Below are 256,300 nucleotides of genomic sequence, written 5' to 3' on the forward strand. Positions count from 1 at the left end.
TGTACTGCACTGGTGACAGTATGTAAAAAAAAAAAAAAAAAAAATGAAAATAATTTTTTAAATTTTTTCATTTTCCGAAAAATTAGGACAAAAAAAATACAACTTCAAAAAACTTGCCATGCCTCTTAAGAAATACGTCGGACTGTCTAGTCTGCAAAAAGGGGGCATATGGGGGCTATCTGTACTGTTCTGACGTTCTTGGAACTCAAGAAATTAGATTGCCTGTCAGTACTTCAGGATTGATCAATATTCAGATCTATACCATAGTTTGTGAAATCTATAACTTTCCTACAAACTAAAAAATACATCCTAATTTGGGCTATTTTCACCAAATACATGTAGCAGAATACATCTTGGCCTAAATTTATGAAGAACAATTATTTTTTTGCACTTTTATAACAGAAACAAAGAAAAACGTGTTTTTTTTTCAAAAATGTTTTTTTTTTTTTTTTTGTTAATTTAGCAAAAAATAAAAACCCCAGTGGTGATTAAATACCACCAAAAGAAAGCTCTAGTTGTGTGAAGAAAATGATAAAATTTTAGTTTGGGTACAATGTTGTATGACCACGCAATTGTCATTCAAAGTGTGAGAGCGCTGAAACCTGAAAAATGGCCTGGGCAGGAAGGGGGTAAAAGTGCCCGGTATTGAAATGGTTAAGCATTATTTTGCATGATTATTTTTTGCAATATATTAGCACAGTAAGCACATTAATGTATATGAATTTTGGTGATGAATTAGGCAAATATTTCATGCATTTAAAGAGAAAGTAAACTGTTTGCACTTTAGCACTTTCTCAGCTTGGAAGTTGCACCTACTTGATGAATTGATTATACACTGCTCAAAAAAATTTAAAGAAAACACATCAGATCTTAATGGGGAAAATATAATGCTATATCTATACTGATATGGACTGGGTAATGTGTTAGGAACATAGAGATGCCCCATTGTTTGATGGAAATGAAAAGGGCTGAATTCAAAGACACCCCAAAAATCAAAGTGAAAAAATGATGTAGCAGGCTAGTCCATTGTGCTAAAATTTAATTGCAGGTAGTTTGTATGGCCCCCACATGCTTGTATGTATGCTTGACAACCTCGAGGCATGCTCCTAATGAGACGATGGATGGTGTCCTGGGGTATTTCCTCCCAGATCTGGACCAGGGCATCACTGAGCTCCTGAACAGTCTGAGGTGCAACCTGGCGGTGTCGGATGGACCGAAACATGATATCCCAGAGGTGTTCTATTGGATTTTTGGTCAGACGAGCATGGGAGCCATTCAATTGTATCAATTCCTTCATCCTCCAGGAACTGTCTGCATACTCTCACCACATGAGGCCTGGAATTGTCGTAAAGCAGGAGGAACCCAGGATCCACTGCACCAGCATAGGGTCTGACCATGGATCCAAGGATTTCATCCCGATACCTAGTGGCAGTCAGGGTGTCATTGTCTAGCTTGTAGAGGTCTGTGCGTCCCTCCATGGATATGGCTCCTCAGACCATCACTGACCCACCACCAAAATGGTTATGCTGAACGATGTTACAGGCAGCATAACGTTCTCCACGGCTTCTCCAGACCCTTTCACGTCTGTTACATGTGCTTAGGGTGAACCTGCTCTCATCTGTGAAAAGCACAGGGTGCCAGTGGCAGACCTGCCAATTTTGGTGTTCAATGGCAAATGCCAATCGAGCTCTATGGTGCTGGGCAGTGAGCACAGGGCCCACTAGAGGACATCGGGCCCTCAGGCCACCCTCATGAAGTCTGTTTCTGGTTGTTTGGTCAGAGACATTCACACCAGTGGCCTGCTGGAGGTCATTTTGTAGGGCTCAAGCAGTGCTCATCCTGTTCCTCCTTGGACAAAGGAGCAGATACCGGTCCTGCTGATGGGTTAAGGACCTTCTAGGGCCTTGTCCAGCTCTCCTAGAGTGCCTGTCTCCTGGAATCTCTTCCATGTTCTTGAGACTGTGCCTAGAGACACAGCACCTTCTGGCAATGGCATGTATTGATGTTGCATCCTGGAGTAGTTGGACTGCCTGTGCAACCTCTGTAGGATCCAGGTATCACCTCATGCTGCCAGTAGTAACACTGACCCTAGCCAAATGCAAAACTTGTGAAAAACAGTCAGAAAAGATGAGTAGGTAAAAAATGTCAGTGGCCTCCACCTGTTAAACCATTACTGTTTTGGTGGTCGTCTCATTTTTGGTCATCTAGTGCACCTGTTGTTCATGTCATTAACACTAACACAGCTGAAACTACTTAACAACCCCTCTTCTACTTAACTGACCAGATCAATATCCCAAGGAGTTTAATGGACATGATGCTATACTCTGATTAAAAAGTGTTCCTTTATTTTTTTGAGCAGTGTATATTTATTGATCCAGTGCTGTGCCCATCTTTAGCAGCTATACCCGCTCTTCCAGGCTTTTCTGAGGCAGCAGGAGCCATTGACTCCCGCTGATGTCAATCAAATCATATCACAAGGGGTGGGGCTGAGCTGTGCTGTTTGTGTCTAAGGATGCAGGCAGCGCTGCTCGGGATCCAGCCTGTAAGTGTGCCACCATAGGAAGCAGCATCCTGTGGTTGCACACCAAGAAGGCGGGGAACTCGAGAAGAGGAGGGTCGAGGCTGCTCTGTGCAATTCTATTGCACAGAACAGGTAAGTATAACATGTTATTTAAAAAAATTATACTTTACAAACACATTAAAGCACTTCCTGAAATCAGGCACATCCTGAAAACATGACCTGTTGGGGGTACAGGATGACTGAGGTTGGAAATCACTGCTTTGCAGCAAGTAGTCAGTCAGATTTTAATTTGCAGTATAGGAACATGAAAGGGTGCATTTTATTCTGTACATTAATACTAGTTTAATATTTTAACTGCTTCCAGACCGCCCCATAGCAGAACTACTGCTACCGGTTGGCAGTGCTGCGCAAAATCACGTATATACAGTATACGTGATTTTGCATTTCAGGGTAGGCTGTGCACATGCGTGCCGCCATATCCGTGCCACCATTGGCGGCTACAGCTGTCGATCACCGGGTCCTGGCTGGAGATTCCCTGCCAGCACCTGACGATCGCCAAGGAACACTGACAGGGGAGAGGTCTGTATATAAACAACACAGATCTTTCCCGTCAGCACTAGCATTCTGCTTGTATTACTCTGCATAGCAGCATGCTTACATAGTAAAACACACACACAGCACAGTTAGTAAAACAGCACACAGTTAACCCTTTGATTGCCCCAGATGTTAACCCCTTCGTGCCCAGTGTCATTTAGAACAGTGTCAGTGCTTTTTATTAGCACTGATTACTGTATTAGTGCCACTGGGGATGTCAGTTACAGTTAGTCCGTTCCCCCCCCCTAGTGTCAGAATGCCCGCCGCAGTCCTAAGTCGCTGATTGCTGCCATTACTAGTATAAAAAAAATGTAAATAAAAATTCCAGTATATATACCGCCATTTTTATACACTATAACTTTCACGTAAACCAATTAATTTACATGTATTGGGATTTTTTTTTAGCAAAGACATGGAGCAGAATACATTTTTGCCTAAATTTATGACGAAATTTCATTTTTTTTCAATTTTTTTTACTGGATTTGTTTTATAGCAAAAAGTCAAAAAATACAGTTTTTTTTTCAAAATTGTCAGTCTTTTTTTGTTTACAAAGCAAAAAAAAAACAAAGACGCAGAAGCGATCAAATACCTTCTTGATGACAATCTATTGGTCAAAACACGTTGCGATTTGATGACGTAATTTCCGCCAACATCATTTCCGCCCTTTGGAACGCATGCTGGAATGCGGCGGCCATCTTTTTCTTCCAATACTAACAAATAGAGATGAACACACTCAGTGCCGAGGAAAAGGCACTTATTTTGTGAGTTTATATATATTATTTTATTCCCAGCATTAAATTAAACAGTATTACATGTTGGTTTTTTATTTTATCTTTATGCTGATCACCTGCATATTATCTGTGGAGGAAAGGAGCAGTGCAAGTGTTGTATCTATCCCCAATAAGGATCCCTGGCTAACATCTGTTACCTGACCTGGTGAATATATATTGGCTACCATTGGTAACATTACGGAGTAAATGCAAAAGCATCGGTACCATTAATACGTGGCATTTTGGGCCGTCCCGAACAAAGCACTAGTGACCTACCTAGAGATAGGTGGTCATGGCAGGATGGTGAGTGTACATCATGTAGGGCACCAGTCTGAGCAATATGAAGCACTTATCACTTTAATTACGGAATTCAATACCAAGGAATCGGCAGGTTTGCACATGTTGGGACTGCACTAAAGTTTTTTAATTTGTGCATGGGTCATTATGATTATTAATATATTTAAAATATTTTGTTTGTGTCACATTTTGTATGCAGAGTCTGTATGATATAGTTTGTGATCAAATACCCCCGAAATAAAGATGTATTTGTGGGAAAAAAAGGACATAAATTTAATCTGGGTGCAGAGTTGCATCACCGCGCAATTATCAATTAAAGTAACACAGCGCCGTATCGCAAAAAAATGGCTTGGTCCGGAAGGGGGGTAAATCCTCTGGAGGGCAAGTGGTTAATTTTTTCCTTTCAGAAATGAGTGTTTATAACCATGGAACACGTTCAGTCACCAGATTAATCAGCTACCCGTTGGTAACCTCAATGGATTACGCTGCCATTAGCTTCCCCTCAGCCTGACATGGAGCATTGGGTGTTGTTCAAAAAAATGTAAATGTCATGAAACAGCCAAAAGTCCCATGCATGGGAGATTTGTATTCATGCCAATAACCTCAGTGATTAGGTTTGTGATATAACCTGTATTTAAAATTGGCTGCACACAATTTCCTTCTAGCTGAACCAGTTTGTGAATATTCTATATGTGCATTCTAAAAGCATAAAGGGATTAAGACTTTCTGTCAGGGACCTTTTGATCACTCTAGAATGTATTCTGGTTGAATACTTCTTAGGTTAAATCTCCAGTTTTGCCTTTTTTTCAGGGATTAAAATTTCATGCTCAGACTTGTTTTAAGAAATGCAGATTAATTCCCTTTAGGTGAGAAAATCAATGACGCCCAAGTGTATCATTTAACACCTATTAAATGTATAGTGACATGAGTTCACACGGGCATTCGTTTGTTTTTTTTTGTCAGTTCAGTCACATTTTTTCCAAGAAAAAAATGGATCAGTTTACATCAGTTTACATCTGTTTTTTGTTCGTTTCCATTCGGCTTTTGTCTGTTTACATCAGTTTTTCATCCGTTTACATCTGTTTTTTGCCTGTTCCGTTTTTTGTAATGGAAGAAAAATCAGATTTTCTTCCGCAAAAAGAAAACGGATGTTAACGGAGGCGGACATTAACGGATGTAAACAGATGATCATCCGTTTACATCCGCTAGTCCATAGAAATACATGGGTGTCCATTTTTCGCTTTGTGCCTGGTCATACCGGTGCGATTTGCGAATTGAAATCGCATCTAGTGAATGTCAGTGTCTTAACATGTGTGATTTGCTACAGCGCGATTTCTAAAGTAGTTCTTGCATTACTTTTTGTGCAGTTTTGTTGCAATTTCACATACCTAGAATATAATGGAAATCGCTCTGCAAATTGCAAGAAATCGTTGAAGCAATAAAGTCTTCAGAAATCGTGCTGAAATTGCGCTCAAATCAGGCAATTTTAAATTGCAGTGGTGTGACCGATGACTTAAACACAAAACCAAAAATGTAATATATTACAGCTTACCAATCATTAGGTGTGGTGACTGCATTTGTTTTCTTTTTTTCAGCTCTCTTTCCTATTTTCACCTGGTGATCTGGCCAGTAACACACCTCCTGTATTAGCGTGCTCCCCACTCTGGATGAAGGAGCACACGTTGCACCTTTGCACAACAACATTGTCAATCTTGGGGGGAATGGGAGTGTTAGATGTACTAGCACATTTAGATACACTAACACAATGAAGCCAAACTCCAGATCAGCCTTTTATAAGCAGTTACAGCAACAGCTTTGTTCCTTTTGGGATGAAGGTTTTACATAACTAAAAGCTGATCATTGTAAACACCCCTACCAGCGGTAAATGGTGTGTCTCAACCCTGTAACTGATATTGATACATCTGCAGGAGAGCATGTTCTTTTGAAAAGCTACAGACTTACTGGCTGGATGGGCCTTTTCTTTATAAAGCAATGTCCTCAAACCATTTCCAAATGCATTGTTTATATGTGCTGAAGCTAAACTTACCTTCAGCAATGCACTCTTGTACAGACTTTTTCTATATTGAAATTACTTACTCTGATTTCCCTGAACACTGTGAGCTTCTGACAGTGTGTATTAGAAACTGCATGAAATTGGATACAGACTGCTTTGTTTTCTGGCATCACCTGTCCTAGGGGTAGGGAACCTTAGCACTTTAGCTGCGGTGAAACTACTAATCTTAGTAGGTAATCCAAGAATGATAACCACTATCATGACTCCAAGAGGCTTGAGAGGTTTTGTAGTTTCACCACAGCTGGGCTGCCATGGTCGGCTAATCCTGACCTAACCCATTCCTCACCAACCTATTCTCCACAGCCTGTCCTACTTCTTCAATTTCAGTTCTTTAATCATGTGAGCATAACCCAGGGCAGCCTGCATGCAAATACAGTCCGCATTGGAACCCCCACTCCTCCAGACTGACATTCACTCATGAAGGCAAATTTGCAAAACTTCTCCTAAAACCACTGCCTACTTCAGGGCTGAGGGCTATTGATAGAGGGGCTACTGAAGTGGGGTGCTGTGATGTTCTGAGGAAGCTATGTACAGCAACAGCCTGTCCCTGCTAGCTATGATCTGCCTTCATTGCACTTTGAAGAACAGAGACCCAGTAGTGCCATCACAGGGTCTAAAATAAGGCATGTATTAAAAACGGAAATGTTTTCTTTAAAAATGTCATCAGCATGTTGATAAAGGGGGCAGAGGGGAACCAGGGAAGGCAAAATGTAAGCAGATTCGATTTCAGCTTTAGCCTAGGTTCACACTACAGTGGTGCGGTAAATCCCATGTGATTCGCACAGTAACCGCACCGCATTCCTGTACAAGTCACATGCGATTTGTATGCGGTGCGATTAGAGCCGTACATTTTGTATGGCTCTATTCGCACCACACCCGCACCAAAAATGTGCAGGACCATTTTTTGGTTCTCACTAGAATCAGATTGCATGGGTATTCACACCTATGCAATCCGATTCTGCACATCACACCTTGTTTTGCGGACTGATGTCAGGGTGTTGTTAACTTAACATACACACCCGCATCGGTTCTCATGAACAGGGTGCGATTCTGATGCAGTGCGGTGCGGAATTTGCACTGAAAACGCTGCGTTTTACAGACCACATCAGTGTGAACCAGGGCTTAAGTAGCAATGAGCGATTTCTCAAAGGGTCAAGGTAAACTTTTTTTAGTGCCAATAGGTTTTGAGGGTATTGGCTGAGATCTTTTTTTGGCAGTTGTGTGGCTTTTTCTTTGGTATTCTTGATTATTCTCTGCAGACCCATATTTATCCATGTCACTATCTGTGATCAGTGTGGAGCATGTTAACTTGTTGCTATAGCAACAAAGACATTGTAAAAAGACAGTGTAAGTTTTAGATGAGAAGTGACTTCTTCGCATCAACTATACTTTGGATAGCCATGAAACCTCCTGAATGTCACATGCATATCTGTCAAGTCCCTATTTGCATGCTTGTGTTATGTAAGGGACAGTGAGTATTGCAGAAGGAAGGTAAGCTAGCATTTTCAGCATAAGAAGTAGCAATGGCAGCCTCCATATCTCTTGGGAAAGGGTTCCTTTAACCTCCCTGGAGGTATTCTCGAGTGTAGCTTGGGGTAAAGACCAGAGGTATCCAAAGGAACTGCATGCAAAGAAACAAACAGAGGGCGTATGGGCCTAGTACATTACCTTAACCACTTCCCGTCTGGCCCATGTACATAAACGGCCGGACGGGAACAGTGCAGTGGTGGGTGGCCGTTTATAAACGTTCTCCCCGCGTCCCTGCCTGTGCACGCTCCCTGGGAGTGCGCAGCACCACAGACAGGTGCCGGACACAGCGGAACACTGATCGTTGTACGGGACCTCTGTGTAAGGTCCCGATCATGTGATCACTGATTGGCCAATCAGTGATCACATGAATAGTAGTAAGCAAGATGTCACTTCTGACGTAATTGCTTACTACTAGTGAAATCTGTGAATGATCACAGAGGTCACATGGTACAAGGCTATTCACAACAGCCTTGTACCATGTGACAAGCTGTGACCAATCACAACTCACACAGTATTTCTTAATGGCTGCAAGAATGCAGCCAGAGAGAAGGAGACATGATTGCTTTTACAGCTTTTATGGGTGTAAAAGCAATCAGTGTAAAATAAAAAAAAAAATCATCACCCCCCACAAGTAGTACAGTGTCACTATGGTGACACTGTACTGCTAGGGTGACAGTATGTTAAAAAAAACAAATAATAATATGAAAACATTTTGAAAAATTATAATTTTTGGTTATAAACTAATTTGGTTTTTTTTTAACTAAAAAGATAACTACATAAATTTTAGCCAAGATTTATGAAGAAAGATTATTTATTTGCAAAATTGTATAAGAAAAACACTTTTTTTTCAAAAGTTTTGGACTTTTTCATTTATATAGCAAAAAAAAAAAAAAGTGGTGAATAAATTCATATGGGTACAGTTTTGCATGACCGTGCAATTGTCATTGAAAGTGTAATAGCACTGAAAGCTGAAAATTGGCCTGGATAGGAAGGGGGTAAAAAATTGGTTTATTGTATAAAAAGTGATATATGCACAAAGGGATAAACATCAAGGGCACATCATAAGAAATATATAAACCATATATTCACCGTGCAAGTGTGATGTGAAAATATATAAGATCTGACACCTGAAAAAGTGCACAATATATCACTCACCTAAATAAATGAGTACATAAAACGTTTAAACATGCAGCTGCCCTAATAATAGTAAATAATCCAATAATCAATGACAAATAAAAGCAGCCCAAAAAAAATGTGAAACACAATAGCAGAGTGGGAATATGATACAAAATATAACACTTCAAAAAATATACACAACTATTGAAATCATGTGACACACAGTAAGTCCACCAAATGAAAAATGAAAATTGTGATGAAGTGCAAAGTCCTTATTGATCCACCGAGATCACCACGTGAACAACATACCGATAATTGATTGAATAAAGTGCACTCTGATATCACCACGTGCTCCAGAGGAAAACCTCCCCCAATTCAGTGGCACTCACCAGATATCGTGGCCCATCCAAACCTGATAGGCAATAGCACTTGTGGTGAGTGTCAGCGTAGTACAGATCATCAATCAACAAGCCCTTCATCGATTAGAGACGATATGATGGCGGGACATCCTCCAAACTATTATACTCTGTTATCAGGGAACGATGGGAAAAGAAACCCAGCATGAATTCATTAAAAAACAATTAATTGGATAGAAAGTATTGCACTCACATAAAATAAAAGAAAGCCAAAATATCCACAATACCCATGAAGGGTATCTATATCACATGGAGCGAGCGTCTCACCCGATCCTCTTCGCTGCTCGCGAGCAATACGTCACTTATAGGGGGATGCAAGGTGGATTTCTCATTCCAGAGTACTTTGTTGCGGCCTGACCCTGACACGTGTTTCGTCACCTGACTTTAATAAAGTCAGGTGACCCTGACACGTGTTTTTGATAAAGTCAGGTGATGAAACACGTGTCATTGTTGGGCCGAACGACGTACTCTGAAATGAGACATCCACCTTACATCCCCCACCGGAAGTGACGTATTGCTCGCGAGCAGCGAGGAGGATCGGTGTATATATACGTGATTTCGCATTTCCGGGTATGGGGCACGCGCACACCTTACCTGCGCTGCCATTCGCATCCCGACCATTTTGGGATTTGATATGCCTGTTTTATTGCTACTCTTGTGAGTATAATTCCTATATCAATACATCTACTAATTGCTTACTGAGCTATGCACAAGGTTGGTGTGCTCTGCTCTTTGTTCTTTACTACAGTTTATATCAAGCTTCCCCAGCTTTTTATTAGAGCTGCACAACCTTTGATCGGTCCTGGAGGAACTTCTTCTACATATCATACTTTACATTGGTCCATCGGTCCTCTACTGATCTGGGTCCCCGAGGCAGGAGGTGTTATATCTGTGTCTACTGAAAGTGCACACTCAGGTGTGCTCACAGGTTTAATTTGAGGGTATGTACATCCAAGTTGGAGGAAGAGTTTAGGAATTACAGCTCTTAAGAGTAGCCATCCCCCTTTTTCAAGGGACCAAAAAGTAATTGGAATTGAATCAAAAGCTGTTTCATGGCCAGGTGTGGGCTACTCCTTCATTATTTCTTCATTAATTAAACAGGTAAAAGGTCTGGAGTTGATTCTAAGTGTGGTATTTGTATTTGGAATCTATTGCTGTGAACCTACATCATGCGTTCAAAGGAACTGTCCATGCAAGTGAAACAGGCCATTGTAAGGCTTCAAAAACAAAACAAATCCATCAGAGAGATAGCAGCAACATTAGGCATGGCTAAATCAACAGTTTGGTACATTCTGAGGAAAGAAGAATGCACTGGTGAGCTCAGCAACATAAAAAGGCATGGACGTTCCCGGAAGACAATAGTGGTGGATGATCGCAGGATCCTCTCTATGGTAAAGAAAAATCCATTTGCAACATCCTAGTGAAAGACACTCTCCAGGAGGTGGGCGTATCATTGTCAAAGTCTACAATCAAGAGAAGACTTCACGAGAGGAAATACAGAGGGTTCACCACAAGGTGCAAACCATTCATTAGCCTGAAGAATAGAAAAGCCAAATTAGACTTTGCCAAAAAACATCTAAAAAAAGCCAGACCAGTTCTGGAAAAGCATTCTTTGGATGGATGAAACTAAGATTAATCTGTAAAAGAATGACGGGAAGAAAAAAATGTGGAGAAGGCTTGGAACAGCTCATGATCCAAAGCACACAACATCCTCTGTAAAACATGGTAGAGGCAGTGTGATAGCATGGGCATGCATGGCTTCCAGTAGCACTGGGTCATTGGTGTTTATTGATAATTTGACAGAAGACAGAAGCAGCCGGATGAAATCTGCAATGTTTACAGATATACTGTCAGCCCAGATTCAGCGAAATGCAGCAAAGTTGATTGGACGACGCTTCACAGTACAGATGGACAATGATACAAAACACACTGCAAAAGCAACCCAGGAGCTTTTGAAGGAAAAGAAGTGGAATATTCTGCACTGGTCAAGTCAATCACCTGATCTCAACCCAATTGAGCATGCATTTCACTTGCTGAAGGCAAAACTAAAGGCAGAAAGACCCACAAAGAACAACTGAAGACCGCTGCAGTTAGAGCCTGGCAAAGCATCAGAAAGGAGGAAACCCAGTCTGTGGTAATGTCTATGGGTTCCAGACTTCAGGCAGTCATTGCCAGTAAAGGATTCTCAACAAAATATTAAAAATTAACATTTTATTAATTTATCCAATTACATTTGAGCCCCTGAAAATGGAGGGACTGTGTATAAAAATGGTTGCAGTTCCTCAAATTTGTACTTGATATTTATGTTCAACCCCTTGAATTAAAGCTGAAAGTCTGCACTTCAAAATCATTTGGATTGTTTCATTTTAATTTATTCTGGGGGCATACAGAGCCAAAGGTATGACAATTGTGCCTGTGTCCAAATATTTATGGACCTAACTGTATATACTGCTGATGAGAAAAGGTATTTAGAAGTTTATATTTACTAAAATAATTGCATTTCCATGTTCTGTGTACTGTGGGAGACTAGATATAGTGAATGCAGAGTACTGGGTTTAGTAACACTTTAGGCAACTTTCACACTGATCCGCCAGCAAAACATACCTAAAAAAACACACAGGCCGTTTTACCGCATTTTTTAAAGGACACGTGACTTAAGACGGCACCAAAAACACTCCTCAGTGGCGTTTTTAAGGCGTTTTTCATTGATTTCAATAGGAAGAGGCATTTTTGGGCTTTTTTTTAACTCCCTAAACATGCCCCAAGGATGCTGCACGTAGGAGTTTTTACACCGCACCGCAAGCACAGCGCCTCGATGTGAAAACATACATAGATATACAGTACATTCACATACATAGGGAAGCAGTTTTCTTGAGCTTTTCTTAACGCAAAAACGCTTGAAAAACTCTGTAGTGTGAAAGTAGCCCTAAACCCCGGTCACATCAAGCCCAACTTTGAAATTGTACGACGTACAGTGAAGTTGCACAATTTCAAAGTTGGGGGACATGCCAATTTCAGGTGCGATTTGCAATACAAGACATCTGACACAGATGCCTATGCAAATCGCACGAAAAGTAGTGCATGTACTACTTTAGAAATTGGTGTGGCTCTGACCAAGTTGGAACCGCCGCACCGATTTGACTGCTCTAATTGCGGATAATAGGCACCCTATTATAATAGGCACCCTATAGTCGCATGGCATACAAATCGCATACCTAAGTAGATAAGGTGGTATAGCACTAATACCATGTGATAAAAGACATACAAAATATAAATAAAGGACTCGATATTAAATGGGTGAATACATAAATTATATGAATATATAGGTGTACAGTGTTGCACCTAATGTGTATCCCAAAAACATGCCATCAAGAATGTGACTAAATATAAGTGATAGGTGATAAAAGAGAAACAAATATTAACCAAATCTAAATACATGTGATCATAAATGAACAATATTCATAAATCATATAGCACAGTCCCAAACGTATAACTGTGATGAATCAATCTTCGACCGTAAAAATAAATACGTGCTCAAGTGCAACAGACCATCTGTTACTGTCTAGCGTGCACACTTACCTCCATTCTTTGACCCTCAAGGAGTCATAAGGCATAACAAATCACCAGTAAGTCCTAGGTGGGATGAATCTCACTCTCTGGATGGACACAGGATCAGCCTCCACACAGCCCACGGTTAATCAATGATCACAATGGTAAGGCACCTTTACAAAACTCCTCCACTCTCCCAATGGCTTATAAACAGGGAATCAGAGAGAAAGCCACCATAGTGTAATAAAGTTTAATATACCATCCACAAATGCCAAAGACCTATTCACCCATTAAAATCGGTTCATAGACCCACCAGGCATGAACTGTATAACCCACAGTCAGGGTGCTTGCATAGGGAGTCCAAAGATGGCTGCCGTCCATGCGTAATTACATCACCACGCTCTAGTCTGACATGTTGCTTCACAATAATACGTGACTTTTCCAGGGATGGTGCAGAACCTGCTGCAGCTCTGCATAGAAACCAATCAGCTTCCAGGTTTTATTGTCAAACCGTAATAGAACAAGTTGAACTTATAAGCTGATTGGCTACCATGAACAGCGGCACCAGATTCTGAGTGCTCCAGTTTTAGTAAATCCCCCCCTTGTGTTTAGGTAGGACCAAACACCCCAAAATGTGTATTATTATTTCTTGACCCTGCTACGGAAATAAAGAACAAATAACGCACACGCATGTGGTATTACCGCGATCGCAGCAGTAGAATTTATTTTGCAGGGGTTTTTTTGTGGTGGGTCATGGTAGTGGCATAGAAGATTTTTGTTTTCTATTTTGGGCCAGTTTTTCTTTCACAATAAAACAAAATCAGGAGCGATCCATTACCATTTCCCAGCAGATGACAACCCGAGCTGTCCTGAATAAAACAAGACCTGATGCACGAAGAGGTTGTGTTGATTGTACAGTGTTACTAACATGACAAAGTGGAAGAATGGGTTTGGGAAGTGATCTTACGGGACACGGCTACTATGTAGGTGAAGGGTCAGATCGTGCGATATTTCCACGTGGTTTACATCAACCCGGAAGTGAGAAAGTGAGGGCAGTGATGTTGCCCGCTTGCCCTTCCTGCCAATGCTTGACGTCCTGCGGTGATCCGCAGAAGTGGGCGGGGCCTTGTATGAGCTGTCAGTGCCGCCGTACGGAATGTAGAGAGTGATAGTTCAGGATCCGCCCCCTCCGCTTCACAGACAAAGCCCCGGGCAACGGGCAGACGAGCCGCCATTGGATGCCGGTGATGGCAGGTAATTGTGGGGAGGAGGCCGGGCCTGTGCGCCGGCTATCAGCCACTGCCTGGGGGTGGAGAAGTCATTTCATAACAGTGTGAGTAGGCACCTGAGGGGGAGTCCTGTGTGCCCGCTGACATGAAGGGCAGGGTGGCAGAGCATTTGAAGGGGGGCCTGCCACATGTCCTTGGTGCCATGTGAATGACTGCAGCCTGTGACACCAATACAGACGGGATGTACTGAGGCTGGGGCAGCCAATCAGCTTCTAGCTTTCATTTTCAATGCTTAATTGAAGCTAAAAGCTGAATGGTTAGTATGCACAGCTGTACCAGATTCTGTCTGCTCCAGTTTAGCAGTGTGTGATAGGAAAGGGGCCTACTAACTAGAGGGATAGGGGGATAGCAGGCTGATGTATCACAGAGCCTCTGCAGTGCTGGTGGGTCGGGCGCACGCACATGAGGTAGGGGTGCTGGAGGGTCAGGTGAACGCACATGCAAGGTAGGGGTGCTGGAAGGTTGGCCATGTGAGGTAGGGATGCTGGAGAGTCGGGCGCATGTGCACGAGGTAGAGATGCTGGAGAGTCGGGCGCATGTGCACGAGGTAGAGATGCTGGAAAGTCGGGCGCATGTGCACGAGGTAGAGATGCTGGAGAGTCGGGCGCATGTGCACGAGGTAGGGATGCTGGAGAGTCGGGCGCATGTGCACGAGGTAGAGGTGCTGGAGGGTCGGACGCATGTGCACGAGGTAGAGATGCTGGAGAGTCGGGCGCATGTGCACGAGGTAGAGATGCTGGAGAGTCGGGCGCATGTGCACGAGGTAGAGATGCTGGAGAGTAGGGCGCATGTGCACGCGGTAAAGATGCTGGAGAGTTGGGCGCATGTGCACGAGGTAGAGATGCTGGAGAGTCGGGCGCATGTGCACGAGGTAGAGATGCTGGAGAGTCGGGCGCATGTGCACGAGGTAGAGATGCTGGAGAGTCGGGCGCATGTGCACGAAGTAGAGATGCTGGAGAGTCGGGCGCATGTGCATGAGGTAGAGGTGCTGGAGGGTCGGGCGCATGTGCACGAGGTAGAGGTGCTGGAGGGTCGGGCGCATGTGCACGAGGTAGAGGTGCTGGAGGGTCGGGCGCATGTGCACGAGGTAGAGGTGCTGGAGGGTCGGGCGCATGTGCACGAGGTAGAGGTGCTGGAGGGTCGGGCGCATGTGCACGAGGTAGAGGTGCTGGAGGGTCGGGCGCATGTGCACGAGGTAGAGGTGCTGGAGGGTCGGGCGCATGTGCACCAGGTAGAGGTGCTGGAGGGTCGGGCGCATGTGCACCAGGTAGAGGTGCTGGAGGGTCGGGCGCACAAGGTAGGGGTGCTGGAGGGTCGGGCACACACACAAGGCAGGGGCACTGGAGGGTCGGGTGCCCGAGGCAGGGGAGCTGGAGGGTCAGGCATGCGCTGCAGGGTCAGGCGCCCGAGGCAGGGGCGCTGGATGGTCAGGCGCATGCATACGTGCCAGGCAAGGGCACTGGAGGGTCAGACGGGCACGTGGTACGGGCACTGGAAGGTTGGTTGCACACAAGGTACGGGCGCTGTGATGGAGGGACGGGCGCGCGTGGTACCAGTACTGATGATGGAAGGTCACGCATGCGCGATACCAGTTCTGGTAGGTCACACGCATGTGAGGTACAAGTGCTGATGATGGAGGGTTGCATGCACGCGAGGTATCAGTGCTGGTGGGTTACGCACGCGCTGTACCAGTGCTGGTGATGGAGGGTCAGGTGCGCAAGGTACCAGTGCTGGTGGGTCATGTATACATTAGGTACCAGTGCTGCTGCTGGAGGGTTGGAGCGCACGTGGCACCAGTGCTGGATGGTTGGGCGCGTGCGGCACCACTGCTGGAGGGTTGGGTGCACAAGGAACTGTTGCTGGTGGGTCAAGCATTCATTAGGCGCCAGTGCTGGAGTGTCGGGTGCAAGGCGCCAGCGCTGGAGGGTCAAGCATACACACGTGGGGTACCAGTGCTGGGAGTGAGTTGAGGGGCTGATGTATAGACATGTGTAGGGTATCATTGTTAGGGGTGAGCTGAGTAATGTTGGAAGGATACACATGAAGTATCAGTGCTGCATTTGAGCTGAGGAGTTGGTGAAAGAACATATGAGGTATCAGTACTAAGGGTGAGTTGAGGGACTGGTGTGAGAATACTTGTGGGGTGTACTAGGGATAAACTGAGTAGTGTTGGAAGGACACACATGTGGTATCAGTGCAGTGTTGAGCTGAAATATGGGGGTAGAACACATGTGTGGTATCAGTGCTGGGGTTGAACTAAGAGATAGTAAAAGGACATATGAGATATCAGTGCTGGGTAAGAAACAGACTGTTGAATGGGCACATGTAGAGTATCAGATGCACTGGGCTTGGCCTGAAAGTCTGGTGGAAGGATAAGTGAGGTATGAGTGCTGGGGTGATCTGAGGACTGGTGGTGGAAGGACATGTGGGGGTACCAGTGCTGCGAGTGGTGTAAGCGGAGGTACTGGTGAAAGGACACAGTACGTATGAGTGTTGCGGGGTATTCTGAGGAAATGGTGGAAAGATACTTGTGTGGTATCAGTGCTGGCAGTAATTTTGGGAACTGGTGGAAGCACAGATTTGTGGGGTATAAGTACTGGAGCTGATCTGAGGTCTGGGTGTAGGACACACGGGGGTATCAGTGCTCGGGGGTGGTCTGAGGACTTGTGTTGTGTGAGTTGAGGGACTGGTAGAAAAACATGAGCTATTGGTGTTGGGAGTGAGCTGAGAGACTGGAAGGACACAGGAGGTATGGGTGCTAGGGGTGATCTGAGGATTGGTTGAAGGACACACCTGGAGTATCAGTGCTGGGGGTGAGCTGAGGGAATGGTGAAAGGACACATGAGATGTCAGTGCTGGGGTAATCTGAGGGGATTGTGGTGCAGGTACACATGTGGTGCATCAGTTCTGGGGGTGAGCTTGGGGACTGGTGGAAGCACACGTGAGTTGTCAGTACTGAGGGTGATTTGAGGGTCTGGTGGAAGAACACGTGAGGTATCAGTGCTGGGGATGAGCTGAGGACTGGTGGTGGTAGGGCACATGTAAGTGATATAAGTGGAGTGTCGGTAAGCTGATGACAAAAAGGTGTACAGTAGGGTGGATATTCTTGGAAGAGTTTGTAACATGAAACATGATTTGACATTGCTGGAAAATAGGTCAAAGTAATGGAAATTGCAGCTCAATGTTTCTAAATGTAAAATAATGCACCTGGGGAAAAAGAATCCTCTAATAGAGCATGATATTGGGAATGCAGTGTTGGCTAGAATTACGGAGGGGAAATATTTGAACATGCTTATTTCAGATGAATGCAAAATGAGCAAATGGTGCGGCCTGGCCAACTGAATTCTGGTGTGCGTCACTGGAGAGGTCACAACGAGGAGGATTGAGGTCCTGATTCCTCTATGTATAGTTAGACATTTAGAATGCTGTGACCAGTGCTAAGGATCTGTTTAAAAAGAAAAAAAAAATAAGATCGAATGAGTTAAGAGACAGGCAACAAAATGGTGCAAGGTCTGAGGCATGAAACAAACCAGGAGAGAAACTACGGAAACCTAAAGTGTATTTATGGTCAAAATGTAAAATCATTTATTTCCTCATTGAATTCAAATGATTCCTAGTTCACTCCTATTAATCTGAATGATCTAGAAGTTTATAAACTTACTTTTAATTCCTTAAATTCAGGGACATGTATTCAGTATGTCCTTTGGGTAGGCACTGCTGTGTCACACATTTCATGGAGCCTGCCTTCTGAACTACAGTGCTGAGAGATGGGGAGTTTCTGGAGGTGGAGTCAGTACAGGAATCATGGCTTGCAGACAGCTAGGCACCATGGGATATGTAGTCCTTAGAAATGGAAAGGAAACAGCCAGAGGAGAAGCTGTAAAGCATGCTAGAAGTTGTGGAAAGATCTGACCAGCAGACAGGCAGAACTCACAACATGAAATTAGATTTTTTTTCAAGTAAGCTTGTATTGGATTGGCAAAAATAACTATTGTTTGTATTGTTATTCCAGTGCTGACTGAAAGTGTATGCTGTGATCATAGATCACCTTTTAACCACTTGCTGCCCCACCTCATTATATTTACTGTGACAGGGCGGCAGCTGCAGGCATAGTCACATTTATTTATATATATATATATATATATATATATATATGTGATTCTGTCTGTTCCGGGTTAGGCGTGTGCGGTGCGCCCCTCCTGTGACCACTGTTTATCACCGTATGAGCAATAACAGTGTAGAAAAAAAAATCTGATCACCCTCAGGTTAGCGTAGTGTCACTATGATGACGCTGAGCTAATATGATGACAGAATAGAAAAAAAAGAAAAAAAAATATTTTGTCACCAATCAGTATCCCTGGTCACCGTCACTCCAGTCCTATAATGATTCTGTACTACACTGGTGACAGTATGTGTTTGAAAAAGAAACTAATTTTATTAATTTTCCAAGAAAGTTGTTTACACACAGGTCTTTCCCCGTCAGTGTTACTCGGCAATCACCGAGTGTCGGCAGGGAATCTCCAGCTGGAACCTGGTGATTGACATCGGTAGTTGCCAATGGCAGTGCGGGTAGGGTGGCGTGCGCGCTCCCCGTACCTGGAAATGCAAGTCACGTGTGTATGTATGTGTATGTTTATATATATATATTATGTACACACACACTGGATATAAAAAGTCTACACACCCCTGTTACAATGTCCGGTTTCTGATGTAAAAATGAGACAAAGATAAATCATTTCAGAACTTTTTCCATCTTTAATGTGACCTATGGACTGTACAACTCAATTGAAGAACAAACTGAAAGCTTTTAGGGGGGCGAAGTAAACATAAAAAACTAAAATAATGTGGTTGCATAAGTGTGCACATCCTCTTATAACTAGGGATGTAGCTGTGTTCAGAATTAAGCAATCACATTCAAAATCATGTTAAATAGGAGTCAGTGCACACCTGCCATCATTGAAAGTGCCTCTGATTAACCCCAAATAAAGTTCAGCTGTTCAAGTAGGTCTTTCCTGACATTTTCTTAGTCGCATCCTACAGCAAAAGCCATGGTCTGCAGAGAGCTTCCAAAGCATCAGGGGGATCTCATTGTTAAAAGGTATCAGTCAGGAGAAGGGTACAAAAGAATTTCCAAGGCATTAGATATACCATGGAACACAGTGAAGACAGTCATCATCAAGTGGAGAAAATATGGCGCAACAGTGACATTACCAAGAACTAGACGTCCCTCCAAATTGATGAAAAGACAAGAAGAAAACTGGTCAAGGAGGCTGCTAAGAGGCCTACAGCAACATTAAAGGAGCTGCAGGAATATCTGGCAAGTACTGGCTGTGTGCTACATGTGACAACAATCTCCGGTATTCTTCATATGTCTGGACTATGGGGTAGCGTGGCAAGACGAAAGCCTTTTCTTACAAAGACGAACATCCAAGCCCGGCTAAATTTTGCAAAAACACATCTGAAGTCTACCAAAAGCATGTGGGAAAATGTGTTATGGTCTGATGAAACCAAGGTTGAACTTTTTGGCCATAATTCCAAAAGATATGATTGGCGAAAAAACACTGCACATCACCAAAAGAACACCATACCCACAGTGAAGCATGGTGGTGGCAGCATCATGCTTTGGGGCTGTTTTTCTTCAGCTGGAACTGGGGCCTTAGCCAAGGTAGAGGGAATTATGAACAGTTCCAAATACCAGTCAATGTTGGCACAAAACCTTCAGGCTTCTACTATAAAGCTGAACATGAAGAGTAACTTCATCTTTCAGCATGACGACTCAAAGCATACATCCAAATCAACAAAGGAATGGCTTCACCAGAAGATTAATGTTTTGGAATGGCCCAGCCAGAGTCCAGACCTGGATCCAATCGAAAATCTGTGGGGTGATCTGAAGAGGGCTGTGCACAGGAGATGCTCTTGCAATCTGACAGATTTGGAGTGTTTTTGCAAGGAAGAGTGGGCAAATATTGCCAAGTCAAGATGTGCCATGCTGATAGACTCATACCCAAAAATACTGAGTGCTGGAATCAAATCTAAAGGTGGTTCAACAAAGTATTAGTTTGAGGGTGTGCACACTTATGCAACCATATTATTTTAGTTTTTATTTCTACTTCCCTCCACCTAAAAGATTTCAGTTTGTTCAACTGAATTGTACAATTTATAGGTCACATTAAATGTTGAAAAGGTTCTGAAATTATTTCTTTGTCTCATTTTTTTACATCACAGAAACTTGACATTTTAACAGGGGTGTGTAGACTTTTTATATCCACTGTATATACGTGATTTTGCACAGCCTTGCCGTCCTGTAATAGTAGTTCTATTATAGGGCGGCGGGGAAGCGGTTAAAGTAGCATAGTGCTGAATAGAAAAACATGCCCTGTCATGAAGGGGGTAAAACCTTCCGCAGGGCAAGTGGTTAAAATGTAAAACCCTGAGGAAAGGGGAGACATGATTGAGAACTTTAAAGCAGAACTTAACCCATCAATGTATTGGTTTCGGAATGCTAACTGTCACATTTGTATGTGCTCTCAACCAAACCATCAAACCATCAAATGACATAACTGATCATATGTGCAGCATCATGGCAGTTGCAGATCAAGCAGAAGCCAAGATGGCAGCTTCCTTGGCTGAAAAAGAGGAGTGTTTAAAATACTGAAAAATGAAGCAAACCCTGAGGATCTGTTAACTAACATACCATCAAAAATGAGATAGTTGTGTTTCAATCCAAACTCCTAGACTTCCCCAATAAATTAGTGTAGTTGGGAGCTTAAATGGGACTCCATGATTAAAAATATTTTAACTTCTTTATGAGAGATATTGGTGTACAATGACTCATCATCACGTGACCAAAAAAGTCTTTGGTGGCAATGCCAACTCCTCCAATTGTCGGAAACGGATATAGAATCCCTAACATATGAAGAAAGGCTCAGAGCATGAGGCTGTAAAGAGACATTGACAAAAGAACATTTTTTTCGGTTGAAAATAGGTCATCCAGGTGGTGTAGTTTGATTATTGTGTGCATTCAGCAATGTGTAAATTGTAGTAATCATAGGATACTGAACTGGTAAATAGTCCAACTCGTGCTGTGAAATGATATCATCTATTCTTGTTATAAGCCAAATGAGATCATGTCGCACCATGTTCTTATAAGAGAAGGATTTTACTTCTTCAGTTACAAGATAAACTATTTGTTTAATTGCAGAATATACATTAAGGGCCAGTTCACACCACAAAAACACACTCTGAGGTCATTCTGAATGTGTTTTTACTTACAGTTTATACCACACTCCATTCCGGTGCATTTTCAATGTATTTTGCTGTGTTGCAGTACAGGTCCGTGCAGAAAAAATGCAGCATGTTCTATTTTTTTCTGTAAAGTGAAAAAAACAAGAAGCGCGCCAACCTTGCGCATTACCTCAGTAACCAAAATTTATTAGTAAAAGAATAGTACTCACAAACAGCGAATAAAAACAGGCATGTAAGTCCTCCAAGGGACTTCAGAAACAAGAGGCCAGCGCGAATTCCATCATGGGGGTAGACACTCAGTACAGCTGACGCGTTTCGAAGGATGTACCTTCTTCCTCAGAGCTCTGAAGTCCCTTGGAGGACTTACATGCCTGTTTTTATTCGCTGTTTGTAAGTACTATTCTTTTACTAATAAATTTTGGTTACTGAGGTAATGCGCAAGGTTGGTGCGCTTCTTGTTTTTTTCACTTTGCAGTATTGTTCGGGCTTCCCCAGCCTTGTTTTGGAGCTGCACGACCTTCTATGCTCTGGTGGTCATTTCGTTTGGGTTTGATTTCACCTACTCATCACCAGCCTGGGTCCTGGAGTGCAGGAGGAATCATATTTTGTCTACTATTTTTTTCTGTGCCAGCACTGGTATGAGATAGGGCCATTGGAATAGATGGGAAACACTGTGCATGCATTTTTGATGCAGAAAAAAATGCATTGGACTGCATCTGGTGTGAACCCGCCCTTAAAGTAGTAGTAAACTCGTGTAAAAAAAAAAAAAATTTCAGCTGCTAGGTAATATAATGTGCTAGTATGCATCACACCTTAGAACGAATCCCTCCAGAGGTGCACTGTCACCCCTGCAGAGGCTCCTATCTTCACCCGGTCTTCCTTCCGGGTTCACGGGCTACGGTTGCTTGAATGGCCGAGCCGCCGATGACGTCACTCCTGCGCATACGTACAGAAGTCTGCTACAACACGCAGCTCTGAAGGAACAGCACAGGTATGCCGCTCATTCAAAGCGCATGCGCCGGTGATGTCACCGGCTACTGCTCTGTGGATTATTTCCTAAACTGTGAATGTTCAGGAGATATTCATTTTACGTACAGGTAAGCTTTATTATACACTTACCTGCAGGTACAAATTAAACAAGTGACTTTACTACCACCATATTAATTCCTGAAAAAATGTCTGTCCAAATCAGATAACATTTGTCCTGTTTTAATAAGATCAAAAGAGCACATTTTTTTATTATTGACTTCCTAAAAAGGGGTATAGATCCTTGGTAAACATTTAAAAAATGCTATTGGTAGGTGAAAGTATAAAGCTCTTTTATCATATCCTGTGCTCAATTTCAGACAAAGGTAAATCTGCCAAACGAATGATATTCAATTGTTTTCTACCCTTGTCGGGATTGCTGTGTCCCTCTTCAGTACAGGCCCTTATGTTTGTGACCACTTCTAGCACTCTTCATTGACTAACCTATCTATCCTTCTCCAATTTGGCTTTCTTGCCATCAGTGATATCCTTCTCTGTTTTTTGTTCCAAATCGCTTTCCAAGGCCTCATTTACAGATGCAGTGCCCATTCCACAGCGATCCGTGTTGGATTGCTCTTCAGAGAACATTTAACAGACAGTGAGGAGGTCTGTCCGAAAAGTGAGGAGGTGTGCTGTGCTGTTCAGTTGAATGGGTCAAGTTCAGTGGACAGTTTTGCTTGCTGAATGTGACAAAGGAAAGCACTGCGGAATATGTACGCTCCTTTTTAAAAACACAGCTCAACAATGTGTTTTTACTAAGACCCCCCCACCACTTCCCCAACAGCATGTGTAAATAATGCAGAACTGGTTCAAAAACATTTGAGCTACTACCTGGGATTCCTACTGTTGTACCCCTTTGGTCAATTCAATTATATTGGGCTTGATGGAGCTAGGAAAAGATTTATCTTGGTCTAAGAAAAGATGAATCAACATTTCCCCAACCCCGTTTTATTTTTAAGGTAGAAGTCCAGTCATAAGTTAACAAACGCTAAACCTACTCCTTAAACCTATTCTTGTAACCCTGTAAAGAAAAGATTCCTGTACTTACCTGAAGCTTCTCTGGTCTAGTTGTAGGCTGAGCTGTCAGTGACAGCTTCTGTGTGCGGGAGAAGCAGCCAACAGATGCCCTATAGTAAGTCTATGGGTGACGTCATCTCCCATGCATTTCCCAGCCGTTGTTGGCTCTCTCCTGCACACAGAAGAGCAGAGTGCCTCCAGAATAGGAATAGGTACGTATACAGATCTTTTCTTTACCGGGTTTGATATAATGGCCCTATAGAATAGGGGTGGGAGTAGGTTTAGCATTCGGTTATGACTGGAATGCCACTTTAAACGTTTCAGATACTTTTCAAGCTAGAATATCTGAATTCTCAAGGCCGTAGGACAAATCTGTAAAATTCTAAACTGTTTAGCAAAATTTTAACGAATGTGGTGTGTCTATCTCATGACATATTGCATAGCTCACTAACTGAAATAAAAATCTGAGGGTGGGGACAGTCTGAGACACTATCCTGCCAATTGAATTCCAAGAAAGCTTCCATATTTACAGTGAATATTTTGCCAACACTGAGGGATGTTCAGTAAAAGTATCTTAAGATGACTCCTTCAATCCTGTGCAAAAATGCTGAATGACAGCAAACAATATGCACGCCAGTGTGCATGATTAATCATCAAATACAATGATGCTGTATCCATGTCCCAAGATGCCAGAAAATGAATTGGCTTCAGCGCTGAGTGTGCGTAGTGGGGGCCATTAGTGTAGAACGCCGAGCTGTGTTGCATAGGTCCTAGAACTCTGTTGACTGAAATACAAATCCTTTATCAGGCAAAACCGCTCCCATATACAGGGGTTGGACAAAAATATGGAAAAACTCTGAGTGCAGGTGAGAAAGTGATAAAATGTTTTGTGTTGAATGCGGAAGTGATGTAACTTTCTTTTGCTTCTGCTGTGTGATAAGACACCTAGCTAACAGGTGGGAGGCCTCGCTGTCATTAACTGCGTGCACTGCTAGTAATACAGAGTCATGTTAGAGCTATTTTTTGAGCTTCAAAGAGGGTAAATTGGTAGTGCCCACTTATAGTAACTGGTGCCTCTGTGACTGAAGTTGCCAATTTATTTGCTGTATCATGAGGTACAATATCACAGATTATGACAGCATATACAGTTTCCAGGAAACCGTCTGATAAGCATAAGCGCGGTTGACACGGTCAACTGACCGAAAGAGATGAAAGGACATTGTGCTAGATTGTGAGCCAGAATAAAAAAACAACTGCTGCAAAAGTGACTGTAGAGCTCAATCTCAGTCTTCCAAAGCCCATGTACACAAAAACTGTGCAAAGGGAACTCTATAAGCAAAACATTCACAGGCAAGCTGCCGAACACCATCCCAAGCTTACGGCCAGGACTGTCTTGTGCCAACAGTGTCATGGTTTGAGCAGCCATATCTTGGTATGCTGCAGGCTCCATTATCACCTTGAAAAGTAGAGTCACTGATAGACAGTATGTACAAATTTTGGCCGACCATGTGCACCCCATGGTTCACACATTGTTTTCCCAAAGAAAGCACCATTTACCAAGACGATAATGCTCTGATACAGCTGGTGCTGTCAAATCGTAGTTTGACGAGCATGCAGGCAGTCTCGCACTTTCCCTGGGCACTGCAGTCACCGGGCCTCAATATCATAGAGTCACTATGGTCAATTCTGGAGAACAAGGTTCAGGTTAGTTTTCTGCCTCTGGCATCTCTGCAAGAACCGGAATTATTTTTGCATGAAGAGTGGTATCAGATTCAATTATCCACAACTTATATTTGTCAATTCCCAGGAGAATTCAGGCCGTCTTGGATGCCAAAGGTGGCCCAACACCATATTCAGTAACAATTTTGTTCTTTTACCTGGCGTTGCCATAAATTTTCCATCCCCTGTATGTAGTTCATCTGTGTATATAGATGTTGGCTAGGTGCACGTTTTGCTGGTTCACTTTGTCAAGTAGTAAAGATGGCTACACGCTAGTAGAATTTCGAACAAAACTTTTAAATGTTTGTATGGACATTCATAGGACAATTCTTTATACATTTGATGACTAGATGAATGTTGTTCAAAAGTACTCCAAAATTTTATTTGCCGTTTAAAATATTGGAATGAATGTAATTTCCTGTTCCTTCTTGAAAATTTCCATCCAGCTTCTTAGAATTTTCTCTTCACTGAGGTCCAAAATGAATGTCAATTTGACCCCATTAATAATTCTAAAATCATTTGGTCCTGAAACAAAAGTTTTGGAACGAAACTCCAGCTTGAAGGCCAGTTAACGAATGTTTCATGAATTGCACAGGAATGCACTGCATGTTCTTATGTGATTCACATGGAATCCGGGTGCAGTACAAAATCAGGCCATTAATTTGAGTGGGCTGAAATCACACCAAAAAAAAAATGCACAGCAACTGGAACCCATGGAACTGCTGTACCATGCGATCCAGTGCAGGCAAATGCATTGTGTTTGATACCTGCATTTGGGGTGTTGTTAATTTACCACTGACACTTGCTGCAGATGGCCAGTGCAGTTTGTTTTCCACATCACATCCTGCTGTGAATTGTCCCTTAGAATGCAGACAGGAACGCTAATTTAGCTACTGATGGGCAATTGACAAATAGTATATTTGAAGGCAATTCTTCTAGAGTATAGCCAGCTTAAGAAACTCCTGCTTGTTTCTGATTCAGTTTATTGCTCTGGTACAGTCATCAGACTTCTAATTCAGGCACAATTACGTATATACTGGTAATTGAACTGTATTTATCGCTGTGCATACTGACGCATTTTTCTGTTGTATTAAGCTGCAGCATTGTATTGAGTGAAAAATGCTTTTTCTTCCCACATCCACTTTTAAAAAGAAGTTAATGCTTATGTGAAAGTATGTAAGTTGTTTCCACTTGTGTATTTTTCAGTTTCAATACATTTATATTGAAGACAGCAAAATACATGTACACACACAAAAAAAATCAGAGGTACAAATTTGTCCTACATATATAAAAAGATCCAATCTTAGGGCAAAAGTTATAAAGCATATTCTTACAATGAGGTCCACAAGAGATAGGGACTTCCATATACACCATCCCTTTTCTCTTCAGTCTGAGCCTTGTATATTCTTGCAAGTTGTATGTTGTTTGCAGACGTCAACCTCTGCTACTATTCCAGCCCTAACTACAGGGCATTAGAAAAGAGGGAAAGAGCAATTAAAATCAGAAAAGAGAGAGAAAAGGGGAGGGGGGTGAAATGGTGGGACAGGGTAGAGGTAAGTAAAAGGCAGGAGTAAGACCAATCAGAGCATCACTGTAACGGAAACGACCCAGACTGCGCTTGAGTACTTCAGTTAAAATACCCATCAGGAGGGAGGGCTGCTGGAGACCCCCCACTAAGCTAATACACATGACATTAAACAATCCACAGTCCCCACCTATCTCCTAAACATGTCTACACAGTCTGAGACAGCCCACACAATATTAGGACAGATCACCTTGTACCCCTAACGGCACAGGAGGATTTACACATAAGAGGGATATGGGGAGCTGAGACAGGGTTCTCCCCACCTCTCCAAAGTGAGCTGGGTTCCATGGGCCCCCCACCCAAAGGGACTCTTGTCACAATCACTATGCCCCAAACCACCCCCTCCCATCAAACTAGTTGAATGTTAGATGGTACGTAATGAATTATTGAAGTTGCGAGTAATCAAGGGGGAGCAAATCTTTTAAAATTTCTTCATTCCAGGTGCTGGTCTCTCAAGGAGTAGGTCCCACGCCATCTGTCTACAGCAACACAAAGCCCCAGGCCACAATCTGTGTACAATAGCCACATCTGAAAGTGAAAGGACAAGCTTCATCTACAGTCCCTGCCTTTTGGCCACGACCCTCTGATGCGTTTCACCCAGATTAGGCTTTATCGTAGAGGTACTGTTGTACACAGAGTGCAGCCTGGCGCTTTTTATTGCTGTTGACTTGACAAGTGTTTGACTGGCACTTGTGTATATTTGTGCAGGTATGTGTATGGCAGAGCAGTATACACTTGCTTCAGAAACACCATTATTGGTTGAAATTACACTTCCAGATTTTAGAATCATTTTTAAATGTATGCACTTATAAGGGGTTTAATACGATTATAAGGATCCTTTTTTATTGTAACCTCTTGCCCTCTGGAAGATTTACCCCCTTCCTGACCATGCCATTTTTTGCTATTTCTTTTGGTGGTATTTGATCACCACTGGGTTTTTTTAAAAAAAATTTATCTTCTAAACGAAAAAAGGCCAAAAATTCCCAATATTTTGTACTCTTTACTATAAAACATATCCAATAGAAAATAAAAAAAATCTAATTTTTTAAAAAAATTTTCTGCTACATGTCTTGGGTAAAACAAAAATCCCAATAAATGTATATTAATTGGTTCTCATGAAAGTTATACTGTCTACAAATGACATTATATATACTGGAATTTTTTTATTTATTTACTAGTAATGGCACAATCAGAGACTTATAGCGGGACTGTGATAGTACGGTGGGTGCTGACACTGAATGGGGCCAGCATAACTGCCATGAATATCACCAGTGATTCTAATAGAGTGAGCAGTGCTAATATTGTGCAATGACACTTTATTAATGACATTGACTGGGAAGGGGTTAACATCTGGGGCAATCAAAGGGTTAACTGTGTGCCTAGGTAGTGTTTGTGTGTGCTGACTTTATTGAGGGATGAGCCGGTTTTTATCAGGGAAACAAAAAACGGCACATCTCTGATGAGAGGACAGAGCTCTATGTTTACATTTACAGAGCTCTATCCTGTCTTCCTCTTTGCTGATCAACGGGTCCTGGCCATCAGTCATTGGCCAGATCCCATTGACTGGCTTGATGAATCCTACTCGGAGAAGCTGAACCATATACTAGGTATGTGATCCAGAGCAGGAGAGCAGCTCTGCTGCCGTATAACTAAGTTATACGGTCAGCAAGCTGTTAAAAGTGAATAATATTCAGCTGAGTCCAATAAGATCTGAAAATGAGTTACATGTCTGATTCTTATACTTAAAGCTTTTTACAGACAGCTGGAATTGGCCCTCCAAGGCCTCATGCACAACAGGCGTCAAAAACGCTGCTTTTAAGGATGTTTGACTGTTTTTTTTTGTTTTGTTTTTTCACCTCTAAACACTTATCTATGTTAGCATGTGTGTCCATGCACACACAGGCATTTGCAGGTATTTAGAGACAGAAAAAAAAAACGAGGGCCCAGTGTGTTCAGAAGAGGAGTGTTTCACTGAAAAAACATTTGACGCACCTAAAAGTGCTTAAAATGTAAATAAACTCCTTTTTGCATATTTTACCTACAGGTAAGCCATTAATAAGGCTTACATGTAGGTACTGTACATATCTCCTATATGTGCACCGTTGAGGAGATATGCACTCTACAAGTGGCGGTGATGTCACCGGCGCATATGCACTGCGCTCTCAATGGACGGCGTGCTCTTAGCTTGCAGGTAAAAGATTTTTTTTTTTTTCGCAGTTTACTACCGTTACAGGCTCTAGGCATGTTTAGCATTTGAGCATTCATTCCTTTATTCAAATGGCCAGAATTGGCTTTAGGCGTGTTTTAACGCTGCTCTTTCCTCCCCTAGATGCCTTGCCAGTGCACAAGAAGCCTTAAAGGAGAAGTACAGCCAAAGCTCTTTTGACTCTATTTCTCCGCTGAAGTCCGCTGTCAGCTGACCTCACTCAGCCGGTCCAGGTTGAGGAAAGATCCTGATTGTTATAGTCGGGATCCACCCAAGAGTCTGGAGCGGCACCTGGCTCAGCCTCTCAGTGAAGCGCTGAGAGCCTGAGCCAGTCGCTCCCTCCCCCTGCACAGCCCAGCGCTCCAGTGAGTGCTGGGTGGGGGGGGGGGGGGCGGCAGAGCAGACAGCAGTGACTAACAGTCAGAACTCAGTGATCAGCCAGTCATGTGAGCAGCACCTCACCCCTTCAGTCTCCTCTTGCATTACTAACCTACTAAGTGACATATCGGCTTGGATGTCACTCCACTTCTTCAAACTCAATCTTTCCAAAACTGAGCTCTTAGTATTCCCTCCCCTGACTTCTCCATCAAGATCAATAACACAATCATCAGTCCCTCCCCTCATGCCAGGGTCCTAGATGTAATCCTGGACTCCCATCTGTCCTTTCAGCCCCAGATCCAATCGCTGACAAAATCGTGTAGACTTCACCTCCGCAACATCTCCAAGATACGCCCGTTCTTAACCTCGGAAACTACTAAGCAACTCATTCACTCCCTGGTTATATCTTGCCTTGACTATTGTAACTCCCGCCTCATTGGCCTACCTCATCGCAGAATATCCCCACTCCAGTCTATCATGAATGCTGCTGCCAGACTCATCCACCTTACTAACCGTTCTGTATCTGCCACTCCTCTCTGCCAATCCCTCCACTGGCTTCCCATTGCCCAACGGATAAAATTCAAAACACTAAAAATAACGTATGAAGCCATTCATAACACTGCCCCAAATTACATCACCGATCTGGTCTCTAAATATCACCCATACCGTACTCTCCGCTCCTTGCAAGACCTCCTGCCCTCTAGCTCCCTTGTCTCCTCCTTCCATGCTCGCCTCCAAGACTTCTCCAGGGCTTCCCCCATCCTCTGGGACTCCCTACCCCAATCTATCAGACTATCACCTACTCTGCTCACTTTTAGGCGATCACTGAAAACCTATCTCTTTAGGGAAGCCTATCCCGCCCTCTGCTAATACTGGAATCCTCTACTCTTCCAACCACTCCATCCCCCACAGTTATTACGTCTTGTACCACTAACCTCTCCCTCCTAGATTGTAAGCTCCAAGGAGCAGGGCCCTCCTATCCCTCTTGTATTGAATTGTATTGTCTCCCACTATAATGTAAAGCGCTGAGCAAACTGTTGGCGCTATATAAATCCTGTATAATAATAATGTGATCGCTGAGTACTCACACTTAGAGCCAGTGGGGGACAGATGCAGCTTTGGTCTGATGTTACATCCACCTAGGTAAGTATAAATGGGGGGGGGGAAGCCCTACTTTTTTACAGTTCATAATCCCAGAGGCGTTGCATGGGTTTCCTGCTTAGGTAATTACTTTAGTTGGCTTTTACAGTAGTCACGTGGTTGGAAGCTCACCCTTTTGGCCCCTGAACGCACAAATTGAGCGGCAGATGTCAGCGACATCGCAGTCACCATGCTGGGAGCACCAGGTGAGCATGATCCCAGCACAAACAAAGATGGCGGCAGTACAGAAATATGTGGCAGTTTAGCATTAAAAAGCCCACAACTGTTCTATGTACGGCCAGCAATAAAGAGTAACTCCACTTTTGAGAAAGTGGAGGAAGAAAAAAAAAACATTCCCCTCTGGGTGATCTACTGTATGTACATTGCAAGCATTTTAAAAAGCTTTGTTGCAGATTCCTACCTTTTTGTTCTGAATATATAGTTTGTCTGTGTCCATGTACAAAGTGAATCTGTATGGGAGTGGTTTTACAATTATCAGTCAGCTGCTGTACCTGCAGGGCTCTAATGAGAAAATTGACAAGGTCTGAATTCCTTTTTGATGAGATCTTCACCTAAAATGACATTTACGTTGCAGAGGGTGCAAAAAATCTGACTTGCATCTAAGTGCAAACGTCTGGGGAAAATCAGTAAGCCAATCACACAAGCAGGAAATTACATGTGCGGGGGGGGGGGGGGGGGGGGTATACACTGTCTGTGTACAGAATGCCTCCAGATAGCTGTATTGCATTTTACAGAAAATGCCGATTGAAAAAGGGAATTTAATTTTTAATAACGTTCAATTACAATATGACTTGAGTTGCAGTTGTATATGTTATACTATTTTTTTATTCCCATGAAAGTGGAGTTACCCTTTAAAGTGCTGATTGAGCCCTTTGCATCCTTTTCACAACTATATATATTCCTTTTGTTTACCAGATCAGAGAAACCACACACAAGGGGGAGGAGGATTTGGGGTTACCTGTCCATCTGTATGTTGCAGGTCCCCTATTTTTCTTTCCTGTAGTGTTGTATGTACTGTTTAAAGGCATGAATTGTGTTACTATGCATGTTTTGTTTTATGTTAAAATGTGTTGCCTAGGTCCTAGGTCTTCAGCGATTTCAGCCTACAGAAGGTTTCAGGCAAACAAGAACAAGTGAAGAAAAGGGTCAGCTGGCAGCAGAAGGGTGTATAAAGATAAACCACTTTATACAAACAAGCACTTGTTGCCATGACGATGAAAGTTGAGCATCACAGCTCAAGTGTTATTTGTAGAACTACCTTTCCTTCTGTGTTTTCAGGCTTCCAGTCTGCTTAGTGTGATGTGTGATAGAGCGGTGACTGAAAAAAAGGTTTATAGTTAGTTCAGATAATTGAGCAGCTTATAGATGTCTTTAATTGCAGAGCTGGCAAGGCACTAAGGTATGCACACAAGATAGACAGGGAGGGCATCCTACCTTCCTCGTTTTGGAGAAATGCATTCTCATGAGCATATTTTTCCATCACATCGTATTTAAAATAAACTTTTAATGCAAGAAATGTGGGGTTGAATGTGGATGTGGTTTTTCTGTTCTTGTTGGACTTTTTTTCTGATGGAGTTTTGTATGAATTGATCATTTTTCACACTATCCAGCGCTGCACTTTTTTTTGTTATTTATTAAGAAATGTGGGGTTACCAGATAGTTTTGGATTGAGCAGGGTACCTCACTTCCAGGAACAGTCAGTAACGTCACCACTGAACTCCTGCACGTTCTTGAGACCCATGTGTCCTGAAAAGGATGGTGGTGTCAATGGCTCCTCCAAGGACAGGAGAGTCAAGTAATAACTTTGTTGAAAAGCTACCTTTTTGGTGCTTTTTTAATATAATATAATGTATTAGAGAAGATAGTGTGGTGTTATTAACCACTTGCCCTCCAGAGGATTTACCCCCCTTCCTGACCAGGCCATCTTTTTTGTGAAACGGTGCTGCATTATTTTAACTGACAATTGCATGGTCATGCAACGCTGTATATAAATGAAATGTATCTCCTTTTTTTTTCCCCACTAAGGCTAGGTTCACATCTGTGCCGATGGTGCCGCTGTGGATCCGCACGAAAATCCATGCAGCCTCACCACCCGCACAGAGGAATGTGGACCCGCCGGCGGATGACATTAGTTCTAACTGACAATTGCATGGTCATGCAATGCTGTACATAAATGAAATGTATGTCCTTTTTTTTCCCCACTAAGGCTAGGTTCACATCTGTGCCGATGGTGCCGCTGTGGATCCGCACGAAAATCCGTGCAGCCACACCACCTGCACAGAGGAATGCGGACCCGCCGGCGGATGACATTTGTTCTAATGGCACGCTGCCCGTACTGGAAAACGCAACTGTACTGGGAATCGAGTTCCCATGCGGGCTGTGGTTTCCAAAGTAACAGGGCACGGGAGTCCATTCAAATGAATGGGCTCTTGTGCCCGCAGAACGCGTCCCGCACGTCCGCACATATGTGAACCAGGGCTAATAGAGCTTTCTTTCAGTGGTATTTGATCACCTGTGCGTTTTTATTTTTTGCGCTCTAAACAAAAAAAGACCTGACAATTTTGAAAAAAAAAAAAAAACCTATATTTTTTACTTTTTGCTATAAAACATATCCAATAAAAAAATTTAAAAAATCAAATTTCGTCATAAAGTTAGATCAAAATGTATTCTGCTCCATGTTTTTGCTTAAAAAAAAATCCCAATACATATAAATTAATTGGTTTACGTGAAAGTTATAGTATCTAAAATGGCGGTATAGATACTGGAATTTTAATTTACATTTTTTTATACTAGTAATGGCAGCGATCAGCAACTTATAGCGGGACTGCGGTGGGCATTCTGACACTGGGGGGGGAACTGACTGCCACTGACATCCCAATGACACTAATACAGTGATCAGTGCTAATAAAAAGCACTGACACTGTACTAAAGACACTGGGCAGGAAGGCGTTAACATCTGGGATGATCAAAGGGTTAACTGTGTGATGCTTTACATGATGTGCTGTGTGTGTTTTACTGGGGAAACATGCTGCTGTGTATTTCTCTGCATAGCAGAGAAATACACAGCAGCATGTTATTGCTGGCAGGAGAGAGACTTGTGTTGTATACACACAGGTCTCTCCCTTCAGTGTTACTCGCCGATTGCTATCCGTAGCCACCAATGGCAGTTTGGGTAGGTTGGCGCGTGCGCCCCCTACCCAGAAATGCAAATTCCGCGTGTGTGTGTGTATATATATATATGTGATTTTGCACAGCCCTGCCGCCCTGTAGCAGTACTTCTGCTATAGGGTGGAGGGGAAGCGGTTTAACAGTAACTCCACTTTCGTTGAGAAAAAAACATTCCCCCTAGGTGATCTATGTACATTGGAAGGATTTTAACATACTTTGTTGCATATTCCTGCCTTTTGTTATTCTGAAGATATAGTTTGTTTCTATGTGTCCATGTAAAAAGTGAATCTGTATGGAAGTGGTTGTACAATTATCAATCAGCTGCTGCATTGTATTCTATGTATGTGAAACCGTAACAAGACTGCAGAAAAAGTAATGCAAGAACTACTTTAGAAATCACGCTGCAGCAAATCACAAATATTAAGACACTAACATTCACATTCATTAGATGCGATTTCAATTCCCAAATCTAACCTGAAATCGCACCAGAATGACCGGGCACTAAATACCAATTCACACCAGATGCAATATTGAAATCGTGCTACTTCACTTGAAGTAGTGCAATTCAAAGTCGAAGACCCGGTGCGATTGCAGATGTTTTGTCTGACATCTATGTGACTTCATGCACAGATGTCATTGTAAGTCACACCTGTAATCGCTGAAATAGTGCAGGAACTATTTTCAAAATCGGTGTGAGTTCAACAGTTCCATTGATGAATTTGGAACTGTCAAATCGCATGACAAGTCCGCGCTGTTGTGAACCAGGGCTCAGATGTGATTTCCCTTTGGGTGTGTCTCACCAAAAATGACAAATCTTGTTGCAGGGAATGCTTAGAATCTGACTTGAATTTTGGTGCAAACTTCTGGGAGCTCAGTAAGCCAATCACGCGTGCAGGAAAGTACATATTTGGGGGGTGTTCTCTACATCATCTGTGTACAGAACGCCTACAGAATGCTATATTGCATTGCCATTTACAGAAAATTACAGTGCTGCAGATTGAAGAGAAAAGGTCATTTTTAATACCATTCAATTACATTATTATTATACAGGATTTATATAGTGCCAGCAGTTTGTTCAGCGCATTATAATGTAATGGGAGACAATACAGCAACAATACAGTTCAATACAAGAGGGTTAGCTGGGCCCTGATCCTTGGAGCTTACAATCTGAAAGAGGGGGGCTGGTAGAACAAAAGGTAATAACTGTGGGGGATGGACTGATGGGAGAAATAGAAGATTTGGTTATTATTTGAAGGCAGGTTCAGCTTCCCTGAAGAGAGGTTTTCAGGGATCGCCTAACAGTGAACCGAATAGGAGATAGTCGGACAGATTGGGGTAGAGAGTTCCAGAGTATGGGAGAGGCTTTGGAGAAGTCCTGGAAACAAGCAGGAGGAGACAAGGGAGCTAGAGAGCAAAAGGTTTTGGGAGAAGCAGAGAGGACAGTTTGGGCGATATTTGGAGACAAGATTTGTGATGTAGTTTGGGGCAGAGTTGTAAATGGCTTTATATGTTATGTTTATATGTTAATGTTTTGAATTTTAATGGGAAGCCAGTGGAGGGATTGGCAGAGAGGGATGGCAGATATCAAACGGTTGGTAAGGTGGATGAGTCGGGCAGCAATATTCATGATAGACTGAAGAGGGGATAGCCTGCAATGAGGTAGGCCAATGAGGAGGGAGATACAATAGTCAAGACTAGATATAACAAGGGAGCGAATAAGTTGCTTGTATCACAATTTTTTCCCAGTGAAAGCGGAGTAACCCTTTAAACCTTGCATGTTCATGTAGGGTCCACTGTAAGTATGGTCTGATTCAGTGACCTGAAACTAGTGTGCAGATCAGAAATTGCATCCTGTCCTGTTCTCATAGTTGAAGGTTAGTGACTGGTACTGAAGTCAGAGGGTGAGCATGAAGCCAGTCAATTAGCATCATCATTTAACAAAGACTGCCTCCATTTTTCTCTAGTGAACTTTATTTTTTAGTTCATCACTTGGTTGCTGTCATTGTCTTTGAATTCTGTAAAGCGTGAGTGCCTAGCCATCTTAATGGAGTAAGAACTCCATATTCCACCTCATAAAATGTCAGTAGATATGGAATCTATCAGTACATTATTGCAGTAGGTAAAAGGTGCATTATGTAATGTATTTAATGTATTTAGTCTTGGATTGTTTGCCTCTAATACATGACAAATAGTTAACAATCTTCATTATCCTTCTTTTTTTTTTTTTTTTTTTTTATATACTGTGTATATATATATATTTTTAACATACTAATGGGTATATCCTGATCAATATACTTCTGCCTATCTTCTATATTAAAATATATTTCAATATCAAATCGGAAAATTGGCTTTTAAAATAATAAAAATTTAAAATATTATTTATTTTTTATTTTTTTTGAGAGACAGGGTCATTTTTAGTCCTGGTTAACACTGAATGCAACTTTGAAATCACGCTACTTCACTAGAAGTAGCGCAGTTTCAAAGCTGCAGATCAGTGAGATTTGTACCTCCCTGATTTCACTGCAGCTTGGGACTTCATTTAACAAAGTCAATGCAAGTTGCAGTGAAATCAGAAAAAAGTAGTGCAGCAACTATTTTTGAAATCACGGTCCTTCAAATTGTGCTGATTAAGACCGTGCCATAGAAATGCATTAGATGCGACTTCAGGTGCGGTTTGTAAATGGCATTTCGCACCAGTGTGAACTATGGCTACTACATGGAAATAGGATTCCTTGTGCACTTTCGGGGTAATTACTAAAAAAAATCAGAAAATCTGAAACAGCTGTGCATAGTAATAAATCAGCTCTTAAGACTCCATTCACACTTGTGTTACTTGTCATGTGACTTAAAGTTGCATGTAAAGTCACAGTCCATATATTTCAATGGAAGCCGTTCAAATCTATTAGACTTAACATGACAGACTACAATGTAAATTCTCAAAAGTTGCATGAAAGTCGCATCCTGTTATCAATGCAACAGTTGTGCAGCGGTCAACAGCCCAAGTCACACCCATGCAGAGTTGCATCAAAGTTGCAATGGAAATTGCACGACTTTAGAGTTGCACAAGTGTAATGGAGCCTAAAGCAGATATAAGTTCTGCAGGATACTCACTTCCAACCTCCAGGGATATGACAGGCTACATTCCTCCCCAGCCGTTGTTATCTTCTCCCCAGGCTGCTTCCAGGTTCCAAATTTTCAGCCTCTTGAGTAACCAGCGGGGGCTGATGTGATCCCATGCGTGCACATAGGAGTACATTCAATAGAAGATGCCAGGCAGGCAAGCTTGTCTTATTGCAGAAGGGACATACAGTTGTGGCCAAAATTATTCAACCCCCACTGAAATTGAGTGTTTTGGCCAGTTTGACATTGCTTTTGATCATTCAGTCATCTTGCTTACATTTACATTAAAGAGGCACTTGTAGGTCAGACAAATATAACATAACAGTTATAATGAAATAACCACAAATGTCTTTTCTGTGCTCACAGCATTATCAGTTTTATTCAACCCCCAAGTGACATTCAATCTTAGTACTTAGTACAGCATCCTTTTACAGTTATAACAGCTTTTAAACGTGAAGCATAGCTTGACACAAGTGTCTTGCAGCGATCTACGGGTATCTTCGCCCATTCTTCATGGGCAAAGGCCTCCAGTTCAGTCACATTCTTAGGCTTGCGCACTGCAACTGCTTTCTTTAAGTCCCACCAGAGGTTCTCAATCGGATTTAAGTCTGGTGACTGCGATGGCCACTCCAAAATGTTCCAGCCTTTCCTCTGCAACCATGCTCTAGTGGACTTGGAGGTATGCTTGGGATCATTGTCCTGTTGAAAGGTCCAACGTCTCCCAAGCCTCAGGTGTGTGACGGACTGCATCACGTTTCCATCCAATATCTCCTGGTACTGAAGAGAATTCATGGTACCTTGCACACGCTGAAGCTTCCCTGTACCTGCAGAAGCAAAACAGCCCCAAAGCATGATTGACCCTCCACCATGCTTCACAGTAGGCAAGGTGTTCTTTTCATCATAGGCCTTGTTCTTCCTCCTCCAAACATAGCGTTGATCCATGGGCCCAAACAGTTCTAATTTTGTTTCATCAGTCCACAGAACACTATCCCACAACTTTTGTGGTTTGTCCACATGGCTTTTGGCATACTGCAGTCGACTCTTCTTATTCTTTGGAGACAGCAAGGGGGTACGCCTGGGAGTTCTGGCACGGAGGCCTTCATTACGCAGTGTGCGTCTTATTGTCTGGGCTGAAACTTCTGTACCCACATCTGACAAATCTTTTCTCAGTTCCTCAGCAGTCACACGGGGACTTCTCTCCACTCTACGCTTCAGGTAGCGCACAGCAGTCGAAGTCAGCATCTTCTTTCTGCCACGACCAGGTAGCGTTTCAACAGTGCCCTTTGCCTTGAATTTGCGAATGATGCTTCCTAAGGTGTCTCTTGGTATGTTTAACATCTTTGCAATCTTCTTATAGCCATTGCCCTTCCTGTGAAGAGAAATCACCTCTTCTCTTGTCTTCCTGGACCATTCTCTTGCCTTCACCATGTTTGTAACCACACCAGTAAATGTCTAGAAGGAGCTGAGTATCACAGTCATTTTAAAGCTGCCTAATTGGTGCTTATTATGCTTGATTGCTGCTCGGTGACATCCACAGGTGTTTTCAATACCTGATGGAAAGCACCTGTATGAACCTCTGTTCTTCAGAGTGGTAGTCTTTAAGGGGTTGAATAATTGTGGCAATGAAGAAACCACATAAGAACCATTTACTACTGTATTACATAAACAATTGATGTCATTTTAGTTGCATTTGGGTAGTTACAACGTCCTTGTAGGATTTGATTCTGAATACAATTCCAAATGTACACTATAGTCCCTAAACCCCTTTACAGCATTGGGGGTTGAATAATTTTGGCCACAACTGTAGCATGTCTCTAAAGAGTTGCCCACTCACAGTTTTTTAATTTCTAAGTCTAGTTTTGCTTTGAAAATGAAAGAAGCTGATTGGTTGCCTTGCACAACTGCTCCAATTTATGTCTGCACCAGTCCTAAGCTGAGTACACACTATAAGAAAATTAAAAGAAAATGTTTGTAAAGGGAAAGATCAAACATTTCTCTGATCGTTAGTATAGTGCTTTCAACAGCCAATTCCAACTGTTTGGGGAAAAAAAACCCTGAATATGCAAATTTTTATTGTACGTGAAGACAGTGTCTGATTTTCGGAATGAAATGCGCATGATTAGAATCAAATTACGACACGCAAGAAGGTTGCAACGAACATAGAAATAGTCGACAAGATGGTTTGCCTGATTTTTTTTTTCTTGCTTATCTTTCATAGTGTGTACTTTAGTAAATTTATATCAACACTTTAGTTATTCTGCTGTGTGCATACTTAAAAACGCCATTGCATCACCCCGGGACGTCATTACGCCAAATGTTGTGTTCCATATGCGCTCCACCTGCATTCCAGCCCTTGTTCTGGTCCTCTCACATCACCCAGCCAGCTATGGACCTAGAAAGAAGATTGTGTTGACCTCTGTTGGTCCCGGACTTCACTTGATCCTAGATGTGCCTGTCTTTTACACGCATGTCTGGGAAAGATATCGTATCCGGATTGTGAATGTTAATTGGGAACGTCCCATGGCCACGCCCATAATAGTCTTCATACCGATATATTAGAACACAGCCCCCTCTTCCAATCACGTTTGAGAAAGGAGCTGATTGGTGCTCTGAAACTCGGCATCTTGGCAACCCAGGTCTTGGATCCTCCTCCTCCTGACATCACATCCGGTCGTGTTCCATGGTGGTTTTAGTGCCACTTACAGTCTCACGCCTGTCAGGACTTTCTACAGCGGTGGTTACCGCGGTCTGCTACCACTTGGACCCGGTCTCTATCTCCCACACCACCACCAGTGGATCTGACTTTGAGGCCTTTTTCATTTCATAAATGCACTGTTCATCTTTGAATATGAGTGCATTACTGATGATTTTTAATAAAGTGTTTCTAATGCTGCACTTAGAGGCGCCCCTTTGTGCTTTCTCTTAATACAGAAGGGACCCATTCTAGTCCTTTTGGTGGAGCTGTCTACATGGTGCATAATCTATTTATGGACTATTTTAATAGTTTGAACTTGATGGACTTATGTAATTGTTATTCATTTGGCTCCTATGTCCCAGGTGGACTAGGGTTGCGCCATAGAATTGTATTGTTTATCAACACTTTACTGCAACACATTATGCACTGCAGCATAATACTTTGACATGCAATGCACCAAAATAAGATGTCATGTGCAGCAATCTGCATTCCTCAATAATTCTAGTTTATCTGGCCAACTGTTAAAATACAGGAATGAGCCATATGGGCTGGAGAGATGAGGGAAGGAGTCACTGCTTCAAATCCCCCTTTCACTTTAACAGGAAGTAAGGAGTACCTGGAAAATGTGAAAAGGAAATGTGTTGATTAGCATTGACTCAGTAGGCTCAACTCAAGGACACAAAGAAAATAAATAATTGTTTTCTATGTGCCATCTGTATGTGCGTTGTGTAAAAATTCTGAACGCACAAAAACACGTGTCAGAGCACCACAGCTTGTCAAAACATTGTTATGCAGAAAGTTGATTGAAGTGTCATTTTGTGATGCTTTAATAAAGTTAAAAAAAAGGGGGAAAGGTAAACACTGAGCACTGCTCCTACACTATGCCTACCATCATGCATGCATTTTATGAAACATAACATATTCCTGTTGATTATTTTTTTTTTTTTATGTAGACCACACTTTTTTCAAAGGCTAGACATTTTGGGGTATTGGTCTGTTAAAAGTTGGCATGTTGTATGAAAGTGATCATGTGTAGAATCCAGCTTCCTGAACAACCCCCCCCCCCAAGACACACACAAATGTTCATTGGGCCCCCTATGTCCATGTGTGTGCATGTCTGATAAATGGTAGGTTTTTCTAAGGTCTTATATCAGATGCCAGCATGCCAATATTCAGATGTCTGTTTGCACATTCACATATACAGTATGCTGTACTCACTGAGAGCTCTTTCTTCCTTTTGGGTGCTTCCCTAAACAAGCTTGCTTGTATCCTCTGACTGTGCATGTTTGTTAATTGCAGACAGCTGTAGTGATAAGTAGGCTTATCAAAGAAAATTCCATCCATACCAGTATCCTGTGTTTGTGAAAGTTTGTTAGTCAGGTGTTTCATGAATGCTATCCTGAATTACCATGTCTTGCCTTGTGTTGTGGCTCTGTATGGAGACTGTCATCTTGTTTGACGGACAGGGATTTGCTTTCTCATGTCAAAACTGTCCCCCTGATGGCCGGTGATCTGTTTGCTGTTGGGGGAACATCCAAGAAGCTGCAAAAGTGGTACAGAAACCAGAGAATTGATGCATAAGTAGGGAGACCATTAGACTGCAGCTTTCTCTCTATGAAGAGCAGTGATCAGCACAGTATTACATCGCCAATTGTCACTCCAAATCTTGTGAGACCAACAGTCAGCGGCAGTAGGGCTTCTCTCACAGCAGATATACAGTTATGAGGGTGTAGGCACAATCACATACCAGGAAGTGCACTGCTATATTTCAGGAGGATTTCCAGACAAAACATAAATCTATTAGGCTTCCACAGGCACAATTTATTCTAGGTTATTCCCTATAAAAGAGCAAATCTTCACTTTTCAATTTCAAAGAGAAGTGTGGGGTTCTAAAAAAAATAAACATTCATATTTACCTATGTAGATGCAGTATTGATCTTATGCTGCAGCTGTCCCCTGCTAGCTCTACACTGAGAGCGATCAAAGACTGCTGATTGTTCAGTTCTTGGGTCCACTCTGTGCTCTGCTTCTCTGGCACTCCTTGGAGCGCAGAACTGTGGAGGGGGCGGGAGTGACTGGCTCAGCTACTCCGCACCACGCTGAGAGGCTGAGCCAGTTGCTCCCACCCCCTTCACAGTCCTGCTCTCCAGTGAGTGCCGGAGAAGCAGAGCACAGAGTGGACCCAAGAACTGAACAATCTGCAGTCTTTGATCGCTCAGTTCTCCTTGTAGAACCAGCAGGGTCAGCTGCAGCATCAGAAGTTGTTATTGTTGTTGGTATCCCCGCAGAGCCTGGACTGGCTCTGTGACTCCAGTTGTCGGCTGAATCTGGGTCATAGGAGTTCAGGGCCAAGTGCATACCTGTGACCCATAGAAGCATGGCTGAAAGAGCTTTGGCTGTACCTCTCCTTTAGTTATAGATTAATATTTGCCTTTTTCCTTCCTTTAGTATAGTAGTACAAGGGTGAAAACCCCAAATATTACTCAGTTCTCAAGATTTAAAAAAAAAAAAATCGCCAAGTTCATGCTGATGGGTGAAGCCTATGTGTGGATTGCTTTTGCATGTGAGTTTGGATAATGTATATCTGGAAATTTGCCTCTGTTAAAGAAGAACTTTGGGCAAAAACGTCTTTACATGTCCTTGTTGCAGGTTTCGTACCGTCACTGAATCTAGCATCCATCTTCTGGTTCACTCAGTAGCAGTAGTAGCTCTGAAATAACCTATTCATCTTCAGATCAAACCATTCATTCTCTTTGGTCTTCTGTTTGTGAGACCGGTGGCTGCTATGCCTCCTAGTCCCACAGCCACTAGGCTTGACACTTCCCTTCTGTAGTTGTTTCTCCCGGAAGCAGTAGTGTAATTCAGACTTGCGGTGGTGGGTGGACTGAGACACATTCAACATGTACAGGCCCAGTGTACCAGCCCACATTTGCTGCAATTCCCTGTGGTTGATGGAAACTGTAGTTTCCTTTTACTGCAAAGAGAGAGTAGAGGATATGATGTAATCCCTGCTGTTACACCTCTTCCTTGGCAGAGCAGATGCTGTTCTCTTTTGAATTACAGAGATTAGGTTGTGAACATTCTTTTTGACTTGTCTCATAAATGGTAAGGATTTTCAAAATTGAATTAACTGTATAGTGTTTTGTGTAGGGAGGTATACTAATGGGTGTTTTTTTTTGCCTTTCCCGGAGTTCTTCTTTAAGTTTCCAAAACACTTCCTGCTGTTGGACCTGTTGCAGTTGATGCCTCTGAATATGTGACTAACCTTGTTTTTTGGAGAAGGATTGGGGAACCTTCAGATAGATATGGAGTAACTTTAGCAGTATCCCCTCCAAAAAGCACTGCTGGAGTTTTCAGATTCTTTATCTGTCTGACCAAGGGATCATAGGTTAATGATGTTCACTATTGGTAACCACTATACCCAATTATTTTTTAAATCAAGCTTTATTGACATTTTCATAACAAACAAGCAATACATACTTTCACATGCAGTATGACTTAGAATAGCTTGACAAATTTTCACTTGTTCAGCATAGTATAAAACGGTGAATAATTAACGGAGATAGTATCACTTTATGAAGAGTATACTGTTATGGAAACATCCATTCAAAAAATAAAAATGAAATGTAAATAGTGTATCAGATACTTTACTCCTTACTCTTGATTCCAAACGCCTCTTCCTAAGCCATCATGCAGTGTCATGGAGCAAAGTCACAATTTCCTCTGACCAAAGCCAACATCCTGCCCTGGGTGCTTGTTATCCTCTTGGGCACTGGTCCCCTTACCATCCCTGTGAGTTTCTCCTGCCTTTGCAGTGTTTGAGAGTGAACCTGACCACTGGAAGTGTCACCTCCAACCGAATTGCTAAAATCTTGGGAGTTGACCTTTAACCGATTAAAGGGCATGTACAATACAAATAAAATTGTGACTCAAGAAGGTTTTTTTATCCATAAAAATTGTCATTAGTTCTGGGGGGCAAAGCATCCCAGTGGTCATACGATCCATGCCTTCTCAGATATTCTAGAGATGCTCCTATGGGCGTACATACATAGTTCCAAATGTAACATGTTATTGAACTGAAGTTTCCATTGAGCAGCAGTGGATTGGTTTGGTCCAGCCTATACCAATATATTTAATTATTCTGGGTATTTGGGGTGACTAAGGGTGAACATCACTTTAACATGATATTTTATGTTACGGTAATAAAAAGTGGTGTGTGTGTGTCTGTCATCTATGTACACTAAATGGCATTTTCCTGTTTATACAATATCTTACAATTTAGTAGTTATGCAATCTGTTCTCTGCTTCCAGCAGGGTAATTCTATTGCATGTTATTTGATTTATAACTAGACATCATAGGAACTGCACCCTTCAATGTTTCTATTTAGTTTTAAATAAAATTGCAATTAGGCTTTAAAGCAGTGGTTCTCAACCTTTCTAATGCCGCGACCCCTTAATACAGTTCCTCATGTTGTGGTGACCCCCAACCATAAAATTATTTTTGTTGCTACTTCATAACTGTAATTTTGCAGTGGGAGGACTAGCGCCCCATCACTGATGTCAGTGGGATGAATAGTGTCCCATCGTTGGTATCAGTGGGAGGAATAGTGCCCCATCATTGGTGTCAGTGGGAGGAATAGTGCCCCATCATTGGTGTCAGTGGGAGGAATAGTGCCCCATCATTGGTATCAGTGGGAGGAATAGTGCCCCATCATTGGTGTCAGTGGGAGGAATAGTGCCCCATCATTGGTGTCAGTGGGAGGAATAGTGCCCCATCGTTGGTATCAGTGGGAGGAATAGTGCCCCATCGTTGGTGTCAGTGGGGGGAGGAATAGTGCCCCATCGTTGGTGTCAGTGGGGGGAGGAATAGTGCCCCATCGTTGGTGTCAGTGGGGGGAGGAATAGTGCCCCATCGTTGGTGTCAGTGGGGGGAGGAATAGTGCCCCATCGTTGGTGTCAGTGGGGGGAGGAATAGTGCCCCATCGTTGGTGTCAGTGGGGGGAGGAATAGTGCCCCATCGTTGGTGTCAGTGAGGAGAGGCATACTGTCTCATCGTTGATGTCAGTGGGGGGAGGAATGGTGTCTCATCGTTGGTGTCAGTGAGGGGAGGAATAGTGTCTCATCGTTGGTGTCAGTGGGGGGAGGAATATTGCCCCATCGTTGGTGTCAGTGAGGGGAGGAATAGTGCCCCATCGTTGGTGTCAGTGGGGGGAGGAATAGTGCCCCATCGTTGGTGTCAGTGGGGGGAGGAATACTGTCTCATCGTTGGTGTCAGTGGGGGGAGGACTAGTGCCCCATCGTTGGTGTCAGTGGGGGGAGGACTAGTGCCCCATCGTTGGTGTCAGTGGGGGGAGGAATAGTGCCCCATCGTTGGCGTCAGTGGGGGGAGGAATAGTGTCTCATCGTTGGTGTCAGTGGGGGGAGGAATAGTGTCTCATCGTTGGTGTCAGTGGGCGAGGAATAGTGCCCCATCGTTGGTATTAGTGACACAAATGATGGGGCACTATCCCTCCCACTGACACCAATGATACTTACCTTGCTGACCCCTGCTCCAGCCTGGGCTCTCTCCCTCTCCCATCTACAGCCTGCATACCTGGCTGCAGCAGCAAAATTTGCACTTACCTGTCAGCTGTCTTCCTTCTCTGGCCTCTCTCTTCACTCGCTCCTGCAGCTCCCTCAATCTTCTTCGATCTCCGCGCGCTGCCGCTCGGCTCCTCCTCTCCAAGCTCCACCTCCTCGCCGGTGATTGGCCGCCTGTGTGCCTCTCCTGAGCTACAGTTCCGGTGGCCAATCAGCGGCGAGGAGGCGGTGACAGGGTCAGCATATCATCCCGCCCACACATCGCCGGAGACAGGAGCGGTGTCTCGGTTCCTAAGACCATCGGAAATATGTGTTTTCCGATGGTCTTAGGCGACCCCTGGGAAATGGTCGTTCGACCCCCAAAGGGGTCGCGACCCCCAGGTTGAGAACCGCTGCTTTAAAGGGACCCTGACACACACAGATTATATCAAGCAAGGATATGATAATACTTACTTTTTACGCTGCCCACCCGCAGAACCCCACTCCATTTATAATGTGACATTGCTAGACCCTGCCACTGAGTATAGAGAAAAGCGACACGGTTTGCACTAATTTAGAGAGTAGGGCTCTGGAATGTTGTGTCTGAGCAGAGAAGACAAGGTTTTGTAATCCTGGATCAGATTCTGGAGTCCGAAGGCTCCAAAGAGTCTTGGGTGGGACATTAGTCTTCAATCCTGTCCTTATTGGAGACATGCAGGCTGGATGGATGAGCAGATGTGCACACTCGTTAAAACCAAGGCCTGGCCATAGCTCAGGCTCACATCCAGTGATCGGCAATGGAACTGTTCTAATCCAACTTTGTCAGAGTCGCATCAATTTGAAAATTAGTTCCTGTACTACTTTTGCCGATTTCGGGTGCAACTTGCAAAGACATCTGTGCATAAAGTCGCACAGATGCCTGCAAATCAAACCCAAAGTCACATTGACATGCGACTTTGAAATCTTCTAATTCGTATGCAGTGTGAACAGGTTCTTGGGAAACAGGTGCTCAACTCAAGAGACAGCAATTCATGCTAGAGGAGAGATTCTGCCAAAGGACTGGGAGAACCAAGGTGGCTAATCAAGTCTGGGAGAACTGAGATCACTAGCCAAGTCATGTCCTGAGGAATTCTTGATGTCTTAGAGAAGTGAGAGAGCCCAGGGTGTCAGGGGAACCCCTTTTCAAGGGGCCAAGGAGTGGGCATGTGCAGCATGGTGCTACAACTAAAAAGTTAAGTGACCCAGGGAAGATGGGGGTGAAGCTCTAAGGGACCAGAGAAAAGAGCAGCAGTGCTGCTGAAGAGGGTGTCAGGTGGCTTGAGATATTCATGATCTGTGTTGCTGTGTGAAACTGAAACCTCTGCATGGAAAAATCCTGATGTAAAGACTGCTTTACATTTGTTTTGTTTAAGAAAAATTGGCTGGAAATTGGCTGTCATTTTCAGGATCAAACTGGTGTAGACACTTTTTTACACACACATTGGAAGTGACCTTGAGCTGTTAGGGTTTTTGTACTGTACATTTTTGAAACTGAAAGCTGGGATCCTTGACCAGACAAATATGCATGTACAAAGATTTCAGCTTTTGTAATATACAGAGTCATAAGGCATCATTTCCGGTGTCTTCACAGCTGGCCGCCTATAGTTTTCCATTAAATGATTTTACTTTATAATTTTTTTTATTGTATGTAAAAGACCCCCTAGGTCACTTACATGGCAGTATAAGATTCAATAACTTAATCGATTTTCAGTTTACTGAACTGGTGTGGGTAAAAGATGAAATCGACAGGGTGCTACTTGTTTCTTTTGGCTGTTTTAATAAGCTTGTTTGTATCATTGTTTACATTAATATATTTTTTTTTTTTTTAGGAATTTTCTTTTGAGGGAAGTGAACGATGTCCAGCTAGCATTATGCAAATGGTGACCCAGAGAAAGGTAGGACTTTTTTCCTAAATATAAACTACAAAATGCTTTAAGTCTATCACAGTGAAGGGAACAAGAATACCTAGTAGTTACCTAGTAGTTACAAAGCAGCAACTAAAAAAAAAAAAATCTTAAAGTTACACTTTAAAAACAGTAGAACATACTGTAGATGTGAACAAGCATTGGCTAGAACTAGATTGCTACTAAAATGAATGTTTTAATGCAGGAAAAGGCACAAACGGCCCTTCAAGCATTGCTAATTATGTTGGAACTGCATACTAATATTATTAAATAGAGTTGAGAGGTTCTAGAATAGTATAGGTAAACTAAAAACAAGTGTACTTGTAATATGATTTTTTTCATTCCCTAAAGATTTAGAAAAGGATCCTAAAGCGGTATTAAACCCTCAAATCAAAAATGTAATATACAGCGGGTAACATAAGTATTAAACACGTCAGTATTTTTCTCGATAACTATATTTCTAAAGGTGCTATTGACACGAAATTGTCATCACATGTCAGTTACAACCCATGCAATCCATACATACAAAGAAACCAAATAAGTTCAGAAATTTTACACACACACACACACACACTCACTATATTTGGACACAGGCACAATTTTAGATTTTTTCAGGTATCTACCAAAACATATTCAAGCTATAGTTATATAATGGATATGGGCTGAAAGTGCACACTCTCAAGTTTAATTTGAGGGTATGTCCATCCATATTGGAGGAAGGGTTTAGGAATTGCAGCTCTTAAGAGTAGCCATCCCATCTTTTTTCCAGGGACCAAAAGTAATTGGTCAATTGAATCAAAAGCTGTTTCATGGCCAGGTGTGGGATACTCCTTCGTTATTAAGTAGGTAAAAGGTCTGGAGTTGATTCTAAGTGTGGTATTTGCATTTGAAATCTATTGCTGTGAATCTACATCATGCGTTCATTGCTGTCCATGGAAGTGAAACAGGCCATTGTAAGACTTGAAAGACGAACAAATCCATCAGAGAGATAGCAGCAACATGTGGCCAAATCAACAGTTTGGTACATTCTGAGGAAAGCAGAACGCACTGGTGAGCTCAGCAACATAAAAAGGCATGGACATCCACGGAAGATAAAAGTGGTGGATGATCGCAGGATCCTGTCTATGGTAAAGAAAAACCCATTCACAACATCCAGACAAGTGAAGGAAACTCTCCAGGAGGTGAGCGTATCATTGTGAAAGTCTACAATAAGAGAAGGCTTCACGAGAGCAAATACAGAGGGCTCACCACAAGCTGCAAACCATTCATAAGCCTGACGAATAGAAGAGCCAGATTAGACTTTGCCAAAAACATCTAAAAAAGCCAGACCAGGTCTGGAAAAGCATTCTTTGGATGTATGTAATTAAGATTAATCTGTACCAGAATGACTGGAAGAAAAAAGTGTGGAGAAGGCTTGGAACAGCTCATGATCCAAAGCACACAATGTCATCTGTAAAACATGGTGCAGGCAGTGTGATGACATGAGCATGCATGGCTTCCAGTGGCACTGGGTCATTGGTGTTTATTGATGATGTGACAGAAGCAGCCGGGTGAATTCTGCAATGTTTAGAGAGATACTGCCAGCCCAGATTCAGCCAAATTCAGCAAAGTTGATTGGACGGTTCTTCACAGTACAGATGGACAATGATCCAAAACACTGCAAAAGCCAGGAGTTTTTGAAGGAAAAAAAGTGGAATATGCTTCACTGGCTGAGTCAATCACCTGATCTCAACCCAATTGAGCATGCATTTCACTTGCTGAAGGCAATACTAAAGGCAGAAAGACCCACAAACAAAGAACTGAAGACAGCTGCAGTTAGAGCCTGGCAAAGCATCAGAAAGGAGGAAACCCAGTCTTTGGTAATGTCCATGGGTTCCAGACTTCAGGCAGTCATTGCCAATAAAGGATTCTCAACAAAATATTACAAATTAACATTTTATTTATGATTATATTCATTTGTCCAATTACATTTGAACCCCTGAAAATGGAGGGACTGTGTATAAAAATGGTTGCAGTTCTTTGTACCTGATATTTGTGTTCAACCCCTTGAATTAAAGCTGAAAGTTTGCACTTCAAATTCATTTGGATTGTTTCCTTGTAAATCTATTCTGTTGACATACAGAGACAAAAGTATGAAAATTGTGCCTGTGTCCAAATATGGACTTAACTGTGTGTATGTATATGTATATGTATATATATGTGTGTGTGTGTGTGTGTGTGTGTGTGTATGTGTATATACAGTTGTGGCCAAAATTATTCAACCCCCAATGCTGTAAAGGGGTTTAGGGACTATAGTGTACATTTGGAATTGTATTCAGAATCAAATCCTACAAGGACGTTGTAACTACCCAAATGCAACTAAAATGACATCAATTGTTTATGTAATACAGTAGTAAATGGTTCTTATGTGGTTTCTTCATTGCCACAATTATTCAACCCCTTAAAGACTACCACTCTGAAGAACAGAGGTTCATACAGGTGCTTTCCATCAGGTATTGAAAACACCTGTGGATGTCACCGAGCAGCAATCAAGCATAATAAGCACCAATTAGGCAGCTTTAAAATGACTGTGATACTCAGCTCCTTCTAGACATTTACTGGTGTGGTTACAAACATGGTGAAGGCAAGAGAATGGTCCAGGAAGACAAGAGAAGAGGTGATTTCTCTTCACAGGAAGGGCAATGGCTATAAGAAGATTGCAAAGATGTTAAACATACCAAGAGACACCTTAGGAAGCATCATTCGCAAATTCAAGGCAAAGGGCACTGTTGAAACGCTACCTGGTCGTGGCAGAAAGAAGATGCTGACTTCGACTGCTGTGCGCTACCTGAAGCGTAGAGTGGAGAGAAGTCCCCGTGTGACTGCTGAGGAACTGAGAAAAGATTTGTCAGATGTGGGTACAGAAGTTTCAGCCCAGACAATAAGACGCACACTGCGTAATGAAGGCATCCGTGCCAGAACTCCCAGGCGTACCCCCTTGCTGTCTCCAAAGAATAAGAAGAGTCGACTGCAGTATGCCAAAAGCCATGTGGACAAACCACAAAAGTTGTGGGATAGTGTTCTGTGGACTGATGAAACAAAATTAGAACTGTTTGGGCCCATGGATCAACGCTATGTTTGGAGGAGGAAGAACAAGGCCTATGATGAAAAGAACACCTTGCCTACTGTGAAGCATGGTGGAGGGTCAATCATGCTTTGGGGCTGTTTTGCTTCTGCAGGTACAGGGAAGCTTCAGCGTGTGCAAGGTACCATGAATTCTCTTCAGTACCAGGAGATATTGGATGGAAACGTGATGCAGTCCGTCACACACCTGAGGCTTGGGAGACGTTGGACCTTTCAACAGGACAATGATCCCAAGCATACCTCCAAGTCCACTAGAGCATGGTTGCAGAGGAAAGGCTGGAACATTTTGGAGTGGCCATCGCAGTCACCAGACTTAAATCCGATTGAGAACCTCTGGTGGGACTTAAAGAAAGCAGTTGCAGTGCGCAAGCCTAAGAATGTGACTGAACTGGAGGCCTTTGCCCATGAAGAATGGGCGAAGATACCCGTAGATCGCTGCAAGACACTTGTGTCAAGCTATGCTTCACGTTTAAAAGCTGTTATAACTGTAAAAGGATGCTGTACTAAGTACTAAGATTGAATGTCACTTGGGGGTTGAATAAAACTGATAATGCTGTGAGCACAGAAAAGACATTTGTGGTTATTTCATTATAACTGTTATGTTATATTTGTCTGACCTACAAGTGCCTCTTTAATGTAAATGTAAGCAAGATGACTGAATGATCAAAAGCAATGTCAAACTGGCCAAAACACTCAATTTCAGTGGGGGTTGAATAATTTTGGCCACAACTGTATATGTATGTATATATATATATAAATAAAAATATGTGTGTGTGCCGCTCTGAAAAAAAAGCTTACATCCGTGCTAAAAATATGTAAACATCATAAATCAATGTGAACAATGCAAACACAATATGTGTATTTAACCGCTTGCCCTCGAGAGGATTAACCCCCCTTCCTGACTAGGCCATTTCTTGCGATACAGCGCTGTGATACTTTAACTGATAATTGCATAGGCATGCAACGTTGCACCCAAATGAAATTTGTCCTTTTTTCCCACAAATGGAGCTTTCTTTTGGTGGTATTTGATCGTCTGTGCTTGTGTTTTGTTAAAAAAAAAAAAAAAAAAAAAAAAAAGACTGAAATTTTGAGAAAAAAACCCATATTTTTGACTTTTTGCTATTAAGCATGTCCAGTAAAAAATTCAATTTCGTCATAAATTTAGGCCAAAATGTTTTCTGCTACATGTCTTTGCTAAAACATCCCATTATGTGTATGCGGGGAATCTCCAGCTGGGACCCGGTGGTTGACAGCTGAAACAGCCAATGATAGCGCGGGTAGGTGCCCCGTCCCGGAAATACAAACTCACGTGTATGTATACATGATTTTGCGCAGCCCCGGTCAGGAAGCGGTTAAAGTGTTGCTAAACCCTCGACAGTAAAATCAGTGTGTATATGCAGTAAAGCATGCTTGTTATACTTACTGTGGAACCTAAGGGGTTAATGCTCTGAATTGTTTACAAATGCTGTTTGATCTTGACTTCTCTGATACTCCTTCTTCCAGTGTCTCCCTCTTATTTCCTAGTAAGACACTCTGCACATGCTCAGTTTAGTGTGTTTTGCTAGAGAGCCTTTCTTTTTCTTTGGAGAGTACATGTGATCAGCACAAGGCCAATCAGCACTGTCCAGATAGAGATCAAGGGTTCTGCATCCTCCTAGAGCATAATGAAAACTCCTCCTAACCAGCTTTAACCAGTGCTCGGCTAGACACTGATAGAAGTCACAAGACTGCTTTAATTTCTAATGACTAATTTAATTTAAGGTATTTAGTAGTTTATTACTAAAATAATTGCATTTCCATGTTCTGTGTAATGTGGGAGACCAGATAGAGTGAATGTAGGGTCCTGGGTTTAGTAACACTTTAAATAAAAGTCCTTATGAAACAAAAAAGTCCATGTGAATGAAAAAATCCCATCCAATATTGACCATGTGAGGAATTCAATCAATCCAACTGATAAAGTGACTGTGACCAACACTTTCACACAAAAGTGGCTTTGGGATGCACGCTTACCTGCTTGTGTTGACCAAATCAGAGTGGTCAAAGAGCACTCTATGAATGATCCTGATAATGATAGAAGTGCTCCTATAGCAGCCTCAATGGTATACGGAGGTAACAATATACAATAAATGAATACTCCCCGGATGATGTTATATAAAAAGAAGAAAAATAGCCTCTCCTTAGTGTAAAATCTTCCAGAGAATAAATTATGTAAAAATGTACTCACATTCAATAAAAACAACATGTGCATGTAAACAATCCAAAGCTGGCATCAGTGCTCTGTTCCCCGGAACGTGATGACGTCCATGCCTCCATTATCCATCACACTTTCATAAAAATCACTTGCGAATACCCTAATATTTTGGTATTTTTGGTCATGTGACCATCAATCCCTTACAAGCTCTTCTAGCCTGCTAGAAGGATGCTCCTACGTCTCCTCTTTCCAATGTGAGATTACACCCAGTCAGGGAGTAAATTTAAACCTTTGGGTATAGTTGGCACTATGTCACTGACAAGACTGAAAGACCCACCTCTCCAGCACTTCAAAGGGGTCAATACCAGAAAACAGACCAGGGAATTAGAAGTGCTACTAGCCTTGGAGCCAAGTCTTGGTGGTGCAGCCCTCCTCTGACTGGGGGATCAAACCACAAACTGGAAAAGGAAGCAAACGGGGCACAAACACCTAGCGCATTATCCAAGGTTTATTGGAAGTATAAAACCGAAAACACACACACAAAATGAGGTGCATATAAAAGCCTGTAAAACCACTGAGATGACCCAACAAAATGGCAGAGTATCCGACTGGTGGAGAGGTTGGCCAGGCTTTTGTATGCATCTAATTTTGTGAGTATGTTTTCGTTTTTATAATATATCACTGACAACACCTGTATTCTAGTGGCTATGGTGACTTGACGATATCACTGTTGAGTTGTACGGGTAGATCTGAGGGCAGACAAGGCTGCAAATTCAGCAGCCAGCCTGACAGGGGAAATAAGGCCACAATAGGAGGTTTGACAGGATCAACAAGTAAATTCCTGAGAGCATTTCAAAAGCAGATGTACTGTAGATTGGTAATAATGAAGGCATGTTGTCCTAAGGAAATTTTGGCTGGGGTGCCTGTTCAGTATTATTGAGAACATGTTTTTCCTAGAATACCAGGAAATAGACTGGCTGAAATATATAAATGAACTGTTGAAGCTCTAATAAAACATATTCCTCCCCTGGTCGGAGTCATTGTGTGATATAAAATATAGTCTTTTATTCATTTAGAATATGACTCATCACTGTCAGTTATGTCAGCAGCCCTCCCATGTCGTTCTTTACGTCTATACAAGATATGCACATTTTCTACATGCCAATTTTATATTGCATATCTGAAACGTGAATCATTTTGATTTTTAGGATCCTAAACAATTGATTTGAAATGTTTCTTTTATGGGAAAAGGCAGTGGTTTTCTTTATACACATTCATGGTTCTTTCACCCCCTTCTAGTCCAGGCCAATTTTCAGCAATCAGAGCTGTCACACTTTGAATGACAATTACTCAGTCATGCAACGCTGTACCAATATGACATTTTTATCATTTTTTGAGGCAGAGCTTTCTTTTGGTGTTATTTCATCACTACTTGATTTTTTTTTATTTTTTGCCATATAAATGAAAAAATACCAATTTTTTTTTTTTTTTAAAGCACTAGATCAATGCTTTTTTTGATCTAATGCTTTACATTATAGAGGAGAGATGTGGGGTCTTATTGACCTCATACCTCTCCATACAGAGGACCAGTCACTAATTATTATTTCTATCACAAGGGATGCATGTATTCCTTGTGATAGGAATAAAAGTGATTACATTTTTTTAAAGGGACGGTTTAAAAAAATAAATACACATCAAATAATAATAATAAAAAAAAAAAAGTTTAAGGTGCCCCGTCCCCCGTGGTGAACCACTTAGTGGTGAATGCATACGTAGGCAATGCCCACATATGTAAACGGTGTTCATACCACATGTGAGATATTGCCATGAACGTCAGCGCAAGAGCAATAATTCTAGCACTAGACCTCCGTAACTTTACACTGTTAACCTGTAGATATTTTTAAAGCTTCACTCATGGAGATTTTTAAGTACTGTAGTTTGACGCCATTCCACGAGCGTGCGCAATTTTAAAGCGGGACATGTTAGGTATCTATATACTCAGCATAACATCATCTTTCATATTTTACAAAAAAATTTGGGTATATATTTGTTTTTTTATTTTTTTATTATTATTATTAAAGTGTATTTTTTTTTATATGTATTAATTTTTAAAAACTGTCTATTTCGGTTTTCGGCCAAGTGCATCCTGATTTTTCTGTTTTGGCACCAGAATTTTTATTTCGGTGCACCACTAGTTATTGTGAGCAGTGGGATAGGTGACAGGGTGCATTATTTAATATGACTACACTGGGGCAATGATCAGGGACACTGTGGTTGGCACTGCAGTCTGTGAGTTTACATGCAGCCTGACTCTGCATCATCGGTTCTGTCTGCTCTCACAGTGAGAGCATAGAAAACGATGCTTACTTTCACTTTGCAATGTTTACTATGTGATTTACCATGTGATTGCTGTGTCCAATCATAGCAAACACCATGTAATCACCCTGACACAGCGGTAATGTGACCATGTAATCACCCTGACACAGCAGTAATGTGATCATTTGTGTCCGGATGACACATGGATCGCCGGGCTCCCGGGTGCATGCTCTGTGAACCATTCAGGAACTGCCGATGTGGGCTGACGTACAGGTACGTTAGCTCGCTTTGGCTCTGTTCCCTTTCCACTGTTTATTGGCTATGGGCGGACAGGAAGCAGTTAAAAAAAGACCCAGGAACAATTACAAAAAAAAAGACACAATTCTCTCCTTTAATCCAGAGCTGTAAGAATCTGCCCCTGCACTTTTTCTTTCTACCACTAGATGTCCCCTTTCTTTCAGTTTGTATGATGGGTAGTTTCATTCATCCCTTTTCCTGTAAGCCTAGTACTGTTGGTTGTACTTGTAGACTGAATGGAGGAAGCATGTTGATACATATGTGCCTCTATCCAGGAAAAAGGGCTGCTACAGCAGGACAAGGATCTGTGATGTCGTGGGACCAGCCAGACTATTTGAATGTGTCATATGTATAAAGCAAAATGTGGGGGGTCATCATATTGAGTTTATCTTGAATCTACATACAGGGTGAAATCAAGTTTATATACTGTGCAAATTCTCTGTATATAGTATGTCAAATTATTAATGGACCTATCTGCAGCCAATGTTATTATTGGCATGCCTTCTTTATAATTTCCATTTTCCTTTTCAAATCGATTGGCACCAGCCGATCCCACCAGGAGCTTTGTCACCTATTTCTTGAATGGTGTGTGGTCCAGGTTAATGCACACCCACAGACCAGGTGTTCTTTGGATGGGCAGAGTTAAAATGACACTGTATTCTACTTTAGATAGAGGGGAAGGTTTTATTGCTATCTATGTTCCCACTTCTTCTCCCCTACTGTTTTGATGACACCTCTAAAACTCTAGAGCTTCCTTTTCTCCCTATTCACAATGGTCAATAGGACATAAAGTGGAAGTTAATCTTCCCCAGGGAGAGACAAACAGTGCGGACAGAGGTTTAACCCGCTCCTTATGTTACTCATAACTTATTTACGTTTTTGTCGGAGTTGCACCATTTAAAGCAGGGGTCTTCAAACTTTCTTAACAAAGGGCCAGCTTATTATCTTTTTAGGCTTTAAAGGGGCTGGACTGTGACCAGTAGGAGTAGAAAATATCCTTGCATCAGTAACAATGCCCCATCGTTGCTGTAAGTGGAAGAAATAGTGCCCCATCATTGGTGTCAGTGGGAGGAATAGTGCCCCATCGTTGGTGTCAGTGGGAGGAATAGTGCCCCATCGTTGGTGTCAGTGGGAGGAATAGTGCCCCATCATTGGTGTCAGTGGGAGGAATAGTGCCCCATCATTGGTGTCAGTGGGAGGAATAGTGCCCCATCATTGGTGTCAGTGGGAGGAATAGTGCCCCATCATTGGTGTCAGTGGGAGGAATAGTGCCCCATCATTGGTGTCAGTGGGAGGAATAGTGCCCCATCATTGGTGTCAGTGGGAGGAATAGTGCCCCATCATTGGTGTCAGTGGGGAGGAATAGTGCCCCATCATTGGTGTCGGTGGAACGAAGAGTATCCCCTCATTGGTATCAGTAGGAGGATGCGTACCCCATCATTGGTTTCAGTGGAAGGAATAGTGCCCTACTGTTGGTGTCAGTAGCAAGAATAGTGCCCCAAGGGCCAGATAAAGGCAAGCAAAGGGTTGCAGTTTGGAGATCACATCTAAAGAAATAATTTTAGCCTTCTATCCCATTTAATACTTTGTATATGCCTGCAACAGATGTCTGATGGTTTTAGAAATCTGAGAACAGCTACTGAAATATGAATATAATGCTCATGTTGTGTAAACAATCCTATCTCTATCATTGTAAAGCCATGGCCATTGTTTTCTTTCTGACAGCAGGGAAGCTGAGCAGTATTTAATCCTCACACCATGAATCCGTTCCTTCTGATGCTGCTGGTTTTCTGGAACAGTGCTGGAATATGGAATATTTTCATGCTCCTTAACCTTTTAATAACCAGGTCTCAAACCATACTCTCATGTGCACAGATGGATCTACAGCTTTCTCTACAAATTTACTTAGGATAAATGATCTTGAAGAAATATTGAATATAGGTTTGTAGATATGCCATTAAGGTTTGAGGTGGTATTCAATACTTAGGGTCATGTTTATGCCCTTTTAAAGGTATTTTGTTTAAAGAGAAACTATACTGCATCTGAGCACCACAAACAAAAAAACGCTATTTAATTCTTTTTTCATGACTTAATTAGAAATCACTTTGAACCGCCCCCCAGCATTTCTACCCATGGCCATCCTGAGTAAGGGCAGATGATTTCTGTAGCATATACTTACTGAAATCCATCTGCCCTTAGCTCGAGCATGCCTGTAGGAAGGTGTGCTTAGCTGAGAAAACCCATCCTCCCCTCCTGAAGACTGCTGGGATGTATGACATCATTTGCCTAGGCATAGAAACCAGGAATTAACTGAAGAAATGTAAAAAAGTTTAAAATAAGTAAATATATACTTTCCTATTACTAATAGCTGCACAAGGATTAAAAATAGTCAGTATTGGTTGAGAGAGTGAAGTTCTGCTTTAACGAATGCTTGCTTACATGCACCTTTGCTCCATATCTGTACTCTGGAATGCTGCTTTCATCTTTCATATTCACTATGTAAGCAATAGATTTATAGATGAAAAATGACAGCCTGATAGCGGGTCTTTCTGAATCAACCAGTCCCTTGGTGCATACCGTAGCAATTCCATCTCTTGTATGTTACATAGTCTGGCTGAAAAAAGACAAAAGTCCATCCCGTTCAACCATAGAAAAAAAAGTTATAATCCTATAACCACAGTTGGTCCAGAGGAATCCATATGCCAGATAAGGCCCAGACTTATGCACAACTACCAATTTGTTCTAGACAGATCACAAATCCAATCGACTTGTCATAGCTACAGTTGAGCTCATCTTCGGTCTGCTGCAAAGACTACAGAAAAAGTGACATGTCTGCACACTTCTATAGCAACTGGTTTCAGCAGTTAAGGTGCTCACACAGATTGGATCATTTAGTAATTTGATGTTTCATCTTTTGTCTCAACCAAAAATCAAATCTTTTATTGTCAGTTTTTAAGAGAAATTCCAGTTATGGTTTATTATTACATAGTGTGATATGGAGGGCCCAAGATCACCAGCAAGCCGCTTGTAAAAGTAAATAGTCTTTTATTGGTCTCTCAAAACAGGTAAGCACAAATGTTTTTTTGTTCAACAAGTAAAACAAATAGTTCACAGCCCTGGAATATAGAAAACCATACAACATTGCTCATTGCCAGTCTTGGGATTTAAGGTTTACTTGTTTAGCAGTACAAGACCAGCCTCAGGAGCTCAGCAAAACCAGAGTCCCAGTCTAAACAGAGTCCACCCTTGTTCACAGCTGTGAACCACTCTATGCTACCTCACGAATATCTACTGCTTCTTTCCTGCTGCTTTTCAAAACTCCCTTGCATGTGGCTTAACCCCTTCAGGACCAGAGTTCCCGTAATCAGGGTTTGGAGATGCTTTTCCCACCCAAGGGTTTTTTGGAACCTCTGAATTCCGGTTCCCTAATAAGGATTTACCAATCCAGAGTACTGAAAATCAGTCCTTTCCTCTCTGACCAGACTTTCTGAACACTTTAGTATTGACAGTGTCTCTTGAACTCTCCCTTAAAGGGGGGTACCACAACCCAAATAATGGGGAGATATACCTGACATCCAGGGCACACTTCCAGTGTCCTGTACAATAGTTACATTGGTTCGGCTTGGACCAATGTAGCTATGTATATACCATACCTGGTTATTCCCCAGGAAGCTTGAAATCACTGAAGTAGACACCACTACTCCAGTGGTCTGCACTTGCTTCCAAGTCCTGTGCTAAGAGGCTGATCTGATGCTTTGTGAACACTGGAGGTCAGCTGCTCAGCATGGACGCCATTCAGAGAATGCTTTGCCTTTTTATGAATGAATTAATGCAAGCATTCTTTGATTGGACAAGGTTTACAGCGTGATGTCACGGGCCCCACCTTTCTTTCTTTTCCAATCAGAGAACACTGTATTTATTTGGGGAATGCAAAGCATTCTCTAAATTGTGCCCATGATGATCGGCTGATGTCCTGTGTTAACAATACAATTCTATGAATGGTGCTTATGGAATCAAGTGAAGATCACTGGAGTAGTTGTGTCTACTTCAGTGATTTCCATCCTGCAGGGATAATCACAAGGTATGGTCCAAAATGGATCAATGTAACTATATAATACAACCCAATTCCAAAAAAAGTTGGGACGTTGTATGAAATCTACAGAAAAACAGAATGCTCAATAGAAAATTGAAAACAAATCAAATGTTTAACTACTTGCCAACCGCCCAATCAACAGTATATATGCTGCAGCTCTTCTGCTCCGCATCACATACATGTATGTGATCCACCATTTCAGGGTAGGGAGCATGTGCGTACCCTCCTGCTACCCCTGCTGTGCTGTCATTCACTTCAGTACAAGCTCATCAGCCAGAGACAGCCAATAGTTTATGGCCAGGGCCTGTTGATCAGCCAGGCGAATAACAGAAGAGAGCCCTGTGTTGGTAAACAACACAGGGCTCTCTATGAGTGTAGCGAATTGGCTGATTTTTTTTCTTCCTGCAAAGTAGAGTAAAAACAGTCAATCTTCTTGTATAAGCAGCACGCTTTACACATTGATAGGCAAACAGTAAACCCTTTGCTTGCCACTAGATGTTACCCCCTTCCAAGCCAGTGTCATTAAGACCGTGTATATTATCAGGATAGATAAATATATATATATATAAATAAACCTGCGCTAATGGGAACCACAATAGATCAATAATAATTAAAAATGCGGTGTAAAACATAGTAGCTGAACACAAAAACCCTGATACTAGACAATCAACTATAAATACATAAAAGTGCAGCGCTTAAAAAGTTACAAATAATCATAAGAAAACTGTGAAAAATGTGTCAAATAGTCCATCAGAAAAGAAAAGTCTGAGAGGCTGTGATGAAACAAAAGAAAACCAAGGACAGTTGTCCTGTCACCAACCACTACTACAGAAGGCTTACCAGAAAGGCATGACCCCCTGTTAAGAGTGGTCAATCACGCTTTGTTAAACAATCCAGAAAGCCGATCACTCGAATCCTCTTCCAGATCACCAAAACATCAGAAAAGGATCTTTCAAACAATAGACTTTATTTAGGGTAGCTAAACCATTCACGATAAGGCTTGGACTCTTAGTGGAAAACATGCAAAGAAAGAATGCTCCACATAGTGTAAAACCATAATCACAACATTTATTTAAAGTATGGTTGTACTCACATGTAAGCAAACCTCATTAGGCATTAATTGGCAAAAAAATCCAAATGTTCAAATTTCCAAAATTGCTGCCGGCCATTGGCGCATGCGCAGTAGTGTGTGTGCGTGTCTCCCTCCTATGCATTTTGTCACAGATAACGTAAAAATATTGGGACACCTGCCTTTAAACACACATGAACTTTAATGGTATCCCAGTCTTAGTCTGTAGGGTTCAATATTGAGTTGGCTCACCCTTTGCAGCTATAACAGCTTCAACTCTCCTGGGAAGGCTGTCCACAAGGTTTAGGAGTGTGTCTATGGGAATATTTGACCATTCTTCCAGAAGCGCATTTGTGAGGTCAGACACTGATGTCGGATGAGAAAACCTGGCTTGCAGCCTCCACTCTAATTCATCCCAGAGGTGTTCTATTGGATTGAGGTGCAGGACAGTCAAGTTGACCTTGGTTTGTGCACTGGTGTGCAATCATGTTGGAACAGGAAGGAGCCATCCCCAAACTGTTCCCAAAAAGTTGGGAGAATGAAATTGTCCAAAATGTCTTGGTATGTTGACGTTTTAAGAGCTCCCTTCACTGGAACTAAGAGGCCAAGCCCAACCCCTGAAAAAACAACTCCACACCATCCCCCCTCCACCAAACTTTACACTTGGCACAATGCAGTCAGGCAAGAAATGTTCTCCTGGCAACTGCTAAACCCAGACACATCTGTTGGATTCAAACCATAAACACAAAATACTCCTGCGCTTGGAGGTGAAGTCGGTGTGACTATGGATCCGTATTGGAGGTCCTGGATTTTGCACGCCTTGCTGCCCACAAAGGACGGGGGAAGTCCAGAACACTAGATACAAAGAAACATGGCGCACCGGCCTAGTGGATTACGTAAATTACGTTTATTGATAAAAGTAGAAGATAGTGATATACTCACAAACGACAATATTATAAAAGCTTATCATAAATAACAGCAATGTCCAGTCTGCCTGGTATGGTAAAATCCACAGGAACACTGGGCCTCCAATATGGATTTATGAGATTTGCAAATCTTTGCATTCTGTTTTTATGTAGATTTTACACAGCATCCCAACATTTTTTGCAAATAGGATTGCAATACCATGCCTGGAATTCTTCTTTAGGCTGAATGCACATGGGAACGCCATATTGCTCCGGCAGACCTCTTGGCTGTGGTAGTGGGCAGCACAGTGTGCGATTCAGCGAATCACACGGCTCCTTTTTTTTTGTTTTGTACAAACTTTGTGACTTCGAGAGGATGTACATGTCATTCATGGCAATGTATAGTAGCACGATGCACTGCGGTGCTGTATATTGTGATTCGGCATGGTGTGCTGCGGTAAAATACAGCATGTCTGCAAAAGTAAAAATTTTCTATGGTATAGGAATAATTTAAGTTTTGTCTAGTGAATCTAGAATCAGTGTCACACTGAAATATTAGAGTCCAAGGTAAGATTTCATTCCAAACATCAGTTGGGTAAAAAAGCCGACACGTGTCGGGGCCACATCACCCCCTTCATCAGTGCTGCAATGTAAAAAATGAAGCTAAAATTTGTCATTGGGCAAGGATAGAAAAAAACACATTCATGCATCTCTCTCTCTCTATCGCTCGCTCTCTCGCTATCACTCACTCTCTCTCTCGTGCTCTCTGATTTCTGATAGGAAAAAAGATGCATCATTTTTAACCATAGAGACCTATGACATACAAAATCTGCTATATACTGTACCTGTAGAACATTGGTTCTGAGATTTGTAATACTGTATAATGTCGGAATAAAATCATGGGTCTTAGGGAGGAAAGGAAGGCAAATAGAAAAGATGTTTACCTTGTGAAAATAAAGGAATTGCCAGTGATATTTCAGTGTGGCCGTTTTATTCAGTGGCAATACTGGTGACTAGTCATTTGCACTCTGCCTGCATTTTTTTGGGCACAGCTTCCCAGTTTGGTTCCTCTTTTAATAAAATATTTATTTGTATGAATAGTCCAAAGAGAGTACTGTTCCTGGCAACAGCATTTATCATAACATTTACTTGTTGTGAGGTATTTTAATTTTTATGTTTGAATGAGCAGACTTTTTTGGAGTGTATTAATATTATTTTTTCTTTTTTAATCCGACTTGAAGATTTCCCTTCAGTACATTGAGCAGCCTCTCTGTAGGCAGTGAACGGCAGCATGCTCTGGGTCTTCGTGCCATGTGACCCAGGACCCCTGAGCCATAATCCTGTCCATGCTATAGGAATCTTCCCCTGCGTTTTAGCCTGTTGTATGTACAGCTTTTTCTTATTGCTTGTTTTAGAACAAATATCTTTTTAGACCAGGAGCGTCCAACCTTTTGACTTTCCTGGGCCATAATGGAAGAAGAGGAATTGTCTTGGGCCACACATACAATGCACTATCAATAAGGATAGCTGATGAGCAGAAAATGTCGGGTAGATCACGATTACGGATATATATCATCTATCTGAATAATAAAACTTTTTTTTATTTAATTGTTATTAAAGTAAAAGAGAGCAACATAAAACTAGTGCGATATTTGACACTTTTTTTTAAAAACCTAACACATCAATATCTGGTTGGATGGATGAAGTGGCAATTCTCAATGAATTCTCAAGGTGTTCATCACTTTTTTTATTTCTAATTTTGCCCTTCCTGTGCTTCATCCTTGAAAATAGTGGCCCACAAATATAGGAGCTACCAGAAACTGATGACATGAATAAGGCATGATTGTGAATACTGGGATATTTTTCTTTGAGAAGATAAAACTTATAAAAGTTCAGTAAAGAGACCATGTTTTATTTTTGCTCGGCTGCATATGTTCACTAAGTGTAAGTGCATTTTTTTTAAATTAAAAAAACAAATTAACATTTTTAATTAAGTTTACAATTTTGTGTTGGGTCACATTCACAACCGTCTTAGGCCACAGGTTGGACACCCCTGATTTAAAGTATTTGATGCTTCACACATTACTTATCACATTTACATACTGCTTATATACTGTTACATCAAATATACAGTATATTGATTACTTGCAAAGTAATATATACAACTGCCAGTTAGGAGGGACCGAAAGACGGCTACAGTGCGGATCTCTGGTTCTGGGAGGGCGTAAATGGACATCCTCTCAGAACTTGCCCCCTGTGCGTCCCAGGTGCTGCGCTCTGTGACAACTGTGTCCTTTGGAGGAAAGAACAGCCGATACTCAGCAAGGCTGTCAGTACTTTGTTTACACTGATAATCAGGGCACTGATCATTAGTGCCCTGATTAACGGTTCAGCTTCATCATTACCCATCTGTGCTGTGTGCTCATTAGTTTAGAAGAAAAATGACTTATTTGCAAAATTTTACAACAGAAATGTAAAAAAAAAAATTATTTAAAAAATTTTCTGGCTTTTTTCATTTGTATAGCAAAAAGTAAATACCCAGTGGTGATTAAATACGCCAAAATAAAGCTCCGTCTTTAGTCTTTTTTGTCTTAAAGCGGTAGTTAACTCGTTTTTTTAATTTTACCTACAGGTAAGCTTGTAATTAATTTTACCCATAGGTAAAATGAATATCTCCTAATCATGCATCCTTTAGGAGATATTCTCTCTTTGCTAAAGCAGGCACACACGCTCTGAAGGAACGGCATAACAGGCTGTGTGCTGCGGCCCGGGATGCATAAAGGAGTGCCGTCATCGCTGTCCAGCTTGTTAGACGGCTGGATATCGCGAATCCAGAAGGACTGGGTGAAGATGGAAGCCTCTGCAGCGGCGACAATGTGCTGCTGGAGTGCTTCGTTTTAAGGTAAGTTTTTCATAATGTTCTAGTATGCGATGCATACATTATGACATTACCTTACAGGGTACCTTTTTTTTTTTTTTTTTTTTTTTCTGTCTTTTCTTGTGATTTACTACTGCTTTAAAAAAAAATCTAAATTTCTTATGGGTACAGTGTTGCATGACCATGCAATTGTCATTCAAAGTGCAACAGCACTGAAAGTTGAAACTTGCTTGGGCAGGAAGGGGGTGAAAGTACCCAGTATTGAAGTAGTTAAAGTATCCCTATTATGTTATGTTACTAAAGTACATCTAAACCCTACTGATGGCTTGACTTTTTGCATATTTTACTACTTACTTTTTTAGTATAGCTCAGCCTCCATGGTTATTCACTGGAAAACAACTTTATGAATGTTTTGAGATTGAAACCACTTATCCCCACAAAGATTGTAGTGCTGATTTTCCAGAGGGCATCCGGTTTGTATGTGCATTTGCCGTGACACCCTTTCATCACTTTCTAGTGCCATGGAGGCAGCAGCTTCCTAGTGTGGGTTGAGGCCTTCTTTGAAGGAGCTTGAGAGTATAAGGGGAGTAGTTACGGGAAAGGTAGAAGAAAATGTAGGAATTTAGGCTGTTAGCAACAGGGATATGTCAGTATAAGAATATACAGTAAGTTGCGTGAACACATCCCCTCTAGACCTGCAAGGTTTTTTTTTGAAGATTAGCAGTCCTGATATTTTGCCAGGTAACAATCTATATCCATTTGAAGACCCATTAACATACATTTACATTACAGGCTTCAAGTGGTTATACTGGCATCATCCAGGTATTGTTTTTCCCTCTCTCAGCCAGCTTTTTTGTAAAGGACACCTGAGCAGCTGATTAGCCACTGGATGACTTTTACAGGCAGCAGGAGGTATTCTATTGTGTTTGTGTGCATTAAAATTCATGAAAGTGTATTTTTTCCCAGGAAATTGTGTTCAAAAAACCGCCGCGCACATACCGTGCAACATAAATTGCAAAACCCACCATTTTATTCTCTAGGGCCTCTGGAAAAAAACAAAATAAATATATAAAATATTTGAGGGTTCAAATTAATTTTCGAGCAAAAAAATACTGATTTTTAAATGTAAACAAAAAGTGTCATAAAAGGCTGGATCTTCAAGTGTGTATGCTTGTTCCAAGTCACTATTGTGACCAGAGGCAGCCAAGGAACTGGTAGTTTCTGGAGGAGGTTAGCAATGGCAACCTCTTTATTTCTATTAGTACAGGTTTCCTTTAGAATCATCCTTTTTTTTTTTTTTTTTTTTTTTTTTTGCTGGACCTCTCAATATAAATGTCAAAAATATGCAGTTGTAGCCTTACAGGTAGGTACAGTATTTAACTGTTTATACAAAGTTAAATGGGTTTCTTCAATAGATTTGTCTTCATGTGTTTTGGAGAAGCCATAAAATATCCACATACTGGTAATTAGCATTCATTTGTCATACACAGGATTGTAGCAGCATAAGCACTCTACCGTGACGGGGAATGCTGCTTAGGGAGTTTTTCTGCATGTCGTGAGATAGTGGAACTGTCAGGAAGAAAGCACTACATAAACTACATTCGTATAAACAAACTGATTTTGAGCCCGTGATTTTTACCTGTAACCAGCGCTAGAAACAAGCATCTGCATTACAGGTGCTGAATGCCACTGACACCTAGTTGGGTTGGAGGTTGGCCAGGTCAAAAAGTGGTAAATTGATTACGTTAGTGTATGATCAATTGGCACGTACAGCTGTTTTCATTGTAGGCTTGTTGAATCTGTGTATGTCATCTTATCCCATAGACCAGCCTTTCTCATCTAGGGTTCCTCTTGAGGTTGTTGGGTTTGAGGGTATTCCTAGAGCCATAGAACAATGACCTCCCACTTGAGGTGGCCATAGATGGATCAGAATTCATCTTGTTCAGCAGGGGCTGGCAAGTTTTCAGTCCATTCTAGGCCGTCCCTGTTCGACAGAAGTTGATCTTTAGACACTGACCTCATATGCAAGGAGGCAATTTTCCACCAACCACCACCATTACTGAAAACTTTGCTGTATAAAGCAAGGTGGCGGTGAAAAATTAAAATATCTCTTTCCTGAGTGTCCTATACATATGTAGGCCACGTTATATAAAGTATAACTAAAGGAAAAACCTTTCTCTAGTTTTGGATGGAGTAGAGAGGGATTAGAACCCCTGTCAGTTTTTACTGCAGTCTGTGCCCCTGTTAGGGAGATTTACCCTCTCTATTTGTCCTGTTTACCATTATTCAAGTGAAAGTAAAAGAAACCTCAAATATTGGCTTGTCCCCAGAAAAGTAATAGGGAGGAAAACTTCCAATGGGGACACTAGTTCTGGAATCCTGAGGGTCCCCAAGGAATTCCTTTTAGTTTGCAGGTATTTTCTGTCACCTCTGTTTTTACAATGGGACAGGAAGTGACGGGAAATCTCCCCAATGGGACACAGATGGCAAAAATAAAGTGACGGGTTATAACTTTCCCTTACTCTATCCAAAATAGAAAAAAAAAAGTTTTGCCTTTAGTTCCACTTTAAAACTTTCTACAGCTTACTGATTGTAATATACCATTAGCTGTAAGTTTAATCATTTTTAAACCTGAAAGGTTGAGAGAGGCTGTTATAGACACTTCGTTAGTTACTGGTGTTGCGGTCAATTGAATTTTAACTTCTATTGTTCTTTATAAAGCTGATCATTGTTTTGTTTGTCTTTTTATCTTTACCTGTATGTCATGCAGGCCATAGACGGGTCGTTTATCGGCAGAATTTTCGTCCACACGAAAAATCGGCTGATATTCACGCTGTTAGTGGGGCGATACTGTCGGCCGTTTTTTGCGGATCTTCTCGTTTATTTTTATCGGTCATGCTGGAAAATCCACAAAAAAAGTCTGTTTTTCGTGGACATGGGTTGCAGCATCAGTGCCAGCAATGACCGATTTTTCGTTTATCGGCTGACAATTCGGCTGATAAACGACCCATCTATGGCCAACTTAGTGTGCTTAACACAGTGTTACCTTTACCATCCTGACCATAGAAACATCTGTCTGAAAGTGGTACCCTAAGAATTGAGGTATCTGTGGTATAAGAGATGGACATCTTATACAGTTGTGCTCAAACTTTTGCATAACTTTGGAGAATTGGAAATATACCATATGTACCATTTTTAACCACTTGACCTCCAGAGGATTTACCCCCCTTAATGACCAGGCCTCTATTTGCTACTCGGCGCTGCACTAATTCAACTGATAATTGCGCGGTCATGCAATGCTGCACCTAAACAAAATTTATGTCCTTTTTTTCACACAAATAGAGCTTTCTTTCGGTGGTATTTGATCACCTGTGCGCTTTTTATTTTTCACGCTATAAACAAAAACAGGCCAAGAAAAACGATATTTTTTACATTCAGCTATAAAAAATATATAGTAAACTCAAAGTTGGTTATAAATTTAGGCCAAAATGTATTCTGCTGCATGTTTTTGGTAAAAAAAATCCCAATAAGTGTATATTGATTGCTTTGTGTGAAAGTTATAGCATCCACAAACTATGGTATAAATACTGCAATTTATGCCATTTTTTTTACTATACAGCGCTGCGCTAGTTTAACAGACAATTGCGCGGTCATGCAAAACAGTTCATAAATTTACATCCTTTTTTTTTTCCCCTACAAATTGAGCTTTCTTTCGGTGGTATTTGATTGCCTGTGCGGTTTTTATTTTTTGCACTATAAAAAAAAAAAAAAGCTGACAATTTTGAGGAACAAATACAATATTTTGGACTTTTTGCTATAAAACGTCCAGTAAAAAAAAATTTAAAAATCAAATTTAGTCATAAATTTCTGCCAAAATGCATTCTGCGACATGTCTTTGCTAAAAAAAACAAAAACAATACCTGTAAATTAATTGGTTTACGTGAAAGTTATAGCGTTTACAAATGGCGGGAAAGATACTGGGATTTTTAGTTTTTTTTATTATACTAATAATGACGGCAATCAGCAACTTATGGCGGGACTGCGGCGGACATTCTGGCATTGGGGGGTACTGACGTGGGGTCACTGACATCCCCAGTGACACCAATACAGTGATCAGTGCAAAAAAAAAAAAAACACTGACACTGTACTAATGGCACTGGGGAGGAAGGTGTTAAGTTTATTCAGGGAAAGGGTAACTGTGTGAGGGGAGTGTTTTTACTAGGGGGCGGGGGTGTGTACTGCAGGGAACACTGCTGATCGAGAGAGAGAAACTCTTCTGTCCCGATCAGCGTCTCCTGGAGCTGTCAGGGAACTGACAGAAAGCACAGCTACTGCAGCTGTGCTCTCTGTCAGCGATTGCCGCCGATCGCCGGGACAGCGGCTGCGACCCGGCGACTGACATCCGTGGCTGTGATGGGCGGGACAGGTAGGGCGGCGGCGCGCCTAATGCACGCCCCCTACCTGTTTTAAAAACACACGTTTTAAAACGTGGTTTTGCCCAGCCGTGCCGCCCTGCCACCGTATTTCTACAGTGGCTGGGCGGCATGTGGTTAAAGAAAACAAGATTGAGCAGGCAAAACACATTTCTTTTATTTCTTATGTTATTCATTATCAACAGTAGGTCCTAACAAAATGGCACAATCATAAAACAAAACAGCAACAAGTAAACAAATGAAATGGGCCCTGTTCAAAAGTGTGCATACCCTTAGTTTTTAATACTGTATATTGACCTCTTTTAGCATCAATGACCACGTGCAGTCTTTTAGTAATGGTTGTCTATGAGGCCCCAAATTTTTGCATGTGGTATAGCTTCCCATTTGTTTTGGCAAAATGCCTCCAGGTCATGCAGAATATTTGGTCTTGCATGAAGTGCACATTTGAGATCTCCCCAGAGTGGATCAGTGATATTAGGGTCAGGGGAGACTCTAATGGCCTCTCCAGAACCTTCACCTTTTTTCTGCTGTTACCACTGGAGGGTCAACTTGGCCTTGTGTTTAGGGTCCTTGTTATGCTGGGAAGTGCAAGAGCGTCCCATGTGCATCTTTCGTGTAGAAGAATGCAAATTGTCTGCCAGTACATTCTGATAACATGCTGCATTCATTCCCCATGCCTTTAGAGCTCAAACACTCCCAAAACATCAGTGAGCCACCACCATGCATCACAGTGGGGATGGTATTCTTGTCAATATAGGCCTTGTTGACCCCTCTTCAAACATAGCGCTTTTGGTTGTGACAATAAATTTCTATTTTGGTTTCGTCACTTCAGATTTCAGTGTGCCAGAAGCATGTCAAGGTGTTATCGGGCATATTATAACCATGCTTTTTTGTGGCTTTGGCACAGTAAATGTATTTTTCTGCCAACTCGACCATGCAGCTCATTTTTGTTTATATAACATTGTATTGTGCTCCTTGAAACAACACTGTCTTTTTCCAGAGCAGCCTGTATTTCTCCTGGGTTTTTCTTTGTAGCCTGAACAATTCTGGCAGTTATGGCTGCAATCGTTCTTGATCTACCTGACGTTGGCTTGGTATCAAGAGATATTTGGATTTTCCACTTCTTAATAAGTGATTGAACAGTACTGACTGACATATTCAAGGATTTGGATATCTTTTCATATATTTTTCTGTCTTTATAATGTTCCATTACCTTTTTATGCAGGTCTTTTTAAAGTTCTTTTCTGTTCCCCATGGTCCCATATCTAGCCTGCTCATTGCATCCATGTGAGAGCTAACAAACTCATTGCCTATGTATACACAGACACTACTGTAATTGCAATTTAACAAGCCACAGATGTGGGAAATTACCCTTAATTGCCATTTAAACCTGTGTGTGTCACCTTATGTGTCTGAACCAAAGCCAAACATTCCAGGGTACAGTCATTGACAAAAATGAGGTGCTAATATTTTTGGCTGACAATTCACCATTTTGCCCAGAAAATTGTTGCAATTACAAATGTTTAGGCATTCTCATTTTATTTTGTTATAATAATGTATGTTTTGTTTGTATTGATATGACACAAAAAAGCAGAGAAACAAAAAGCAAAATCTGACACATTCCGCGCAAAAACTGAAAAAAAAAAAATGGACTGGGCAAAATTTTTGGCACCCTCAATGTATTATTTTCTAGCACGCCCCTTGGAAAAAAATAACTGAAATCAATCACTTCCTGTAACCATCAATGAGTTTCTTACACCTCTCTGATGGAATTTTGGACCACTCTTCTTTCACCAACTGCTCCAGGTCTCTAAGATTGGAAGGATTCCTTTTCCCAACTGCTGTTTTGAGATCTCTCCACAGGTGCTCTAAAGGATTGAGATCTGGACTCATTGTTGGTCAGTTCAGTACTCTCCAGTGCTTTGTCTGAAACCATTTCTGGTGCTTTTTGACATGTGTGTTGGGTCATTGTTCTACTGTAAAACCCATGACATCTGGCGGAGACCCAACCTTCGTACACTGGGCCCTACATTGCACCCTAGAATTCTTTGGTAGTCTTTAGACTTCATAATGCCATGTACACGGTCAAGTTTTATACTTGTCCATGGGGTCCTCCTGGGTCTCCTACCATAGCGTCCCTTTTCATTCAGATTGCGATATAGTGCAAGTTGACACAGTTGTACCCTGTGCCTGAAGGTCAGCTTGAATTTGTCTTGAAGTTGACAGAGGTTCTTTATCCACTATTCGAACAATCTTTTCTTGCAACAGTTCTTCTGTTTTGTCAACGTCCAGGGAGATTAGCTACAGCGCCACGGGCTGTTAACTTCTTGACAATGTTGTGGACAGGGGAAAGTTAAGATCTGCTAATTTGATACAGGTGAGCTTAATTACAAATTACAGGAGCATCACAAATTTGGAATGCAATTATTTCTTGCTTTTTTGAGAATGTGCCAATAATTTTGTCTGGTCCATTTTTGCAGTTTTGCGTGGAATGTGTCAGATTTGGCTTTTTGTTTCTCCACTTTTTTGTGTCATACTAATACAGACAAAAGTAATAAAGATGAGAATTCCTAAACATTTGTAATTGCAACAGGTTTCTGGGGGAAGTGGTGCATTATCTGACAGATATGCAAGTGTGCCAATATTTTTGGCCATGACTGTATGTAAACTTTTAATCGTGGCCATTTTGGTGATTTCTGTCATCATTATGATTTAAAAAGGAGCCAATCTCCCCCCCACCCCCTTTTATTTTTTCCTCCTTCATGCCTCTTCTTTTTTTTTTTTTTTTGCTCTTTTCTCTTCTTCATGCCTATTATTATTTTTGTTTTTCTTTTTTCTTTCCTTTTTTTTTTTTCCTCGTTTTTCTATGGTTGCTCACTCCTGACTGATCTTGCTGTTTTCCTTTCAGCTGCTGGCTTTATCGACTCTGAGATACCTCCACATGGAGAAGGGTTAAAATTATAGAGTTTTCTGATTTGTCTTTAATCCATGTGGCTATTATAATTGACAACTGTTAGCCTGCACTAAGTTATCTTTCAGGTGCATGTATACATGATAGATATATACAGGTGAAACTCGAAAAATTTGAATATTGTGCAAAAGTTCATTTATTTCAGGAATGCAACTAAAAAAGTGAAACTAATATATGAGACTCATTACATGCAATAGTTCAAGCCGTGATTTGTCATAATTGTGATGATTATGGTTTACAGCTCGTGAAAACCCCAAATCCACAATCTCAGATAATTAGAATAATACATGCAATCAATAAAACAAGGATTGTACATAGAACAATATCAGACCTATGAAAAGTATAAGTATGCATATGTACTCAGTACTTGGTTTGGGCCGCTTTTGCAGCAATTACTGCCTCATTGCGGCGTGGCATGGAAGCTATCAGCCTGTGACACTGCTGAGGTGTTATGGAAGACCAGGATGCTTCAATAGCGGCCTTAAGCTCTTCTGCATTGTTTGGTCTCTCATATTTCTCTTGGCAATGTCCCATAGATTCTCTATGGGGTTCAGGTCAGGCGAGTTTGCTGGCCAATCAAGCACAGTAATCCCACGGTCATTGAACCAGGTTTTGGTGCTTTTGACAGTGTGGGCAGGTGCCAAGTCCTGCTGGAAAATGAAGTCAGCATCCCCATAAAGCTCGTCTGTAGAAGGAAGCATGAAGTGCTCCAAAATCTCCTGGTAGACGGCTGCGTTGACCGTGGACTTAATGAAGCACAGTGGACCAACACCAGCAGATAACATGGCTCCCCAAATCAACACAGACACTGCAAACTTCACACTGGACTTCAAGCATCTTGCAGTGTGTGCCTCTCCATTCTTCCTCCATACTCTGGGTCCTTGGTTTCCAAATGAAATGCAAAAGTTGCTCTCATCAGAAAAGAGGACTTTGGACCACTGAGCAACAGACCAGGTCTGTTTTTCTTTAGTCCAGGTAAGACGCTTCTGACGTTGTTTGTTGTTCAGGAGCGGCTTGACGAGGAATACGACATTTGAAGCCCATGTCCAGGATCCGTTTGTGTGTGGTGGCTCTTGCTACACTGACTCCAGCCTCTGTCCACTCCTTGTGACAGTCCCCAACACTTTTGAATGGCCTTTTCCTGACAATCCTCTCCAGGCTGCGGTCATCCCTGCTGCTTGTTCACCTTTTTCTTCCACACTTTTCCCTTCCACATAACTTTCTATTAATGTGCTTTGATACAGCACTTTGGGAACATCCAGCTTCTTTTGCAATTACCTTTCCCTCCTTATGGAGGGTGTCAGTGATGGTTTTGTGCACAACTGCCAGGTCAGCAGTCTTTCCCATGATTGTGATCCCTACTGAACCAGACTGAGAGACCATTTAAAGGCTCAGGAACCCTTTGCAGGTGTTATGGCTTAATTAGCTGAGTGGGACACTTTGAGCCAAGAATATTGCACCTTTTCACAATATTCTAATTTTCTGAGATTGTGGATTTGGGGTTTTCATGAGCTGTAAACCATAATCATCACAATTATGACAAATCACATCTTGAACTATCTTGCTTTGCATGTAATAAGTCTATCTCATTTATTATTTTCACCTTTTAAATTGCATTACTGAAATAAATGAACTTTGGCACGATATTCTAATTGAGTATTTCTACTTATGGATCTGTTCTTTTGATTGTTATTGTCAAGCCATGCGGCTTTTTCCATTTTGAATTGAATCGCTTTGTCTAGCATGTAATTTGCTTAATATATGACTCAGGTGTATATATATAATTATAATTTTTTTTTCTTTTTTGGATGTTAATGATCTGCTCAGACTACCATACTGTTTGTACACTGTATGTATTGTTTTTTTGTACAATAAAATCTTTATGAAACTGAAAAGGAGCCAAACAATTATGTGATAATAAATAAAACCTATAATATCAATCAGTGCAACCCTTTACTAAATAACATCTCTAAATAAATATACATATAAACACTGTTGCTGGCTGAACACCAAAAGTAAATTTCACATCACCCTGTGAATAAATTATTTCCAATATAAGTGCAGCTCAACCCAATAAATGGAAAATGAAAGTGCAGTGCTAAGATAAATGGTAACAATATGATAAAATCTTGTACAAAAATTACTAAAAGATGTAAAGTCCAATGTGGTATACTAAATAGGTGAACGGTCCACAATGATAAATCGTGACTTTAATCAATAAGAGCACTGTTCTAGCATCCCGATGTGAAGGTATGGAAAGATCGCCCACTCACCGGAAGCGCAATCTTAATGCGCATATAGAAATCCCAACTAGCCTGAGGTCCTAATCAGTTGCTGCCTGGTGATAGAATGATCCTCAGGTGGTCCCTCCGTCTGGGTGGTAGGTAACAGGAGTACTGGTCTGGTCTTAGGGCTTGCTTCCTAGGCCTGGACAGGTCACCTGGAATACAGGGCTGAGGTGTGGGAGAGTCCTTTTGAATCTCATTTTTGCTTCTTGTCTGGATTTGGATATGAATGGCTCTACACCTGAAGCAATCAGAAACATCTGTTCTTGGAAGTGTCCTAGTCCTGCCTGACAAACCAGCACATGCACCTTCTCTGAAAATCCAATCACCGTTCCGCGGTGACTTGTAACAAACCAGGCACTGCCTTTCCCTCTGCCTGCCTAGGTAGGCAGAGGGAAAGGAAGCGCCAGGTTTGTTTTGTGGGTTGTGCTGCACTTATATTGGAAATAATGTGATAATAAATGGCTTCATATGATCACTATCCTTAAATAAATGACAGGTTTTTTTTGTGGTATGATCAATCATATTTTCAATATCCATGCCAAAACTATACAATTTCTGCCAGGGTATGCAAACTTTTGAGCACGATTGTATTTATGTCCCTAAAGAATACAAATATATCATTTTTGTTTTATTACCAATTTTTTTTAAAGTGAACAAGGCACGTTTTGTGTTCTGATAAAATTTGAATTTGCAAGGTTTCTTTTACTAAGTTTGTGTTTTGCAATTGATGAATATCTACAGCCAGCTAATTGAGAGAAGATAGTAGGTCTACAGTCTCCTACTAGTCCTGGGACTGTATGTTAAACACTGTTTCTGATGTTGATGAACTTTTAAGTAAGGGTTACTGATAACTTTTAATTAAAATTAAGAAATATCTCTGTCTGTGGCTCACATTGTATGCAGTGTTTGCTAATGTAGTGTCTGCATCAAGTTAATATTTGATTACTTTGAATCTCTTGTGCTTGGTACATGTTACGCCATGGTGCTTCATATCCTCTTAGCAGATTGATAGATTTTCTCTTAGATACAGAACCAATCAATAGAATGGAACACGCGTTTTGAGATACTAGTGAACAGTAGGGAGAGGGAGAGAAAATTTTGAGAGGCTGGTAGGACCACCCACTGTACAAGGTACACTTCTTTCCCCTCTTTATTGTGTTTCCGGTATCATAAGGTCCAGCCTGCACAGAGACAAAGTAGGTATAAACTTTTATACTGTATACAAGCTTCTGTATATTTTGTTTTCAATATAACTTGTATTACCTAGTTTGTAGAACCTTATTTTTCTGTTCAGAATTTTCTAGATATTTTCATTTTATGCCCTCTTTAGTAATTTATTCTTTACAAAATTGTGTTGAGTCATTGTCAAAATCTGCTGAGCAATGATGTGATCCCTACAGAATAAGGAAATGAGTCATATGACATCTGACCAGACTATTTTCAATTTTCTATTTTCTGTGAATTTAATTGGTGGTGAAGGCAGAACACATCCTTTTTAAAGGGATTTTTTGTTTGGGAAGCAAATTATATGTAGGTTGGAAAGTTTTCATTATGTTTTGTACGCATAGGTTTTGCTTTTTTCTTTTTTTTTTTCTTTATTTTGCATTTAGACAAGGTAGTTATACACTTTTATACTGTATTCAAGCTTCTGTATATTTTGTTCTCAATATAACTTGTACTACTTAGTTTGTAGAACCTTATTTTTCTGTTCAGAATTTTCTCGATCTTTTAATTTTATGCCCTCTTTAGTAAATTATTCTTAACAAAATTGTGTTGAGTCATTGTCAAAATCTGCTGAGCAATGATGTGATCCCTACAGAATAAGGAAATGAGTCATATGACATCTGACCAGACTATTTTCAATTTTCTATTTTCTGTGAATTTAATTGGAGGTGAAGGCAGAACACATCCATTTAAAAGGATTTTTGTTTGGGAAGCAAATTATGTGTAGGTTGGAAACTTTTCATTAGGTTTTGTACACATAGGTTTTGCTTTTTTCTTTTTTTTTCTTTTTCTTTTTTTTGCATTTATTGTTGATTTTTCCATGCACCATGTTGTGTTTTATGTCATAATAGTTGCATATTGTGCTGCATGTCAATTCATATTCTTCAGTGGGAATGTATGTTGCTTTTGTCCGCTAACTGTTGCTGCATGTGACCATCACTTCAGTTTTCCACCCCATCCACTACTGATTTGTAGAACCTACCTTCTGGACTGGTTTAATATTTGTCCTGTTTTTAAATTCATCAGGCTTTCCTCAGTGTTCCTGAGCTGATGTGCCTTCCATCACATGGTTCTGAATGAGCTAGTTCAGAGTGACCAGGGCTAGTTAGCAGGCAGGTGCAGGTTGCTAAACAGGTTGAACAAATTGCTCCCTATGGAGTAAGCTACACAAATAATGTGCAGTAGAAGTAGGAAGTGATAAATTACCAATAATTATAGCAGTTGATTTCTACAAGATGCTACTGCATCCTACTTGTACGGCTTTCTTCACAGAGAGGAATTTTCTCCACCTATCAAATAATCACTAGCAATGTTAACAGCATGAATGAACTACTACAAATCTATGTCACTGTAGCTTAGGGGTGTCCAACACGTGGGCCACATGTAGCCCGGGAGAGTTCAGCATGCGTACCAGGGCATATCTGAAAGAACTTTGTGCAAGAAAAGCCACGGCGGCTAGTATGTATGGAAGGTGGCAGGGGATGCTGTGTATACCTATTTGCATAGAAGCCACTGCAGCACAGAGAATGCAGGAATGAGTATCGCTAAAGGGACACCGGGAGGTGCTGTCTTTTTAAAAGCATCGGCAACAGCTAATGCAGGCCATAGACGGTTCGTTTATTGGCCGATTTTTCATCCGAAAGAATAATTGGCCGAATTTCGCACCGTTAGTGGGGCAATGTCATCTGCTGATTTTCGCGGTTCCTCCTCATTTCTTTTATTGGTCATGCTGGAAAATTTGCGAAAAACGGCCGATTTTCGCAATCATTGGTGGCAACAGAACGACCTATGTTTAATTTTCCGGCTGAAAAATCGGCCGATAAACGAACCGTCTATGGCCTGCATTAAGCAGCGATTCTACATAGTGCCAGGCAAGTAAATGCCACTTGGCTGTATGAGGGAGGAGGAGCTTTGAGGTGGGCTGTGCCTTTCCTGATTTCAGTTGCTCCCCCGAAGCCCCCCACCCAAAACCTCCCTCTACCTTGCCACACAGTTGCCAATCGTCCCAAAAGGGAAAGTTCCGCTTTAAGGACTGCTCCCTCACTCCCCATTAAGGATTGGCACCTTTAGGGGGCGGGGGGGGGGCAGTCCTTAAAGTAGTCTTTTGGGACACGTAACAGGTCCCAGAAAACTACAGGACCGTTAATGCAGTGCTACTCGCACATGCGCAGTGGGTACCCGGCTGTGAAGCCACAAGCTGTCACAGCCGGTTGCCCACACTGAAGAAGCCGGTCTCCTGGAATACAGGATGGCCAGTGAAACGGGCTGCGGGACACACACCGATGGACAGGTAAGTGGCTGTTTTTTTTAAAATCAGCAGCTACAGTTTTTGTACCTGTTGACTTTTATTTTTTGACAGCGTGAGTGGAACTCCGCTTTAAGTTCAAGGACACTTGTTAAAATACATGATTTTTACATATGTGTATGAATGTCTGTTACAGACATGCAGTCTGCATGTCCATACTGGATATTCACAGACAGATGTCAAAATCAAAGATTTTACAAACTGTCTGTGAATTTGGGCTAGGTTTACACTACTGCGAGTGTTTGAGGGTCCGGGAATTGCCGCTGTTTCGGCACCCACAACTACCTGCAGCCCAAACATGCTGCTCTTTACAGACATGCATCAATGCCGGTATTTCTTAATGGTACCCCCAGGCATCTAAAAACGCAGTGTGTTTTTAGGTGCAGGAACTGATGGGAAATTGCATAGTGGAAAAGCATCATGTGATTTCCCATCCACTTCGGTTCAAAAACGGTGTAGGAACCTTTTTTCCTGCATGAAATGCAGAGGCACAGCAGCCCATTCATATGAATGGGCTGCCGTGCCCGTGCAAATGCAGACCAAGACAATTCCTCTTCTTCCAATGTGGCCCAGGAAGGTCAAAATGTTGGACACCCCTGCTGTAGCTCAATGAGGCAACTTGATTACAAAAAACACTCCTGCTTTTTTTTTTTTTTTTTTTTTTTTATAATTGCCTTTGGTAATGGAGGATATTATGTTCTAAGATCTTCATCTTCTGCGCAGAAAACCTCCTTCCCCATGCATTGGTCCCCAGAAACCTTCTATGATGAACTTCTTACAGGCTGCCTGGCCTCCAACACCATGTAGCTGCTTTCTCTCCAGGAAAGGTGTCACAAAACAAGCAACCAGGTACAATGGAATGGCTCCAGGACATAATGGGACATATAGTTCTAATGGCCTGCATAGCTTAGTGACATCAGATCGGTGTGCTCCCACCCCCACTGCGGCGGCATCAGAGCATGTTCGAGGGTGACAAAACAATCACATAACTACAACTTCAGTGTGAAAATTAGAGTACTTGTGGGGGTTCAAACATTTTACAAAGAAACATTGATCCTGGAACCAAAATTGTTCTTAAAATTGATCAGCAAGGGATTATATTTGCCCATGGAGCTTACCATAGGGCTTTTATGAGGCATGCCATGTTGCCCTGAGCAAGTTTTTTTTTTTAACTGAAATGTCTCTTTAACAGAAATCTAGTGGATAGTTCAAGTTTATTTTCACAAGTATGCAATAAGTAAAGGTCTTTTTACAAGGTATCTTTTGAGGAAGTTTACTTCAGCATTGTCACTTTCAGTGCAAGGGAAAAATGATTATTGTGTAATACCTTATGGCAACCAGGGCTCATTTTTTTTTGCAAATCAAAGGCAAATGGGAGCCATTAGGGGTGGTAGATTAATAATCATTCTACTCTGCTGCTGATCTAAACAGGAGCAGGAGGAAAAAAATGGCAAGGAACTTATGAGAACAGTTGTCCATTGCAACCTATTACAGTTTACTGCTCCAATATTTGGCTCGTTAACAATCCAATGTGCATTATTTTAACTTCTGCCCTAAAATGAATTTATAAGAAGCATGGGGGGGAAATAAAAAGCATCCTTTCTATAATAACTAAACCAGTTTGTTAGGGTTACGGTGTCAGTGTCATTCTAACTTACAGAATATGTAAGAATATCATATCCTGGAACAAGCCTGGTGGTTTTTATTGAGTGTAAATAAATAAATGAAACACAGGCAAGATGTGGCAAAGACCACACTTGCCCGTAGCAAGCTTTCGTCAGAGACTGGAGTTAAACAGTGAACATCATGTTTAAATGTAATTATCTCATGAGCTGGGCTTTTATGTGGTTCAAGTAATTAAGTTTATGAGTAATTGATGACTTACAGCAGATATTAACCCCTTCTATGTGCTTTTACTTGGTTGCAGAATTCCACTAGAGTACTTATATTCTGTATTTCCAGTACAGGTCTGGTCCAACATTTCACACACTGTATTGTCAAACTGCTATTGTAGTACATTTTCATATTCCTGCCCTTTGAGCTTCTCTGTGTTGGATTACGATGCAATCAAGGACTATAAAGTACTTGACCCTGAATATGGGTTAAGGGTAAATTCTACAACTTTCATGTTCTAGTGGTTTCTTTCTCTTTTCCAATAATGTTTTATTGAAGTTTTCAAAGAAAGGGTAGAGAGAAAGTTGGCAACTTGCGACATATTAGATCTAAAGCTGTGTTCGCACAATCTGTGGGTACATACTAGTGGTTTGTTTAAAAAAAAAAAAAAAAAAAAAAAAAAACCGCCTTGGTCGACTTAGTTTGTTTCACAAAGTGAGGAATGTATACCACTTATTGTACTCAGACTGGTACTTGGCAAGGCTAAGGCTTTACTTAAATCTGCCTCATGGAAGAATATGTTTATTCTGGACATACTGCGTGTGACATGGTCAAGTAGGGACATAGAATGCCTAGTACACACAATGAGAAAATCGGACGAAAAAAAAAATTCTTTTGGAGCAATCGTCCGTTAGTATGATTGTTATACTCAGCTTTCGAGAGCCGATCATGACGGTTTATGCGAAATTATCCTAAGGGACAAGTACAAATTTTTTTTCTGTACGATAACAGAACAAACTATTTTCATTTAATCAGTACAGTATTCAGCTATAAAAAAATCGAGTGACCAAGACTGTGCATGCTCAGAAATGTAAGAAAACATTACAATACAATACATTACATCATGGTGATAAGTTGTATTCTAACGAGAATTTTCGTATCTCTAGTAAACGGTTTGTTTTCAATATGAGACTAGCATGAAGAAGAAAAATAATGGTCATTCGTCTGATATTCGTATCGTGTGTACTAGGCATTAGTTTTCATTGTGGTTTGGATGTGGCTGCTTCTCTGTGGCTCAGGGAGCCATTTTGGATGGGGCAGTGCTCTGGATTCTGGAACCTTTTCATAAAACCAAAATTTTATTACAAAATGTAATTAAAATCTCAGGGTACAAGCCCATAGAAACTATTAATCATTATAGAAGTAAGCATAAGCAGCTCAGCAACCCCCAGTGTCATCCCCCCAAATAAATCATTATGATTATCAATACTATATAGTATGGATAATTACACAATAATCAGTGTAGTCAAAGAAAAGGGTTTTTTTGATGATATCCCAGCACATTTCACAGATGGCTTCTTCAGGGATTCAAGGGGTGCTTGAACTAAAACATACAGGTAGGTTACTTGGTTTCCATTCAAATAGGCATTTGTGGGTGTACCTATGGTAAGGAAATAACCTTATAAGCTCTTTTGGGAACATCCTCTTGAAAGAGTCACATGAAGAAAACCATTGAGAGGAAGTGGATTCTGGAACCAGAAGTCGGAGGCTCACAATTTTTGGTCTTTTCTTGGACTGATGTAAGCATTTTTGTAAAAAATAAAGTGTGGTTTTAAACCTACTGGGAAAACGTACTGCTGTGGTTTCCCATGCTATTCTCTTGAATAATCTAAGCGGTCTTTGGAACATATGGGGTGAAATGGTGGCTGTGTCTCTATATATTGAGCCTGTTTGGACCCTATGAGAATCAGGGGACACATATTCTGTTGAGAATCCATTTGCCGTTATATTGTAAAGCGCTGAGCACACTGTTGGCGCTATATAAATCCTGTATAATATTTAATAATTTGCATGGAGTTTCCAGCACAATGGTGGTTGTGAAGTGGATTTGCATAGGCACATGTAGCACTATTTTGGGAGCTCTGTGTTTATAAGTAATGTAAGCCTTTTTGCATTATTGTGGGCACTATGTGTTTTGGTTGTTCATGTTTACACGGACTTTAGGACTATTTGATTATACCTGGGAAAGGGTTTATAGTATATTTTTGGTTTTAGGAATAGAGCACTGGTTTCTGATTCACTCTTATGGGAACTTGAATGTGCTATATACTCTAAAAAGGTATTGTAGAATTTTTTGTTGCCATATACATTTTATTCATGTAAGTTTGTAATATTTTTGTTTGGGTTACATAAACCAAATGCCTAGTCATAGGTCATATAATACTGCTGAAAGGCGCCCGCGACACTTCAGTTCAAGCAGAGCCAGCTATTAATTCTAATACTAGTAGAGCATGACATTTTAGTCTTTATGTAATTTGGAACATGACATTTTCTTTTTCAGAGAAAATACCTGGCCACTAGTCAGATAAATATATTCTATTTAACCACTTGCCCTCCGGAAGATATACCCCCCTTCCTGACCATGCCATTTTTTGCTGTTCAGCACTGAGCTATTTCAACTGGTAATTGTGTGGTCATACAACGCTGTACCCAAATGAAATTCATGTCTTTTTTTTTAAGCCAAATAGAGCTTTATTTTGGTGGTATTTTATCACCTCTGGGTTTTTTATTTTTTGTGATATAAACGGAAAAAGACTGAAAATTAAAAAAAAAAAGATATTTTCTATTTTTGGTTATAACAAATATTTAATAAACTCAGTTAGTCATAAATTCAGACCAAAATGTATTCTGCTACATGTCTTTTGTTAAAAAAATCCCAATATGTGTATATTAATTGATTTTTATGAAAAGTTATAGCATCTACAAACTATGGTATATTTACTGGAATTTACATAGCTTTTACTTTCTGTCTATCACATTTCTTGAGGTGCTAAAATGTCAGGGCAGTACCACCATCTCCCCCCGCCCCAAATGATGCCTTTTTGGTAAGTAGTTTGATACGAAGCATAGTGAGTATTGCAGATATAATTTTTGTCACAGGGTTTTGAAAAGATCTGCAAAATCCTCACCATGCCTCTTAGCAAATACCTCGGAACATCTACTTTCCAAAAAAGGATCATTGTGGGGGGGGGGTGCTTCCACTATCCTGGTATTTCAGAGCCAAAATTAGAAGCTTATGCCACACATCACCCACTATTCTAACCACAAACAAGCCTTTTCTGACACTTTTTGTTTACATGAAAACAAAAAAACAAAAATTTTTTTTTTGCTAGAAAATTACTTTGAACCCCACCAAAATATATATATATTTTAAGCAATGGCTCTAAAGAATAAAATGGTGGGTGATGCAATTTTTTATGTCTTACAGTATTTGCGCAGTAATTTTTTAAATGCTAATTTTTTGGTAAAAATACATTTTTGAATCTTATTGCACAAAAACACAATATATTGCCCAATTGTTTGATAAAATATGATGTTACACTGAGTAAATAGATGCCAAACATGACATGCTTTACAATTGCGCTTGCCCGTGCAATGGCGACAAACTACATAAATTTATAGGTCACCACTTTGTATTTACACAGGAGGTCTACTGCTAGAATTACTGCCCTCGATCTGACAATTGCGGTGACACCTCACATGCATGGTGCAATCTGTTTACATACCGACACGAAACTGAAGCTTGCTTTGAACTGTCATGAATGAGTTAAGTTCATGACGGTTCAAAATAATAGTGATCTGTGATTGGCTGGAGCTGGTCGCATGGTACAGGGTGCTGTAATTGGCCCCTTATGTCATGTGAGAACTGTGAGCCAATCACAGCTTACCAGGGAGAGAAGCAGAGCTGTTATGAATCGCATTGATTCATAAGAGCTTTGCTAACATTGTGATCATGTGATTGCATAGCGATCACATGATCACCAGGTCCCGGTCAATGGGATCTTAATTCTGCAGCGCCCCCCCTGTGTTAGTACAGCCAGAACGACGGACCCATACGTTGATTTGCCTGTAGCTGCTGCCCGTCCGCAGTACAGTGCAGGCGGATGGGCATGCTGCTTTCAGTTATCAATCCTCTAGTTATATACTTGGCTCTTGAAAGCCGAGCTGTCATCGTACATGTAATTTTATTTTCTTGTTAATGCCAAAAACATGGCAGCACCTTGGATTATTGGCTGTTTGAGCAGGCACACCCAGTTTATTTTCTTAGTTTTATTACCTAATCTCTTTTTGTTCCACTAAAATGGTCATTTGTCAGCATCCAGACTTGCCACATCTAGTACAAATAAAGGGATAGTACGTTATTGTATAAATGCCTCTTCTTTGCCATGGTGACTCCAGTTTAAAGGGCTTCCTAAGAAAATTCTTTCTATGAAAGTGCAGGAAAGAAACTGTGAAAGTGTTGCTCATAGCAATCAATCATTTATGTATTTCATTTTGAAAAGTGTCCTAAAAAAGTGGTTGTAAAATTCTGCACTTTCATAGAATACTTCGTTATGAATTTCACAACCTCATAGGAGTTTATTCAGCATGCACTGATTAACAGATGAGCTCATCAGCTACAAAAACATTTTTTGGAGCCTGATCATTTTGCAATGAGAAATAAGAAATCGTCTTATAAAGCTAGCTAAATCAAACAAGCACACCTCTGGCAGGATCTCAGTGTGGTTTGGGCCAGCCAAAGAACACAGAATTGCTCCTTCAGAATTTGGTAGCCTCTTGGTTGATCACCCTCTTAAAGGATCAGTCTATCTAACAGTCATTTTTTAGTGAATCCTCATTTCTTGTAGGCCCTAAATACTTCTGCCACCAAACTTTGCATTATTGAGCACCTCCTGAAGGAGAGTGTAGACCCAAGAACTCAAACACCGAGATTTAACCTACAGATTCTATGAAAACCATAAGGTGGTTTAAGTTTTAACATCTACAAAAGAAGAAATTATCAGTTTTGGTTGGACAGACTCTTAATAATGACCTGTCCCTTGACAGAACCCAACTGCTGATATTGACATTCACTGTTCTGCCCCACTGCTTGTTCTAGTAGAGTTCCAATCTCAGTGTAAGGTTTGTGCTAAAGCCAACACAAGGTCAATTACTTCCCTCTCCCACACAACAGTGTTTGGGGCTGGTGATAGACCACATAGGTCTGAACGCTGTATCCTAGGAAGAATGGAAGGTAGTTGAATGCTCCCCTAGAAGTATCGGGCGTTTCCTGAGGACTTTGATGGGGGAAATTGAGTGGCAGCGGATGGGGGGTTGGGCCAGTCAAAGAGTACAGAATTGCTCCTTTAGAATTCACCTACAGATTCTATGAAAACCATAAGGTGGTTTAACTCCTTAACATCTACAAAAGAAGAAATTATCAGTTTTGGTTGGACAGACTCTTAATAATGACCTGTCCCTTGACAGAACCCAACTGCTGATATTGACATTCACTGTTCTGCCCCACTGCTTGTTCTAGTAGAGTTCCAATCTCAGTGTAAGGTTTGTGCTAAAGCCAACACAAGGTCAATTACTTCCCTCTCCCACACAACAGTGTTTGGGGCTGGTGATAGACCACATAGGTCTGAACGCTGTATCCTAGGAAGAATGGAAGGTAGTTGAATGCTCCCCTAGAAGTATCGGGCGTTTCCTGAGGACTTTGATGGGGGAAATTGAGTGGCAGTGGATGGGGGGTTGGGCCATTCAAAGAGTACAGAATTGCTCCTTTAGAATTCACCTACAGATTCTATGAAAACCGTAAGGTGGTTTAACTCCTTAACATCTACAAAAGAAGAAATTATCAGTTTTGGTTGGACAGACTCTTAATAATGACCTGTCCCTTGACAGAACCCAACTGCTGATATTGACATTCACTGTTCTGCCCCACTGCTTGTTCTTCTAGTAAGTTCCAATCTCAGTGTAAAGTTTGTGCTAAAGCCAACACAAGGTCAATTACTTCCCCCTCCCACACGACAGTGTTTGGTGCAGGTAATAGACCACGTAGTCCTGAACGATGTATCTTAGGAAGAATGGAAGGTAGTTGATGGAGGAAACTGATTGGCAGCGGATGGGGGGTTGCTTTTTCAAGAGAACTTGCCACTAACTTGCACCACATCTACCAGTTTCTGCTTGTTTACTGACCTCTTTTGCTGTGCATGAAGCAGTGCTGCAAAGTGCATTTTTACCTTTTCCTCTTCTTATTTTGTTCGTATCTGTAGTAATGATGAAAGAGAGAGACTAAACTCTCTTGTGCCCTGATGTTTTGCCGTACAGTCACCTGATCTTCTGCACTGTCAAAACTGTGATGCGATGTCCGTTGATTGTGCCAAAATAGTTTCTCGGTTGACTTGGTGGTTTTATTCATTTCAAAGCTTTTTTTGCTAATCTTCGTTATTAATACATTATAAAATATATCCTTGGTAGTGAAGCTGAAGTAATACAGATTAGAGAGAGATTATGGGATTTTATGGCACATTTTGTGATCATTACCTTTGCTGACCTTTTGCTCTCCCTCTTCATTGATGCTACAGCCCAGAATGAATCACTGCCTTCCTCAGCAGTTTTTGCCATTCTTTCTTATTGCCAGCGAGTGCTTTGCCAGAGAGTCCTTCGAGTGAACCTGTTTCAACCATTTATGGCACAACGATAAGTCCACTTAAAGGGTAAGGACATTTTCCCACAGTTTCCTTACCTTTTTGTTTACATTCCTCTGCCCATTTCTTGATCCAATGTCTGAGCATGTACATTTCGGCCACATAGACTTCTATGGGACTAGTAGACACATGGGCTGCTAACCATCTACCAGCCTCATAAGTCTTTAGGACCAAACTGCGCATTCACAGACATTGGTAGAGGAATGTAAACCATAGAGACATTAGTGGAGGAATGCAAGCAATCTTGGAAATGAGATACCATAAAGGGGATCCTTCTAACTGGAGTAGATGATGAAATAAGGGGAAAGCAAGGTGTGGGGTAAGGTTTAGTGTCCTTGTAACTGTGGATGAAGTATAAGTGTTGAAATCAGACCAGACATGAGTGACTTATTTTGTGCAAAGGCAACTACAGTGATCAACATACAGGACAAATACAAGACTGAATGTTGGTTTTCACAACAAAGTTTTTTTTTTTTTTGTGTGTTTTTTTGTTTTTTTTGTTTTTTTTTATTTGACAAGCTTGAAGATGCAAGGAAGATTTTTGGGGGTATATTTCCCAGGAGAGGGTTACATATTGACCAAACCTATGGTATAATGATGTTAAGCTGTACGTTTTCTGCTTTGATTTTTGCAAGGGGAATAAAGTTTCCATATTCTGTTGAGAATTAAAATTCTCACCAGAAAAGCATACACTTTCCTTTTCTTTCATCATACGTACATGAGCAGCACTGGTTTGTAAAACATTGTACAAGTGCACCTTTTCCCAGTAGCCATGACTGCATAGTTTACATACCTCAGTAAAACGACCTAGTGATTTATGTGTATGACACTTATTTTATGGGTCCATTTTCAGGCTACTGATTTTGCCTTTGTTCATTGATTTTATTACACAGTAGGATATGCATCTGATTGTTCCAAATCAGTACAATGATGAAACTCCATAAATTACTGGGTAATGAACAGTAATTGTGTGAAATAGCAAGATAATAGACGTAAGCACAAAGTCAGATACACAGATGTCGTCAGACCACTTTCAGGCATCTGTTGTGTCCGATAATTATAAACTGTAGCCTTTGGCTGTTATACCTGTAAAAAAAAAAAAAGTGGAGAGTCATAAAGAGCCAGCTCCAGACAAGTATTCACATCTTTAGGGCAGCAATGCACTTTTGAGATGCCGATTTGGTGACCTTCATTTTGAATGGTGCCCCAGTGCAATAAGTCATGTCATTACCTAAATATAGAATGGCCATGTTTCAACAATGCCGTCAGCCAGCCCCCCAGCCCCTTTGTTTACCTTCAGTTGTCAGCCATGAAATTTTTTACCTGGCAGCTAAATTGGGCTGGAGATGCATAATCATTCTTAACGCGGACTACTGCAGAAATGACCTTGAGTAACTCGCCTGAAACAAGCACATGCAGCCAGTGAAGTCTGGGAATGTCCTAATGCCCTAGTAGCTTGATTCTAGGCAGTGCTTTAAAGAATAACTAAAGGTAAAAGTTTTTTTGTTTTTTTTTTTCCTTGTATTGAATGGAGCGGAGATGGATTACAACACAATTTTTTTTTTTTTTTTTGCTGTCTGTAATGTTAGGGAGATTCACCCTTTCTATTTTTTCTGTTTACAATTATCACTGAGAGTGAAAGTTAATCTCTTCACGCCGGCCGAACGCAAATGTGTGGCCTGCCGGCGTCTGGGCCTAGACACCGAGCGGCCATACTTTTGCTTTCTATTAAAAAAGAACATATGTGCTGAGAGCGCGCACCCTGCGCACTCCCAGCACACATGTCCGGTACTCACGGAAAGGTCCCGATCTCCTCTTTGGATCGGGACCTTTCCCGATAATGTGACGGCGTGTCACGGCAGTCACATGACCCTAAACCCTGCCCCGCCTCCTGGCTTCTGAAACCCTTAAAGGGCCAGGAGGTGCCGGCGCGAAGGGGTTAAACAAGCCAAAACAGTAATATGGGGGAAATCATCTAATGGGGACACTAGTTCTAGTGACAACAGGGATTCTCTGATTTTGGAAGGATTTCCTCTCACTTCCTGTTTTAGCTATGGGTCAGAAAGTAAAGGAAAATGTCCCCTATAGAAAAAAAAGACTAGAAGACATGAGTTATATCATCCTCCCTTACCATATACAAAATGGGGGAAAAGTATTGCCTTAGTTTTACCTTAATTAACTTTGAAGCCCTGGCAGCTCCCATATTTTTAATTTCACAGGTTTTCTTTAAGAGGTATCACCCTTAAACAAAAAAAAAATTGTTTTGTTCATGGGGTTCCTCTAACCGTTTGTGTACTGTATATGGAAGCGTTTGCATATTGGTAAGCGGACACAAAATCGTTTTATATGCACATAGCTTTTGGTTTAATAAAATCACATTTTTGTAAGTAATACTATGAGTACATGATGACACATTTTTATATTGATACCTGATAACCCTTATAACCAGATTTTAATATTTAATTATAGAAAAGCAGCCAAATTAGCATTTTATTTGTTGTTGCTTTCCTACTTCAGTGGTGCTGTACAGCGATTGTACTCTTGCTCAAATGCTCGCAATGCTGTAGGTCAACTGAAACCCTCAATATGTTCACTGAACATTGAGTTGCCATTGGCATTTATTTCAGCCAGATTGCTGTCTGACATGTGACATACAGCTTCGGTCGTGTAAACACAGCATCATCACATCTGCAAAACACATTAAAATACCTTCAATCAAATTTAACATTCTGATAAATTTACATTGATAAGTAAAAAATATACTTCATGTAGATTCCTGTGACATGCACAAGCTTATTTTTAATAAACATTGTCATGTGGTTTTGCTACATTTTTATGTAACAGGACTTGAATAAATGTCTGCCATTCAACATTTTTTTCCTTTTAATGTATTTATACAATCTGTAATGACATCCAAATTCTTGTCTAGAACAAATATAATACTGTTTAATCTGCATGATTTTGTGTCGTTTTTTGTAGGAGAGTCCAGGACAGACACTGCAAAGGGTCAGTTTATGCAATGTTTGCTATGACTCTTTAGTAACTATTGGTATGTAATCGTTGGGATTTTATAGGGCTTTAAATGAGTGTCTAGGTGTGGATTTTCATGTTGCATCAAGGCAAATATGCTAATGTGCAGCCTAATATCACATTTATTTTTTTGGTAGTATTGATTATGAAATGTTCAGAGAGCCTACTATTACAAGTCAGACACTTTGCAGAACGTTTGGAGTTTGTCATTCCCTTTATTGGTCAACTTAAGTGTCACTAAACCTCCCGCACAGAAACAATGATGGAATCCTACAGATTGCCCAACACAGCCCCACTATAGTGAATCATGCATAAAAACCACATTATTATTACTATTATTTTTAACCAGAGTAACAGTGTCTTAACATTCTTGATGGTTGCTCTCTTCACTTTACTCCTTGTCTCTTGTAATGAGCAGTGAACATACATACAGTATATTGCAGTCAAGGGCGGTGCTCTCTTACTTACAAATACCACGTAACAAGGTGCATTCCTGTACTACGAGTTCAAGGTTGCTCCATTCCAGGTCCTACTGTCATTTGGAAGCCTGTGGGTGGTGATTATAGGAAGAGGAGGTTTGCTATGCTGCTGCGTCAGCATCTTTATACTGTAGTCCATCTCAGGAGTGAGCAGAGGAGGGTGTCTACCTTCCCACATACAGGGGGACCATGGAAATGAAGAGAGCCACCCTCATTACGGCAGGAAGAGCACAGCAGCTTTGAAAAACAGATTTCGGGGTGTGCTGCCAAATGCTATAATTACAAGGTAAAAAATTAAATCTGATTATGGTATTGAATTATACTTAATTTTTTTGACTATTTGGGTTTGGTGCCACAGTTTTTTTTTTTTTTAGATGTAAGCTTTTTAGGGAGCCTTAGATCCCTTCATCAGTGATGGGATGAAGGGATCTAAGACACCCCTGTCTAAGGTACTCCTATACTTGCATACTTAAAGCGCAGCTCCACCCAAAAGGGGAAGTTCTGCTTTAAGTCTTTGTCCCCGATTCCCTTTAAAGATTGGAACCTTGTGGGGGCGGTTACCCAAATTTGACAGGTACCTGCTCCCACTTCCGGTGCGATCGGCTAAGGTGACCAGAAGTGGAAGTTGCCCTCCCACTTCTCCCCGTAGTCTTCTGGGACACGTGACAGGTTCCAGAAGACTACGGGACCATTCACAAAGCACAGAGCTACTCGCGCATGAGCAGTGGGCACCCGGCTGTGAAGCCGCAAGCTGTCACAGCCCACACTGAAGATGCCGGAGAGAGAAGACGGCCGGTGAAACCAGCCGTGGTGAGATCACCGCTGGACCGAGGGACAGGTAAGTGTCTGTATTTTAAAAGTCAGTAGCTCCAGTTTTTGTATCTTACCAGCACCGTGTTTGTTTATGGACGCACCCAGTAGTGCAAATGCACAAGTGCCTCCTTACCGCCCAGCTTGCTACGGAAATATCGACAGGAGAGAGGAGCAGACAGCACCAACAGGGGACTACCAGAAAAAAAGAGGACCTTTAGTGTCACTTTTAAGCTAAAACTGTATTAATTGATGGCTAACACACTACAAGACTTTTTTACAAGTCAGACACTTTCTAATAGATGTATTTTATTTTCCTGTGTAATGAACTCGCTGCCAAAAGCATCCACATAAAAGTGTTACCCATAGCAACCAATGAATTTCTAACATAATGAGTTTTCTGATTGCTTATGGATATTTTGGCCAACACAGATATTTCTATATAAAGTCCTTTTGTTGGATGGGTTTTCGCTGATTGTATAGTTAGTCAATCTAGCCATTAGATGGTGCTGTCTGGTGAATCAAGCCGACTGCAGTGACGTTACTCAACCAGGACTCTTCACTTCTTATGCAATGCAGCATAGTGTTCCGGCATGCTAAATAGGCATGCTGTGCTATTGTATAATGACACAGACATGCTGGAAGGGATAACAGACAGGGAGCGATCCTCACCAGAGTCACATGTGCTGCTCCTGTGCTGGAAACTCTATTCCAGGTAAGAGGCCATGTGCCCAGCTCTTAGAGTGTACAGATCACAGGCTTTCCCTTTTCTCAGTATTGTTACCTTTTTCCCTGAAGTAGATCTAGGAACAGTAAGCTTTTCCAGTATGATTTAATTTTTGGTGTGGTGGCAATGACACATGTTGTGCGGAGCTGTGTTCTCTCTGGTACAGTCTTTGTTCTGAGTTCAGCAGGTAAAGGAGTTGATGTCTGGAGGCTTTTCGGAGAGAGAGCTGAAGAATGAAGACACTTCGGAATGGTTAATTATGCCCTCCAGATTTTTGGCTGCTTATATGTGACTGTGCAGTTTTGTATGTAGTGCTTGGATATGTATCATTCATTTGTATTTATGTCTGTTAATTGTTTTGATTTTTCTTTCATATAATGATGGCTTGGTCTCTTATGCCCATTTTATTTGTATATTTTCACGGACTGTTAAGTTTCCTCTGCATTTTATGAACTACTGATCTTGTCGTAATGTTCCGTTAGCTTACATTTTATTTTTGTTATCACTTTATGCTTTTTTTTATTTATTTTTTTTTAAAGTTTAAGGAGTACATGTGTTTGTATGTATAGATAGATAGAAGTGGGAATGTTAGTGAGAGAAATTAGAGAGTTTGAGAAATAGAGGGAGATAGGGAGATAGAGAGATGAAGAAAGAGAGAGGGAGGTAGAGAGATGAAGAGAAGGATAGAAATATATGATATAGAGATAAAGAGAAGGAGAGAGAGAGGTGTATGTATACTGTGTATGTGTGTGTGTGTGTGTGTATATAAATATACACTTACCAGTCACTTTATTAGGTTCACCTGTTCAATTGCTTGGTAACACAAATTGCTAATCAGCCAATCACATGGCAGCAACTCAATGCATTTAGGCATCTAGACATGGTGACGATGACTTGCTAAAGTTAAAATTGAGCATCAGAATGGGAAAGAAAGGGTGTTTAAAGTGGTTGTAAAGGCTGAAGAAATGATAGAAAGGCAACAGTAACTCCATCAACCTCGCGTTACAACCAAACTTTGCAGAATAGCATCTCTGAATGCACAACATGTAGAACCTTGAAGCAAATGGGTACAGCAGCAGAAGACCACACTGGGTAGCAAGGTGTACCTAATAAAGTGGCAGGTGTGTACGTACTTTTTTTTTTTACATATAAAATTTTAACAAATGTCACCTATATTTGTATGTAGATGGGCATGTGTTTTTTTATAGTTATAGACACACTCATACAATAATATAGGGGAAGAGACAAGTCAGTTACTTTAAAGCAGTAGTAAAGAAAAAACAAATCGGCATCTCCCTGTTGGCTCATTTCTTTTAGTGTTAGTATGCACAGTGTACCAGCACTTTATGACCAACTTGCGTAAAAAAGAGAGAGAGAAAAAAAAAAGATCACTCCAGCGGTGTGCTTTCACCGCTGTCAGGGATTCCATCTGCACTCTTCTAGATTCGTGGGCTCCAACCGTTTGACTGAGCTACAATTGACGTCACCGGATGCTATAAATTGGAATAGTCAATGTACCTGCAGGTGAGCCTTATTATAAGCTTACATGTCTAAGTACAAGAGCTTACTACTGCTTCAATGCCATTTATAAAATTGTAGTCGGGCAACAATATAAATCCAATTTGAAACAATGGATATATTTGCCAGGATTGCCTCTCTCCAGCTATGACCAGATGATGCTCCTGGGGCTGAAGTGTGGTTGGGGGGACAAGATCTGTATGAGGCACAAACACTTATTGCCTGTGCTGGCAGTGCAAGCCTGTTGGTGCCTCTACTCTGCACAGACTCCAGCAGTGAATCAGACTTAGAAGCAATTCAGAAGCTTCATCTAGTGGGTACCTGGATGGAGCTAGTCCTGTAAGTATTTGTAGCTTAAAGGAGAAGTACAGTCAAAGCTCTTTTGGCTGTACTTCGTCTGTGGATCACAGGCTGGAGAAAGATCCCAACTGTGAAGTGGAGATCGACCCCAGAGTCTGTAGCGGCACCTGGCTCAGCCTCTCCCTCCACAGCCCAGCATTGCATTGGGGGTTAGCAGACAGGGGTGGCTCAGAGTCGCTACTCTCTGCTCAGAACTGCTGTGAGAACTCAGCGATCAGCGGTCATGTGATCTCTGAGCCGGTGGGGTACAGATGCAGCGCTGGAGCGATGCTGCATCCACCTAGGTAAATATGGTTTTGTAAAAAAAAAACAAATACCATACTTCTCTTTTAAGAGCAGCTCTAGAGGCTGAGGGAACTGAGCATTACTACTTCATTTAGATCTGCAAGAAAGTGTAATTAAATATTAACATACAATAGTTCCACCATGCTCATGTAGACTTTTAAGTTACCTGTGACATCTAGTCAGAAATGTTCAAGTTCTACTTGACTTTCTTTTCTGTAGGGGAACTGTTAGTAACGCTGTCAATAGCTATCTATGGAACAGTTGTAGCAGTATGAAGTATAATAAATGTTGACTCCGTTATAATTCTTTTGTATTTAGAATAAAAAGAACAGTGTTCCCTTTCACATTGGGCATGTTAAAAGCCTGTAATAATAAATGATTTCTAAATTGAGTTCTTTTTTTCCCTCAACAATCATATTTTCTAGAAAGCTGGAGTTGAGCTTCAAGGATCCGTTCAACTTTAAAAAAAATAAAATAAATAAATGCCCTTTTTTTTTGCAAGTAAAAAACGTGCATTTAAGTATCCTGTAGAGCATTGCAATATCGGGTGCAATATTGAGCTCCTGCAGACTCTCAGGATATCAGTTACTTCAGAGCAGGAAGCATCGATGAACTACCAGAACCGCTTAGCAGTGCCCTCGTAGTTCATTGAGAACTACAAGCTATCAACCGCAATGAATTCTGGTACTTGTATGCTATTTATTCACAGGAAACTGAATGAGTGACACAGCCGTGGGGACGAAGCCCCGCACAACCATGCTGGGGGGGATGCAAATGCTGGAACATGCTACATGTTACTCCTTAAAAATGATCTTATCCTTTCAGTCATATAAGTACAAATATATTTTAGTGTATTCAGCTATACATTCATCAATCATTCTTTAAAGAGACTTTTTGTAAAACCCCAAGTGCCATGTTCATGTCATGTGATTGGACTGTAAGTAATTTGATTTAGCTCTGTTTCCCTGCTGTGAGTAACACTTCCAGCATTTCTCCTCTTCACCCCAGCAAGGTGGATCAAAGCCATGAAGGCCCTTTTACACTGGATGTTACTGGCCATTTGGCAGATGGTTATGATCTTTGCTAAACAACCTGCAACGTTTTGCTGTAAAAGTGTGCCCCATATGGCGCAGATGTTGTGGTTGGGGAGTGGGAGATGCAAATTGGCAACTGGAACTTTATAGATCATTCAGATGCTCCTTGTTGGCCTCCATAGTGTGCCCACTGGGAGAGTGGTCCAGCCTTGGGTAGAACATTTGCCTGTACAACATACTTTGCCAGATGCTTTTCTGCATCCAGCATGGTATGAACAAAGTGTTTAAGGTGGTTTGTGAGGTTAAAGCATTACTTCAATGAGAAGTACAGATGTGAGTCAATCAGATCCCAGTCATGTTTCAAAGGTATGTTGCTATTACTACCCTAGTACAATTAAGCTGATAGAAGCGGTGATGGAGGAAACTGATTTAAGTGCTGTTCATCCATACCACCATATGCAAGTGTCCAGCTGATCTCAAGATCTGACTCGTATGTGAAAGTCTTGACCAGTTTGTTCCTTTTTTCAGAGTTGTGTTGAGTAACATGTCATGTGACCTGAGACTCATGACATTGAAGAGAAGTAGAATCTGTCCATGTAATTTATGGTTGGACAAGGGACTGTCCATCAAAAGTTCTTGCTTAACTCTTCTGTCTTGCTTATGCAGTATTGGCGATTTTCAAGGCCCTGGTAATTGCTTGGCACCTTATGTTGCCTATTGCTTTTGTCAGTTTCATTTAGGTCTTCTAAAAAATAATTGCCTGAACCTTATGTGTAATACTAACTATGGCTTACAGTATTTATACAATTTACTTTCTTGGTTAATACTTGCCTATCAGGCTTTCCAAGGTCTTATTATTTTGAACCGGCATGATGACAAGATGGTGGGTCACATTGTCAATGCCAAAGGGAGGGATTTGTGTTCAGGTAGAACAGCTGATTGTCTGACTTTTCTTGCACATTACTATTGTGCATAGACCATAGTCGTGCCATGACAGGTGTTGACAGGTGTGAGCCCTCCAACAACTGACAGGTATTGCAGCCTAGGCTATGGGGCAGGACCTTGTAGTATTACCCTGCCTGCCAAATCACAAGACCCACAGTAGTCTGCAGTTTCCTCTTTGTCTCCCAGCAACCTGTTAGATGACTAAGGCTTTCATGTATAGATCCCACTTGTTGTTTATATGCCAACAATAAGGCCATTCTTTGTGTAAATACTGGAATTTAACAGTCACATCTTTTGGCATGAAACTCAAATCACACAAAAGCCCTTGATAAATAAAGTATCCTTTTCTTTGAGCAGGTCTCCTCATTTAAAACCTTTGTCTGTGGTCATTACCATGTAGCTGGTGCAGTTTTTATAACTCACTTTTACTTCCTCTGAGCCATACGTCCCACTGGCTCCTGCATCTTCTTGTATATGTAGTTCTGCTGACAGCATGTCTACCACGTGACAGTACTCTACCACAGTACTTTACTCTGTCCTTTAAAGCATCATGAAATGGAAATCCGCTGTCAGCAATGATGAGTCTGGAGCTTCCATGTAATAACATATGTACAGTAGCGGACAGTGTCAAGTCGTGCAAGGCACAGCGTGTGTTGCATCCTTCAGCTCAGTCTAGCATGGAAACAGTTTTGTCTGTCACTACAAGACCAGGATCTTCCTGCTAATGTCTTGCGCTGTAACTGATCCTAAAAGGGCCAATTTCAGATCTTCAGAAGAAATGTAATATTGCAGCCCTCTACTGAAAATGCTTGTTGCCTGGCTGCCATTATTCTGGCCTTATTAACATATGTTGCTGACTTGAAAGAAGTATGCAGCTTAGTCTTCTGCAAAGCTTTTGCTTCAGTCGAGGGGATGATAGTATGACTTGTAAATAGAAATCAAAGTACATAAATGCTTAAAGTGTAGTGCTATTTTCAGCAACAACTCAATTTTTTTTTGCTTTCCATTAAAGTGGTTAAAAAGGCAAGATGTTTTTTACGCTAATGCATTACATAATACCCTGTGCATTAAAAAACAGAAACCTTTCAGAAGCTGCTCCCCCCAGTCCCTGTGAAACACTTAACTGAGGCCGTTCTCAATCCAGTGCTGCAGCAGCTCTTCTCCCCACTCTCTATTCTCACAGAAGGGCAGCAACGGATGCCATTGGCTCCCTCTGCTGTCAGTCAATTCCTCTGCTGCTGGAGTAAGAGACAGGGCCAGTCCGTGCTGTGTGTGTCTATGAACACACACAACCTGGTCCTGGATCAGCCCGCGTGAGTGCACTCTGAGAAGAGGAGGAACCAAGATCACCAGCGGGGGACCCCAGAACTGGAGGTTGGGGCCACTTTGAACAAAACCATTGCACAGAGCAGGTAAGTATAACATGTTTCATATTAAAAAAAAAACACAACAACCACTTTAACTTTCATGATGACAAAGAACAAACAAGATAAAAGATCATCCATTCAGTGTCTAACTCAGTGGTCTCCAAACTGCAGTCTTTGAGCTGGATGCGGGCCTTTGCTTGCCTTTATCTGGCCCTTAGGGCACTATTTCTCCCACTAGTACAAGGCATTATTTCTCCCATTGACACTAATGGTGCAGTACAATTCCTTTTACTGATACCAATGATAGGGCATCATTCTCACTTACACCAACAGTGGGGCATAACTCCTCCTCCCACTGACCACTATGTAATTAATCTTACTCTCACAATTCCAGTACTCCCTGGTGTGAATGGGGCCTTAGTGTAAAACATCAACCTGCACAGTTTTTCTCCAGTTAGAGTTTGGGGCACAGGTTTGTATGTGTGTGTAATAAATAAATAAATATATATATATATATATATATATATATATGATGGGTAATGTGAACAGACATCATGACAACATTCTTTCAGTGGTATATTTAACAGACCAAAGAGGACCGATAAGGGAAGTTTGATTTATGAACACTTTAACAATAATTAAGGAAATACTGTATAATAGCTTCTGCTTACTTCATGTTCAAATATGTCTTTAGGTTTGTCAGTGTTTTCCATTCAGAATATATGCTTTTACCTTGAACTCTGAAGCTCAGTATTCAGAGTCAACAAGTAAGTAACACTAAATTCTGGTTGAAAAAAAAAAGTTCTATTCACATATAACGTATGTACTCTTAACTCAAAGTCCCTTTTTTATTGCTCACAGCTTCCTCCAAATCTTGAAATTCCTTTTTTTTATATACACTATATTGCCAAAACATTGGGACGCCTGCCTTTACACGCACGTGCACTTTAATGGCATCCCAGTCTTAATCTGTGGGGTCCAATATTGAGTTGGCCCACCCTTTGCAGCTATAACAGCTTCAACTCTTCTGGGAAGGCTGTCCACAAGGTTTAGGAGTGTGTCTATGGGAGTGTTGGATCATTCTTCCAGAAGTGCATTTGTGAGGTCAGGCACTGATGTAAGATGAGAAGGTCTGGCTCGCAGTCTCTGCTCTGAATCATCCCAGAGGTGTTCTAACGGGTTGAGGTCAGGACTCTGTGCAGGCCAGTCATCCATGCCTCGCTTTGTGCACTGGTGGTCAGTCATGTTGGAACAGGAAGGGGCCATCTCCAAACTGTTTCCACAAAGTTGGGAGCATGAAATTGTGCAAAATGTCTTGGTATGTTGACGCCTTAAGAGTTTCCTTCACTAGAACTAAGCGGCCAAGCCCAACCCCTGAGATACAACCCCACATCATAATCCCCCCTCCACCAAACTTTACACTTGGCAAAATGTAGTCAGGCAAGTACCGTTCTCCTGGCAGCTGCCAAACCCAGACACGTCCATCAGATTGCAAGACAGAGAACTGTGATTGGTCACTCCAGAGAACACGTCTCCACTGCTCTAGAGTCCAGTGGCAGCGTGCTTTACACCACTGCAGCTGCTCGGCCATTTAAAACCATTCCATGAAGCTCTCTATGTACTGTTGTTGTGCAAATCTGAAGGCCACAGTTTGGAGGTCTTTAGCTATTTACTCTGCAGACAGTTGGCGACTTCCGCACACTCTGCGCTTCAGCATGAGCTGCCCTAGCTCTGTTATTTTACGTTGCCGAGTTGCTGTTGTGCTCAGTTATACTTGTTGTAGTACCGCTAACAGTTGACCGTGGAATATTTAGTAGCAAGGATATTTGACGGATGGACTTATTGCACAGGTGGCAATCTATCACGGCACCACACTTGAATTCACTGAGCTCATGAGAGCGACCCATTCTTTCATAAATGTTTGTAGAAGCAGTCTGCATATCTAGGTGATGATTTTATACACCTGTGGTCATGGAGGTGATTGGAACACCTGTCATCCAAATCCAGTGATTTTGGAGTGGTGTCACAATACTTTTGGCGATGTAGTGTATATATATTTGCTGCTGTAAACCGACTTTCTTGTTAAAGTGTGGCTTTGTGCGTTCTCCATGATCTCTCTGTATGTAGGAACATAGTCACCCTCTATTACTCATTCCAGGGATGTTCTAGAGCAGGGGTCCTCAATCTGTGGCCCTGAGAGCCCTCTGATGTGGCCCTTGACTTCAAACCATGGAAGCACACTTTTTATTATATCCTGCGGGTTTGCTACGCTCTCTGAAAGCGCACCAAAACTCCTGAATGCAGGAGTTATGGTGCGTTTTCAGAAAGTGCACCACACAGACAAGATATAATAGAAGTCTATGGCAAAGCACACCTAACCCCCAGGAAAGCAGCTGGTGCACTATGATGCACCCACATAGCAGGTAAACCACAGCGCACCAGTTTGAAAGCAGCTGTAGAGAGGGCTCAGGACAGTAAGGGCTCATTTACATTACGTTTGAGGGAGCGGTAATACCACATAGTTGAGGCGTGTTTTTACCACACCCCTCCAACCACTGGTGTAACATCAGGGGTCGATTGCCGCATGTTCCAGGGGGCTCTGTGCAGCTTCCCTGTCACACTCTGTTTTACACTTGGACAGTAAGGGCAGCATATAGAGGAACCAATTTCCTCCTGAAACCACTGAAAGCCGGCTTCTCCTCCTCTCCCTCCCACTGACATTCAGTAGCTGAAGGAGAAAAATGTTCATTATGCTATTAAAATTAAAAAAAAATTGAAACTTTGGGCCATTTCATTTAATTGTGGCCCATGGCTGTTTACCAAATCACTTAAGTGGCCCTCACTCTTCAAAAGATTTAGCACCCCTGTTCTAGAGACTATATGGGTTTTGCAGCATGCATAGAACAATGCACATGACTGCAAGTAACATGCACTACTCATTTCTATCAAATTAAATGGAGAGGGAAAAGGAGAGGGTCAGAGGCTCACAGAGGATGTTACAAGGATGAAAAGCACCGTAAGAAGCCATTTTTTGAAAAATACATTATAGGGCCATTAAGTAGCGGAAGTGTATGGATTACCTTTAGAGAACAAGGATATAGTTTATCACTGTTTCATGAAACATGCCTTACCATTCCTTGAATTAATAGGGGCTCAATCAAATCAGTCCATGTACAAGCAGATTGGGGGAAAAACAAATCTCCTAGATTGTAAGCTCGAAAGAGCAGGGCCCTCGATCCCCCTCATGTTTTGCATTGTATTGTAATTGTTCTGTCCCCCATTGTAATGTACAGCGCTGAGCGAACTATTGGCGCTTTATAAATACTGTATAATAATAATAATATAGCACAGCAACGTACTTAGTACTTCTCCAGCTTCAGGAGTTTGAAGGTATGTAAGGGGGGGGGGGGGGAGTCGCGAGGAGAGTCCGGTTATACGACCTGTCAAAATCACATGACTGTCTCTCTTCCAATTACAAAGCTCTCTGCTGCATGAAGCAGAGATAACTTTTTGCTGTATTGAAGGCTAAACACTGCGGCCTGCCTTTAATGAATGGGCTATAAAATGTGTGTATTGTTGAGTGGACATAACAGAGAGCGTACAGTGACATTTCCTTTTTCAGTTTATAAATGAACCACATATTATAAAACACCTTCCACTCCTTTCCAGTAGATGACGTGACAATTTCATATGTAGATAGGAGGCACTGCATATAATTTTTGCAAATCGCCTATCAGTAGCCAGAGCAGCACTTCCTGTCAGTCTGGTGTGCCGAGATTGAACTTACTCCCTGGTCAAATCAAGCCCGACTTTGAAATGTGCGACTTACAGTGAAGTCGTACGATTTCAAAGCTGGATTAGATGCCAATTTCAGGTGCGATTTGCAAGACATCTGACACCGAAGTAGTACATGTACTACTTTAGAAATCGGTGCAGATCATACCAAGTTGGAACCGCACTAATTGGACCGCTGTAATTGTGGACAATCGGGTGCGAGTTGGCATATGATTTGCAAGTCACATCTCATACAAATCACACCCGATGTGACCAGGTAAAGAACTCTAAAGCTGGAATTTCGTTGGAAAAGTTTTTTGTTTCAGAACTGTTCGATTATTTTTAATCATTAGTGGGGTCAATTCAGTGTTCAATTTCTGCTACAGTAAAGAGAGAATTCAAAGGAGTAGGATGGAAAATTTTCTTTTGAACAGACAAATTCCTAATTGTTAAGATAATTAGAATATGGACAGCAACACTAAAAAATCAATCAACTAACCAAAGTGAAAATTAATATACAACTTTGAAAGAGAAGCTCACCTAACCCTTAACCAGGTGTGCATATAAATCAAAAAAAGGCCATGCTCCTTCTTACTATATTTCCACAGTGTTTAACCAATCATATAATAAAATCAATATAAATAAAATAAATCAGAAAATATTCAAAAATTATTCCCAACAAAAAGTGTCCTTATATGGCTTTTTCAATATACTCAAAGTTGTGAAAAAAATTTATATATAAAATGTCCAACACCAATAAAAAGTGCTTTATCTACAATGTTCAACCTTCATGTGAAAAAACACAAATCACCGTGCACAAATACACCACCAGATAGATTGAATAAACTCACCAGAGCAATATGCTGGTCAGATTATAATCTAGCACAAGCTCTTCTGCTCTGGGAGCAGCGATCTGCAGATGAATACCAGCGTATATGGGATAATTCAAAGTGGCACACACTTCTCAAGCTTGAAATGAACTCCGAAAGCAAGAGAGGAAAGACTCATAGCGTAACAATGTAGCAAAAAGTTTATTCATAAAAACATGACATTCCACTCACATTTACAGATGCCGGCAGCTCGCTGAAAGTAGTGACGTCACCTCCAGAAGCCCCACCCTATGCGTTTCGTCACCTGACATCCTCACGGAGCGGATGGAAATTCCTAATTGTGAATGAGGTTTTATTTAAGACATTTCATTAGTTCAACAATCGAATATGAACTGCAAACAAAATTATAATGTTTCGAAAAACATTCAAAAGTACTGTGAGAATGTCCATTTGAAAATCTACTAGTGTATAGCCAGTTTAAGTTCAAATGTCTTTAAACAGGGGTGAGAGAAGTGTAATTCAGAGCAGTACATGAACCTCTAGGCTCCCTGTCCAGAGTTCTCAAGTTGGGAAGTATAGGGAAAAATTGTCTCCCGAGAAATATCTAAGGGGATTTTCCTAACAACTGATTGCTTACAGATCTGTACGCTGGCATTGATAGTTGCCCAGCTTCCAAAGTTTATTTATTTATTACAGGTACTTTATATAGCGCTGTCAATTTACGCAGTGCTTTACACACAGCGATACGTGTGCAATTTTAAAGCATGACATGTTTGGTATCTATTTACTTGGCGTAACATCATCTTTCATATTTTACAAACAAATTGGGGTATATATTGTGTTTTGTTTTTTTATTCATTAAAGTGTTACTAAACCCAGAACCTTGCATCCATTATATCTAGTCTCCCACAGTACACAGAACATAGAAGTTCAATTATTTTAGTAAATATAAACTGCTAAATACCTTTTCTCATCAGCAGTTAGAAGTCTTGTGACTTCTATCTGTGTCCAGCACTAGCTAAAGCTGGAGATAAGTTGTGGTCGCTTGAAACGGGAGGAACAGAGAAGAAAGGATCAAACAGCATTTTTACACAATGTATTGGATTAACCCCTTAGATTTGACAGTGAGTATAACAAGCATGCTTTACTGCATATACAGATGGATTTTACTGTTGTTGGTTTAGTAACACTTTAACCACTTGCCCTCCTGAGGATTTACTCCCCCTTCCTGACCCTGCACTTTTTTCGTTACGAAGCTGCACTTCACTTTAACTGACAATTGCACAGTCATACAACGTTGCACCCAAATGATATTAATGTCCACTTTTCCCCACAAATAGAGCTTTCTTTTGGTGGTATTTGATTGCCGGCGCTGTCTTTGTTTTTTGCGCTATAAAAAAAAAGACCAACAATTTTGATAAGAAACAATTTTCTTGACTTTTTTTGCTGTTAAACATGTCCAGTAAAAAAAAATTAAAAAAATCTAATTTCGTGATAAATTTAGGCCACAATATATTCTGCTACATGTCTCTGCTAAAAAAAAAAAAAAAAAAAAATCTCAATATGTGTAAATTAATTGGTTTACGTGAAAGTTATAGCGTTTACAAATGGCAGTATATATACTGGAATATTTTTTTTTTACTAGTAATGGCGGCAATCAGCGACTTATAGCGGGACTGCGGCGGGCATTCTGACACTGGGGGGGAACTGACTTGTCACTGACATCCCCAGTGACACCAATACAGTGATAAATGGTAATAAAAAGCACTTACACTGTATTAATGGCACTGTGCAGGAAGGGGTTACCATCTTGGGCGATCAAAGGGTTAACTGTGTGCGTTTTATTAAGTGGGCTGTGTTTCACTGTTAGCATGCTGCTTTGTATGGCTCTGCTATGCAGAGCCATACAAAGCAGTGTGCAGGAGCTAACGAGAGAGATCTGTGTTGTTTATACACAGTTCTCTCCCCCATCAGAGATACTCGGCAATCTCCGGATGTCAGCGGGAAATCACCGGGCAGGACCTAGTGATTGACAACCGAGGCTGCGAATGGCGGCATGCGCATCCCCTACCCAGAAATGCAAAATCACGTGTTATACATATACACACACACATAATTTTGTGCACCTGTGTCACCCTGTAGCAGTATTTTTGCTATAGGGCGGCGCGGAAGCGGGTAAAGTGTATTTTTTTCCAAATAAATTATGTTTGAAAAATATATACATTTTTAAAAACTGTCCGTTTCGGTTGTCAGCCAAGTGCTTCCTGAATTTTTGGTTTCGGCATCAGAATTTTCATTTCCGTTCACTACTACCTGAAACACATTGGCAGCTGTACCAAATTAATGTTTGGAATAAAGCCTTATTTTGGACTAGGATATTCCAATGTGGCATTTTGATTTCAGATTCAAATATTGTCCTTACATTACAGGGTCTTTGTAGTAGTTCTTCGATGCACAGAGGCAGCCAGCATATCATAAGCACAATCATCCTGCACAAGTAGAAAGAACAGCAGTGACCATTCTTTATTGTAGGGAGCTTCTGCTCAAAACAAGTTTCACACAAATTTAGGTATAAGGAAACAAGCAGAAAAAAATGCTCATTTGTGAATGGGGGCTTGGATATCAGTAGCAAAGTATAACAAAATTAAAGGGGTACAGAAGAATCTTTTTTTTTTTTAACCACCTCCCTACTGCTGTATTGTGTAAACAACATTGGGGAGATGAATGTCCATTTTGGAATGCACTCTTGAAAGAGCTCTTGGGTGACCTGTGCACCTGTCATTGAATGGCTCTGTTGACGGGAGCAGTGTACAGGGCCGGTAAAAGTGGCTCTGTACCTTGTGATCACTGTGATGAGCAATCACAAATGTAAACAGTAGTACTGATTATATCTAACACCCCTCCCCTGTTTTGTTGTTTCTTGGATATCATTAGGAGTTCTCATTACATTAAGTTGTTTTGATTGCTCAAATGCTGTTAGTTATTTTGTGCATTCTTGTCCCCATAGTGAGGTGAATAGGGATGGCATGGTTAAACTGCTGTCGCTGTGCTGGTGAAATAGGAAATTGCATTTTTTAGGACACTGATTCATCCTAGTGATGAGTCACACACTGTCTTCTGTGCGGTTTCACAAAAGACAGGATATTGCCACCTCTTACAGAGCAAAGCTGGATGTCTTTGCTATGGAAGCAGCAGTTGTGTCATAGCTGTAACCGAGTCTCATTTTGTTTCTGTGCACCTTTACGCACTCGAGATTTAAGTCCTGTTATCCATCTCAAGAAGCTTATTAGGATCTCAATACTAATCTGAGGATCAGTCAGGGTTCAGACATTTTCTCACTGCCAGACTTCACCTCCTACTAGTAGGGAGAGATTGGCCTGTTAACCCTTTAATAGGCAGCGTGCAAGCCCTTCACTTGTGTAAAGCATATGAAGAATTAAAGGGCATGCTATGACCTGTGGTGGTAGAATCACCATTGTCTAAGCCTCATTTAACTCTCGATTGACATTGAATTACCGAAAGGGAGTCAGGATTCAAGAGGCGTTATAGATTAGTTGCACTGAACACAGTTTAGTTACTACTGTAATGTTTACCTTAAATTTATTTTTATTATGACTTGACTGGTTTTACTACCTTGTTGTACTGTATTGTGAATATTGTATTACATTTAGAGATTTGTAAATTCATAAGTTGGAGGATGGGCAGATACATACATGCTGTTCTTGGGGAGATATCTGTGGTCAGCTTAAAGCACAAATATAAAAACTCCTGTATGATGGTCTAAACCAGCCTTTCTCAACCAGGGTGCCTTCAGGCTTTTTCAGGGGTGTCTTGACAATATGCTTAAAAACTGCTCAAAAATTGTATACAAGCCAGGTGGATGAAGCCTACCTTTTAGTTACACAAAGCCACATGTTGCCATTGTGCACTTTTACAACCTGCCAGCTGCTGGTATCCTAAACCAATTACATCATTAGTTGATAAGGAGGACATTGGGCGCCTGCACAGCATCCTTGTTTGCCCCTCCTCTGCCCCTCTATATTAGCAGTGAGGTCACTTTAGCTGAGTGAGGGTGAGAAACTAAGAAAGAAACATTGGAATACTAGTCAGTACCAGTGTGCAAAGGAATATTTGCTTTTCAAGAATAAATCACCTCTAACGTTGGGTGTCCTACACGTACGGATGTTGCTGCGTTATGTAAAACTATTAGAGTGTAAGTTTACATTTTAGAATGGGGTGCCTTGAGATTGTGCAGAATGTTAAACGGTGCCTTGAGATTTTCCATAATTTTAAAGGGTGCCTTGACTGAAAAATTGTTGAGAAACACTGGTCTAAACCACCCTTTCTCAACCTGTTTATCTCCGAATCAGCCTTTCTCAACCTTTTTACCCCCGAGGAATCCTCAAAATGATTTTTAGGTCTTGGGAAAGCCCTGCTAAAACCAAGTCATTGGGGGTCAGTGGGAAAAAGGCCCCTTACATTGGTGGCTAGTAAGAGGCATGTCCCTTTTATAGTAGTGGTCAGACTACTACCCTTTCAGACAGACAGATTGCCATGTGGCATTGGCCCCGGAACTATGCAGAATCCAAGTGGGAGGTCAGTTAACCACAGCTGAAGGAACACTTAGCAAAACCTGGATGAACTAGTTAAGAATCTAAACTATATAAAAGAATGGTCTAAACAAAAATAAATCCAGGTACAATGGGATGCACAAGTCTCATAAAGTAAATTTTAAAAAAATCCTTTTTATTTCCAGATTAAGCCAAATCCTCCTTTATTTGCGTCTCACACACTCCTGCTCCCTGACTGCAGAGGCTGTGCAATCACTCCAGGCAGCAGTGGGAAAGCCTAGGTGTGGCTAGGTGTTGATTCACAAGTTACAGGCTTGTCAATCAGCATTGACCATGCTAATAACTACACCCTCTACAACATCATCTTCTCATCCTGCTATAGAGCAAGCAGGCACAGCCTACATGAGAGGGACAACTCTGCTCTGAATTCGGCAGCAATGTATCATCTTTACCACCTCATCACAGGAAGATGCATTAGGTGGATTTCCCTGGTAGGATCATCAGTATTTGAGGGATTTTGCAGGGGAATGAAGAAAACTGTAATAGCAGATGTACCTTCCTTGTATGTGAGGGTGTCTACACACTTCTGCATCCTCATTGCTATCAAATCCAAGGCACAGCTGTCTCACTGCTAGTATCAGGATATTCAGAGTGAGGGTTGGTGAGGTCACTACTCTGCTGCTCAGTGTGCCCATTGGGAGAGGCTCTGACATGAGGAAGCAAAGCCTTGCCTCGATCAAGATGGCCACCTCAAATTATAGAAAGTGCAAAACAAGACATGGTAAGTCAGTAATAGGAAAAAGATCAGCTTCAGGAAGATCACAGACAATACTTGTGACTAATCATTTGTCCTCTGTCTGCTTTATTTTTGGGCACTAATTCCAGAGTTCAATTTATCTTTAAAATTGTGAGTAAAAATGTGTAATCTGCCATTGCTGATACGTTTTTCAAAGATGCAGGTCATTGTAATCCTTGCAATCTAATGAGTAACTGTTCTGGAACATGCATGCAGAAGAGACTTTTCACACTTTAGTAACTCCATGCTATATCATACCTCCCAATGTTCTGAGATGGGAACGAGGGACACCTATTAGCAAAAGTATGTAAGTATAGGACACACCCCCTGCCACGCCCCTCTTAAAAGAGAATTTTTCAATGATAGGTTGAACCCACAAGTGCTTTATTTTTACCACTATTATTTCTTTATATTGGCTTTTGGCATTTACAAATGCATCAATTCAGAAACACTTTTTAATAAATAGTGCATTTTGTATATAACTATATAGATCAAACTAAAAGGAGGGGCAAATGAGGGGGAAGGAGGAACAGAGGGACTTTGTTCCAAATGAGGGACAGTCCCTCGAAATCAGGGACAGTTGGGAGCTATGCTTTATGCAGGATCATAAGTGAAAAAGCAATGAAGCAAAGATCAGTTTGGCAGCTCTGGAACATGCAGCTTTTACAGTCAAGTGCAAAGTGGCAACTCTCATTTCTCAGTCTCTACAGATTTCCTATAAGATTTATGTACCCAGTTCTGCAGTTTGGTTAAGCCAGTTTTGACTGTCACATCTCTGTATAAGTTGGACTTTGGGGAACAAAGGTACTGTGTGTGTAAATGAATGGATTCTTGATTGTTTCCTACATACTTTCATGAGTAATAATGTATAGCTGGAACCTTTATTTTAGCTTTGGATAGGAAAGGGATGGGGACACAACAGAAAGTGAGAGGAAATCTTTACAACTTGAGGGAAATTCCCCTCTTGGACAGTTTGTCATTGAAACAGGATTTCCCCTCGGCCCTAGTGACAGTGGTTAGCAGGACATATAGCGAGGCTGAATATGCCCAGAGGGAACTCAGACCGCAATAGCTAGCTAGATGGCCATTTTTTATCTTTTCCTTAATTTATCCAAAACTAAAAAATACAAACACTTTAAAAGTGGACTTTAACACTCTTTTTCTTCTTCAATGAATATAACTTCTACCCTATCCTTTGACAAAATCACAGATATTTTCTTCTTTTTGTAAAATCCCCTTTTTTTTTCTTTTCCCACCTACCTGGTTTTCAGGGTTATCTTGAAAATATAAGTGTACAATCCAAACACACACGTTCCTGCGTTAAAAATTGCTTTGTGTATAATTGAGCGCTGCAGTGACCATCGGCTAGAACCGAACAGAATCAGCAAGGGAAAATGTCACCAGCACACCGAGGATCACCAATATAGGTCCAAAAGTTTTAATGAACGATCACATAGTTACAGCAAGGCAACGTTTTGGAGACCCGCAGGACCCCTTCATCAGGCATGTGCCTGATGAAGGGGTCCTGCAAGACTCCGAAACGTTGCCTTGCTGTAACTATGTGATCGTTCATTAAAACTTTTGGACCTATATTGGTGATCCTCGGTGTGCTGGTGACATTTTCCCTATCTTGAAAATATGTACCCACGTTCAGCAAATCCAATGCTGTCCTGCTACTGCTGCCACTTCTGCTATTAAGGGGTTGGTGGTCTCCTCCAGGTTCTTATAACCAGGCCCCTGAGGACGCACTACTGCCCCTTTGCTGTCTGTACTAGATTGCCCCAAAGCCTTCTGGGATGCTTGACATAATATCACGGGAGGCTTTGGGCTGCTGGGGATGTCATTTTCACCTACAAAAAAAAAAAATACATGTGGGGTGAAGTTACTCTTTAAACTACAGATAGGAAGTAACTGACATTTGTCGTCAGGTGACAAAGTGTCAGGACAAAGTGACATTTTTGTTTTACTAAAACTGGAGAATGCAAAATGTGGTGCAGCTCTGCATAGAAACCAATCCGCTTCCAGGTTTTTGCCACAGTTTTTAGATCTGTAGTAAAGGAATATTGTAGTGTTGGCGGAAATCTTTTGTCTGCTGGAAAGGTAACTCTACAAAGGTGTTACAGAATGCATTTTAGTCACATGTCTCATGTATGAAAATTTCCAGTTTCCTGTCTAGTGCTTTTGTGGGGTTTTTTTTTTTTTTGTGAATTGAACTTCCTGACTAGGAAAACGTAATTTTCTCACTTCCCTGAGAACTGTTCCTCACAGGTGTAACAAGCAGAGGTGGAGTCCTCCTTTAGCTGGATGGATTGCACTCAGGCAGCCATGGAGCACTTAAAATACTGTAGGCTTCTTGTAATGGGGTTTCAAGGCAGCGGTCTGTGTGGTCTGAGCTAGTTGAAGAACGTTTTAGCAGTCCGGCTCCAGAGGTGTCCAGGGAAGGTAGACCTCATCCACTGTACATTATCATCACATATATAACTTTCCTGTGGAAACAGCAAATCGTAGATTGCAAATGACTTTGGAATATGCTGCTCATTCTATTTCTGTCCACTATGACATTTTTTCATTGAGTAGTTTTTAGAGGAACTGCAAACAAAACAATAAAATAACCCATATAGCCCCTGCAGAGCTGGGAATCAACCATTCCTTTGTATATTGTAGTTATTTTTCATTTATAATAGTTCCAGTTTTCTTTCCTGCTTTTCTTGTGTGTTTCCTGTTTTGGCTTCTTCTGTCGATGTGAGCAGAGAATTTTTTTAAATAATCACATGATGTACCATTGGTCAGGGTCATTGTCCTCTGATACCTGCTGCACAGAAGAATAAAGTTCTGTTTACATACCTACTGTGTTGCCAATCCACATGTATGGTGAAATAGTGACACTCACCTTTTTTTTTTTTTTTTTTTTTTTTTTTAGAAGCTATTATTCTGTCCAGTTTTCATACCAGGTGTATGGCCAGCAGTGAGGTTCTGTACACACAGGAATTATAATAGTATTCTCTGTTGTCTGTGACATGCACTGTCACTTCTGGGGCAGAAACTATGCATTCAGGTAGGTGCCTTGATACAAACAAGTGCTTATCACATGGCCCCACATGAAAAATCAAATGTGTCCTGCTGCATCTGGTTGTGTTTGATTGTTGGACCTAGAATAGTGCTAGCAGAAGACAGAAAAGGAGCCTACAACTGCAGCCTATGCATGCACCTGTGCGTAGGACCCCTGATAATGCGCACAGATTCTTGTGTGCATGCATTATGTTACAATCTCTTAGATTGTAAGCTCCAAGGAGCAGGGCCGTCCTAACCCTCTTGTATTGAACTGTATTGTCTCTCGTTATATTGTAAAGCGCTGAGCAAACTGTTGGCACTATATAAATCCTGTATAATAATAATGTTTGAAGTCCAAACCCACAGGTTGCGAGGTCATAGTGGTTATTATATTTGCAGACTATGTCAGACTAATTGAGAACAGACACCACACCTTTTGTTTGCTTCAATTTTTAATAATCTTCACCATTCAGTGTAAATTATGTTTTAAATTGTATGGCAGGGTGCCATCAGCAGATTTCCTATTCTCTATCGGCAACGATCTCTGTAAATGTTTTCTATGTAACTGCATATTCAAGTGTTTGTTTTTTTATTCCTTTGCTATAGGGCTCGTTAAAGGTATGCAAACTTGCTATGTGGAACAGTGAATGTATAACATCATCCTATAAAGCCATGTGCTATATATTTACTATACTGATATTGGCTGTATGCAGCTGTGCAGTTTCAATCCAAATAAAATACTTTTCTAATATTAATGGAGTGTTTAGAATACCGTACTTTATATGTTGGGTTGAGGATGTATTGGACCAGTCCACCCAAAACTTGTATTTCAGCTTCTGGTAGAGGTTGGAGAGATGGGCCTTTATGACACTTTCTCATGTCTCCCAGAGTCTGCGCACCTGCTGTGCCCATTCTAAAGAGCCTCCAACTCTACCTGCTGTTTTTTTTTAAACCAGTGTTGTGAACAGGAACAGAGGCTGGAATTATGGAGGACTACATGCATGTATTTTTGGCATTTTTTTCAGGTACTCCAGTTTCCTCCCACACTCCAAATTGCCTCCTGTGTAAATTGGCCCTAGTATGTGTATGAATGAATGTGAGTTATGGATCTTAGATTGTAAGCTCCTTGAGGGCAGAGACTTAGGCAAATGTACAATATATATATATTAATTGATGATAGTATATAAGTACCTGTAATAAATTACAGCAGAAATTTTCACTATTGGAATATCCAAGACCTATAAAAATACATAGGTTGACTTGGCCCACCAGTCCCACATGAAAATCCTCCTTCCATGGCTGTTCAGCAATGCAGCTAGCTAGGAGACATAACATGTACAAGGGGTGCACTGTGTGCGTCTATTGACACACACAGTGAGACTCTGCCTCACCCCCACTCCCTTGTCACAGGATTTGAGCTAATGGCTCCCATTGAGTCCAGTGAGGAGGGAGAGCAGAGCAGTGCCACAAATCTCAGGCACAACGCATGATCAAGATCAGGCTCAGGTAAGTATTTATGAGGGGCAGGGAGGAGCTGCACATAAAGTTTTTTCCTTAATGCAGAATATGCATTAAGATTAAAAACCTTTAACCTTTACAAGCACTTTAACTGTGTTGCAGTGTGGATGCTGCTTCCCTGTATTCCAAGGTTGGAGAGGTATGGTGAACGAAGCTTCATCGTGGTTCCTAAGCGGTCAAGTCATCTCAGACTTGGCAGTTTGAGTTGGGCAATTTTGCTGTAGTAGAGCAGATTATAACGTGACTCAACCTTTTGATGTGGGAAAGATTTGGACAATAGATACATTCATTCCATTCCTTCTCGATTGCATAGACCAGTCCTTCTCAATCTTGTTAATTTGGAGGAAACCTTGAATTAACTCTCATGGAACCCCTTGTCTCAGGGAATCCCTGCTAATAATTATTAATGTATTTACAGCTCATACACTAGTGTAAACGGTAAACTGAGATATAAGAATAACTAGGAGTAAGGAATGTGACAAAATTAGCATATTTTACACCTGGGGTGCTCTATATGACAAAATTCTTTTCAGTATTTATTAAAATTAATTTAATATTAACAGCCAGAAAATAAATGCAAGCAGTGTTCCCTCACGTTGATGGTCAGTTGTGAAGTGCCCACTTACATTTGTGGACAGAGAAGAAAAATCATCTTTGTTTTTAATTGTTGGCCACCCTACACAGTCTAGAATGGCCACTAGGGACAAAGACCCTCTTACTCAGGTGGTGAATGGGAAGAAGGGCCCATTAAACTGGTGGTTTGTTGGAAGAATGCCAATTACATTGGCGGTCAGTGGATCCTATCACTCCTATCTCTGGCATATCTAGAGCCAACTCCTTTTATTTACTTGGGTTGTGGATAGACTCAGAAACAGTTAGAACCCTGTCAGGTTTTTATTGGTGTTAATATTTCCTCTGGGTAGATTCACTTTCTTTATTTTCTAAAATGTTACAGTTGCTTTCAGAACAAGAGAAGGTTAATAGAAATGTGTCCAACATGATTTAGACAGCAGGTAAAAAAATGAACGTTCCAACTATTTCCTACTTTATCCAGAATTACAAAAACAAAAAAGTTTTGACTATAGATACACTTCAGTATCTTTCTAATCATGTATGCCAGTAATATTTGCTATTTAGTCAGTGTCGATTCTGCTTTGCTATATAGTGGTTGTTTTTCTCACAATTCTAGCCTATTATTTTAGTAACTCATTGAAAACAATGCACTCCCTACGTGGCTGATATCTTGATAGTTGAGAGAGAGAGAGAAAATGAAAGCGATTGAATGCTCCCACAATAGCAAATCTAAGAAAAACACTGCAATGCAAGTTCAGCATATGGGCTCATTAAAGATATACTACACTACACAGAGGGAAAGTAATTTACCTTCATCTTTATTATGCTTCCAGGTACCCTTGAAGGCCGTCCGTGCAAAACTCGTCAGTCTGGATGTTCACGGTGGCAGACCCACCTCTTTGACCCCTGAAACCTCATCTCCCTAACCCAGGTTCCGTGTTCATCCCTCCAGCTGGGCTCAGCCAAGGCTAAATAGAAGTGGACAGTTTTCCAGCAATGGGCATTGGTCGAAACCCCTCATCTAAGGCTATGGAATCCACAAACTCATCCGATGGAAAGTATGAGGAGGAGACGAAGCATACAACCTTTTTCACCCTACCAGTAAGTCAAAAACCACTATGGCGGCTATTTACTAAAACTGCATGGTGCAAAATCTGGTGCAGCTCTGCAGAAAAATTAATCCACTACCAGGTTTTATTGTCAAAGCTTAATTGAACAAGTTGAAGTTAGAAGCAGATTGGCACCATGCAGAGCTGCACCAGATTCTGGGTGCCCCAGTTTTATTAAGTCTCCTCCTATGCCTGATTTATATAACTATTGCCCTTCCTGGGCTAAACATTTTATTTGAAGTGGTACGTTAGACATTGTATATTTGTAATACTGATGTTACACATTCTAGTTGTTTAGGCTAATAAAAAAAAGTGCGCAGGCTATAGACCACAAACAAAACTGTAATTTAATTATAAAAAACACAATTTTGCAGAAAGGTCTGTGGTGTGATGATTACATTTAACCCCTTGGCACCGGCGCCTCCCGGCCCTTTAAGGGTTTCAGAAGCTGGGAGGCGGGGCGGGTTTTAGGGTCACGTGACTGCCGTGATTCGCTGTCGTGGCTGTCACATGATCGGAAAAGGTCCCGATCGAAAGAGGAGATCGGGACCTTTCTGTGAGTACCTGACGTGTGCTGGGAGTGCGCAGGGCGCCTGCTCTCAGCACATAATTTTTTTCTTAATTGCACACAAATGTTTAGCCGCTTGGCGTCAAGGCCCAGACACTGGGAGGCCGCACATTTGCGTGCGGCTGGCGCCAAGAGGTTAAACGTACGTGCTGCACTGACAAATTTAGTATGGACCATCTGCACACGTACAACCAGACCAGCATCCTCTGTATTTAGAGATATTGGACTGTCTGTAGTCACTCAGCTTGACTTGTAAAAAGAGTCCCAGAATATAACCATTATGTTAGCCAAACACAGTATAGATTTGCTTTAGATTTTGTTTTAAATTTGTTTTGTTGTCCTAAATAATCAAATCTGAAGCAAGATCTGAGGGTGCTTGATCAGTTTTGCACAGTCTGGACATATCTATATGTGGATGTTGAATGGGATTATAATTGTATATTGCTAAATATAACCAGTGAATGGTGTTGTGTTTGGTTCAGGCAGGTGGATTGTATAGGATCACACCCCCTTTCTGGTCATGGAATGATTTCTTAATCAGGACACAGGAAATAACTAATTTATCTAGCCATTATCACTCTTTATAGGCAATGAGGCCTCTAAACACCACACAAAGAGTTACTATATTGCAAGTTGTAGGTTCGTTGTGACTTATCTCCAGGAATTATTCTTGACTGATAAGGACCTTTATTACTGTACAATTGAGTTAAAGGTTACTGGTTTTGCTTTTGAAGTTGACAGAGTGGTTAATGAATCTACCTATAAATAGTTTGGAGGTGTGGGCGTGATTTGATGACTACCCCCAGGCATCTGAGTCCCTTATGCAATCAGTATGCTTCCAGGGTTAGGCATCTGTCTGTAACTGTAGCTCCTTTCAGCCTGTCATTTAGTTGTATAGACCTAGTGACTACTAATGATAGAAACATCTACAAACCCGGCCGCAGGTATTCGGAGTATACTTGTCGCAGGAATCCATAGGAGTATTCTCTTACCCATGTGAATGAGGCCTTATAGTGTTAAATGTAAAAAGTCCATTCTAGGAGGCAGCAAAAATTTCTCTCCCATACACACAGTTCTCAGAATCGGGCCCCATCTGACTTTGTGCCCCAAAGAGTGTAAAGATCCAAATACACATTGGGGCATGGAGGAATTTCCTTCTCTTTGTGCATTGTTGTATTTAAAGTGGTTGTAAAAGAAAAAGGTTTTTACCTTTATGCATTCTCTGCATTAAGGTAAAAAACCTTTCCATGTCAACTCCCCCCAGCCCACCCTGAATTCCTTCCCTGAGCTTGATCTCAATCTAGTGCTGTGCTCGATCTTCTTTCCTCCCTCTCATAGGAGGCTCGGCAGAAATGGGAGCAATTGGCTTCTGCTGCTGTCAATGCTGTGAGCAGAGAGTGGGGGATAGGGCTGAACCACAATGTGTATGTCAATAGACATACATAGTGCAGCTCAGGATCGAGCCTGAACAAGTGCCCCTATAGCAAGCAGCTTGCAATGGGGGTACTCGGAGAGTAGGAGGAACCAAGACCACCATTGGGGTACCCCAGAAGATTAGGATCAGGGTTACTCTGTGCAAAGCCATTGCACAGAGCAGGTAAGTATGAAATACTTGTTATTTTAGAAAGAAAAAATAAACCTTAAGGCCTGGTTCACACCAATGTAGTTTTTGCAATGCTGTTTGCATTTCGCTTTGCATTTGTACACACGTTTTTACTGTGTTTTGTGGGGTATTTTCAGTTTTTTTGTTGCTCTGCCAAATAAAAACACAAGACAAGACATGGCAAAAACACACTACTTTCTGCAGCGCCTCCATTGAACTCTATTGTAGAGAAACATTGCTTTTTGCGTTTAAAAAAAGTTCCTGACCCATTCAAAAAATGCAGCTGCTCAAAAAAGGATAGATGTGAATGTTTGTGCAAAATGCACCTCATAAACACATTGGTGTGAACCAGGAATCACTTTAAATGAATGCATGCAAGTCATTGAAGTCAAATCCCACAGTGCCTCTGGGTACACACCGGAGAGTGCTGACAGATGATGAAGTAGGAGAAGAAGAGTGCGAACACTGTTCAGTTTAACAGTGTTCAACTTTCCCTCCTCTCCAATTCCCTGCTAGTCTGCACTCACCCTGGGCTATAGGCAAGTGTTCCCAGGCACACTTATGTCATTACCTCTGCCAATCTGACCACAATCATCCCTTTTTCTATGGAGAATTCTGTTTTCAGGCATGGTTCTCACTCACACTGAGGCGAACTGCATCAGACCACAAGTGAACCGCTCCCAGGACAACCTCTTCCAAGTGGTCGTGCCCACAGTTCAGAGCACTCATACTAGACAAACCAACTAGTGTATGGTGGGAAGGAGGGTATGCCCAGGCTCAGTAATAACTACCAGTGTGAGTGCACCCCTAACCTTTTGCTGCCATCCTAACATGGCAATGGCAAAAGGATGGTCTTTAATGCGTACATGCTGCACATATGTGTTGCTGATTGGCAAATGTTTCTGTGCTGAGATCGCGCTCCCAGCAGAGAGATCAAGCTGTTAAAGACAGCTCTTTGTCAGAACTAGTAATGACTAGCTGGTGGGACCGACTCCTGACCATGTTACTAGTGTGACAGCCAGTCACAGCGGTCACATGACTGCCGGGTAGGAAGGGGTTAAAGGATGAATTAACTTACCGCAAATAGTGTTGCATTATGTAAAAGACCTACTAACAATCTTCCCTCTGTATGTAAAACAACAAATGTTTTAAAATTGAAACATTTCATGTGTGTAAATTTGCTTTGAACCCTGTTGTATCCTAGGTTCACATCTATGCGGGTGGTGCCGCTGCGGATCCCCACGAAAATCTGTGCAGCCGCACCACCCGCACAGAGAATTGCGAACCCGCGGCCGGGTGTCATTAATTCTAATGGCACGCCGCACGCACTGGAAAATGCAACCGTACTGGGAACCGAGGTTCCCGTGCGGGCTGAGTTTTCGGAAGAAGTGCAAGGACTTCTTCCCTGCGTGTCACAGGCGTCTATTCAAATGAATGGGCTCTCGTGCCCGTGAAAAACGTGGCCCTCACTGCCGCAGAGATGTGAACCCGGGGTGAGAGAGTGTCCATTATGATGGGCTTCCACTATTTGCCTGGGCTGGAAGTCAGCTGTGTTTTGAAAGTGTTTTTTTTTTTTTTTTTTCTTTTTTTACTATATATTTATTACAATCATATCCTGTTCTCATCCAGAATGTCAATAAAACATTTTTTTACAGTTTATATGCAGACATGTGTTAATATGTCCTCTAGAAACCAGAGCATGTGCTTCTGTTGACAGTAGGAAAGGCTTAGGAACGTAAGCACCAGCTGGAATTTCGTAGGATTAGCGTGCAGTTTGCTGTAATGCACCCTGTCAGCTGACGTCACTATATCAAATGTGTGATCCCATTAGTAATGTTTCATTGCACTTTAAGTTAAACCATCAATACTGTTGGTAGGATATGTCAGCATGTTACACAATCAGTACTGTTGGGACATATAATATGTAATACAATCCTTCCTGTTGTGTACATAAAAACACAGGTGCGTTTTTTGTGACATGATCAGTTTCAGCAGAAATATGTTGTATAACAGATCAGCAATCAATAGGGGGATTTAACAAAGAGCCATGGAAGGACAAGCTTGCACCACTCTTTTAGGGCCAGTTCACACTACCAAAACGCACTCTGAATACATTCCGGATATGTTTTTGCTTACAGTTCACACCACATACAGTTCTGGTGCAGTTTTGATGCAGTTTGCTATGTTCCAGTATGGTTCTGTGTGCAGAAAAAAATGCAGCATGCTCTACTTTCTTTTCTGCATTGGAAACTGACTGCACTAGTGTGAACCAGGGCCATTGGAATACATGGAAAACACTGTGCATGCATTTTTAATGCAGAAAAAAGTGCACTGAACTGCATCTAGTGTGAACTAGCCCTAAAACATGAAAAAACAGTTCATGTTGATCCTAATTAAAAAAAGAGAGGTAAGCCCCTTTGTTAAGCCTGGCACACACAGAAAGTTTTTTCTTTCGTTCCACCCAGCAGGCTGAACAAAAAAAAAACCTGACAGATCGCTGTATTAACACAATGCTAGTGCAGCTATCTTGCTCACTGTGCTATTGTGTTCTGACAGGGGGACCACCTTCCCACCAGAACACACTGGTCAGTGATCGCAGCCATTCGGTCTACTCCATGTTTTCGCACAGAAGCTGGTCGTGAGATAGGCTTCTGTTGGAGAAGCAGCTTTATACACAGCCCAAAAGTCATCTGATTTCTACTGTAACGGCTGATTTGTGGCCAATATTCAGCCCGTGTGTACAGGGCTTTAATTGGGAGCGATAAATTATCTGTTCTGCTGTGTTTGTGACAGGCAGCACAGTGAACATGGGAGCTGGAGCTGCATGCTCTGATCCCTCTGCCATCCTGAAACAGATCTATCTGCTCTGTTAATGTGGCAACTGCCACTACTGACAGCAGGAAGTCTAGTTTATTTCCCAGAATATGTTTGTAGGGAACATGGCCGCTTTAAGGAGCCAGTGGTTGTCTATCTCAAAATGTAAAAGTGACAATAGACGAAAGCTCTTATTTGTTGCTGTTTATCCTTTTTATCACTATTTCCTAATGTATTGCGCACACTTTCCTTTTGTTAGCCACAGCCTAATCAGGCCATATTCTTAGAATTGTGTCTTCCTTATTACTAGTAAAACCATCATTAAATAACATGACCTTGGCTAAAGTGGAACTAAACTGTATCTGAGCAACACAAAACAAAAACGCTTTTAATTTAATTCATTTTTAATATTTAAAGCAAATTCCCCTATCCATCCATGTCTCCATGCTTTATTTTGATGAGAAATCACTTTAAAAACACCACCATACTATTCCTGGGTGTGGCCATTTTGAGTAAGGGGAGATGATTCATGTAGCATTTACTTCCTGGAATCCATCTGCCCTTGGCTCAAGCATGCCGGCAGGAGGGTGTGCTTAGCTGAGAAAACTCCTTTTCCCCTCCTGAAGATTTCTGGGTTGTATGACATCGTTTGCCAAGGCCTGGAAACCAGGAAGTAACTGAAGAAATGAGAAAAAAAAAAATATTTAAAACAAGTAAATATAATATACTTTCCTATCTATTTACTAATGCTAGCAGCATAAGGATTAAAAATAGTGTTGACTGAGATAGCGAAGTTCCACTTTAAGTATTGGTTTAAAGAGCCAATGTCACCAACTTTTTAGTTTTAATAACAAACATGCTATCCTTACCTGCTCTGTTTAATGGTTTTGCATAGAGTAGCCCCGATCCTCCTCTTCCCGCCAGGGCTCCCCCTGGCTCCCCCCCCCCCCCCACTGAGTGCCCCCAGAGCAAGCGGTTTTCTCTGGGGGCGCTCAAGCATGCTCACTTCCAAGCTGCCTCTTTGTGTATATAAGAGACACAGAACGAGGTTTGCCCCTGCCCCGAGCGTCCTATGCTTGACAACAGTGGAAGCAATGGCCCTTGCTGCTCTGTCTCAGCCAATGAGGAGGGAGAACCACTGCTCTTGTGCACATTGCTGGATCGAGACTGGGCTCAGGTAAGCATTGTTGGGGATGGGGGCTGCTCCTTCATCTTTTAGAACCACTTACAGTGTGCCTCTTGCATTTACTAGCAAATTTGAATTCTGTAAGAAGTTCCCCAGCAGAGCCTCTTCTCTCCTTGCACATCATAGCCCTCTCCTCTTCTGAGAGTATTTAAAAATTGTCTGTGCTGGTCCAGCTCCTTTGCCCTTTCCTCAGTGTTTTCATATCTATATACTATAGAGTGGGCAGCGCAGAGGTTTTGTATGTATAGGAAAAATACAACATCTGGCATGGCCCTGTCTAGAATACACTCCATTCAGGCGAGTTCTCTCAGCAGGCCGATAGGAAGCCGCTTATCCAGTGTTACTTCTCCTGCACTTGTAATTGCTTATCATTTCATGGAGGTCTAGTCCCTGGCCAGTACCTCAAGCCTTGCTAATGATGACAACCATTCACATGAATGGAAGTAGCTTGTTTTAAATTAGTGAGAAGACCTCGGTGTCAGGCCAGTATCAGTCATTATTACAAGGTATACTGCTGCGTACAGAACTCGTCTCTCAATCTGAAATGCTTTGATTCGTGCAGGGAACCTTTCCTGGCCGTGTATGAGCTCGCGTTGTACTGTGTACATGGCCTTTTCCTTCGTCTGATAGAAGGTTATCTAAGCCTGCTCATTACACGCAGATATTGATATCTGAAAAACTATTTTAATAGAACTCTTAATTATCTGCAACTTGCCCTAGATCTGCCGCTTTTATCCAACTGTCTGGTTGCCATGGTAACATCTTCCTTGCCGCTCATTAAAGTAGATTCTTTATGGTTTGAGGAGAACATTCTTTACTCCTCCACTCCGAGCTCAGCCCCTGTCCCACCTACTTATATACCAAATTGTTACATTATACAGCTGTTGTCACCATGCACAAACTGCAGTTTTAGGGAGCAAGAAATTAATGTACAAAATCAGTTTGTAGACACAAACTCTTTATGCTTCCCAGATCACTTTTTCCTGTGTTTAAAGTATATGTAAACCCTCACCCTGTAAAACAAACTATTTAAAATCAAAATGAAAGGCAATACAGTTGTGTATTCATACTTCTTTAAAACACTATAAATACTTTTTCCCCCTTTTTCATAGGTTATTACAAACTCTTTGTTCACAGCTGCATAAGGAGCTAGAGGAGGAGAAACACCATCACACTGATCTTCCCAGTGAATGGTGGGGGTAGGGGGGAAAATGCATGTCAGCATAAGCCTGATCATTGGATTAGCTCACAAAACTGACCATGCTTTGTTCCCCTGCCTTGTGTGGTCATTTGCAATGCAGCAAAAACTCGCAGTACCGTGTTTAAACGTATTTTGCATTTTCCCACAGCTGTCAATCAAAACATTCCTATCCTGAACCTCCTTTCCTACAACTGAGCATCCGGAGCATCTACCTCCATCCTCCGCCTGATAGCCGACACCAGTGTATACATCCCTACACAGCCTTCTCTCCCACTCAGCATGGGATCAATGCAGGGAAGTTTCCTGTGGCTATGACAAGCCTGGGTTCACACAGGAGCAGTGCCCAAACCCCATGCGATTTGGACAGGAATAGCATTCCTGTTCAAATTGCATGCTATTCTTTGCGGTGCAGTTTGCATCCATACATTTTGTAACTCGCACCGCAAAGAATCGGTTTTGGGTATCTGGTGCATTTTCACGAGTGAGAGTACTCTGTATTATCACGGATACTGATACCGGTATCAGTGCATCCCTAATTTCAGCGCATTCAAATGATTGGGGTAAATCGCACTGCACCCGGATCATTTCTGTGAAATTCATGGCAACTGTAGATTGCAAGGATCTGTCTGATTTGATACAAACTGAATGCGTTTTTAAAGAATAATTCCAACATCAGCATGTTATGCATAGTTACATTGGATCAAGTTGAACTGTAACTTTGTATATACCCTACCTGGCCGATCCCCTTGAAAGCTGGAAAGCACTGAAATAGACACAACTACTTTAGTGATCTCTTCATGCTTCCAGGTCCTGCACCAAGCGTCGGCTCTTCTGCATTACTCAGAACAGGACCCAGAAGCATTTGGAGATCGCTGATTTCTAGCGGCATCGGTCAGGTATATACAGTTGTGTTCAAAATAATAGCAGTCAGACATCACTAACCTGCTCAATCACTGTTTTTGGTAGAAATTATATTTCTACATGGCAAATAATTTACTAGCAGGTGTAGTAGAGTAATAGAAATCCAACAGAGCCAACAGTCATGACATGCATGCTGCTGATTCTGTGTAATTGAATCACTAATTGAAAGGGGCATGTTCAAAATAATAGCAGTGTGGAGTTCTATTAGTGAGGTCATTCATTCTTTGAAAAACAGGTGGCAATTATTGCCCTTATTTAAGGAAGGAAGGCAGCAAATGTTGTACATGCTGGTTACAGTGCATCTCTCTCTGAAATTCTGAGGAAAATGGGTCGTTCCAGACATTGTTCAGAAGAAAAGCGTACCTTGATTAAAAAGTTGATTGGAGAGGGGAAAACATATAAAGAAGTGCAGAAAATGATAGGCTTCTCAGCTAAAATTGATCGCAAATGTTTTAAAATGGCAACCAAAACCTGAAAGACGTGGAAGAAAGTGAAAAACTACCATTCAAATGGATAGAAGAATAGCATAAATGGCAAGGACTCAGCCAACAATTAGCTCCAGGAAGATCAAAGAAGGTCTAAAGTTACCTGTGAGTACTGTTACAATTAGAAGACGCCTATGTGAAGCCAAGCTAACTGCAAGAAGCCCCCGCAAAATCCCACTGTTGGAAAAAAAAGACATGTGCTGAAGAGGTTACAATTTGCCAAAGAGCACATTGACTGGCCTAAAGAGAAATGGCGCAACATTTTGTGGACTGATGAAAGTAAGATTGTTCTTTTTGGGTCTAGTGGCCGGAGACAGTTTGTCAGACGACCCCCAAACACTGAATTCAAGCCACAGTACACTGTGAAGACAGTGAAGCATGGTTGCACAAGCATCATGATATGGGGATGTTTCTCATACTACGGTGTTGGGCCTATTTATCGCATACCAGGGATCATGGATCAGTTTGAATACATCAGAATACTTGAAGAGGTCATGCTGCCTTATGCTGAAGAGGAAATGCCCTTGAAATGGGTGTTCCAACAAGACAACGACCCCAAACACACCAGTAAACGTGCAACATCTTGGTTCCAGACCAACAAGATTGATGTTCTGGAGTGGCCAGCCCAATCTCCGGATCTTAATCCAATAGAAAACTTGTGGGGTGACATCAAAAATGCAGTTTCTGAGGCAAAACCAAGAAATAGAGAACTGTGGAATGTAGTCCAATCATCCTGGGCTGGAATACCTGTTCACAGGTGCCAGAAGTTGGTTGACTCCATGCAACACAGATGTACAGCAGTTCTCAGAAACAGTGCTTATACAACTAAATATTCATTAAGTGATTCAAAGGAAAGCAAAATCTTCAAACATTTTTCAGTTGATATAGTGAATGTTTGAGTTTGTAAAGAAGAATACAAACAATGCTATTTTTTTGAACAGTCTAATATTCACTTTTCTTCAATTTCTTTTAGAGGAACAATGCAAATTTGATATATTTTTCTTCATGTTTTGATTTGGAATATAATGTGTAGTGTTCCCAATGCATTTGTGTGTATGGAAATAAAAGCTATTAGAAGGATTTTGAGCTTTATTCACTTTTTTCAACACACTGCTATTATTTTGAACACAACTGTACATATTTACATTAGTCTAAGCTGAACTAATGTAACTATAATACCATTCCGGACTGATTCTGATGGAAATCATTGGAGTATACACTGTTACTCCAGTGATCCCCAATTTCTTCTGTGTCCTGTGCTTCGCATCTGTGTTCACAATGCAGGAGAGCATGGGACCTGGAAGCAAATGGAGATCACTGGAGTAGTGGTGACTATTTCAATGATTTCCAGCTTCCAGGGCGATTGGCCAAGTATGGTATACAATATACAAAGTTACAGTGGTTCAAACTGGACCACTATGTATAACATACGGATGCCTGGAATTATTCTTTACCCTAGGTTCACATCTGTGCAGGTGGTGCCGCTGCGGATCTGCACGATCCGCACAGAGAAATGCAGTCCAAATGGCACGCTGCCCGCACTGGAAAAAGCAACCGTACTGGGAACCGAGGTTCCTGTACTGGCTGCGTTTTCCAAAGAAGTGCAGTGACTTCTTCCCTGCGTATCACGGGCATGGGAGTCCATTCAAATGAATGGGCTCTCGTGCCCGTGCAAAATGCGGCCCGCACAGCCGCATATATGTGAACCAGGGGTTAAGGTTTGCCTTTTTATACATAGTTGTGATCAATCTAAAGGAGATTGTATAGTGTATGACCAGCTTATATCCTTTAATGCTGGCTATGCATGATTTTTAGTAAACTGTAGAATCGGAGTGTAAATTGAAAGACTGAAATAAGGTATGTTACAGTGTAAATGTACGACAAATTGACCAAAAGATTGTAATGTGCTACCAAGTGTAAAATCTGTCTAGACCTTTTTCACACAAATTCATCCTTTATAGGCTCTTTAAATCTTTATTGTTGCCCCACATGTTCAGTGTGGTATAATATAATAGGAAGGAAATAAACCGTACCTATGGTCTAGAAAATGAGCCGTGGGTCTCGGTGGCTTCCCTGCAGAGGGTTAATGAGCTGCACTGTGCCCAGTAAGTAGGAATGTACAGAACTGGCTACTATCAGGGTCAGTGGTGATCTCAGCACATTGACTGTAGCTGGTTGAGTAATAGGTCACAGAAGTTTATTATAGGGCACAAAGCAGTTCATCATAACCCAGGTCTGCAGGAGTTCTGGATGCGTAATGGTATTTATGCAAATAAATGGATGGTTAGAGCCATCCTTTGAAATCCTTTGGGCAGCAGCACTCTCATAGTAAAATTTAAGAACTCTGACATGATATCTTGATGGGTCTGCATGATCGTGGGCAGTGTCTTTTAGGTGTATCCAGATGTCAGAAAATGATCAATGACCAGTTCCAACACTGCTTAACATAGAGAAGCATTGTATCTTTATTGAGCACACACACTCTCAGCTTGTGGGTTGCTAAATATAGGAGTGCGCGGTCTGGGCAAGCTTGGTTATGTCACCGTATTCTTTATCCACCCCTCCAGCAATACATAGGGCAAATATGACGTTTTTCAATACCTAGGAACAACATCACAGGAGAGTGTTTATTTAAAGGACTTATGTGAATGTTTGCTGTTCCTCATTGTCATGCTGCCCAAGGCATTAGTGACAGTATTGTACTGTGAAACAAGCTAAAAGGTGCTGAGTCACTTTTAGTCATCACACAGTAATGAAAGACGCTGTGACCCAGATAGGTTTACATTAGATAACTGCAGATTTTTATTCAGGCCCTTTACTCTAAATTTGATGGGTTTGCTGAACAAAAGTAGACTATTCTATACTGCAGGATTCAAGGTTGTGTAAGATTTTCTCAGAAATACAGTTCAGTATACAGTCAGTATCTAAAACCTCTTATCTGCTGCAAATATAATACTAAGGAAAATGAAGGGGTTTCTGTTCAATAGATTACTAAAGCTTGGGATTATAGCCAGTATAGTTAAAGATCATTTATCTTTTTGCCAGTGCAGGGATTTAGCTCCCATTCACACCCGAGCATTTTTCTGCTAGATTCCCTCTGCTTGTCTACACTCAGTCACCCTACACTCTGTATGCCCTACAGTGAAAAAAGTATGAGTTTTTTCAGTCAGCTAGATGTTTTTTGGCCCATTGATTACATTGGTTGTGATGGACCACGGAGGCACCTTGCCTGGGTGCCTCTGTCAGAGCGCTGCTTCACACAGGAACAAAGTATTATAGCTGGGAATTGCACCCAAGAATGAGACAACACCAGCTTAAGTTCAAACAGGAAATTCACAAAGATTTTTACCACACAAAACCGGATAGGAGCTTAGTCACATTATCCTAAACAATGCAAACTTTAAACAGTAATATCATTAGTACAGCTAATAAACAGCCAGCAGCTAACAGTAACCTAATTAACAGTAGGCTAATCAATAGCCAGGCACCCAGACCAGCTTTGATTAGTCAGGGAGCCCACCCCAGGCAGTCTGGCAACAAATCCATGACCCTGGATACACCAAGTACATTACACATGCTGTCTTTCAGGTGTTTGCCTTTCAATTGTGAAATCTGTCCACTAGAAAAGTAATCATAAGACAAAACCTATACAATATTCCAGCAGTCTGAAAAAAGTGGAATTCATTTCTCGTCAAAGAGATTTCTTCATGGAGATTGTTGATACATATTTCTGTTTCAAGTGGAGGAGCTTCTCCAACTAAATATGCAGGAGGGCCACCATATTTGCTTTCCATCCACTCAAGAAGGGAAGCTTTATTGTCTTTATTCAGAGAATTAATCCAGGCCTCGCTCTCAGTGGTCATCACGTTGTTGTCCATCATTAGAGAATGATCTGCTGTCTCCATGAGATCAGAGGCTGAACTGAGCTCTTTTCTATGCTCTGATCTGGGAGAAGCAGACAAAATCCCTGGTCTCCTCCATGGGCCATAATCAGTGGGTAGAAGGCTAGCTCCTAGTTCCCCCCCCCAAAAGCACCTGTCCCGGTTGGGTTTGTCACAGGTTGTAACTGTAAATTCACAATATGTGCATTTTCATGTCTAAAGAACTCCTCCTCCTATAGCCAGTCCAGGAAACAAACTCCCCAAACTTAATACACGTGTCAAAACACTTGTAAAACACCTGTAATGTCCCTTAGACTTTCTCTACACCAAATGATTGCCTGTTCATACTTGTATGCTCAGTTGTCTTTAAGGGCTTTTGGTCCCATAGATTTTAGTAGGAGAGAGCCTGTATACACGACCTAAATGGTTTTGCACCTGAAAAACTATTCCCTTCCTTTAGTACTGCTCTCCTTTCATTGCCCAGCCCAGGAAACAAACTTAGAGCAGAGCTTCACACAGAAGGAGATATTCCGCTTTAAGGCCTCCTCCCCCACTCCTGTTTGTGAAATGGGACTTTTGGGAGAGGGTGGGTACCTAACTTTGATAGGTACCCGCTTCTGTTCCAGCCACCTAGACAATCAGAGCAGAAGTTCTCCCCTACACAACCCCCCCCCCCCCCGCTTCCTGCAGTCTTCTGGGACATATGACAAGCCCTAGGAGACTGTTGGACCCTTCAAAATGTGCAGTGGGCACCCATCTGTAAAGCTGAACACTGTCACAGCCAGGTGCCCACAGTTAAGATGCCGTGACAGACGTAAGGCGGTGAAAACGGCTGGGGTGAGCACAGCGCTGGATCATGGGACCAGTGAGTGGCTAGTTATTAAAAGTCAACAGCTACAGTTTTTGTAGCTGCTGACTTTTAATACTTACACAGGAGGCTAGAGATCCTCTTTAATACATGTGCAAAATCAATTGTAAAAGGCCTGAAAAACTCTTGAAAAACTCCAAAATCACCAGGAATATGCTCTGATCAGGTGTGAATGTAGGCTTACTGATTAGAGTGTCCTAGAAACAAGAGGTTACCCTCAAGGGGCCTTTCAGTAGAAACAGAGACTATTGGAATCCTGTTATGGAAGTTATAAGGCTGTCAAGTCACCAACATGCCTCACAAATTATGATGGCACCTACCTTGTTCTTAAGTGGAAAGACCATTCCTTTACCTCCTTAAAAATAAAACACTTGCTGGCTTGTGGATTGGTCTAACTACTGAATTAACTCCTCATTCATTGCTCCACCTCTGTAGGACCTACAGGTTGGTGAACCTGGATGTAAATAAAATGGGCAAAAAAGATCAGGTTGGTTTTATGGCCTATATATCAATACATGGGCCTGTGGGCTGATCTTCATTATGGACCTTAATAAAAGTCCTTTTTTATCAAAAGAAAAGGGTGCCGTGTATTAAAATACTTATTCTCACCATCTCTCTTGTGCATCTGACATTCTTTAGCTTATCAGTTGCTCCCTTCTGAGCTTCTCCCTTGTGTCTGATAAGACTAAACAAAACTGTAAAAATGCAATAATTTGTAATGTGAAAGTCCTGAACTTTTATATTGTTCCTGTACAAATATTAGCTGTTCCATGTAAATGTTACATTTCGAAAAAGGATAGTGCAGGAAAAAAAAAATAGATTAACTGTTACGCAGCTGGGAGGATCATTTGAGTGAGAATGAAAGACTTTTTCCACTGTTTCATGTCTTGAAGGTGGTGTTCATTATATGTGGTTATATGTATATCTCCAAAGATTAATTTCCTTGTTTTTAGTAAAATCCAAATGGATGACCTAAAACTGGGGTCTCTGAGTACATGTAATGTATCACTGGCAATAGGGATATGAGGGTTGTCGGTTTGCCAGCTGTCATATGAAAATGTGATGCAGCAGCATCCTTTCTAAGTGGTAGAGGCTTTGCAGTAGTCAGATTTTCTATAGCTGTCCATACACAACTCAAATCCGCCAAAATTCGAGCTGTGGGTGGCCCTTTCTGTACCACCCAGCTCAATAAACTTTGAAATCGCAGAAACTGTGTGGAAAGTTCTCAGCCAAATGGTGACGGACTATATACTCAATCAGGTTCAGTCACTGTTAGTTTATTTAGACAGCCGCTGGTGCTGCAACTGTCCATATACAATAGTTGGCTGGGAAGATGCTATCATGCACACTTTTTAGCATGACTGGGGGAATCAAATGATATCTCTCAGTCTGGGAGGCTGAATAAGAGAAATCTAAAGGTGGATATCTTAAACCTCTTACGGTTTCCATGGACCTGACATAGTTTATCATTCAGGGCATTGATTATGTCAAGTCAGTCCAGATTTTAATAAATGCCCTACAGCTGTCCAGTCTTTTTGCTTCTATGGCACAACATTAGAAGGACAGATACAGTTTTACTCAAAAGTTTGCATACCCTGACAGAAATTCTGAAATTTTGGCATTGATTTTGAAAATATGACTGATCATGCCAAAAAAAGTCTTTTATTTAGGGATAGTGATCATATGAAGCCATTTATTATCACATAGTTGTTTTGGCTCCTTTTTAATCCATAATAACAGAAATGACCCAAATGGCCCTGATCTTTTACTCTGGAATGTTTGGCCTTGGTACAAACACACGAGGTGACACAGACAGGTTAAAATGGCAATTAAAGGTTACTTTCCCCGCATCCGTGGATTTTTAAATTGCAATTAGTGTCTGTGTATAAATAGTCAATGGGTTTTATTTCTCACGTGGATGCACTGAGCACACTAGATACTGAGCCATGGGGAGCAGAGAAAAACTGGCAAAAGACCTGTGTAATGAGGTAATGGAACTTTTTAAAGATGGAAAAGGATATAAAAAGATATCCAAAGCCTTGAATATGTCAGTCAGCACAGTAAAATCACTTTTTAATAAGTGGGAAATTTTGGGATCTCTTGATACCAAGCCAAGGTCAAGTAAACCAAAAAAAGATTGCAGCCACACCTGCCAGTATTGTTCGGGATACAAAGAAAACCCCACAGGTAACCTCAGGACAAATACAGGCTGCTCTGGAAACAGACATTGTGGTTGTTTCAAAAAGCACAGTTCGATGATACTTGAACAAAAATGACCTGCATGATCGGGTTGCCAGAAAGAAGCCTTTACTGTGCCAATGGCACAAAAAAAGCTTCTGGCACCCTATAATCTGGAGAAATGAAACCAATATAGAACTCTATGGTTGCAACCATAAGCGCTATGTTTGGAGAGGGGTCATCAAGGCCTATAGTAACAAGAATACTTTACCCACTGTGAAGCATGGTGATGGTTCACTGATGTTTTGGGAGTGTGTGAGCTCTAAAAGCATGGAGAATCTTGTGAAAATTGATGACAAGATGAATGCAGCATGTTGTCAAAAAATATTGGCAGACAATTTGCATTCTTCTTCACAAAAGCGGTGCATGGGATGCTCTTGGACTTTCCAGCATGACAATGACCCTAAGCACAAGGCCAAGCAAACAATCCAGCGATTACAGCAGAAAAAGGTGAAGGTTCTGGAGTGGCCATCACAGTCTCCTGCCCTTAATATCATCAATCCACTCTGGGGAGATTTCAAACATGTGGTTCATGCAAGACAACCAAAGACTTTGCATGACCTGTAGGCATTTTGCCAAGACTAATGGGCAGCTATACTACCTGCAAGAATTCAGGCCTCATAGACAACTATTACAAAAGACGGCTTGCTGTCATTGATTCTAAAGGGGGCAATACATAATATTAAGAACTAAGGGTATGCAGACTTTTGAACAGAGATCATGTCATTTGTTTATGTGGCACAGTGTTTTGTTTTATGATTTGGCCATTCTGTTATGACCTACAGTTGAATATAAATCCCATAAGAAATGTGTTTTGCCTGCTTGCTTATGTTTTCTTTAAAAATGGTACTAGGGCTGCAACTAATGATTATTTTCATAATCGATTAGTTGGCCGATTATTTTTTTTTAAATCAGGTTAAACCCTCAAAAAAGTGTGATGTATAATTTAGTCAATATGTAAAGTTTAAAAAAAGGTAATTTATATATATTTGAGTATCTATATGCAGTGGTAAATATAAGTAATAGCTATATGGTTAGGGAACAAAATATCTAATCCACTCTGAGAATAACAGAGAGAAGAGATGTAAATGCTATTAGGCTAGGTTCACACTAGCCTGCAAGCTGCGGGCTGGTTGTGGGTGCGGCAATCGCATCTGATCCCGCAGCCGAATCGCACTGCTCATGCACGCGGGGCTGCCATTCATTCTGAATGGCACGCTCACAAATCTCAGCCCACAGCATGACCACGGATGAGGGAACCACAAGGAAACTGCACAGTCAGTAATACCATGTGCTTTCCCTGCGGATACCTTTTTTAAAAGGTGTGTGCACGTTTTTGTTGCATGAAACATGGCCAAATGAACAGGCGGCTGTGGCTGCATGCATGCCGCATGACCTGCACTAGTGTAATCCAGGCCTTAGAGGCTGAATCTGATACAACGCTGATTGGATGCTGTTTTTCCACTAGTCCCTTTGACAAAAGCCAGTCTCTAGACTGGCTTCTGTTGGAAGGATAGATGTACACATGGTCCAAATTTCATCCGGTTCCTGCTAAACCGGCTGATATTCGGACCTTGTGTACCCAGCTTTATGCTGGCCATACACAAACACGTTTTTCATTCAAAAAAAAAAATTTTTTTAAAGTTTTTTGTATGATTTTCTAATTGTAAGTGGGGTCAAATCGATGTTTGTTTTCAACCACATTGACAGGAAAATTTGAAGGAGAAGAATAGAAACCTTTTCTCAAGCAAACTCATTTTTGGACAGTGTCTGTGGTTTTCGTTCAGAAATTACATCCATTTTAAAATTGAATGTTAAAAATAAGTGAAATTTTGCAAACGACATTCGTTCATTCATTGAATGCACAATTGCGTTTCATACGAATATTCGTATTAATATTTACGTCTGAAAATCAGTATATCTATGGCTAGCATAAGACATTTAGTGGCAGCAGCATGCTTTTTTTTTTTTTTTATCACCTGTCGTGAGGTTAAAAAATTAGCCCTTTATAGTACAAAAGCAGCAGATAATCACTACCATAAGGGGTTTATACCGTTAAACTATGAAAGTAATATATACAGTGGGGATCGAACGTTTGGGCACCCCAGCTAAAAATTTGTATTAATGTGCATAAAGAAGCCATGGAAAGATGGAAAAATCTCCAAAAGGCATCAAATTACAGATTAGACATTCTTATAATATGTCAACAAAAGTTAGATTTTATTTCCATCATTTACACTTTCAAGATAACAGAAAACAAAAAAATGGCGTCTGCAAAAGTTTGGGCACCCTGCAGAATTTATAGCATGCACTGCCCCCTTTGCCAAGCTGAGAGCTGCCAGTGTCATGGATTGTTCTCAATCATCGTCTGGGAAGACCAGGTGATGTCAATCTCAAAGGTTTTAAATGCCCAGACTCATCTGACCTTGCCCCAACAATCAGCACCATGGGTTCTTCTAAGCAGTTGCCTAGAAAACTGAAACTGAAAATAGTTGACGCTCACAAAGCTGGAGAAGGCTATAAGAAGATAGCAAAGCGTTTTCAGATGTCAATATCCTCTGTTCGGAATGTAATTAAGAAATGGCAGTCATCAGGAACAGTGGAAGTTAAAGCAAGATCTGGAAGACCAAGAAACATATCAGACAGAACAGCTCGCAGGATTGTGAGAAAAACTATTCAAAACCCACGTTTGACTGCACGATCCCTCCAGAAAGATCTGGCAGACACTGGAGTTGTGGTACACTATTCCACTATAAAGAGATACTTGTACAAATATGGTCTTCATGGAAGAGTCATCAGAAGAAAACCTCTTCTACGTCCTCACCACAAAAATCATCGTTTGAACTTTGCAAATGAACATATAGACAAGCCTGATGCATTTTGGAAACAAGTTCTGTGGACCAATGAGGTTAAAATTGAACTTTTTGGCTGGAATGAGCAAAGGTACGTTTGGAGAAGAAGGGGCACAGAATTTAATGAAAAGAACCTCTGTCCAACTGTTAAGCATGGGGTTTTATCAATCATGCTTTGGGGTTGTGTTGCAGCCAGTGGCACAGGGAACATCTCACGAGTAGAAGGAAAAATGGATTAAATAAAATTTCAGCAAATTTTGGATGGTAACTTGATGCCATCTGTGAAAAAGCTGAAGTTAAAGAGAGGATGGCTTCTACAAATGGATAATGATCCTAAACACACCTCGAAATCCACGGGGGATTACATCAAGAGGCGTAAACTGAAGGTTTTGCCATGGCCTTCACAATCTCCTGAACTCAACATAATTGAAAATCTATGGATAGACCTTAAAAGAGCAGTGCGTGACAGACAGCCCAGAAATCTCAAAGAACTGGAAGACTTTTGTAAGGAAGAATGGGCAAAGATACCTCAAACAAGAATTGAAAGACTCTTGGCTGGCTACAAAAAGCGTTTATAAGCTGTGATACTTGCCAAAGGGGGCAGTACAAGATATTAACTCTGCAGGGTGCCCAAACTTTTGCAGACGCCATTTTTTTGTTTTCTGTTATTTTGAAAGTGTAAATGATGGAAATAAAATCTAATTTGTTGATATATTATGAGAATGTCTAATCTGTAATTTGATGCCTTTTGGAGATTTTTCCATCTTTCCTTGGCTTCTTTATGCACATTAATACAAATTTTTAGCTGGGGTGCCCAAACTTTCGATCCCCACTGTATATACAATATGTAACTTATACTAGGGCTTAAAAAATTTGCTTTGAAGCTAGGAGCCAGCTAAAAAAGTTTGGAGCCAGTTTTTTTTTTTTTTTTTTTTAAGCGTAGCGTGATTGTCAGCACCTGGAGTAAGGCAAACTTTTGGGCAACAAGCTTCACTCAATGCAGTTCACCACACCAATTTTTAGGCGCCATTGAAAATAATTGTAATTATTAATCAAGATGATTGTTTGAGGGAACTAAATCGCTTAATATCAGACAAAGAAAAATATGACAAACTTAACCTCCCTGGCGGTATTCCCGAGTGTAGCTCGGGGTAAAGTTTCAGTACCACAAGCGGTAACCCCGAGCTACACTCGGGCTTACCATGCGGTGCTGCTCCGGAATCTGTTCTTCACTTACCTTGTCCTGCGCTCCAGTGATGTGCCTCCTGCAGTGTCCCCTGTAATTTCCTCCGACGGATGCCGGCATCTGTCATCTGGGTTCCGTTCCCTGCGACGTTGGGACGTACGGAGGACGGAACAGCGGGAAATTTGGAAACGACAAAAAGTGACATTCACTAAATACACTAAAATCACATAGTAAAATATTACTGTATCAAACCATTTCACATACATTTTGTCCCGAGTGCTTTGTCCTGTGCCCTGCCTGCATTTTTACTGTTCTTTCTGCCTGGATACTGAGAAATGTCCATGGCGTCCAAAAAGCGTCCCTTTAGCTCAAAAGTGGTTTTAGACCAGCTAGAGAACAGCGATTAGTAAACCACTTGCAGGATTGAGGGATAATGATTTGTGGGGAAATTCATCATCAGACACTGAAAACGATTTTGCGACTTTGCTCAGTGATGTGCGAACTTGGCGCTCTATTTCAAATTTCAGTGTTTTTGGTTTGATTATATTATGGAATTAAATTTATTATTATTAGAGATGAGCGAATCGAACATGACGAAGTGGAATTCGTTCCGAAGATTTGGAAAAATTCGATTCGCGCCGAATCCGAAGATTAGCACACTTCGGATGCACGAATCGAATTTTCCAAAAAATGGCGGCGACATGTGTGGCGACGGAGCGGGGATCTCTGGGAAGGCGCGCAGACAAGGCGCGCTGACCCATAATGCATTCATTCATGACATGTGATCGCATTAGCCAATCAGCAGCCAGCCAGCCAGCACTGTGTAATGGTGGAGCTATAAATCGCGGCCATCTTAGAATTCTCCATTAGCCTCCGGTCCTGTGTGTATGAAGGGACAGAGTTAGGGCCACAGAGACTTAAGGGCCACAGAATCGTTACTCAGGGCCACAGAATCGTTACTCAGGGCCACAGAATCGTTACTCAGGGCCACAGAATCGTTACTCAGGGCCACAGTATCGTTACTCAGGGCCACAGTATCGTTACTCAGGGACACAGAATCGTTACTCAGGGACACAGAATCGTTACTCAGGGCCACAGAATCGTTACTCAGGGCCACAGAATCGTTACTTAGGGCCACAGCTATCAAAGAATCGAAAATTTAAAGTGACATACACCCTTTTTTTTTTTGGTGGCTGTCGTGCACAGTTGGTGCTGCAGTTTGCCGATTGTGCAAAATAAACTGACTTTCTGCTTCACAACCACTATTGTACGTTCAAAGAGTTAGATCCATTTACACGCCGGCTGGCGGTAATATTTTTTGGGTGATTAGTGCATTCCAGTGACAGAAACGTACAGTTTCCAGCCAACGGCAAGCTGCAATTGACCGGTTGTGTACAATAAACTGACTTTCTGCTTCACAACCACTATTGTACGTTCAAAGAGTTAGATCCATTTACACGCCGGGTGGCGGTAATATTTTTTGGGTGATTAGTGCATTCCAGTGACATAAACGTACAGTTTCCAGCCAACGGCAAGCTGCAATGACCGATTGTGCTAAATAAACTGACTTTCTGCTTCACAACCACTATTGTACGTTCAAAGAGTTAAATCCATATACACGCCGGGTGGCGATAATATTTTTTGGGTGATTAGTGCATTCCAGTGACAGAAACGTACAGTTTACAGCCAACGGCAAGCTGCAATTGACCGATTGTGCTAAATAAACTGACTTTCTGCTTCACAACCACTATTGTACGTTCAAAGAGTTAGATCCATTTACACGCCGGGTGGCGGTAATATTTTTTGGGTGATTAGTGCATTCCAGTGACATAAACGTACAGTTTCCAGCCAACGGCAAGCTGCAATTGACCGATTGTGCTAAATAAACTGACTTTCTGCTTCACAACCACTATTGTACGTTCAAAGAGTTAAATCCGTTTTTATTTTTGGGGTGCTTATTGAATTAAAGAGTATGTCAGACAACACGCAGAGGAGTGGCAGAGGAGGCAATGTTTCAGGAGCGAGCAGACGTGGCAGCAGAGGAAGGGGTCGAGGCAGCACTAGTCGCAGCCAGAGGCCAGTGCTCCCGGTGTCATCCAGCGGTCGTGTCTCCACCGACAACCCTGCCGTCATCGATTGGTTGACTCGGTCGTCTTCCTCTTCCCAGGTCACCTCTGACACCTACAGCCAACGGTCGGTGGGTACGTCAGACACAACCGTTAGTTGGCATGGCCCGGGAGCAAGCCCACTGAAATCACGTGTCCTCGACCTGCCCCTGTCCTTTGGTGTTCCCTCACCAAGCGAAGTATCGCATGCTGTGGGCTCAGCCCCACTGTACAGTGAGGAAGAGCTAACAGAGGGCGGTCAGGAACGGGGGGAGACATCCGCCTCTTCAGCAGCCAGGCGAAGAAGTACTGGCGAGGAGAGTGGCTCAGTAGCCGATCTAGAGACAGGTCTGTCTCCTGACCCACACGCAGCCGAGGGGGCTAGTAGTGACGCGGAGACCCTAATTGATGATGATGAGGCTGATCGCACTTGGCAGCCTCGTCGTCATCAGGCTATTGCTTCCGCATCATCAGGAGAAGAGGGTGCCAGCTTGCCAGCGAGCAAAACAGTCGGTGGGTTGCCCAGGAGGCAGCAGGGTCGCAGCAGTGTCAGTGGAGCCAAACGGCCACGGAGTAGAGCACCAGCTCCACTGCAGCCTACCACCACGGCCAGTAGTGGTGCCGGTGTGCACGGAGGAAGTAGCAGTCAGCCAGTGAGGAGTAGCGGGGGCAAAGTTTCCTACTCGGCAGTGTGGCAATTTTTCGTCACGCCGCCAGAGGAAGTAAACGTAGCCGTATGTCGACTATGTGGCCAGAAAGTCAAGCGTGGCCAGGGGGCCAATGTTGGGACTACAGCGTTGCGTCAGCATATGCAGCGTCGCCATTCGGTGGCCTGGGAAAACCGTGATAAAGATACGGCAGTTCTGCCTGCCCCAGCCCCCGCTCCATCACCCGCTCCGTTACTTGCTCCGTCACCCGACGTCAATCGCCCTCTATCAGCCAGTCAAGGCTCCAACACCTCTGCTGAGGGGAGTTGTCGCTCGTTGGCATCTTCCGCTCGTTCAGATGCTCCTTCTCCTGCTACTCCTCTTCACGGATTCCGTGCAGTCTTTCTTGGAATCCGTTTCCAAGAGAAAACAGTTTGCGAGCACGCACCCGACGGTGCAGAAGCTGAACGTCCTCCTGTCCAAGTTGCTGGTGCTGCAGTCCCTCCCTTTCCAAGTGGTGGACTCAGCACCTTTCCGAGAAATGATGGCTTGTGCCAAGCCGCGGTGGAGAGTGCCAAGCCGGCATTTCTTCGCCAAAAAGGCAGTGCCAGCCCTGCATTCACATGTAGAAGAGATGGTGGGCCAGTCTTTGAGCGTGTCGGTCTCTGCCAAAGTGCACGGCAGCGCCGACGTGTGGAGCTGTAACTACGGTCAGGGACAGTACATGTCATTTATGGCCCACTGGGTGAACGTGGTGCCGGCACAGCCGCACCAGCAACTTGGACAGGTCACGCCGCTTTTGCCTCCACGTTTGCACGTCCTTGGTCCAGCAAAGATGTCCACTTCTACCACCTCTTCTTCCGCCGTGTCCTCAGCCGCCACCCCCGTGCCAAGTCCCATTACCCGACCGGCATATCACATGTGCAGGGCGCAACGGTGTCACGCTGTGCTGCACCTGGTATGCCTTGGCGAACGTAGTCACACAGGGGAGGAACTTCTCAGTGTAATGAACAGAGAAATCGACAGATGGCTGTCTCCGCGCAAACTGAAAATCGGAACCATGTTGACCGACAACGGAAAGAACATGGTGTCTGCTCTGCGTCAAAGAAGGTTGTGCCATGCGCCATGCATGGCTCACGTGTTCAATCTGGTTGTCAAGCGGTTCCTAAAATCCACCATCCCACTGCAAGACATCCTTAAAATGTCACGTAAACTTTGCATGCATTTCAGCCATTCCTACACCGCAAAGCACACCCTCCTTGAGCTGCAGCGGCAGAACGGAATTCCACAGCATCGCCTGATCTGCGACGTTGCAACAAGGTGGAATTCAACCCTACATATGTTAGACCGCCTTTACGAACAGTGAAAGGCCATCACCGATTTCCTGATGTTACAAGCGGATAAAGGTACTCCCCTGTGTAACTTAGATGTCAGCCATTGGCAGCTCATGCGTGACACCTGCCGCTTGCTCAGGCCCTTTGAGGAGGCCACGCTATTCGTGAGTCGGCAGGACTATGGGATGAATGACGTCATTCCTCTGTTGCACGTCCTGGAACAAATGCTGTTAACAATGGCTGGTCAGGCTGCGGTAGACGTGGCGCACAGATCTCAACGCCACATGACCCCTGTGGGGGCAGGACAGGAAGAAGAGGAGGAGGTAGAGGAGGACATTGGTGCTCAGGAATTATTGAGTGAAATGGGTGGTTTTTCCACTCAGCGGACAGGAGTGGAGGAGCAGGAGCATCTGGTAGAGGAGGAGGAGGAGACAGAGGACCCAGACGCACCGTGGCAGTATGCTGTGGAGATGGAGGCAGGGAGTCCCTCGCATTCCTTGGCACAAATGGCCCATAGCATGCTCTGTTGCTTGCGTAGCGACAGCCGAATAATAACCATCAGACAGAGGGATGACTTTTGGCTGTCCACCTTGTTGGACCCTCGCTACCGTTCAAAAATGGTGGCCTTTTTCACACCTGCTGAGAGGGAGGCCAAAATAACGTACTATAAAAACCACCTATGTAGTCAGTTGGTCTCTGCCTTTCTGCGCCAACGTCCATCCTCAGACACTGTGGGCCCTGTGCGCTCGCGTTCCGCTGCCATGGCAGCAGGGGAGGGGTGGGGTGGTAGGAGCAGTGGCAGCTCCACCAGCAGCGGCTGCCTCAGTCTGCAGTCGATGATGAGTAGCTTTCTTCACCAGCGCAGTGAGGAAACTACTAACCAGCCGCAGCAGCATCAGGTGGACCTGGAGCAGGACCTCAAACAACAGGCTTGGGCCTACTTGGACAGCACCCTGCCAACCGAGGTAGACAATCCCCTTGACTACTGGGCAACGAAACTTGACCTTTGGCCCCAACTAGCTGAATTTGACCTTGAAAGGCTGTCATGCCCGGCCAGTAGCGTGGCATGCGGCAAGAGGTATTGTAACTCCGCGGAGGACACGACTGTCCACCCAAAGTGTGGAGAGACTCACGTTTGTGAAAATAAATGGGGCGTGGATTAGTCTGGATTTCAGACCACCAGTTCCTGACACAACTGACTAAATCCGCCATGAATCATGCCCCAAACATGTTATTATTTTTAACATAGGCCTCTGTATGGCCTTCAATTTAAGCTGCTTACGCTTCGCCACTCTGCCATGGGCCCCTGTACCGCCTCCTCTTGCTGCTGCCAGGTCCAGAGTGTGTCATGGGTCCCTGTACGGCCTCCCATTGCTGCTGACTTCATCGCCAGACTCTGCCATGTGCCACTTTCAGGTCTCCTTACACTGTTGGTGGGTTCCATTTTGTGATAGGGTGCTGTATGGCCTTCCATTGCTGCTGCCTCCACCGCCACCCTGCGCCATGTGCCTCTGTCGTCTGCTCACGCTGCTGACGGCTTCCGCTTTTTAACCGAGGCCTGTGTTTGGCTTCCGAATACTGCTGCATCCACCGCCACCCTGCGCCATGTGTCTCTGTCGTCTGCTCACGCTGCTGACGGCTTCCGCTTTTTAACCTAGGCCTGTGTATGGCTTCCGAATACTGCTGCCTCCACCGCCACCCTGCGCCATGTGCCTCTGTCGTCTGCTCACGCTGCTGACGGCTTCGGCTTTTTAACCTAGGCCTCTGTATGGCTTCCGAATACTGCTGCCTCCACCGCCACCCTGCGCCATGTGCCTCTGTCGTCTGCTCACGCTGCTGACGGCTTCCGCTTTTTAAACTAGTCCCGTGTATGTCTTCCGAATACTGCTGCCTCCACCGCCACCCTGCGCCATGTGCCACTTTCAGGTCTCCTTACACTGTTGGTGGGTTCCATTTTGTGATAGGGTGCTGTATGGCCTTCCATTGCTGCTGCCTCCACCGCCACCCTGCGCCATGTGCCTCTGTCGTCTGCTCACGCTGCTGACGGCTTCCGCTTTTTAACCGAGGCCTGTGTTTGGCTTCCGAATACTGCTGCATCCACCGCCACCCACCGCCACCCTGCGCCATGTGTCTCTGTCGTCTGCTCACGCTGCTGATGGCTTCCGCTTTTTAAACTAGTCCTGTGTATGTCTTCCGAATACTGCTGCCTCCACCGCCACCCTGCGCCATGTGCCACTTTCAGGTCTCCTTACACTGTTGGTGGGTTCCATTTTGTGATAGGGTGCTGTATGGCCTTCCATTGCTGCTGCCTCCACCGCCACCCTGCGCCATGTGCCTCTGTCGTCTGCTCACGCTGCTGGGTTCCAGTTTTAAACCTAGGCCTGTGTATGGCTTCCGAATACTGCTGCCTCCACCGCCACCCTGCGCCATGTGCCTCTGTCGTCTGCTCACGCTGCTGACGGCTTCCGCTTTTTAACCGAGGCCTGTGTTTGGCTTCCGAATACTGCTGCATCCACCGCCACCCTGCGCCATGTGTCTGTCGTCTGCTCACGCTGCTGACGGCTTCCGCTTTTTAACCTAGGCCTGTGTATGGCTTCCGAATACTGCTGCCTCCACCGCCACCCTGCGCCATGTGCCTCTGTCGTCTGCTCACGCTGCTGACGGCTTCCGCTTTTTAAACTAGTCCTGTGTATGTCTTCCGAATACTGCTGCCTCCACCGCCACCCTGCGCCATGTGCCACTTTCAGGTCTCCTTACACTGTTGGTGGGTTCCATTTTGTGATAGGGTGCTGTATGGCCTTCCATTGCTGCTGCCTCCACCGCCACCCTGCGCCATGTGCCTCTGTCGTCTGCTCACGCTGCTGGGTTCCAGTTTTAAACCTAGGCCTGTGTATGGCTTCCGAATACTGCTGCCTCCACCGCCACCCTGCGCCATGTGCCTCTGTCGTCTGCTCACGCTGCTGACGGCTTCCGCTTTTTAACCTAGGCCTGTGTATGGCTTCCGAATACTGCTGCCTCCACCGCCACCCTGCGCCATGTGCCTCTGTCGTCTGCTCACGCTGCTGACGGCTTCCGCTTTTTAAACTAGTCCTGTGTATGTCTTCCAAATACTGCTGCCTCCACCGCCACCCTGCGCCATGTGCCACTTTCAGGTCTCCTTACACTGTTGGTGGGTTCCATTTTGTGATAGGGTGCTGTATGGCCTTCCATTGCTGCTGCCTCCACCGCCACTCTGCGCCATGTGCCTCTGTCGTCTGCTCGCGCTGCTGACGGCTTCCGCTTTTTAAACTAGTCCTGTGTATGTCTTCCGAATGCTGCTGCCTCCACCGCCACCCTGCGCCATGTGCCACTTTCAGGTCTCCTTACACTGTTGGTGGGTTCCATTTTGTGATAGGGTGCTGTATGGCCTTTCATTGCTGCTGCCTCCACCGCCACCCTGCGCCATGTGCCTCTGTCGTCTGCTCACGCTGCTGGGTTCCAGTTTTAAACCTAGGCCTGTGTATGGCTTCCGAATACTGCTGCCTCCACCGCCACCCTGCGCCATGTGCCTCTGTCGTCTGCTCACGCTGTTGACGGCTTCCGCTTTTTAACCTAGGCCTGTGTATGGCTTCCGAATACTGCTGCCTCCACCGCCACCCTGCGCCATGTGCCTCTGTCGTCTGCTCACGTTGCTGACGGCTTCCGCTTTTTAAACTAGTCCTGTGTATGTCTTCCGAATACTGCTGCCTCCACCGCCACCCTGCGCCATGTGCCACTTTCAGGTCTCCTTACACTGTTGGTGGGTTCCATTTTGTGATAGGGTGCTGTATGGCCTTCCATTGCTGCTGCCTCCACCGCCACCCTGCGCCATGTGCCTCTGTCGTCTGCTCACGCTGCTGGGTTCCAGTTTTAAACCTAGGCCTGTGTATGGCTTCCGAATACTGCTGCCTCCACCGCCACCCTGCGCCATGTGCCACTTTCAGGTCTCCTTACACTGTTGGTGGGTTCCATTTTGTGATAGGGTGCTGTATGGCCTTCCATTGCTGCTGCCTCCACCGCCACCCTGCGCCATGTGTCTCTGTCGTCTGCTCACGCTGCTGACGGCTTCCGCTTTTTAACCTAGGCCTGTGTATGGCTTCCGAATACTGCTGCATCCACCGCCACCCTGCGCCATGTGCCTCTGTCGTCTACTCACGCTGCTGACGGCTTCCGCTTTTTAACCTAGGCCTGTGTATGGCCTTCAATTGAAGCTGCTTCTGCTCCGCCACTCTGCCATTGGACTCTTGATAGTCGTCTCCCCACGCTGCTGCTGGGGGGACTTTTTAACATAGGCCTCTGTATGGCCTTCAATTTTAGCTGCTTACGCTCTGCCACGGGCCCCTGTACCGCCTCCTCATGCTGCTGCCAGGCCCGTAATCTGCCATGGGCCCCCGTACCGACTCCCCATGCTGCTGCCAGGCCCGTAATCTGTCATGGGCCCCTGTACCGCCTCCTCATGCTGCTGCCAGGTCCAGAGTGTGTCATGGGTCCCTGTACGGCCTCCCATTGCTGCTGTCTCCATCGCCACACTCTGCCATGTGCCACTTTCAGGTCTCCTCACACTGCTGGTGGGTTCCATTTTGTCATAGGGTGCTGTATGGCCTCCCATTGCTGCTGCCTCCACCGCCACACTGTGGCTCCACACTCTGGTTTTGGCCCCGTGACTGGCCAAATGAGTGAAGTGTGCGGTGATTCTAAGATCGACGGCACTCATCTGCATGTCATACTGACTGACAGTATTATTTCTCTTCCCCAGCAGACTCCAAGGGCATTTAAATTAAAGGTACAGTGTTCTGCACTAATATAAAGGCTCTCTGAAGCCTAGAAACACCCTTTTTATAAGTTAAATTCGCGGCGAATATATTCGGATCGAATCGAATTTTTCCGGCGAATTCGGCGAATCAGCCGAACCGAATTTTTGAATAATTCGCTCATCTCTAATTATTATATTATAATGTTTTATGATTATTTAAATTATAATTTATGATTTCGTGTTTCAAATTGTAACATACCCGGGATGTTTACTAGACTCTTGTACAGATTTCAGTGAGTTATTCCTAAAAATTACAGGCCTACAATAAAAAGAATACATATTTCCATGCAAAAAAAGTACCGCTTTGAGCACCGAACAATGGACATTATCAGACCGCTAGAGAGGTTAAAGGGGACCCAAAGAACAAGTTGAAAGCTAAACTGACAAGGTTGGTAAAAAAAAAAAAAAAAAAGTTCAAAAGGATGTTATATTGAATAACAGAGAAGCTAAATATCTAATAAGAGAAGCACCAAAAATGCGTATAATTTACCAAGTCCCCAAGATCCATAAAGATACAAGAAACCTTCTTGGCAGACCCAATATAAATGGGGTGGATTCACTTCTTCAAGTAGGAGATTATCTAGACCAGTGGTGGGCAACCTTTTTTTTCAACTGAGCCAAATCTCGCCAAAACCACGATTGAAATTTATTTTGAGAGCCACATTTTTAAAACTGAAAATACACCCCCCATATAGTAATTCATCCCCCATATAGTAATTCATCCCCCCTATAGTAATTCATCCCCCCTATAGTAATTCATCCCCCATATAGTAATTCATCCCCCATAGTAATTCATCCCCCATATTGTGTCAATTCACTTACCTTTGCTCCGCGCGTTCCTCTCGCCGTGTTCCCGCGCCGTTCCGGTCTTCAGGGCGGACTGTGAGAGGAGAGGAGTTCGTCACGCTGCCCCGCCTACATCCTGACAGCCAATGTTTGCCACGCTCCGCGGGCCGGATTAAAAGTTCCGCCGGGCCGTATGCGGGCCGTAGTTTGCCTGACTTTTGGGGCGGCCGCCCGAGAGGAGGGAGGGGAGCGGGCACCCGGCACACAGAAGAGCCGCATTAAACTGTGTAACGAGCCGCATGTGGCTCGCGAGCCGCGGCTTGCCGACCACTGATCTAGACCACTGCCTTCAAGCAATTTCAAGATTATCCTTCGTATGTTAAAGACAGTAAGGAATTGATAAGTATATTAAAAACCATACCAATTAGTAATAAATGCATACTAGCAATTATTGATGTGAACACTCTGTATACCAATATTAATCAAAAAGATGCCCTAGAGGCAGAGAAATGGGCCTTGAAGAATAAAACAAAGTTAAAAGACCAGCAGATTGAATTCATGCTAGATATTTTGGAATTAGCCATGAAAATTAATTCTTGTTATGACAAACAATTTTACATCCAAAAGAAGGGAGTTGCCTTGGGGCTAAGTTTGCCTCCACGGCAGCTAACATATTCGTGATCAAATAGGAAGACATAGTATATCCTAGACCTAAAAAAGAGCTCGAGGCATACAAAAGATATATAGACAATGTATTCCTAGTCTGAGAGGGATCTGAAACTTCCTTAAAAGAACTTTTTGAGGGAAATTAATATAAACAAGTATGCTGTCACACAGCCAATTATAGCACTGAAGTGGTTAATTATTTGGACCTAGAAATCTACAAATTTAGAAGAAAACAGGCTCTGTACACATACTCATTTTAAAGAAACGGACCGGAATGGTTACATTCCGGTCAGAAGTGGCCACCACCCTAGATGATTGGGAGCAATACCCAAGGGACAAATAATGTGGATTAGGCAGAATTGTGATCATAAAGACTTTGACCAATAATCTGAAAAGGTTGTTAGGAGGTTTGTAGAAAAGGGCTTCAAAAGACAGAGCTTACAACATATCAAGAATCAGGTTAAGACTATGAACAGGGACGAACGTCTAAAACAAAAGAAAAATGATGAATATGATATTGTCTTTAGTTTAGAATTCAGTAGGCAATACAAACAAGTAGAAAAAGCTGTTAATAAATACTGGCCCATTCTATAAAGAGATCATTGATTAATGTACTCCCTTAGAGACTAAAATTTGTCTACAGGCATCCTCCAATATTGAAGGACAGATTAGTGTCCCAGACACACCTAAAAAAAAGGTGACATTTCAGATCAAGTGTTTTTTTTTTTTTTTTTTTTTTTTTTTTTTTTAATTGTGACAAATGCTTAACGTGTAAGACTTGTATGAAAGATGGCAAGAAATTTACACACTTTCCATCTAATGTTGCAGGAAAATCTCATCAAATAAGAAAGTTCATCACATATAGTAGCACATGCGTTACCTGTTTATTAGAATGTATGTGTGGCCTACAATATGTAGATAGAACTACCAGAGAACTGAGGATTAGGCTAAGGGAGCATATTAATAATGTAAAAAAGGGATTTTGCAACCAAAGCCTATTCAACCACGTCAGAATTCATCACAATAGGTACCCCATACAATTAAAATTTTGTGGAATAGATCAGGTGGATAAACACTGGCAAAGTACCAACATGAAAAAGGCCATATCCCAAAATGAAGCTCAATGGATTTACCAGCTAGGAACTATGGCCCCCAAAGGACTCAACATAGAAGTGGATGTTAATTGTTCTTTTTTGAATTTTTAGCAATTCTCAGTGGCCTAATTATATAAAAATGTTTTCAATGGTTTGACATGGATTTTAGTGGGTTAATACGAGTTTAGTTTACTGTTCCAATTTTGCATTGAAGTCAATGGTAGGCGATTTTGCATTGCAGTCAATGGGAGGCGATTTTTGCATTGAAGTCAATAGGAAGCAATGTGTGAACTCAGGCATCAGGTTGCAATTTCTAGTTGCCATGGCAACCTAGCACCTGGGATTTGTTGAGCCCTGATTCTCCTCTTTTGGGGTCCCCCACCAGTACCTCTGGCCTTCTCCTGCTTCAGAGTACCCCTATAACAAGCCACAAAGTATAGAGTTCCCCTATAGCAAGGTAAAAAAAACTTCTGCCTCTAAAAACACTCAATTCCTTCTCCTGCCCAGGACTACATGTCCCACAAGGCATTGCTCCTCACACATTCACAAGTTCTCAGGCATTTACTGACATGTATGTATTATGGTGTACTGAGCTGTATGTATTGCACTGTATTTCCTGATATTTAAACAAATAATGGATTCTGTAAGCAGGCTGACTAATCAATTATGGAAATATGATATAACCATTTTTCCAAAGGTATGCAACCGTTTGCATGACTTTAGTGGGGCACGCGGTTATCATCCAAGAGTTAAAGTGGCATAGTCAATACTTTGCCGAATTGAATGTTGCTCATATGCAGTAATGAAAGGCTCCAACTGGCTGAGGTGTTCACTGTCTCGTCTTGCAGTATGGTCTGATAATAGCAAATGATACTGAAAATGACTTGCTTTTATTGAGCTGTTTACAGCCAGCCATTGTCATTTAACCTTCGGTACAAGGAAAATTGAAATATTTGTAGTTGTAGCGTGCTGAAAATCATTAAAAAAAAAAAGACAATTCTACTTGTAGTAAGCGTTATCTATGTGCAGCAGTGTTTACCAGTATGATAAGACCTTCCAGTACAACACAGTGTGTTAAAGTGCACTGTAATACTGAAAATGTTTTCCATGTTTTGGGCCATTTCTTTCTGTGGATTAATTAAATATAGTTGGAAACTAATAAACTGAATAATGAAATTATACTTCAGGCAAAAATCTTACTCAGGTCCAGTTAAAAGTCAAATATTACATAATATCCATACCTCAGCACCCTTCCTATAGTGAGATCATTGGATGGGTGACAATAGGAAGAAAATGGTTCCACTTTCTTGGGTTCATGCTATGTTGTACAGCGCTGCACACATTTATGGCACTATATAAGACCTGTATAATATTAATGTCATACTTGTGATCCTTTCTTCATAGTTTAGTAATCCATTTGCTGGTCACTGCTTCCATCATTTTTTAGCAATCCTGTAGCTGGTGAGAACACTTCTTGCTTGTATGTGTTGCTTCATCTCCAGCTGGATCAGTGAGAGGTTGCTCCCTCATTGTTGAAAACTTTAACATGTAAGTCACTGGCAAGAGAGCATTACCTCGATCATCCAGCAAGCAAGAACTACACATGCAAGCAGGTGAGTATTTCACACCCCAGCTGTGTCCTCCATAGTGTCCTGCTACTAGAAGGTTTTCACCAGTGGTGGGGTCACAAGTATGACATCAACCTAAATCTGTTCTCCCACCAGTCTGTGATTGAACGGAAGGAACCGCAAGCAGGTATGAGGTATTTCCCGCATTCCTTCTTCTGTAAATTTGTTCACACTGTTTGTTTTTACTGCGATCTGGGGCTCTGTTGGAGAGATTTCCCTTCTTCTCGTCCTGCTGACTTTTACTGCTTTTATTTATTTATTTATTGTTAAAAGTTGGAGATACTTAAAACCTCTTTCATATTTCTGTTTCTGGGTACCTCTTTTGAAGGTTTTTCCTCACTTGTTTCTGGTGAAACCTTTATTCAGCAGTAGTGAAGAATTCAGCCATGTTCAGACTAGGATCTGAACCCAAGTTTGCCAACCCAGATGGAGGCTGATGCTTGTACAGTCCAGTCATCTGAAACCGGGGCGTTCCCTACCCCACAGCTACAGGTTTACATGCTTCTTGATCATGCGTCCAGATCCTAGTCTGAACAGTTTGAAGATCATGCTCATGCATAGTCAGAGGAAATCTCCCTGACAGAGCTCTGGATAGCAGTAAAAACAGAAGTTCTACTCCTTCTGTACTCTATCCAAAACTATAAAAAAAAAAGTTCTGGTTTGACATTACGGTTTTAAGTTTCATTTGTCTGCACTGCCTGTAGAAACAAGCCACAGAAAAAATACCATCTTCCTAGTCCAGGTCTAATAAAGGATCTACTTGCTTTGAGGGTATGCAAGTCTTGTCCATTTAGAAGTTTAGTGTGTGAAGCTTAATTTGTGTGTGCTTCATCCATTTAGAAAATTAGCAACTTTTTTGATATACCTGGACATTTTTGTAGTGAAATTATTTACTTATTTTAATTTTGGTGATGATGAAACATATTTTCTGACTGATTCCTCTTTGATTCCTCTCTTAATGTGTAGGTGGTTATAAATGGAGGTGCCGCGTCCACTGTTGACCAGGATACGGAAGACACAGAATTAATGGCTATTTATACAACTGAAAGTGGAATTGCAGAAAAGGTTGGTGTGTGATGCCTTTTTTTTTGTTTGTTTTTTTTATGTCTGTCTTTCCTTTTGGAGAGTTTTCCATTCACTTCCTATTGAAAAATACTACACAAAGTGTACAGGGGTATCGTTTCCCTTCTATTCCAGTTCTGGGGACAACTGTAACATTTTGGATTTTCTAGCCCCTTGACAATGGTCACCAGGAAAATAATTGATGCTGAAAGAAAATCACTTTGCTGCTGTTCCATATTTTTTTCCTCTTTTACTCCCCAAACCCAAATATTTAGATGTCAGTTATATTAACCTAGCAGGTTGGTGTAAAGCACAGATGCTAACCTTTCCAAAACATGAGGCATGTGGACGTTGCTTTCTGCCAAGGCTTGAGTGGACTTAATTACCTGTATTCAGTTGTTCTATTATCCACCCCAAATGCTTTTTGCTGACTGTGTAAAGTTTTTCTCACCTTGGCATTACCCTTTATTTTTATTAAAACAGTGAAGTTACCACATTTTTTCTGGGCGCTTGCACTACATCTCTAAAGTGCCTCAGATAAGTAGTATTTGCTTAGCACCCACACTGAGGAGGAGACAGCAAGCCCTCCCCATTAGAGTTCTGGTACAGCGAGTCATCTGCCATTCCAGAGGCAAAAGTGTTTAGTTTTTAGTAAGTTGACCACTGTCTTGTCCTTGAAGATCATCTCCCCTTCCGTTGGCAGTTTTGGTTTGCAAGTAAACATTTTGAAATGTTGTTTGGTAGAATAATATATTTTGATCTTGGCATAGGTGCATACCACTGTGTGCATGAAAGCATGTCTGGTACATGTGTGCTGGTGACAGATTTAGGTTATTGAGATTAGTGGGCCTTCACCTTCCCTTATTTGTCTTGAAATGAAACATATGGTAATGGAAGGCAGAATTGACTTAAGACGCATGCTTTGACCACACAAGTCTGATGGCAGTGAATGCAGCAAATAAAATGAACATGGCAAAAGTTGAAATACGTTTGCTACAGTTTGTTGCACATCATTCGTTTTTGCATTGTTTTAAGGAGCATTTTTCAGGATTTTAGAGATATCACAGGTAATGTTTTGCATTCATTGATCAAATATTTTTTACTGAAAAAGGTCAGTTCTAAATGAGAACAGAAGTGTAACCCTGTAAGCTCCAGTAACAGCAGTGAAAGGTAGTGTAGAATCCAAGGAAAACCTCTCTGTGCTTCCCTTCTAAAACTGGTATGTGCCAGATATACAAATGAGGGCGTATGATAGCAGAAAATCAGCGCTCGAACAGGAAACACACCTGATTCAGCAGTGGGACTCCAAAGTGTCCTCCAAACACTGGATACAGGATACAAAAAGCAGGAAGAGACAGCAACTCCAAAATCCACATGGAAGCTTTATTAGTGATACAGGAGTGGCATAAAAGCAGGTTTCGGCAAGTAGCACTGATCACAGCATTTTGGAGTTGCCGGCTCGTCCTGCTTTTTGTATACAAATGAGGGAGGCTGCCAATACTATGTTGATTTGATTGTCTATTATTGATACCAACACAGGCGCACTCTTTAGACTTCCTAGGCAGGAGAATGTGTAAGTCAAGCTAGGTATACACTCAGGGGCGTATTTGCTGCGAGGCAAACAAGGCATTTGCCTAGGGCGGCACTTTTCAGGGGGGCAGCGCTTTTCAGGAGGGGGGGGGGGCGGCACGGCGGCAGCGCCCCCCCCCCTTTTCACGGAAGGGACACTTCCGTGGGAAAGGGACAGGGGCTGCTGTGTCTTACCTGGTCTGCGACTCCGTGTCCCACGTCGATCTGGTCCACAAGGCGTTGCTGGAGGAGGGGTGAAGAAGGTGTCTGTCCGGTGTCTTCATCTTCCTGGATCTTGATCGCGATTGGCCACCAGATCTGTAGCTCAGAAAAGTCACACAGGCGGCCAATCACAGGTGAGGAGGCGGAGCTTGGAAAGGAGTTGCTGAGTGGCAGCGCGAAGATTAAAGATCGAGTGAGGGAGCAGCTGGAGCCGGTGAAGAGGAGGAGAGTGGCTGGAGGAAGACAGCTGATGGGCCTGAAGGTGGAAGCCCGGGCTGGAGCAGGGGTCAGCACGTGATGTAAGTATAATTGTATCAGTGGGAGTAATAGTGCCCCATCATTAGTGTCAGTGTGGGAGGAATCACTCCTCTGACACCAATGATTGGGCACTATTCCTCCTACTGACACCAATGATGGGGCACTATTCCTCCTACTGACACCAATGATGGGGCACTATGCCTCCTACTGACACCAATGATGGGACACTATGCCTCCCTCTGACACCAATGATGGGGCACTATGCCTCCCTCTGACACCAATGATGGGGCACTATTCCTCCATCTGACACCAATGATGGGGCACTATTCCTCCCACTGACACTAAAGATGGGGCACTATTCCTCCCACTGACACTAAAGATGGGGCACTATTCCTCCCACTGACACCAATGATGGGGCACTATTCCTCCCACTGACACTAAAGATGGGGCACTATTCCTCCCACTGACACCAATGATGGGGCACTATTCCTCCCACTGACACTAAAGATGGGGCACTATTCCTCCCACTGACACCAATGATGGGGCACGATTCCTCCCACTGACACCAATGATGGGGCACGATTCCTCCCACTGATACCATTGATGGGGCACTATTCCTCCCACTGACACTAAAGATGGGGCACTATTCCTCCCACTGACACTAAAGATGGGGCACTATTCCTCCCGCTGACACCAATGATGGGGCACTATTCCTCCCGCTGATACCAATGATGAGGCACGATTCCTCCCACTGACACCAATGATGGAGCACGATTCCTCCCACTGATACCATTGATGGGGCACGATTCCTCCCACTGACACCAATGATGGGGCAGGATTCCTCCCACTGACACCAATGATGGGGCAGGATTCCTCCCACTGACACCAATGATGGGGCACGATTCCTCCCACTGACACCAATGATGGGGCAGGATTCCTCCCACTGACACCAGTGATGGGGCAGGATTCCTCCCACTGACACCAATGATGGGGCAGGATTCCTCCCACTGACACCAATGGTGGGGCAGGATTCCTCCCACTGACACCAATGATGGGGCAGGATTCCTCCCACTGACACCAATGATGGGGCAGGATTCCTCCCACTGACACCAATGGTGGGGCAGGATTCCTCCCACTGACACCAATGATGGGGCACGATTCCTCCCACTGACACCAATGATGGGGCACCCCATCATTGGTGTCAGTGGGAGGAATAGTGCCCCATCATTAGTGTCAGTGGGAGGAATAGTACCCCATCATTGGTGTCAGTGGGAGAAATAGTACCCCATCATTGGTGTCAGTGGGAGGAATAGTGCCCCATCATTGGTGTCAGTGGGAGGAATAGTGCCCCATCATTATTGTCAGTGTGTGAGGAATAGTGCCCCATCATTGGTGTCAGTGTGTGAGGAATAGTGCCCCATCATTGGTGTCAGTGGGAGGAATAGCGCCCCATCATTGGTGTCAGTGTGTGAGCAATAGTGCCCCATCATTGGTGTCAGTGTGTGAGAAATAGCGCCCCATCATTGGTGTCAGTGTGTGAGGAATAGCGCCCCATCATTGGTGTCAGTTTGTGAGCAATAGTGCCCCATCATTGGTGTCAGTGTGTGAGGAATAGCGCCCCATCATTGGTGTCAGTGGGAGGAATAGCACCCCATCGTCTGTGGGTGGAGCTCTAATAGGAAGAGGTGGAGCCTAAAGAGGAAGAAGATGAAGGGGTGGAGTTTGCAGATGAAAGGGTGGTACAAATTTAGATGTGGGGGGTGCCCAGTTTTAGTCTTGCCTAGGGCAGCACAAAACCAAAATACACCACTGTATACACTAGTAGACTTTTGTTTGAATTTTTTGTTTTGAGAAGATTTGTTCAATTTTCTAGTTGTTAATGGAGTCAAATTGATGTTTGCTTTTCAATTGCAATGACAAGAACTTAAAGGAGCAGGATAGATATTTTTTTTCTTTTGCAATGACAAGAACTTAAAGGAGCAGGATAGATATTTTTTTTTCTTTAACGAACATATTTCTAACAGTGAATATAGAAGTCATTTGGTAAAGTCCATTCATTCTGAAATTGAGCATTAACCACTTGCTGACTGTATAACCTACATATACGGCAACAGAACGGCTCTCCTGCGCTGGATTATTTACCTTGTACAAATGAAATTTGGAGCTACTTTTGAATGACATCCATCAAGCTAATGTACTGAGAATTTTCACACAAATATTCGCATGAACGTTCGTTCAAAAATCTGCTCTTGTATGCTCAGCTTTACATGATCTAACATGCTGGAACCATTCATGTATCTTTATTGCCCGAGCTCAGTGACATTAGCTTTCAAAGTAGCTGAGCTCTTCTGGTTTAGAGGTCATAGTGCCACAGCATATGATTGTGTCCTCCCGGCAAGCGTTAAATTGGTTTGGTGGGTGTGGGGGGGTCAGCATTCTTACCTGAACTTCATCATTCCTGCCTAGGGCCGACATAGATATCTGGCAGTTTTGAATCCTTCCTCATTAATCCATTATTGCTAACACTTCTTTTTGGTTTGTGAGGTTTCTCCTTACGCTGCTGTGATTACATTTCTTCCAGTGTTAGATATTAAATCTTTGACCATTCTGTGCTTCTTGGTCTCTCAGCATGAAATACAATTTCGGCTCTCAGGACGCCTGAGGCAAGGCCGGGAAAGCTCATGTCAGTCAGCACTGAACCATCTGTTGTCTTGTATACTTCATAAAGCACCAGTGCAAACCCATTGTTATCCTCTAAGGAAGCTAAAACAAACTCACAAGAATTTAACTAAATCCCTTATAGCTCAGTGCCTTCCACCAAAAATGCCTACATTTTTCTTTTCGTTTTTGTAATTTTTATTGTTGGTTTTAGTAACTGTAAAAAGATAAGTTGTCTCTGGAAGCATATGCAAAACTTAAGAGAAGTATGGGTTTCTGAAAAAAAGAAATTATGTCATTGGTCATTGCACCAGTCCCCCATCACTTCTAAGACTAAGAACTGAGCGATGAAAGACCACTGATCGCTCAGTTCTCAGCCTTTAGTGAGCAGAAAGCGCTTATTGGAGCACAAGGCAGTGGAGGGTCGGGAGCTGATGGGTCAGCTTCTCGGCTCATTAAGAGGCTGAGGCAGCTGCTGGTCCAGGCATCTGGGTGGATCCTGATTGTAAAGTCAGGATCTTTCCAGAGCCTGGACCAGCTGAGTGACGTCAACCAACAGTTGACTTTAGCCCGCTGTTATTGAACGTGGGCCACAGGAGTGCAGAACAACCTGCAATTCTGTGATCCATAGGAGAAGTAAGGCCTAAAAAGCTTTGGCCATATTTTTCATATAAATGGTATTCTTAAACATCGTAAAAATGGATTTCCATAGGACCCCATTAAGGCCCAAAACAGGTGGAACTCTGTTACACAGATTTTAACTTGCATGGTTGTGTGGCCTGTTTGCGTTTCCCCTGCACATCCCTGTTGGCTAATAAATTTAAATTGCTTTTATGGAAACATGACGGGCAAAATTGTGCCACAGCAAGGCCTCGCAGTCTCTGTGCAAAATTGGCAACTTGTTTGCCCTGGGTTCGGAATCTCCTGGGACTGTAGAATTAAATGTAAATGTGCAGGAACATGGGGGTACTAAATGTACAGTCCAGGTAACAGTTTGTGGTGGTTTGGGATACCAAGGGTACACATTCATTTTCTTTATGATTAAATGTTCTAAAGCAAGCTTGTTTAACCAGTTTTCATGTGAGCCATTAAAATATATGCTGTCTGGAGGCAATAAAAATGTATACAAGCCATAATTATAGTACAGATGTAGTAACAGATTCTGATTCTTTATACCAAATGAATATGGGAAGATGAGAATTGTTTTACAAAATATGCAAATTGAAAAACTTATTTGGCATGGCTTACGGTTGATGTAACTGTGATCAATGCAGACTCTTGAGAGCGAGTCAGCCAGACATATTGGCGTTTATTTACTAAATCTGGAGAGTGCAAAATCAGGTGCACTTCGCATAGAAACCAATTAGCTTCCAGGTTTTATTGCCAAAGCTTCATTGAACAAGGTGAGGTTAGAAGCTGATTGGCTACCATGTACAGGTGCACCACATTCTGAGTGAACCAGCTTTAATAAATCGCCCCCATTTTGTCTCTGAGAGTAATAGAATTGGTGATGGCTTTCAGGCTGCAACAGCCACCAGACTGTAGTTCTATCATGAATATAGACATTGCAGTAAGTAGCCACCCACTGATTAATTACTGGCCTGTAAGAGACCACGCCCGAATGCTGTGTTTGTTTTCCGAAAGTATAGTAGGCAGTATTCGGAATGGATGGCCCACCATAGGTGGGTGAAATCTGAAGGTAAATACTATTAGGCTGCCTGTAGATCAATGGTTCTCAACCTTCATAATGCCGCGACCCTTTAATACAGTTCCTCATGTTGTGGTGTTCCCCAACCATAAAATTATTTACCCAGTAATTATAATTCATGAAGTGTCGTTTTACCTCCAATACTGCTGCTTTCAACACAGTAGCTGCTTTCAACACAGTAGCTGCTTTCAACACAGTAGCTGCTTTCTACACAGTAGCTGCTCTTTACACATTGGAAATGTGTTTTCCAATGGTCTTAGGTGACCACTGTGAAAGGGTCGTTTGACCCCCAAAGGGGTCCCGACCCACAGGTTGAGAACCAGCTCTGTAGATGCATCAAAACTCATCCGGTTCAGCTGGAGCTGGCCATATTTTGTGGCATCTATGGCTGTTCCTGCTTGACAGTTTATTCTAATCTGTCAAATGGGACTGTTGGAAATGTTTTTTTCAATCAGCCAGCTACAGCCGATTGATCACATAATCAGTGTATTCTGACAGTGGAGGAATCCCGGTGTCAGAACACAATGGCACAATGTGGAAGATTCTGCCATCGTTCTCGCATTTGTGGATGGGGGAAATTTGTAGAGAGCTGATCAAAAACAAAATAAGGCATCTATTGCCAGCCCTACACTTTTAAAGTGTTACTAAACCCATTGCAGTAAAGCATGATTACACTGTTCAACAAATTTTTATTTTTTGCCAGTTTTGGAAACAAAAGGATCCATTTCTTAATGAATTTCACATTCTGAGTTCAAATATAACAATGAAATTTGTCAATTGGCTCTAGTTTTTCTGTAAACGGAAAGTTTTCTACTATAGGCGTAATGACTACATAATGCACAATAATTATATAGATAGATGTCTTTCCACAAATATAAAGCAAGTGATATTGACTACATAACAAAGCCTAAATGGCATAATATATTGCATAGGATTACCAAGAAAAATTATAGCCATAAGCTAAGTTGAATCATTTTAATACTTAGGATTCTCACTAGTTTTGTCTTCAGTTTGTGTCGGTTTTGCTTCTCTTGGCTTTTCTCTTGTATTCGAGGAAAGGGCTATCTCTTACAACTGCACGTGACTACACGCTTCAGGTTCTTCCTCACTTGACTCAACCACGAAGGATTCTGGTGCTTTAGGAATTGGTAGCCCCTCTCCATGAGGAACTGGACGTATTGCCGATGGAATATTTGGATAGTGCACAGATAACTTTTTCTTCTTATTTAGCCCTTTTACAATTGGAGGCACCATACAAAAGTAACAATTACTAACATGATCTGTTGGCTCTCTCCAAATCATTGGCACAGCGAAAGGCATAGATGCCTTTTTTCCATTCAACCATTGCTCCAGTGCCGTCCCACAAGAATTGCAGCATATATGTGGTGCCCAGCTCTTGTCCTGGTCTCCTATCTTGCAGCCAAAATACAAGTTGTAGGCTTTCTTAATCATTCCTGTTATCCTCCTTTTTTGTGAGATAAAAGTTATTTCACCGCAGATATAGCAGAAATTATCTGCTTTATTCACACAAGTTCGAGGCATTACTGAGTAGCCTATATAAGCATAAAACGAAATGTAAAGACGCTGTCGAACTACAATCAGCTACAGATACTGCAGCTTTTATGCAGTGAAGTGATGCAATTAAAGGCTAATATTGCATCATCTCAGTATACATGCAATTTTCTATTGGTCACCAGTATCAATTGCGCAATATGCAGCTGAAGTTGCATCATAATTTTGAATGGCTTACGTCATTAGATGAGTGAATATATCATGGAAACTAGAGCCAATCAACATTTTTTAGGGTCATTTTCGTTTTCAGCACCCCAAAATTATGTAAGATTAGCTAATTTTATGCCCAAAACTTTTTACCTGTTGAACAGTGTTATTATTCTCGCTGTAGTACCTGTGATTGGCACTGTCCAGACAGAGGGTCAGGGGTCATGCAGCCTCATAGGACAGCTATAGGAGAATGAAAACTCCTCCTACACGCTTTAAAAATTTTTTGGCCAGACACCGATAGTCACAAGACTGCTATATACTGTTGATGAGAAACGGTAGTTTATATTTACTAAAATAATTGCATTTCCATGTTCTGTGTACTGTGGAGACCAGTGAATGCCGGGCCCTGGGTTTATTAACACTTTTTAAGGAAAAGGGAAACAAGAATTTTACATAAAGAATACAAATGTTTTGCAAGAGATGTGAAAGAGGCCATCTATGTCAAACTGAATAACTGTATACAAATACATAAAGGAGCATTTGACACCGGCCATCTCTCATCTACTTATAATTGCCTTTTAACATCTTTACCTCAGCATTTTAATAGCAGTTTGAACCCTTCAGCCATGTAACTCAAAAGCTTGCCTGTCCCACACTTCATGACACCATGGGGATTGGAATATGTAATTATAACAAGGTAGTTTCACATCTTTTCACATCCCCATCATGTTTTTTGACCATTAGCATTTGCATTGACACATTCCAGGATGATTGGATTCGATTACTGGAAGGGATCGGTACCCTATCGTTAAGAGATTTAAGAGAAGACTGCATAAACTGATAGTTAACTTGAGATGTATGTTCATTGGGATGTTTAACCCCTTGACACCAATGTAACACAAATATGCGGCCTCACAGAACTGGGCTTTTTTCCGTGGGACCGCATATTTGCATAGCTGTCTTTCTGCTGGGAGCATGGCGTGCTCCCAGCACAAAGACCGCAGTGTCATTGAGAGCACCGGGTCCCATTCTAACGATCAGAACCTGGGTCTCCCGATTCCGGGTCACATGATCGCTGTGATAGCCTCTGATTGGCTATGACAGTGATCAGTCACTGTACAGCTCGGCCCCCTGTTTTTTTTTGTTTTTTTTTCTCTCTATGAATGGAGGAGAGAGATACATTGTATCTCTCTAACTCCTGGCATAGAGAGGGAAAAAAAAAGGTTTGTAAAAAAAATTAAAATAAATATTAAAAAATAAAAGAAAAAATAAAGAAAAAAATACCTAGATCAAGGTGTGATCTAGTTCAGTGTCAGGGTAAGTGGATCTAGTTCAGTGCCAGGGTAAGTGGATCTAGTTCAGTGCCAGGGTAAGTGTTTGAGTCAAGGTCAAAGGTCAGGATTTTAAAAAAAAAATTGTTGTACATGTGTTTTAGGTAAAAAAAAAAAAAATGTGCACTATTGTTTCTGGGCTGTACTACGGGTACAAACAACAAATAACATATACATATATGGTATCGTTGCAATCATCAAGAGCTGGAGAATTTATTTTGGGTTGTTCTTTGGTGGTAGGTTATGGTAGTAACAAGAAATATACAGCTAAATTTAAAAAAATGATTTTTTTTTTTTTACTATTTTGGGCCAGGTTTCCTTTGATAATTAAAAAAAAAATCAGTAGATATCCATTACCATTTACCATCAAATGAAAGCCCAATTTGTCCTGAAAAAAAAACCAAGGTATAATTCACCTGGATGTACAAAGTAGTTGTGATATGTACAGTTTTACTAACACGTCAATGTTGCAAAATTGTGCTTAGGCATTTAGATTTGTTTTACCGTTAGGCGTGAAGGGGTTAAAAATGTCACTTGCATAAGTGTCATGTAGAATTTACACTCCAGTCTTTTATCTTTGTTAGTCTCTGACAGTTATAATGGTAAGAAAAATGTTTGAGGGCCTTTTTCAGAGACAACTCTGATGTACACAAGTCACACACAAACCGTAAACTCTTTATTGTTATTTGTTGTATTTCAAACAATGCTTCCTGTTGGTTAGATAACAGGAGACATGGTGAATTGAACCTACTTAAGCTGCACCCCTGGAATTATTTCACTTGAATTCCTGTGCTTTGGAAGAGTATGGAAAGGTATGTGCTAACCACCAAAAGTACAGGGAAAAGTGGAGGCCCAATTCAGTGAGCACATCACCCATATCTGTGGAAGTGCTTTGTGAATGGATAGGCTGTAAATTGGCTAACCTCACAGTATGGGTGACTCCAATGTTTATGGATGACAGTCTCATCCTGAAGCTGGACATCACACATTGGTGAGTGTTTCAGTGCATTAATGTCTCGGCTGTCTGACAGCTGCACTACCTATTAGTGGAGTAAAGTTAATTTAGTTAATTTTTCACTGATATTGATCAGCAAGGAATGTGTGCAGAAACCAGAAGCTGTCTACATACTTCAGTATTTTCCAAACATCCATTTTCTTAAGGTTCCGAGAGATCAAGGTCTAACCTCCCAGATGAGCAGTGCACACACTTGCCTGCTCATATCACATCACTGGTAGCCAGCTTTACCTAGGTATAACAATCATGAGTGTCTAGGACAGCCTTTCTCAACCAGGGTGCCTTGAGGTTTCTTCAGGGGTGCCTTGGCAAAATATCTACAAATTGCCCAAAACTTGTATACAAACCAGCAGGTGAAACAAGCCTGCCTTTTAGTTACACAAAGCCACATGTTTTCATTGTGCACCATTACAACCTTCTAGCCACCGGCATCCTGACAACCAATGACATCAGTTAAGGAGGATGTTGATTACCTGCACAGCATCCTTGTTTGACTCTCCCCTACCCCTCTCCATCAGTACTGGGGTCACATTAGCTCAGTAATGGAGAAAAACTGAGGGAGAAGAGAAACAATGGGATGCTAGTCAGCACCAGCATGCAAAAGTGTATTTGCTTTGGAAGAATAAATTACCTCTAACGTTGGGTGTCCTACATGTGTGGATGTTGCTGTGTTATATAAAACTATTATAATATAAATTAATATAATTTATATTATAATATAAATATAATTATTATAGTTTTTTAGAATGGGGTTCCTCAAGACCCGTCCATAAAGGGTGCCTTGGGACTGTCCATAATTTTAGAGGGTGCCTTGACATTGTCCATAATTTTAAAGGGTGCCTTGACTAAAAAAAGGTTGAGAAACACTGGTCTAGGAAAACCTGCAAAACCTGTTTCTTCTGCAGTTGGTTAACTAAGATAAATCTTCTTGGGTTGGAGAGTTTCCCTGACTTATAATGAACTAAGGTTATTTAAATTGAACCTTTCCCTTAATTTTATAGCATGATTGCTGTGCAGGTACTTCCATGTGTCTGAATATAGGCTTTGTTTGTGCTCTCGGTGTCACAGCTTCCTGTGTTCTCAGTGTTACAAGTGTCTCAGTGTCACATGTAAAATCTGACAGGCTGGTTGTACCCTAGTTGATCAATCGGTCTACTTGGGTACATTCAGCCTACCCATGCATGGTTCACATCTCGGCTGTCCCTGCTGAACTGGCAGAGATTCAAACCGTCTATGGCCAGCTTCAGGCTTTTGGTTGATTTATCCTGCTATTCTCCATACAGCCAAGAGTGCTGATATTGATCATTTACATCACTGTTTTATTTGTTAGTTGTTGTATTATGGACTGGGGATTTATCTTTGTGCGTTAAGCCACTTGATGCCTCTCACATGTGCCCAACAAGGCCTTTCTCCCACTTAAACATGTTTTGATGACATCTAGTGTTCTGATCCATTTATTTTACACCTTTTTGGGTTTTTTTTGTTTTTTTTAAATAAATTATCTTAAACAATTGTATGGTCTGGCCAATGTTCAAACCTACTTTGAGAAACTGAGGACGAAGAGAAACAATGGAATACTATCCAGTATCAATGTGCAAAAGTGTACTTGAAAGAATAAATCCACCCTAACACTGAGTGTCCTACATGTGTGAGTGTTGCTGTATTAGGTAAAACAGTTAGAATAGTTTTTTACATTTTAGAATGGGGTACCTTGAGACTGATCATTTTAAAGTGTGCCCAAAGATTGTTCATAACTTTATAGGGTGCCTTGACTGAAAAAAGGTTGAGAAACATTGCTTTAGGCAAACCTAGAATAGTGATGCTGTTGCATGTAGATCCACATACGTAAATCAAAAAAAGCTGGCTCAATTTCTATTTTTCTGGCCCCGAGGTATAGAGTTGCATAGTATATTATACAATATATACAAAAGGTTTATAAACTTTAATGCCATGCCTAGGTTCATTCAATCCTCCTAATACCAAGAAGTGCACATTTTGTTTCTGGCAGCAGTGTGGTCAATTTGACAGTGTGTTGTTTTCTGCCATACAAACTTTGGCCAGATTGCAAAGTTTAAGGTCACTGTCTTTGGTGGGCAGGTATCCAAACACCTTTGTAGATTAATAAATGACATGTGCAAGATAGAAAAGCCACTGCTAATGCTTATGTACATAGTTCTAAAGTCCCTCTCGAGAATTTGGTGGGTGTTTTGGTGGGGTGGGTATGTGTACTATTAAAGATATGGTAGGAATGTCTTGAAAATTTTTTATTTACTAACTAAAAACAGTTTAAAAAAAAAAAAAAAAGCAGTATGTGCCCTAATAAAACAAACTCATATTTTTAGTAGTTTAAATAATTGTAATATACGTAGGTCATATTCTTTCATAAGAGACCTGTCATTCGATAGAGTGAGGGCTGCAAGGTCAATGCTGACAGACGTTGCAGCATATGTTCAATTCCTTGTGACCAAGGAAAGCAGCTCAGTGCTGAGCTCTTCTGTGTATTGAGGCTTTCTGGACCAGGCATCAGTAATCGTGTACTGAGAAATAGGAATGCACACTGTTGGTACATGTATGTTTATTGCCTGTAACAGAATTCATTATATAGCGTGTCTGCCAAGAGGGATAGTTATGGGATCTAGAGTTAGCCCTCATGCACATTGGATGTTTTTACAGCGGCTGTTTTGGCTTTTGATTTTCTTTTTCTACAGCTAGTAAACCCCCCAGCATGTTACCCTATGTGTCCATGACTGTAATCAGCGTTTTTTTGCTGGAAAATAACCCAGGACTAGTGGGTTTCTAGAGGTGTTTTTTAGTTGTAAAAACACTCTAACGCTGAAAAGCACAATAAACCGGTGTTTTTAGACTTTTTTTTTGACCAAGCAAATGCAGGAAAACGCTGCTAAATGCTAATGCAAGAACGCAAAAAGCTGAAAAACCCATGGTTTTAAAGCGGAGCTCCACCCAAAAAGGGGAAGTTCCGCTTTAAGGACTGCTCCCCCGCTCCCCATTAAGGATTGGCACCTTAGGGTGGCGGGGGAGGAATGGGTACCTGAATATGACAAGTACCCGCTCCCACTTCCGGTCTGATCCCCTAGGCGATTGAAAGCGGAAGGTGTCCTCCCTCCCTGTAGTTTTTTGGGACACGTAACAGGTCCCAGAAGACTAGAGGACCATTCATGCAAAGCGGGTGCCCACACTGAAGATGCCAATCTCCTGGAATACAGGACGGCCAGTGAAACTGGCTGCGGGGGACACACCACGGGACCAAGGGACAGGTAAGTTTTTGTAGCTGCTGACTTTTATTTTTTGACAGACGAGTGGAACTCCGCTTTAACGTGACATTACACAGCTAACGTTACCAGCATTATCAAGACCCCCAGTGTGCATGGAGACTTATAGTGTATGTAAACCCCATCCTTGAACTTCTTTTATTTGCATCCCTTTGCTCTGCTAAATATACCATTCATAGTGTTCTGTGCTATCTTTTAGATAAGTGTAAAAAGCACCTGTTGATTTTGCAAGAAATCTTGTGAGCGGATAACTTCGTGTGTTCTTTCTGTACACAAGGAGGGGTTATGGATATAAGGGGAGGTCTGTGTTTCTTGTAATCAGTGGATGTATTGCAGAGTGTACTAAATACACGTGTTTATTTATTTTTCTTTTTTGCCTTGACATGTGCTTTAATGTGATGGCGCAGAACTCTTGGTTTTGTCTATTAGGAAAAGTTGTGTTCTTCTATCCACTGACACGCACAACTGAAAGACCACTTCTGAGCGAAGTTACTTTTCACATGTCTACAGGGAACATGCTGCGCCTTTCCACAACAGGTGGGCAGAGATCTCATCAGTAGATTCTCCAAGAAACAGAAAAAAAATTGGAAGGTACCTCTTTAAAGCTGGCCATACACAGCGCAAAGTTCAGGAAATTCCTGCCAAAGCTATCAGGGCCGCCCAGCTCAACAAACTTCAGTTGAAAAATCTAAGGAGCTGGTGGAAAATTGTTGGCCAAGCAGTGACTGCATCCAGTCAGATGTAGCCAGTGTTCTGGTATTCAAGTAGCCATGGGGTGTTGCATTTAGCGTGGATTAAGAAATCTATTCGATTTCTCTTGTTTAACCTACAGGCTGAACAAGAGAAATCTTATGTGTGTATGGCTAGCCTCTCTCTCTAGTACGTACCAAAAACTGAAGTGTCTGGTAGCAAACGTCAATACAGTTATGGGGAAAGTTCTTTCTACAAAGAAATCATACATTTTAAACAGGCACACATGATGGGTGGTAATCCAGTCAGTTTCACACTAGTTTCATAGTTCTCTTTCAAGTTCTGCTAAACTACATATTGGGTTGTTGTCACACAATGAAATAAAAGAAGTGTGACCTATTCCTGCATCACTAATAATTATGTCATGTGACAGTTAAGCCTTGTTCACACCATGGTGCAGAGACGTCAGTTTTTCTGTATGTGTTGTGCAAGGACGCAACAAAATCCGTTCTCTATCTGCCTTGTTCACAACACTAGTATCATCTTCAGGTTTTTTCTGCGCAGGAATCTGCAACATGTATAAAACTCATTGAAGTGCACATGAAAACTATTGGAAACTGATATCTCTGCAAGTGAAATCTGCACATCAGTTTCCATCAGTTTCTCTGTGTGTCTGCTGTGAACAAGGCTGGTCATAGATGGCTCAAAATTCGACTGGTTCAGCAAGGACCAACTGAATTTTGATCATCTATGGCTGTTCCTGTTCGAGAGAAGTTGGTCTAATGGGAATGCGGGAAACTTTTTCTTGATCAGCTGGTTGCAGGTGCTGATCATTGTATTCTGAAATTAGAGGAGTCCCCGCTGTCAGAATACAATAGCACAACAGGGAGGATTCCCCCATCCACCTTGCATGTGTGGATGAGGGAATCGGTTGTTGTTTTTGTTTTTCTTTATCAGCCCGCTGACTGATTAAAAAATAAACGAACAAACAATAGTCTATGGCTAGCCTTAACCTGAGGTTTGTAATTTGTATTTCCGAGTATATTTCTCAATAACGTCCTAATATTTCCTATTGCTAGTTTTCTTATTTTCATTGGAGAAATCAAAATGCACTTTATCCTACTGGATGAACAGCACACATTTACAGTTGTGTCCAAAATTATTCAACCCCCAATGCTGTAAAGGGGTTTAGGGACTATAGTGTACATTTGGAATTGTATTCAGAATCAAATCCTACAAGGACGTTGTAACTACCCAAATGCAACTAAAATGACATCAATTGTTTATGTAATACAGTAGTAAATGGTTCTTATGTGGTTTCTTCATTGCCACAATTATTCAACCCCTTAAAGACTACCACTCTGAAGAACAGAGGTTCATACAGGTGCTTTCCATCAGGTATTGAAAACACCTGTGGATGTCACCGAGCAGCAATCAAGCATAATAAGCACCAATTAGGCAGCTTTAAAATGACTGTGATACTCAGCTCCTTCTAGACATTTACTGGTGTGGTTACAAACATGGTGAAGGCAAGAGAATGGTCCAGGAAGACAAGAGAAGAGGTGATTTCTCTTCACAGGAAGGGCAATGGCTATAAGAAGATTGCAAAGATGTTAAACATACCAAGAGACACCTTAGGAAGCATCATTCGCAAATTCAAGGCAAAGGGCACTGTTGAAACGCTACCTGGTCGTGGCAGAAAGAAGATGCTGACTTCGACTGCTGTGCGCTACCTGAAGCGTAGAGTGGAGAGAAGTCCCCGTGTGACTGCTGAGGAACTGAGAAAAGATTTGTCAGATGTGGGTACAGAAGTTTCAGCCCAGACAATAAGACGCACACTGCGTAATGAAGGCCTCCGTGCCAGAACTCCCAGGCGTACCCCCTTGCTGTCTCCAAAGAATAAGAAGAGTCGACTGCAGTATGCCAAAAGCCATGTGGACAAACCACAAAAGTTGTGGGATAGTGTTCTGTGGACTGATGAAACAAAATTAGAACTGTTTGGGCCCATGGATCAACGCTATGTTTGGAGGAGGAAGAACAAGGCCTATGATGAAAAGAACACCTTGCCTACTGTGAAGCATGGTGGAGGGTCAATCATGCTTTGGGGCTGTTTTGCTTCTGCAGGTACAGGGAAGCTTCAGCGTGTGCAAGGTACCATGAATTCTCTTCAGTACCAGGAGATATTGGATGGAAACGTGATGCAGTCCGTCACACACCTGAGGCTTGGGAGACGTTGGACCTTTCAACAGGACAATGATCCCAAGCATACCTCCAAGTCCACTAGAGCATGGTTGCAGAGGAAAGGCTGGAACATTTTGGAGTGGCCATCGCAGTCACCAGACTTAAATCCGATTGAGAACCTCTGGTGGGACTTAAAGAAAGCAGTTGCAGTGCGCAAGCCTAAGAATGTGACTGAACTGGAGGCCTTTGCCCATGAAGAATGGGCGAAGATACCCGTAGATCGCTGCAAGACACTTGTGTCAAGCTATGCTTCACGTTTAAAAGCTGTTATAACTGTAAAAGGATGCTGTACTAAGTACTAAGATTGAATGTCACTTGGGGGTTGAATAAAACTGATAATGCTGTGAGCACAGAAAAGACATTTGTGGTTATTTCATTATAACTGTTATGTTATATTTGTCTGACCTACAAGTGCCTCTTTAATGTAAATGTAAGCAAGATGACTGAATGATCAAAAGCAATGTCAAACTGGCCAAAACACTCAATTTCAGTGGGGGTTGAATAATTTTGGACACAACTGTATGGGTCGATGATCGCAATGTATCTGAGCGTTGCAGCATCAGACAGGCTAAACGCTCACCATCCATTGTAATCTGCCAATGTCTGGCCACTCTTAGTCCACCAATAGATATCCACATTTTGACATGATTTGTATGAATTTATGGACAAGACCATACACCTTGAATTAAAACGGTTATAAACCTCTACATATACCCAGTGAAGTGACTGGCCTCAAGTGATAAACAGAGATGAAACAAATCCTCCTACAAAACATGTACCTGTCTATCTGCAGTCTTCTTTTATCTATAGTACATCCATTCAAAGTGCTGAATTTTAAAGCTTGTTTGAAAGTTCAGAAAAACAGACGGCAGGGAGCTGAAGTTACTCTGCAGAGCTCAGTGTGGAGATCTCTGAGAGCGGATTGAAAAAAAGAGACCTACCCCCCTCCACACAGCTCACAGGAACAGAGCTGAGGCTGTCAATCTGCTGGAGGTCCCTCTTCTGTCACATTTTTTACTTGGTTATAAATCCTTGGTGGTGCTGAATGTAGGACCCCCACATTCATAAACTTAACAAAATAGATCTAGGATAAAAAAAAAAATATATATAAACATATTCAAAATCTAGAAAGGGGAAAAGAAGATAGCAACCATCAGAAATAGTGAAAGAGCATATACCTTACCCCTGTCCTATTGCGGTTCTATCACAGATTAAAATAGTTATTGTATATGACATATTGTAATATTTGGGGATGTTTAGCTCAGTGGTAGATGCGTTTTCAAGTGCAGTTAGCAGCTTTAATCCTCCTGAAGAAGCAGGTATAATTTCCTGCGAAACATGTTGAGGAATTGCTATCCATTTCTGAACTGAATCTGTTCACAACGAATGCTCCAGGATCAGTATAATGTATGATCAGACTATTGTATGTTTGTAATGGTTGCTCATGTTATGGGCTTTTATACCTGTACTATTTTTGACATATAAATTTTGTATTAATAAAGGCTATTGGGGAGGTAATCTCCCTCTTATATTTTTAATATCAGTGTCTTGTGCGTTACTCCTTGGGGCACCTCAAAAGTCCAGGTGTAGAATTTCTCCATATATTTTTTACTTGGTGTAAATAAAACTTGTCAGAAGTAATTCATACAGATAGCAGAAGAATGAAGCAGTAGACAGAAATGACACACTCTATACTATACACACTATCATATTTCATGGTTGAGGTTTACAACCTCTTTAAGTCTTATCTCAAGGGCCCTTTCACACTGCGGTGTTGAAAAAACACATATAGATTACTGGTGCATTTTTAATGTGTTTTCTGGATGCCTGACTGCAGTCATGCACCTGTGAAACATGGACAGTGTGACTGCAAAAGTGCAACAAAAACACATACAGTGTAAGTTTTTGATGTATTTTCCATTTGTTTCAACGGGGAGGTGTGTTTTTGGTGCACTCTTTAACCACCTCCCGCTCGCCATATAGTCCAATGACGGGCGCAAGGTGGTTCTCTTGTTCTGGGAGGACGTCATATGATGTCCTCCCATTCTCACCGTGCATGCGCGGCTCAGGGAGCGCGCGGCGATCAGCGGTGCACTGTGTCCCTCGGACACAGCGGATCACTGATCTACGGAAAGAGCCAAAGATGTCGGCTCGGTCATGTGATCAGCTGTGTCCAATCACAGCTGACCGCATGTAAACAGGGAAATGCCGGTTATCGGCATTTCTCTCCTCACGCTGACAGCTCGAGAGGAGAGCCAGTAATCGCCATTCCGCGGAGGGGACATGTACACTGATCATCAGGTTGGCCCCAGAAGTGCCACCTGTCAGTGTCCATCAGTGCCAGCTGCCAGTGCTGAACAGTGCCACTTGCCAGTGCCACATATCAGTGCATACCAGTGCACATCAATGCCACATATCAGTGCCCATCTGAGCTGCCTTTCAGTGTCACCCATTATTGCCAGTCAGTGCCACCTATCAATGCCAATAAGTGCCACCTATCAGTGCCGCCTATCAGTGCCAGTCAATGCCGCCTACCAGTGCCATATATCAGTGCTGCCTTTCAGTGCTCATCAGTGATGCCTGTCAATGCCCATCAGTGCCACCTACCAGTGCCTCCTCATCAGTGTCCATCACTGCAGCCTCATTAGTGCACATCAGTGAAGGAGAAAAATCACTTATTTACAAAATTTTACAACAAAAACTAAGAAAAATCTTTTTTTTTTTTCAAAATTTTCAGTGGTTTTTGGTTTAAGAGAAAAAAAAATACCACCAAAATAAAGCTCTATCTGTCACAAAAAAATGATAAAAATTTCATATGGGTACAGTGTTGCATGACTGCGCAATTGTCATTCAAAGTGTGACAGCGCTGAGAGCTGGAAATTGGCCTGGGCAGTAAGGGTGTATAAGCGCCCTGTAGGCAAGCGGTTAAAGATGCACCAAAAATGCAGCATGCAGTCCTTTTTTTTTTTTTTTTTTTTTTTTTTTTTTTCTAAAGTCGCAATTTAGAAGAATGGTATTTACAAGAGATCAAGAAAAAAATATAATATATATATATTCACACTTTGGCCAAAAGTAGATTTTTTGGGGGGCAAAAGAAACAAAATATCCAAAATGTCAGTGCTCATCCCCGTGAACTGGGAATATATGTCAGACAATGCCGGGCAGAACGATCGGGGTCACCATGGGGGGTGAGAATGCTTTGCGGAGATTAAACGACTCTTCACATTGTGGACGCTGCTCCGGCCGGCTTGCTCAGCATGCAGTACTTTTAAAAACGGACCGCACTCACCGTGCATTGGTGTGAAAAGTTCCATATGATTTAAAGGGATACCTTTTTCATGCATTTTGTTTCCATTTTTTAAATATCAAAATTGCAAAAAAACTGATGAGTGTAAAAGGGCCCTAAACAGTAGCGGTCGTTCAATCATTCAAGATCTATTGGCCAGGGGAAATGATCAAACCAATTTATGGAAAGATTTTTCATAGGAAAAGTCTTTTGGAGGTCAGATCTTTAACCCCCATTTGAATGGACTCCTGTGCCAGTGACACGCAGGGAAGAAGTCACTGCACTTCTTCCGAAAACGCAGCCCGCTCGGGAACCTCGGTTCCCAGTACGGTTGTGATTTCCAGTTCGGGCGGCGTGCTATTAGAACTAGTGGCACCTGCCCGCAGGTCCACATTTCTCTGTGCAGGTGGTGCGGCTGCACGGATTTTCGTGCGGATCCGTAGCAGTACCACCCGCACAGATGTGAACCTAGGGTTAACCTCTATGTCTTGTTTCTGGCTGCTCTTTGTGAATTCATTTGGGCCAGATCTGCAGTGTGAAGGCTGTATTATGAACTTTGTTAAAGAATTGTTCTTATTGTGGGACTCACTAAAATGCATACTCAGGGGAAGCCTTTTTGGTGATTTATTTAACTGTGCTTTAGGTGACAAGCAATTCATATCACAAGAATCAACCTTTTTTTTCCCTTTTCCTAAATGGGCACTTGTGAACAGAAAATGGAGAAGGACCTGAGATGTCTAGTATGATGAATCTAGACCTCTGTTCTTAGTTCTCATAAATTGATTGGAGATGTACAGTCCAAAAAAAGTCTGGAAATCATGTTATCAGAACAGAATGTCTTAATCTTGTCAGACAAGGTTATTTGGAAAGTGCCAATGTCAAGGGCATCAGCAGTCAGACTGAGCAAGGCAATACAACTGTATGTTTAAATGCCACTATTACGTGGGGATTGTAAAATCATTGTACTTGTTTGTTTAGTGGGTCATACTCCTGCATCCTGTGGTGATTAGTGTAGAACATAGGGCAGGGTAATTTCACCCACACTTTGACCTGTGATCTGCTTTCTCACCTCTGTACTAGGTTGGATATGGAATACTACAAAATATGAATCACAGCTTTGTAAAGGCCACACTAAAGTGAAGGGAGTGAGTTAAAGCAGACTTTGCATTAAGTTATTAACATGGCTCCTTCATGTTTGAGGTCAATAAGATGTAAAGAAAAAGGTTTATTATTATTATACAGTATTTATAAAGTGCCAATAGTTCGCTCAGCACTGTACATTACAAAGGGGGACAGAACATGTGACAGAACAATAACAATACAGTGCGATACATGAGGGGTTCGAGGGCCCTGCTCCTTGGAGCTTACAATCTAGGAGGGAGGGGATAGTGGTACGGGAGGAAAAGCTGTGGGGGATGGAGTGGTAGGAAGAGTGGAGGAGATCGGCAGTTAGCAGAGGGTGGGGTAGGCTTCCCTGAAGAAGTGGGTTTTTAGGGTGCGCCTAAAGGAGAGGAGAGTGGGTGATAGTCTGATGGATTGGGGTAGGGAGTTCCAGAGGATGAGCGATGCCCTGGAGAAGTCCTGGAGGCGGGCATGGGAGGAGGAGACCAGGGAACTGGAGAGTAGGAGGTCTTGTGAGGAGCGAAGAGTACGTGTTGGGTGGTATTTGGATATCAGGTCGGTGATGTAATTTGGGGCAGTATTATGGACATATAAAGAAATGCTACAGTGAGCGCTTCAAAAGTGTCAGCAGCTGAACATTCAAGGTATATGCATATAAAATCCTAATATAAATACAGATATGTAAATGCAGCGCTGTATGATATTAGCAAATATGGATGATGGTTACAAACTGGAAGTAAAAAGTCACAAATGAAATGCAGTCCTGTAATGGTGCTCGCTGTTTTTCTAGTGCAAATGATAGAAATGCGCACTAACCAGGGAATCTTCAGGATATTTATATACATATGTATTATCAATACGCTTCTGGTTAGTGCGTAGTATTATGGACAGCTTTGTACATCAGTGTAAGCATTTTGAATTTGATCCGTTGGGCAATCGGAAGCCAGTGGAGGGAAGTTTAGAAAAGAAGCTTTTGACCCTGCTCGCTGCATATTGCTGTTTGTAGCATGATTTGAGCCATGCTAAGAGCTTCTAGTGTGGTGTGCTGGGCATGGGATGTTTCTTTATTCCCCCAATGCTGCATTAAACCTTGCTAAGTCTATAGAGACTTCTGAAGCTGTGAGTGAATGAGCAATCAGGAGTTTGTTATCTATATAGTCTGCGCTAACCCTTTATGGCAGTTCCAGAATACACTCCTCTGCGGAGAAACATTTAAGATATTTTCTGCACCAGTCAGTGCCGCTAGTATCTGGTATTCAATTAAGGTACCTTTGAAGAATGTAATTTTATTTTACAGATTAGTCATAGTAGACCATAATCTAGGTTATCCTTTTTCAACCAGGGTACCCTGGAATCCAGGGGTGCCTTCAAGTGTCAAAATGCCTAAAAATTGTATACAAGCCAGTGGGTGGATCAAGCCTGCTTTTCAGTTACACAAAGCCACAGGTTTTTATCGTGCACCATTACAACCTTCCAGTAGCCAGCGTCCTAACCAACAATGACATCATTGGTTGGTTGATGATGTTAGGTGCCTGCACAGCATCCTTGTTTTCCCCTCCACTGCCCCTCTCCATCAGCACATTAGCTGATTGAGGGAGAAACTGAGGGGGAAGAGAAACATTGGAATACTAGTCAGTACCAGTGTATAAGGTGTATTTGCTTTGGAAAAATAAATCACCTCTACCGTTGGGTGTCTTATGTGTGTGTATTTTGCTGCTTTATGTGAAACTATTTGATTAGTTTTTTAGAATGGGGTGCCTTGGGATTGTGCAGAATTTTAAAGTGTGCCTTGACTGGAAAAAGGTTGAGAAACACTGATGTAGGTGGCAACAGTGGATTTAAAGCCAGTTTAAAATGTTTGGATAAAGTGGTAAAGGGTTAAAACCTATGTCAGGTTTTTGTTTTTTTGCAGTCTGTGGGGAGATTTAATCTATTTGTCCTAGTGAGTTCTATTATCAAGACTGAACAGACATAAGAAGCCATATCTCTGAGCTGTCACCAGATGAGCTTGAAAATCGTCCATTGGGGACACTTTGGAACATTTTCTCTTGTTTCTACAGGACTGGAAATATAGGGAAATCGTTCCAGTGGGACATAAGTGGTCAATCAGAGGTTTTAGATCCATACTCTATCCAAAATGAACAAAACATTTTGGCTCTAGATCTTCATTATTACCCGAGAATGATTCTTGGGAATATAGGGCTCCCTATTTGTATTTCACCACATTACCCCTTGTTTTTTAATTTATTTGGACTTCCTAGTAAACTCCAGAGAAACTTAAATCTGGTTTATTAAAAAAAAAAAAGCATAAGCACAGTATGTGACCTTTTTTTCTTTGTGTAGATTGGTTCTAGAATTTTTAAAAAAGAATTCAACATAGGAAAATGTATTTGGGTGCTTTTGCTTTGTTTTGCTCATCAAACCTTTTGAAGCACTTGCTTTAATTGCCATAATGCTCATTTACTTTCGAAACCTACCCGCACTTTGGCTGTGTTGCTGTAGGTGACACCTATGGGTTATAATTGGGTACTGCATGTTGTTAGTAACAATTTAGAACAATATTTCTCTTGAAATGTTCTTGACTTTTTTCGGAAAAAAGAATCTGATCAACTGAAATAGCTTTTGAACTATAAAGACATAAAAGGTTTATTTATTAAAGTGAAGCGAAAATTGTTGCCTCTTTATAAACCCTGTATAATAATAATAAACTGTCTCCTTATTTAATATAGAGCTCGCTGGCAGAGACACTGGACAGCACAAGCAGCTTAGACCGGCAGCGGATGGACATGATATATACAGTAGAGGATGTACCTCCTTGGTATCTCTGCATCTTCCTGGGCTTACAGGTATGTTGGTTTTGAGATTTGATAAACAAGACTGTCCACCTTTATGGCTGTAATTCTTATAAACGCTATAATGTAACTGTATTCCATTTGCTCATTATTTTCCCCCGAAGTGGGCCTCTTATAGCTGAAAATAGCCTGACTTCTTCTCCATGCTGGGCAGTATTTACAAGATCCAAACAGAACAGAGAATCAGCTGGGTCGTAAATTTTCCAGTTAGCTCAAAGTTCAGCATGATGGTCAGATAAGGACAATCATTATGCGTGATACAGTTGCTGAAGGCATTAGGCTGCAAGTTTCAGAGGCATTGAGAGGCTGGAGAGAAGGCAGACTGTCACAGACCTTGAAACAAACTAACACCAGACAACTCTGCAGCAGAGACAGCATAATATCCCTGGCACAAGTCTCACATGTGTCATTACGGGGTCCTTTGGCTGCATTCACATAATTGATATGGTCAGTGAACATGTAAAACTGCGTCTTAACCTCCTAAGAGTAAAAACTTGCTTCAGGTATATACGTAGTGATTTATAGTTTGCCTTGTGGGTAACTTGGCCATGTATGAACTGGTTTGTATTGCTTGCCTACATGGATCTTTGACCAGCCTTAGGTTAGCCATTAATGCACAGATTTGCTGGCTGAACAAGAGAAAAATAGTCAATCCCCCATCCAAAATAAACACCATGGATGGAAGAACGTCCAGTGCCAGCTATTGTATTCACACAGCCATGACAGCTGGAGCTGCCTGAATATTTGAACCATGACTGCATCTGATAGAACAAGGTCACTGTTCAATAATTTTCCTCCTGGCTCAACTGATTTTTAAGTTGACTTTTGCTGAGTAAGTTGGTAATGACAGTCACCTATGGTTTGAATTTCAGCTTGTTTAGCAGGAAAATGCTGAAATTCAAGCTGTATAGCCAGCTTTAAATGTCAGGAATGCCAAATAAAATGGAAACTATACTACACAATTAAAATTGTTTTACTTGGTTTATCTAAACCAGACCTTCTCAACCAGGGGTCCGTGGAACTTCATGGTTCCCTCAGAGGTTTCTCAAGATGTGGCTAATTGATCTTTTACCTGATGGTGCCTGAAAATTCCAGGTCCAACGCCACTTATCACAGCCAGCAGGTTGACTCCACTGCTTTTTTTAGCTGACTGTACGGGTTGCTTTCTGATCATCACTGAATGTAGGGGAGCATTTTTCCCACTGATCACCATTGTAAGGGACATTCCTTCGTTTGATCCCAATTCAGTAATTTTGGCAGAGGTTTCCCAAGACCAGAACATTTTTTCAAGAGTTCCTCTAGTGAGAAGCTGTTCTAAACCCTTAATTTGATACTGTGTATCATAAACAACTGGAGTTTTATCATAGGATACAGTTTACCTTTGTAATGTGGTAAAAACACATTTTTTACTGCGTTTTAACAAGGAGCAGTGTGAAAGTAACCTTGGATTTATTTTAATCTGAAACATAATATAGCAATACAGTAACTGGTCCATATTGTCAGATTGATAGTCCTAAAATAGGAGGGTCATCTTTTCGATTTAATTTACATCAACTTTTTATAGGACTACCCTCGCCTTCTATTTAGTTAATTTAGATTGTAAGCTCCATGAGCAGGGCCCTCCAATTCCTTCTGTATCGAACTGTATTGTAAGGCCTCTTTCACACTCGCGTTCCGTACGTCCGTCTTTCATCTGTCCGTTTACGGATGAAAAACAGACATCTATGTATTTCTATGGACTAGCGGATGTAAACGGATGATCATCCATTTACATCCGGTAATGTCCGCATCCGTTAACATCTGTTTTTTTTTAACAGAAGAAAACCCGGAACAGATGTCAACGGATTGTATGCAGCCCGGCAGGTCAGGAAAGGGGGGAAGAGAGAAAAAAAATGAGCCTGAGAAATGAAAATGTATATATGCCAGTCCAATTACTACTAGATAATATACTAGCCTACTTTAGTTGGACTGACGCTTTCCTTGAGTGCTGTGAAGATATATGCAATGGACTCAGGAGAACATTAGGAAGTGTTGGGATTTATGGCAAGTTCTTCAGAAACTGACAGTGCCAACTTCCCAACTGAAACAATTTAAGCTAAGCTATCAAAGGAATCATTAGTGACAGGGCTGTCTCTTAGGATGAATGAGGACTGAGATAAATCTCAATGTCTGTTGCTGTGGTCATACACCCTTAGGAGAAGTGAGCCAGTCAGCTTAGATTATATCAGGGTTTAGTCTGTATCTATCCCTGTATAATCATGCTTTCTCAAGCAACATTTCAAATGAGGCCTTACAGCTATTAATGTGCCTCAGACCTCGCCTGGCACTCTGTTTACTCAGCACGTCATCATCTTTTACCTGTAAGTTTGTTTCAGTAGCATAGTCATCATTGCTTGTATTTGGAATATATTTGTAACAAATATAAGGGGCTTCATTTTTAAGTGTTCTGTGCTCATTCACTTGGCCACTCAAGCACTGAACTTTTAGAAAATTTCATATTGTAAGTATCAGTAGTTTGAATACCATATTGCAGCATTTTGTGTGTTTTTTTTGCATATGTGCTGCAGCGTCACTCAGCACATTGCATGGCGTCCCACATTGCATAGCTGTCAGATAAAGTACAGACTGCCATGTTTTTACTTGCATTACAGCATACAGCTTTGTGGTGCGAATGAACCCTGAAACCACCTATTTTGATTTTCTGTTACAGATAGAGTAATCCTTAGAGTGTTACTACCCACAATAGTAAAATCAGTTTGTATATGTAATAAAGCATGCTTGTTATACTCACTGTGGAATCTAAGGGGTTAAACATCTGCATTGTGTAAATAGGCTGTTTGACTCTGTCTTCTCTGATCCTCTCTTTCTTTACTGTCCCCAATCCATCTTCTGAGCTCTAGGAGTCACTCTACACATGCTCTGTTTGTTATGTATGGATGGAGAGTTTTTTTTCTTTGAGAGGGTACATGTGATCAGCACAGGGCCAATCAGCACTGTCCAGGCAGAGGTTCAGGGGTCATGCAGTCTTGCAGGACAGTCAGAGGAGAATGGAAACTCCTCGCACTAGCTTTAACCAGTTCTCGATCAGACAGTGATAGAAGTTACAAGACTGCTATATATTGCTGATGAGAGAAAGTTAGCAGTTTTATATTTACTAAAATAATTGCACTTCCATGTTGTGTGCACTGTAAGAGACCAGATATAGTGAATGTGGGTTCCTAGGTTTAGTAACACTTTACAGCTGGGCATAGATGTTTTGAAATTTGTCTTGTACAGCAGGTCTTTTAAGCTGGAAAACGTTGTCCATCAATGGCTGCAGCCACTGACCAGTGTATTTTGACAGCAGTGAGAGTCGCTGTCAGAATACAATGTCCTGGTGGGGGGCGGGGGGTTGAGGATGGGGGAAATTCCATCATCCTTCTTGCTTTTGTGGATGACGGAATCTGTTAGTTTTTTTTTCGAGCTGAACAAAAAAAAAACCAGTCTATGCCCAGCTTACTTATTCTGATGACAAAGAAGCTGTTCCCAATACAATTCTGACCTTTCCCTTTAACAGCATTTAAGACTGAAACTACTGATCTGATGGCACATGAACACATCAAAACATTTACAAATGTGAGGAATTCCTTCACTTTGCAGAGATTTTTTTTTCTCTCTTCCTGTTGTGTTGCTGGGACAAGAGTTCAAGGGAAATCTCCAGGAAAAAGACAGCCAAAAGAAAAATCCTGCTGGAGGTTCTAAGCATTCCCTGCTCTATACACTGCTAAGAAACCATGTTTGGTGTTAGATTTACTTCTATAAACCTGACAGGTCCTCCCACAGGTGGACCATGAAATGCCTACAACAACCTTTAGTAGAAGTGAAGTCCGCTTCTCTACACCCAGAGATCCTGTGGTCCTAAAAGCACACTATATTCAATGCTTCAACTTCCGCCCCAAATGAAACCTGTTCATCAGATTGATGCCATTAAAGTCCGGTTTCTTTTTTGTTTTGTTTTTTTGTTGTTTTTTTTCTGGGTGGAGTTGGGTAAGAGTAATGTGAAGAATGACGTTATATTGAACTTTACTGCTGTGTGTTAGAATGCTGATAACGAGCGAGAACTGGATGTCCTTTCATTCATAGGAGGTGGCATTTGTGCTTCGCTGTTCTTTTCCGCTGTCCTTTCATACAATGTAATCACTGTTTATCCCGGAATGTCAGTTATGACTACATCTACATCTTCTCATAAAATTATCCCGCTCAGCCTTTATCTCATATGGACTTGTAACTCATTGCAGACAATCAATGATCATTTATTACCTGAATTGACTGCACTGAACCAACCAAGCTGCTCTCATTTTATAGTTTGCTTCACATTTCATTGAAATATTTCCAGCATGGGAAATGCAGATCTGGTTGTGGTTAAAACTTCCTCCCTACAACAAACACCTAAACATGCTGCAGTCCAGCAATTGAAACTTAACTCCAGATATAAAAGGTGCAAATGAGTGCAACTTTGTATTCATTAATACAGTATTATATGTACAGTTGTGTCCAAAATTATTCAACCCCCAATGCTGTAAAGGGGTTTAGGGACTATAGTGTACATTTGGAATTGTATTCAGAATCAAATCCTACAAGGACGTTGTAACTACCCAAATGCAACTAAAATGACATCAATTGTTTATGTAATACAGTAGTAAATGGTTCTTATGTGGTTTCTTCATTGCCACAATTATTCAACCCCTTAAAGACTACCACTCTGAAGAACAGAGGTTCATACAGGTGCTTTCCATCAGGTATTGAAAACACCTGTGGATGTCACCGAGCAGCAATCAAGCATAATAAGCACCAATTAGGCAGCTTTAAAATGACTGTGATACTCAGCTCCTTCTAGACATTTACTGGTGTGGTTACAAACATGGTGAAGGCAAGAGAATGGTCCAGGAAGACAAGAGAAGAGGTGATTTCTCTTCACAGGAAGGGCAATGGCTATAAGAAGATTGCAAAGATGTTAAACATACCAAGAGACACCTTAGGAAGCATCATTCGCAAATTCAAGGCAAAGGGCACTGTTGAAACGCTACCTGGTCGTGGCAGAAAGAAGATGCTGACTTCGACTGCTGTGCGCTACCTGAAGCGTAGAGTGGAGAGAAGTCCCCGTGTGACTGCTGAGGAACTGAGAAAAGATTTGTCAGATGTGGGTACAGAAGTTTCAGCCCAGACAATAAGACGCACACTGCGTAATGAAGGCCTCCGTGCCAGAACTCCCAGGCGTACCCCCTTGCTGTCTCCAAAGAATAAGAAGAGTCGACTGCAGTATGCCAAAAGCCATGTGGACAAACCACAAAAGTTGTGGGATAGTGTTCTGTGGACTGATGAAACAAAATTAGAACTGTTTGGGCCCATGGATCAACGCTATGTTTGGAGGAGGAAGAACAAGGCCTATGATGAAAAGAACACCTTGCCTACTGTGAAGCATGGTGGAGGGTCAATCATGCTTTGGGGCTGTTTTGCTTCTGCAGGTACAGGGAAGCTTCAGCGTGTGCAAGGTACCATGAATTCTCTTCAGTACCAGGAGATATTGGATGGAAACGTGATGCAGTCCGTCACACACCTGAGGCTTGGGAGACGTTGGACCTTTCAACAGGACAATGATCCCAAGCATACCTCCAAGTCCACTAGAGCATGGTTGCAGAGGAAAGGCTGGAACATTTTGGAGTGGCCATCGCAGTCACCAGACTTAAATCCGATTGAGAACCTCTGGTGGGACTTAAAGAAAGCAGTTGCAGTGCGCAAGCCTAAGAATGTGACTGAACTGGAGGCCTTTGCCCATGAAGAATGGGCGAAGATACCCGTAGATCGCTGCAAGACACTTGTGTCAAGCTATGCTTCACGTTTAAAAGCTGTTATAACTGTAAAAGGATGCTGTACTAAGTACTAAGATTGAATGTCACTTGGGGGTTGAATAAAACTGATAATGCTGTGAGCACAGAAAAGACATTTGTGGTTATTTCATTATAACTGTTATGTTATATTTGTCTGACCTACAAGTGCCTCTTTAATGTAAATGTAAGCAAGATGACTGAATGATCAAAAGCAATGTCAAACTGGCCAAAACACTCAATTTCAGTGGGGGTTGAATAATTTTGGACACAACTGTATTTGTAATGCAAGCAGTGTAAGCAACTGATTTACTTGAACTGAATTGAGGAGATTTCAATTCCTGTCCCATAGCCACAACAGTAAGTGATGATTCCTCCAAAATAAAGAACATCTTTGGTAGTCACTAGGGTCACCTGAACCAGAAGATTTCTGCCTCCATTCCTTTTCTGGTGATCACTCAAAACTTTAGATTATCTTTTTTTTTCTCTTTCACTTTTGGGTATAGCGGTCATGAGGACAAATAGAGAGGCTGAATCTTTCTAAAGAGACAGCACTTGACAGGTGTTCTAATCCTCCCTACGTCTCCCTTCAACCCCCTGTACATCAAAGTGCAGGGGGGTGGAGGAGAAGCACAACAAGTAACCAGTCGGGTTGGTGAGAGAAGCTCAAGAAACCAATTTGCTGTGTTGCAGTTCCAGGTACATGCTGACAGGAGGAGACAGAAGAGTGATGGAGAGATGAGCTCATCAGGCTGCAGCTTCTCCTTCATTGTCCAGTCACAGGCTGGGGGGAGGGACAAGACCTGAAAGTATTACTGAACTGCAGCAACTGCCAGAGAGGTCTACCTGGTTGCCAAGAGTTCAAATTTAAAGCGCAACTTCGCTCTTTCAATCAATTTTGACTATTTTTCATCCTTATGTAGCTAGTATTCGTAAATAGGAAAGTGTAAAATAATACATTTTAAAATGTTAACTTTTTTTTTTTTATATTTCTGTATGTTACTTTCTGGTTTTCAAGCCTAGGCAAATCATGTCATACGTTCCAGAAGCCTTCAGGTGGGGAGAAGAGGCTGTTTCAGTTAAGCACACCCTCATTCCACAGCTAAGGGCAGATGGATTCCAGGAAGTAAATGCTACATGAATCATTTGCCCTTATTCAAGATGACCATGGATATAAATGCTAGTGGGTGTTTTTCAAAGAGATTCCTCAGCAAAATAAAGCATGGAGATATGGATGGATGGGGGATATTTCTCTTAATATTAAAAATGAATTATATAGTATTTTTGGTTTGTGGTGATCAGATGCAGTGTAGTTCCACTTTAAGTAATGTAATCTTCATCAAACTTTCTTGATGCTCAATTTACAGCTTTAGAGCAACCATTAACCACTTGGCGACCGCACTATAGCCGAGTGATGGCTACAGCGTGGTTGTCCAGTTGTCCAGTTCTGGGAGGGCATCATATGAAGTCCTCCCAGAATGCGCCCTCCCGCGCGCCCCCAGCGGTGCGCACCCGGCGATCTCCATGATCGCTTTGTCCTACGGACACAGCTGATCACGTGATGTCGTAAAAGGCCAATCACAGCGGTCTTTTACCACTTGATCAGCTGTGTCCAATGAAACAGCAGATCACCAGGTAAATGCAGTTGCTGGTTATCGGCTGCACTTTCGTCACGCTGTCACAGTGTGAGGAAAGTACTGCCGATAACCGGCAATTATCAGAAAGCAGACTGGCACTGATCATCAGTGCCCAGCAGTGCCACCCATCAGTTCCAAGCAGTGGTGCCAGTTATTGCCACCCATTAGTGCCCATCATTGCTGCATATCAGTGCAGCATTATCAGTGCCACCTATCAGTACCCATCAGTGCTGCCTATCCGTGCCACCTCATCAGTGCTGCCCATCAGTGCTGCCTCCCAGTGCAGCCTCATCAACGCACATCAGTGAAGGAGAAAAATTACCTGTTTGCAAAATTTTTTATCGAAACAAAGAAAAACTTTTTTTTTTTCTTAAAATTTTTTGCTCTTTTTTTTTTGTTTAGAGCACAAAAAATAAAACACCCAGTGGCGATTAAATACCACAAAAAGAAAGCTCTATTTGTGTGAAAAAATGATAAAAATTTCATATGGTTACAGTGTTACATGACCGTGCAATTTTCATTCAAAGTGCGACAGCGCTGAAAATTGGCCTGGGCACGAAGGAGGTATAAGTGCCCAGTAGACAAGTTAAAGTAGAGTTCCATTCATTTTTATATTTATTAAATGTCAGCAGCTACAAAAACTGTAAAAAAAAACAAACACTCACCTGTCCCAGGGTCCAACAATGTGCTCACCCGCGCTGTCCCTTCTCTCCTTTTTTCTCTCCCCGGGGCCAGCATCTCAACTGTGGGCACCAGGCTGTGACATCCGGGTGCCCACTATGCATGCGTATCCTGATTGGTCTGGCAGTCTCCTTGGACCTGTGAAGTGTCTCGGAAGACTGCGGGAGGAGGAAGGGGCCCAAACTGAGCTGGAAGTGGGAGCGGGTACCTGTCAAAACTTGGTATCCGCTCCCTCCCCAAAAAAAAGTGCCAAATATAGCAGTGGGGGGGAGGCAAACAAGCAGAGCTTCCAGTTTTGGGTGGAACTCCACTAAGTTATCTTCAGGTACCAGCAGTGATGTCAGTAGCTCAAAGTTGAGACTCCTTCACACCAGCCTGTATGTTAAAATGCTACAGTCTGGTGTTCATTATTAAGGGGTCATACATTGCATTATTAAAAACTTTATTGAAGTGTTACAATATTAAATTTCATTCAGGTTTTTTTAGTGGTTAATTGCAGCATGTTGCTACGCCATGTGGTAAACACAGTGACTTGTGCTGTGTAAAAATGCACAACATTGTGGTGTGAACTGGGCAGGGCATCTTAGCACTGAGCCTACATCCCTCTGTATCAGTGGTTCTCAACCTTCCTAATGCCGCGACCCTTTAATACAGTTCCTCATGTTGTGGTGACCCCCAACCATAAAATTATTTACCCAGTAATTATAATTCATGAAGTGTCGTTTTACCTCCAATACTGCTGCTTTCAACACAGTAGCTGCTTTCAACACAGCAGCTGCTTTTAACAGAGTAGCTGCTTTCAACACAGCAGCTGCTTTCTACACAGTAGCTGCTCTTTACACATCGGAAATATGTGTTTTCTGATGGTCTTAGGGGACCCCTGTGAAAGGGTCGTTTGACCCCCAAAGGGGTCGCGACCCACAGGTTGAGAACCACTGCTCTATATAGATCCACACAACTCACTGCAGATGGTGTGAACAAGCCATCAGAGATTTAGATACATTGATGCTAGTTTTCTCTTGTTGGTTACTGGACAATTGGAGCATCAACTTCAAAAGTGGGGAGTTTTAAGGAGGAATAGGATTCCTCCAGGCATATCTGCCCTTAATTTATCAATTGCTCTTTGTTCTCCAGCATAGAGACTCTCATAGACTAGAGCAAAGGTCTCCAAACTGCAGCCCTTTGCTTGGTTTTATCTGGCCTTGGGGCACTATTCACCCTATTGACACCAGTGATGGGGCATTTCCTTCCATTGACAACAATGGCGGAGCTCTATGCCTTACACCAACAGTAAGGCATAATTCCTCCCACTGGTATAACAATAGAACACTCCTCCTACTGACAGCAAAGGTGCGGTGCTATTCCTCCAATTGACACAGATGATGGGGTATTATTCCTATTCCATCTGACCACAGGTGCTACAGTGCCTTGAAAAGGTATGCATACCCCTTGAAATTTTCCACATTTTGTAATGTTACATCCAAAAACGTAAATGTATTTTATTGGGATTTTGTGTGATAGACCAGCACAAAGGCACATAATTGTGAAGTGGAAGGAAAAACTGACCCTTTGTTTAGACAATTTGGAGACCCTGCACTAGAGTTACAACCATACTGTACAGTGGGGCCTTGAAGAGACAGTACAGCATTCACATATATATGCAAATGTTATGCAACTGGTATATGTGCTGGAAAATCAACTTTGTGTACAACGCTGGACCTGTTGGGCTTGTAAGTATATTATTACAGTATAAAGACTGTCATTTTTTTGGAATGTGGAAGTTCCTCTCTGGCCTCATTCACATGGTCTATTGGAGCACAGTGACTGCACAGACGCAGCCGAGGTTCCCAATTTGACATCCGTTTGGGTGTGGATGCGTGTCTCCAAATGCAAACAATGCAAATTGGGGGACATACACCCACATCCTCATGGATGTCAAACGACTGTCTGTGCAGCTGCTACCTCCTAATATAAATGAATGGGACTGCCTGCACATGGATGCACGGAACACCTATACATTCCTATACCTATACATCATGGGCAAACACAGCTCTTCGCACAGATGTACGCTTATATACGTCCATGTGATTTTTAGTTTTCAAAAATTACAAATAAAAAGTAAGAATAGGGGATATTTGTCTAAATAATGTGCCAGGCAATCCTTTCCAGTTAATGTTATCATTACTGGACTCTAATGTTTAGACTACCAAGCAGTTTACTACTTTTTAACAGACAGATGATCAGAAGTTGTGCAAAACATTCAGAGAATGTTACTTTTTTTTAGTTACAATAATAAATCTTAATAAGATTAATATGTTTTTGATGTTACATAAAATGACATGGCCTAGATGTATGTGGCCTAGATACAATTTTAAAGGTGGACCCTTCTAGAGCTATATTGCTTGTACTTCCTTTCACAGCTTCAAATATATATGTCTGTTCTGATGGTCTAGCTCCAGTTTGTATGGTAAATTGAATCCCCACTCTAGCCAAACCTTTTCAGTAGTTAAGATTCCAAACTTCTGTCAGGTGTCTTGGGGAGCTTTCTCCCTTCTTTCTGTTCTGGTGACACCAGGACAAGAAATGATTGTGCGGGTGTCATGGAGCAATTGAAACCTGACAGATTGTTTTTAGCCCCTCCCTGCTAAATAAATGTACTTTTGCAGCTGTCTTCATTCACTTCAGAAAGATATCCTATATCTATTTATGTCACTGGGACAGCAGGCGAGAGTAAATCTCCCCAAAAGAGAGAGACAAATTTGACACCATTTCTAACCCTTACTTCCATGTACAAAACATAAGAAATGTTGCTGGAGTTGGGCTTTAATTTTACATAATATAAATTGTATTATTATAATTTATTTATTACAGGTACTTATTATTATAATTGTGAATGTAATATTATATTACAGACTTACAAGTGTTTTTTCACATACACACCTATCATTTTTTTATTTCTCACTTTTATTGAATGTATTGCTAAGCACAAAATCAAACTGTAAACCAATGGAGAATTCTCATTTCTTGCAGCACTACCTGACATGCTTCAGTGGGACGGTGGCTGTGCCGTTCCTGCTCGCAGAAGCCATGTGTGTTGGCTTTGACCAGTGGGCAACTAGTCAACTCATTGGGACCATTTTCTTCTGTGTAGGAATCACTACTTTACTTCAGACAACATTTGGGTGCCGGTGAGTCTACAAGCTTTTGCTGATATTTTTTGGTGTTTAATCTCATAAAAGTTTGTATGAATACACGACATGTCACTGTATACAGAAAAAGTATTGTGTTTTCAAAAAATGGTTTAATCTGATTAGAAGGCAGCCCCTTAATTAAAGTGGAATTAAACTCTGCTGCTGAGCTTTGCCATAGTGGGCAAGTATGCACATTATAGTAGACTTAAAGGATAAGTTCACCTTTAGTAACTTGTTAAATGTTACACCTGTATTTAGGATGTAACATGCTACTAACGCAGCAGCCCCGCTCAGCGCCCGATCCCCTATTGTAACAATGGGCAGGGGATCCTCTCCCCACAACCTTTGTCAAAATTTACAAACAGCGCTGCTGTGTTGGACACTGCCCACACAGCTGTCATTCATTCACACAGATATGTGAATGAATGGACCACAAGTACATCTGTCATCACAGCAGATGGCTTGTAGTTCTCAATGAACTGTGAGGGTGCTGATGAGTGCCTTCATAGTTACTCTTCCTGCACTGCAGTATCTGCCTGCCTGTATGGGAGGTTCAGATAGACAGCTGTACTGAGTGTCAGAAGGAGCCTGACCTTGCATCTGCGATCTGCGTATCGAATGTTCAATGCTGTTCAGACACCTAAGAAAAAAAAAATAATAATAATAATAAAGGCATTTTTTTTTTTTACCTGAAAAAAAATCTCATTATTTAAAAAAAAAAAAACTGAACTTAGCATTTAACTGCCACAGACCCCTCCCCCCCCCCGACTCTGCAACTCGCTGCAGTTTCCCTCGTTACTGACTTCTTCCCTCATTTTTTCTGTTTGCCATCTTAATTGGCCAGTCTTGGAGGATATGCCACTTTCTATGTGCACTCATGGAAGAAATAAAAAAACTAGTCAGCCTGCCAGCAATGTAGACTAGTTTTTCTTTAAGTGCGGTCATCAGTCTGCTGCAGGCAGGAGTAAGCATTTCCTCAGGTTCCTCTCTTCCACTGATCAGACTATAATATTGTAACATAAATGTGTGAACACAGCCAAGAACTGCAAAGGTACCATATTGATACCATAATGATTTTTTTATTTCTAAAAAGTAGATCCTGACCTTATATGATGCCTTGACAAAATAGGCTCTGTCCTTCTGGAATGAAAAAGATAAAGGCATTGTCAGCAAGAGTTTCATGATCCGTGTAAAGATAGCCATACATGGATCGAAATTCTGCCAATTCAGCAGGGACCAGCCGAATTTCGATGTATGGGCAGGCTGATGGATCGACTTGGGTGCAACCAGCCTGTCAGATTTTTTTACATGTGATTGTTGCCAGTGGCTATAGCCGCTAGCAGTAATAATTGTGTTCTGCAAGCCGGGAAGGCTCCCCGTGCAAAGCCCCCCCCCCCAGCAGTACCCAATAGCACTGCAGGAGGCATTCCCCCATCAACATTGACTGAGGAAAGGAAAGAAATGGAATTATCTATGGACTGCCTAAAAGATCATAAAAACATGGAAATGCATGTATGTGGCTACAGGGCATGTGAGCCTTGATGCCCAGCCACTGCACATGTGTCTGTGGGGGATCTGAAGATCTGCATGTTCCCAGCATGCTGTCACCGAGCTAGTGGGGCAGGCTGCCAATTTTGTAACTGCTGGGAGAGCCAATTACAGCTTTTACCTGGTTAAGTCTCTGGCTCCCCATGTTAACACCCACTTTAATTAATTCTATTCCTTTTTGTCTGGGTGCACTTTCCAATTACCTGATTTTTCTTCCCACACGTCAGATTTGATAAAATTGCAGCTGAGGTATATGGATGTAAACTAAGCCAGGGAGCCTGTGACATGGAGTCAAACATGCCATGCCAGTGAAGTCTGAACCCCTTTTCTGCACTCATGTTCTGAATCGGTGGCTCAGCACGATAGCCCCTGACATTTGAAAAAAATATTTAACAATGGCAACTCCGTATCTCTGTTTTCACAGGTTAAACTTAGGGAAACTTCAGTCACAAATATTAGAATGGAACACCTCCACAATGCTTTCACCTTTACTACCCTTTAGTAAAGCTCAGACTTTGCTGGTTCTGCAGTCCAAACAAATTGCATAGCAATATAGCAGACCCAGGTGCAGACCTGGGACTGTTTCAGGGAGTTGGCTTTGGCAAATAGTGATGTTCTCCATTATGTTAGACTGTTTCTTCCCCGCAAACACAGCAAGGTCATTGCACATGAGAGGAGTAGTGAAGAAATTCTGTCTTATCTATGAAAAAAGGAATACTGATAGCCAAGTAATAATTATGGGTCAGTATTTTTTGGCTTGAATGTTCAAGGAGACAAGAAACATTGTTATGATTGTTGTTATCGCTAATGCCGCCACTATATTAACTGTGTATTTTATTATTCCTATATGTAGTGTAGTTGAGTGCTCAATCAGAAAATGTTTTTGTAACAGCTTGTATCACCGTGGGTCAAAGCGTTAATGGTCAGCATTCTGCAGGTGCTTACTTGGCAGTGCAGGAACCAGAATGCATACAAACATATTGCAATATAGAATGTGTCCTGAAACTTTACTGTTCTACAGTGTCTCCTGTATTTTGGCATCATTAAAGCAAACCTTTTGCCATAGTTGTTTTTGCATTTGTTTCCACATGTTTAAATGCACATTTTAGGCCTGAAGATTACGTAAAACCCCCAAAACATTATATATTTTTTGAAAGCAGAAACCATGGAGAATAAAATTGTCCAGGAGAATATAATGCTGTTACCATTTTTAGTGTTACATGATATTAGCACAACTGTTAATCAAACCCATATTTTCAGTAAAAAATACACTAAAGTTAATGAGTTAATGCACACAAACACAATATATGGGCAGCACAGTGGCTGAATGGTTAGCACTTTTGCTTGACAGCACTAGGGTCGTTGGTTCGTATCCCAACCATGGCACCACCTGCCTGGAGTTTGCATGTTCTCCCTGTGCCTGCGTGGGTTTCCTTCGGGTACTCTGGTTTCCTCCCACACTCCAAAGACATGCTGGTAGGTTAATTGGTTCCTGTCTAAATTGGCCCTAGTATGTATGAATGTGATTTAGGGACCTTAGATTGTACGCTCCTTGAAGGTTAGGGACTGATTTGAATGTAATATACTGTATGTGTGTGTATATAGATATATATATATACAGTTGTGTTCAAAATAATAGCAGTGTGTTGAAAAAAGTGAATAAAGCTCAAAATCCTTTTAATAGCTTTTATTTCCATACACACAAATGCAATGGGAACACTACACATTCTATTCCAAATCAAAACATGAAGAAAAATATATCAAATTTGTATCGTTCCTCTAAAAAAATTGAAGAAAAGTGAATATTAGACTGTTCAAAAAAATAGCAGTGTTTGTATTCTTCTTTACAAACTCAAACATTCACTATATAAACTGAAAAATGTTTGAAGATTTTGCTTTCCTTTGAATCAATTAATATTTAGTTGTATAAGCACTGTTTTTGAGAACTGCTGTACATCTGTGTTGCATGGAGTCAACCAACTTCTGGCACCTGTGAACAGGTATTCCAGCCCAGGATGATTGGACTACATTCCACAGTTCTTCTCTATTTCTTGGTTTTGCCTCAGAAACTGCATTTTTGATGTCACCCCACAAGTTTTCTATTGGATTAAGATCCGGGGATTGGGCTGGCCACTCCATAATGTCAATCTTGTTGGTCTGGAACCAAGATGTTGCACGTTTACTGGTGTGTTTGGGGTCGTCTTGTTGGAACACCCATTTCAAGGGCATTTCCTCTTCAGCATAAGGCAGCATGACCTCTTCAAGTATTCTGATGTATTCATACTGATCCATGATCTCTGGTATGCGATAAATAGGCCCAACACCGTAGTATGAGAAACATCCCCATATCATGATGCTTGCGCAACCATGCTTCACTGTCTTCACAGTGTACTGTGGCTTGAATTCAGTGTTTGGGGGTCGTCTGACAAACTGTCTCCGGCCACTAGACCCAAAAAGAACAATCTTACTTTCATCAGTCCACAAAATGTTGCGCCATTTCTCTTTAGACCAGTCAATGTGCTTTTTGGCAAATTGTAACATCTTCAGCACGTCTTTTTTTTTCCAACAGTGGGACTTTGCGGGGGCTTCTTGCAGATAGCTTGGCTTCACATAGGCGTCTTCTAATTGTAACAGTACTCACGGGTAACTTTAGACCTTCTTTGATCTTCCTGGAGTTGATTGTTGGCTGAGTCCTTGCCATTTTGGCTATTCTTCTATCCATTCCAATGGTAGTTTTTTGCTTTCTTCCACGTCTTTCAGGTTTTGGTTGCCATTTTAAAGCATTTGTGATCATTTTAGCTGAGCAGCCTATCATTTTCTGCACTTCTTTATATGTTTTCCCCTCTCCAATCAACTTTTTAATCAAGGTATGCTGTTCTTCTGAACAGTGTCTGGAACAACCCATTTTCCTCAGAATTTCAGAGAGAAATGCACTGTAACCAGCATGTACAACATTTGCTGCCCTCCTTCCTTAAATAAGGGCAATAATTGCCACCTGTTTTTCAAAGAATAAATGACCTCACTAATAGAACTCCACACTGCTATTATTTTGAACATGCCCCTTTCAATTAGTGATTCAATTACACAGAATCAGCAGCATGCATGTCATGACTGTTGGGTCTGTTGGATTTCTATTACTCTACTACACCTGCTAGTAAATTATTTGCCATGTAGAAATATCATTTCTACCAAAAACAGTGATTGATCAGGTTAGTGATGTCTGACTGCTATTATTTTGAACACAACTGTATATATAAAGTGAGGAACAGAAGTATTTGAACACCCTGCGATTTTGCAAGTTCTCCCACTTAGAAATCATGGAGAGGTCTGAAATTCACATTGTAGGTGCATTCCCACTCTGAGATACAGAATAAAAAAAAAAATTCAGGAAATCACATTGTATGATTTTTAAAGAATTTATTTGTCTTGCACTGCTGAACATAAGTATTTGAACACCTGAGAAAATCAGTGTTAATATTTGGTACAGAAGCCTTTGTTTGCAATTACAGAGGTCAAACGTTTCCTGTAGTTCTTGACCAGGTTTGCACACACTGCAACAGGGATTTTGGCCCACTCCTCCACACAGATCTCCTCTAGATCTGTCAGGTTTCGGGGCTGTCGCTGAGCAACACGGAGTTTCAGCTCCCTCCAAAGATGTTCTATTGGATTTAGGTCTGGAGACTGGCTAGGCCATGGTATATTTACCTGTTCTGTGCAATGGTTTTGCAGCCTCGATTCTCCTCTTTTCGGGTCCCCCGCTCCTGCACCTGGCTCCTCCCCCCTCAGAGTACCCACTATAGGAAGCCTTTTCCTATGGTGGTCACTCGTGTGGGTTCGCTCCCGAGCCCTGCTCCCCACACAGAGTGGGGCTCAGCCCTGACCCCCACTCCGTCGTCACTGGCTCTAATTGACAGCAGGGGTAGCCAATGGCTCCCGCTGCTGTATCTGAACCAAAGAGAAGCGAGAGAGCCTCAGCACTCATGCACATTGCTGAATAAAGACTGGACTCAGGTATCTACTTGGGGGGGGGGGGGGCTGTGGGGGGAGCTGCATGCAAAAGGATTTTTACCTTCTGCCTTTACAACCACTTTAAGGAGACTCACTTCCATTGAGCTATCACATAACACAGGGTGCCCGTCAGCCCCTTATGTGATAACAATAAAGTTGAGAAGAAAAAAAACTTTAAAAAAATTAAAGTAGCGCATAATCAATTAAATAAAAATTCCAAAAGTCCTATGCCCCACATAAATACATGAACGGAAATATGCAAGTTGAGTGCCTCTATCCAGGATAACAAATGTGTTTCACATATTAAGTATTGCTGTGCTTTCTGGAGTAAAAGCAATAATCCCAGGGCCATCGTTCAACGTTAACTCTAAAATTATGACTTGCAAAAGGCTTTTGAAGCGTCGCCCATGGACAATTTGGGGCATCGAAGTCTGTTGCCTTTTCATGGGTGCAGGCACTTTTGGCCCCCCCTGCCTTTCTGTTCAAGTATTGGTACTTCCATGTATAGACAAGCATGTGACTTGCTACACATCACTGGTGAATGGTCCAGCACTGTCATGTGGGTGGTGGGGAATGAGTCCTTTGCTCTGTGTAAGCTTCAAATGGAGGGACTTGGAGCTTGCACAAGGTTTGCTTTTCCTTTGCACCTATCAGCTGAATAGAGCAGTGGATAGGAAACGTGAATATGTTCAACTTGGAAGGGGTGCATTAAAGTGAAGCTGTTGCTTTGCATTAAATGGGTAAAGCACAAGTCCATCTTAAGGAACAACACTAGCCTATCACTAGCCTTGGTCAAGAGCCTTTAAGGGAGATTTGTTTAGTCCAAAATGTTTTAGTGTTGATGTTGATGCATAGAAAAAACATTCCTCTAATGCAGTAAAGTCCCAGGATATATTCTGAATTTTATAACTTGTGTATTCTGGTAGAATCTAGATGATACGAATTTAGAGTCTTGTGATGAATAGCACAGACACTTTTTTGTTTACTCCCAATATTTATTCACTAGGCTTAGGATTCACAGGAATCAGGAACTGTACTTGGAAGAACCACAGAGCTATTTATTTGAGTCAGAAGAACCATGGATGGCAGTTATGGGGCATCTGTGTAACCTAAAGCCTAGGACACACAATGAGAATATCGGACAAATGGTTGTCATTTTTTTTTTTTCACATGCTAGTTTCATATCGAAAATTAATAGGTTACTAAAGTTACGAAAATTCTTGTAACTTTTGTTTCCAAGCCTTTGAGGTCTTGGCCACTCCATTTTTTTTTTTCTACAAATACTATACTAATTACATGAAAAATTGTTCATTCTGTTATCTTCGAGAAACATTTTCATGCTTGTCCTTTCTAATAATTTCACATGAACTGTTGTAACCAGCCCTCGAGAGCTGTGTATTAACAATCACATTATCGTATAATCACTCCATAAACTTTTTTTTTTTTGGCAGATTTTCTCATCGTGTGTACTAGACATAATTTCCAGTGTGGGGGGCATCATTGCAGTATAGACATCACTTTTCCTCCCTACCCCCAGCATACTTTATTCTTCTCAGTACTTTCTGGTTGCAGCAGTGGTAGTTTGTGCATTCAAGTGTCATGAAACCCATGATGTATAAAAATGCTGTTACATTAAATACTGCATTATCTACTTACGTCATCATTTTCACATTGGTGATAGGAATGAGCAGGGAAAGATCATGTGACCTCTGCAGAATACACAGGAAAAAAGTATTTACATGGGTTTTTTTTTTTTTTTTGCAGCGGTTCACTGCTATTGATGGTTTTATTCCAATCAATGGCAGTGAACTGCTGTGTGTTTGATTTCACTTTGATGTAGGACTTCAGAAATACGGGTAACGTTAGAGAAAAATTTATAACATTGTGTAAATATGTTTATAAAGTAAATTTGTCATCTAGTCAAAGTCTTGAAAAGTTAAAAGCAGGCAGCTAGAGCTTGTATAGATCCCTCTTTATTCATCCTATCGACCACAGAGCTCCAAAACCCAGAGAGCGTATTATTTAAATGGTGACTCTAGTCCGAGCGCTGACACTCCTTTGCAGCCCCCACCCCCATTTCCCATTATTAAAAGAACATGCTTTATAAGTGTGTGGCGCAAGTACTGTAGGATGGAGTTGGGGCTATACCAGACCGATGTTTTGTTTTTTCAAGCCTGAAAGTCAATTAAGATTTATGTAGTATGTGAACTTTATAGGAAGTGGAGAAATCATTAAAAAAGCCTTTGTCGCTTCTTTATTTGTTGGCTTTTAAGAATGAAGTGTCGCTTTTGTGATGTTGAGTAACAGAAATGAACTTCACTTGTCTTTCTTTGTTCTGCCATTGCTCCAGGTTACCCTTGTTCCAGGCAAGTGCTTTTGCTTTCCTTGCCCCAGCTCGTGCCATCTTATCTCTTGAGAAGTGGAAATGTAATACTACAGGTAAGTATGGCAGTGATTTTAGGAATGGGAAACAGCAGGGGCATGTGACACCGGAGTTCTTCCTACCATGCTTTGTATGTTTGCAGACCAGCACCCAGCTGGGAAAGTACTGGCGTGTGATACTCCTGGGATTATTTTCCTTGCTGGCAGCTAGTTAATCCATTTTCCCCAGCAAGTGGGGGCACTTTTGTGAAATGAAGAATGTATATAATCTCCAACACTGGAGCCGCTGGGTTTATTCAGATGGGGAAAAGAATTTGTACTGTAAACCGCAGTGTCAGGGAAATGAAGTGCAGGAGGTCAGGTTCTCAAGATTTAAGCTTGGAAAAGTACAATTATTTACAAAGGAGAGGTGGCTTCATGGCCTGAATGCTCAAGTTATGGGTGCAGAAGGCTATAACCTTAGTTTTTTTAATACCAATATCCCATGTTTGGAAGCTTTTGGATTTTTTAAAATTTGTTTTTAATGTCTAGATGACATACACTAGAGATTTCTCATCCACACAGTTGCATATGTATGTATCTTGATTAAGCTTTTTCACAGCAAGATGTTTGGTAGAGTTGTAAAAGCTGATGAACAGGTTTGTTCATGTGTAAGGGATGTGTGTACCTACATCTTCTGGATGGGCCCAGGGTCCCACTAGCAGACAGACTTCCCTCTGTCAGGCTGAGGGAGATGTGGGTTCCCATTGACTAGGCTATTTAGTTGCCCCTGATTGCAGTGTTGTAGATATATTGCTATTTTCTTTTCATGGTTTTAATAGTAAGCATATCAGTTATAGGCATCCTGTGTGTGCATGACAGGTGGAGGAATCACAAGACTTCAGCTGGCCATACATGGATTGAAATTTTCATCCATTTATGGGCAAGCTGGTTGTACACAAGTTGATTTATCGATCGACTTGTGTACCACCGACCTGTCATTTTTTTTTCCAGAGCAATTAGCGCTGCCAGCTATAGCCAGCAACACTAATGATTGTGTTCTGTCAGCAGGGAAGGCTCCTCTTGGAAGAACACAATAACGCTGCAGGAGGGACTTGAGCATTTTTCTTCCTTCCACCCACTTATGGTCTGTGCATACTGATCGACTTTCTGTACAACCAGGGTGCCCATACATGTATTGAAATTCGGCCAGTCCCTGCTTAACCGGCCTAATTTCAATTCATGTAGGGCCATCAAGAACTCACCCAAGACGTTTATGAAGTACTATGACTCACAAAACAAGTTGAGTTGAGCTGGCCATAAACTGGTAGAAAGTCTTGGGAAAGAATGTTCTAGAAGTTTTTCCTAATCATTAGTGGGGTCAAACTGACATTCATTCTCAACCGCAGTGATGAGAAAATTTGAAGGAGCAGGATAGAAAATTTTTCTCAAATGAACGAATTTCAAACAGTGTATGGGGTTTTCATTCAGTAAAGTCCATTCATTCCAAAATCAATGTTAAAAGCAAAGGAAATCTTTTAAACAAGTGAAAGTTCTGAGAATTTATGTATGATTTTTCCTAAAAATTGTTTAAAATTCTTCCATCTATGGCCAGCTTTAGCTGTGTGCTGCAGGGTAATTATCCCTAGAGAGCTGTCCATTTGCACTTTTTATTAACCACTATTTTGATAGTAGAGAAGAATTAAAGTTACAGTAAATGATCTTGACTCCGTACAAGTTCACAATCTGACTTGCAGAACATGAAGTGTCGGCATCACTGCCTATAGCTGCACTCAAGCAATACAGGTTAATACACATATTTTGGAGATGGTATGTCTACCAGACGGTCGTGAGGTTTAAAAAGAAACTTGATTACTTTTTGATTTATTCTTTTTTAAATTTTTTCAAGTTTTTAAACACTTTTTATAATAAATATATACCTGTGTAGTCTCAGATCACTGAATATTAATTAACCTCCCTGGCGGTATGATTATTTCAGATTTTTGGTGCTGAAAGCGGTACCATTATTTTGCATGGAAATATGTATTTTTTTTATTGTAGGCTGTAATTTTTAGGAAAAACTCACTGAAATCTGTCCGAACAAGAGTCTAGTAAACATCCCGGGTATGATAAAATTTGAAACACAAAATCATAAATTATAATTTAATAAATAATCATAAAAATAATATAAAAATAATAAAAAATTTAATTCAATAATATAATCAAACCAAAAACACTGAAATGTGAAATAGAGCGCCAAGTTCGCACATTGCTGAGCTCAGTCGCAAAATCGTTTTCAGTTTCTGATGACGAATTTCCCCCACGAATCATTATCACTCAATTCTGTAAGTGGTTCTGATTTACTATCGCTGTTCTCTAGCTGATCTAAACCGCTTTTGACCTAAAGGGACACTTTTTGGACGCCATGGACATTTCTCAGTTTCCAGGCAGAAAGAACAGACAAAATGCAGGCAGGGCGCAGGACAAAGCACTCGGGACAAAATGTATGTGAAATAGGTTGAAACAGCAATGTTTTACTGTGTAAAATGAAAAAAAAAAAAAATGACATTTTTTAAAATTTTCAAATTTCCCACCGCCGCCGGCGGCGGCGCCCGTACGTCCCGACGTCACAGGGACAGGACACAGAAGCCGGATGCCGGCATCGGCCGGAGGAGATGGCCGGGGACGCTGCAGGGGACACATCGTGGGAGCGCAGGGTAAGGTAAGTGAAGAACACATGCCGGAGCAGCGCCGCATGGTATTCCCGAGTGTAGCTCGGGGTTACCGCTTTTGGTACTGAAATGTTACCCCGAGCTACACTCGGGAATACCGCCAAGGAGGTTAAAGATACTGTATGGAAGACCCCGCTTACTTTGAAGGCTCTGTTTGTCTGATTAAAACCTTGGAGTAAAGCTGGTCACACATGGTTCAGTTTTTTCATTCAGTCAGCAGGCTGAAAAAAAAGAAAATACTGAACCGATTTCCCCATCCACAACTTTGAGGTGGGGAACAGGTGGATGATTGATAGGTCGGTTCCCTCCATTCATAGACCACATTTCATTAATAGAAGCTGTAGTACGGCTTCTATGAATGGAAGAGCTGGATGAAAAGCACAGGCACAGTTTGACTGTCTTGTTGACAGCCCCTTAGTTGTTATAACCCCTGCCACACAGATTCCGGTAGGGTGGGTCACAGGCAGAGGAGGATTTGAACTCAAGTTGAATAAGCACAAGGGACACGTCCTACTGACTGTAAATTATGTCCCTAGTGCTGATTTTTTTTTTTTTTTTTTTTGTACTTAGGCTTTACCTTTTTCTTTATACAGTATTTAAAGCCTGACACTGCCCTGTATACAACTCCAGCCTCACAAATGGTCATTGAGCCCACCCTTTGCTTTAAAGAAGCCAAGTTTGACTTTTAGCCCTCATGCACACTGGGTGTTTTAAAAATGCCAGTAGCCTTAGCTGTATAAAGTCACATTAAAAATGTTTTTCTGCATTTTTTAGCATTTTTGCATTAGTGTTTAGGCACTTTTTTCCACGTTTGTGATTTTTAGAGTTATTTACACAAAAAAAACACAAATAAAATTTTTACTAGAAAAAAAACGCCGGGTTGCCGTGTTTTACTACGTTTTTCCATGTTTTACTACGTTTTTCCATGTTTTCCAGCGTTAGAGCGTTTTTACAGCTAAAAAACTCTAGAAACCCACTAGTTCTGGGTTTTTTTCCATCCAAAAAAACACCTCTGACAAAAAAACGCTGATTAAAGCCTACATGAGCATGGACGCATAGGATAAAATGCTGGGGAGTTTACTGGCTGTAAAAAAACAAAAAAAACAAAAGCCAAAAACAGCAGCTGTGAAAACGTCCAGTGGGCATGAGGATTTACAGGAATTCTAGAGGTTTGCACTTAACTACAACTCTTTATATTTTTGGTCTGTCAGTATTTATAATGTGTTTTTTTTCTGTTTGTGCATTTTTTGATCATAACGGGCGTTACCCAGATTTACTTTAGGGACTCTTTTTCACTGAAGCATCTTATGAATGCACGTGTTTCATGTTCATGCTTTGAAGAGTTGCAATTCTAATAGTTCTTAGTGGTAAGATTGATACATGATGTCCATATATTGAATGAAGTTTGATGGTGTTCGTAGATGTAGGTGTAAACATAATATTGCCCTTTTTGTCTTCTAGCCTGCTTGTTCTGAAGTATGGTCCCTGCAAAAGTCAGGCCTGACTTTAACCACCTCCCGTCCGGCCGTTGTATATAAACAGCCGGACGGTGGCAGTGCAGGGTCGGGTGGCCATTTATAAACTGCCTCCCCACACCCTGCTTGTGCGCGCTTCCTGGGAGCGCGCAGCACCGTGATCTGGTGCCCGCTGTGTCCTCCGGACACAGTGGAACACCGATCGTCGGACGGGACCTCTGTACGAGGTCCCGATCATGTGATCACTGATTGGCCAATCAGTGATCACATGCAGAGTAGTAAGCAAGATGTCACTTGTGACATCATTGCTTACTACGTGTGAAATCTGTGAATGATCACAGAGGTTACATGGTACAAGGCTATTTTCAACAGCCTTGTACCATGTGACAAGCTGTGACCAATCACAGCTCACTCAGTAGTTCTCAATGGCTGCAAGAATGCAGCTAGAGAGGAGAAATTATTGCTTTTACATCATTTATGGGTGTAAAAGCAATCAGTGTTAAAAAAAAAAAAAAAAAAAAACTTCACCCCCCACAAGTAGTACAGTGTCACCATGGTGACACTGTACTGCTAGAGTGACAGTATGTAAAAAAAATAAAATAAATTAAAAATAATAAGAAAAGTAAAAAAAAAGTTTAAAAATTATAATTTTTGGTTATGAACTAATTTGGGATATTGTTTTTACTAAAAATATAACGGAATAAATTTTAGCCAAGATTTATGATGAAATACTATTTATTTGCAAAATGTTATAAGAAAAACACTTGTTTTCAAAATTTTTGGACTTTTTAATTTAGATAGCAAAAAAAAAAAATCCCAGTGGTGAATAAATACCACCAAAATAAAGCTTTATATCTCTCAAAAAAATGCTGAAAAATTCATATGGGTACAATGTTGCATGACCGCGCAATTGTCATTCAAAGTGTGATAGCACTGAAAGCTGAAAATTGGCCTGGACAGGAAGAGGGGGAAAGTGTCCGGACTGGAAGTGGTTAATAACTTCATCAGGTCATACAACTTGGATGTTTTTCACAGTGTTTAGACTTTTAAATGTTTTTTCGGAAATTCTTGGGGAACAGATTTGAGTTTGCTATGGCCAGATCACTAAACAATGAATAGTACTGAGCATAACGTCTTGAGTATTATTGTCTTTAATGTCCGTGTGGACTTATAAATCAGTGTGACTTTTATCTTTTATTTGTGTATTCTACATATTCTCTCACTATGGCCTGTGGATGGAAATGGGGAAATAATGTGCTCATGGAAACTGGTCAGAGGTCAGGACGACTTATTATGAACCCACCCTGGGAATCATTTCAGTGGGAAATTCCAGTAATTAATTTTTCATTTTTTTGTTTGGATGCTCACGTAGTTGGAGGTCTCTTACACAATACTCCCTAGGATGGGCTAAATATAGAATCAGCAAATGTATATACATTAGCTTTCATTTCCTTCATTCCACTCATTCTTTTTGTGAGCTGTAGAATGAAAACATGGTAGTAAGTTAGTACAAGCAACAGCTCTGAGACCCATAGAAATGTAATCCACTATTAGCTGGACTGACCTTCCTGAACCAGTATATAACAGAAGCAGATTATTGTTGGACTGGTACAGACTCGTATGCATTCATTTCACTTTTTCTTTACAATTCTTGGCTGTTTGTTCTCTTAAATATATATATATTTTTCACCAGCCAATTCTGTTATTCAGCCAGCCCTGCCAGACAGCAAAGCCAGGTCCTCAACTTTCCTGCAAGCATCACTGCAGTTAAAGTGTATGCCAAAGTATTTTTTTCTAGTTTTGATTAGAATTGGAAAGGATTAGAACCCCTTTTGGGTTTTTGCTGCAATCTTGGCTACTTTAGAGAGATTTACCCTCACTTCCCATCTTGCCGACAATGGTTCCACCAAACAGGTAAATTATGAAACAGGGACTCAGAAATGGAAACCTGATGAGTTCTAGCCTTTCCCTAGTCTAATAAAAAGTAAATAAATAAAAATAGGTCTGGGTTACTGTTAAAGAGTTTTTCCTCACTTCCTGTCTGGTAAAACATTATCAGCATAACAGGAAGTTGGGCTAAATCTTAATAATGGAGACCCAATAACCGTATAAAAGAAAAGACACTGACAGGGATTCTAACTCTTTGGGCCCCCTTCTGCTGACTGGACTGTCAAGGAGCAGCAGCACATTTATAAGGTCACTTTTCACAAGGTTATGCTGGAACAATTCTCCGTCTAAAATCAATTCCATCTGATGGGAGTTTGTTAATAAAAGACTTTTATGTTTCCTTTTGACAATCTCTTTTGCATTTGTCAACGAGGCATTTAATTCAATAGATGGAAGGGTATTCTCAAACTAGGCCAATGAAGTTTTTATTATCCAGTAGGAGGATTAAAGGTCATTCCTAATTAGGAAAGGGGCTAACCTTTGCTTTGCTTCTGTTGCAGATATATTTATTTCTAACGGAACAGAGCTGCTTCACACAGAACACATATGGTACCCGAGGATACGGGAGGTACAGTATCCAAATTGACTCACATGGCAGTGCTTTTTAATAGGTGTTCAGAGTCATGGAATTTGAAAGGGGCATTAAACCCAAAGCCAAAAATGTAATATTTTGCAGCTTTACAATCATTAGATGTGGTAGATGCATTAGTTTTCTTTTTTTAGGATTTTTTGCCCCTCTGTTTTCCCATGGTGATCTGGCCAGTAACACATCTCCTGTATTAGAGACACAGTGCTGCATAAAGGAGCACAGGGGGCAAATTTGGACAGCAGCATTATCAATCTGCGGGAGGAGGGGAGTGTGTTAGATATACTAACAGATTTACATATACCAAAAGATTGAAGCATAACTCCAGCTAACACTTTATAATCAGTTACAACATTTTTTTGTTTTCCTTTTGGGATAAAGGGTTTATATAAATAAATTTAAGGCGATCATTTTAAGCACCCCTACCAGTGTTAAATGATTTGACTCATCCCTGTAACTGCAAAACAGCTTGTTCTATTCAAAAACAACAGACTTACTGGTTGGATCACCAGATGAAAATAAAAAGAAAGACAGCCTAAAAAAGGAAACTAATACAGCCATCACATACAAGAATTGGTAAGCTGCAATATAATAAATATTTGCTTTAAGATTTAATACTGCTTAATGTGTTATTAAACTCTAATATTGAAAAAGCTTATAGTGCTGCAGGTCTCAACACCTACCAGATTTGCTGTGGATTTTTCTTGCAAAACTTGTAGTTGCTTTGCATTTCATCTGGGAATGTGTACTCTCTACCCATTGTTTTGGGGAGCTCCAGTGGTATATTTTGTTTTTTTGCCACCCTAGGCAACACCAAAAAATTAGGCCCCTCTCCCCCCAATAAAAAACAAAAAAAGGGGGAGAGAGGGAAAAAGCAGTCGGCCATCCCCGAAGCCACAGACAGATGCGTTCTTCCAGCAGTCTCCTGCACCTCTCCGGAATTAAAGCAGCCAGCCTTCCCCAGTGTTGCCCTTGTGTGGGAAAGAGATTTGGCCTCTACCTGCACCCTCCAGAGAGCCGCAGCCTCTCTCATATCCCATGGCAGAGCTCAGGCAATGCCTCACCTGGTCCCCATTTTCTGTCACCTGCCACGTGAGTCCCTTTTTCCAGGGGCAGCGCCACCTTCTGAATAATGCCACCCAAGGCCTTGTTCGCTTCGTGGTGAGTACGCCCCTGGAGGCTCCATTCCTTTGTAGGATTCCATGGAGCTGCCTCTGTGTGTACGCTCTCAGCTGGGACTAGCTAGGTCAGGGTCAAAGGGCAGGGTCTTTTTTGTTTAGGTAAAATTACAAAAAAAAAAACCTTTTTTAGCGCCAGGATAAAAAAAAAAAGCAAAATGCACACTATTGTTTCTGGGCCCTACTATGGGTAAAAACAGCAAATATACACATGTAGTATCACTGAGATTGTCAGGAGAAGGAGAATATCCATTATTTACCTCCAGATGGAAGCCCAATTTTCCCTGAAAAGAACAAGCTATACTTCATCTGGACTTACTAAGTAGTTGTGATTATAAGTACAGTTTTACTAACACATGCCAAAGTATTCAGGCATCAAGATTTGTTTTACTTTCATTCTTAATAGATTAGCAATAATAAAATCTTAATAATAGGACAGCTTAACAATAATAATCAAAAACATATATTCGATTTAAACAATAAAGGACTCAGTATTTGGAGCATGGTGGCAGAAATGGACCAGGGGTCTATTTCAGCAAACTGTTCTCTTTAAAGGGAATACCTACCATTGATCACTTGTTTTTTAACCACTCTTGTTTTTTTTACCCATTAGGAACCAGAGCACTTTTGTGAATGTAACTATGTAGCAATCAATGTTTCAATATCTGTGACATCTCCCACATTTCTAAAGGCTAGCTTTAAGAAGGATTAAAGAGTTTGTGGTCATATGACCATTTCAATCACAATTGGAGTCATTTGGCTTGTGCACTCTCTCCCATTGTAATGGCAAAATGATTAACTATGCTGGCAGAGTAGGCTGCTTGTTGGCTTCAAATCACCCATTTCCTAAATTTTTTTAGTTGCAAGCTGTTCTAATTAGATTATCAACAAATTATGATGGACATTCCCACTTAGATTTTGATTTATGTTGCCCTGAATATAACTAGTTTTGTGAGCTTGAAGGCAGAGTCTGTGTAAATTTTTTCAGACACACCTATGTAATTTGTCATCTTTCTATGTGCTGATTTATGCTGTCATGTTTCAGAGTGCATGCCATTTTTTCAAATGTTTTTGACATGCTTTGCAGCATTACTTTTATGTGTTTTTGCATTCATGTTTCCAGGGAGAGTGGGGTACCTCATGTATTGTAATGCATGCACCCTACATTTTATTTGCAGTTCCATTTTCATATATGGCTATACACCAGCCTTAAAGCTGTAGTAAATCACCACAAAAAAAAAGGAAAAAAAAAGAAAAAAGAAATCAGCCCCTGCAGGTTTAAGTCATAAGCACATTATGACAGACTTACTTGGAAATGGAGCCTTCCAGCATAGTGCGGTCATGGTTCCTGGGCGCATCCATCTTCACCCAGTCTTCTTTCTGGGTTTGCAGACTCTGGCTGTATGAATGGCCGAGGCCACAATGACGTCACTCCCATGCATACGTACGGGAGCATGGAGCTTTGAAGGTACGGCACAGGTATGCCATCCCTTCAGAGCACATGCACCAATGACATCACCCGCTGCTTGCTGTATGAATATTTTATTTATTTATATTATTTATTTGAGGTACTTATATAGCGCCATCAATTTATGCATCGCTTTACATATATATATTTTACATTCACATCAGTCCCTAACCCTCAAAGGTCCCTAACTTAGATTCACACGTACATTGACCAATTTAGACCGGATCCAATTAACCTGCTAGCATGTCTTTGGAGTGTGGGAGGAGACCAGAGTACCTGGAGGAAACCCACGCAGGCACAGGGAGAGCATGCAAACTCCAGGCAGGTGGTGCTGTGGTTGGGATCCGAACCAATGACTCTAGTACTGCCAGGCAGAACTGCTAACCATTTAGCCACTGTGCTGCCCGTGAAAGTTTAAGAGATATTCACTGTAGCTACAGGTAAGCCTCATTATAGGCTTACCTGTAGGTACAAGTTAAAAAGTAGACTCTTCTTCCACGTTAAATAACCTTTTAAACCAGTGGGATCTCAAAAATAATTTTCAGGTCTCAGGGAATCCTAACCAAAGCCAGTTCATTGGGGGTAAATGGCAAAAATGCTCCTTACTTTAGTGGTCTGTAGAAAAATGCCATCATTACAGTGGTGGTCACAATACCACCCTTCCAGACAGCAAAACAGATAATTGATGTCATGCTGCTGGCTTTGCCAAGAGACCTTGGTCCTGGAACTACACAGCCACCCACAAATGGGAGGTCAATCAGCCACAGCTCAAGGAACCTGTAGCTACTTCTGGAAAAACCCTAGTTGGGAATGGCTGCTATATACTATAGAATGGTCTCATCTTACATTTTGTGTCTTTCTATATGCATTTAATTTAACCAGAAGTGCAAATGTACGAACTGGAGCACACTCAACAGATACAGTATTTTGGTGACCTAATCATTTTTTAATTCAATATAGATCCAAGGAGCCATCATCATGTCCTCACTTATAGAAGTGGTTATTGGATTTCTCGGCTTACCTGGAGCTCTCCTGAGATATATTGGACCACTAACGATCACCCCCACAGTGTCTCTTATCGGTCTGTCTGGTTTCCAGGCTGCTGGGGAAAGAGCGGGCAAACACTGGGGTATTGCAATGCTGTAAGTAGTAATGCTTTCTGCCTTAACAATAGTTGTGACTGAACTGGGAAATGTGCAATGTAATGATGTAATGGGCATGTGGAACTGTAAAGTTGTTTTTCCCTCTTTGTAGATCAGACATAAAAGTGTTGATGTGCTGCATTTATTTTCTTGGCGTGGGAGTGTTAATGTGATTTATTAGCATAAACGTATCAGAAACCTTGACAATCCAAATGGTGCAGACCATCATGAAATTATATAAAGCTCTTACTTTCTTACTTTAGGTTGACCAGTAGGTAGATGGAAGTGTTGGGGCCAAGCCCACAAGCAATACAATGGCTTCCAACAATCTTCCTCTCTGTGGGTAGCCTGAAAGTTAAGGTATTTCAAAATGATTGAGGTTTATAGGAGAGCAAGTAATTATGGAGATAAAGGAATATAATTTAAATTTCATCTTATGGGGGCAGCCTTTAATCCACTTAGGCCTTATTCACATCATGTGTAGAGACATGAGTTTTTCTGCACGTGTCCTGCAAGGGCACAAAAAAAAAAAATTCCCCTACTATATAATGTCATAACGTGCTAGTATGCATCGCATACTAGCACATTATAAAAGACTTACCATAGAATGAAGCCCTCCAGCGCCACGCTGACACTGCTGACAGGGCTTCCATCTTCACTTGGTCTTCCTTCCAGGTCCGCGGGCTATGGCCGCTTGATTGGCCGAGATGTGATGATGTCACTCCCAGCCGCAGCACAGAGCTCTGAACGATGGCACAGGTATTCTGTTCCTTCAGAGCACGTGCTGGTGACGTCTTTGGCTACAGAGGCACTGAATATCTCCTAAATGGTGCATTTTTTGGAGACCTTCCTTGTACCTACAGGTAAGCTTTATTATAAATATTATTATATGTAGGTACAAGTGTCCAGTGGGAGTTTACTTCCTCTGTAACAAAGATTTGTTCACATTTATGATAAATGAGAGAATACTTAAGCTGGAATTGTCATCAGGCAGACATGAGTGCTAGCCCTAGCTGCTGAAATCTGAAAAAAGCAGAAAGAATAGTGTCCTGATTTCCTTCCATGGTAACAGGTTGGGATGCTGATGTGGCTTCAATGTTCTCACACAAAATCATTTTCAGCAAAGTGGACTTAAAATTTTTAGAGGTATCTTAGGCCTCAAAAAAGTCTCACATCTGGGAAAAATAGATATAGGTATTTGGCTGGTTAGTGGCTGTTTATAAAAATGAAATGATTTATTTGTGTGTGATGTGCCCCCTCTACTTTGCATTAGTGCCCTGGTCACGTGTGCCCCAAACTGTCCGTGTATCCTGATCGGTCCTCATTTTTAACTACAAAAACAAATTAAAATGATGCAGCTAAGTTTGCAGAGTAGATAGGCTTCTTGGAAGCTTCAGAGTATGATAAATGTACACATATTGCTCTCCATCATCAGGAAGTTAAATACAGTCAGGTCCATAAATATTGGGACATTGACACAATTCTAAAATTTTTGGCTCTATACACCACCACAATGAATTTGAAATGAAACGAACAAGATGTGCTTTAACTACAGACTGTCAGCTTTAATTTGAGGGTGTTTACATCCAAATCAGGTGAACGGTGTAGGAATTACAACAGTTTGCATATGTGCCTCCCACTTGTTAAGGGACCAAAAGTAATGGGACAGAATAATAATCATAAATCAAACTTTCACTTTTTAATACTTGGTTGCAGATCCTTTGCAGTCAATTACAGCCTGAAGTCTGGAACGCATAGACATCACCAGACGCTGGGTTTCATCCCTGGTGATGCTCTGCCAGGCCTCTACTGCAACTGTCTTCCGTTCCTGCTTGTTGTTGGGGCATTTTCCCTTCAGTTTTGTCTTCAGCAAGTGAAATGCATGCTCAATCGGATTCAGGTCAGGTGATTGACTTGGCCATTGCATAACATTCCACTTCTTTCCCTTAAAAAACTCTTTGCTTGCTTTTGCAGTATGTTTTGGGTCATTGTCCATCTGCACTGTGAAGCGGCGTCCAATGAGTTCTGAAGCATTTGGCTGAATATGAGCAGATGATATTGCCGAAACACTTCAGAATTCATCCTGCTGCTTTTGTCAGCAGTCACATCATCAATAAATACAAGAGAACCAGTTCCATTGGCAGCCATACATGCCCACGCCATGACACTACCACCACCATGCTTCACTGATGAGGTGGTATGCTTAGGATCATGAGCAGTTCCTTTCCTTCTCCATACTCTTCTCTTCCCATCACTCTGGTACAAGTTGATCTCGGTCTCATCTGTCCATAGGATGTTGTTCCAGAACTGTGAAGGCTTTTTTAGATATCGTTTGGCAAACTCTAATCTGGCCTTCCTGTTTTTGAGGCTCACCAATGGTTTACATCTTGTGGTGAACCCTCTGTATTTACTCTGGTGAAGTCTTCTCTTGATTGTTGATTTTGACACACATACACCTACCTCCCTGGAGAGTGTTCTTGATCTGGCCAACTGTTGTGAAGGGTGTTTTCTTCACCAGGGAAAGAATTCTTTGGTCATCCACCACAGTTGTTTTCCATGGTCTTCCGGGTCTTTTGGTGTTGCTGAGCTCACCGGTGCGTTCCTTCTTTTTAAGAATGTTCCAAACAGTTGTTTTGGCCACGCCTAATGTTTTTGCTATCTCTCTGATGGGTTTGTTTTGTTTTTTCAGCCTAATGATGGCTTGCTTCACTGATAGTGACAGCTCTTTGGATCTCATCTTGAGAGTTGACCGCAACAGATTCCAAATGCAAATAGCACACTTGAAATGAACTCTGGACCTTTTATCTGCTCATTGTAATTGGGATAATGAGGGAATAACACACCCCTGGCCATGGAACAGCTGAGAAGCCAATTGTCCCATTACTTTTGGTCCCTTAACAAGTGGGAGGCACATATACAAACTGTTGTAATTCCTACACCGTTCACCTGATTTGGATGTAAATACCCTCAAATTAAAGCTGACAGTCTGCAGTTAAAGCACATCTTGTTTGTTTCATTTCAAATCCATTGTGGTGGTGTATAGAGCCAAAAATGTTAGAATTGTGTCGATGTCCCAATATTTTGGACCTGACCGTAACTGTGTTAGTCCTGATCTGTATGCTTTTTGGATAAATGCGTTGACTGTGTTAGTGTGTGTGTGTGTGTGTGTGTGTGTGTGTGTGTATATACCATATAACCGTTTCCTGAAAAATATGGCATTGTGACCATTAGATCTCCCTAATCCCACGTAAATGTCATTTGTCTGGGAAGTTCAGCAGAATGTCAGGTAACACTATGCAAATATTAACGGATTAATTAAAACAGAACCTTGAACAAATATTTGACAGACGAGCATTCTGTGTTTTAGAAAGTCATTACATGTATTTTTACCTACAACTTGTATATGGATATGTTTGTGTTTTGACACGTGTAAACGCCAGAGCTCAGATTGGGAGAGGGAGGGCTAAGGCTTTCAGCCAATCAGGGGTCTGTTGCTTGACAGAGCACTGAAATTATTGGAGGGATGAGCACAGGTTTGAGAACAGGCTGTATGGATTAAGGAAGCAGATGGACAAGTTCCATTACCATGAGGGAGGGTGTTGAACTATGAGCACAGAGTAGGGCTGCATCTATAAGCATACATTTCAGAACATTTGTATGGGACTGATACGGAGATTTTGGCATTGTCCTGAGTTTCTTGTTTTTAATCTTAAGTTTTTGTTATAAATGATAGACATCATAGATATCAGCTTCATGCATGCTCTTCTTGAGGGTTTTTTTTAATTGAAAAGTGTCATGTTATTTGCAGGCATGTATGTTTATCTATGAAGGGGACAAAAAGGACACATATTGCACCCACTGTTCTAGTGAAGGGATTGTAGGGGTCAGAACTCTTCTACAACAAACAAGATCAGACCTCCAAATTTTTAAAGAGGAAAAACAGTTAAACTGTATTACTGCTGACCTGTTTTGTCTTTATTCTTCTTTATTATAACTGCCCAGAGCAATGCTGCTGTGTCTTTCTAGTGGTAGATATTTGATGGGTTCTGTTACTTTTTTGACATAGCATCCTATCTAGTTGATGTTGTTGTTTTGTTTGTTTTTTTTTTGTTTTTTTTTTATTAATACCACATCCTTCTCCCTCCACTCAATTCTTTTACTGTTGAACTCATTTGGATATATAGAATGGTAAATTAAAACTTTAATCAAAGCCCAGATCCAGGGCCGTCTTTAATACTGATTGGACCCTGGGCAAACATTTTCTTGGGCCCCCCTAGCAGCCATCCCCCCCAGCTTCCCACTCCGAGACATACATAAATAGCAGCTAGACTCAAAATCAGTTTAGTGCAGCCGATCAGGCAGCATTGGGTTGCCAGAGGTAACAGCATATTATTACTGCCCACTGACTGGTTCCTAGAGGTTACAGCACACCTTACGGCTCAGTGCACACGGAGTGCAGGATTGAGGGTTTTGCGGTGTACAGAGTGCAGGATTGAAGGTTTTGCTGTGTACAGAGTGCAGGATAAAGGGGTGCGCTGTGTACAGAGTTCAGGATTGAGAGCTGCACTGTGTACGGAGTGCAGGGTTGAGGGGTGCCCTATGTACAGAGTGCAGGATTGAGGGGTGCATTGTGTACGGAGTGCAGGGTTGAGGGGTGCCCTATGTACGGAGTGCAGGGTTCAGGGGTGTGCTGTGTACATCGAAGTCCCCCCTTACAAGTACAAAGCTCTCTTCTTAACAGATTTCATTTCAGAGCTCACCCACCGAAAGCACACACACACTGGCGCATACACGCAGGCATACATACACACAGGGATACACACAGAGACACATACACAGGGTTACACACACCTTGTCTTGCCGCTTTGTAGGCTAGAAATACAGATTCTTTTTTTTATTATCTCAGCTTTCTGTATAACAACACTCTAAATCCTTTGTTGTCTAAGTTTTAAGAACTTTTGTTTAATTCAATATTGTTAACTTACTGTCACTTTATTCTATACAGTATAGCTCTTTCAGACTCTTCCTTTCTCTGTCTATTATACACAAGTTGAGGATCACTTATGTCTTTGTTTTTCTCCTCCATTAGCACCATCTTTCTGGTCCTGCTTTTCTCCCAATATGCCAGGAATGTCAAACTACCCCTTCCCATCTACAAGTCCAAGAAAGGATGGACTGCGTACAAGTTTCAGCTCTTTAAAATGTTCCCGGTAAGTTCAGAGGTCACCTAGCAATGTCATCTCCTAATAGGAAGGATCCTTTAACAATAAAAAAAAATTATATGTATATATATATTTTATAGATATATACTGTATGTGCTCCTTATTAACAAAATATATCAAGGTCCCAGTTGATGAAAATAAAAGTTCATCTGTTGTCCTCAAAATTCCTGTCTCTGTGCCTTTAATTTATATATCTATTCTGTGAAATTTTTCTGCCCCGTTTTGTTAATTCACCATACTCTGTGCTATCCCACCACTGTTATTTTACTTTAAGGCAGGATGCCTATACCAGGAATGATGTTTCCCTCAATGGTCTCCAGGCAGTTCACATAGTGCTTTCTGTATATCCACCAGTATTTTTTTATTTTAAAAACTCCTAACATTAAAAACTCAATTTAAAGGGGAAAAGCACATAAGACTTAATATCTTTGTTAGGTCATTAGCGTGGGTGAGAGCATTGAAATAATGATGGCGGGATTGCACATTGTAAGGTGAATTAAGAGAATGGGAAGAAATATTTCACAGAATAACTACTTGCTGACCAAACTGTAGCCGTATTTTGGTTCTCCAGTTCTGGGAGGGCGTCCTTGGACATCTTACCAGAACCCTGCCTCCAACGCGCCACCTGGGGCATGCATCGATGCACTCTGTGACAGCTGTGTCCTTTGGACACAGCTGATCACAGATTGCAGTAAAGGACCAATCACAGCGGCCCTTTACCATGTGATCAGCTGTGCACAGTCATGCAACATTGTGGGTACAGTGTTGCATGACTGCGCAATTGTTGTTCAAAGTTTGATTGTTGTTCAAAGTCTGAAAGCTGAAAATTGGCCTGGTCAGGAAGGGCGGTAAGAGTGTCCGGTATTGAAGTGGTTAAAGGCAAAGACACGGGAATTTTTAGGGCTATATATCAACTTTTATTTTTATCAAGTGGGACTTTTGTATATTGTATTTTATGAAAGATCAGCTACCACCTATAATTATGTACTTTGTTGTTTCTGGAGAATATAAGTGGCTGCTGAATCGTTGTACAGTGCGCCCATAGCTTTGTCTTGTTACTTTATCGCTGTTAATTACTTATTATTTGCATACATTTGTATTTTTTTTTAGATTATTATGGCAATCCTTGTGTCCTGGTTGCTGTGCTTTATCTTTACTGTGACGGATGTTTTTCCACCAGACAATACCAAATATGGGTTTTATGCCCGTACTGATGCCAGGAAAGGAGTTCTGGCTGTAGCTCCTTGGTTTAAAGTTCCCTACCCATGTGAGTAGTATTCTATAAATATTAAGCCTAATATTGCTCTGAAAGCTTATGTAGTAGAATTTCAATGGTGATCAGCAATCCCCAGCAACCAATCACAGGCCACTTTTTTTCACAGTTTAGTTAAAAGATGGTTTCTGAATGGTTGCATGGTGTTGGGCATCATTACTTTTATGCTCTGTTACCAGATTCTGTCACAATGCAAATACCCAAGTGTGAAACCTTGGATGAAAGCAGCCATTTTCCTTATGGGTAACATACCAGGGGCTTTCAGTAAGGCTCAATAAGTTCAGCCTCACTGCCCAGGATGTATCGAGGGGCCTGCAAATCAGATAATGACTGCTTCCGTTAGAGGCTTCTGAGATGGGTGATTTAGTTGATGACAGGTTTGCCCTCAAACATGGGATTTAGTAAACAAAGTCTGCAAAGATATGGTATAATGAAAGTAGCTTCCATGATCTGGTACTTGAATATAAGAATTGTTTACTTTAGTCATTTCTGTTATTTTTACACTGGAAGTTGCAAATTGCTAAAATATTTTAGCGCATGATAAGTCTTCCTAGGCCTTTTGCATAAACCTACCTGAAGGAAGTCATTGAGAAAACAAGCACCGCTCCAAGTCAGTCTGCTGATACACCTCACACACATTGATAGGTGCTGGCCTAGCTCATGGCTGTTTTCATAAGAAAAAGAAACAAATCCAGTTGTCTGCACAACTAAAAACTCCTTTAATGAAACCGCTTGAATAAATTCACATTTATCCACAAACAAAATAGAGGGCATCAGTAGAAAACTACTAACGCGTTTCACAGTAACTCCGCTTTAATGAGTAAAATTTGACAAATTTATAAATAAGCACTAGTAAGTAAGGACGAAACACGTTTGTTGTTTTCTACTGATGCCCTCTACTTTGTTGTGGATAAGTAATTTTGCTCAAGCAGTTTCATTAAAGGAGTTTTTAGTTGTGCGGACAACTGGATTTGTTTTTTTTTTTTTCCTAAGAAGGAAGTCATTGTTGTCACCTCTAGCTACCAATCAGATTGCTATGCTGGAGAGGAAAGAGAAACAATCTGATTGGTGGCTAAAGGTAACAATGACTTCCTTCATAGGAAAAAGAAACAAATCCGGTTGGCCACACAACTAAAGGCTCCTTTATTGAAATGAGCATGAGTAAAATCACATATCCGCAAACAAAGTAGAGGGCATCATTAGAAAACAACTAACGTGTTTCACCCTTACTCAGTGCTTATGAGTAAATTGGCAAATTTATAATTAAGTGCTAAGAGTCAGCATGAAACGTGTTAGCTGTTTTCTACCTATGCCCTTTACTTTGTGGATAGTGATTTTACATAAGGTGTTTTTAGTTGTGCAGCTAACCAATTTTTTTTTTTTTTCCTATGAAGGAAGTCATTGTGGTTGCCTTTAGCCACCAATCAAATTGTTTCTCTTTTCTCCCTGGCATAGCAAAGTAAAATTTGATTGGTTGTTACATGCAGCAAGAACTGGTCTTCCTCATGCACTTTGACTAAGGTACAGTATTTGTATCTAGCCATATGAGACCCATTCCTTGATTGTTATATTGCTGCTTTCATATCCAATATTGATGCTGTAGACTGTTAATGATAACACACTGCAGCTTTCTCAAACCCATGTCCTTAGATATGGTCTTTGCAGCTTTTTTTCATTAATTCTCATTGTTTGTAATTTTTCTCTGGTTTTATTGTTTGTGCTGTGTTAAGTTTTTAATCTTTATTGCATTAATGTTTACCTGTCCCCCATAGAGGATGGAAGCAGTTATGCTTTGGTTCATCATCTTCATTAGGAACTGGTGGCATGAAGCACCATGAGCATGATGCTGGTCCATCTCACAGCATTGCTCTGTGGTTTGTGTGGGGATGACAGGTACTCTTAAAAAGGTGAAATCTGTAGCAAAGTGTCCAAAACTGTCATATTATATATTTCCTGTTTTATCCAAGTGTTTTATATGTACTACACCAGTTACACTAAAGTAAACACTCATATCCTTCTGTAAAAAAAAAAAAAAAGAACATTCATAACCCATCTCCCATCTTTATTTTTGGCTTGCTGTTTATGTAAATCCAGCTTTCCACACTGCAGAGTAAACATAACCATTCCTTCCTTGAGCATACTTAACACTTTCTGCAATATTATTTCACCAAGCTATGCTTTTTTTCTGAAAAGCATATTTTCTTTTTCTTATTGGTTCACCTGATTTTAAAGAGTATTTCCTTTTTGTTTAAAGACATTAGTCTGGATTTATCTTTAATTCACTATGATACAGCCCACACTCGGCCTGACAGGGCCACAGAGCACTCGACTTGGCTCTGTGGTATCTTCAGCCAAAACTTTTATTTTTGGTTTGTAGAGAGAAGGGAAAGGATAGAAAACCGGTTAGGTATTTAATACTGGCTGCATCCTAATTGGAGCTATATCTCCTCACTTCCTGTGTGCCCACAGTCTGGGCAGCAAAGGCTAATCAGTGATTTCTAAATCATCTGGAGCATTACCAACTCTGGTGGACTTTATTAAACATTTTTAGGGCTCATTCATGTGGACACGCAGACTCAGACCTTCGCAGACTGCCATATTCATCTGCCCGGGACACACAGGTGGTCCATACAGCCACATCTTGACAGCCTATTAAAATCATTGACAGGCTGACACTGATCTTAACGCACACCTCTGATTGTACATCTGTGCAGGACTGATGCACGGATCTGAACACAGACAAACCGCATTCAAAGCTGTGCATCGGTCCCGCGCGAATATGCTCGAGGATCATTGCAGCATGTTATTGATTTTTACCAGGTTGGCTGCAAGGACTACCTGTGCTCCCCATGTGGATAAACATGGCCCTCTGCACGATTATATGGATCCCTGTGTCCATGTCAATGAGCCCTTTTGCTGTGTACTTAGCAGCTTATCTAGAGTTTTGATTTAACTGTAGTTACTAATAGCTGAAAATATTAGAAAAATGAACTTTGTTGAGATCATAATAATATAAACACTGAAATAGCAGGAAAAAGGAAGGATGAAAAGGAAGGATTAAAACAAAAATCTGCATTTTTACTCTTCCCAACTTCCCCCTTACAAATAGTCCCATTAGAACCAAAGCTCCTTGTAAAGTGATTGTAAATTCAATTTTTTTTACATAAGAAGCAGATTTATACTTACCTGCACTGTGCAATGGAATTGCACAGAGTGGCCCTGAACCTCCTCTTCTTGGTTCCCCCGCTGGTACTTCTGGTTTCTCCTCTTATTGATGTGCCACTATTTGAAGCCTCATCCTATTGTGACGCACCTGTGGGCTTGATCCCAAGCTGCACTGCCTGCGTCTTTAGACACACGCAGTGCAGCTCTGCCCCGCCCCCACTTCCTCGTCACAGGATTTGACTGACAGCAGCAGAACCACTGCCTCAGCCAAGCCTGTGAGAGCGGGGAGTAGAGAAGAGAGACGCTACAGATAGGCACAGCACTTGATCGATTGAGGGGGAGGGTGAGAGGGCAATACTTTTAACTAAACATTTTTGCCTTAATGTAGGGAATTGAGGTAAAAATGTGTAGGTTTTAGAACCACCTTTAATGTTTCACTTTTGTTTTATTTTTCTTATTTGCGTCTTCCCTTGTTTTTATAGAAATTTTCCATCCCTACATGACTTTAATCTTTTTTTAATCTTTTCGCTCGTACGCCCCCTCCTGCTGCTTTTACTGATTACATTGCTAGGTTTTTTTAAGCTTTCATATTTAACTGCAAGTGAGTATGTCCAAGCAGACTGTTCTAATCTGCCATCAGCACATACAGCGCAGCTTGCCTGTACGGTGTGTATGGTGTCTATTGCGTGCAGTTTTGTGTTCTGTCCATTACCCATATACTACTCAGCTTGGACACGTAAATACTTGTCCAAACGTTGTAGAAAGAAACCTAAAAAGAAGAGGTGATGTATTAATCTTAGTTTTAAAAGATTGCAAAGGAAATGAGGTCAAATAAAGATGTTACCAATACGATGCATTTTTCACCTTGTATCTAATAAAACATAGTGAACCTGAGAGAAGGAAAGTTATTGCCAATGGGATTTCCAGTTAGGAATATTTTTGTAGATTTTGGTGGAGGCCCGAATCTAAGGACCAAATGACAAATCTAAGCTACTCCAAGAGCACATCCAAGTCTCAACCTAATGCAATACAGTCACTGCAAACCAGAACTCTAGGAATATAGTCAGTGAGCACAGCACTCCCCCCGCTTCCAGAAGCTAGGGTCCTTCTCCCCATCAGATCCTGTCAAATATGAAATCAGTACAGCTGTGTGTGGCTCTGACCGCACATCTGTGTCACTCTTTCACAGCTGCGAATAAAAAACTAGGAGACCTGCCACCCAGAGGGACTCTTCGTTCTCAGTGGATAATAAGTATGGTGACCTCACTGCACTTGCAGTCTATTTTGGCACTACCCTCAGCCCTGTAGGTGAAGGTCTCTACCTTGGTGGACCAACAGCTGCAAGAATAGTCTGCAGGAGCCAGAGCATTGCACCTGTAAACCATTGAATGTGGCTGCAATGTCTCCCAGGCTCCTATACAAAAAATAAAAAATAAATCCTTTGTTATTGTTATGGGTGTAATATTAATATATATATTTTTTATTTATTTGGTTTTTTTTATAAATTTTTTTGTTTTCAAAAGATGGGCTTTAGACTTTAAGCAGGTTAGGAGAGCTTGTCACTAGATCAAAATGATCCTTTGGGATGCAGAATAACAGCCGTGTCTGTCAAATGTAACTCTTATAGCACATCACCTTGGTGCTGCTATGGAGTATTAAGCAGGATTGGAGTAAGTCTTGAACTAATACAGCCTATATACACTAAAACCATTTATAATTAGAAGAACCAAGAGGAGTGCTTACCTCCTCTACCTTCTTTCATCATGAAATAATTATGCATGTCTTATTTAGCTCACATAACAAGATGGACATGCTGTGCTGTTCATTTCCTTTGTTCTTCCTTTACCCTTGTTCCCATTTCTTGTACACATTTTCATTCTTCATTCTGCTTTTAACCCTACACGTTCTTCTTGCCTTGCTTAAGACACTGTTCTTTTTATACCATTCATACTTGTGTAATCTAGCTATAAGTGCATATAAACACATTATGGAGGTTAGAACAATTAGCCCAGCCTGTTGGCTGAGCCCTAGTTACTAGACATGTGGCTCTCTATTGGGCTGCATTCTCTGTGTACACTGCTCTGACTCACCTGTGTGCTTAAACCACTTGATGCCAGAAGGGGCAGCAATAAATGGAATGATGATGGTGTGTTGCTGCCCTCTTCTGTCTGGTCAGGGATTGTGCTAAAGAGCAGAACTGATAGGCTTGGCCCTATAGAAATCATCTTGTACTTTTGCCGTTGCAGTGCTAATATTCCCCCGCTTGTGGCTTTCCCTCCATTAGAGCAGTGTACACAGGGACTTGCATATCTTGTGTTTTATCGAACGCTGGTCTCAGGATGCATCGTTCTAGGAAAAGGATTCTTGTAGAGACCAAGGTAATATTGTGCATTCACTTGATATGTTGTCTTTTTTTGGTCACCAGAAATAGATGCAGTTACTTTAATGATTGACAAGTGTGCAAGGCTGGTTATAACGTTGTGGTTTTGAAAATGAAGGGAAGCAATGATTACTGCTTGCCTTGTTTCAAAGTGGCTCACCGCCTACTGAAATGTGTTAAGGCTTGCACTTTTCAGCACTGTAACCACGCAGGTCCAGAATAGAAATAGAACTTTTCTCCATATCTCCTATTGTGTTATAATATTGGAACATTAAGGTTCATGCACAATGGACTGTATTGTATCACACTGGGCAAGCTACAGTTGTCTTGGAGAGGATTCATCTTCACTGTGAATGCAGGCGCAACAATTTGCTGTTCTGTATTCACACGAAAAGGAATTTTCTCTAAGGGCCCAATAAACCTGTTCATGTAAGTTTATATCTCCCCTGCCCTTTCCATTGAAATAAGTGAGAAAGGAACGTGCTTTGCACTTCACATCGATTTATGTTCACATGTATTTTGCATTTCTGGTGCTGTAAATCTAAAACACATCTGGCGAAAATGCTGAGGTGTGTTTGCATCATGAAATGACATACAGAAAGCATGTCCCTTTACATTTGTAAAGCAGGCTTGGTCCAATCAGCAGTGTGAACTTTCCTAAAGTGTGGCCATCCAACAGGGATTCATTGTACAGTTTAATTTAACATATCTGTCAGTAAACAAAAAGTACCTTTTTAGCCTTTTAAAGAAGAATTTCAGGTATGTATATTTTATGCATAGTTATATTGGTCCAGCATGGGCCAATGTAACTCTGCATATGCCATACTTAGCCAAAGAAACTGGAAATCACTGAAATAAACACTGCCACTCCAGTGATCTCCACTTACAAAGCATTCTCTGAATGGTGCCCGTGCTGAGGAGCCGGCTTCCTGTGTTCAGTAATGCAAGCCATACATGGGTCAAATTCTGAACGATTTTTCGTCCGATAATCAAAAACGTTCGCTCAGTAATCCGATGGTGCCATCAATGATTTAGAAAATCGGTCGACCAAGTCATAAAGTTCACCCCATATAAAAGGCGAAACTTCTGTTCCTTCCAGGTCACGGCTCATGCGCACATTCTTTTCGGGAAAACGATCGTACGATTTGAATAAGGATGGTGTGAACCTCCTGCGCTACTGAATAACCAAAAAATAATATAAAATATAAAAAATAATATGAACTAACAGGGATGGTGTGAACCTCTCACACTACTGTACACCAAAAATTGTATTCAATGAACTAAAGAGAGAAGCCGCCAACACTACATCATATACCCATGATCTAAAGAAATAAAAAGTCAAAAAATGTGGCGCTACTCATAAAACTTAAAATAAAAATACTAATCAAAAAAACTTCTAAATATATATAACACATATAATACACCCCGTGAGATGAATATAAATATAATAATCAAGTGGTCATAGTGATCAGAAAATATATATTAAAGCTAATATCATAAAAAACATAGTGTATAAACACAGTGTATTAACAATCTTGTGAAAAATTCTTACACATGAAAAACAAGATTGTTAATACACTGTGTTTATACACTATGTTTTTTATGATATTAGCTTTAATATATATTTTTTGATCACTATGACCACTTGATTATTATATTTATATTCATCTCACGGGGTGTATTATATGTGTTATATATATTTAGAAGTTTTTTTGATTAGTATTTTTATTTTAAGTTTTATGAGTAGCGCCACATTTTTTTGACTTTTATTCCTTTGGATCGTACGATTTGACCATCGAGTCAAAAATCTGTCGTTTTCAAGAATTTTCCAACATGCCCGATCACCGTAAAGGGGAGGAACCACTAAAATCGTCCAGTGCCACTGACCCACTAACGGAGCGAAAGTCGGCCGATTATTCTTAGGTCCGATTTTCGGACAAAAAATCGGTCGAATTTCAGACCCATGTATGGCTGGCATAAGCAGCAGGCCAGCCACTCAGCGTGGGATGTGGAAGCAAGTGGAGATCACTGGAGTAGTGGTGTCTCTTTCAGTAATTTGCAGTGGCATCAGTCAGGTATGGTATGCGCATTGTTTGATCCAAGCTGGATTGTAGCTATGTATACAATATTCATACATGGAATTCTTCTTTAATTCCCAGTTAGAAGCAATCGAGGACCTGTGTACCTGTGGCAGTATCTAGGCACACACAGGCACCTGTCTGGAGTTTGATAGGCATACCCTACCTACTCCTGATTACTGAAATAAACCGATGATGTCACTAGGGAGCCCAGCTGCTGATAGTATGCACTTTCATTAATATGACAGCATTCTTTCAGCTACAGTTGCTAAATGGATAACAAAGTGGGCCTATACTAAGGATTGGCTATATAATTTACAACTAACTCTTTTCGCACTGCCTGAAGGAAATTGTTGCCTTGTTCTTGACACCTAAAAGCTTTAAGCTTGTTTCATTTTCTTTAAGCCAAGCAAAAGTGCAGGCAGCCATTGTGCCTGGTCAGGGCCCTGTCAGCGTGTCCTGCGGGGTTTGTTTACGCTACTGACATGTTTTTTTCTTTATGTGGCAGTTGTACTAAATTTACATGTCTATTTGCACAGTGTTTCTCTCTTATATACACCTTGACTATGCATACAGTTCATGTTTTGCATGACTTTTTTTTTTTTTTTTTAAGCCTGCCATCCTTAGAAATTCTCTTTTAAGTTAGCCGTTCTTTGTACTGAAAAATGGTTGATCTTTGTTTGATCTTACAGCAGACTTTAATGCTACTATGAGGCTGACTTTCTCCTGTCTATTTTACTGACATAGTGGCACAGATTATTTTTTTTAAATTAGCAATACGAGATGTAAAGAAATTTACTGTTCCTTACTGTACTATTATTTAATATAACCTATAAAAGATAATGCATCATACAGTGCCCATCACTAAAGCCATGTATTTTTGCAATGATCCAGTCCAGTCACTGAGCTATTGTCATACCAGTCAGTTTTTACTTGTGATTTTTCTAACAAGCACTGCAGTAAACCCATATAATCCTGATGGATGATATGGCAGCACCTCTACTTTTTTCCTTTGTTTAGTTCACAACGGCTTCCACACTCATGTAAAGAGGAAGAGTGTACATTTACAAAGCATTTAGCCGCTATATTGAATGTTGGCTATAGCTTTTAATCAAGCTGGTAAAAGGCTGCAACAAGCTTCAAGTTGTGTTTAAAGCTTGCTGAGAGCCTATTGAAGCCGTGTAATAGCTTGCTTACAGCTGCAGATATTCTCAATTACAATTCGCATTCAGCACTGCTAGCACTAGGGATGCTTTAGGAGCTTGAAGAAAACTACTAAAAATCTGGCTTATTTAAATGCCTGTTGTAAATATGTTTCTATGACAAATTCTATTTGCCTGGCACAGACCAGGCACAAGTATGAAAAACAATAGTTATGACTTCGCTTAGATATCATTTACAAGTTTGTTGTAGGCCAGTGACTCAATTAGTATTGAAGATAAAGACAGTCAGGTTAACTGTTATTCATGGAAGGAGGGTATACTGGTAGCACCTTTATTTCTCTCAGTACAGGTTTGCTTTAACTTGTCTAAGACAGGATAATGCTATTGGGTGGGTTAACAAAAAGTGGCACAGGCAATAAACCAAGCCTGCACCACTCCTGTAAAATGAGAGAATATCATTATTATTATACAGGATTTATATAGCGCCAACAGTTTGCTCAGCGCTTTACAATATAAAGGGAGACAATACAGCAACAATACAGTTCAATACAAGAGGGTCAGGAGGGCCCTGCTCCTTGGAGCTTACAATCTAAGAGGGAAGAATAAAGCACATCCTACTTCTAATTAACAAAGGGGGGGGGGGCAGGCCCCTTTGTTAATTAGTAGCAATGTGCTCCATCTTCTATGCCATCTCTGCACCAGACCCAGCATGGAGAGCTGGGGCTGCGTCTATTTAAAACTGATGTATTTCCCTCTTTTCAGAACCCGCATCAGTTTCTACTTCATTGTGTAATAGAAATTGGCATTGGTGGCACAAACAGACCTGAGACAGCTGGTGACAACAATGTAACAGTAATTGCAAATGAAAATTAGGCAAGCCTTTCACTTAAAAGTTGTAAATGATATCTGCATCATGCTTTGTCTGTCAAGTCCATGGACATTGATTTGTACTGATTATGGAGAATGCTATTGGAAATTCCCTTTATTCACCTGCAGATCTAAGGTCTTGAGTATGACTTGGTCATCATTACAAGGTGTCGCAGTGAATATTTTGGAATCACTATAAAATTATTGTAGTCAGAAGGCAGTGTGTCATTAATTATGTCATGTTATTGTGTTCTGGTAGCAGTAATGTGATGCCATTAAAAGTATTTTGTTTTTTTGATCATAAGATCCTAATGGGTGTATCTTAAGGCAACATTTTTTTATAGTTTTGAGCAGAGTGTGGAAAGTTTAGAAGCTCTGCCTTTTTTTTTTTTTTACGATTCAGATCTTGAATTTCCTATCCATTTCTGTTCTGTGACAGTGGGACAGGTGAACAGGGTGAACCTCCAATGGGTACACAGGCAGCAATAACATTCTGTTCTAACCCTTCTCTACTCTTTCCAAACCTAAAAAAATGTGGCTATAGATACGCTTTAAACTGAACATTTTAGACTGTTTTAGTACAGGGTTTGTGCTGATGTTGACTTATGATGTTTCTCCTCTTTCAGTTCAGTGGGGTCTGCCCACTGTGTCCGCTGCTGGGGTCATCGGGATGCTAAGCGCTGTAGTAGCAAGCATCATTGAGTCTATTGGAGATTACTATGCTTGTGCCCGCCTTTCGTGTGCCCCACCTCCTCCTATTCATGCTATTAATAGGTGAGTTTGGTTATTTCTTGGAATTCTTTTTATATTGCAAGAATGTAGGAAAAACGTCTTTATCATCTTTTCATATTTGTTATTTTTAGCCATAGTGTTTTTCCACCCTTGCCCAGATATCAGGGAGAGAATGTGGTTTTCCACTGTCTAAAATCTGGGCTGCAGAGTATCCCTGCCCTTCCTATGGAGGGGATATTGCTAACATCACATGACCAGAAGGCCACAGTCTTATATCGAAGAGAGCTACCTTACCAGTTCAACACGCATTAAAAACTGATATTTTTTTTAGTTTACACATTTTAGTGATTGGTCAAATTTAAATGTTCAGTCTAGATTAATCTTCCAGAATATTTCCCATGTAGATTTTGGTTACTGATGTATTCTTTTGTCTGTGTACAGGGGGATTTTCATTGAAGGCCTCTCTTGTGTCCTGGATGGGGTGTTTGGCACTGGAAATGGTTCCACATCATCCAGCCCTAATATAGGAGTTTTGGGGATAACCAAGGTAAGTGTTAAATTAGACCAGACTTCACATGACATCATGGGTGTGGGTGGCTGTGTAGGCTCACCTTTTGTTTGCTGCACATTTGAGGTCTATAGTACATCATCTTGACCAAGTCCTAGTTGTACTCCTGCGGAGATGTGAGATTTGTCAGCAAATGTAAGTCAGGCTATAAACAGTGGGACTTGTTTTTTATATACCTTTGCTTATACAGGTTTGGCATTTTGGGCTGAGGTGGAGGTGGCCTGGCTCACAGTCAAGATATCTTTATAATATGAGGACTCCTGGTCATGACATCTCTGTAATCTGAGGACTATGTCACTGACTGCATTATAATAGTTAGCTAAGCATGGCATCTCTCTACACCTCTTCAGCCTATCAAGATACGATGTGGCTGCAGTCCTCATTGGTATGAATATTTGTTCCCTGTAGTCTTCATTGGGACATATGTGTGGCTGAGACATGATCGCACATATGTATTCCTGTATGTTTCTGATGAAGCAAATTAGAGAAACTGAAACAAAAATTCCCAGCTCACTTACCAGCCAGTTTGCAACAAACAAATTGACCCTGTCTAACAGTTCATGCTAAAAACCAGGGGTAACTCTAATTTTGAGAGTCTCTCAAGTTGGAGCACATATATAGTAATGGATAGATTAAGAACAGGTATGCCTGGAGAGAGCCCACCCCTCCTTAAAGGTACAGGGATGCACTGGACACCCAGCAAGAACACAGTGGCAGCTAAAGGTGTCCAGTGTGTCCCCACACCAATTCATCAACTGCACAAACAAATGGGAACCACCCCAATTTATAACTAGCCTTTGCAGCAAGGAGCATATGGGAAGGGCAGCGCATGTCAAAAAAATAAAATTTCCAGCTCGCTTATCAGCCAGCCTGCAACAAATCTTTTTGACCCTAACAGTTCACTCTAAAAAAAACAAGGGGTTTAGTTTGCACACATTTGCAAATATATGTGTAAGCTTCTGTGGCCACGTCACAGCACCACAGTGTACTGCAGTCCTGACTCTATAGATTTGGGGTCTCCCAAGTTGGAGCACGTATATAGTAATGGATAGGTTAGGGGCAGGTATGCCTGGAGGGAGCCCACCCCTCTTTTACACATTTCCTGGTGGCTTTGTGTGTATACTCCACAAGCTAACTGACAGCTTTCGAAAGAAAGCGATCAGTCAGCTATACAGTCGCCTGATTGCATTCTGTGATCCCCAGAGTAGGCCCTCTGCTAGAATGAGTGCAACAATTCTTGGTTCATTATTCATGGTTAACTAACTAAACTGATGACCTATAAGGGTTTTTAAGCATCGCCTATGGAAAATATAGGGTGCTGAATTGGTCATTGTTTTGTGGGTGAGCACAAATTTAAAGCTTAACATGTTGGGTATCTGTTTACTCGGTGCTACCTCATCTTTTATATTTTGCCAAAAATTGTGTGATATATTGCATTACCTTTTGGTTTTTAAGTGTATTTTTTGCTAAAATTTTGAGCTTGGTAAACCGTTGTGCAAATATTGTGTGATGTAAAAAATTGGAACTACCACCATTTTAATCTCCAGTGTGTCTGCTTTCAGAAAATATGTAACATTTGGGGGTTTTAACTGATCTTTGGGCCTAAAATGAAATGAATTGTCAGGCCTAAAATGAAAAGAGTCAAAAATGCAAAACCGGCTCTGGCAGCGAAAGGTTTAAAAAAAATGAATAATGTTTAATATTTGTTTTTATGTTCTGGAGTAAAAAAAACAAATATTTTCTTTTTTTAATATTATTTTTCTTTATCTCTAAACTAAATATTAACCACTTGCCCTCCAGAGGATTTACCTCCCTTCCTGACCAGGTCATTTTTTGCAATACGGTGCTGTGTTACTTTAACTGACAGTTGTGCAGTCATGCAATGCTGCACCCAAATGAAATTTATGTCCTTTTTTTGCCTACAAATAGAGCGTTCTTTCAGTGATATTTGATCACCTTTGCATTTTTATTTTTTGTTCTATACAAAAAAAAAAAGACATACAAGTTTGAGGGGGAAAAAAAAACAATATTTTTGACTTTTTGCTATTAATCACTTGCCTGCCGGGCTCTTATACCCCTTCCTGCCCAGGCCAATTTTCAGCTTTCAGCACTGTCGTACTTTGAATGACAATTGCATGGTCATGCAACATTGTACTCATATGAAATTTTATGAAAATTTTAATATAATTTTTTTCACACAATAGAGCTTTCTTTTGGTGGTATTTAATCCTCGCTGGGTGTTTTCTTTTTGCGCTATTAAAAAAAAAAGGTTTTCTTTGTTTCTATTATAACATTTTGCAAACAAGTTTTTTTTCTCATTCACTGATGTGCATTGATGAGGCTGCACTGAAAGGCAGCACTGATAGGCACTGATAGGCAGCACTGATGGGGGCAGTGCTAGGCACTGATGGGCACAGGTGGATGGCACTGCTTGGGCACTGATCATCAGTGCTTATCTGTTCTCTGACAATTGCTGGTTATCAGCGGTACTTTCCTCACACTGTGGCAGCGTGAGGAAAGTGCAGCCGATAACCGGTAATTGTATTTACCCGGTGATCTGCTGTGTCCTTGGGCACAGCTGATCACGTGGTAAAAGGCCACTGTGATTGGCCTTTTACCACATCTCATGATCAGCTGTGTCCAAAGAACACATCGATCACGGAGATTGCCGGGTGCGCGCCGCTGGGGACGCATGGGATGGTGCGTTCTGAAAGGATGCCATATGACGCCCTCCCAGGACTGGACAGCCACACTGTAGCCGTTATTCAGCTATAGCGCGGTTGCCAAGTGGTTAAACATGTCCTGTAAAAAAAAAAAATTTAAAAATCAAATTTTGTCATAAATTTAGGCCAAAATGTATTCTGCTAGATGTCCTTGCTAAAACAATAATCCCAATACGTGTAAATTAATTGGTTTACATGAAATTTATAGCATCTACAAATGGCTGTATAAATACTGGATTTTTTGTATATATATATATATATATATATATATATTAGTAATGGCATTGTAGTGACTTATAGCGGGGTTGCTGCGGGCATCCTGACACTGGGGGGAACTGACTGTCACTGACATCCCCAGTGACACCAATACAGTGATAAGTGCTAATAAAAAGCACTGACACTGTACTAATAACACTGAGCAGGAAGAGGTTAACATCTGGGGCGATCAAAGGGTTAACTGTGTGCTGTATTGCAATTTACTGTGCTGTGTGTGTGTTTTACTTTGTAAGCACATTGCTTTGTATTGCTCTGCTATGCAGAGCAATACAAAGCAATGTGCAGAAGCTGACAGGGGAGAGATCTGTGTTGTTTACATACAGGTCTCTCCCTCATCAGTGATCCATGGCGATCGCCGGGTGCTGGTGGGGAATCACTGGTCGGGACCTGGTGATCAACAGGTGAGACCACCAGAAATGCAAAATCATGTATATATACGTGATTTTGCGCACCCCGACCACCCTGTAGCAGTATATCTGCTATAGGGCAGCGGGGAAGCGGTTAAACATTGCATATAAACAAATAATATATACAACTTGCAGCCTGCAGGGGCAAGCTCTAGTAGAGCTTCAGCCTTCATGTTGGTTGGTTTACAGCAGTTATAAAGTACTTGTATTGTGACCTGAATAGCAGAGATTAGATTCCACACACAGCTGAATGTCTCCCTCTAGCAGAGGTGGAAGATTATCTGAAAAGACTTGCTAGACATAGCGACCAAGAAGTAAGCAAGCAGTGCTGGGCTCTCTTATTTAAACCATACATACTTTGCAAACTGAGTGCCATGGCTATACACTCTATTTAATGTTATTTGTGACATAACAAATTATGCAAATGAAAAAAGTGACACATCACTTGATTAAAATAAAAATGACCAGATATCATTATACTTTTCATTTGCTGCTGTCCAGATTGCATTAGAAGCAGCAGTTATATAACGTTAGCTTTCTCCCAAATGTTGTTAAATATAGTTTCATGGCCTGCCCTATATTCACAGCTTTTCTGGTGCTGCAAATTCTGGGCATTGATATTGGAACAGATGGCAGTTGTTGAACTTCTGTCGCTCATTTTATGTGCTTTTTACTGATAATGGCCCCATCTACTGAAAGCACAAAGAACTGCTACTGCAAAACCAGGCACTGCAAGTGCCACCTATAAGTATACACAGTCTGTAGGGTTCAATATTGAGTTGGCCTACCTTCTGCAGCTATAACAGCTTCATCTCTTCTGGGAAGGCTGTCCACAAGGTTTAGGAGTGTGTCTATGGGAATATTTGACCATTCTTCCAGAAGAGCATTTGTGAGGTCAGGCACTGATGTCAGACAAGAAGGCCTGACTCACAATCTCTGCTCTAATTCATCGGGTTGAGGTCAGGACTCTGTGCAGGCCAGTCAAGTTCCTCCACCCCAAACTCGCTCATCCATGCCTTTATGGACCTTGCTTTGTGCACCGATGCGCAATCATGTTGGAACAAGAAGGGGCCATTCCCAGACTGTTCCACAAAGTTGGGAGTATGAAATTGTCCAAAATTTTTTGGTATTCTGACACCTTAACAATTCCCTTCCCTGGATCTAAGGGGCCAAGCCCAACCCCTGAAAAACAACCCCCCACCATAATCCCCCCTCCACCAAACTTTACACTTGGCACAATGCAGTCAGGCAAGTACCGGTCTCCTGGCAACCACCAAACCCAGACACATCCATTGGATTGCCAGACAAAGAAGCGTGATTCGTCACTCCAGAGAATACTTCTCCACTACTCTAGAGTCTAGTGGCGGCGAGCTTTACACCACTGCATCAGATGCTTTTTATTGCACTTGGTGATGTAAGGCTTGGATTCAGCTGCTCGGCCATGGAAACCCATTCATGATGCTCACTACAAACTGTTGTGCTAATCTGAAGGCCACATGAAGTTTGGAGGTCTATAGCTACTGACTCTGAAGATAGTTGGCGACTTCTGCGCACTGTGCGCTGACCCCTCTCTGTCATTTTACGTGGCCTACCACTTCGTGGCCAAGCTGCTGTTGTTCCCAGTTGCTTCCACTTTGTTATAATACCACTAACAGTTGAGCGTGGAATATTTAGTAGCAAGGAAATTTCATGGATGGACTTATTGTACAGGTGGCAACCTATCACAGTATCACACTTGAATTCACTGAGCTCCTGAGAGCGACCCATTCTTTCACAAATGTTTGTAGAAGCAGTCTGCATGCCTAGGTGCTTGATATTATACACCTGTGGCCATGGAGGTGATTGGAACACTTGAATCCAATGGTTTGGAGGGCTGGCCCATTATTTTTGGCAATATAGTGTATGCAGCTTTAGATACAAGTGACATATGCTGTAGTTTGTATATCTGCTGTATATTTATAAAATAAACTACATGTGATGTTTGTGTGCAATCATTCCCCTTTGTTCCCAGGTTGCCAGTCGCAGGGTCATCCAGTATGGTGCTGCCTTCATGCTGCTGCTAGGCATGATTGGAAAGTTCAGTGCATTGTTTGCTTCTCTGCCAGATCCTGTCCTTGGAGCTCTGTTTTGTACCTTGTTTGGTAAGTCATTGTTTCTCTTCGAAAGACTAATGCCTAATAAAAAGGTCTATGATCTGCTAGCATTAGACATCAGCTAGTTGTAGATTAGAATAGTTAAAAAATAAAATTGATCTTTGGTTGCTGTGAACTATTGCACACTCTTGCTTTTTGGAAGATTATATATATCCATGCAGATCACAGAGCACAAACCTCTCATCTTCCCCTTAAGAGAGTAATAAAGTTTCTTTCTACTTACGTGGCCCCTTGATTTTTTTTGTTTTGCCTTTTTTCAGCCCTGTGATGTCATCATAGGGCTGAAAAATATCTCTCGTCTTCCCCAGCCAATAACAGGGGTTGGCTGGGTGTCCTACATGGCATCCTTTGCACACAGATGTGCCCAACCATACTGCAATGGCAACCATGTGCAAGTGAATGGCAGGGTAGAGAAACTGGAGGTCGGGGTAATGTTGAACAAGATGGGTGGTGCTTGATGTGGAAATGCAGAGCAGACTGAGCCACCATTCTTCCTACAGGCAGTGCTGACATGATGACATTGGTGCTGCTTGAGAATAGAAGAGAAGGGTGGTGAAGTGGCAGGTCACTTTACTTACAGGTAGTGGTGACCGATCTTTTAGAAAGGATGTAGGGGCCTCTTCAGTGGCATCAGGGCTACTTAATATAAAGAGCGCATAGCCCAAAAATTAAGTAGTATAGTAACAAGCATGAAAGTCTGCAAGGTGAGCACTATTCTGCATTGTTTTTTCTTTGTGCCTAGAAATCTGCTTCAAAAATCCCAACTTTCTGATTACTAAGCTGTCTTCATGGACACCTGCTGTTTCAATTAATATAATTGTGTTTCTTCAGGTATGATCACTGCAGTGGGTCTTTCCAATCTTCAGTTTGTAGACCTGAATTCTTCCCGCAATCTCTTTGTCCTTGGATTTTCAATATTTTTTGGGTTGATGCTGCCCAGTTATTTGAAGCAAAACCCATTGGTCACAGGTATGTACTCACATGAAATTATCATTTTTTTTTTCACACAAATAGAGCTTTCTTAGTATATAATCACCTCTGAGTTTTTTATTTATTGCTAAATAAATGAAAAAAGACTGAACATTTTGCGGAAAAAAACAAATTTTTCCTTGTTTCTGTTGTAAAATTTTGCAAATAAATAATCTTTCTTCATACACTTAGGCCATATTGTATACTGCTACATTTAATTGGTGAAAATAACAAAAATCAGTGTATAATATTTAGTCTGTAGGAAAGTTATGGAGTCCGCAAACTATGGGATATATATCTGAAAATTTATTAATCCTGATGTACTGATGGTCTATCTCATTTCTTGAGGCCTGAAAAAGCCAGGACAGTACAAATATGCCCCAGGTTACAATTTTTTGGAAAGTAGACAGTCCATGGTATTAGTAGGAGGCATGGCGAGTTTTGAAGTTGTAATTTTTTGTCACATATTTTTGTCATCGGTGCAGTGCAGCATCATCATATAACTCATGTGGTGGTGTGCAGGGACACTGACTGGTAACAATATGCAATATGTTTAATAATTTTTTTTCACTTTTTAATATGTCTATTACATTTGTTTTTTTCAACATACTGTGACCAGAGCAATACAGTGTTACCATAGTAATACAGCACTATTCTGGGGAAGTGATAAGGATTGTTTTTTACACAATATGATTGCTTATTCCAATGAATTTCACTTTTAAACCATCATTTTTACTGAACTGAATCGATTCATTCATTATTGACTGTTGTTAACTGTTATTGGCCATAGCTAATCACATGGTACAGATAGGCTGTGACTGGCCCTGGCTATGCCATGTGACCAATCGCAAAGATCAATAGTACACAATGGATGGCATGAATGATCACCATCCATTGTGTACAATTGTCTTGTGTTCTGCTATGATTGGTCACAGCGATCACGTGGTACCGGCAGCATCCAGTACACTGATTGGTCATCCACTGGATCCACAGATCGTGCTACGGTGTGGCCCTTGGTGCGTTGTGGAGAGGATGTCATATGACATCCACCCAGAACGTCGAGTGTCCTACCCGCCCATCATTTGACAATAAGCTGGTTGGAAACTGATTAAACTAAGCAGTTTTTCCCTTTTAACTGTTCTGGAAACAACCTACTGTGTATGCTCTTACTACCCTAAGCTGGGTTCCCACTGTGTCGGTTTCACTACGACTGAATGGGCTGCTGTACCTGCGGAAAATGCACGAGAAAGATCCCTGCACCTTTTTCATAATCGCAGTAGGGACACTGCATTTCCAATGCGTGGTGGTGCCATTAATTCTTACTGGCACTCCCCATGCATCTGCTAACAGCTGTGCATTTTTTATGTGGCTACAAGAAAGCATGCAATTACCCACAGTCGTTTTTTTCAATTTTCAAATTGAAATATAAATCCCTGGTCTGCCTTTTTTAAAACTGTGTGTAATACCACAAAGGGGTCTTCATCCAGAATAATAAAGTCCTTCAATATGCAATACAATATACTGTATGTTTATAGAATGTTGTATCTGACTAGAGATACCACAATATCAGATAATTCAGCAGGTGGTGCTGTTGGCAAAGCCCTGCATTTTACCTTGGGTACCAAAGAAAATGAAAGGATCTGCATGATACTACCCTGAAAGGTGCAGATGATTGGTGGAACTTTAAAGGGCATCTTTTTTGTCAGTTGCAAAAATGTGTTTTCTGTCCACAAACAATATATTTAAAGTTTACAGTAATTTAAAAAAAATTTTTTGACAAGTTTCTTTCTTTTAGGCATTGCCGGCATTGATCAAGTATTAAATGTCCTGCTTACAACAGCCATGTTTGTGGGAGGCTGTACAGCTTTCATTTTAGATAACACTATTCCTGGTAAGTATATTCTGAGACCAGATCAATAAAAAGTAATGTGACCTGCAGAGAAAGTTATCAGTCATTTTTTAAGTTGCAAAAGGAAGACCTGCGAGGGCTGGTTCAGTACAAAAATCAGGAACATTGGCAGGTTCCCCAACATTCAGTTCTACTAGATAGAGAGCCTGTTAATAGGGCCAATGCTAGGTAGTAAAGTACAATTATAATACCATTTTAATAAAATAGTTTTTTGTGAGCCACCAGGAGTTAACTTACTCTATTATTAGTGTTAATTGTGTGCTTAAGTGAATATTTATTAAATATTAGATTGCTAGGCACTAATTACACCCTCTCTAGGTGTATAAATATAAACTATAAATACTTATACTGTACCGCGCTCCAATGTTATCAACCTTTTGTGATTGACCTTTTTTGATTGTGTGAATTTCTTAATATACCACCTATAATCCAATCATTACTTACTTCTATGGTGCTTAAATATACAATTAACATAAATTAATTTATAAATGTGAATTAAAAAATGATATGTGATTATAACAAATATTAAAAAAATTAATGAAAAAATTGGAATGTCAATTCTATGTGAATAAAATTAATAAAAGAAAAAAAAAATAATAAAACATTAATAAAAAATGGGAATGTCAATTATTTTCTTTGAATTTGAGATGGTGTTGTTATTCAATTTAGTTTATGTGATAAGTCTGTGTGGGCAGCTTGAACCTCTCCCTCTTGTCTCCTCTCCTCTCTCCTCAGCTCAGCCTTCTCAATTGTGCTTTCTTCACTGGCTGCTTTGTTTATTTCTCCATATACGGAACATGCAGAGAAGGGAAAAGAAACATAGTGTCTTATCCGGGATATAAGTGATTTATTGCTCTTTGATCTCCCACTCGCATTGTGTAAATGTAAATAACGCTTTGCATACAATGTATCCAGATCATGCTTCAGACAGCCTGGCTGATGTGTTTGTTTTCAGTAAATATACTCGCCATTCCTCTGTGGATGCGTGATAACGTCACCGCCCCTCCCCTACGCGTTACGCTACAGGGACTCATAGCTTCCTCTGGGGGATGTGGATGTGGATCAAAATCCACATCCCCCAGAGGAAGCTACGAGTCCCTGTAGCGTAACGCGTAGGGGAGGGGCGGTGACGTTATCACGCATCCACAGAGGAATGGCGAGTATATTTACTGAAAACAAACACATCAGCCAGGCTGTCTGAAGCATGATCTGGATACATTGTATGCAAAGCGTTATTTACATTTACACAATGCGAGTGGGAGATCAAAGAGCAATAAATCACTTATATCCCTGATAAGACACTATGTTTCTTTTCCCTTCTCTGCATGTTCCGTATATGGAGGAATAAACAAAGCAGCCAGTGAAGAAAGCACAATTGAGAAGGCTGAGCTGAGGAGAGAGGAGAGGAGACAAGAGGGAGAGGTTCAAGCTGCCCACACAGACTTATCACATAAACTAAATTGAATAACAACACCATCTCAAATTCAAAGAAAATAATTGACATTCCCATTTTTTATTAATGTTTTATTAATTTTTTTTTCTTTTATTAATTTTATTCACATAGAATTAACATTCCAATTTTTTCATAAATTTTTTTAATATTTGTTATAATCACATATCATTTTTTAATTCACATTTATAAATTAATTTATGTTAATTGTATATTTAAGCACCATAGAAGTAAGTAATGATTGGATTATAGGTGGTATATTAAGAAATTCACACAATCAAAAAAGGTCAATCACAAAAGGTTGATAACATTGGAGCGCGGTACAGTATAAGTATTTACAATTATAATACCAGCATCTCCATCCAATGATTTTGATCGTTAGCATCCAACACTTCTGGACATTGTGTGCTGTGGCTGCACCAGTAAGGTACAGATCAGCATGGATATGTCGCTGGCATAGCATGGTAGATGATTTGCAGCAATCTGAAATACTTGAAAGTGTTGGATGTTGAAGATCCTAGTGGTAGCTCTAGTTCTGCAAAAAAGAAGGTGGTAAATAATCTCGAACTGTACTTTACAATTGTGTTTTCTTTACATTTTCTTTACAACGCCTTCTTCTATAATTGTGGTAAAAGCAGCTTTAAAGCTCTTCTGCAAAGTTTTAAACTAATCAGCATATGGGAGAGCAAAGTGGAAATGTGCTATTATGGTCAGGGATGTCCAGTCTATACCCCTCATCTGAGTTAATATACCGTATTTTCCGGCGTATAAGACGACTTTTCAACCCCTGAAAATCTTCTGAAAAGTCGGGGGTCGTCTTATACGCCGGTGCGAGCCGGTGTCAGGGCGGCACTTTTTCGAGGGGCGGCGCCGCCCCCCCTCCTCCTCCTCCAACAGACACTAAGTACAGGGGTGGGCAGAGGGGCTGCTGTACCTTACCTGGCTCCGGTCCCACGACGATCTGGTCCAGGAAGCGCGGCTGCTCCTTCTTTCAGTTCGGCCGCTTGATGGTCACGCGGCCGCTCGGCTCCGCCTCCTCACCGGTGATTGGGCGCCAGCACTGGAAAGGCACACAGGCGACCAATCACCGGCGAGGAGGCGGAGCCGAGCGGCCCCGCGAAAATCGAGCAGCCGCACTGGAAGGAGGAGCAGCCGCTCCTCTCCCCCACTGATACTAACGATGGGGCACTATTCCTCCTCCACACTGACACCAACGATGAGGCACTGTTCCTCCCCCACTGACACCAACGATGAGGCACTGTTCCTCCCCCACTGACACCAACGATGAGGCACTGTTCCTCCCCCACTGACACCAACGATGAGGCACTGTTCCTCCCCCACTGACACCAACGATGAGGCACTGTTCCTCCCCCACTGACACCAACGATGAGGCACTGTTCCTCCCCCACTGACACCAACGATGAGGCACTGTTCCTCCCCCACTGACACCAACGATGAGGCACTGTTCTCCCCACTGATACCAATGATGGGGCACTATTCCTCCTCCCCACTGACACCAATGATGGGGCACTATTCTCCCCACTGATACCAATGATGGGGCACTATTCCTCCTCCCCACTGACACCAATGATGGGGCACTATTCCTCCTCCCCACTGACACCAATGATGGGGCACTATTCCTCCTCCCCACTGACACCAATGATGGGGCACTATTCCTCCTCACCACTGACACCAATTATGGGGCACTATTCTCCCCACTGATACCAATAATGGGGCACTATTCATCCCCCATTGACACCAACGATGGGGCACTATTCCACCCACTGATACCAACGATGGGGCACTATTCCTCCCACTGATACCAACGATGGGGCACTATTCCTCCCACTGACACCAACGATGGAGCACTATTCCTCCCACTGATACCAACGATGGGGCACTATTCTCCCCACTGACACCAACGATGGGGCACTATTCTCCCCACTGACACCAACGATGGGGCGCAATTCCTCCCACTGACACCAACGATGGGGCGCAATTCCTCCCACTGACACCAACGATGGGGCGCAATTCCTCCCACTGACACCAACGATGGGGCGCAATTCCTCCCACTGACACCAACGATGGGGCGCAATTCCTCCCACTGACACCAACGATGGGGCGCAATTCCTCCCACTGACACCAACGATGGGGCGCAATTCCTCCCACTGACACCAACGATGGGGCGCAATTCCTCCCACTGACACCAACGATGGGGCGCAATTCCTCCCACTGACACCAACGATGGGGCGCAATTCCTCCCACTGACACCAACGATGGGGCGCAATTCCTCCCACTGACACCAACGATGGGGCGCAATTCCTCCCACTGACACCAACGATGGGGCGCAATTCCTCCCACTGACACCAACGATGGGGCGCAATTCCTCCCACTGACACCAACGATGGGGCGCAATTCCTCCCACTGACACCAACGATGGGGCGCTATTCCTCCCACTGACACCAACGATGGGGCGCTATTCCTCCCACTGACACCAACGATGGGGCGCTATTCCTCCCACTGACACCAACGATGGGGCGCTATTCCTCCCACTGACACCAACGATGGGGCGCTATTCCTCCCACTGACACCAACGATGGGGCGCTATTCCTCCCACTGACACCAACGATGGGGCGCTATTCCTCCCACTGACACCAACGATGGGGCGCTATTCCTCCCACTGACACCAACGATGGGGCGCTATTCCTCCCACTGACACCAACGATGGGGCGCTATTCCTCCCACTGACACCAACGATGGGGCGCTATTCCTCCCACTGACACCAACGATGGGGCGCTATTCCTCCCACTGACACCAACGATGGGGCGCTATTCCTCCCACTGACACCAACGATGGGGCGCTATTCCTCCCACTGACACCAACGATGGGGCGCTATTCCTCCCACTGACACCAACGATGGGGCGCTATTCCTCCCACTGACACCAACGATGGGGCGCTATTCCTCCCACTGACACCAACGATGGGGCGCTATTCCTCCCACTGACACCAACGATGGGGCGCTATTCCTCCCACTGACACCAACGATGGGGCGCTATTCCTCCCACTGACACCAACGATGGGGCGCTATTCCTCCCACTGACACCAACGATGGGGCGCTATTCCTCCCACTGACACCAACGATGGGGCGCTATTCCTCCCACTGACACCAACGATGGGGCGCTATTCCTCCCACTGACACCAACGATGGGGCGCTATTCCTCCCACTGACACCAACGATGGGGCGCTATTCCTCCCACTGACACCAACGATGGGGCGCTATTCCTCCCACTGACACCAACGATGGGGCGCTATTCCTCCCACTGACACCAACGATGGGGCGCTATTCCTCCCACTGACACCAACGATGGGGCGCTATTCCTCCCACTGACACCAACGATGGGGCGCTATTCCTCCCACTGACACCAACGATGGGGCGCTATTCCTCCCACTGACACCAACGATGGGGCGCTATTCCTCCCACTGACACCAACGATGGGGCGCTATTCCTCCCACTGACACCAACGATGGGGCGCTATTCCTCCCACTGACACCAACGATGGGGCGCTATTCCTCCCACTGACTCTAATGATGGGGCACCATCATTGGTATCAGTGGGAGGAATAGTGCCTCATCATTGGTGTCAGTGGGAGGAATAGCACCCCATCATTGGAATACCATACTGAAATACCATACCATATTGAAATCAAATCTGATGTTTTTTCATTTTTATTTGGTGTGTGTTGGAAGAGGGGTAGTCTTATACGGCGAGTATAGCTCAAACCCTATATTTTAACAGGAAAAGTAGGGGGTCGTCTTATACGCCGGAAAATATGGTATATCATACAAGCCTTGTTATCTGACAGACTATGTTGTTCAGAGAATAAATCTTCTGGCTGACAGCTGAATGGTGCCGGATATAGAACGTTGTGCGGGAAACTGTCACAATCATGACAACTTTCCAACATTGACCTGCCCCACTCTGAGCACCGGAATACCTCTGTATGTCAGATCAGAGCTGGTCTTAATTATGGCCAGTTTCCTAATCTGTAACCTGTTGATAATTCTTTAAGAATGTGGTTCTTTTGTAAAGTGACAATCTGACATTTTTATAAATCAAATGCACTATATTTAAAAATAAGTAGAACTATATTTAAAAATAAGTAGATTCTACCTTCTATCTCTCTTTTCCTTTGTTTCATCTCTCGAATGCAAGCTTCTTTCTGCTGTTAGACTTCATGTTCTAGGGTGGATACATTCAGTCCCCATGTTCCCCTTGTGTATGTGAATGTAGCCAACCTTTTCCTGCTCACCCCTGAGATGACTACACATCTACCTGTAGACACATTCAGCTCTATGGGAATTGTACGCAGAGAGTATAATATTTTAGAACTTGTCACCCTTGATGGTAATGTTACCGAAAGTGGCAAAAATCATGCCTGAATAAGACGCAGGTAGTTCTAAAGGAAAGTACTGGCAAAAATATGTCTGTACTACTTTACTGAATTCCCCTGTTGGTCTCTTGTAGAAATGAATGAGCTGACTGGTATAAAGGAAGAGTACGGACAAAGCACAATTAGCTGTACTTCTTCTGTGGATCACAGGAGTGCAGTTTGTTCTGCACTCCTGTGATCTGTTTTCAATGTCACACAGCTGGTTAAGGCTGGGGAAAGATTGCAACCATATGGTCAGGATCCACCCAGGAGCCTGGACTGGCATCTGGCTCGCCTGAGCCAGCCACTCCTGCCCCCTCCACAGCCCATTGCTTTTAGTGAGTCCTTGGGGGAGAACAGAGCAGACAGCGGTAACTGACCAGTCACCGCTCTCTGCTCAGAGCGGTGGAGAGAACTGAGTGATCAGCGATGTCTGATCACTCATCACTCAGTTCTCAGTCTTTGAGTCTGTGGGGGACAGAAGCAGCATCAATCATAGGTAAGTATGATTTAAGAAAAAAAATCCCATACTTCTCTTTAAGTCACTGAGCAGACTTTTTACGCCTCTTGAATCATTGGAAAGAGTTTAACTGTAAACTTGCTTGTTGTTGAGTCCCCTGTATAACCAGATCATTGTATTCATCCAGGTACACCAGAAGAAAGGGGTATCAAGAAGTGGAAGCGTGGGGTGGGTAAAGGAGGAGCTGCTATTGAAGGAATGGAGTCGTATGACTTTCCTATTGGTATGAACTTTCTGCGCAAGTACAAGTGTTTCAGTTACCTTCCTATTAGTCCCACATTTGCGGGATATCATTGGAAGGCTCTACGGAAGAACGGCAAAAGTCGGCCAGGAGAGGAAGAATCAGAGCCTACAGTATAGCACCAGCCTCTCTATTTCAACTCCCGTCTTGTAATACGTCTTTGCTAACTCTTGCCAGGTTTGCCAAGCCTTGAATCAGACATTTTGTTAAGTATTTTCTGTAGACTTACATGGAATGATTCCAGGGCTGAGACACAGGATGTACTGTGGGCTTATTCACTTACCCTTGTCACCTCCTTGTTAATATTGTGCCTCTGATGCAGTGTTGCCCCTTCACCTTTTTCCTTTTACTACTGCTACTCTTACAAGCAATATATGTCCTGCCTGATTCCCATAATCCTCTCTGTCACAACCTCTTGCTCTTGGAAACTGCATGACTGGTTCTTCCCACACAGTAGCAATGAACTCAGCACTGACTGATTAAACGGGTACAGTGCCTACTAGCAGGCACATTCTGGTTGTCACCCTCTGTCTCAGCTCTGCCGTACGTGATTGTTTTGGCCCTTGGTTTCCACCAATCCCCTTGAGATTTCTAGTGTACAGTGGTGTCTTTGTAGCCCATCAGCTATTCTCCTGTTCTTTCCATCCTGTAGTTGTACAAGGAGATTGAAGCTGGAGGGGAGGGGGACTGGTTTGTTTTCCTTCTAAGTGTGGAGGCCAGTATATCCACTAGGTGGTGCTCACTTCTGACCATCCGCCATAACGATGGAGATGATTTCTAAAGTACATGTACATTTATTTATGTTGTTGTTTGCACAGCCATTATCCCTAACATAAGATTTTTATGGTTTACCGATGCAACCGATTCTTTACATTTAATATTTATTTTTTGTTTTCATTGGTATTTATTGGATATCCCTTTTGCCTTAATGATGTTTTACTGATGCATGTCATGGATCATCAGCTTAGAAGATCAACTTATATACCCTTCCATATTTTTTCTCTAACATGTTTTTTTTAGGCAAACTCATTTCTTTTCAATCTATAGTCATTATATTTAACACACATCTGGCAACTAGAGGCCCCAGGTCAAACTGTTTGATAGCCACAAGAAAAAATATGAATGTGTCCTGTACAGACAGAAGGTAAGGTGCTAGTGGACTACTCTCCGTGAAGGTAGCCATTTTGTTTCATAAGCCAGTATTCATCCCAGTACTTCAGTAGAAGACAGTGGTTAATAACAACATAGAACCTAGGTTTGATCAAGTAAATTGAGCTAGCACCACAATTTATGTCCATAGATGCCAAATTAAATCACTCCTTTTATAAATTCCTCAAAACACCCAGTGATTTTTTTTTTTCCTACCTTGTTTCCAAGCCTGTAACAGTCAAGTGCATGTAGAAGAATTTTGGAATGGTTCTAAAGCTTGGGCATTTTTTACCTAGATGCAATACCTCCATTAAAGTATAAAATGTCCCAGTGTTTGTATCAACCCCTCCCCCTCCTCCTTTATACTTACCTGAGTCCTATCTTGATCCAGTGCTGTGCCTGTCTGCAGCATCTCTCTCCCCTCTCTCTCTTTGCTTACAGAGGCAGCAGCGCGAGCCATTGGCTCCTGCTTCTGTCACTTAAATCTTGTGAGGGGAGGGCAGAGCTAAGCTACGCTGTGTGTGTCAATAGATGCACAAATACTGGATTTAGATCAAGCTCACGGGTTGTCCTTCCATAGGAAGCGGCTTCCTTTGGTGGCACACTGAGAAGAGGAGGAGCCTGGAGCTCCAGCGGGGGACCCCAGAAGAAAAGGTTCAGGACCGCTGTGTGAAAAATCATAGCACAGGGCAGGTAAGTAGAACACGTTTGTTATATAATTAAAAAAATACCTTTACAACTACTTTAAATAGAAGCTGTCTGGAAAAACGAATGCTGCAGGTATAAAGTGCAGACATCCCACTTATAACTATTAACCAATCACTATGATGAGGCTGCCTAACTCCCCCATAGGAATAAGCAAAAGGCAGGAAGGGGTGGAAGTTTGGGAGCCATCAGGTATTGCCGGAGATTTGCCTGTTAGGATGACTTCTCTTTTGGCCTTAAGCCTCAAATTTTGAAGGCTGCTGCAGGTACGTGTACACATCTAAATGGTACATTTTATATCAGCAGCGGTTTTTTCGTATGACATATTTTCCTTCTCCGATTCTGTGATTCAATTAGAGCTTTCTCTGTGCTCTTCTGCTGCATGAGCTGTACTTTCAGCTTGATATTGGCCAGTCTAAGCATATCATTTGAGACAGCAGAAAGTGTTGGACTGACAGCTAATCTGTACTCCTTTTACAAATAAACCGAGAAACATTTATAAATAGTGGTTCCGGCAGCTCTGTAGTAGGGTGGTTTTAGCATTATTTACATACTATACAGGTTAAGTAGAGTAGTTCTTCAACCATAGATGCAGCAGTATTCTGAAATTCCTGACAACCAGATAGGAGTCACCATCTTCACTGCTGCTTCTTGTGTAACTATAAGAGCTCCAAAATCCTTAGGCAGGTCATAGACAATGCAATTTCCTGCAACCCGTGGTTGCGCGATTCCCCCATCAACACATCCAGTGTTGATGGGGGAATCCCTCCCATGGAGCTATTGTATTCCCCCGGCAGGGGGGAGCCGTCCTTCCTGTGACAACACAGTGATTATTGCTAGCAGCTCTAGCCGCTGGCAATAATTGCATGAAAAATCCAAGTACCCAAGTCGCACAGCAATCGAATTGGGTTTAATCCACCTGCCCATAGAATCGTGCCTGTTCCCTACTGAACCAGCCGAGATTTGAACCATATTTGGCTGGTTTTATTCCTGGGTAGTGTTAGGCAAACATTAACCAATTATAGTTGACAAAACAAAATGGCTTCATTCACTGAGTGCAGAGACACTAGAAGTCCACATTAAAGGTGAAGGTGTACTACTGCTAGAGGCTTCTACCCTGGTGTATGGAAACCTGTCTTGTAAGAGAAAAAAAATCTGATATGCTTTACATTGTTATAAGAAGGTTAGACACCGGATTGGATTGTGACATTACCACATGCCAAAAAATAATTGTATTTCCAAAATAATGTAAAATAATGTTCCTGAATTCATTATTTCTCTGCATTGAGTAGCTGTGCATTTATGTATCAGTGTGTTAACCTTTAAAAATTGTGTACATCAGAGATTCTCCAATCTCTAGGCCTCATTTCTGAAGACTGGAGGGAATGGTGTTCATCACTCAAGCAGCCATTCGCTTTGTTTCTCTAATATGTTGTGATCTGTTTACCACAAGTAACATAGACTCGTTCTGTCAGTTTTCAGAAATGAGATCTTGTTTTTGCTCAGAAAGGCACTTATCGGTATGTTTATAAAAAAAAAAAAAAACTTACTGAGCCGTTTTCTCTTTGAAACTGCATATACATTTTGTTCTCTGTAAATGGGGGCAATATTGAATGTTACTAGGCTATTCTCTCTCCAGGCCGAATGTTCTGCATTCATACAGAATAAAATACTTATTTACGGTGATCAGCAGCTCCATCTAGTGGCTATAATGTGGTATTTTCCTGATTGACTCTTAACATTAAACCAGGTGAGACCTTAACCTAACAACATGCCCGTATTTGCACAGAGCAAAAGTATACGCAGTTTCAAAGGACAAATAACAGAAAATTTTTCATAAATACACCCCATAGAATTTTATGTTGTGCTACACATTCGGTTTAGAAAGCGTTAAATCATCTCAACACAATAGAGTTTTGAGGGAAAAGAAGCAAAGGAAAATGAGCGGTACTACATTTGGGATGCCAGATTAAAAAATACGTCAGGGATGCCATTTGGAGGGCTATGAGAGGACCCTGTAGATATATTTCAGTTCATGTATTTGTATGCTCTGCTGTAGAAATATGTATACTTTATTAGCATACAGAATTGTAGACCATTTAATGTGGACTTTCCCTAAAATCTATATGCTCACTAGACGTGACATCATTGAGGCTTGGCGATATCCACAGTCCTTTGCACCGTTTTACATATTGATTTGTCCCCAGCGTACAGTTAACTGGCACTGTGATGCAACCCCATAGCAGTGACAGGATTGGACACAGAAACAGCAGTAAAAGCGTACATTTCCTTTTTTCGGTTTATTACATTTCTGCGTATCTTCATCGAAATCTGAACTTGTGTTTCTCTCCCCCGCTCTAGTTAACTTAGAGGATGGGGGAGATATAATCATGTCATGACAATGTCATGTGACTAGACTAGGGCGCTCCTGCGTATGTATGTATAAACACATATACATATATCTGTGTGAGTGTACAGTCTTTGTGTAAAGATGTAAATGAAATTCCTTTATTGTGGAATAATTGGAGCAGAATAGTCTGCACCACCCTATATGGGGAATGTACACCCTTGTACTAGGGATGCTAGTTAGGCCCACCTGCTATGTGTTGGTCTCTATGTCGGATGTGAGAGAGTGGTCTGTGTTGTCCATAGCTTCTGTTTATCCTTCCTTGGGAGGATGAAAGGAAGAATATGGCTACTATGGGCAACTTGGGAACGTATCCCTGCTGACACTCAGATGTCCTTATCCTTAATTCAGCCTAGAGGCTGCCATGCACAGCTAAAGTGTTTACCAATTCCTGCTAAATCAGCCACCATTTGAGCTGTGGGAGCCCCTGCCAGCACTACCTGGCTTGACAAACCTTGATTGTTCAGTTGACGTTTGTCAAATCAGGATCCAGTTAGCTATGGGTGCCAGCTGTCAGAATACAATAGCCGACAGGCAAGATTCCTCTGTGCTGTTTAGCATGGCTGGAGGAATCTGTTGGATATCTTTTGTTCATCATGTAGGCTGAACAAAGGTAATCTATATGTGTATGCCTAGCTTTATGTTTACAGATCTAATTGGTGATTTTGACTTTCGGCAGTAAATTTAGAGACAATCTCATAACTGAACAGGTGGGAGGTTTACTAGCAGTAGTTGGATGAAAATGTACAGTCCCTTTTTATGGCTGCCCAGCCCAACTCAGACGGCGCTATTAATGTTAATCTGATAATGTAATGATGTCCTTGTTTGTAGATTACATCTAACCATCACACCTTGAGCAATGTGTACATAGCCCACTTATTACCTCTCCATTCAGACTGGACGGTTTAATAGAAGTCGTCCCTTATGTGCCAGTCCAGTGTACGGCTAATTTTCACACCCAGTGTGGTTAAGGAGTTCTTAAAACAGAAAATCCCCTCTCTAGAGTTGTGGGTCTCCAAACATAACCCTCATCTCACCCAACTGATGGATGTCTTGGTTACACCATTACGGTTTATGTTGACCGGCTTCTTTTCATGACAAAACGACTCCCCCCCCCCCCCCCCCCCCCCCAAGTCTATCACAATGCAAAATCAGCCTAAATAGGTCACTGCATTGAATTCTGAATGATCTCAGAAGTGTCTTGATCTGATGTCTGAAGCACTCTGCATCTGCAACCCAAAGCTTGTTGACACTGGCCTTAAACTTCTGGCTGCCATTGCTGACCCTGGTAGTCATTGCTTTCCCTTAAGTAGATCAGGAAACAACAAAAAAAATCAGAATGATCTTATTTGCAGTATCTCAAAGAACTGAAACCAAAGGGGCAACATGACTGTGAGCCAACTAGCTTTTTCAGAAAGAGGTCAATAATGGAAGGCCTTATGTCCACTTGTGACAAGGTTAGCTTTAAAGTGTTACTACCCCACAACAGTAAAATCAGTCTGTATATGCAGTAAAGCATGCTTGTTTTACTCACTGTGGAGCATAAGGGGTTAATCCTCTGCATTGTGTAAGGATGTTTGATCCTGCCTTTTTTTTTTCACTGTCCCCGACTCGTCTCCTGATAGAACAGAGCCTTGAGGGCGAGCTGCACATGCTCAGTTTGGTGTGTATTGCTAGAGCAGTTTTTTTATCCTTGAGAGAGTGCATTTGATCAGCACAGAGCCAATCAGCACTGTCCAGACAGGGTCAGGGGTCCTGCAGTTTCATAGGACAGTGAGAGAAGAATGAAAACTCCTTCTACGAGCTTTAACCAGTGCTCTGCTGGACACTGATAAGAAGTCACAAGACTGTTGTAACTGCTTATGAGAAAAGGTATTTAGCAGTTTAAATTTACTAAACTATTTGCATTTCCATGTTGTGTGTACTGTGGGATATAGTGAATGCTGGGCCCTGGGTTTAGTAACACTTTAAGATCAAAGCCAATTAATGCCAGAATCCGAAACATTGATTTCGGCAGTTTTTCCAATTTTGTGCTTTTTGATGGTCATGTCAGCCAAGTAAAGAAGGAAACACTGTTGTTGAACTGAAAAGTAAAACAAATGTTCCCCCTGTAAAGAAGGCATAATATACTTACTTGTGCCATGACCTTTAAGAGCTACAACAGCAGAAAAATCCTCTTTATCCAACATATGACCGGGAGTGTTGAGTGCCCAGTCTTCTGCTGAGCACTGTGGTTCTTTCTGCCAGCCCTAGGTCACTACAGGTCTCAGTGGATAGAACCACAGTGCTTAGTGGGGTCCTGGTATCTGACACCCCCAGAAGTGTCAAGTAAATAGTATTCTATAGCTTTTGAAGAGACCAAGACCAATGTCAGGACATGTAGTTATATTAAGTCTACTTTACATGGAAAGGTTTTGTTTTACTTTTGAGTTTAAGGGCCTTTGGGTTTGTGTCCGTGGGCAAATACCCACGCTTTGAGGTGTATTACACCTGCATTTGACATGAGTTTAAGATGCTACTGCATTTGACCTAAACTGCATTGAGCTGATTTTGTGTCCCCGTTTTGGAGAGAAGCATATCTAACTGGCCTGGTGTCAAGCTTGCTTCTTTTAGTACACTACCTTTTTATTTAATTTTTTTGTTTTTATTATTGCCTTCTTTCATGACACTTGTTCGATATCCAGATACACTTTTAGTGAAGGAAGCAATAATTGTAAATTATAAGTGGATTACTAGTAATCCGATATACAGTATACATAAATGTTTTGTTAGTTTGTAAGAACTAGGTTTTCTTTCCTATATACAGGTGGATGGGATCGTATCAATAAATCGGTCTTATAGCAGATGTTTTCTGTATAAAGCAAGCTGTAGTTTGAAGAGCAGTACACAGCAGCTGGAAATGTAGTATTAAACATATCAAGAGCCACTCCTATATTCTTGTATATTACCACAACTAACATTTTGTAATCAGTAACTCTTATGGTCCGTAATGTAGGACACCTCTAAAAATGTATCATTTTCAAATAAGAAAAAAAAAGCAAAAACCTTTAGTTCAGAAATGATCACCAGTGTAAAGGTCCAAGTTGAGGAACCACATGCCTTTCTTTGACAAAGCATCTAATGAGGCCCTGCTTGCATTTTTGTTCGTTGAAGTACATTTTGTTTAAGTAGAACTATAGGCAAACCTTTTTTTTTTTTTCATTTTGTATATAGAAAAGGAGAGTTATAACCCCTGTTAGATTTTTTTTTTTTTTGCCATCTGTGTCCCATTGGGGAGATTTACCTTCACTTCCTGTCCCAAAGCTAAACAGGACGTGAGAAGAAATCCCTGCACGTTAAGGGAATTCCTTGGGGACACCCAGGCCATCATAGCTAGTGTCCCTCTTGGAAAATTTCCCCTCTATTAATTTTCTGGGGACAACCCAACATTTTGGATTTTCTTTAACTTTCACTTTCAATGATAATGGTAAACAGGACAAATAGAGAGGGTGAATCTCCTTAACGGGGGCACAGACAGCAATAACACCTGACAGAGGTTTTAATACATCTGCACTCTAAAGGCAAAACTTTTTTCTTTTTGGTTTGGATAGTTCTATTTTGAGGCAGTTTATTCATTTTGAATGGGATCTCATCACATGAAACAAAGCACACACGCCTGCACTATCTTTCCAGGCATTGTTTTCTGCTCACTTACAGTTCTGTGTTCCCGGCTTGTCCACATACCATCATATTTTTTGATTATTAAAAAAAAAAGTTAAATTGCACCCATGGTTACGGGTTGAAACCCCAGAAGCCACCAGCATAGGGTCACTAAGTCACTTAACCCACCTCTGTAATAAATCTTGCTAAATTTTTTTTTGGTAGTGATCGGCTCTAGCCACGATTTCGGGGGGCTTATTAGGAGTATGCAGCTGGGTTGCTTGTGCTGGTTGCTGACCCAACTTTAGGAATATTGCATTCAAAAATCGCAGTACCTGAAAGAAAACCTAGCACTGGCCTCATTTCGATTTCTGGTTCAGAAAGTGATGTGCCCCCTTTAAATCCCCATTAATTACTTTATCCATCATTGCCATATCAACATTTGTTGCCTTTTAAACTATGCCATCACTTTTTTTTTTTTTGCATCCACAGCTCTATAGATTTATTTCCTTTTAAGTAGCGGGCGCCATTGTTTATCTAGTTCTTTCACTAAATCGCAAGTTGGGCAAATTGGATTTTCCTTTGGGGATATAACCAAGACAGCCTTTAGGAATCATGTAGACGTAACTACCTAATCAACCTGAAAATCACATTGATTAAACTTTCATTTGCTGAGCCCAGCTCTGTCAGAAAACGGATACGGCCTGACCTTTTGAGATTATAATGTTATACGCACAAGTGGGTCTGAGACGTATCCTTGTCTTCATTCAGGTCATGGTTCAGTACATGTCTCCTTTCTCAGCCAGCACCAGTGTATTGTTATAGTTTGTGAACCTCACCTTTCTGGAAAACAAACTCACTATGCAGTATTAACCTGCAAAGCTTAGAGCAGAATCGCAGTATTTTGGTTTTCAGCGGAAATTGACATTTTTCTTTGTAAAAACCTCTACAGATCAGAAGTTTATTATGCAGACCTGTTGGGACTTTTAGGCACCATTAGTGATTACATGCAGCAGATGCTGCAGCTGGATGCCCCATTGAAAGCAATGGTAGGCTGACAGTTCCTGCAGCTAATTGTGGCCGCTTGCATGTAGATGCTCATGGAGTGATTACCTGAAAATGATTGGCCCTGGATGCTGACCGTCTGTGTCCAGGGCTGAGCATTTGCAGGTAATCGCTGCCTGATCAATTAAATGTTTAGCTGTGGGAGCTGTCGGCCTTCCATTGCTTTCAATTGGGTTTACTCCTGCAGCTAATTTCTGGGTATCCCTGCTGGGTCTCCTGCATGTAATCACTAACGCAAGTGTGAATGGGACCTTCTCATTTAGGTGAGAACTTCACACAAAATAATTTGCTTTATTTTGATCCAGGATTGACTGAAATATGGGGTGTGCAATTATTCTTGGGCGTAGAGCTCTGCCTAAGTTTAATTACTCATCAGGGTTAAAGAATTATCAATTTCTTCTTGAATTGGTCTTCTCCACACTGCCCCTTACCTGTCATATTCCAACTAGATTTTTTTTTCCAGTGTTCCATACAATAACTAAGGCATTCTATTATCTTGAAGTGCAACTGTAATCAAATAGGTTCCCCTCAGTCTTTCCCTAAGCCATGGCCACATATCCATTTAGGATGAATGATGCCATGAATCCCTTTGCTGTAGAAATTGCTGCTTTGCAATCCTACAGTGACCAGCCACCTGACGAAATGCCTAGGCTCTTCTAACAAGGAGAATTCCTTCATGTTGGCAGACACTTCCCTTTTAGCAGAGATCAAATGACTAAAGTCTAGGCTCTTGGTATCATAAGCAACCAGTGGGAGATCATGGAACAGAGTTTCTATAGCAAAGCTATTTCATGTCTCTTGTCATCTGTAATGTTAAGGGAGCAGGCTTGGCTGGACGTTTGGCCATAGCGCTGCTTTAAAACTGAACTCTAAATATACAGGTAAAATACATGCATTTAAACTGTTTTTCCTGCTAAAGGATTTGTATTTTGATGTTCACACAGCCCTGCCAGACAGTCACTGTTGGGGACAGTGCTAAGCAATTTCATTAGAGTAGTCCTGCTAGGGACAGTGTGGAGAAGTTGGGTCAGTTCTATATTATTTAATTCTTGGTCTGGTGATCAAATTATAAAAACTCCTTTAACAAGTCATAGGTCCCGTGTATGATAGATTTATTAATGGTTCACAGATATTACGGATTAGTTTACGTAATGAGACATAATACGAGTTTGTGATGCAGCTGGTGCCTCTGGCAAGGGATATCAATAAAGCTTGAAGAAACTGTGCCATTATAACCATATCAGTGACATTCCTTTTTTTCACAGTTGACAACTTTAAGTACAACTGACGGAGTACATGCACTAATATTTGTTCTGCATTCTGCTGATGTATCTAGCGTTAATTGAAAAAAAAAATACATAAATTATATCTATTATGTTGAAAAATATTTTTCTTTAGTTGAAGGTGATCCATATTTTTCAACTCATAGACTGCCGAGAAGAATATCCTGCTCTTTGATAGTCTTTCAGTAGTTCATGGGTAAATTGCTGGATATTTTTTGTTTTTGACTGTAACATACTTTTTCCACAAGATGTAATTTGTTACATTTTTTAAAGAAATTTCATATTTAGTGTTTTTTTTCTAACATGGCTTTCATTTATCATTGAAATATATTTAAGAAATATGTAATATTGGACCAGATGTTGTGAATAATAGTAGAAAAAAAGCTATTTTATTCTGTATTTTTAAAGCTTGTTAAATATAAATAAAAATTGATATACCTGCCAAAAACAGCGTGGATTGTTTCTTCAAAAATGCTGTGGAAAATAAGATTTCCTAATTGTACACTGCAAAAGATCTTTGGTTTTAATCTATGGGTTACATGTAACCCCCATATCTCCATTTATACCCCAAACTAAAAAAAAAATTGGCTTCAGTTAAACTTAAAAACAGGATTTTTGTCTTAGTGTTTGTTGGTGTAAAGTACAGAAAGAGCAGTGTGCCCAAGCTGACAGGGAGGAGGGTTGTTGGTAAACAAAGCAGTCCTCCTCCCCGTTGGTGATTGTCCGTAATCACCAGCTGGGACCCGGTGATTGACAGCCGCGGCCACGAATGGCGGTGCGCACACGGAGCGTGCACCCCCTACCTGGAACAGCAAAATCAGGTATATACAGGTGAAACTCAATATATTAGAATATCGTGCAAAAGTTAATTTATTTCAGTAATGCAGCTTAAAAGGTGAAACTAATATATGAGATAGACTCATTACATGCAAAGCAAGATAGTTCAAGCCGTGATTTGTCATAATTGTGATGATTATGGCTTAGAGCTCAAGAAAACCCCAAATCCACAATCTCAGAAAATGAGAATATTGTGAAAAGGTGCAATATTCTAGGCTCAAAGTGTCCCACTCTAATCAGCTAATTAAGCCATAACACCTGCAAAGGGTTCCTGAGCCTTTAAATGGTCTCTCAGTCTGGTTCAGTAGGAATCACAATCATGGGAAAGACTGCTGACCTGACAGTTGTGCAGAAAACCATCATTGACACCCTCCATAAGGAGGGAAAGCCTCAAAAGGTAATTGCAAAAGAAGTTGGATGTTCCCAAAGTGCTGTATCAAAGCACATTAATAGAAAGTTATGTGGAAGGGAAAAGTGTGGAAGAAAAAGGTGCACAAGTAGCAGGGATGACCGCAGCCTGGAGAGGATTGTCAGGAAAAGGCCATTCAAAAGTGTTGGGGACTTTCACAAGTAGTGGACAGAGACTGGAGTTAGTGCATCAAGAGCCACCACACACAGACGGATCCTGGACATGGGCTTCAAATGTCGTATTCCTCTTGTCAAGCTGCTCCTGAACAACAAACAACGTCAGAAGCGTCTTACCTGGGCTAAAGAAAAACAGACCTGGTCTGTTGCTCAGTGGTCCAAAGTCCTCTTTTCTGATGAGAGCAACTTTTGCATCTCATTTGGAAACCAAGGACCCCGAGTATGGAGGAAGAATGGAGAGGCACACACTGCAAGATGCTTGAAGTCCAGTGTGAAGTTTCCACAGTCTGTGTTGATTTGGGGAGCCATGTCATCTGCTGGTGTTGGTCCACTGTGCTTCATTAAGTCCAGGGTCAACGCAGCCATCTACCAGGAGATTTTGGTAGATGCAGCTTTATGACAGACGAGCTTTATGGGGATGCTGACTTCATTTTCTAGCAGGACTTGGCACCTGCCCACACTGCCAAAAGCACCAAAACCTGGTTCAATGACCGTGGGATGACTGTGCTTGATTGGCCAGCAAACTCGCCTGACCTGAACCCCATAGAGAATCTATGGGGCATTGCCAAGAAAAAAATGAGAGACATGAGACCGAACAATGCAGAAGAGCTGAAGGCCGCTATTGAAGCATCCTGGTCTTCCATAACACCTCAGCAGTGCCACAGGCTGATAGCTTCCATGCCACGCCGCATTGAGGCAGTAATTGCTGCAAAAGGGGCCCAAACCAAGTACTGAGTACATATGCATGCTTATACTTTTCAGAGGTCCGATATTGTTCTATGTACAATCTTTGTTTTATTGATTGCATGTAATGTTCTAATTTTCTGAGATTGTGGATTTGGGGTTTTCATGAGCTGTAAGCGATAATCATCACAATTATGACAAATCACGGCTTGAACTATCTTGCTTTGCATGTAATGAGTCTATCTCATATATTAGTTTCACCTTTTAAGTTGCATTACTGAAATAAATAAATGAACTTTGCACGATATTCTAATTTATCGAGTTTCACCTGTATATATGTGATTTTGCGCACCCGTGCTGCCCTGTAGCAGTATTTCTGCTATAGGGCGGTCGGGAAGCGGTTAATCTAAAAAATACACAATAATAATACCAAACCAAACAACAATGTAAATTCATAACCGTAATACATTATAATTTTCTTTATAACAATTGCAGAGCGCCATACAAACCTGAATAAAACATTAGTGGTTTCACTGTGCATGCTTGTACCATCTTCTTCCTCTTCGCATGCTGCCACGGTTAGCACCCAAAGTCTCCTGACTCCCTCAGTGCAGCATAGCTATCCTTAGACCTTTTCCTGGGTTCAGCAGCCTATAGTGCCTGGTACAGAAGGCTTCACCTCTCCTCTCCCTCTCCACAGCAACAAAGGTTGTGAGTACCCCTTGTGGACATTTTGCAAGGACGATTACAAGTGCAGGTGCAAGGGGTCAGATGGCCTTTCTAGATCAGACTCCAGTCTCTGACTGGTATGCTGCCTGAGGAGGAGGTGGATGAGGAAAATCATTCCTTCTTCTACGGAACTGGATCATTATAAGACTACCTCAGCTGAGATTTCATCTAGCTAAAGGATACCATTTCTACTTGTAAGTTGCCCATGTTTAGTGGTGTGGCAGCCTGTCTTGCATAGTGATTGATCCAGAAAAGCTGCTCCTAATGTTTTTGTCCAGCAATGTCCTATTTAAAAATGGTTTCCTGCAGAAATGTACAGTACCTGTGGTGGACCTAGCCTTTTTAATGTTAATATAAACATGCAGTGCCTAGATCTCTCTCTCTCTCTCTCTGTATATATGTATATATGTGTGTATGTATATATATATATATATATATATATATATATATATATATATATATATATATATAGTATTCAAACCCCTTGAAATTTTCCACATTTTGTCATGTTACAACCAAAAACGTAAATGTATTTTTATTGGGATTTTATGTGATAGACCAACACAAAGTGGCACATAATTGTGAAGTGGAAGGAAAATGATATATGGTTTTCAACATTATTTACAAATCAATATCTGAAAGTGTGGCATGCATTTGTATTCAGCCCCCTTTACTCTAATACCGATAACTAAAGTCTAGTTGCCTTCAGAAGTTGCCTAATTAGTAAATAGAGTCCACCTGTGTGTAATTTAATCTGTAATTAGTATAAATACAGCTGTTTTGTGAAGCCCTCAGAGGTTTGTTAGAGAACATTAGTGAACAAACAGCATTGTGAAGGCCAAGAAACACACCAGACAAGCAAGTGATAAAGTTGTGGATACGTTTAAAGCAGGGTTAGGTTATAAAAAAAAAATATCCTAAGCTTTTAACATTTTATGGAGCACTGTTCAATCCATCATCCGAAAATGGATAAAGTATGGCGCTAGTGCAAACCTACCAAGACATGGTCATCCTCCTAAACTGACAGGCCGGGCAAGGAGAGCATTAATCAGAGAAGCAGCCAAGAGGTCCATGCTAACTCTGGAGGAGCTGCAGAGATCCACAGCTCAGGTGGGAGAATCTGTCCACACGACCGCTATTAGTTGTGCACTCCACAAATCTGGCCTTTATGGAAGAGTGGCAAGAAGAAAGCCATTGTTGAAAGAAAGCCATAAGAAGTCCTGTTTGCAGTTTGCAAGAAACCATGTGGGGGACACCGCAAACGTGGAAGAAGGTGCTCTGGTTGGATGAGACCAAAATTTTTACTTTTTGGCCTAAAAGCAAAACGCTATGTGTGGTGGAAAACTAACATTGCCCATCACCCTGAACACACCATCCCCACCGTGAAACATGGTGGTGGAAGCATCATGTTTTGGGGATGCTTTTCTTTAGCAGGGACAGGGAAGCTGGTCAGAGTTGATGAGAAGATGGATGGAGCCAAATACAGGGCAATCTTAGAAGAAAACCTGTTCGAGTCTGCAAAAGACTTGAGACGGGCAGAGGTTTACCTTCCAGCAGGGCAATGACCCTAAACATACAACCAGAGCTACAATGGAATGGTTTAGATCAAAGCATATTCATGTGTTAGAATGGCCCAGTCAAAGTCCAGACATAAATCCAATTGAGAATCTGTGGCAAGACTTGAAAATTGCTGTTCACAGACTCTCTCCATCCAATCTGACAGAGCTTGAGCTATTTTGCAAAGAATAGACAAAAATGTCACTTGATGTGCAAAGCTGGTAGAGACATCCCCAAAAAGACTTGCAACTGTAATTGCAGTGAAAGGTGGTTCTACAAAGTATTGACTCAGAGAGGGTGAATATAAATGCACACCGACTTTTCAGATATTTATTTGTAAAAAATGTTGAAAACCATTTATCATTTTCCTTCCACTTCACAATTATGTGCCACTTTGTGTTGGTCTATCACATAAAATCCCAATAAAATACATTTACGTTTTTGGTTGTAACATGAATGCGGTATGAATACTTTTTCAAGGCACTGTGTGTAATATATATATATTAGTGAGAAAGAGAGAGAACATAAGGTCCTTTTAAGAACGAAAGGTATAAATCAAATATGACTTTAATACAAATTATATAAAAATGACATAAAGACAAAAAAAACAAAGTCCACTTGTGTATTCCAGAAAACTGTGTGCTATTCTTCCACCAACCGTGAATAGGATGCACCACGTGTGCTTCCACCACTATGCACTCTCCAGCTACCAAGCTGCAAATGTAAAGCAGCAAACATCGCATGTACATCGATGAACCACCAAACTCTGTTAATCTTCTGGTATTACAGAGCCATACCATTCCTCATCACCAGGGAGCACTCACCACACCAATGTAGCTATGTGGGGGGAAATGCTCACCACATGGAGCTAGAATATACTTTGGATATAGTGTACTATTTTATTAAAAACAATATATCTTCATTACAAGAAGGTTAAAAACACATGGGATTAAGCATTTAACACCATAAAAAAAAAAACCATAACCCAGCATTAAACTGCATAGAGCTTGAAAGTGCACTAACGAAGATGGCCCCCAGAAGTGGCATGACATCATCACGTACCTCTGTCAATTAGCATATTTAAATACACTAACAAATTGAAGACAAACTCTGGATAACACCTTATAGGAAGTTTGAGCAAACTTTTTTCTTTTGGGATAAAATTTTTAAATAGATAACTAAAAGCTGGTCATTGTAAGCACCCCTGTCACTGTTAAATGGTTTGTCTCATCCCTGTAATTTACAATCTCCCAGGGAGCTTGTTCTTTTGAAAAACAACAGACTTACTGGCTGGATCGCCAGATGAAAATAAAGAAAAGAAAGCTTAGGAAAAAAAATCAATGTAGCTGTGTGGGGAGATGCCACATTTAATAATTAGTTAGAATTGGTAATATAATACATCTTTGCTTTTGTGTTTAATACTGCTTTAATGCCTTTGTGCAGGGTATCACACATTTCTCCCCTTTTATATTCCCCCATGACTCTGTGGGACCTTAACCTTGTTCTTTTGGCACTTCAAAAGCCACCCTTCAAACTTATTATGGATATTCCTTTGTTTGCCTACTTTTACAAGGTAGCCCTTCTCATGGCTATCACTTCTGTCAGGGAGGTGTCTGAGTTAATGGCCTGATCCTTTGTTGAGTCTTTCCTTGTGTTACAAAAGAATAAGATTGTCCTGAGGCCTAAATAGAACTAAAGGCAAAACTTTTTTGGATAGTATAAGAGAGGGTTATAACCCCTGCTAGATTTTTTTTTTCGCCATTGTGGAGATTTCCCTTCACTTCCTGCCTTATAGCCAAACAGGAAGTGAGAGGAAATCCTTGCAAATGAAGTCCCCATAACTAGTGTCCCCATTGAAAGATTTCCCTTCTGGGGACAACCCAAAATTAGGGATTTTTTTTTTAAACTTTCACTTCTTGATGATAATGGTAAACAGGTCAAATATAGAGGATGAATCTACTTAACGGGAGCACAGACATCAATAAAACCTGACAGGTGTTCTAATCCATCTCTACTCTATCCAAAACTAAAAAAAAGTTTTGGCTTTAGTTATAATTTAGACTCACTAAGGTGGTTTCCTACTTCTACCTCAACCAGGGCACTGCCCTCCCCTATATCCTGCTCCACAACATACACTTTCCTCCCCATTATATGTTCCCTCATTACTCTATGGGACCTTAACTTTCTGCCTCAACCCCCTAGGGCATTGCCTTCCCATATACTAAATCCTGTTCTGAAACATTCAAAGGAAATTTTTCTCCATTGTGTTTATGTAGTGCGTTCTGTGAGAGTCTAACTTTTGGCTACAGTCTCTTTTCAACATTCTGATTTCTTTTGTCCTTTAGGAAGGTTCTGAACCCTGCAGGGGTTCTCTGCTCCTCACTCCACCATCGGTAGGTGAATTAGACACGTCTTCATTCAAGCCTATAGTCTAAAGGATAGGGTTCCTCCCTTCTCTCTTAAGGAGCATACTGCTACATCCCTTAGTGCTTCATGGGCTTTTCAGCATTGGGCATCTTCTCAGATATGCAAGGTTGCCACCTGATCTTAGGTTTACACATTTATTGTTTAGGCCTCCTCTGATTCCAGTTTCAAGTGGCCAAGTGCCACCAACAGTCAACTCACTTGCCTTACTTATTCCTGACCTCTGAACTCTGCGCTACCTACTACTGATCCCTTGTACTTTGAATCACATACTACTGAACTCTGTTACTACTGACCCCTGAACTCTGCATTACTCCCAACCTCTGAACTCTGTCCTACCTATTCCTGACCCCCAAACTCTGTTATACTTACTACTGACCCCTGCACTCTGCATTGATGACTATTGCTCCCCGTACTCTGTGTTACACACTACTAACCCCTGAACTCTGCTTTACATACTAATGACTTCTGAGCTCTGCCTTAGGTCCCTTTCACATGGGCTGGATCTGTTCTCAGCAAAGGATCTGTCCGGTGATCCCCTGCTGAGCTGAGTAGGCGGGTAACAGGTCAGTGTGAAAGCAGAGAGGAGCGTTCCTGCAGCCTGTGAGTGTACAGCAGCCTGTCAGGCTGCTTGTACACTCACAGACTGCAGTGCCAGCCAGCCACAGTGTCCCCGATCACTGCCCCAGTGTTCCTGATCACTGCCCCAGTGTATGGACACAAAAACATGCAGCCAGCCCCTGTCACCTGTCCTAGTGTGCACAAAAACACCGCCATACCAGTGTCCTGATCACCCTCCATACCCCAAACCAACACCCTGATCACAGCCATACACCATACCAGCGTCTTGATAACCAACATACCCCATACCAGAGTCCTGCTCACTGCCATACCAGCATCCTAATCACTGTCATACCTCATGCCAACATCCTGATCACCACCATACCACATAATAGAGTCCTGCTCACCGCCATACCAGCGTCCTGATCACCACCATACCACATACCAGCATCCTGATCACTGCCATACGTCATACCAGTGTCCAGCATTTTAGGGTCTCAACTGATCAATTTTCAAATATATATCCCATAGTTTGTAGACACATAGTTTGTATAACTTTCACACAGACTAAATCATATACACGGTTTGGGTTTATTTAAACCTTAAAAATGTAGCAGAAATTATTTTGGCCTAAATTTAAGAAGAAAAAGTATTTATTTGCAAAAATGTATAACAAAAACGAAGCAAAATATCACCATACCACATAATAGAGTTCTGCTCACCGCCATACCAGCATCCTGATCACTGTCATACCTCATGCCAACATCCTGATCACCATCATACCTCATGCCAACGTCCTGATCACCATCATACCTCATGCCAACGTCCTGATCACCACCATACCCCATACCAGAGTCCTGCTCACCGCCAAACCAGCGTCCTGATCACTGTCATACCTCATGCCAATTTCCTTATCACCACCATACCCCATACTAGTGTCCCGATCACTGTCATACCTCATGCCAACGTCCTGATCACTACCATACCCCATACCAGAGTGCTGCTCACTGCCATACGTCATACCAGTGTCCAGCATTTTAGGGTCTCAACTGATCAATTTTCAAATATATATCCCATAGTTTGTAGACACAAAGTTTGAATAACTTTCACACAGACTAAATAATATACACGGTTTGGGTTTATTTAAACCTTAGAAATGTAGCAGAAACCATTTTGGCCTAAATTTAAGAAGAAAAAGTATTTATTTGCAAAAATGTATAACAAAAACAAAGCAAAAGTTTTTTTTTCGCAAAAGTTTTTTTTCCGCAAAATTTCCGATGTTTTTTTAATTTATATAAAAAAAATAAATAAAAAACCCAGTGGTGATCAAATACCACCAAAAGACATCTCTATCTTTCGCAAACAAAATGCTAAAAACATCACTTCATATGGGTACAGTGTTGCATGACTGAGTAATTGTCACTCAAAGTGGGACAGCGCTGAAAGCTGAAAATTGGCCTGGGCTAGAAGGGGATAAAAGTGTCCAGACTTGAAGTGGTCAATAATAACTAAATATGCAGAAAACTGCACAGGCCCAGTTCATCATGACAAACTCTGACAATCTGTACAGTTCAGGTTTAATACACCGTTTCTCAATGCTGGCATTCAAATACCAACATCTGGCCATGTTTCAGGATTTCCCAACAGCTGCAGACACATATACAGTTCACTGAATTTAAAATACTGTTGAAGTAGACTGATGTTTAGGGGGGCGAGGGGCTGCAGAAGAGATCAAGACAGGTGGCAGGAAATCCAATCTGAAGAAGCTCTATACAGCAAGTCAGGCACTAACATGGAGTACCACATGCACAAATGATTGTGAAGTGAGCATGCTTGTCAGATGTAATCTCTGATTTAATGATGGCAATACAGTCTTGTCAGATGCACAGTTCAGCTCAGCAGGACAAGCTGCGCAAATGTCTAATTTTGTTTGTTTCATTATTACCATTCTTTAATTTAATTTAGTTTAGTTATTGAATTTTTATACAATAGGTGCAAACAGAGAATACAAAGATTTGGATGGAAAGGTACGTCGTGCAGGAGTTTTACACAGTTTTTGACATGGAAAAACAATGACACCAGTCATATTATAATGAATGATATTGTGTAGGAATCAGAAAAATCATCCCCTAATTTATCAGGCTGTTATAATGTGTGACAACCAATCAGGTTCTCTTTTTCATTCTCTCCTAATGCTCTGAAAAGAATGCATCTGGTTGCTATGGGCAACAAAAATACTTCTTCTGGAAATAGTGTTTTTGTCTGAAATGCCATTTTATACTGACACTTTACATAACGGCTAAGATTTCACAATATAACAATAACATAATATGGGGTGCATTACCTTGGTGGTAATGTAGGAGTAGAGAGGAGAGGTGTCTGTGGGTTGCACATGTGCTGGGAGCAGACAAACATCAGAAGCTGGACACTGCTACCTTTGGGCAGATCTTCTTTTGCTTCATTTATTACCAAGATGGTGGTGATACGCGGCAGAAACACATGTAGTGTATTTTTTATGCTTTCTGCGTTATTAACCTGCATAACAACAAAAACAAAAAAAAAAAGAAAATACATAACTCATCAAAAAGCACGTGAAAAATACTGTATGTGTGCAAAAACGCAAAACACACCGCAAAAAGCACTGTAGAAACAGATCAAAAGCAAACCGCATAGGTGTGAACCAGGCCTTAAAGGATAAGTTCAACTTTCATAACATGTTACATGTTACACCCATATTCAAGGTGGAACATGTTACATGTTATGAATGCACCAGCCCCTGCTCCCCCGCTTTGACAGATCTTTTCCCCCTCGCTAGCTGTCAAATTTTTAAAAAACGCGGCCGAGCAGGGGTCCGCAATCCTGCCCGGCCCGTCACTCATTCACTGTGTTCTGTGAATAAGAAACTACAAGTCCCTATAGCCTTAGCGGTTGTGGGCTTATAGTTTTCCATAAACTACTCTGGTGCTGTGCAGCCCCGTGGTAGTTCATTGAATTTTCCTGGCAGTATATCTGCTTGCTTGTACATCCCATACAGGCAAGCAGATATACTGACAGGTCTGCAGGAGATCTGTATGGCTCCGGCGATCTGCTGATCGCTGGTGCAATGCTTTAGTGCAGGGGTCTCCAAACTTTCTAAACAAAGTGCCAGTTTACTGTCCTTCAGACTTTAGGCAGAACTGTAGCCATTGGGAGTAGAAAACGTCCCGACCTCAGTGAGAATAGACAATGCCCCGTCTTTGGTATCAGTGGGAGGGATCGTGCCCCATTTTTGGTGTCAGTGGGGAGACTGGCAACCCATTGTTTTAGTCAGTGGGAGGAACCGAGTTATTGGGAGGAATTAATTGGATCCAGGTGGGACATCCAGCCGTCCAGCAGCAAGCTATGTCTATAGGATCAAGAAGTAGAGTCCAGGATGTGCATCAAAAATGAAGATTGGAGAGCAGAGTCAGATGTAGCAGGTGAAAGGGGTGGTAATGCTCCTGCTCCCCCGGCCCCAATACGCTGCCATCTGGGCGGCAGCGGACCCTGACGGGGGGCCCCACGACCCTCCGGTCCCTGTTCGCCAGCCAGGGAAGGCCACTGGACCTTTCTCCCGGAGCTCCGGGACTTGCGGCCTACCCGGCACCTGAAGCCGGGGCCTCGATTTTTGGTGCGGCCGACCAGGATCGCCGGACATCAGCCCGGACTACTGCCGCTCTGCTCCTCGGTCCCCGCCGATCAGCCAGCCTCCCCAGGGCCCCCCTCACCGACTCTGGGTCCATCCCCGACCACCGGGTACCAGATCGCCCGGAGCAGCCACTGGATGGTCAGCTTAAGCACCCCTGCGCCCCTACCGCTGCCATCAGGGCCCATCCGGGCCCCTGTGCCTGCTGCCGAGAACCCCACCAACACCCACAGTCACTCCGTCCCTCCAGCGGAGCTCCGGCGGTTCGCAGCAGCTTGAGGCCTACCACGGCACCCGAAGCCGCGGTGTTTCCTGCCAGCCGTGGCTGGAATCGCGGCGGGACGCCTCCGCTCCTCCGGGAAGCTACCACCACCACCAACGGTCCTGCTAACCCAGGAGGGATCCACCCCGACGCTCCAGGACACCAGGTACTTCACCAGGGGCGCCCACTACCCACCAGGGAGCCCAACCACCATCACACCGCCAGCCTCCAGGGACTCACTCAGGGATCCCACCATCCACCTGAAACCCCAAACCACCAGGGACCCTAAGCCACTATCCCTCCAGGGATCGCTACTACCCCACCAGGGATAGCACGGCCACCATCCCACCAGGGATCCCCTGCCCACCACCCCACCTGGGACTACCAGCCAGCCACCACACCAGGGACCGCTCGCCCATCACCCTGCTTTCCGGCACGCTATTCCCTCTGGCGATGCCCCGGCGGCCGGCCGCAACAGATCACGGTTGAGCACAAACCACGCAGGGCCAACGATCGCTACCGCAACGCCCCGCTCGACCCTGATGACGATCCTTCAACACCTTCAGCGCCTCACGACGCCGAGCCCTCAGCACCCCGACGCCTGGCCTCAACAACCCCAGTCACCAAGCCGCCAGCATCACCAGTCGCCGTGCCTACCATCGCCCCCAGCCATCGCACCCTACGACCCCTCCACTAGCCGAACCACCGTACCCACTGAAGACATGCCACAGCACCCATGGTCGCCAGCTTACTGCACCCACAGACTGCTGCCAACCAGCTGCCGCCCTCCACCCTCACTCTACCCCTACAGAAGGACTCAAATGACTCTCCCACGGTAATACAGATTCCCCACACCACCTTGCCCTGACCTGTATCCCTTCACCTCCCCTGACCCAACTGTCACCCCACCCACCCCAACATGCCTCCTGCACTCCTCCTCCTCATTTTCCTCTCCACCATCCCAAAAATCACCTCCCTCTACCCGCCTACCCCCCCCAAAACAGCTCTACATTGCCCCTTCACTTCTCCCCTCTCCCCACTACGGCACTCACCACCTCCTCCCTGCTACTCCACTCCCCCGTCGACCCACGTGCCACCACTATCAGACCCACACGCTCCTACACTTCCCATCCCCATGCCACCTTCCTCACCCTTCTCCTTCTCCTATCTGCTGGGGACATCTACCCGAACCCTGGCCCCTCGCCACCTCACCCCTCCTCTAGGGACCCCCCTGCTCCCGCCAGCTGCCGTAACCCCCTCAACCTCATATCTGTGCCCCTTCTCCCCGCATCCATCCCCCCTCTCTCGGTTGCACTCCTGAACGCCCGCTCGGTCTGCAACAAACTTACTGCCATCCATGACCTCTTTATCTCCCGCTCCCTTAACCTCCTAGCCATCACCGAAACCTGGGTACAGGCCACTGACTCCACCTCCCCTGCGGCACTCTCCTATGGAGGTCTCGTCTGGTCCCATTCACCAAGACTGAGCGGTCACAAAGGTGGTGGGGTCGGCCTGCTCCTATCACCGCTGAGCACCTTCCAGGTCCTCCCTAATCTTCCCTCCCTAACCTTCTCCTCCTTCGAGGCTCACTGTATCCGGCTCTTCACCCCCACCCCCCTAAGGATCGCAGTGATCTACAGGCCGCCCGGATCCATACCCCGCTTCCTGGATGACTTCGCTGCCTGGCTTCCCTTCTTCCTCTCCTCTGAGCTACCAACCATCATCCTCGGGGACTTCAATATCCCCATCAATGACAACAGCCTGGCTACTTCCCAACTCCTCCACCTAACCTCCTCCTTCGCGCTCACACAGCACACTCAATCCTCCACCCACGTCATTGGGAACACCCTGGACCTCGTCTTCTCCCACCTCTGTACCCTCAACCAGTTCTCTAACACCCCCTTCCCTCTCTCCGACCACCACCTCCTCACGTTCTCCATCTCCCCTTCCCCTAACTCCCCCCCCCCCAGAGCGCCAAACCATCACCAGCCGCAACCTCTGCAACCTGAACCCGGCCCCCCTCCACTCAGCTGCCGACCGCTTACACGACAGCATCCTTCCACTGTCTTGTCCTGACCTAGCCACTAACACGTACAACGACTCACTATCAGCTACCCTAGACTCTCTGGCACCCCTAACCACACGCTACATCAAACCCAGACCGCTCCAACCCTGGCAGAACGACCACACTAAATGCCTCAAACGTCGCAGTCGCGCGCTAGAGAGACTATGGCGCAAAACCAGGTCCCCCCGTTCATTCTCCCTCTACAA

At 41.9% G+C, this 256,300-nt stretch overlaps 1 protein-coding gene across 2 annotated transcripts; it reads left to right on the forward strand.

Annotated features, from left to right (window-relative positions):
* Positions 1-13,990: 13,990 nt before the first annotated feature.
* Positions 13,991-243,174, forward strand: LOC149434774 (solute carrier family 23 member 2). 2 transcript variants are annotated; one of them, XM_089663408.1, is made up of 17 exons: positions 13,991-14,121; positions 46,904-46,969; positions 111,939-112,206; positions 146,075-146,173; positions 170,012-170,128; positions 181,347-181,504; positions 189,414-189,502; positions 196,079-196,146; positions 199,771-199,952; positions 205,042-205,162; positions 206,285-206,441; positions 216,727-216,874; positions 217,274-217,379; positions 222,818-222,947; positions 223,791-223,928; positions 225,724-225,819; positions 232,365-243,174. In XM_089663408.1, the coding sequence occupies exons 3-17, from the start codon at positions 112,102-112,104 to the stop codon at positions 232,595-232,597; spliced, it is 1,947 nt and encodes a 648-aa protein (XP_089519534.1). In that variant the 5' UTR covers positions 13,991-14,121; positions 46,904-46,969; positions 111,939-112,101; the 3' UTR covers positions 232,598-243,174. The 2 variants fall into 2 exon arrangements, with proteins under 2 accessions (XP_089519534.1, XP_089519535.1); XM_089663409.1 differs by lacking the exons at positions 13,991-14,121; positions 46,904-46,969 and adding an exon at positions 90,340-90,471.
* The last annotated feature ends 13,126 nt before the right edge of the window (positions 243,175-256,300 follow it).

The sequence above is a fragment of the Staurois parvus genome, unplaced genomic scaffold, assembly GCF_062004578.1.
Source record: "Staurois parvus isolate SC_StPar_1 unplaced genomic scaffold, SC_StPar_1.0 ptg001680l, whole genome shotgun sequence".
Lineage (NCBI taxonomy): Eukaryota > Metazoa > Chordata > Amphibia > Anura > Ranidae > Staurois > Staurois parvus.

Coding starts and splice junctions, on each gene's coding strand:
- LOC149434774 (XM_089663408.1), top strand. CDS start 112,102: ATGGGCATTGGTCGAAACCCCTCATCTAAGGCTATGGAATCCACAAAC. Junction 146,174..170,011: donor AAAGTGGAATTGCAGAAAAG/GTTGGTGTGTGA, acceptor TATTTAATATAG/AGCTCGCTGGCAGAGACACT. Junction 181,505..189,413: donor CAGACAACATTTGGGTGCCG/GTGAGTCTACAA, acceptor CCATTGCTCCAG/GTTACCCTTGTTCCAGGCAA.